This window comes from Letharia columbiana (assembly GCF_014066305.1).
Source record: "Letharia columbiana isolate WasteWater2 chromosome Unknown Sc0000039_s0, whole genome shotgun sequence".
Lineage (NCBI taxonomy): Eukaryota > Fungi > Ascomycota > Lecanoromycetes > Lecanorales > Parmeliaceae > Letharia > Letharia columbiana.
In genome coordinates this window covers 114466-362500 of record NW_023501083.1, presented here as the reverse complement: position 1 = coordinate 362500, position 248035 = coordinate 114466, and the positions used below count along the sequence as shown (strand labels likewise).

General features: G+C 36.0%; 45 protein-coding genes across 45 annotated transcripts; 24 read left to right on the top strand and 21 right to left on the bottom strand.

Moving 5' to 3' along the window:
- Positions 1–28929: 28929 nt before the first annotated feature.
- Positions 28930–29598, top strand: HO173_009349 (uncharacterized protein; the record flags this gene model as incomplete). The annotated part of the gene is made up of 2 exons (XM_037311239.1): positions 28930–28977; positions 29095–29598. 2 exons carry the CDS (start codon positions 28930–28932, stop codon positions 29596–29598), a joined length of 552 nt encoding a protein of 183 aa, XP_037161896.1.
- Positions 29599–40101: 10503 nt separating this feature from the next.
- HO173_009348 (uncharacterized protein) lies at positions 40102–47057 on the bottom strand (the record flags this gene model as incomplete). The annotated part of the gene is made up of 13 exons (XM_037311238.1): positions 40102–41034; positions 41086–41394; positions 41444–41612; positions 41671–42023; positions 42076–42150; positions 42200–42277; positions 42328–42534; positions 42584–43273; positions 43341–43568; positions 43619–45831; positions 45882–46025; positions 46177–46870; positions 46941–47057. 13 exons carry the CDS (start codon positions 47055–47057, stop codon positions 40102–40104), a joined length of 6210 nt encoding a protein of 2069 aa, XP_037161895.1.
- Positions 47058–47082: 25 nt separating this feature from the next.
- Positions 47083–48173, bottom strand: HO173_009347 (uncharacterized protein; the record flags this gene model as incomplete). Its single annotated transcript, XM_037311237.1, has 2 exons — positions 47083–47888; positions 48170–48173. 2 exons carry the CDS (start codon positions 48171–48173, stop codon positions 47083–47085), a joined length of 810 nt encoding a protein of 269 aa, XP_037161894.1.
- A 1134-nt stretch (positions 48174–49307) lies between these two features.
- HO173_009346 (uncharacterized protein) lies at positions 49308–51054 on the bottom strand (the record flags this gene model as incomplete). The annotated part of the gene is made up of 6 exons (XM_037311236.1): positions 49308–49559; positions 49623–49710; positions 49768–50596; positions 50646–50755; positions 50804–50997; positions 51052–51054. 6 exons carry the CDS (start codon positions 51052–51054, stop codon positions 49308–49310), a joined length of 1476 nt encoding a protein of 491 aa, XP_037161893.1.
- Positions 51055–57304: 6250 nt separating this feature from the next.
- On the top strand, positions 57305–59731 carry HO173_009345 (uncharacterized protein; the record flags this gene model as incomplete). Its single annotated transcript, XM_037311235.1, has 8 exons — positions 57305–57334; positions 57386–57781; positions 57849–57933; positions 58543–58547; positions 58596–58856; positions 58907–59127; positions 59182–59255; positions 59319–59731. The coding sequence occupies 8 exons, from the start codon at positions 57305–57307 to the stop codon at positions 59729–59731; spliced, it is 1485 nt and encodes a 494-aa protein (XP_037161892.1).
- A 13910-nt stretch (positions 59732–73641) lies between these two features.
- HO173_009344 (uncharacterized protein) lies at positions 73642–74370 on the bottom strand (the record flags this gene model as incomplete). Its single annotated transcript, XM_037311234.1, has 1 exon — positions 73642–74370. The coding sequence occupies one exon, from the start codon at positions 74368–74370 to the stop codon at positions 73642–73644; it is 729 nt and encodes a 242-aa protein (XP_037161891.1).
- A 341-nt stretch (positions 74371–74711) lies between these two features.
- HO173_009343 (uncharacterized protein) lies at positions 74712–76079 on the bottom strand (the record flags this gene model as incomplete). The annotated part of the gene is made up of 1 exon (XM_037311233.1): positions 74712–76079. One exon carries the CDS (start codon positions 76077–76079, stop codon positions 74712–74714), a length of 1368 nt encoding a protein of 455 aa, XP_037161890.1.
- Positions 76080–76367: 288 nt separating this feature from the next.
- HO173_009342 (uncharacterized protein) lies at positions 76368–79139 on the bottom strand (the record flags this gene model as incomplete). The annotated part of the gene is made up of 4 exons (XM_037311232.1): positions 76368–76808; positions 76864–77215; positions 77267–77646; positions 77700–79139. 4 exons carry the CDS (start codon positions 79137–79139, stop codon positions 76368–76370), a joined length of 2613 nt encoding a protein of 870 aa, XP_037161889.1.
- Positions 79140–79504: 365 nt separating this feature from the next.
- HO173_009341 (uncharacterized protein) lies at positions 79505–80594 on the top strand (the record flags this gene model as incomplete). The annotated part of the gene is made up of 3 exons (XM_037311231.1): positions 79505–79997; positions 80046–80207; positions 80263–80594. The coding sequence occupies 3 exons, from the start codon at positions 79505–79507 to the stop codon at positions 80592–80594; spliced, it is 987 nt and encodes a 328-aa protein (XP_037161888.1).
- Positions 80595–81064: 470 nt separating this feature from the next.
- HO173_009340 (uncharacterized protein) lies at positions 81065–82914 on the top strand (the record flags this gene model as incomplete). Its single annotated transcript, XM_037311230.1, has 4 exons — positions 81065–81263; positions 81325–81489; positions 81738–82280; positions 82472–82914. 4 exons carry the CDS (start codon positions 81065–81067, stop codon positions 82912–82914), a joined length of 1350 nt encoding a protein of 449 aa, XP_037161887.1.
- Positions 82915–84487: 1573 nt separating this feature from the next.
- Positions 84488–86513, top strand: HO173_009338 (uncharacterized protein; the record flags this gene model as incomplete). Its single annotated transcript, XM_037311229.1, has 2 exons — positions 84488–85302; positions 85361–86513. 2 exons carry the CDS (start codon positions 84488–84490, stop codon positions 86511–86513), a joined length of 1968 nt encoding a protein of 655 aa, XP_037161886.1.
- An 81-nt stretch (positions 86514–86594) lies between these two features.
- Positions 86595–88093, top strand: HO173_009337 (uncharacterized protein; the record flags this gene model as incomplete). The annotated part of the gene is made up of 3 exons (XM_037311228.1): positions 86595–86635; positions 86927–87550; positions 87649–88093. The coding sequence occupies 3 exons, from the start codon at positions 86595–86597 to the stop codon at positions 88091–88093; spliced, it is 1110 nt and encodes a 369-aa protein (XP_037161885.1).
- A 463-nt stretch (positions 88094–88556) lies between these two features.
- HO173_009336 (uncharacterized protein) lies at positions 88557–89303 on the bottom strand (the record flags this gene model as incomplete). The annotated part of the gene is made up of 1 exon (XM_037311227.1): positions 88557–89303. One exon carries the CDS (start codon positions 89301–89303, stop codon positions 88557–88559), a length of 747 nt encoding a protein of 248 aa, XP_037161884.1.
- A 325-nt stretch (positions 89304–89628) lies between these two features.
- On the top strand, positions 89629–91188 carry HO173_009335 (uncharacterized protein; the record flags this gene model as incomplete). The annotated part of the gene is made up of 1 exon (XM_037311226.1): positions 89629–91188. One exon carries the CDS (start codon positions 89629–89631, stop codon positions 91186–91188), a length of 1560 nt encoding a protein of 519 aa, XP_037161883.1.
- Positions 91189–91383: 195 nt separating this feature from the next.
- Positions 91384–92418, bottom strand: HO173_009334 (uncharacterized protein; the record flags this gene model as incomplete). The annotated part of the gene is made up of 2 exons (XM_037311225.1): positions 91384–92012; positions 92121–92418. The coding sequence occupies 2 exons, from the start codon at positions 92416–92418 to the stop codon at positions 91384–91386; spliced, it is 927 nt and encodes a 308-aa protein (XP_037161882.1).
- A 487-nt stretch (positions 92419–92905) lies between these two features.
- HO173_009333 (uncharacterized protein) lies at positions 92906–93733 on the top strand (the record flags this gene model as incomplete). The annotated part of the gene is made up of 3 exons (XM_037311224.1): positions 92906–93209; positions 93284–93448; positions 93510–93733. The coding sequence occupies 3 exons, from the start codon at positions 92906–92908 to the stop codon at positions 93731–93733; spliced, it is 693 nt and encodes a 230-aa protein (XP_037161881.1).
- A 3492-nt stretch (positions 93734–97225) lies between these two features.
- Positions 97226–97526, bottom strand: HO173_009332 (uncharacterized protein; the record flags this gene model as incomplete). The annotated part of the gene is made up of 2 exons (XM_037311223.1): positions 97226–97315; positions 97395–97526. The coding sequence occupies 2 exons, from the start codon at positions 97524–97526 to the stop codon at positions 97226–97228; spliced, it is 222 nt and encodes a 73-aa protein (XP_037161880.1).
- A 3296-nt stretch (positions 97527–100822) lies between these two features.
- Positions 100823–102607, bottom strand: HO173_009331 (uncharacterized protein; the record flags this gene model as incomplete). Its single annotated transcript, XM_037311222.1, has 3 exons — positions 100823–100932; positions 101042–102216; positions 102273–102607. 3 exons carry the CDS (start codon positions 102605–102607, stop codon positions 100823–100825), a joined length of 1620 nt encoding a protein of 539 aa, XP_037161879.1.
- Positions 102608–103744: 1137 nt separating this feature from the next.
- Positions 103745–106125, bottom strand: HO173_009330 (uncharacterized protein; the record flags this gene model as incomplete). Its single annotated transcript, XM_037311221.1, has 4 exons — positions 103745–104216; positions 104303–105382; positions 105540–105627; positions 105684–106125. 4 exons carry the CDS (start codon positions 106123–106125, stop codon positions 103745–103747), a joined length of 2082 nt encoding a protein of 693 aa, XP_037161878.1.
- Positions 106126–107757: 1632 nt separating this feature from the next.
- HO173_009329 (uncharacterized protein) lies at positions 107758–109583 on the bottom strand (the record flags this gene model as incomplete). Its single annotated transcript, XM_037311220.1, has 4 exons — positions 107758–107935; positions 108042–108325; positions 108385–109280; positions 109379–109583. The coding sequence occupies 4 exons, from the start codon at positions 109581–109583 to the stop codon at positions 107758–107760; spliced, it is 1563 nt and encodes a 520-aa protein (XP_037161877.1).
- A 1446-nt stretch (positions 109584–111029) lies between these two features.
- Positions 111030–112581, bottom strand: HO173_009328 (uncharacterized protein; the record flags this gene model as incomplete). Its single annotated transcript, XM_037311219.1, has 6 exons — positions 111030–111456; positions 111521–111616; positions 111686–112068; positions 112126–112230; positions 112282–112301; positions 112362–112581. The coding sequence occupies 6 exons, from the start codon at positions 112579–112581 to the stop codon at positions 111030–111032; spliced, it is 1251 nt and encodes a 416-aa protein (XP_037161876.1).
- A 1567-nt stretch (positions 112582–114148) lies between these two features.
- Positions 114149–115257, bottom strand: HO173_009327 (uncharacterized protein; the record flags this gene model as incomplete). The annotated part of the gene is made up of 2 exons (XM_037311218.1): positions 114149–115078; positions 115165–115257. 2 exons carry the CDS (start codon positions 115255–115257, stop codon positions 114149–114151), a joined length of 1023 nt encoding a protein of 340 aa, XP_037161875.1.
- A 1375-nt stretch (positions 115258–116632) lies between these two features.
- Positions 116633–116999, top strand: HO173_009326 (uncharacterized protein; the record flags this gene model as incomplete). Its single annotated transcript, XM_037311217.1, has 2 exons — positions 116633–116677; positions 116730–116999. The coding sequence occupies 2 exons, from the start codon at positions 116633–116635 to the stop codon at positions 116997–116999; spliced, it is 315 nt and encodes a 104-aa protein (XP_037161874.1).
- A 65-nt stretch (positions 117000–117064) lies between these two features.
- Positions 117065–118764, top strand: HO173_009325 (uncharacterized protein; the record flags this gene model as incomplete). The annotated part of the gene is made up of 2 exons (XM_037311216.1): positions 117065–117461; positions 117524–118764. 2 exons carry the CDS (start codon positions 117065–117067, stop codon positions 118762–118764), a joined length of 1638 nt encoding a protein of 545 aa, XP_037161873.1.
- A 325-nt stretch (positions 118765–119089) lies between these two features.
- On the bottom strand, positions 119090–120980 carry HO173_009324 (uncharacterized protein; the record flags this gene model as incomplete). Its single annotated transcript, XM_037311215.1, has 2 exons — positions 119090–120622; positions 120729–120980. The coding sequence occupies 2 exons, from the start codon at positions 120978–120980 to the stop codon at positions 119090–119092; spliced, it is 1785 nt and encodes a 594-aa protein (XP_037161872.1).
- A 305-nt stretch (positions 120981–121285) lies between these two features.
- HO173_009323 (uncharacterized protein) lies at positions 121286–121915 on the top strand (the record flags this gene model as incomplete). Its single annotated transcript, XM_037311214.1, has 2 exons — positions 121286–121540; positions 121610–121915. 2 exons carry the CDS (start codon positions 121286–121288, stop codon positions 121913–121915), a joined length of 561 nt encoding a protein of 186 aa, XP_037161871.1.
- A 47-nt stretch (positions 121916–121962) lies between these two features.
- Positions 121963–123452, bottom strand: HO173_009322 (uncharacterized protein; the record flags this gene model as incomplete). The annotated part of the gene is made up of 6 exons (XM_037311213.1): positions 121963–122050; positions 122110–122164; positions 122219–122504; positions 122561–122790; positions 122848–122979; positions 123029–123452. 6 exons carry the CDS (start codon positions 123450–123452, stop codon positions 121963–121965), a joined length of 1215 nt encoding a protein of 404 aa, XP_037161870.1.
- Positions 123453–136765: 13313 nt separating this feature from the next.
- HO173_009321 (uncharacterized protein) lies at positions 136766–138085 on the bottom strand (the record flags this gene model as incomplete). The annotated part of the gene is made up of 1 exon (XM_037311212.1): positions 136766–138085. The coding sequence occupies one exon, from the start codon at positions 138083–138085 to the stop codon at positions 136766–136768; it is 1320 nt and encodes a 439-aa protein (XP_037161869.1).
- A 1283-nt stretch (positions 138086–139368) lies between these two features.
- On the top strand, positions 139369–141124 carry HO173_009320 (uncharacterized protein; the record flags this gene model as incomplete). Its single annotated transcript, XM_037311211.1, has 2 exons — positions 139369–139421; positions 139795–141124. The coding sequence occupies 2 exons, from the start codon at positions 139369–139371 to the stop codon at positions 141122–141124; spliced, it is 1383 nt and encodes a 460-aa protein (XP_037161868.1).
- Positions 141125–141686: 562 nt separating this feature from the next.
- On the bottom strand, positions 141687–144044 carry HO173_009319 (uncharacterized protein; the record flags this gene model as incomplete). The annotated part of the gene is made up of 1 exon (XM_037311210.1): positions 141687–144044. The coding sequence occupies one exon, from the start codon at positions 144042–144044 to the stop codon at positions 141687–141689; it is 2358 nt and encodes a 785-aa protein (XP_037161867.1).
- Positions 144045–157369: 13325 nt separating this feature from the next.
- HO173_009318 (uncharacterized protein) lies at positions 157370–157711 on the top strand (the record flags this gene model as incomplete). Its single annotated transcript, XM_037311209.1, has 1 exon — positions 157370–157711. One exon carries the CDS (start codon positions 157370–157372, stop codon positions 157709–157711), a length of 342 nt encoding a protein of 113 aa, XP_037161866.1.
- A 1377-nt stretch (positions 157712–159088) lies between these two features.
- Positions 159089–159403, top strand: HO173_009317 (uncharacterized protein; the record flags this gene model as incomplete). Its single annotated transcript, XM_037311208.1, has 1 exon — positions 159089–159403. The coding sequence occupies one exon, from the start codon at positions 159089–159091 to the stop codon at positions 159401–159403; it is 315 nt and encodes a 104-aa protein (XP_037161865.1).
- A 45-nt stretch (positions 159404–159448) lies between these two features.
- Positions 159449–159781, top strand: HO173_009316 (uncharacterized protein; the record flags this gene model as incomplete). The annotated part of the gene is made up of 1 exon (XM_037311207.1): positions 159449–159781. One exon carries the CDS (start codon positions 159449–159451, stop codon positions 159779–159781), a length of 333 nt encoding a protein of 110 aa, XP_037161864.1.
- Positions 159782–160085: 304 nt separating this feature from the next.
- HO173_009315 (uncharacterized protein) lies at positions 160086–160570 on the bottom strand (the record flags this gene model as incomplete). Its single annotated transcript, XM_037311206.1, has 3 exons — positions 160086–160230; positions 160295–160451; positions 160510–160570. 3 exons carry the CDS (start codon positions 160568–160570, stop codon positions 160086–160088), a joined length of 363 nt encoding a protein of 120 aa, XP_037161863.1.
- Positions 160571–161275: 705 nt separating this feature from the next.
- Positions 161276–162073, top strand: HO173_009314 (uncharacterized protein; the record flags this gene model as incomplete). The annotated part of the gene is made up of 2 exons (XM_037311205.1): positions 161276–161595; positions 161644–162073. 2 exons carry the CDS (start codon positions 161276–161278, stop codon positions 162071–162073), a joined length of 750 nt encoding a protein of 249 aa, XP_037161862.1.
- A 2317-nt stretch (positions 162074–164390) lies between these two features.
- On the bottom strand, positions 164391–165046 carry HO173_009313 (uncharacterized protein; the record flags this gene model as incomplete). Its single annotated transcript, XM_037311204.1, is given in 2 exon segments — positions 164391–164870; positions 164882–165046. The coding sequence occupies 2 exon segments, from the start codon at positions 165044–165046 to the stop codon at positions 164391–164393; spliced, it is 645 nt and encodes a 214-aa protein (XP_037161861.1).
- Positions 165047–166565: 1519 nt separating this feature from the next.
- On the top strand, positions 166566–169024 carry HO173_009312 (uncharacterized protein; the record flags this gene model as incomplete). The annotated part of the gene is made up of 2 exons (XM_037311203.1): positions 166566–166576; positions 167473–169024. 2 exons carry the CDS (start codon positions 166566–166568, stop codon positions 169022–169024), a joined length of 1563 nt encoding a protein of 520 aa, XP_037161860.1.
- Positions 169025–169495: 471 nt separating this feature from the next.
- On the top strand, positions 169496–172780 carry HO173_009311 (uncharacterized protein; the record flags this gene model as incomplete). The annotated part of the gene is made up of 4 exons (XM_037311202.1): positions 169496–170328; positions 172096–172498; positions 172549–172635; positions 172691–172780. 4 exons carry the CDS (start codon positions 169496–169498, stop codon positions 172778–172780), a joined length of 1413 nt encoding a protein of 470 aa, XP_037161859.1.
- A 2262-nt stretch (positions 172781–175042) lies between these two features.
- On the top strand, positions 175043–179756 carry HO173_009310 (uncharacterized protein; the record flags this gene model as incomplete). Its single annotated transcript, XM_037311201.1, has 4 exons — positions 175043–175606; positions 175767–176996; positions 177048–177451; positions 177506–179756. The coding sequence occupies 4 exons, from the start codon at positions 175043–175045 to the stop codon at positions 179754–179756; spliced, it is 4449 nt and encodes a 1482-aa protein (XP_037161858.1).
- A 609-nt stretch (positions 179757–180365) lies between these two features.
- On the bottom strand, positions 180366–182348 carry HO173_009309 (uncharacterized protein; the record flags this gene model as incomplete). Its single annotated transcript, XM_037311200.1, has 2 exons — positions 180366–181887; positions 182071–182348. 2 exons carry the CDS (start codon positions 182346–182348, stop codon positions 180366–180368), a joined length of 1800 nt encoding a protein of 599 aa, XP_037161857.1.
- A 9266-nt stretch (positions 182349–191614) lies between these two features.
- Positions 191615–193381, top strand: HO173_009308 (uncharacterized protein; the record flags this gene model as incomplete). The annotated part of the gene is made up of 1 exon (XM_037311199.1): positions 191615–193381. One exon carries the CDS (start codon positions 191615–191617, stop codon positions 193379–193381), a length of 1767 nt encoding a protein of 588 aa, XP_037161856.1.
- A 1036-nt stretch (positions 193382–194417) lies between these two features.
- Positions 194418–196540, top strand: HO173_009307 (uncharacterized protein; the record flags this gene model as incomplete). Its single annotated transcript, XM_037311198.1, has 3 exons — positions 194418–194566; positions 194622–194869; positions 194997–196540. 3 exons carry the CDS (start codon positions 194418–194420, stop codon positions 196538–196540), a joined length of 1941 nt encoding a protein of 646 aa, XP_037161855.1.
- A 725-nt stretch (positions 196541–197265) lies between these two features.
- Positions 197266–197445, top strand: HO173_009306 (uncharacterized protein; the record flags this gene model as incomplete). Its single annotated transcript, XM_037311197.1, has 1 exon — positions 197266–197445. One exon carries the CDS (start codon positions 197266–197268, stop codon positions 197443–197445), a length of 180 nt encoding a protein of 59 aa, XP_037161854.1.
- A 5323-nt stretch (positions 197446–202768) lies between these two features.
- On the top strand, positions 202769–204001 carry HO173_009305 (uncharacterized protein; the record flags this gene model as incomplete). Its single annotated transcript, XM_037311196.1, has 1 exon — positions 202769–204001. One exon carries the CDS (start codon positions 202769–202771, stop codon positions 203999–204001), a length of 1233 nt encoding a protein of 410 aa, XP_037161853.1.
- Positions 204002–205311: 1310 nt separating this feature from the next.
- HO173_009304 (uncharacterized protein) lies at positions 205312–206820 on the top strand (the record flags this gene model as incomplete). Its single annotated transcript, XM_037311195.1, has 1 exon — positions 205312–206820. One exon carries the CDS (start codon positions 205312–205314, stop codon positions 206818–206820), a length of 1509 nt encoding a protein of 502 aa, XP_037161852.1.
- Positions 206821–248035: the final 41215 nt, after the last annotated feature.

Here is a 248035-nt window from a genome sequence, read left to right as displayed (position 1 = left end):
CTTTTATAAATAATTTTATAAATAATTAAATCTTCTTCGCTTATCTAAGCTAATTAATTCTTATATTATCTTTAAAAGTAATAATAAATTTATTAAATTCGAGAGGCTATTTTAAAATAAGTCTTTTATATAACTTAGTTAATAGTCTAGCGATATATAATTCTTATAATTTTATATTTATAAACTCGATAATATTAATAATAAGAGAGTTATTAGTTTATAGACTAATAATAATAATTATATTATTATTAAATAAGTAAAGACCTATAAATTAAATTTATGAAGTTGAATTTTTCTAAGTTAAATCGAACTCTAATCGCTTGCTATGCGTTTTTAATCTATATATAGATATATATATACGTAGAGAGGCGCGCTAAGGCCTAATTAGAAAGGTATATCGAGTGTAGAGAATTAATCCGTAATAATTGCCTATAAAAAATAGAGAAAGGCCATATTCTTATAGTAAGAAGTATCGAAATATCGGAAAGAAATGGAGATAACATATTAATTAGTGGTGTGAATTCCATATTATCTTCTACCGCAGTAAAATCTTTCGAATAATAAAATAGCTATTAGAGTAAGATATCGGACGATTTCAATTCGTTCAAATATATATCGTTTCGAAGTAATAATTTGATATAGAATCGTAGAGAGTATATAAGATAAGATCTTGGAGAGCTAAGCCGTATTCTTAACGATGATAGTCTTATTGCCACTTAGTTTCTCCGTAGTATTCTCCACATTTACCTATTATAGTTCCTTCTCTTACTTCTTAATATAGTGGGGATAATAGACTAAATTATAATAATATTCTCCGCTTACTAAGTGATGATTTAATATAGAATCATAGAAAGTATATAATATGGGATTTTAAAGAGCTAAGCCATATTCTTAATGCTAGAGGCCTTATTACCGCTTAGTTTCTCCGCAGTATTCTTTATAGTATTCTCCGCAGTATTCTCCGCATTTATCTATTATAGTTTCTCCTCTTACTTCTTAATGTAGTAGAGATAATAAACTAAATTGTAGTAGTATTCTTCGCTTATTAAGTGATGATTTGATATGGAATCGTACTTAGTGCTAGAGATCTTATTATCACTTAGTTTCTCCGTAATATTCTCCGTATTCGTCTATTATAGTGATTTCTCTTATATTAGCTAAGTGAATTAGTATAAGATCGTAGAGAGTAGATCTATTGTGTTACTGCTGCTAATAACTGTCTCCGTAATATTCTCCGCATTTATCTACTATAGTAATTCCTTCTCTTACTAAGTATCGAGTTAATGTGAGATCGTGGAGAGTAGGCCTATTATATTACTGCTGCTAATGATTATCTTCGTAATGTTCTCCGTAGTATTCTCCGTATTCGCCTATTATAGATCCTCCTCTTACTTCTTAATATAGTAGGGATGATAGGCCAAGTTGTAGTGATATTCTTCGCTTACTGAGTGATGATTTGATATAGAACGGCTAAGTTGCAGTGGTGTTCTTCGCTTACTGAGTGATGATTTGATGTGGAACCGTAGAGAGTATATAACGTGGGATCTTGGAGAGCTGAGCCGTGTTCTTGACGATGGTGGCCTTATTGCCGCTTGATTTCTCCGTAGTATTCTCCGCATTTGCCTGTTATAGTTTCTTCTCTTGCTTCTCCTCTTATAGAGTATTAGACTGAGTGGCTAGCTGAGTAGCTACCTAATTGAGTGGATGATTAATATAATATAGGATCTTGGAGAGCTGAGCCGTGTTCTTGACGATGGTGGCCTTATTACCGCTTGGTTTCTCCGCAGTGTTCTCCGCATTTGCCTATTATAGTTCCTCCTCTTACTCCTTAATACAGTGAGGATAACAGGCCAAGTTACAGTGATGTTCTCCGCTTACTAAGTAATAATTTGATATAAAATCGTGAAGAGCATATAACGTCCGGACGCGTTTGGTGTGATTATAATATTTAAATATTAGTTTAACCCATCTACCGCTGGCTTAAGAGAAGTATATAAAGAAGGACGTATTTATTTAAGCTTTTTTTAAGGGCCTTTTAACGCGTTTATAAGTAGTAATAAATAGCTATTAGACTTACTTACGGCCTCGATTATTAGCAATAGCGAATTCGCCGAGAAATAATCTAAGGACGTTAGTAAGGGGCTCTAATTAGGCGAGGGGTATCGAAGACGATTATATTTATATTAATGGAATTAATAGAATTAGTAGAATTAATAGAATAATAAAAGAATAATAAATAGGTGAAAGGATTATTATTCGATTTCGGACGCGTCTGATATAACTATCATAACTACTATATTTAAATATTCATTTAATTCACTAATAGTAGATTAAACTTCATAATTTTTACAGCGTTAGAAAGCGTAAAGCGAGCTCTATAATTTAAGGAATTATGAAGTAACTATATATATCGTAAGCTGAGTACTTTAAAGTGTAAAACTTCTATATATAAATTTTTAATAAGAGAAACGCGGGAGAGCTATCGAGCTAACTTAGTCGGTCTAATTAAAAAGCGTAGCGAACTCGAATTAATAATTAACTATATATATAAATTCAAGGTTTTCAAGCTTAGCTCTATCTTATTCTATTATATATACTAATAATAAATAAATATCGAATATAAATAGAATTATTCTTAGCTTCTTTATATAATATTTATAATATATTTAAAACTAATAAATATCGAACTTAGTAATTCTATAAAGAGAGAGAATAATATAAAGTATTATTCTCGATAATAATTCTATTTTAATTAAGATTAAAATAAAGATATTTTATCTAATTTAAATCGAGATTATATATATATCTAAATAATATCGCGTAAATATAAAGATAGCTATAGAATAGTTAGTAATAGAGCGATAATAAGTTATTAACTATCTAATTAAATAATAAAAGTCTAAATAAGAATTCTATACTTCTTCGAGTTATTAAATACTTATATTACTAATTATAACTTCTCGAAGACTTTCTTAATATTCTTATTCTTAACTTAATTTATAAAATAATTATTAAATATCTATACTTCTATAAAGATATCTTTAATCTTTATAATCTTAAATATATTCTTTTTAAATAGTTTATTAAGTTCTTTTAATTAGAATATTTAAAAATTAAATAAAAATAATATAAATTTAGATATATAAATAGTAATATTAGTTAAATTTTAAAAATAAATAAAAATAAATTAATATCGAGGAGGGTTATAATATAGTAAAGCGTTCTAAAATTTTTTTTTAATAATCTTAATTATTATTATTATCGTATTAAGTATTATCTAAATCTAAAGATTTTTATTTAAGAAACTTAGAAGACTTAATTAAAGTATTTAATTTTTTTAAATATAATTTAATAATAATAACTCGAAAATTAATAGAATTATTTAATAATTTAATAATATATATCTTTCGAGAAGTAATTAGTAATTTATACGATTTAGTTTATTTCTTTTAATACGTTTTCTAGACTAATATCGAAGAATTAATTAAAGTATTATATATTCTTATAATTTAAAAATCGTTTCGCTAATATAGAGTATTATTATTTTATCTTTTAGCGTAAAGTTTTATTATTTTAATTATTACTATATTAATAGCTTTTATTCTCTTAATAGTAAATAAAGTTAATATATTATTATTTATAATATAAGAGAAGATTTTAAAAACTGGTAATATAGAAATAAAACTATTATATTCGATTATATCGTTAATAGTCTTAATAGCTATTTCTAAATAAATCTTCTTCTTAATATCTTAGTAATTATTAAATAAATTTATCTTAATAAAGTATAATATCGTTCTATTAAATTAATAGAATTAGTAATTTCAACTAATATATATTTTATTTAAACATTTAGAGTTCTAGTTTTTTATTTAAATTTAATATTATTAAAGTTAGTTCTAGTATTATAAATAATAATATTTAAAGATTTAATATATATATATATCTAATATAGTCTAAGTATATCTTATATATAAGAGATAATTATATTTATTAGCTAGCGAGTAATTTAAAAAGATTTTTTATTATTAATAATTTAAAGAATTAGATTATAGTTAATATAGAGAATATTAATAATAATTATATAATTAAAATAGATATTATCCTCATCTTTAAGTAAGAATTTAAAACGACTTAGAAACTAAGAGTGCTTCTAATAAAGTATATAGAACTCGATAATTTATTTAAATATAGAATAATATTTAAAATCGTTATAATTAGCTTTCTCTAGAGTATAAATAAGTTTATTAATTAAGAAATAATTAAATTAACGATATAGTTAATATAATTAAATATCGATTAAATAATTTACTAATATAAGACAAGTAAAGGCCCATGAATTAAATTCATGAAGTTGGATTTTTCTAAGTCAAATCGAATTTTAGCCCTAGCCCTAAGTCAAATCGAACTCTAATCGCTTGCTATGCGTTTTTCACCTACTTCCACCACTACAAAATTGATTTAATCTATGTAGTATACAGGCACATATGTGCGGAGAGAGGCGCGCTAAGGCCTAATTAGGAAGGTACAGAGAAAGGCCATGTCCTTATGGCAAGAAGTATCGAAATACCGGAAAGAAATGGAGACAACGTGCCAATTAGTGGTGTGAATCCCACAATATCTCCTGCCGCAGTGAAATTTTTCGAATAATGAAATAGCTATAGACATCGGACGGTTTCAATTCGTCCAAATATGCATCGTTCCGGAGTGATGATTTGATGTGGAACCGTGGAGAGCTGAGCCGTGTTCTTGACGATGGTGGCCTTGTTGCCGCTTGGTTTCTCCGCAGTGTTCTCCGCATTTACCTGTTGTAGTTCCTCCTCTTACTCCTTAATGTAGTGGGGATGACAGGCTAAGTTGCAGTGGTGTTCTCCGCTTGCTGAGTGATGATTTGATGTGGAACCGTGGAGAGCATATGACGTGGGATCTTGGAGAGCTGAGCCGTGTTCTTGGTGCTGGGGGCCTTGTTGCCGCTTGATTTCTCCGCAGTGTTCTCTATAGTGTTCTCCGCAGTGTTCTCCGCATTTGCCTGTTGTAGTTCCTCCTCTTACTCCTTAATGTAGTGGGGATGACAGGCTAAGTTGCAGTGGTGTTCTCCGCTTGCTAAGTGATGATTTGATGTGGAATCGTGGAGAGCATATGACGTGGGATCTTGGAGAGCTGAGCCGTGTTCTTGGTGCTGGGGGCCTTGTTGCCGCTTGGTTTCTCCGCAGTGTTCTCCATAGTGTTCTCCATTTGATGTGGAACTGTGGAGAGTATATGACGTGGGATTTTGGAGAGCTGAGCCGTGTTCTTGATGATGGTGGCCTTGTTGCCGCTTGGTTTCTCCGTAGTGTTCTCCGCATTCGCCTGTTGTAGATCCTCCTCTTATTTAACTGAGTGCGAGGGTACCGAGGGTAAATGTGTTCATATTAGTGGAATTGGTAGAATTGGTAGAATAGTGGAAGAAGAATAATTACACAAATAGGTGGAAGGATTATTATCCGATCCCGGACGCGTCTGGTGTAACTATCATTTGAATGTCCATTTAATTCATTAATAGTAGGTTAAACTTCATAATTTTTACAGCGTTAGAAAGCGCAAAGCGAGCTTTATAATTTAAGGAATTATGAAGTAACTATATATATCGCAAGCTGAGTACTTTAAAGTGTAAAACTTCTATATATAAATTTTTGATAAGGAAGGTATAAGAGGGCTATCGGGCTAACTTAGCCGGTCTAACTAAAAAGTGTATAGGATTCGAATTGATGATTGACTACACATACAAATTCAAGATTTTCAAGCTTAGCTCTATCTTATTCTTTTATATATACTAATTCTATATTAAGAATAAATATTTATAAAAAATAATAATTAAAATTATAGATTTATTTCTTAAAATAACTTAATTTTTAAAATTATTTAGATAGATCTCTAATCTATTTATATTTTAACTAGATCTTCTTACTAGATATAAAAGAATCTATTTTATATTTTATATATCGCTATTAAAGCTATAATATTTATATAATAATAATTTAAAGTTATAAATAGTTTTAATTAATAAAGAAGAAGAGTAAAAGATTAATAAGATATTAGATAAAAGAGTTTATAAGAGCGAGATTAAATATCTTATTAATTAGAAAAACTCTCTATCTTATAAAGCTTTATAAAAACTAATAAAGTATTTTAAAAATACTAAAGACGTAATTAAGAACTTTAAATAAATAAAGAAATTATATAAATTAATATCTAAGATAAAGTTAAAAATATAATTATTAAGAGAAATTAAAAAGTAAGATAGATTAAGAAAATAATAATAGTAGAAAATTTAAATAGATAAATAAAATTATAATTAAAAGATTTAGCGAATATAATTAAAAAGTTTATAAATCTATTTTAAAGCGTTAAAGCGTTATATATAATAAGAAAAGTAATTATTAAGATTATATATATAACTACTACTATCTAATATTAATTTATTTATTCTCTTATATTAAAAAGTAATTTCTTATTTAGAAGATTTATTAAATAATAAGAAAATCTAATATAAAAAGTAGTAAAAATAGCGATAAGAGAAGCTATTAAGTCTTTTTAGTTAAGTATATATTTAGAATAAATATAAGTATCTATTAATTATAGTAGAGATAATAATAATTATAATAATTATAAGAATTTAATAGCTTATAGAATTATAAGAGCGATGATTATTTACTACTATTAATATATTAATATAATTCTTATACTATTTAAAAGATATCGTAAAGTATTCTTTAAGATATTTATTATATATAAAATTAATTTAAATAACTTTAATTTTATTTAATTATTATCTTAATTAATATATATATTATATTATTATAATAATATATAACTCGCTATCTATTAAATCTAATACTATTATAAATCTTAACGCTATTTATATTAAGGCGCCGATATTATATATATTATATTAAAATTTCTTTTAGAGTTTAATTTTAATAATATACTCTATATATTTAGAGACTTAGCGAATATAGATTTACTTTATATATCTTAAAGTTTTAATATTCTTTAAATATTAATTCTATTATTAAATATATTATTAAATTTTATAATAATATTATATCTTTTATAGCTTATATCCGCTAATTAATTATTAATAAACTATATTTTTATAATTTTAATCTCTTTATCTTTTAAAGAAAAAGATTTATTATTATTATAATATCGAGTTTATCTTTAAATTATATAATAAATAATAAAAATAATATTAATAATCGCTATAGCGTTAATAACTAATTCGAAAAAATTTATTAATAGTAATTTATTAATAAAAAATCTTATTATAAAATAACGTCTTATAATTATTAAAGTCGAAAATTATTATTTAAAATAAGAATAAGAATTAGTTATATTAAAGATTTATAATTATAAACTTTATAACGCTAGCTTATTATTTATAACTAGTAAAAATCTATTTATATTAATTATTATTATATCTCGAATAGATATATTATTTAAAATTTATATACTTTATTTTAAAAGAATTTATCTTTATAAGAGTATTAATAAAAGAGAGTATTTACGCTAATTTCGCGAAGTTAAAATTAAATTTCTTATAAGTTTTAAATATTTTACTATAAATTAAGTTAGAATTATTTACTATTTATTATATATAATTTTTAGAAAAAGATTTTAATACTTAATAATATAAATATTATTAAATTTATAGTTTAAAGAGTATAATCTTTAAATTTTTTAAGTAATTTTTATTTAATTTAGTTATAAATTTAATAAATCGCTATTTTCTTATTTATAAAAAATAAAAAGAGATTAAATATCGCTTTAATTAGAAGATATTTATTTTTAAAATCTATTTAAAAAAGCTAAAGATCTATTTATTTTTATTTTTTAAAAAATATTAAATTAATTTCTTCTTAACTAAACTTAGATTAGAATTTAAAAATAAAATTTTAAATATTAATAATATATTAAAATAATAAAAAGAAATTCTTATTTAGATTATTATATAGAAAAAAGATTTTAAAATATATACGCTTTAATAACGATTTTTATTTAAAATCTTTAGAGAGGTTTATTAAGAATAGGTTTTTAAAGAAATAAATTTTAAAGTTTAAATTAATTTTCAATAGCGGTATTAAAGTAGCGCGTATTTAAAAGAATAATATAAAATATAAAATTAAATTCTTTAACTCTAATTATAAGAAGAATAATTATTTTTATTATAATAAATAAGATTATTAAATATTTAAATATTTAAATCTCGATAAATTATTTATTATTAATATTAATATAATATTAATAAAAAAAGATTAGATCTTACTCGTAGATTTTAGAAATAAGTTACTTAATAGAGCGAGAATATTAATAGATTAAGCGATATATCGCTAAGTAAAAATATCTATTAATATTCTCGCTCTATTAAGTAACTTACTTCTAGAATCTACGAGTATAATTATTTTAGAAGTAAAATAAAAATAACGATTAATAGAGATAATTTTTTTATTTTTATAAAGAAGTAAATAAAGCTTTAGAGTAAATAGAGATAACTCGTTATTTTACTTAATATTAAAATATAAGTTAATTTTATAAAAATTCGTAGTTTAATAGAATTTAAAATTTTATAATATTATTTTATTATAATTAAAAGTATTAAGTAATTAAAGTATATATTATTATAATATATATTAATTAAACTACTAATTAGTAGATAGCTAGAATTAAAATAAAAAATATAATATACTCTTTTATATTATTAATTAAAAAGATTTTAATATTATATTAAATATATTTAAGTTAAATTAATTATAAATATTATTAAATTTAATAATAAAATAATAATAATTTAAAGTTAACGCTAATAAATTATAGATTAAAGAATTAATTAAATTTATTTAAATTATTAAATAAAAGTTAAATATATTTATAATTATATACGCTATAATAATATAAAGTAAATTAAAAAATAAATATAATTTAAAGCTCTTTTAGAAGTTATTAAAATTTAATAATATTTTTTTTAATAAAAAAGTAGAGATTTTATTTATATTTAAATAGAGAAATTATATTATTAAAATTAAAAGTAATAAAAAGTTATTATATAATTTTTTATATAATTTATTTTAAATAAAATTAGCGAAGCTATAGCGCTATTTAAAGAATTTTTTTTAGAAAGATTAAATTTATTATTTAACTTTTTTAGTCGAAGTATTAATTCTTTTTATTTTTAAAAAGAATAAAAAGTTTTATTTTTATATTAATTATCGAGGTCTAAATATAATAATTATTAAAAATTAATACTCGCTATCTCTAATTATTAAGACTTTAAATTACTTATATAACTTTAAGATCTTTATAAAATTAAATCTTAAGAATATCTATTATTAAATTTAAATTAAAGAAAATAATAAGTAAAAAATAGTATTTCGTAATTATTACGATTATTTTAAATATCTAATTATATTTTTTAAACTCGCTAATATATTATTACGGTTTTAATAATCTTACGATCTTACTTACTTATATTATAGTCTAATTAAGCTTAGCGTATTAAGGCCTTTCGGCCTTTCTATCTTACTATAAAGTTTATATTTATAATAATTCTATATAGATAATATTCTCTTTATACTATAATATAAAGTTATTATATATACTATTAAGTTCTTAATATAATACTATCTATCTTTCTTCTAGAGCGGTAATAATTTATTTACTAATTATACTAAATATATAATTAAGAAGAAAGTATATTATTAAGAAGTTAGTAGTTATAGCTAAAGAAGCTTACTACTTAAAAGATTATTTAAAAGAAAATCTTTTATTTATATAAAGATTAATCTAGCTAGATTAAATAAGAATCTAAAGAAAATAAATATCTTTAATATATTAAAAGAAATAAACTTTAAACTAAACCTCCTCTATACTCTTACTAGCTTAATATTAATAAACTTATTAACTCTAAATCTAGATAATATATAAAGTTAAATCGTTATAAGTAAGTTATAGATATATTATTATCTAGAAGAACTCGAGAACTTCGATAAGAAGGTCTTAAATATTATTATATTATTTATATAACGTAAGAGAAAGCGTTTTATCTCTAGAAGATATATTATTAAATCTAATTTAGATTATATCGAAGTATAATTTATAAATATTATCGAAGAAGAGTTTATTATAATCTTTATATTTATCGTTAATTCGTAGAATTTTATAAAAAGCGCTATCGATACTCTTAATACTTAATATAATAAATTAAAAACTTTAATAGAGAGCTTTTAAACTATTAATCGTAATATTAAAATACTTTAATAATAAAATAAATAACTCGACTAGAATATCGCTTATACTAAGATAAAGATATTAGTAATTATTATTTAGCTAAGTAATAGTAATAATTAATTATTCTACGAGCGAGAAACTAATAATAAACTTCGAGATTTACGTGATAGATATCGCATTAATACTACGAAATTTACTAAAGAAAATAAGAAACTTAAATAAGATTTAAAGTATAAAGAGTAATAGTTAAAGAAGTTAACCCTTAGCTAATTTAAAAAACTTCGATAAGAAAGATATAGAGATTATACCTATATCTTATTAGTCGAGTATTTCTATTAATAGTATTTATCGAAACTTACATTATATTTCTATTACGAATCGCGTAGAGAATATAGAATTAAATAAATAATATTTTAATATCTCGAATTTTTATAATATTAATAATCGAAATAAGTAGAATAATTAATATTAATATCTTAAAGCGAAGTTTAGATAAAGCGCTATAATCTTTCTTACTAAACTTAAGAAAATTGATTATATATAGAACTATTATAAGTTTACTACGTATAATATTATTAAAATAAAAGTAAATAAAGATATCTTAGATTTATATTAAATTGTTTAAGAAATAATTAATAAATTAGATAATATATTCGAAATATATAATAAGATTACTAAATTAAATATTAAGATATTTAATTTTAAATTTAATATAAGAGTAATAGATAAGAAGAAATCGTTTAAGAACTTCTACGTATAATTCTCTATAGCTATCGCTCTCTTAGAATTTATTAATATTTATAAGATATTTAATTTAAAACGATTAATCTTTATATATCTAAGATATCGAATTTTAGAATAGTCTTTTAATACTTTCTAAGAATTAGTTTTTTTTCTATAAGTATTAGATATAGATCTTCGGGCTATTAATAATATATTAGATCTAAAAAGTAAAAAAGAGATTAATAAAATTAATAAGAATTTTATCCTCTCGAATAATTAACGTAATACTTTCTTTACTAAAAGAAATAATAATATTATTATCGAAAATTTCTATATATAAGAATATAAGTATTTTAAATTATTAGTAAATAGAATTTGAAAAGAAGATAGATATTTTAAATATCTAAAGATTAAATATCGTTTTAGCGATAATAGTATCTTATATAAGAATATAGATTTATTAATAAAAGAATAAGTTAATATAATTTTAAAAGCCGTCGGCGTTAAGAAGAATATTCTTATTAAATTATTATAAGAATTAAAAAATTAAATATTTCTAGTTAAGTCGCCGTTAGGGATTTAAAAGCCTTATATATAAGAATTAAAGAGTTAGAAATAGAAAGAATATTTACTTTCATCTTTCTATCCGCGTATACTATCGCTATTAAAGCCTCTTTATAGAATAAATATTAATTAAACTTTTATAGAAAAATTATTATATTAATAGAATAGATTAAGATTAATTATCTCTTAAATATCGAAGTTTTAATATTAAGCTTTATAAATATATCTTTTATTAAAGTAAATAAGCTATTTAAAGTAATATTAATATAATTTTATAGATTACGACTAGTCGATAATAAATCTATCTTTATATTCGATATTATATATATAATCTTAATAAAATTTATCTTAAAAGATTATATAGAAGAACTTTAATACTTAATTATCTTATTAAGATAATTTAATATTATTTTAGAAATATTATAATTAGAATAGTATAACTCTTATATATTCTTTAGATTTAGAATTATTATATTTAATTTAGATTATTATATATTTAACTATTTATTATATAGTAAACTTATTACTATTTAGAGTAATAATAAGTTTTTAAAAAAGAATTTAAATTATATAGTAAAGATTATATTTAAAGAAAAGAATATAGTAGAAATCTTTATCTATATCTTTATTAAGATAATTAAAAAATTAGAGAATTAAGTTATTACTATATAATTTTAAGACTTCGAATAACTTTTTAATTCTATTAATAAGAAAGTAAAGTTTATTATTAATATCGCTATTATTACGATAGAAGATTATAAGAAATTCTTTTATAAACTAAGAAAGAAACCTTTAACTATAAAATAGCTATAAGAATAAGTTTTTAGATTAAGTTTCTTCTATTATCTATTAACGTTAACGAAGAAAGTAAAATCTATAATATTAAAGAAATAGTTTAATTTAAATTAAATAAATAAAAGAATAATCTCTTAATTAGTAAGAGAAGATATCTAATATATAAAATTAGATATAAAGACCTTAAGATCGAGAAAAATCTATTCTAATAACTATTTATGAATATAGTAGAATATTCGAATCTAATAGTAGACTTTTATTATTATTACCTCGAGATTATTAGCCCTTATTTATTATTTAAAAGACCTTTAGAATAGTCTCTTTTATTAGCGCTACTAATCTATAGTAGCTATATCGACTTATAAAAAGATCTTAATACTATAACGAAATACTAAGTTAATATATCTAAGAATATTACTTTATATACGTCTAGATATACTTTTTATAAGATCGATATCTACTATATAGTAGTCGTCGCCGAAGCTTCGAATTAAAGGGGGGGGTAATATTACGATTTTAATAATCTTACGATCTTACTTACTTATATTATAATCTAATTAAACTTAGTATATTAAGATCTTTCGATCTTTCTATCTTACTATAAAGTTTATACTTATAATAATTTTATATAGATAGTATTCTCTTTATACTATAATATAGAGTTATTATATATATTATTAAGTCTCTAATATATATTAATAATCTTTTAAATATATATTAATAAAATCTTTATAAATATAATAAATATAATTTATAATATTAATTTAGCGAAGTATTAGCGATATATTAAATAAGTATTTAAGCGTTTATACTAGTTTTAATTATATATTAATCTTAAAAAATATTAATTCTATATTAAATAAATTAAGTTTTTAAAATTTATTATATTAATTAAAAATATCGCGATAAATTAAAAATATATCGCTATTATTAAAAAGTAATTAAAATTAAAAAATTATCGAAATATATAAGTCTTTTTAAATTTTATTAATTTCTATTAATAATTTATTTATAGCTATTTTAATATAATAATAATATTATTTACTAATTTATTTAAAGAAAGTAAGAATAATAAAAAATTTAGATTATTAGAGTAGATAGATAACGCGGAGCTAGTATTTTAATAACTTTAAAATACTTTTATAATTATATTATTTCTATATTATTATAATTTAAATTTAAAATTATATTTTAAAATTAATACTTTTAACTTCGATATAAAAATTATATTTTTATAATTAAATAAGAATAGTTATTAACGATTAATAATATTTTAATTTAAAAAAATAATTTTTATAAAGTAAAATTATAAGATTTATAATTAAGAGTTACTCGCTATTATAATATTTATAAAATAATAATATTACTATTTAAAAGATAATATATTTTATATTAAAATTCTAACGAATTATAATAATTTTAAAAGCTTATAAGATAGAAGAAATTAAATTTTAGATAAATTCGTTAAGCGCTAAAGTTAGTTATTTATAATTTTAAAAATTTTTATTAAATAAATAAACTTAACTTTATTAACTTACTATCGCGATACTTTAATTATAAAAAAACTTCGTTATTAAATATTAAATTACTATTAATATTATAAAATAAATTTATATTTTAAATTAATAGCGAGTAATTATAAAGAAATAAGAAGTTTATAATAATAATAATATTTATATTTTATATTATTAATATTTAAATAATTATTTTTAAAAGAAAGTTTAAGATTATATAAGAAATTACTTATAATATATTTTAAAAGTTAATAAAAATATTAATTTAAAATCTATAAGCTTATAATAATTAGATAAACTATTTTTAAATTAATATTAATAAATTAGTAATTAATTATTATATATATAATTAAGTATAAATCTTAAATTTTAAGAGATTATTAAAATATAATAATCGCCTTTATATCTCTAAAAATAAGATTTTAAGAGAAGAGCTTATTAATAAATATTATAATAATCTATTATCTAAATACTTTAACGCTATAAAAATATATATATTATTTATTTATAAATATTATTTAAATAGAAGCTTAAAATAAGTTATTAACTATATTAAGATATATAATATTTATTAATAAATTAAAGTATAACGATATCGTCTTTATATCGAATTAAGTTTACTTTCTATTACTATTAAGTTATAAATAAATTTTTTTATAAATTTTATTATTAACTTATTAGCGAGTAAGTATAAAGATATTAGTATATATAAAAGAATAAGATAGAGCTAAACTAGAAAATCTTAAATTTATATATATAGCTAATTATTAATTCGAGGTTATTACGCCTTTTAATTAGACTAACTAAATTAGCCCGCTAGCCCTCTTAAGCTTTCTTATTAAAAATTTATATATAGAAGTTTTATACTCTAAAATAATTAGCTTTTTATAAATATTATTTCTTTATAATTTCGTAAATTATAGAGCTTAATATACGCTTTCTAACGCTATAAAAATAATAAAGTTTAATCTACTATTAGTAAATTAAATAAATATTTAAATATAATAGTTATAATAGTTATATTAGACGCGTTTAAAATCGAATAATAATTCTTTTATCTATTTATATAACTATTATTCTTTTATTACTTTATTAATTCTATTAATTTTATTAATATAAATATAATTATCTTCGATATTTCTTATCTAAAGATTACTTAATATCTAAGATATATATATTTCTTTTATTACCTCTTAGAGCCTCTTATTAACGCCTTTAAATTATTTCTTAATAAATTTATTATTACTAGTAATCGAGGCTATAAGCGAGTTTAATAGCTATCTATTACTACTTATAAACGCGTTAAAAAACTCTTAAAAAGAGCTTAAACGAATATATCTTTTTCTATATACTTCTTTTAAGTTAGCGATAAGTAAGTTAAATTAATATTTAAATATTATAATTATATTAAACGCGTTCGATTTAGATATATATATTTCTTTTACTTATCTCTTAGAGCTCTATATTAACGCTCTTAAATTATCTTTTAATAAATTTATTACTATTAATAATTAAGGTTATAAGCGAGCTTAATAGTTATCTATTACTACTTATAAACGCGTTAAAAAACTCTTAAAAAGAGTTTAAATAAATATATTCTCTTTTATATACTTCTTCTAAATTAGCGATAGATAAATTAAATTAATATTTAAATATTATAGTTATATTAAACGCGTTTAAAATCGAATAATAATTCTTTTATCTATTTATATAATTATTCTTCTTTTATTATTCTATTAATTCTATTAATTTTATTAATATAAATATATTTATTCTTAATACTCTTATACTTAATTAAATAAGAGAAGAATTTATAATAAATAAATATAAAGAATATTATAGAGAATATTATAAAGATAGTTATTAATAGTAATAATATAATAAATTTATTTTTTATAATCTTATATTAATTTACTTAATTAGTATAAGAGAAGTTAATATATTAAATAAATATAAAGAATATTATAAAGAAATTAAGCGATAATAAGATTTCTAATATTAAAAATACGACTTAACTCTCTAAAATCCTACGTTATATACTCTTTACGATTTTATATTAAATTATTACTTAGTAAGCGAAGAATACTACTATAACTTAGTCTATTATCTTTACTATATTAAAAAATAAGAGAAGAAACTATAATAAATAAATGCGAAGAATATTACGAAGAATACTATAGAGAATACTATAAAGAAATTAAGCGATAATAAGACTTCTAGTATTAAGAATACGACTTAACTCTCTAAGATTTCACGTTATATACTCTTTACGATTTTATATTAAATTATTACTTAGTAAGCGAAGAATATTACTATAACTTAGTTTATTATTCTCTACTATATTAAGAAGTAAGAGGAGAAACTATAATAGATAAATACGGAGAATATTACGGAGAATACTATAGAGAATACTATAAAGAAATTAAGCGATAATAAGATTTTTAGTATTAAGAATACGGCTTAGCTCTCTAAGATTCTACGTTATATACTCTCTATAATTCTATATTAAATTATTATTTAATAAGCGGAGAATATTATTATAACTTAGTTAATTATTATTATTTATACTATATTAAAAGAAGTAAGAGAAGAAATTATAATAGATAAATATAAAGAATATTATAGAGAATACTATGAAGAATATTACGAAGAAATTAAGCGGTAATAAGATTATTATTATTAAGAATACGACTTAGCTCTTTAAGATCTTACGTTATATACTCTCTATAATTTTATATTAAATTATTACTTCGAAACGATATATATTTAAACGAATTAAAATTATTCGATATCTTACTCTAATAGCTATTTTATTATTCGAAAGATTTTACTATAATAGAAGATAATATGAAATTTATACTACTAATTAATATATTATCTTTATTTCTTTTAATATTTTAATACTTCTTATTATAAAGAATATAGTCTTTCTCTATTTTTTATAGATAATTATTACGAATTAATTCTTTATACTCGATATATCTTTCTAATTAGACTTTAACGCGCCTCTCTTCGTATATATATATCTATATATTATAATAATAAAAGTAGATTAAAAACGTATAGTAAGCGATTAGAGTTCGATTTAACTTAGAGCTAGAGCTAAAAATTAATTTAACTTAGAAAAATTCAACTCTATAAATTTAATTTATAGGCCTTTACTTATTTATTTATAATACTATTCTAGTTATAGTAAATCGATTTATAAAAATAATAAAATATATTTTTATATCTATTATAATTAATATTACTTAATTAATAAAAATATTTTATTTTAAAATAATATATCGCTATAGTATATTAAATAATATTATTAATAAAAAAAAAAATATTTTTTTATTAAAAGTTTTTATTTTTTTTTTTTTTTTTTTTTAAAAAAAAAGAAATATTAAAATATCGTTTTTTTTTAAAAATCGATAGATAGATTAAGCGTTAAAGATAAATATTAAAATATTCTTTATATATATTTACTAATAATAAGTAAAATATTTAAATAAAATTGTTACGAGCGTATTCTTAATATATCTCTCAGCTCTATGGCTAGCGGGCCTTGGCGGAGATATTTTCTATCATATTATGCCTTCTTTTCACCTATATAGTTCGATACCTTAGTTATCTTATTAAACATATCTATATTAATATTATATCTATATTAGTCCTAATACTATAACTAAGGTCAACTCACTTATTTCATTTATATTAGCGAACGAATTCAAAGAAACACGCTGGCAGGGGCTTTGGCAAGAAATTAAGTTAAGCCATCGTATTTCTAGATAAGCCTATTAGATAGGTAAATTGATTTTAAAGAGCCTAAAAGGGACAGCGAAACGGCCTCGGTAAATAGTGGTCGAGGGATAAAGAAGGCATTGGACCATTCGTACGGCTAGCGAATCGAAAGAAATAGCCAACACCATCCCATATTTCCACATTCAAAACGCACACCAGCAGCACCACTGCAACTTCACACATTACAACGCCTGGGGTTTCAATAGGGCCCCAATCAGACAAGAAACGCCCAAGTTACAGCCAATTCAAGATACTATTCTCCGAAACTTCCCCGTATACAACTTCTCTACAAGATAAGGGACCCCCCTGAGCGGAGCAAGTGCACTCGAAAGGCCACTGTTCAAAGCACTTATAGTCTTCTTGACGCCTTAAACGGTCAGGAAATAAGTGTGTTAAGCCCCCGCAAAGAAACAACCTCGCCTCGGGCTTCACAGTGAAAATTTTTATTCTCAACACCGAATAATTTCGACGCGCCTTCGAGAAACTTCACTGCTCTCTAGTACATCTGGTGTCCCCAACACCTATTCTTTCGGAGTATTCAAACTCCTCTCCACTTTGTTTCAAACCTTCTTTTCCTCTTTTCTATGGCAAAGTCCAACATCGAAAGAATGGACCAAATCAAGGACCTACTTGCTTAAGGACTCCCTTGTAGATAGTGGATGTACCGGGGCTTACACAGTCATAAACGAATCCTTGGTCCCAGCGATATGTGAAGCCTTACATCTAGAACCACTCCCACTGTCACAACCTAAACCGCTAAGAGGTTATAACGGCCAGATCGTAAAACGACTAATTATATACTGTTTACTTCCTACGGTGATAGTGGAAGGCTATTAAGAAGGAATATATCTAATGCTAATTGCATTATTGAAATACGATATGATAATCGAGAAACCTTAGATGAATAAACACGAGGTAGTCCTTAATATATTACGGGATAAGATACTCTTTCTATCCGATCGATGTAATTATAATAGTAATTAAATATTAATAATAGACGATCTTCTCTTTCTATTAACTCCGGAGCTTCGGTCACTTACATTACTCACTCTTCTATCTATTATACTAAAATAATAAAGCCTTCCCCCATCTACTTGCGATAACGAGGCCGATTCGAATATCTTCTTATTAAATGAGGATGAGAATAGTAAGGAGTTTAAGTTTATTAATATCGCCGAGATTGGTGTAGCGGCTTATTATTAGCTGGCCTGTGAAAAAGGTAATAAACTATTTACATTGATAATAAATGAGATCTATAATACGTCGCCTATATTATATACGCCTTCCCTCTATTCGAATATCTCGCGGAACTCGTATATCGGTTAATAAATCGTGTTTCTGCGATTTAGAAAAGAAATATAAGAGATATTATAATTTTAACTGCTTTATTTAGATTAATAGCGTTAATAAGATTAGTTCTAAGAAGGTAAAACGTAAGCTATCTGCGGAATATTATAATTATCTCGATATTTTCGATAGAACTAAGGCGAATATACTTCTTCTATATTATTCTTATAATTATAAACTCGAATTTAACGATAGCTTCGATAAAACGAAATTTTCGAAAAGTAGAATCTATTTAATATTAGAATATAAACTAAAATAGATAAAGAAATACCTAGACGAATATCTGAAGAAGGGATTTATAATATTAAGCTATGCACCTTTCGCCTCACCTATCTTATTCGCGAAAAAGCCGAATGGAGAGTTACGTTTTTGTGTGGATTATCGAAAGCTAAACGCTATTACTAAAAGAAACCGATACTTAATTCTACTAATAGATAAGGTTTTGATAAGAATCTAGAGATGTAAATATCTTACTCGATTAAATATTATAGTCGCGTTTAATAAACTACGTATATATCTCAATAGCGAGGATTTTACTACTTTTATTACTTTTCTTAAAGTATATAAGTATCGAGTTCTCCCCTTCGGTCTAATTAACGGCTTAGCCATATATTAATAATATATAAATAATATTCTATTCGAATATCTAAACGACTTCTGCTAGATCTATCTTAATAATATACTTATTTATAATAAGATAAAAAAGAAATACATTCAACACGTTAGATAAATCCTTTAGAAATTAAGAAATATCGGCCTTTAGGTAAATATCCTTAAGTGCGAATTCCACGTTTAGGAAATTAAGTTTCTAGGCTTATTAATATCTATAGACGGGTTATGAATAAACTCTATTAAAATCTAGGCTATTATTAAGTAAACTACATCTATTAATCTTAAAGAGATATAGGCCTTTATCGGATTTTACAATTTTTACCGGCGATTTATTAGAGACTTCTCTAAAATAGTTAAATTTATAATAAAACTCATAGTAAAAGAGGTTATATTTAATTAGTCCTTAGTATATTAAAAGATCTTTTACTTTCTTAAAGTCGCTGTTACTAAAGCTTTAATCTTATATTATTTTAATAAAATAAAGGAGGCCGTTCTAGAGACTAACTCTTTCGACTACGTTAACGAAGATATTCTTTTCTAGTATAATAATAAGGGAGTACTTTACCCGATAGCCTTCTATAGTAAAAATCTAACCCCGGCCGAATATAATTACTAGATCTACGATAAGAAACTATTAATAATTATTCGCTATCTAGAATACTAACGTTCTAAACTAGAATATATAAACGTTCTTATTAGAATCTTTATCGATTATAAAGAACTAATATATTTTATTAAGGGAAGAGACCTTAATCGACGTTAGGCCTGGTATTTGAATATATTGTTAGAATTTAATATAAAGATTATTTATCGATCTAGATCTTAGAACGTTAAGGTTGATATACTTATACGAATAGCTGAGTGTAAATTAATCAATTTCGAAAACGAATAATTACGCTAATAGTATCAAATAATCCTTATCTCTAATCGATTGAAATTAAATAGCGAATATATCGACGTATATGTAATCGATGATTCTATCTATTATAAAGTAGTAGGGGTTAATAAAAAAGACGAATATTATATGAAAATCTATAAGGCTATCGCTAAAAATAAGAATAAGTTTCGAGAGATTACTCTTAGTAAATACTTCGTATAAGATAAAATACTTTACTATAAGAACCGTTTATAGGTATTTAATAATATATATATCGATGTTATTCGAGAGGTATACGATTAATTATTCTACGGCTATTTCGAAATAGTATATATTTATAAACTACTTAAAAGAGAATATTACTAGCGAGATATAAGAGTTATTATAATTATCTATATTAAGAATTACTATATCTATTAGAGAGCTAAGATATCTCGCGATCGAGAGTATAGCTTACTATAGCCTCTATTAATTCTATAGAAATAATAATAAGATATATTAATCGACTTCGTTATAGGCTTATTTATATTCGATGACTATAACGCTATTTAGATAGCGATCGATTAGTTTATTAAGAAACGTTACTACGTAGCCTATTCTAACATCGATAAAAACACTACCGCTAAGAAGATAGTCAACTTACTACTTAAGAAAGTATTCCGCCTATACGATCTATCGACATTAATAATATTAAATCGAGGCCCCCAATTTATAGCTATTATATGTACTGGCCGGAAAGGTATGGTATGGTATGGGATATTGACCTGCCATACCATACTCTGATATGGTATGGGTTATTGAGATTTGCATGATCCCATACCTGGTATGGTATGGGATCTTGGCGGGATATACCACGGTATGGTATATCTGTGGTATCATACCATGGAATGGTATATGTATGGGATATCCCGTTGGGATTTCTATATTTAGAAGTATAAAGTAGCTATTCTAATCATCATTCTGGTCAACGGCTAATCGTATCTACCCCCATTCGATATACTACCATGGCTGGCACTACCATGCCTGCCACTACCATGCCTGCCACTACCATGACTACCACTACCATGCCTGCCACTACCATGCCTGCCACTACCATGCCTGCCACTATTTACTATTGAAATAGCCTACTGTCATATGGTAGCCATGGTAGTAGTAGTTATGGTAGTGGTAGCTATGGCAGTGACAGCCATGATAGGGGTGGCCATGATAGTGGCAGCCATGATAGTGACAGTCATGGTAGATGATAGTGGTAGCCATGGTTGACCAGAATGATGATCAGAATAGCTACTTATACTTCTAAATATAGAAATCCCAGTCGGGATATCCCATACATATACCATTCCATGGTATGATACCACAGATATATCATACCGTGGGATATCCCGCCAAGATCCCGAACCCATACCAGAAAAATGGTATGGTATCCGACCCTATCCATACCATACCCGGGTACGGTATGGTATCACTTGGTATGGGATATCCCATGGAATATTCCATACCTTTCCGATCAGTAATTATATGAAAGTCTTTTTACGAGAGACTAGATATTATAGTTAAGCTATTAATAGCCTTTTACTCTGAAACCGATAGATAAATCGAACGAGCGAATTAGAATATAGAGCGTTATCTTTAAATATATTATAACTATATATAAGACGACTAGATAAGATAGCTATCTATTATCAAGTTCGCCGATAATAATACTATCTTATCGACTACTAATATTCTATCTTTCCTCGCGAATAAGAAATTTTATTCTCGAATAACTTTTAGTTTAAATACTACCGACTACGAGATTATATGTAAGCGTCTTAATATTACTTAGACGAAGGATATTACGAATTATATGAAATAAGTTCTTAAGTATATTCGAAGTAATATAAACCGCGCTTAGAAGGCTATAGTTATATAAGTTAATAAGTATTAATAAAAGATTACTTTTTAAATAGACGATAAGATCTTTTTAAATAGTAAGAATATTATCTTTAATCGCTCTTCTCGTAAATTAAACTATAAGAGACTTAATTTATTCGAGATTATAGATCTTATAGAAATTTTATATTATCTAGAACTTCCGCTAACTATAAAAATCTATAACGTCTTTTACTCTAATCTCTTAAATCTCGCGGTAAATAATCTCTTATTAGAATAGATAAATTCTTTATCGAAGTATATTACTATTAACAGTCAAATTAAATAGGTTATTAAAGAAATACTTAGCTTTAAATTAATTTATAGCCGTCTTAAGTATAAAGTTAAGTGGGAAGACCTCGATAATAACCCTATCTAGTATAATGCGAACGGCGGTAAATTCGAAAATTACTAGGACCTAATAGACGACTTCCATAAGCGATATCTCGAAGAGCCTCACCTATAAAGGAACTAGGGCGAGGGGCCTTTAATAGCGGCAGCGTCCCCGGGCCGGAATTACCTCGGATACCCCGTTTTTAGTCGAATTAAAACCGTCCGATGTCTTCATGATAGCCTCATTTTTTCCGAAATCGAGAATCGATCCCTTAGACCTATATTAATTAGGAATTATCTTATATATAATCTTCCGCGTAGGCCCCCGTCGCTAATATAATTCTAAAGACCTTTCGAAGCTATATTAGTATACACATAGACCACGTTATCGCTGTTACGAAATATAATCGATATTAGCTAAATAATATACTATAGAGAAGACTATACCGAAGTTACTTGATATTAAATTAGAGTTTTTAGCGTCTACGGCTTAGTTCGGTTCGAGAGCCCTTAACTAATTACGTCGCATTATTCTATTAACATCTTATCCGCTTAAATACGAATTCGGAAATTATTATTATTTACCCCTACGCCTATAAACATGGTTTTCGCTATATTATACCGATTTCCTCTCGGCTAAGCTCTCTATATACGCCTATATCTCGACTAGCGACGTCGCTATAGCGTAAATATAGAAAGCTACTATCGTTCTCAATACCTCTTATAAAGAAAGATACGACGCTGAGGTTCCCGGATACGGTTATTTCTTTACTACTTTTATTATTTTTCAGACGTTAAGCGTGTATATATACTCATTTTTCTATCTTTCCACTTATTAATTATAGAATATAATTTAACGAAGGGGGGGGGTAGTATTACGAGCGTATTCTTGATATACTCCTTAGCCCTATGACTAGCGGGCCTTGGCGGAGATATCCCCTATTATATTATACCTTCTTTTCACCTATATAGTTCGATACCTTAGTTATCTTATTTAATATACCTATATTAATATTACATCTATATCGATTCTAATAAAAATAACTATTAATAGTAGAGTTCGCTTATATAAATAATTAATATTTCTTTATTAAAACGATTTTTTTTTTAATATATAAATATTATTCTAAAATTTATTAGAAGATTAAGAACGACTTTATTAAGAAGAAGATATTTATTATAAATAATAGAATAAAGAAGTTATAAGTATTAAGGAATAAGATAGTAAAGCGCTTTTATAGCGCTATTATAACTTAATTTAAATATTATAATAAAATATATTAATTTTAAAGTTATAAGATAAATAATTTAATAATATTAATAATTAAGAATTTAAAGTAAAAATATCTAAATAAAAAGTTATTTTATAAATTTATAAAATTATTTTAAATTATAGATAAGATAGAAGCGTAAATATATCGTCTACTTTTATTCTTAATATATAGAATTTATAAAAAAATTTATATATTATTATTTAAGTTTTATTATAATCGCGATTATAGTAATATAGCGAATATCTTTATATAGACTTTTAAGCTTATTAATAATAATAAGCTTTAAAAGATTAAAGAAATTATTAATAAGATTAAGTATAAGAAAGATATTTAGTATAAAATTAAATAGATTAATTAAGATAAAGAGTATAATTATTAATTATTAAATAATAAATTTATTAATATTAGCGAGCTAATTTAAATTTATAAATAAATAAATAATAAGTAAAAGTATTAAGTAATAGATAATAATAAGTCTTTTATTATTAAAGAATTTACTTAACTATATAAATTAATAATAAATAAATAAATATAATAAAATAAGATATAAATATTAACTAGATTAGATATATTTCTAGATAATATTTATATTACGCGCGTATTTCTTTATATTTATTATTATTAAGATATAGATTAATTAAATAATTATATTATTTAGCTATTTATTAAACTCTATTATAAAAAGACTATATTATATTAAAATATATATTATTAAAATATATTATATTAAAATATATTATATTAAAATATATTATATTAAAATATATTATATTAAAATATATATTATTAATATAGATATATTTTTATCTAAAATAGTTATTAAAGAACTATCTAATAACTTTATACTAGTACTATTATTAAAAAAAATCGCTACTTAAATATTCTTTATTATCTTATTATTAGATTTTAAATTAAATTTATTAATTTATTACTTTAATAAGAAAGTAGTTAAATTATAATTATCGAGTTAATACTTATTAATATTCGCTATATATCGATAAAGGCTTTTAAACTTCTTTTTTAATAATTTATTTATTTTCTTTAACTTCGCTATACGCTTATTTATTATTATAAATTAATCTTAAAAATTTATAATTATAATAAAAGCGATTAAAGCTATTATTATTATCTATTTTTCTATTTTATATTATTAAGTAATCTTTTTATCGAGCTTAGCTTATTAATAAGATATTTATTAAAATTATTTAACGCGATAATAGCGTTATATTAATTTTCTTATCTATATTTAAAGATATAGAGGAATTTTAATATAGTAATTAATATTATATCTTTCGACTTTATAATTATTATAAGAGAGAGACTTATTTTAAATATATAAATTATTATTTTAATAAAAATAAATTTTATATAATAAATTAGATATTAGAATTTATTAATAACTATATATATAAAGCGATAGTAATAAAAATAATTAGAGGTTAATAATCGCGTCTATAAAACGACTATATACTTACTATTAAAGTTATTATTATTAAAAAAGAGTATTATAAAATTATTAGTTTATATATTAACGTAATTAATAATAGTAAGATACTTATAATAAAGAAAGATAAACTATTAAGATAATAAGATATATTATATTAGTATTAGTATTAATATTAATATTATAGCGTTAAAGTAAGCACTTATAAGAAAAGCGTTAAAAGTTATAAAGAATAAAAATAAATAATTTAAAAGAAATTTTTATATTCTTTATCGTAGCGTTAATACTAGCGAATAATATTTAATAATATAAATATTAATAACGCGATAATATCTCGCTATTACTTATAGAGCCGTATTATCTAACTACTATTATTATTTCTACTATTATTATTAATTAATAATTAAAAGCGTTATCGCGAATACGTTATTCTATTAATTACTTTTTTTAAATTTCTATAATAAAGATAAGTAAAGGCCTATAATGAATTAAATTTATAGAGTTGAATTTTTCTATATTAAATCGAATTTTAGCTCTAGTTCTAAGTTAAATCGAACTCTAATCGCTTACTAATTACTATACGTTTTTAATCTACTTTTACTACGATAAAATTAATTTAATCTATATAATATATAGATATATATATGCGAAGAGAGGTGCGCTAAGACCTAATTAGAAAGATATATTAAATATAAAGAATTAATTCGTAATAATTATCTATAAAAAATAGAGAAAGGTTATATTCTTATAATAAGAAGTATCGAAATATCGAAAAGAAATGAAGATAACGTGCTAATTAGTGGTGTGAATCCCACAATATCTTCTACCGCAGTGAAATTTTTCGAATAATGAAATAGCTGTAGACATCGGACGGTTTCAATTCGTTTAAATATGCATTGAAGAGCATATAACGTGGGATCTTAAAGAGCTGAGCCGTGTTCTTAACGATGGTGGCCTTATTACCGCTTAGTTTCTCCGTAGTATTCTTCATAGTGTTCTCCGCAGTGTTCTCCGTATTTGTCTATTATAGTTTCTTCTCTTACTTCTTAATATAGTAGAGATGATAGGCTAAGTTGCAGTGGTGTTCTCCGCTTACTAAGTAATAATTTGATATAGAACCGTGGAGAGCATATGACGTGGGATCTTGGAGAGCTGAGCCGTGTTCTTGGTGCTGAAGGCCTTGTTATCGCTTGATTTCTCCGCAGTATTCTCCGCATTTGCCTATTGTAGTTCCTCCTCTTACTTCTCAATATAGTGAAGATAATAGGCTAAATTACAGTGGTGTTCTCCGCTTGCTAAGTAATAATTTGATGTGAAACCGTGAAGAGTATATAACGTGGGATCTTGAAGAGCTGAGCTGTGTTCTTAGTGCTGAGGGCCTTGTTGCCGCTTGATTTCTCCGTAGTATTCTCCGCATTTGCCTGTTGTAGTTCCTTCTCTTACTCCTTAATGCAGTGGGGATAATAGACTAAGTTGCAGTGGTGTTCTCCGCTTACTAAGTGATGATTTAATATAAAACCGTGGAGAGTATATAACTGGATCTTAAAGAGCTAAGCCGTATTCTTAGTGCTGGGGGCCTTATTACCGCTTAATTTCTTCGTAGTATTCTCCGTATTTGCCTATTATAGTTTCTTCTCTTACTTCTTCTCTTATAGAGTATTAGACTAAGTAGCTAGCTAAGTAGCTAATTAAGTAAATAATTAATATAACGTGAAATCTTAAAGAGCTAAGCCGTGTTCTTAACGATAGTAGTCTTATTACCGTTTGATTTCTCCGTAATATTCTTCGTAGTATTCTCCGCAGTGTTCTCCGCAGTGTTCTTCACAGTATTCTCCGTAGTGTTCTTCGTAGTATTCTCCGCATTTGCCTATTATAGTTTCTTCTTTTACTTTTTCTCTTATAGAGTATTAGATTAAGTAACTAGCTAAATAATTAATTAAGTAGATAATTAAGTAAATAACTAAGTAATTAGTTAATAATTTAACTAAGTAAATTATTAAGCTAATAAAATAGATAGTATTAATTAAGCGACTAAGAAATATAATTAAAATAGAATAATAAAGAACGAATTAAGGAGGAAGACGCGTTTTAAAAGATAGTATCGTTGAGTTAAAAGGTATTATCGCTAACTTAAGAGAAGTATATAAAGGAGAACGATAGCTGTAAATTCGTTTAAACTCTTTTTAAGAGTCTTTTAACGCGTTTATAAATAGTAGTAGATAGCTATTAAGCTTACGGCCTCGATTATTAGTAGTAACGAATTCGTCGAGAAATAATCTAAGGGCGTTAGTAAGGGCTCTAAGAGGCGAATAAAAGAAGTATATATATCTAAAACGTTTAGTAACGTTTCCGCGAGAAATAGAGTAATAAAGAACGAATTAAGAAGAAAGATACGTCTTAAAAGATAGTATCGCTAGATTAAAAGATATTATCGCTAACTTAAGAGAAGTATATAGAGGAGAATAATAGCTGTAAATCCGTTTAAGCTCTTTTTAAAAGCTTTCTAACGCGTTTATAAGTAGTAATAAATAGCTATTAAGCTTACGACCTCGATTATTAATAGTAGTAGATTTATTAAGAAATAATCTAGAGACGTTAATAGGGGCTCTAAGAGGCGAATAAAATAAATATATATGCCTAAAGTATTTAGTAACGTTTCCGCGAGGGGTATCGAGAATAAATATATTTATATTAATAAATTAGTAGAATAATAAAAGAAGAATAATTATATAAATAGATAAAAGGATTATTATTCGATTTCGAACGCGTCTAGTATAATTACCACATTTGAATATTAATTTAATTTATTAATAATAAATTAAACTTTATTATTTTTATAGCGTTAGAAAGCGTAAAGCGAGCTTTATAATTTGAGAAATTATGAAGTAACTATATCTATCGCAAGCTAAGTATTTTCGAGCGTATTCTTAATATACTACTTAGTTCTTAGCTCTATAACTAGCGAGTCTTAACGAAGATATCTTCTACTATATTATATCTTCTTTCTATATATATAGTTCGATAGTCTTATTATTCTCGTTCTATCTTACTTATACTAATATCGTATCTATATTTATTCTAATACTAAGTATCTTAAAGTATAAGACTTCTATATATAAATTTTTAATAAGAAGACGTGAGAGAATTATTGAACTAACTTTGTCATGAGATGCCTTAGGGATACTCATAGGGCCACTAGCGTAGGCTTGGCACCGCACATATCTGCCTGCAGACCACATAGATTAATCAACATCTTTTACAACACACACATATATGAGTCAAACCATAATGATTCCTTAACAATTGGTAGCAACACCTGGCCCTACTTCATAGGACATCCAGGCGTCTTTCCAGACGTTTACGCAAAGCCCACATCAATACCTAATAGTGTGACGCTCCAAGCCGGACCTCCAACACACTCGCAGTCATCGAGTACCTTTTGACACCGTCCAAATCGATCCTTTCAATAGGCCTATCGATATCACAATGAACTCATACGCTGCAAGACTTGCCTCATTCACGTCATGGCCACACGTATATCCAAGTGCCTCTGACGTAGCCCGTGCTGGCTTTCATCGAGAATTCGACCCTACTTTTCCATCCCCGGATCTAACGATGTGCTCACTGTGCGGTCTTGATCCTTATGACTAGGATAGTGACAATCCATTTGATTTCCACGCTACTCGATCACCGGAGTGTCCATTTGTACGTGCAACACAGCAGAAAAAGAAGGACCGGAATCAGAAGACTCGACGCCAGCAATATACGAGAAGGTCTCTACAAGCCACTCAGCCAGCTCACCAATCCACTCAGCAAGCCACTCAGCCAAAGCACTCAGTTAAGCAAGAGGAGGAACTACAACAGACAAATGCGGAGAAGACTGCGGAGAAGACTGTGGAGAACATTGCGGAGAAACCAAGCGGCAATAAGGCCACCATCGTCAAGAACACGGCTCACCTCTCCACAATCCCACGTCAAATCGCCACTCAGCCAGCGGAGAACGACACTATAATTTGGCCTATTATCCCCACTATATTGATGTGGTACATCACTGCAATGAGCACACAAGAGAAGGACCTACTACGTCGATCGCAGCCAATTGGACCTCTGCAGGCAAGGGTCACCTATCGGACGATGCATATTTGGACGAATTGAAACCGTCCGATGTCTTGCTCCGACAGTCATTTCATCATTCAAAAGTTTTCATTTCCAGCAGGAGATTTCGTGGGACGCACACCACTAATTAGCCAGGTGTCTCCAATTCTTTCCGGTTTTTCGAAAAACACACATGCATGCATACTTCTTGCCATGAGGACATGGCATTTCTCTGTTTTTTGTGGTTAATTGTCATAAGATGCCTCAGGGATACTCATAGGGCCACTAGCGTAGGCTTGGCACCGCACATATCTGCCTGCAGACCATATAGATTAATCAACATCTTTTACAACACACACATATATGAGTTAAATCATAATGATTTCTTAATAAACTTAGTTAATCTAACTAAAGAGCGTAGTAACTCTAAATTAATAATTAACTATATATATAAATTTAAGATTTTCTAGTTTAATTCTATCTTATTCTTTTATATATACTAATTATTACTACGTTACTTCGCTATTAGCGTAATATATTATAAAAATAATATTACTTATAAAGAAACTCTTCTATCTTCTTTTATTTATTAAAATTTCGAGATTTTATTATAAATCTTTAAATTAAATATTTATTCGCTATAGAGATTATTAATAAGTATTATAAAAATACTAATACTAAATATATCGACTTATTATATATTATTATTAATTAATATTATAAAAGTAATATTATTCTTAAAAGTAATATTAATATTATTATATAATATATTAATAACGCGTTTATAACGCGTAATAGTTAGTTCTATTATATTATTAAAATAATATTATAATAAATTAACTCTTTTCTCTTATTTCTCTATTAGAGTTTAAAGATTTTTTAATAAATATTCTATTTATTTAAATATCTAAGAATTAAGATTTAAAAGAGAAGATAATTATTAGATTTAATATTATTATAAACCTTAGCGCTACTTATACTAAGACTTCGATATTATATATATTATATTAGAATCCCTTTTAGAATTTAATTTTAATAATATACTTTATATATTTAGAGACTTAGCGAATATAGATTTACTTTATATATCTCGAAGTTTTAATATTTCTTAGAAATTAATTCTACTATTAAATATACTATTAAATTCTATAACGACTATATATCTTTTATAGTCTATATTCGCTAGCTAATCGCTAGTAAACTACGCTCTTATACTATCGCGATATTACGATAAAAATAAATAAAAATAAGATAGTAGATATAAAGAAGAATTAAGTATTTACTAGTATTAATATTAATATTATTATTAAGAAGATAAAAGTAAGATTAAAAGTAAGACTTTTATACTTATTAGCGCGACTTTTATAATTATAATAATAGAATTACTACGATTATTAAAGTAATAATAATTATAATAGCGTATAATAATAGCGATAATAGTATATCGTAATAGAATAGTAATATATTTATATTTTATTAATTAAGATAATAATACGTAAAGTAATACTATTATAATTTAGTATATAAATATATTAATATATTTAAGAAGACCTTAGAGTAAGTAGTATAAATACGCTATTATAATATACGTTAAGTTAAATTATATTTAAGCTAATAATAAATAATATATACGAGATTAATAAGTTTATAGTATTTAATTATAAGACGTAATAATAATAAAATTTAGAGATTATATCTTCTAAGAGAGAATATCTTCTAAGAGAGAATATAGTTATAAGAATAAAAGTACTTAGAGCGAATTAATAGACTCGCTTATATTACTTATTAGGCTATAAGCTACGTAGCTAGAGCGAGTATTTAATATATTTAATAAAGTCTTAAATATTTATAAGTTCTCTTTCCTCTTCTTTTTTCTTTAGTTATTAGTTTATCTAGTAACTAATCTATTTATTCTATTAACTACGTATCTAGATCTCGTAATTATATAGCTATTACGTAGTTTTATTAAAAGAGATCTTACTATCTTATAAAATAATTAAATATTATTTTTTAATAAATTTAATTAATATAAATTAGAAAGTAAAATATTATTTTAAATATTATTCTAAATTTAATAGCGAATAATATTTTATTTTATTAAAAATATTATTAAATGTTAAAAAGAATTTAATAAGCGCTTTTTAATATTAAGTTATATAATTTATATAATTCTAATATTATTAATCGCTAAAGTAAATAATAAATATATATTTAATATCGCTAATAATACTTATCGAAGTAATTAATATTTTAATTCTAAAATATTCTTTACTATAATAATAATTAATTATTATTTCTTTAGAGAATATCTTAAGATATATTATTTTATGAATTTTATTAAAGATTATAATTTTATTAAAAAAGAGCTTAATATAGAACTTAAAAGATATAAAAAGAAAATTAATTATTTTATCTAAATATTAATATATTAGTAATAACAAGTAAAGGCCCATGAATTAAATTTATGAAGTTGGATTTTTCTAAGTTAAATCGAATTTTAGCCCTAGCCCTAAGTCAAATCGAACTCTGATCGCTTGCTATGCGTTTTTGACCTACTTCCACCACTACAAAATTGATTTAATCTATGTGATATATAGGTATATATGTGCGGAGAGAGGTGCGCTAAGGCTTAATTAGGAAGGTATATCGAGTGTAAAGGATTAATTCGTAATAATTGCCCACAAAAAACAGAGAAAGGCCATGTTCTTATGGCAAGAAGTATCGAAATACCGGAAAGAAATGGAGACAACGTGCCAGTTAGTGGTGTGAATCCCACAATATCTCCTGCCGCAGTGAAATCTTTCGAATAATGAAATAGCTGTAGACATCGGACGGTTTCAATTCGTCCAAATATGCATCGTCCGATGTTCCTCCTGCAGAGGCCGCAGTGATGTACTATATCAATGCAGTGGGGATGACAGGCCAAGTTGCAGTGGTGTTCTCCGCTAGCTGAGTGGCTGACTGAGTGGATGACTGATATGACGTGGGATCTTGGAGAGCTGAGCCGTGTTCTTGACGATGGTGGCCTTGTTGCCGCTTGATTTCTCCGCAGTGTTCTCCGCATTTGCCTGTTGTAGTTCCTCCTCTTGCTCCTTCTCTTGTAGAGTATCAGACTGAGTGGCTAGCTGAGTGGCTGACTGAGTGGATGACTGATATGACGTGGGATCTTGGAGAGCTGAGCCGTGTTCTTGACGATGGTGGCCTTGTTGTCGCTTGGTTTCTCCGCAGTATTCTCCATAGTGTTCTCCGCAGTGTTCTCCGCAGTGTTCTCCGCAGTGTTCTCCGCATTTGCCTGTTGTAGTTCCTCCTCTTACTCCTTAATGTAGTGGGGATGACAGGCCAAGTTGTAGTGGTGTTCTCCGCTTGCTGAGTGATGATTTGATGTGGAACCGTGGAGAGCATATGACGTGGGATCTTGGAGAGCTGAGCTGTGTTTTTGACGATGGTAGCCTTGTTGCCGCTTGGTTTCTCCGCAGTGTTCTCCGCATTTATCTATTGTAGTTCCTTCTCTTGCTCCTCCTCTTATAGAGTATCAGACTGAGTGGCTAGCTGAGTGGCTGACTGAGTGGATAATTGATATGACGTGGGATCTTGGAGAGCTGAGCCGTGTTCTTGACGATGGTGGCCTTCTTGTCGCTTGGTTTCTCCGCAGTATTCTTCATAGTGTTCTCCGCAGTGTTCTCCGCAGTGTTCTCCGCAGTGTTCTCCGCATTTGCCTGTTGTAGTTCCTCCTCTTACTCCTTAATGTAGTGGGGATGATAGGCCAAGTTGTAGTGGTGTTCTCCGCTTGCTGAGTGATGATTTGATGTGGAACCGTGGAGAGCATATGACGTGGGATCTTGGAGAGCTGAGCCGTGTTCTTGGTGCTGGGGGCCTTGTTGCCGCTTGGTTTCTCCGCAGTGTTCTCCGCATTCGCCTGCTGTATTGACTTCTCTTGCACTGGCTGAGTGGATTGGTGTGAGACCGTGGAGAGTAGGCCTGTTGTGTTACTGCTGCTGATGACTGTCTCCGCAATGTTCTCCGTAGTGTTCTCCGCATTCGCCTGTTGTAGATCCTCCTCTTATTCAACTGAGTGCGAGGGTACCGAGGGTAAATGTGTTTATATTGGTGGAATTGGTAGAATTGGTAGAATGGTGGAAGAAGAATGGTTATATAAATAGGTGGAAGGATTATTATTCGATCCCGGACGCGTTTGGTGTGACTACAATATTTGAATGTCAGTTTAATCCACCTATCGCTGGCTTGAGAGGAGTATATAGGGGAGGATGTATCCGTTTGGGCTCTTTTTGAGGGCCTTTTAACGCGTTTATGAGTAGTAGTAGGTAGCTGTTAGGCTCGCTTGCGGCCTCGATTGCTAGTAGTAGCGGATTCGCCGAGGGGTGGCCTAAGGGCGTTAGTAGGGGCTCTAAGAGGCGGGTAAAAGGGGTGTATGTGCCTGAACCGGACGCGTTTGGTGTGACTACAATATTTAAATATTAGTTTAACCCATCTATCGCTGGCTTAGAAGGAGTATATAGGGGAGGACGTATTCGTTCGAGCTCTTTTTGAGGGCCTTTTAACGCGTTTAGTGGAATTAATAGAATTAGTAGAGTAGTAAAAGAATAATAATTACATAAATAGGTGGAAGGATTATTATTTAACCCTGAACGCGTCTAATGTAACTATTATAACTATTATATTTAAATGTTTATTTAATCTATTAATAGTAGGCTAAACTTTATAATTTTTATAGCGTTAGAAAGCGTAAAGCGAGCTCTATAGTTTAAGAAATTATAAAGTAACTATATATATCGTAAGCTGAGTACTTTAAAGTGTAAAACTTCTATATATAAATTTTTAATAAGGGAGATATAAGAGGATTATCGAGCTAACTTAGCCGGTCTAATTAAAGAGCGTAGCGAACTCGAATTTATAATTAGCTATATATATAAATTTAAGATTTTTAAGCTTAATTCTATCTTATTCTATTATATATATTAATAATAAAAATAAAAATAATAGAATAGAATAGAGAGTAAAAGATAATATATTATTAATACGCTTTTTATTAATAAAATTAAAATTAAAAATTAATAAATTTTTAATATAGACGTTATAAGTAAAAAAAATATAGAAGAGATTATATATATTAATACTTTTAATTATTAATAATTAAGTAATAATAAAAAAAAAGATAAGATATTAAAAATTATAAAGAAAATAAAATTAAGAATTTAAGCTTAAATAATAAATAAGAATATAATTAAATAGATTAAGAGAGTAAGATAAAATAATAATATAGAAAATAAATCTTTAAGATAGCGATCTTTAAAAATTAATAATAATTTTTTTTATAAATATATTTATTTAAATTTAATAAGTAATATAAATATAGCTTATTTATATTTAATAGCGATTATAATAGTTATAAAGAATATAAAAAAGAATTAAATTATAATTAATCTTATATAATTTTAAAAATTATTTTATTATAAAAAACGAGTAAAGGCCTATAAATTAAATTCATAACCATTTTGTTTGATTAGGGCTGTCGAGTAAATTTAGTAAGCGATTTTTGATAAGCGATTTTTGAATTTTTTGCCTTTGAAAAATTATAAGACCAAATTTCGAAATTTTTTCATCTTTGAAAAGCGCAAGCTATGGGCTATAATTTGAAAAAAAAAACTAAAATTTAAATAGAAAATAAAAAAGTTATTCTAAAATTAAATAATGTACACCTATTTTTTTATCAGTGCTGCCGGCAAATTTGATAAGCGAACTTTAATAAGCGATATTTGAATTCCTTACGCTTTAATAATTATAAGACTAAATTTAGAAATTCTTTTTTAATTTAAGAGCTTATACTTCGTTCTATAATTAAAAAAAAATCTTAAAAAGTTAATAGAAAATAAAAAAGTTATTCTATATGTTAATAACGTATATCTATTTTTTTAATAATTACGAACGCTAATTTATTTACTCGCGATATCTAATTAAAAAGCGTAGATCTAACGAATTTATAATTAACTATATATATAAATTTAAGATTTTCTAATTTAGCTCTATCTTATTCTTTTATATATACTAATATTCTAAAATAAATTTATATTAATATTAATAAGAAAGATAATTAAAATTAAAGAGTTATAAGAAATATAATTAAAATCTTTTATTTATTATAGATATACGCTAAATAAATATCTTATAATAAATTTTTATATAAAAATATTCTTTAACGCTAAGTTATGATAATAAAGTTAATAATATAATAAAATATATCTTAAAATCTCGCTTTATTTTGAAACGAGATCGAGGTTTTAAGAAAACTCGAAATTCTAATTCGAAACCTTATCTCGACCTTAACTCCTCTCGAAATTCTATTAAGATTTCTTATCTCGTTACGTAGCGTAAAGCCTAATTTTAAAATTAATTAAATATTTATACTTTTATATTCTATAGATAGTTTAAATAATTCTAAGAATTAGTCTATAGATATATTATCGAACGAGATTCTTTATAAATTTAACGTTTATAATACTTTTAATATATTAATTAAATTATTATAAGAAGATTTTAATCGTTTTTAATAGATAAAATAAAAGTAAGTAGAGAATTTAATAGTCTTTATTAATATTATAATTAAGATATATTATAATAGTATATATAAAGCTCTTAATATATTTAAAAAAATAGTTTTTTTACGCTTATATTATAAATATAAGATCTCTAGCTTAAATAATTATAAACTTTATAATTAGCGAATTAGCTTTTTTAAGATTCTTAATAAAATTAAAAAGCTTATTTATTAATTTAAGCTTTCTTCTCTAATAAGAATTTATCTAATTATTTTAATAATATAATTAAAATCTATTAATAACGAGAATTCTTATATATATACTTATATTACTATTACTTCTAAAATCGATAGAAATAATATTATTATAGATATCTACGAAATCGAAATCTTATTAGAAAAGTAAGAGTTTAGAGATAAAACTTAATATTTAATTAAGTAGAAGAATTATAAAAAGAAAAATAATATATAATATAATATAGATAATCTTAAAGATATTATAAAACTAGTCGAAGAATATAAGATAATAATTTAGACTAGACTACGACTTAGAAGATTAAATCAATAATATATTAAAAGTTAAAGAATAGATCTTTCTCTACTACTTAAAAATCGTACTTTTATTTAAAAAAATAACTTTCTTTACTTTCTATATTAAGTATCGAAGGCGTTATTTTTTTTTATTTATTAATATCTATTATAAATATAATAGAAATAATAGAAATAAAGAGTTAAAAGATAACGCTATATTAGCGTCTTAATAGATATTACTTTCTAATAGATTTCTTTATAAAATCTTAATTATCTTATACTTAACTTATAAATTTATAATAATAATAGTAATTAATTTTCTACTATTATAATAAACTAAAATAATCTATTATTATTAAAACTATTATTAAAAGACTAAAATAATCTATTATTATCGAAGACTGAACTAATCTATTATTATCGAAGGCTAGAATAGTCTATTATTATCGAAGGCTGAAATGGCCTATTATTGTTAAGGCTGAAATGGCCTATTATTATCGAAGGCTGAAATAGCTTATTATTATCGAAGGCTGAAATAGTCTATTAGTAAGACTGGAATAGTCTATTATTATCGAATGCTAAAATAATCTATTATTATTATTTAAGACTAAAATAGTCTTTATCGTTAATAAGAGTTTATCTATAAATCTAAAAAGTTCCTTTTCATACGATTTTCGTCGAGTTCGTATCATAAGTATAATTTAGTACGATTTAGTCTATTAAGCAGACTTTATCTATATCTAACTCTTTTTATCAATTCTATTAATTTAGCAACTTTAAAAATTTTTTAATAACTTTAAAAATTTTGCGTAATGCACTTTAATATACTCTAAGTATTATTCTATATATATATAATATTAATATATATCATTATTAACATATGTATCATTATATATATATATTATTATACGCTATATTAAAGTATTATCTACGCAATTAATTTTATTAAATCGTTTAATTCTATAATTAAATTTAAATTAACGTTAATACTCATTATCGTAAAACCTTGCCATTACAACGTCGATTATTAAAACTTTTCTTTTTTTATATATATTACTACTAAACTGGTAGAACTGGCGGAAAAGATTAGAATAGTTGCTGAACCGGCGGAATTTAGGCGGATTCTAATCAGATTTGCTGATCCGGCGGATTTTGTGATTTCCGCGACAAACGCGCGATCAGCAATTTCAAATTTTGCAGGAACTTTTCAGATTTACAGATGTTATATATAGCTTTATTTCTTATATAACTTTCGCGTATTTCAGTTATTATATTTTTAGCCTCCGCGTATCTTAGCTACTATATTTTCTAGTTATCTAATTTTATACTATATTTAAAATCTAATCTCGAAGAGGTTTTAGAGAATTAATCCGTTCGTTCTATATCATCTACAAATCTAAAAAGTTTCTTTCCGCACGATTTCCGTCGGGTTCGTATCATAAGTACGATTTAGTCTATTTAATAGACTTTATCTATATCTAACTCTTTCCGCCAATTTAGTAATTAATCTTATTCTTTCCGCCAGTTCTATTAGTTTAGCAACTTCAAAAATTTTTAATAACTTCAAAAATTTTACGTAATACACTTTAATATACTCTAAGTATTATTCTATATATATATAATATTAATATATATTATTATTAATATATATATTATTATACGCTATATTAGAGTATTATCTACGCGACTAATTTTATTAAATCGTTTAATTCTATAACTAAATTTAAGTTAGCGTTAATACTTATCGCTATAGAATCTTATCGTTATAACGTTAATTATTAGAACTTTTCTTTTTTTATACGTATTATTATTAAATTAATAGAACTAATAGAAAAGATTAAAATAGTTATTAAACCGACGGAATTTAGGCGGATTCTAATTAGATTTACTAAATCGATAGAATTTAAGCGGATTCTAATCAGATTTACTAATCCGGCGGATTTTATGATTTCCGCGATATACGCGCGATCAGCAATTTCAAATTTTGCAGGAACTTTTCAGATTTGCAGATGATATTATATATCTAAAATTCTAATAAATACTATAATAACTTAAGAGCTTAAGTTCTACGAGAGAAAGTTCTTTTTTTCGCTTTAAGAGCTTATATTCTCCGCTCTAGTAAATTCTTCATTTAATTATTTTATTTTAAATTTTAGAGATACGTAGATAATTACTTATTTATTAACGTAGAAGTTATTTTAATAATATTAACGAGTTATTAACTATTTTTTAACTTTTTATTATCTATTAATAGCTTTTCGAATAAGTTTATATTAATATCTATTAAAATAATAGTCGTTTTAAATAAATTAGCTTAACTTATTAATAATATTAACTCTATAAGAGTCTTTAAAATACTTATTAGAGATCTCGCTTTCGCTATAATATCTTAACGTATATTATTATTAATTTTTAAAAGTAATAATTAAAGATAGAAGAGATCTTTAATAAGCGAGAATATTTAATTTAATTATTTAACTACTTAAAAAGATATCTTTAATAAAACTTAGATTTTATAATTTTACTTTTTACTTTAGAAATTTTATAAGTTACTTAACTTCTAAGTTTTAAAACTTTATATAAAAGATTATTATTTCTAAATATAAAATAGAAAATAAGTCGACTAAGTCTTAATAAAGAGATTTAATCTTCGCTTAAATATAGAATAGCGCTATATTTTAAATTAATATAATATTCTTAAGACTAAGTAAGACTTTATAATAAAAAGAAAAGTAATTATTCTCTAATTATTTTACTTAGTCTTAACGGCGCTCTAAATAACTCGAGATATTCTTTAAGAGATCTAAATTAATCTATATTAAAGCTATTTCAACGTTTCGTTTTTCATTTACTATCTTTAAAAACTCGAATAAGAAGAGAAAGAATATAGAGTAATAAGAAAGAAGAAGAGAAAAAAAATAGAGATTAAAGAATAGAAGAGTGAAAGAGTGAAAGAATGTTAGAATGTAAGAGTACCGTAAAAGGATAAGAGATCGAGTGGGTTCACCGAGGAGCTCTCGCTAAAGCGGCCGCCCCGCGTGGGTTTTTCAAGCGAAGGACTGAGTGGGGGGGCAGATTTCTATCAGCATCACACAGTATTCGCATCCTCCCTCTCGATGCGCCGGATTTATCGGATTTTAGGGTATTGCATTAATGGGGGTGTTGCATTAATGGGTGACACCGAGAATAGACGCGAGCCTCCCTCTCCTCCGTGGCCGCCAAGCCGAAACTCAGTATCATAATATGTTGCGATTTCAGACTAAGCTCTATCTTGAAAGACCATGAAGACCATAAGGAAACAGCATGCAGGCGGGCTGCTCCGGTCTAAATACACTGGAAATCAGTCTCTATCTCTGTACTTCGTACCTTCCATTCGATTGTAGCGAGCTAACAAGCTTGGTGGACCCAGACTATTACCGCTCCAACCAAGCGGGGCAATTACCAATCCTCGTAACATAATAGAAGCGGAATTCTATGTCTCAACTCTTGACCTTGCGAGCCAATAGATCCACAGCGACCATGTCTACCACCATATCTATATTCGTTCTACGATCCAGCAGCATAGCAAATGAGACGTCAACACCAAACGTTCGGACCATGTCTCCCCGGAATTCGGCTGCCAGCATGGACTCAACTCCAAAATCTGCCAAGTGCATATGCTGTTGAAGTTGAGCCGGTGGAACCAGTAGCAGGGTAGCAAGTCTCTCTGTCACGATTGCCAGAATCGCGGTGAGCAATGTTTCATTGGGGACGGCATTTTCCTCGCAAGATGTAATACCGGCGGCCACGCTTTGAGGAAGGCCATTATCGGTCTGGCTTTCGGCACCTTCACCATGGTCCGAGTCGCTTGAATTCGCAAATTCGCCAGCAATGATGGCACATCGTGGGTCTTCAAGGACCTGTGTCCCCCGCTTGAAGCCTTTATCTCTGATGGTCTGGAAGCCATACAGCTCAAGGCCGGTGAGCAAATGAGCTTGGCCATAGTGATTCCCAGCGAGGCCTTGATCGAAGTCAGAAACCAGCTCTTCTGGTGGTGGAGTAAGGGCAATATCAATGATCTGGATCAGTTCGTCTTCTGTGAACGGGTGAACACCTTTCCGCAATAGCGCGGCTTCAATGTCGGGGTTCTCGTGGAGAAAGCCGATCTCTGAAATCATACCCAAGCCGAGTGATGTCGCCGGTAATCCATGGCTGCGTCTATGACCCGCAAAAGAATCAAGGAAGGCGTTAGCAGCGCAGTAGTTGCTTTCTGCGGCCGTGCCGATACTCCCAGTGATGGAGCTCAGCATGAGGAAAAATTCGAGACCGCTATCTCGTCCTCGAAGAGCGTTGTGCAGGTTCAAAGCGCCCTGGACCTTCTGATTTATACCCTGATGCCAGGTGGAAATTGGCATGTTTGTAAACAAAGAGACCTATGGCAATGCTCAGCACTCCGCTAGTGGTCGGTCAATCTGGGTCCTCACATGTATACCCATTGCAGCATGCACAACGCCACCTATAACTCGACGTGTAGCTGCAATCGTCTTATCAACATCTCCAAAAATTGTGACGTCCCCACGGACAACTATCACGTTAGCACCAGCTGCCTCAAGATCCTGTACAAGGTTTTTTGCGGATGGCCTATCGGTTCCGGATCGACCTAGGTATACGAAATTTCGCATTCCACGCTCCAACATCCAACGGGACATGCTTCGACCTAGCCCACCAAGACAGCCGACTAATATATATGCCTTTTCGTTGCTGAAGGTAGAATGGGATTTGATAGGAAGAACCTGAGTCGCTGTGAGTGATGAAACTTCATTTCCAACACTCGTTGCTTACCTGTATCTGTGTCTGGAGATCCTCGAAAGAGATGGCGACTTTTCCTAGACGAGTGCCGAGAGCAAAGTATCGGAAGGCTTGCACGACTTCTGAGGCACTGAAGATCTTCAACGGCTTAATTGCCTCAATATCACCTATCCTGAGTAAACGGAGTGTGCGGATCAAAAGGCTGTTGTTGACAGAATTAGCCATCTTTTCATACGGGGATCCCCTGAGGGCCCACTTACTCTGCCCAGATCTGACGCTTAGCCTTAGACTTGGACCAATAAAGACTGGTCAAATCAAAGGCCGTGATGGTGACTCCTCGAGAGAAGATTTGCTTGTCCAAGCTTCCGTACTCGGATGAAGGCATTTTGCCAACTTCCACAAAGCGGCCAAATTCTGCACATAATTGCAAGCTATCTTGAAAGGCATCTCCAGTCAGGGAATTCAAAACCACATCAACACCCCGATTCTCTGTTGCGGCAAGAATACCAGAACGGAAAGATGAATTGCGAGAATTGAAAATATGGTCCTCTGGGATATTGAACTTCTCGACCAGAAACCGTTTCTTTTCATCTGTGCCAACAGTAGCGAAGATCTATACAGTATCGTAAGAATGAGATGAACATGCTGAAGCTTGTCTGACCCACCTCGGCACCTTTGAGTTGTGCAATCTGAACAGCCGCCATTCCAAGTCCACCAGCCGCGGAATGTATCAGAATCGTCTGCTTCCTATTAGCGCAACCCCAATCGCTTGATCAAATCGAGGCCTACTTCTCCTGATTGTAAGGAGACACGATCTTCCAAAGCGTAGAGTGCAGTCGAAAAAACAAGCGGAACGGTTGAGAGTGTCTGCGGTCTCAAGTCAGACAGAGTTTTAAGCTGAACGCGCCACAACATACAGTAAATTCCTCGTGAGGTTGCAGCTTGCAGCATGCAAACTCCGGAACCCATTCGTAAGCCGCAAATTGAGAAGGTGCCATTACAACTATTCTGTCGCCCGGCATGAACTTTGAATTGTTGGAAGCTGTTCTGGTCACTATCCCACTAAACTCCAACGCAAAGGTAGAATTCTTAGTATCTGTTCGGCTGCTGACAGCATAATAGCCCTACACAGGTGTCAGTGCTTGCCCGTGAAGCAATCCAAGGGATCAAGACCTTAGCGTTCAGTCCAATAGCCTTTACTTGCACTTCCAGGTTTCCCTCTGGTAACTCACTAGCAGCCGCCGGTTGTTGCTTGAAATGAAGGGTGTCTATTTGTCCAACATCTCGAATATTGAGCTGGCAGTTGCCGGCTGACTCAAGCGACTTCGAGGCGAGCTCGGCGTTCTTTGTCTGTCGGAATTGTTGATTTACCAGGCGGTCCGGAGTAAGACGGCTAATATGCAAGACCCCATCCTGCTGCCGATACTCGGACTCGGGGCTGGGGCTGTGCATTGCCTGCCTAAGCACGAGTACAACGTTTTGAGCTGAAATAGCCAAGTCAAGAGTCGTATTGTCCAAGTCCAGGACTGGCATTTTCAATGCCGGTCGTTCTAGCATCACTGTCCTAGCTAGACCCAGTACGAGCGCAAATAATGGGCGTTGGGCCTTGAAGAGGGCTCCACCTGTTACCCAGAGAAGTATTGACGCATTTTCGATCATGCGCTTGACCATTTGCATTTGATGGTCGGTCATATCTGCTAGGAGAGGCTCTTCAAGTTCAAGAGTTGTAATAACAATAGAGCCCGGTGCTACAGTACCCAATGGTCCCTCATTTAAAGACAATTGCTGGACGTCAAATCCAAGAGCTTCGGACAATGTCGCAGCAATAAGATGATTCAAGGGATTGTCTCTATTTGCCACGATCTATAGATAGAACGTCGTGGTTAGTCTTCCATACGCTTTCAAGAACACCCAATTTCGATGCGCTTACCATTATATAGTTATGTTTGCTAGATTCGAACAGTGTGTGCGATCTTTGAGACGGTCTTGCTATGCTTATGTTCACGTCCGAATCTTCGAAATCTGTGTGCAGTATGTCGAGAGGCTGCTCAAACAAGGATGGATCAAAAGAAAAGCCTGTCGTGAACACAAATATGGTATTCACGCTTATGTTGCTAGATAAGTGATCTAGGTACATATCGAATGTGTCCGCAGTATCCTACGCACACTACGTCAGCGGAATATATATACTTTCCCAGGGGGACCCACGGATGTCACAATCACGATGTCATAGATCGATTCAAGTTTGCATGGCGTGAAGTCGATAACTCTCTCATCAGCTGCGAGATTGCCTGCAACCTCGTGACTCGATAGCCCTCCGGTTGGATCGAGGGTACACTTCACGTACGATTCGAATCGCTTCTGCGGTGGTCCGATACCTATTATGTTTAAGAGACCCGCTAATCGACTACTAGCAGTACTGCTGAGCTCAAGGATGCGCATTCTCGGATTCTTGTGTACTAACAGGTCTATAGCTGCAGCTATCCTTGGAGCTTCTGGGCTACCTACGTCCACTGGAAGTTGCGAGGCGAAGCTTCTAATGCATTTTGTAAGCTCTGGCACACACGTACTCTCAAATGTGGAGATGTCCGGTTTCCAAAGGATCCTTAATGCTGGATGACGTTCCGCCACAGTCCCCTTGTTTAGCAAGCTGTCCACATAGGCAACGACTCGAACGCCACTCATCTGCATCAGATGCTGACCTGTACGGCTCTCAAAGTCTGCGCTTAGTATCGCAGTCCCGAACCCCACGCTCTCAGAAGACCCCCGGATGGAAAAGTCATTCGATGCATCCAAACGTATTGCGGCTGATATCTTCAAGCAGTCAATTAGAACTGGAATCTTGCTGCGCAGTTCACCGACAGTCCCAGACGCCGAGGCTATAATTCCAGCTTGTAGCATTGCATCGATATTCACTGGGTGCACAATGTAGCTCGAACGTTGACCAAAAGGCTTATCGTTTTTCTGAAACAGAATCGTCTTTGCAACAGCACATGACATCTTTTTTGATCTATCAGTGAAGATCTGCGACAATGATCTGAACGCCGGCCCGAAGCAAAGCCCTTCTCGATTCAACTTATCATACCACGTCCGCGAGGCTTGCTCTTCGAACGAGTCCTCCGAGAATTTGGTTTTCGGCTTCATTGGAGAATCATCAGTAGAGATTCTGATGGAGCCGTTGACGTGAAGGGTTGAAACATTTGCAGCATATGAGGCGATTTCAAAATCCCACCATGAATTCGATGATGTGATGCTGGAGGGGTTATTTGGCTTGATGCTCGTGAAAATTTCGACGCCTTCCTTTTCATGAGGCAAGACTAGAAGGCTTTTCAGATGGACTTGCTTAAACAAAATGGACGAGTAATGAGAGGCTTGACATTCCTGCAGTAAAGCCTCGATCGCCATCGCAAGATAGCCAGCTGCAGGAAATACTGTCGTCCCCCCCAATCTGTGATCTTGAAGCCAGGGTGCTTCATTCATCCTCAAAAGATTTCTCCATGATGCTGTGGTCTTCGATCCGCCAGGGACTCTGGAGCCGAGGAGTTCGTGGGGGCCAAAGGCTCTCTGGCGGTACTCTGAGCTGACACGACTTTCTTTCCACATTATAGGTCCATAATCCCAGGAGTAGTGGGGGAGGTTTGGTAAGACTCGAGGCCTTGAAGGCGACTGGCAGAAGTCGGAGTCTACTTCATTGACGTTCTCGAAGATAGGCTCATGACCATGCAAGTAAAGATCGCCTACCAGCTTCAGCATGGATTGTTCGTCATTCTTATAGCGAGAAAGAGTCGAAAAATAAATTGCAGACGTTTCGGCTTTGTCTTGAACGTCGCGCACAGGTTGGCGAAGAGCAGGGTGTGGGCCGACCTCGATCAAGTGATGCTCATCACTGAGCAAAAGTTCTTCCAAAGTGTCACTGAAGAGTACAGGCGACTCGAGGTTTTTTCGCCAGTATTGAGGACTGATCACCTCACTCTTACCGACCACCTTTTGCAAAACACAAGAGAACATCTTTACAGTTCCGTTGGCGCAAAGATCCGCATCCTTTCCTAAGTTGAGCTCAGACAAGAGAGCCTCGTATCGATGACCGATGACTCTCATAGCGGGCGAATGATAAGCTTTGTCATCAGTCTCCAATCTGCGGGCAAATATTCCTTGATCTTGCAAAACTAAGAACAGCTGTTCGACTGTACTGACGTTACCACTTATGGTAGTACTTTTAGGAGAGTTGATACACGCAATGCAGACATTGTCCTGTATATCGAGACTCGAGATTAGCTGTTCCGCGGATTGATGATCTAAACCTACAGCAAGCATAGTACCTTTGCTGTCAAGCTCTGAAGCAGTGAGCCCTCGATAGTAAGCAATCATTATGGCTTCTTCGGCTGTCAGATATCCAGACGCAAACGCAGCCGCAATCTCACCTTAGGAGTTGTCAGGTTGAATCTTAGAGAAGGGAAAGACAGGTTCCTACCAGACGAATGGCCAATGACTGATTTTGGTCTTATACCAAACTCTTTCATGAGGGTAACAAGCGCTACTTGTATAGCTGTGCAGACAGTCTGGGAATGAGAAGCTCTGTGGAGCTGGCTTGTCGAAGTTTGCTCTAAGATTGCGTCTTGCAACACCATTAGCCAAACATATGATAAAAAAGGGGTCGTATTAACCTTCAATCGACCACGTTGGTGGATGACAGGAACGTGAAATGGCTGTATCGAGGTCTTTGATACATTGACGATAGCAGGCGAAGCGGTCTAGAAGCTGCCTACCCATCTCCGGATATTGGGTTCCTTGACCATTGAAAATGAAAGCCAAAGACCGAGGCGAAGCATCTGTGGACGGACGTAGTATTTGAAGATCGTGATCGGAACTGTTGAACAAGCTGCTTGGATTGACAAGCATGTAGCCGCGGGTCGGGAATCTAGATCGGCGGGATCCTAGGGTGTATGTAAGATCAGTGATGTTTAGGTTAGTCAATCCAGAGCTGGCGACGGCTTTAACGTTCTCCTGCAAAGATTTCAAGGTTCGAGCCGAGAAGGGTAAGAGATATGTGTTGGAATTATCGGCTGTGTGAGGAGTGGATCTATAGGCCTCGGGAACGTGAAGACTCGCAGACTCAATTATGGCATGTGCGTTCGCTCCGCCATACCCAAAGGAATTGACACTGGCTCTCGGTGTTATTTCTTCTGGCCATTCGGTAGAGGTAGTAACGACTTCAATATTTCTCTCCTCGAGCTTGAGTTCCGGGTTGAGATGACGAATGCCGATGGTGGAAGGAATAAGTCGATTTTCAAGTGCGAGGGCGACTTTGATGACACTCAAGATGCCGCTCACGGCCTCACTATGGCCCAGATTGGTCTTGACAGAGCCAATCATTGTAGCGCGACCAGATTTGTGCTGCAGGACGCACGAAAGAGCCTCTACCTCAATAGGATCGCCTCTCGGAGTTCCTGTTCCATGAGCCTGTAAGTGAATCATCAGTATACGGTCACTGAAGCAAGACATAAGTCTTTCGAGAGTGGCATGCCTCTACGTAAAGAGTGTCATCTGTAGGTAGACCCGCCGCAGCATATGCCTTACGAATGACAGCTGCTTGTCCAGATACGCTTGGTAATGTGATGCCTGGTGTGGCACCATTACTACTCCCCATAATGAATTAGCTAGACCATTATCGCCTATCGATGAAGTTGCACCACTTGCCTGTTTACTGCTGTCCCGCGTATTACGCCTCTGATTGGGTCGTTTTCCCGAATGGCATCGCTTAAGCGCTTTAGATATAATGCACCGATACCTTCGCCTCTTCCATACCCATCAGCAGAACTGTCGAAAGTATGTGAGGTCGAGCTTGCTGAAAGAACTCCAGCCTTGACCATCGCTATGTATGATTCGGGTGATTGAACCAAGTTCGCGCCTGCAACAACTGCTGCGTCACATTCTTGAAGTCTTAGCCCTTGACAGGCTGTGTGCAATGCATAGAGTGATGAAGAACAAGCAGTGTCCATTACAAAGCTGGGTCCTTTCAGATTGAAGACATGACTGATCCTGTTTGCAAGAATTGTAGGCCCAAACCCAGTAGCACTATATCGATGGAAAGATTCTGGACCTTTTGCCTGCATGGTAACAAAATCGGTGGTAAAGTTGGCAACATAGCAGCCAACGTTGGTACCAGAGAGATTTTGAATAGTCGCGCCAGCAGTTTCAAAGCATTCGAACACCACTTCGAGCAATTGTCGCTGCTGAGCATCCATGTAGCTTGCCTCAAGGTTATTAATGCCAAATACGGCATTTTCAAAAAGGCGGACATCATCTTCAATGAAATATCCTCCTGTTGAATGGATACTCCCCGGAAAATCGGGATCCTTATTGAAGAATGCATCCGCGTTGAAACGTGATTTGGGAATCTCACATTGACCAGAGCGCCCAGACTTCAGTAGATTCCAGAGCTTGGACGTGTCTGAAGCCCCGCCGGGTAAGCGACATCCTTTGGGAAACCATTAGCAGATTTTCCTGACAAAGGAGTAATCGACAAACCAATCCCTACAAGAGCAATTGGCTCCATGATTCGCTGAGTAGGACGCTATGTATGTTCTGAATGGATCCTAATGCAACGTCTGGACAGTTGGTCAAAGTTCTTCTGACAGGTATCAGCGCTGATATCAGACTATTTGAAGTACCTGAGACGGTAGGGAACAAGACTTGGATTCTTATCTACACGTTGCTTCAGCTATTAATCTGTCAGCTACCCGGAAACCCGCCACTGACTCATAGGTTCAGTTTCATAAAATGCTTAATGCCGCTGCCGAATCTTATTATGGGGCAGTGAATCTCCTAGCCCAAAGATGCATTCCCGTGGCACGGAGAGACTCGTACAACTGGGCTGTGTGCATGAGGCGTGATCCTTTAGCGAAAGAACATAGGTCGAAGCACCTCCAGAAGAGAATGAGAGGGTGGGTGAGTGGAGCTCACCGAGGCTTACTTTTCCGCACGCCACCTAGGTACAGAGTTGAGACGGCAATGATGGTCATTTGTGTCATCTCCGCCGCTTACTAGATTTTCAGCTGGTCATGCACCTCGCGCCCACGATTCCAGTTCCAGCCTCTGGACAGAGGTGACTGTAGAAGGGTGACTGTCCGGAGTCAAGTTCGGCGTAAGCTGCAGCTGCGTATGTTGATCACGTCGAACGCTTACTGAAGCTGCAGCTCGATCGCAAGACATTATTATTTCAGTTGGCCACGTCGAAGGATCCAAATTCAGTCGGATGTGGGAACCCGACTTGCGGCTCGTTGCGATTGGTCGGTAGACGCATCTGTAATGCTTACTTTATTCGTCCCCGAGGTGTAGCGTCCGTACGGGGCTTCATGCAGCTTAAACAACACAGTAAGAGTAGCGATTGGAACGGTCTCTCCTGTGATCTTCGACTGTCCGGATATTGAAAACCGGCCTGAGCAGGTGGGGTCAATCCCTGCATTTCTCTGCTGCTGCCATTCCTGCCCATCTCCGCTTAAGTGTCACACCATGAAGAGAATTCTGGTTAGCTATGATATCAACGTGCATGTTTCCGTCCGCCTGTTCTCACGTTCCCCAATACAAGGGTGTTCTCTGCGTCGCTATCGATCGCCCTGGACACCAGCTCCTGCGTTTGAGAGCTGACCAATAATCCATACTCTAAATATCTCGATCCTATGTGCTTTATTATAGAGATCAAGACCTAGTAGTTTTCGCAAGCGAGAGTGAACCATCAGTTATTGCTGCAGATAGTTTCTATATTCCAACCAGCTAGTCTCTCTAGATAAGCCGCTGACCGTAGGTGGCAAATGACTTTAATTCCGTTACTGTAAATCCAGATGGCTTCAGCAAATATCTCATCAACTTCATGTTTAAGACGTCTCCACAAAGCTCCTCACACCTTGTACGAGCTTCTGCTGCGCAGATTGGAGCCCCACTTGTATAACACCCAAGGAATGGGGAGAAGTAAGATACTAATGAACCCCAAGAGGCTGCCAGCCCAAGCAATACCGAGTCTTGAGTACATTTGAAAAGTGAAAAGGGGGAAGATAGCACCGAATGTATAGCGCAAGAGACCATTAGCAGCTAGTGCAGAGGCGGAATACTGTGCTTTATACGTATCGATTAAATAGGTGGTGGTGCCGAGCTTTGGCACGCATTAATGCTTAGCTAGCGTTGTATAGGTCAGAAAGAGTTGGATTGCACTTACAAATAGACAGACATTGCCCCAGCCAAAGGGTATCCCTGCAAGAATGGGAACGATCCAATGAATAGAGGCTTTCGCGGTCCAGGCGAACCTTCCATAAATATTAGAGGGTCCAAATCAATGACATTCGAAAGAAGTCGTAACGTACCAAAACAGAGATACTGGAATGCCAACAGATCCAACCATGGAAACATAGAGCCTCTTCTCCGGCGGAGGTAGTATTCCAGGCCCAGCTTCCTTCCTGGATTTTTCAAACAAGGTCTTATTGATTACAATTGAAGTGAGGGCTGCGAACAAAAACCCAATGACAATGCTCACGAATGCCAAACCAACTTGACCGAGACTAAATGCGTAGACAGATTGAAAAACATACGGGTAAGCATCGAAGAAGGCAAACATGACGCCGAAAACAAACGACACGTACAAGGATAAAGAGCTCACAATAGGCTCTATAATCAGCATTCTCAATGGGCGAAAAAGCGTTATGACAAACAGAGCCTTTAAGAAAGCTGTAGTTGGTGGTTTTGGTGGTGGTGTATGACCTCGCGCAATCGCTCGACGGCGGAGCAATTCCTTTTTCGATGTTTCACTGACGACGAGAGCCATCAACCACACGGGCCCTGCCACCAGGATCAGAACCCACATGAGCCATTGCCAATCTTTCCTCGTGTCAATAGTATAGCCGCCAATGAGGGGACCAATTGCCGAACCCGCAAATGGCGCTAAAACGAAGAGTATGGTGGCAAGACCTCCAGCTCCGCGTTGGAGGTTCCAGATGTCTGCTATCGTCCCAGCACCGACAGCTACAGCTGGAGCGCCAAAAGTTCCTGCGAGGAAACGGCACACCAATATGGTTGCGAAATTTTTGGCGAGGCCCGTAGCCATTGTGAACAGGATTGAGACAGGCAGACTGATGAGATAAATTGCTCTTCGGCCAAAGGTTTCTGAGATAGGCGCCCCAATCATGGGCCCAAATGCTGGTGATACTGTCAGAGAACCATCCGTGGGCTGACCTCTCAAACTCACCTAGTCCTTCCGCAAATAGACTGAATCCGAGCACTGCTGCAGTCCTGCTAACGTCGAATTTCGAAGATATTTGGGATATCCCGGGAGTGTAAACTGAAGCACCGAGGAGCCTGAGGTACGTAAGATTTCGAAATTTGCAAAGAAGTCAAGGAATTTACACAGTGAACGCATATAGCGCTGGTACCATCGTTGCATAGATTTTTTTGGCCGAGCCCCAGTTTTGGGGGTTTCCAGCATCATCTGGACCGTCCCAGTCGGTGATGGTAGCTTGGGGTTTCGGAGAAGCCTTGTGCCTTCCTTCTTCAAGGGACGGTGGGGCTTGTGACGCTGAAGCTTCATCTTTTGCTGGCTCCTAAAACTGTACTTAGCTCTGAGGACCCTAATGGACGAAAGCTTCTGTGTCTACCATGTTTCTTAAGTTCTAGACTGGACTATGGCTCTTGAATTGTGTTCGGTTCATGAAAGATGACCTGGGTGAAGATCTCAAACGCTTAGCTCGCTATCTTATAGAGTCAAGCATTCGCGCCGGCTGAGGTTTGAAATCATGCCCGGCTCCCAGTAGAATTGTAGTAGAATGCGCCCCGAGACAGGGAAGCTGACATGCCAACCTGAGACGCCAACCGCATGGATTGAATGACCACAGCATGAGATCACAGAAGGATGTGGGGACAAAGACGGCGTCGAAAGCGGTGCGGGAAAGATGCCGGATCGTGCCGACAGGCTGAGAGCTCGCAGATCTTATTGTTGTCTCCTGCATCTGCGGTAGCACTGCCATTGGCCCTATTCGCGCCAGAGAGATGATCCACCCGCACTTATCTAGTACTGTAGGTAGCAGTACTCTCCGATTTGTGCGCGAAGTGTCCAGATTTATCGCGATTGAAATGGCACCCAAACAGCTGAAACCATTGGCTCAAAACTTTGTTAGCGTCATAGTCTTTGCTTCTCAGCCATAACCCGCTTGAATGGCACCGGTCAAGGTTACTCAATTTGTCACCGTCCAGCGCTGATATCAGCACACCATGCAAGCCATTGCTTACTGCATAAGGGCTGTGTCAATTGACGATTGGGAGGTAAGAGTTCAAGGCAGGGAGGTGCGGCAATAAAACGGCACGGGGGCTAATTTAGCGTCCGCCAGCTGATTACCTACCTACCTACTTCCGGTGTGTGCGCCTTTTTACGAATCCTGCACACTTAGAAGGGTCCACCCTCTTCTCGCTCGTACCTCTTCTGGTCGATCTCTATGGAACTGACTCCCGAAGCCCTAAATCCAGCTCCAGGTAGGTTACTTTCAGAGCCTGTCCAGCAACCACACTGCAAGCTTCGCGTAGCCTTATTCTATCTTCATAGTACCCGCTTATAGGGGCGCTAGGAAGGGTGGACCCGTTCTAGCGCACCCTTGCCAGGCAACACCGTTGAAACTGCTGCATATCGAGGTCGGCAGCAAAAGTCCTGCCCCCACCAAGGTGCAGCCCTATACCTTGGCGGGGGCAGGACTTTTGCTGCCGACCTCCGTACTTTCGCCGGAATTTTTTTAATGGCCGTGAACCTAGTGCAACAATCCTCACGATGTCGGAACCATCTAGGGATGCGTAATGACTGACATTTGATCTTTATAATAGTTATCTAACGATTATAGACTAATATTCTTTTAATATAATATATAATACGCTAGTTTAATTAAATTAGATTTTAATCGATATAAGATTTAGTCGAACGTTAAATAATCTTATATTTTCTTTTAAATACTCGATATTTATTTATTGCTTTTATTTCTATATTACTATATATTTAATTAAGATTCTACTATTAAATATAGCTAGACGCGCGATATTTCTATTAGAAATACTTATCTATAGTACTTTTATATAATTTATTAATTAGTAAAAGAAGAAGAAGCGAGTTCGCTATCGATATTATTAGAAGAACTTAATAAAGTATATCTAATATTAGCGAGATTATCTTATAAAGTATATAATATATTTAAATATTATAAAAGAATAGAAATATATTAATAATATAATATATAAAGTAGTTATCGTAAATAATAAAATGTAAAGACCTCTCTTTAATAATAATTCGTCGCTCTTTTATAAGTATAAGTAATTAAATAAGCTAGCTATAATAGCTATCTACTATAAAAAAAGACTATTAAATCTCTTCGAGAATAGGATTATAAAAGAGCTATTTATAAAAGAAATTATAAGGGCGTAATCGCTCTAATAGTCTATAGCGGGGGTATAGTAGACTCTTATAGGGCCAAATAGGGCGTATCGGCCATGAAGCGCGATACCCCCGATCCTTTTGGCCTATGGCCCAGTAGTAGCCGAACCATCCTCACAACTATATCGCGCTGAAATTCCGAGGCTTAACTAACCCCGGGAAGGCTAGCCACTACGGGGTATATCCGCTGATTTCGAGGGTTCAACCCCGTTATATACGGGGCGAAAAACATTTTCCAGAGGGCAAAAGTTCCAGATTTACCGGGTACCGGCTCCCAGAAGCGATATAGTTCCGTACCCTGAGGCTTTCGGTAATCGAACCTCGATATACCAGTACCGAGGCACATACCCCGAAAGGGTCCCTGTGACGTATCTCATATCCCATAGGGACCTCTAAGGCAAGCAGTCTCGGTACACAAGTACCGAGGGACATACCCCGAAAGGGTCCCTGTAACGTATCTCATATCCCATAGAGACCTCTGAGACAAGAAGTCTCGGACAACCGAGCAAGGATGGCGCACTGCGCCCCAAGTCGGCTTTACGAGAACCGCTGATCAGGGTAAAGCCCTCGAATTAATTCTTTTAGAGCCGCGAGGACGCGGCCTTAAGGGGGGGGATAGTTGTAAGGGCGTGATTGCCTTAATAGTCTATAGCGGGGGTATAGTAGACTCTTATAGGGCCAAATAGGGCGTATCGGCCATGAAGCGCGATATCCTCGATCCTTTTAGCCTATGGCCCAGTGATAGCCGAACCATCCTCACAGAAACTAATTAGATATTTATTTTAAGAGATAAAATAGAAGAAAGTTTATAAAATAAGACTTTTCTTAAGACTTAAGAAAAGATAGATAAGCTATTAAAGTAATTATAACTTTTAAACTTCGTTAATAATAAGAGTAATAATTAGCTAGATAATAAAGTTCTTAATATATTTATAATAACTAAGAGTTAATTCTTTTATATTTATACTAAATCGATTAAATATTAAAAGCTTTCTATAGTAAATATAATAAGATAAATAATTTCTATAATAGAAGAAGTTATTAAAGACGATTTTTAGAGGATAAATAGCTTTATAACGAATATATATAATTTAAAATAAATAATATAAGATATTATTTAATAGAATTCTCGATTTAGATATATCTTCTTCGTTTTATATAACTCTTATAGTCTATAACTATTAATAAAGAATATTCTAAATCTATTAGAGCTTAATATAATATTTAAGAATATCTTAAAATATATTAACTTCTTATATAAAATAAAGCGATAGCTTAATCTTCTTTAAAAGTATTAGATACGTTAATATAAAAAGTATAAAGTATTAATAGTTTTAACTATTCTTTAATAAGATTTATAAATTAATCTCTTATAGTCGCTTCTTAATAAAAGAGCTATATTATAAATATATATATAAGATAAAAATATTAAATTTAAGGCGCTTTCTAATAAGCCTTCGAATTAAATAATTAACTATCTAAGAGATATCGTCTTCTAATAATAAATTAATAAACTAAATACTATTCTTAAATCTATTTATAATATATAAAGAATATTAGAAAGCGATAATCTTATACTCGATTAACTCTATAATAGATAATTAATAATTTAACGTTATTTAATATATTAAACTCGCTATAATCGCTATAGATTATTTATTTATAATTTTTTAATAGACGAATTTTAAAATAGACTTAATAAATAGATTCTTTTAATTTATCGAGTCGTCTATTATCTATAATTTAAATATTATAATAAAACGATTAAAATACTTAATTAAATAAAGCTATTATTCTTTTTAAGTAATATACTTCTACTTAATATTACGCTATTATTAAGATTAAGTTCTTCGACTTTCGAAAGTAGAAAGATTAGATACTATCGCTTAATAATATCTAAAATAATAGTAATAACTTATTATTAATCTAGTAAAAGACGAGTAAAGGCCTATAAATTAAATTCATAATCATTTTTTTAATTAGAGCTATCGAGTAAATAGGTAAGCGATCTTTAATAAGCGAACTTTGATAAGCGATATTTGAATTCCTTACGCTTAAATAATTATAAGACTAAATTTAAGAAAAAGAAATCCTAAAAGCTTATATTTCGTTCTATAATTTTAAAAAAAAATCTCAAAATTTTAATAGAAAATAAAAAAGTTATTCTAAAATCAAATAATGTATATCTGTTTTTTAATTAAGGCTGTTCGACTATTCGACTGTCGAGCGAACTTTAATAAGCGATATTTGAATTCCTTACGCTTTAATAACTATAAGACTAAATTTAGAAATTCTTTTTTTATCTAAAAGCCTATATTTTATTTTATAATTTAAAAAAAAATCTTAAAATTTTAATAGAAAATAAAAAAGTTATTCTATATATTAATAATATATATCTATTTTTTTAATAAGAAAGGCGCGGAAGAGCGAGATTTTAATAATTATAAATATTAATTTATTTACTCGCGATAACTTAGTCGATCTAGTTAAAAAGCGTAGAGAACTTAAATTTATAATTAACTATATATATAAATTTAAGATTTTTAAGCTTAGCTCTATCTTATTCTTTTATATATATTAATATTAATAACGTATATCTATTTTTTTAATAGTTACGAACGCTAATTTATTTATTTATAATAAGTTAGTCGATTTAATTAAAGAGCGTAGCGAACTCGAATTTATAATTAACTATATATATAAATTCAAGATTTTTAAGCTTAGCTCTATCTTATTCTATTATATATATTAATTATTAATATAAGTTTATATCTTAATAGAATAGCTCGAAGATTATAATTAATTATAGTAAATTTAATATTCTTAAAGCGAGTCTTTTTAACTATAAACTATATATACTCGAAGCTTTATAATCGACTTATATCGAAGCGAGTAAATAAACTATAATATATTTATATGAGTAAGTCTATAAATTAAGTTTATAATCTATTTTTTTTAGCTATCGAGTAAATATGATAAGCGATCTTTAATAAGCGATATTTAAATTCTTATCTTTAAAGTATTATAAAATTAAATTTTAGAAATTTTTTATTTTCGAAAAGCGTAAGCTACGGGCTATAATTTTAAAAAAAATCTAAAATTTTTAATAGAAAATAGTAAAGTTATTAAATAGTTAAAAGTAAAGTAAGAGATTTTAATAGTTATTAACGTTAATTTATTTACTTATAGTATCTAATTAAAAAGCGTAGCGAATTTAAATTTATAATTAGCTATATATATAAATTTAAGATTTTATAGCTTAGCTCTATCTTATTCTTTTATATATATTAATTATTTATTTAATACTTAAATAATTAAAAGCTCGAGTTTTAAATATAAAGAAGTTATTATAAATAAAGAATATATAGATAAAGTAATAGAGTAATACGATAGTAATAGCGATATAATAATAAGAATAATAAAAAGAAGGAAAACGTCTTATTAGCTAACTATAAGAATATTATAATAATTAATAATAATTAAAAAGAAGAAGAAGAAGAATTAAAAGAATTATAAGATTTATAGAGATTATATATTAAATAAGAGTCGAATTTAGATAGAGAATCTTTATAGAATAATAGTAAAAGATCGAACGATAGCTATTTTAACGAATTAAAACTATTCGATATTTATCTAGAGATTTAATTAATTAATTAGAATATAGTAAATATAGTAATAAATATTTATTAGTGCGGTTATTTGGCCACATATGACTGTCAAATAACAAGGGAGGTCTGACCTGACGTCACGTGTCATATGACAAATCCGCATCCCTAGAACCATCGGAATTGGGCTGCTTTGCAGATGCTGTGCCTCGATCTTCATATGATAGGTTCGAGTCGTGAATCATTCTGCTTGCATATACGACCGTTGGGTCAAAGGTGACAGCAGAAAAGACGCATGTGGCATAGAAATATGTACAGCAACCTTTACCTGGCGTCACACGCTCACATCCTGTCTTCGTCGAGACTCTCTGATGCTGTGCCTCGATCTGCATGCGATAAGTCTGACTCGCAGATCGTCTGCTTGCACACGTGTAACGTCCAGTTAGGTCAGAATTAACAGCACCCCAATCGTACTTCTCGCTCTCCTAGACTCCGAAACATGTTGGACCCTGCATGGGTACCCTGCCGAATTTCCGACAGCACAGACCTCGTGCCTAATTGTCCAATATCTCTGGTGGAGTGAGATCAACATCAAGACTTGGGGATCTACTATCATCAGCTTTGTAATCTCTCGACAGCTGGAATAATACGCTGTATAACAAAGTGTATTGTACCCCATGCCTTATCTACCTCTACTCTCATTCCGACTCAAGCTCCTCAATATTTCTGTCTTCATTCCCAAATTGCCTGGTCTGGGGTTTATTGAGACCATACAAGCAATCACGGCCATAGCCCTCTTCTCTTCTACCTCCTCTTAGCCCAGTTCGATCGAAAATGAAGGTCTACTATCACGACAACCAGCCTGTAGGTCTCTAAGCTTATATTCAACATGTGCAGGCTGACAACATTTGGCAGGGCGAACCCCACCTCCCACACAACTCAGGCACCGAGCTTTCGCCCACAACCCTCTCAGAGCTTGGGGTTCTTTATTATTCCTTCCCACCATCATCCCCTGATTCTGCCTCCCTTGTCGAAGACGTTGCTACTTCCCGCCATTATACAAATCGAGATGAGATTAGTAGTTCTAAGCTCATTGCGAGCGTCGGTCCCGCAGCCTATGAGCAGGTCTTGAAGACGTTCTTCACCGAGCACATGCACGAAGACGAGGAGATTCGCTACATACTCAAGGGCAGCGGGTATTTCGATGTTCGAGATGCGGATGATAAATGGGTCAGAATCAAAGCTGAGACGGGTGATTTCCTTGTGCTACCTGCTGGAATCTACCATCGATTCACTCTTGAGGAAACTAACGTATGTATTCAATCTTCGTATTGAAAAGAAAAATAGACGGTCGTTTTAAGCTAACGTAATATTTCAGGATATTGATATGATGCGCCTTTATCAGAATGCGCCTAAATGGGCAGCCTTAAATCGGAATGAAGAAACAGAGGCCAATCAGTATCGTAAGGACTACTTGCTCGCAAGAAGTAAGGGGCGCGTGACTTGATTTGCAATTTCTGTGCCATTACTTGAGCATTATGCAAGAGATCTGAGTAAGCACTAGTAAACCAAGCTTCGAAATCAGGTAGCAAGAACAACCCATACGATCATCCAGAACAATACTCCCTATATCTGACTGTGCATGACTGTGACGGGTCCGTTCCATTTCGCCATGCATGCGTTCAGGCTTTCGAGCTTGCCCCGCCATGTTTCACATGATTCAGCTGTGCCGCGGGGTTTATCTCCCCGTGTGCTGCAAGATGGCGGCAATGCTACCAGACAGAAAAGTCCGGAGGTGGGGGGAGGAGACGGCGTTTTATTACATTAATCTCAAGTTGGCCTCTCTCCAGAGAAAGGGCCACGCCTTTCAATTTTGGATTTGAGCAATACCACGATGGAGTTTCCTACCCCTCGAGTCCCAGGCCTCAACCCCAATGCCAATCGCGGACCAGGGCTTAATACTGTTGCGATTGCTTTTACATGCATCTCGTTTACTACCATCATCTGCCGTGGCTTCTCACGTCTCTACACGGATGTGGAATTTGGTTTAGACGATTGGCTGATAGTACTAGCTGCAGTAATGGTCCTCAACTCTCCTACCGCTGCTCAAAACTGATATCGGCAGTTCTTCTCATGGACTTTCACAGCGCTAGGGATAGCAGCAGTCCAAATGGATTATCTGGGACAAAATATCAGCAAGACTGACGTACCTCACCTGGAGAATTTCCTCAAACTAGCTTACGCATCGATTGTTATTTTTCCGATCGCTCTTACGCTCAGCAAGCTTTCTCTCTTGGCGCTATACTGGCGCATTTTCCGTATGACGACAGGTAGACGACCGTTGCAAATTGTTGCGATAATAAATATCGCGTGGATGATTTCTGCCGTAAGTGATCAATACCTGTACAATAGCATGGTCCTAACATGTGCCTATAGGTCATAGTGGGCGTTTTCCTCTGTGTACCTGTCTACGGATTCTGGGAGTTTACCAAACCCAGCAAATGTGTCAATTACCCAGTCATGTTCATTGCAAACGAGACTACTACTCTCATATTTGATCTATTCGTTCTGCTGCTGCCGGTTTACTTCATCTCACAAATCCAACAATCTCTTTCGCAACGGCTTTCGATCAGTAGTACCTTTCTGTTGGGTTTCATGTAGGATCTTAACACCGAAACTTGCGTATGACTCAGCACTGACAACGTTTGAAGAGCAACTGTGATCTCGGCTATACGACTATGGCAGCTCGTGGTTGCTCTAAATTTACCTAGGCTCGACCCAACTTGTATGTTCAGCCCCTTGATGCGATGACTTCATCCTTATTCGTTGCTAACCCGTTCATGAATAGATAACGATACCAACTCTCAGCTGTACGGAGATATCGAGCTTAACATGTGGATTCTTGTTGCTTCTGTCCCAGCTCTGCGCCCTCTCGTTGGGAAAGTCATCAGGAATTCGAGATCGAAGGACAGCAAGTCAACGGGTTCGGGACGCACCTGGTACAAGATATCTTCCTTTTCCAGCCTCAAATCACGTGTCCTTAGTAAGTACAGCCGTTCGTACTCTCACGGCGACGGTCGTATGCCCTTAAATGGAATAGATTCTACTGGGGCCCTGTCGACGCCGTTGGAAAACAAATCGCAAGATCCGGGGTCTTGGGCACCGAGGGGTAATGATCTAATTGAAATCAAACCAACCAGGCCTGCAAGAGGAATCCACGTGCAGAGAGAATTCAACATTCATCAGTCGCAAGATGTCTAATGAGGGCCCTCACATAATGTGCGCGATATTACTTGCCTGTGCGTGCTGGGAATTAGAGTTATTAGAGAGATTTAGCAGTTTTTTTAAAAGAAATAATTTAAAACGGGAATAGCCCTACTCTTCTACCGCTAGCTCGATTAAGTAATATCACGGACTTCGACGAAACCTTTATCGAAGAGTTATAAATCTCTTTAAATATATTTATTCTTCTTCTTTTACTATATACGAATAAAGGTCTATAAATTAAATTTATAATTATTTTTTTAATTAGAACTATTAAGAAAATAGATAAGCGATCTTTAATAAGCGAACTTTAATAAGCGAACTTTAATAAGCGAACTTTAATAAGCGATATTTAAATTAGTATATATAAAAGAATAAGATAGAGCTAAGTTAGAAAATCTTAAATTTATATATATAGCTAATTATTAATTTAAAGTTATTACGCTCTTTAGTTAAATCGACTAAGTTAGCTTACTAGCTCTCTTAAGCTTTCTTATTAAAAATTTATATATAGAAGTTTTATACTTTAAAGTACTTAGCTTATAATATATATAATTACTTTATAATTTCTTAAATTATAGAGCTCGCTTTACGCTTTCTAACGCTATAAAAATTATAAAGTTTAATTTACTATTAATAAAGCGAAGTAGTATTTAAATATAGTTATACGAAACGCGTTCGAGATCGAATAATAATTCTTTCATCTATTTATATAACTATTCTTCTTTTATTATTCTATTAATTCTATTAATTTTATTAATATAAATATAATCGTTCTCGATACCCCTCGCGGAAACGTTATTAAACGCTTTAGATATATATACTTCTTTTATCCGCCTCTTAAAGTCTCTATTAATATCTCTAGACTACTTTTCGATAAATTCGTTACTACTGATAATCGAGACTGTAAGCGAGTTTAATAGCTATCTACTACTGACTATAAACGCATTAAAAGACTCTTTAAAAGAGTCTAAACGAATATATTCTTTTTTATAGATTTCTTCTAAGCTAGCGATGATATATTTAGCGATACTATCTTCTAAGACGCGTCTTTCTCCTCTATTTATTCTTTATTACTCTATTTTAAAGCCTCTTAACGCGTATTAGATTCTAAATATTATTAAGAAAAAGCTTTTAAATAAGAGAAAGACGCTATTAAAAATCCTTTCTATTGCGAGATCTATTATTAGATTTCTTTAATAATAACTCTTTCGATAGTCTACGACCTTTTAGCTTATCTTTTAACTCTTATTTAAATTCTACTTAGTCTTTAATAAGGCTCGCTAGCTATATCGCGTATTATTTATATATTATAAAGTCTATATAATATAATTTAAATCTTATAAACTAGATTTATAATAGCTATAATACGACGTTATAAAAAGATAAAATAGTCGAATAGTATTACGATAGCGGAAAAATTAAAGTTAATATATCTAAAATAGATAAGATAGATAATATAGAATAAGATTATAAAGGCGTCGAAACGAGTATAAACGATTTAATTAATCTTAGCGAGTATATTATTAATTAAATCCTTTACTCTTTAACGCTAGAGATCTCGAATCTTATTAATAATAATAAAGAATTTCGTCGCTATAGCGTTTAGTATAATAATATAGTCTCTATAACTCGTAATAGTAGAACTATAGATTAGTAAGTTCATTATAAGACTATAGCGTTAATGGCTATTTAATTAGTCGTTCGCTATAGTAGAATTAAGAATTAATAGATTATATAATATTATAATTCTATTAATATCTTATTAATATTCTATTAATATCTCGATAAGAAATTAAGAATAGATATTTAGTATAAGCTATATAGTTATCTATTTTATATCTATTAATAACTCTTTATTCGATTTCATCTCTTTTAAAGCTATATTATTTTTCTTCTTCTTTTATAATTAAGTTTATATAAATTAGTCTTTATTTAACTATTATAAGTACTATCTAACTATTATAAATATACTCTATACTCTTATATACTTTATAATAGTCTCCGCCGCTATTATTAGATTTAAAAAAGCGGTTAAATATATTAACTTCGTCTTTAAGATTATTAAAAAGATCTTTAACGTAGTTAATAAGGCTAATAAAGCCCTTAAGATTAAAAAGACTTTTAAGGCTATTAAGATTAAAATATCTTCTCTCTATAAGAATATTCTTATATATAATATATTATCGAGTATTATAAGTCTAGATTAAGTGAATAAAACGCCTTTATCTATTATTAAAGTAGATCTTTAAGAATTAATAGTCTAGCTATTTAAGGTCTAAGAGAAGTAAAATAATCGCTATTTTTATAAGAGTAGAGTTTATAAGTTATATTATTATTATTATCGTTATAGTCGTAATTATCGTTATCGTTACTCGAATATATTAAATTCGAATTTATTCGACTTTAAGTCGAATTAGAAGAAAAGAAGAGAAATCCCCTTTCGTTATATAAAAGATAAGAAGCTCTTTCTTAATATTATTAAAAGGTTTTAAAGTATAAATATTAAGTACTTTAAATAAATCTTCTTCGAGATTTTTAAGATTAAAAATTTCGCTAAACTAGTCTATATATATATTATTTTAATTAAAGAGAATAAAAATATTAATAATTATAATTATATAATATACTATTTTTATATATACTCGATAGCCGCTAGTCGCTTTATATACGTTAGCGTAAAAAAAGACTTAAATAAGACTTTATATATATATATTATTTATCTATTACGACTATCTCTTATTTATAAATTTAACTCTATTCTCGCTTATTATCTCGCTTTTATTATTATATATATTTAAAGTAATTAAAATAATTTTAAGATTTAAGAAGCTAATAATTAGAGCTATAAAGATCTTCTTATATTTAAAGAGATTTATATAAGTAATAGTAAGTTAAATACCGCTACGCCTAGCCTTAATAAGTCTATTATTAAAGAAATTAGAATTTATAAGAATTTTAATAAAGGTAGCTATTTTCGCGAGCGCTATATTTATTTATATATTTATATAATCTATTAGTAAAATTATTCGATAGATAAGTACCTTAAGGTCTTAAATCTAGCTATAAATAGTTTTAATTATTTATTATTAGATAACTATATTATTAAGATAAAATAACTTTTAAAATATTCGTAGATACCTTAATCGCTATAGTATATATCTAAGAAATTCTTATACGCGCTATATAATCTATTAAACTCGAATTTACTCTATTAGAGATCGTTAATAATTAATAATTAATTTAAATAATTAAATAAATATTCGAATCTAATATTTATTAAGATTATTTTAACTATTCTTCGAAAGAGCGTTAAGATAAATTTTTAAGACTATATTCTAATTTATTATAATTAAAATTATTTATTAGCACGTTAAATATTTTAAATACTATCGATAGATCTTTAAAAATAATTTTAATAATATCGCTTAATCGAGATTAACTTTTAAAACGAGTCTTATTATATCTATTCGCTATTCGATTTAATATCGAAATATAATAAAGATTAAAGATAAATTTATAATCTTTCATTTCTATATAATTACTTAGTTAATAATAATATTTAGACGAAGTAGAGTATATTAAAATATATTATATACGATAACGTAGTAATAGTATTATTATAGAAAGACTTAAAGGCTTAATTTATTAAAAGAGATTTTAAAGATATCTTTAGATATATACTTATTATTATATCGAATTAATAACTACTAAGTTTTAATTACGATAAATACTATTAAAAGAAACGATATCTATTATTTAAATTACGTATATTATTATTTCTATTTAATCTCTTTATAAAGGCCCTTACTTAAATCTTAATCGCGATTCTTCTATAAGAAATAATACTTTATTATCTAGATAATTTCTTTATAATTCTTTTATTAGATAATAATATAATTATATATATCTAGTAATTCGATTAATTATATAGCGAATTAAATCTTTAAATTAATTATATAAAGAATATTATAGATTTTATAATTGAGTTTCTAGAAATTAAATTTAATAGTATTTATATATAGATAAAACTTCTCTTAAATAAGCTAGCTAAGATAAGAATTACGATTAAAAACCTTTTAAAAAAAATTATCTTATATTAGAAGCTCGAGTTAATAATTAACTTTCTCTCTTTCGCTATTAAAGTTATAATTCTAGAAAGAGTATTCTTAAGATAACTTTTTAATACTCTTCGAAGGTCTATAGTAATTATATAGATTATAGATAATATAAGAGTAGACTTACTATAGTAGAATATCTTTTTAAAGTATTAAAATAGCGTTATCTTAATACGTTACGTTAATAGTTAAGTTATATAATATATATAAATTAATATATCTAAAAAATTTAATATAGAAGGCTATATTCTTAATTATCTTAATTATATTTAATCGATTTAGCTTAAAGACGTTTTTAATATTAAAATAGTTATATATTATTATTCTAAAGATATATAATTTAAAGAAATAAAGGTTATTTATTACGCGATAAAGTTATAGTTATATTAGTTATAAAAATCTCGCTTAATTCTCTACTACGATAATAATATATATATTAATAAATTATATAAATTCTTTATATATAGATTAGCTATAGTTCTATTATACGATATAGCTATATTAGTAATTACTTATAATATTATAATAATATTTATTTAAATATCTATAAAGACTAATTAGCTAGTTAATAATCTATTATATTTTCGATATTAAAAAATCGCTAATATATATTTATAGCTAAAAGATCTTATATCTCCGCTGAAATAAAATAAGATTTATTAGAATATTAATATAATTAGATCGTACTATCTTAAGAGACTATATAACTTCTCTAATAGAGGCTTATTATTAAAACTAGAAAGATATATATAACTTTAATAAGATTCTATACGACTTATTACGTATTAATAGAAATTTAGCCTCTTTTTTTAATAATTATAAATATTTTTACGGGCTAGATTATTAATCTAAGTACTCGCCGTATTAAGTTAAAGTCTATAAAGATATATTTTATTAATCTTAGATTAATCTATATAAATATAAGATTTAATAATTTCTTAATATTTTATTACTCTTAGTTATAACGTATTATTATAGATAGTCGATATCTTTATAATAAAGCTAATATAAAAGAAAGACGTTTAATTATTAAGAATCTATTATTTTAAATTCTTTCTTATTTCGATAAGTTAATCTATATTAAGGCGACTCTATATATCTTCTTTTATCTTATCTTTACGATATTTCTATATATAGATAAGTTTATTTATAATAAGCGAGATCTTTAATAGAAGAACTTCGATAAATAGTTTCTTATACGTCGCTTAATAAAACTATTCGATAATTATCTAAAACTTACACTTTTAATATCTAAAACGAATCTATTTCGCTATAGAATTATACTTATAATTATTATATTAGACGATAATATATACGTAGTTAAAGTCTTATATTATCTCTTTAGATAGAAAGCTTTATTTAATATATCGCTATTTTAGTTAAGAGACTTCTTCTTTATTAGAGAAATTATTATTAATAATCTTCGTAAGATATTAACGTTACTTAATATTAAGAATTATTATTTAGACTATTTTTTTTATAAAGAGATTATAATATTAGTATATAACGTTAATCTTAATAATAACGAGATTTAATTACTAGATCGTTAAAAGTTAGATTTCTATTATCTATATATTATTACTTATTTAGTTTATATATTTAGAGTATTATTATAATATTAATATCTTCTAGCCTATTCGCGCTAGTATTATCGATCTTTATTACTTATTATAATAGATATTATTAGAAGTTCTTCTTAAGATCTTTACTCTTTTTAAATAACGTTTTAGATTATTTAGAAGTTTTCTAGCGCTAGAGAGTCTTTTTTAGATTATTTATATATTTAAAAAGATCTTAACTACTCTAGTATTAAATATATCTAATTATCTATCTATATATCTACTTATATATACGTTATTTTATATATAGTCTTATTATTTACGAGTATTAATCGTAATAGTAAAATTATAGATTAATAAGTTTATTATAAGATTATAGCGTTAATAGCTATTTAATTAATCGTTCGCTATAGTAAGACTAAGAGTTAGTAGATTATATAATATTATAACTCTATTAATATTCTTATTAATATCTCTATTAATATCTCGATAAGGAATTAAGAATAAATATTTAATATAAGCTATATAGTCATCTATTTTATATTTATTAATAACTCTTTATTCGATTTCGTCTCTATTAGAGTTATATTATTTTTCTTCCATCTACTTATATTTATATATAGCCTTATTTCACTCTAGGTTATATCGCTTAGATATGAGAGTTTTCTAGCGCTAAGGGGCCTTTTTTAGACTATTTATATATTTAAAAAGATCTTAGCTACTCTAATATTAAATATACTTAATTATCTATCTATATATCTATTTATATATATGTAATATTATATATATCTTACTATTTATAAGTATTTAATAGATTACTATTAATCATTTAGTCGTCTTCTATATATATAAAATTTAGAGAGTGATTACTACTTATATACCTGCCCTAGCGCCTTTAAAGAATGAAAAATCGGTCTTTAATTAAATCTATATTATGGATAGTATTTAAGATTAATTTATAATATAATATAACTTTCTCTTAATCGCGTTTTCTATATTAACTTTACTAGATATAATTACTATAATTATATTAATTAGATACTTTATTATAAAATAATTATAAATCTTAGAAGTATTAATCTCTATATTAACGCTCTTAAATCGATATCTAAAAGACTAGAGATTAATTCGAATATATAAGATTATAAGCTATTTTATAAAAATTTATAATATTATAATTCGCGTATCTATAATCGTCTTATTTTAAATAAGATTACTATTATCTAGAAGAGTAATATTAATAATCTATTAGATATATTTAAGATTAGAGATATATTAATAGAGGCTAAAAGTAATAAGAGATTTAATATTCTATATTAATATCTAGTCTATATATTTCTATACTATTCTCTTATCTTTTTATTCGATAAATAGTTATAATATAATAATATATTTAATATAGATATTATATTAAATAAAAGTCTTCTTATTTAGCGAAGTAGAAATAACGAAATCGTTTTATAAGTTAGAGAAACTATCGAACGAGATAATTCTAAATAAGTAACGCTTATCTTATATTATAGATCTATTCTATCTATTTCTTCTATTCTATTAATTACTAACTTTCTATAGATATATAATATAAAGTTATCTTAATAAATTTAACCGCCTTTTTTACTACGATAGATTACTATAGTATTTTATCTACGATATCTATATAGTTATCGAAAGTAATAAACTTTATTAATTAAAGATAAATTAGAAGATTATTTAAGCTAATATCTATTAAGTAGTCGTCGATACTTACGCTAATAAAGCTATTATAGATAATTAAACTAATAAATAATATATTATTCTCTCTTTCTTCTATTAAAAAGATTTATAGTTTATAAAATAACTCTATTAGAATATTATTACTCTATTTATTAAATTTAATTAATTAAATCTCTTTACGACTTTTATCTATAACTTAAAATAAATCGAGATTATCGAAAATCTTCTACTCGACGAATACGCTACTAATCGATTTAATCTAATTATTAAAATATTTAAATTAAAGCTAAAGACCCTTATAAATAATATTCTAAAGAAAAAGATATTAGATATACTCTTATTCTTCTTACCCCCTATTATAATATAATAACTCTTCTTTATTCTATTTAATAGAATAGCTCTTTAAACGATATATTAATTAAACGATTAATATAGATTATAGTTTCTAGAGATACTTCTAATATAATTTAATTTATTATACGCTATAATTTCTATTAATTAATTTTACGATATTATCTAATTTTTTTTTTACTTCTATAAGAGCGAAGTACGACTAATTAAAATATCGATTAATTTTAACTCTAACTAACTTTACGAGTAATAAATCGAGTTCCCGCCTATATCTATATTATTAAATTTTAAAAATAAGATCTATCGTATATCTATATTCTTATTATTTTATATTCTAAAGATCGATTCTTTAGCGTCGCTAAGATTAACGTCGTTATTAATACTAAGATTTCTAATTAAAATCTATTTCTTAATCTCTATATAATTATTACTAGATATATACTTTATAAGAACTATAGTTAATATACTATTAGTAGAATAGATACTATCTTATCTTATTAGAACTTAGATAAGAATATATATAATAAGCGATTTTCGAAGAACTTTAGCGACTATATCGTTTTTAAATTAGATTTTAAATATTTTATATATTATCGACGTAGATCTATTAAGATATTAGATAATAAATCTAAGTAGAATTACTAGATAATACTCTATAATTTTTATTTATTAATTAAATATAACGCTTATATTAATATAAAGATCTACGTTAACGTTAAAATCTATAAATATATTTTTAAATACGTTTATAAGAGTAGCGATTAGATTAATCTTTAAATAAAGTGTAAAAGCGATATAAATTAAAACGATATAAGGCTAGATTAGATAAATAAGATTTAAAAGTATTAAGATATATGGTAAGTAAGCTCTATAAAAGTCTATTAAAGAATTTTTAACTTTAAATTATATAATTATAATTCTCCTATTAAACGATTATTTATTTATCTTTTAAATTAATAAAGCGTAATATTTAATAATAATAATAATCTATTCTATATAATTAATATAGAATATAAACGCTAGATTAAACTAATAGTCTTCTTTTAGCTAAATTAATAATATCGATAGAGAAGATAAATAAAAGATCTTTTTTATATCGATCTATTAATATAATATATCTAAAAAAAGAATAAGCGAGATATATTTAAATAAAGTTTACGTTAGAGACGTAGAGATATTATTAAAAGAATATACTATATTAATTTAAACGCTAAGAAGCTCTTCTATTTACGATATCTTCTTTTAAATATATTAAATTCTATATTCTTTAAAGACTTACGTATAATAAATAATAATATTCTTTCTTTCTACTATAGTATTTATATAGTAAAAGACTTATTTTATAATAATATCGAATAAAATTAAATATTAAATAAAGTAGCGGTTTAATAGAGAGAATACGCCTTACGAGATCTCTTTATAATAATTCTACTATAATATAAGCTCGATAACTCTCTAAATCTATAAAATAATTATAAATTAAGATATATAGATAATTTCTTCTTTATCGAGTAAAAATACTTTAAGTGTAATATAAATAGCTTATCGCGCTAATAATAATATTAAAATATTATAACTTTTTTTAATATAATATTTCTTTTTTTATATACTAAAACTTTTCGCGCTAGATATATTTTTTCTTAATAATTTCTTTAATAAATTAAAGTGCTTTAAGCTATAGAATAAGAAGATTATCGCGCTAATAATAATTTTAAAATATCGCGACTTTTTTTAATATAATATTCTTTTTTTAGTTACTAAAACTTTTCGCGCTAGATATATTTTTTCTTTTTTTACCCATAAATAATTTAATTCTTTACTCGTATTTTACGTACATTTCTTAACTAATACTTATTATTCTTTATTTAGATTATTTAATAATCTTATTTATATCCCTTAAACTTAATATTATACTCTCTCTTTATCGAATAATATATAATATAAATAAACCGTCGTCGAAGACTTCTATCTTTATTTAATTTAAATTCGCTTAAAAAAAATATTAGCTTTATAAAGAATATTAATCTTATTATTAACTTTAATCTATTTATAATTTAATAAAACTACGAATAGTATTATATTAATAATTAAAATCGACTTCTACGCGAAGTATATAGCTATTAAATTAATATCTAAAATTAAATATAGACGAGTTTTAATAATAATTAAATTACTATAATTAACGCTATTTAAAACGCGATCTCTTATTTTAATAACTAACTCTTTTTTCTTAATAACTATAAAGATATTAATAAGACTATACTTTAGAATATCGTATTGCGAAGAATATAAAATAACTCTAAGATAATTATTGCTATAGCTTTATCTAATATTACCTTTATTCTCCTTTAAGATAATATTACTACTTATTCTCGCTTTAAGATCTTTTTTAATACTATTACTTAATTTAATTATAATATATTAATAAAGTTTAATTTAGCTTAATTATTAAAGGCAATTAAGCTTATTTTCTAAGACGAGATCTTTATATAAAATCGCTACGATATTAAGACCGTTAATTATATACTTTAAGATATTTAAAAAAACTCTACTTCTTTTAATAGTATAATTATATACTTCTATAATAATTTTCGTTAAATTTTTTCGATTATTAAGAGTGCTAAGTTAGATTATATCGCTCGAGCTATATTAAGAATATTCTATCTTTAAAATTATATTTAAATTCTTAGATTAATAGAAAATATAAGACTTCGAAATTTTAATCTTACTAATTAAGGCTAAACTAATATAGAGAAATTCGCTTAAAAACTATTAGATATAGATAATAATATCTTAATAAGCTTTAAAGAATAAGAAGCTATCGATTAATTTATCGGGTAATTATTAGATAACTTTATTACTTAGCTAATTAATATTATTTATAATAATCTTAACCTATATCGAATAGCTAATTTCTATATATCTAAGGCGATTCTTTACATCTTTAATAAGAATATCGCTTAATTTAATAATTAAGTTCTTAATAAGTTCTCTAAGTTTAAGATCGTTTATAATAATAGAAATTAAGTCGTTAATAAGAAAGATAGCTTTCTTCTACTTACTAAAATAATAAATATCTTTAAATTAATCTCGCTTTTACTCTATTATTTAAAGTTAAAATAAAATTATATAATAATACTATTAAGAAATTTAAAGTAGCGTATAAATCTATATAATAAGATACGTCTATAAGTTAAGTATATTAAATCTAAAATACTCGATTATTATATTCTTAAAGGCGAATATAATAATAAATAATATTATATATTATATATCCCTCTAACTCCGCCTAATTTAAACGATCTATATACTCTCTTTCGATATATTTAATTTCTAATTCGATTAACCTTTAGTATAATAATTAATAAAATCTAAGGCTAATTATTATAGTAGATTAATTTATATCTATATCTCGAGGTTTTTACTTATAATTAATTATATATAATTCTAAATTAAATTATTAATAAGACTAGTCTATTAATTATAACTCTAGACGATTTATTAAGAAGATAATCTATTCAATTAGCGAGGTATATTAAAAATAAGATTATTAAGTAAATACTTCTTTTTTAAATAAGAATATAATTAATTAGCGATCTATAGTAATAGAAGTAAGTTATTTATTATATAGAAAGTAAGTAGAGTTTAATTTAACTTAGAGTTAGGGCTTTCACCTTCTTTATTAATTTCGTAGTAGTGAAAGTAGGTCAAAAACGCACAGCAAGCGATTAGAGTTCGATTTAACTTAGGGCTAGAACTAAAATTCCATTTAACTTAGAAAAATCCAACTCTATTCGACTTAGAAAAATGAAAAATTCAACTCCATAAATTTAATTTATAGGTCTTTACTTGTTTATTATATTTAAATAATTATAAGATTAAATTTATAGATTTCTTTTTTATTTAAAAGCTTATATATAAGTAAGTTATATTTTATTTTATAATTTAAATAAAAGAAATTTTAAAATTTTAATAAAAAATAAAAAAGTTATTTTAAAGTTAAATAATATATATTTAATTAGAGTTATTCGATTATTAAGCGAACTTTAATAAGCGAATTTTAATAAATAATATTTAAAATTTTTATTCTTTAATAATTATAAGATTAAATTTTAAGAATTTTTATATTAATTAAAAGCGTAATTATTACTTTATAATTTAAAAAAAATCTAATAAAAGATAAAAAAGTTATTCTATTTATAAGTAATATATATCTATTTTTTTAATAAGAAGTTTTAAGAGAATTAGTAAGCTAATTTAGTCGATTTAATTAAAAAATATAATAATCTTATATTAATAATAGAATAAAATGAGAAGTTTAAAAACAAATTATAAAAGCGTATAAATTTAAGTTTATTATATTCTTTAATTAAATTAATTAAATTAACTTAAGAATTCTCTTATACTTTCTTATTAAAAAAATTAATATATATTATTTATCTATAAAATAATTTTTTTATTTATTATTAAATTTTTAATTTTTTTTTTAATTATAAAGCGATAATTACGCTTTTTAATAATATAAAAAAATTTAAAATTTAATCTTATAAATATTAAAGAGTAAAGATCTTAAATATTATTTATTAAAATTCGCTTATTAAAATTCGCTTAATAGTTAAATAGCTTTAATTAAAAGATAAATAGATATTATTTAATTTTAAAATAACTTTTTTATTTTCTATTAAAATTTTAAGATATTTTATTTAAATTATAAAATAAAATATAGACTTTTTAGATAAAAAAGAAATTTATAAATTTAATTTTATAATTATTAAAGCGTAAGGAATTCAAATATCGCTTATTAAAGTTCGCTTATTAAAGATCGCTTATCTATTTACTCGATAGCCCTAATTAAAAAAATGATTATGAATTTAATTCATAGGCCTTTACTCGTTATATATACTGATATATAGTATAAAATTGTAGCAGGCTTATCGCCGCCGATTCTCATCCATAGCCAGCGAGCCGGTAACCTCACGGCGTCATGTGAGCACGCTAATCTTGTCGATGAAATCAAGTCTCGAGACGGTAAGAATTCTCGGGCCCTCTCTGGAAAATGTAATCCGAGATCGAAGACCACTGCTCAGTGGTCTTCGTTGGTAGTAAGTTCTAAAATCTGGCAGCACAGACGTAGAGCCATGAAGATCATCTCCTTGACGCTTAGTCCGTAGCTGGCTCGCTAGTTGTGTGAGGCCAAAAAGGTGCTGACAGCTTTTTTGAAGTGGTAGTTGACGATCTCGTTGGATTCGATCAATTCGATTAAGCGAGTGGATTCGTCTAGGGATCTGGAACTGCCTATGATGCCCTAGCCATCTCTATGAGCATCCCTAGATCATTCTGAAATGATATTGTTAGCAAAACATAGGATGCATCTCTGAGAGCCACCTTAAAGTTTCCGGGACAAGCGCAACTTCTTTCAGTGACTTTTGACAAATGCACGGGATCAAGATCCTGAAATAGTCTTATAGTAGCTTTATCGGTACAACACTCCAACCAGCTAGGAACTAGATGCGCTGTCTGCATGTTGAGAGAAGCTTGTGAAGCAAGGTCAAAAGAGTAACTCCAAGTATCAATGAAGTGTGATATCGATCCTGATCAAGGTCCAAAACAACTTATATAGACGATGCTTGCACACGTATATATTCAGAAGGGCACAATTGTAGTAATTAAAAGATATGAACTTGGGGATGCATCTCAGGAGAAAGGAACATAACAAAGTCATGCGAGAAAGAAGGTTTTGGCGACGGCGTGAATGTGTATTCATTTTGTTTTCGTAGGTGAATAGAAGCCGACCCTGGAGAACTCGAGGCCAGGTTTAGAGAAGGTTTCATGTCGGGTGAGAACGTAGCATAACTGGCTGCGCACGTTCGTGACCAGCAGGCGCACTGCTAGGAAAACTAGCATCTTTTGGGAGGAAAATCGATAGGACTTTGAGTTTTTGAGCATGAGAAGCCAAGTTCTCGTCCGTGAAACAGTCTGGTTGGAGGGTTTCCACGACTCGTAATGCTACCAGCTTGATACCCCGAATGGACTGAGACTCGGGAGATGTCCACAGGAAATTGACACTTCATCTGAGGGATTACCTAACATCCGAGCTTCGTTATAGGTGTTGACCTTTTCGAGTACATTGCCAATGCGTGATCGCAGTTAAAGAAACCCCTAGTGCTTAGCTGGATGCTAAACTGTTTCTCCTAGAAGGTGGCCTCCCAGCAATCCAAAGATTAAGCATGACAAACTCCTTACCCTTATCCTCCTTTTCCTCTGTTTCTCCATTTTTGTCCATTTCCTGCTGAATGTTATGCAGGAACATAAACCCACACTTCTGCAACACATTCTGGCTACCTACCGCCTCTGGCCACGTGATCGCGTTCAGATATTCCCTCTCCACATGGCCTCCTGGATACGCTATCCAATACCACTCCATCCATGCTTTCAAAGCTTCAGTCGCGTAGCCCTTCCCCCAATACTCAGGTAGGAACATGTAGCCGATCTCTGGGACGCGGTGGGCACCCATGACGCCGATGATATGATTCTCTCTATGTTCCTTATCCGCACTGTTGGGCTCGTTTCCTTCATCCTGCGTCAACTTCTGCTCTTTTGCTTCCACCTTCTCGCCCTCACTCTGGGAAGAGACCCGCAGCTCAACACAATGACTCACACACTTACCACCCTCCATTAGTCGCTCCAGAAACGCATCAAATTCCGCCTCTGTCTCTGCCTTTCTGTGTGCAAGGCATGCAGCGACGACTTGGGGATTGAAGCGTAAGAAGCGAATCACGTCTCTATCGGTAAAACGTAGAGGACGCAGAACGAGGCGATCCGTGATGATGTTGTTGAGATTGGATAGCTCGGTCATGATGGTATCACTTGGAGCCGGTATCTGGGCGAAGGCCATTTTTGGAGGTTGTTGAAGGGCTGGAGAGTGGGGAAGAACACAGCCATTGCGAGAATCTGTTAATATCGTGGGAAGAAGAATGCTGAAGTGTGAGTCGATGGCGGGGTGCAGGCGGACAAACAACATTGAATCAGCAGCCCAAACGCCAAACCTCTTTTGTTGGCCAACAAGCGAGTTGTCGGCCTCGGTCCCTTAGGAAGATAGTTTTTCGGCAGCTTGCCTGCTACTTGTACCAGAACAGTGGTCTGGATGTCATATCGATAAGGGACTGGATAGGCAGTGCGCCGCGATGGCAACAGAAGGCAGGGGGAATAAATCTATCGAGGTAGCAGGAACCGGGTCTAGATCTCGGTCTTGCCCAAGGAATCCGCCAGAGCGTCCACATCATCATCCTTCTTCTGGCTGACTTTCTGGGCCTCTTCTTGGTCCGCATCCTTCAAGATACCTTCCCTCTTGTGCTCCGCTTCCTCTTGCTCCTCTCTTTCTGCTTCGTCGTCGTCGTCCTCATCTTCATCTTCATCTTCCTCATCGCTCTCCTCCTCCAGATCGCTCAATTCATCCAATCCCCATTCCCCCTCTGCGTCGCCTGCCTTCTCCTTCCGCTCCTCCAACAGCAGTCTCAACCCTTCCACAGGCTCATCGTCCTCCGAAAACTTGTTTCCATTCAGCTCCACCCTCCTCAGCTTCACCAGCTTATCATTCGCCGCGACTAGCAGGGCGTTCACCCCCTTGGAGTCAATCTCATTATACTGCAACCTCAATACCTCCAGCAGCCCATTGTTTCCCTTCCCTAGGGCCTCAGCGAACAAAACGGCACCTCTGCTGCCTAATAGGGAGTCGCCAATCCCCAGCTCTCTGATCTGCTTCCATCCCGCAACAACTTGACTTAATGACCTGGCTCCGGTAATCGTAAAAGTATTGTCTTGCAAATCCAGTACTACAAGCTCTTGGCACCATACCAATCCTTCTGTCAATAACAGGCTGATCCCATCCTGGCGAATGCCGTTTTGCACCATCTTGACCATCTTGACCTTCCGGTGCGCTCGGTATGCTTTAGCCCACGCAGACATCGAGCCACTTTCGAGCCGATTGCGGCCGCATATTACCGTCTCTAAGTCTGGTACCGCCTTTCCAGACTTTCTGGCCTCTTCTTTGCGCTCGGCGAGGGCGGTCAAGGCGTTGGCGATCAGGGTACCCGCGTTGGGACCCAGACCGTTGTTCTGCAATATGAGATGTTGCAGGGGCACATGCTTCGACAGAAAATTTACAAGTGGTTCCACCGTGTTCAGGCCGAAAGCATTATCAGAAAGATCGACGGTATGTAGGTTCGGCAACTCAAGGAGGGCCGTGAGGAGGGACGAGAGCGCTGGGGGGATTTCAGAGAGCAGGCGCGATGTGAATATGTCGTCTAGCTTGGCTTTTTGGAGTGTTATCTTCGTTTTGAGCACTGAGGCGAGAGTCTCGCAGGCTGGAGCGCCGAGTGTGTTGCCACCAAGGTGGATTTCTGTGACTGTATTCGAGGCGATCAAGGGTTTGAGGTGGGGCTCGATGTGCTCGGCAGTGTCGAGCTTAAGGGACTGGCCCGAGAGGGAGAAGATGTTGTTGGAAGATGACATTGTATCAAAGAGTAGCAGTCTATGTTGCGGTGATACGAAAGGCTTCTGGCGTTTTTCGTCTTCTGGTTCTAGTCTTGTGCGAGTTCGACGCATCTCCCTTGAGTATTCAGATAAATAGCCGGAGAAAAGCCGTGATTTTCAGCCCTATCAAAGTTCGCCGCTTGTTCATGGCGGACACGGGGAGTAAATACGGTATATCAAAATCGCAAAGGGTTGAACTAGGGATTTTGTGTTAACATAAGCACAGAGGTAAGAATCTTAAAGGTGATTATTCGACGAACAAATGGGTATCTATCGCTCTTTCTAAGATAACGCTGCGAATGCCATGCTTGTACGCCGCCTAACCCAAATCTACACGCGCTCTCCACAAGGTCTTCACTCCTACAAGGCACTGAGCACACTCTGCACCCCCACACTCCCAGCATCCTCCCTCCTCAGCACGTATGGCCGCATATCTCCCCTTTCCCACGCCCCACCACCACCTACACCTACTCCTGCACCACCTTTCCCCCTCAACCTCTCCTTTAGCGCCTCCGGCCCTATCACGAAAAGGTTCCCAATCTCGGTCAATACTTCAAAACTCGGCTCAAAGCTGGGGTCCAGCTGCCAAGGTTTTAGTAACTCGATATACTTGCTAATGTCTTTCGTGACCACGATACCGCCGGCTGCATTCACGGAGAATTTTTTGAAGTGCTCGAAGAGCAGGGTGCGGAATGTGGTGGCGAGTTCGGTGAGGAAGGCGATGAGGTTGGGTGAAGGGGAGAGGGCTGTTAAGGCGAGGCTGTAGATGCGGGTTAGGAATTGGAAGATGGACAGGCAGGTCTAATGATTGTATTAGCGCTGGGATAAGGGATCACATGCTCGAGATCGGACGCACCGGCGTCTGAAGCTGCTCGAGCCATGCGCCTCCTCCGCCTAAAGCATCATCTCGAGGCCGGAAGTCGGTCTTGTTTTGACGAGCGAGCAATTTTGTAACCCATGTGATGACAACGTCAATGGATCTTTGCATGATACTGTTGACTTTCTCTTCCACTCTGTCTAAGGCAAGATTGGCGGTCTTCTCCATGTCGCGTCGTATCGTTACGTTGGCAGAGGCCAGTGGGATGAGCACAGCCCTGATGCAGGTATTCATTAGATTCATAATACCGATAGCTGGGCGCAGGCCGATCAGGTATGATAGATCCGGCTCGTTCTTGGCTGTCTCCTGGCTGGCGGCGATGTCATTTGCGCTGGCATGTTGTTAGACCAATGAGCGTACTAGGTGTAGACGTAGCACTTACGAGTCCAATGCCGTCTCGAGATATATTTCGCCCATGTTTCCCAGTAAGAGATGGAGGAGAGCGAAAACATCTTTTGGGGTCTCATTGCCTCCACTGAGCTCCAAACCTCGTCCTACGGCTTCGGCAAGCCATTTCAGCATACGCTTAGCATTGTCGATACTCAGAACACCGTCTTGTTCTGTAACTTCAATCTCCGTCTGGGTTTTCGCGCTCTCCGAGTCTTTCAAGCCTGCCACTCTGAGAAGCATGGCCTTTTGTGCTGGAGCCAAATCTGATGAGTCTAAACGCTCCACGTACGCATCCCGAGCAGATGCTAACATTTCACTGCCTGATTTGGCTAAAGACTTCATGAACGTGGTGGGTATCTTGCGCCTTCGAGACTGTACCCTTATCAGCGAGAAGTCTCGGTATCAGAACGATAGGGAGGTCTTACGTGAAAGATAGTAAATCTGAACAATAGCGACGAGTATAACTCCTCCAAATTCCTCTTTTCACGCTCTATGTATGACGAACCAACAAAATATGGTACAAATAAGTCGTCAAATTGTTGATCGAGAATGATTGCAATTTGCGGCGAAGCTGGTTCTGGATGCTCAGTAAGGCCGTGGGCTTTTAGGTCGTCTATCAAGGTACTGATATAGGCCCTAGCCGCTTGCAAAGATCTCAGAAAAGCAAGCGAAGAAATAGTGCTGGCCTTTTCGAGGACCATCTCGAGCCTCTGCTGTACAGATTGCTGGAAAATGCGTTGTAGGAACTTTCCCAGCACTTGGTCGGAGTAAGGAAATGCTCTCCTGATGATGATCGATTCCTCTTGCATGACAACCTTGACTTCGTCGATCAACGACTGAAGAGTGGGCTCAACGCTAGGAGGCTCAGCATCTGGATCTGCCAATCGATCCCAAGTCTCAGCATCTCCAGCGACTTCGTCCGTGATGAGCTGGTTCCGTTGGATGAAGAAATCGTGCTGATTGACGAAAGCTGCAATGACGCTTGCACCATCGTTGAAGTCGTGAAGAACGTTGGCACACTCTCGCATCCCCTCGAAATTTTCCCTTCGGTAGAAGTCGTCGAAAGACTTGAGCAGATCCTTTTCCAGCGTTTCAGAGAACTTCTCAATTAGCTCTCTGGTGTTGTGATGCCGCCTTGTTCGATCGTAGTCCTTTCCGTAGGTACCATTGACGCCATTGACCTCTTTTGCATTGCCGTTGACATGGGTCCAATTCTCAGGCTCAAGTCGTTGACTGATCCTCATCAATTGTCGGGCAATACGTGCGCATCTAACCTTGCCCTCCCCGCTGCCTTGCCGCCTGATGTCTTCCAGCAATATCAGCTCGCCACGCTCGCTGACTTCCATCCAGCATTGGATCAGAAACTTCGCATCCAACGCCCTCTGCCGTTGCCTGTCAAGATCTTCAAGCTTTTCACCAATCTTCACCACCTCATTGCCTCCATTATCATACTGGTCCCCATTGAGAGATGCGTCAAGAAGGTTGAACGAGTTGACAGTCTGTTCAAGCCTTCGGCTTAGAGTTTGGACATTGGTATTATGCTGTGCTTCTGCTCGTCGTACTGCCCCCGACAGTTCATTTTCCTTTGATTCCAAGTCTCCGGAGAGATCGCCCATTCGGTTGAGGGCATGCTCGAAGCTGCGTATGAGGGGCTTTGGGTCGAATGCATTGCTTTGATGCGCTGGACCGGATCTGCGATTGGGAGGAACGGCGCTGTCGGAAAGAGCTTCCACAAAGTCTTTGACAATGAAGTCACGATCTGAGAAGGTATCAAGGGTGAAGATGGGTGCCTGGGGAAATACTGATCTAGCGGAGTAAGTCGAAGGGGGGTGAGAATTTGAGATTTGGCTTGAGGTGGCTGGCATTCTGCTATTCAATAAGAGCTGGTGACGAAGCAATCACTATCATTAGCAGAAAGACCGTGACCTCCACACGAGAAGCATCATAGTTCGAGTTGTGGTGCACTGTTGGAGCTGATCGAAGGGTAGGAGCTTGACAGTGGATTGCCGCGTGCGGAATTTCGCCGCATTTGATAGGCACAGCTACTCTTTGACAGCACCATTAAAATGCTCTGTATACTACGATTGCTCATCCTGAATACTAATCTAGGAATGTTAGTATCAACCACGGTGCCTGACAGCTGACTCCAGTGTGCCTCGTAGCACAACTTCTTCTGGGAAGCGGATATACTGTCTCGCTCGCCTTTTTCTCACCTGTCCCTTGTTTGAAGATGGTCGCTTCTCGAGAGACAAAGATATATCGGCAAGATGCTCGAAGCAAAGGCAGCTTCCTCTCTCCCGAGCAGAGGGAGGATATGCTCAACCCTTACCTTCCAGCGCCTCCTTTGAGCAGGACTCCAGCTCCAGCTCTTCGAAAACGAAGGTCGCAGCCTGTCCAGACTTTCCTAAAACAACAATTGCATCTGCTCGTCTTCATAATAATACATACGCTATTCTCAGTCTACATCCGGATACGGCAGACCTATCATATCCTTCTCGATCGCGTCTTTGCCATTCTTTACTACCATCATAGAGCGCCAGAGCTTATTCGGCAAGACGTGAAAAATCTCAGCAGGATACCGGGGCATCTGAGTGTGATTCTAGAATTGAAAGGAGAGGAGAGGGGCACTGCGGCCTTGGGGGCTTTGATGGATGAGGTGGCAGAGATATCGGCATGGTGTTCTTGCGTGGGGATACCGATGCTCAGCGTATATGAAAGGACCGGTATGATCCATCGTCTTGAAGAGATATGGCGATGCTGATCTGACGAAGGTATCTTGAAGGCCTACATTCCAACAACTCATCGGACTGTCACCAAGAAACTGCACAATTACTTTGGACGTTATATACCATCTCTCCAGGTTCGAGCGCCTCACGTACCCTCTTATCTGAATGGTGGCAGCTCTGAAGAGGGTGGTGTGTCAATTTTATCAGGTACGTCAATCTTATTATGCATTATTCCGCATAAGGGGCTGATGACGGAGCCTAGGCCATCTCTCGATACTCCTCCTTTCCGCCGAAGATGGTCGCTCAACTCTTGTAGACTTGACCAAGACCCTGGCAGAGATGTCGCAGCGGAAGAAGTTGTCCCCAAATGACATATCCTTGGACTTGGTAGATGCGGAGATCACGGAAAGTGTCATGGGGGAGCCGGATCTACTTGTGCTTTTTGGACCAAGCGTGGAACTGCAGGGCTATCCCCCTTGGCAAGTTCGATTAACCGAGGTTTACCACATGCAAGATAACACTGGCGTTGGGTATCAGGTCTTTTTGAGAGCTTTGCATAACTACGCGAAAGCGTCTATGAGGCTTGGAAGGTAAAGCAAGAAGAAATGGGTCAAGTACAGGTTTCAAATGGAACCTGGGAAGTTCACCGAAGTCCACCGCTGGAAGCCCAATGCGAGAGAAAGTCGAGACTGGAATATTTAATTTTCGAACACCTCCATAATGCAAGCCAAGGACTGTGGGGAGGGTCATGAATGGCACCTACACCTGCATGTGCTTTTCGGGGAAAAGGTCTCGAAGTAAGAATCCAAGCTTTCATACTTCTCGTGTGAGTCATTGTAAGAATCAGGACCTGATAGTAGAATTGGCAGTATGCAGTGCGGATCTTAAATAGTCGAGATCGAGCCAATGGCAGTCTTTCAGCCGCTGCGGTGTGAATTCGTCACTTCGACGTGACACTGCAATTTCGAGCAACAGCACTTCTCTCACATGTACACATCCACACATCCCACAACCAAATCGTGTGAACTGAGTAACTCTCTTTTGCCCTTAAACATCGTCACGCCATGGGTGTTTTCAATTCCAAGCAAGTCAGACCGAAGCACACGAAGCGGGACGGTACCCCGACATCTCCTCAAGGAGCAGTGTGCCCTCCTGGAACCTTATGGTACGACGAGACTTGTGCCGACCCCAATCAGGAATCACATGGCTGCTTTGTAGCTGATCCTTGCGAGGGTCTAACAGTCGCGGCCGCGTCCACATCAGGTGAGCCACGCTTCTGTTTCGAACCTCGCCCACCAGACCTTGCGTGTCTGATTGTGCAAAGGAGTGCCAGTCAAGTACACGAAGCGCGCCTCTGAAACCGAAAATTGTGCTCCTGAATCATTCTACAACACTACTTGCGGCTTGCCCGGCTACTTCTTCTATGGCTGCTTTGATCCGGATCCTTGCTCCAGTGCCTCGTCGGAGGCAGCCGCTGCATCCACATCTGGTGAGTAGCGTTCTTCTTTTAAACCCTATCGGCCAGGCCATACGTCTCTTAATCACTCAAGTACACGAAGAGGGCCGCTCAACCAGCATGTCCTCCTGAATACTCATTTTAAAAACTTGTTTGCGATGAGACAGGGTACTTCGAGGGCTAATCTACTAAGGAATCTTGCGACCATGGTAATAATGATGATATCTTATCATTTGTACAGACTCTAGGCGCACGCGAACTGACAATGAATCTTTTCTCAGCTGCTGCTATATCATCAGCCTCTGCTGCTGCTGCTACGTCGACTCAGACCAGCACAAAGACCAGTACGGCTCATACCAAGACAACTTCTTCAACCTCTCCAATCTCCTCAACCTCCTTAACTTCCTCAACTTCCTCAACTCCCTCAACTCCCTCAACTTCTTCCAGAAATCTACGCTCTTCTTCGAGTTTTCCCCCGGCTTCCAGTCAAACAAGTTCAACAGTTTCTTCCAGCAAAGCAAGTTCAACGCCTCCTCCTACATCCGCTCATACAGCAATTCCTATCGCAGCTACCTCATCAGCACCAGTTGCGACTGTGCATTCTTCCTCGTCTTCGCACTCAAACACGGCAGCAGTCGCTGCTGGAACCGTTGGAGCTATCATTGGGGCCATCATTGCATTGATATTGATATTGGTCGTACTCAGATGGCATAAGAGACGCACAGAGGACAAAGTACGGGCGACTGAGCAGGACAATGATCTGCGATTGCAAGGAGTTGATGCGAGTGGCGCAGGGAATGCTTTCCAAGATAAAGATGGTAGTGGTAAGTCATGGGATTCTGCTCAAGTTACCCCCTTCCAACCAAGCTATCCCAACAAGGTGCCTCTAAGCGGTACCTCCCTGACCGTATGATCATCCCTCTTCCCGTGACCAGCGTTCTTTCGGGCACTTCTATGGATGTTCCTAGCGGTTAGTTGCAGTGGACCATGCATATAGGCTAATCGCTCTGCACAGAAACCGCTCCTGCATCCAGAGACGCTGACCATAATTCTTTGTGGTACCCTGGGACGAACAATGCAGGCGTTGACGGACATGCTGCATACAAGCGAAGCGATCCGTGTTCACCCTCGCGGCCCTGGTCACCCATCCAGCCAGGTCCCGAAATGCTGGGTTCAACGCCCGACCCAATCGGGAAGCAACCTGAGCTAGAGGTACCTGCATTCCACATCCCAGCCGAGCTTCCGCCCAACGCCGAGCGCTCTTCGATTAACACTCCCCGGCAAACACCCAGTCCCTCAAGAGTGAACAGTAGTGGCCATGGCGGCCTTCGCCAAACAGCGGATGGATCAGTGATGCATCCAAATCTGGATGGAGGCCATGGTGGTAAGAAGACCGGGGAGAGTCATGTTACGAGCTGGATGAGCTACGATGGCGATGGATCAAGTCTTGTACAGTAGAAGGAGACAAGCAAGGTTGGGAACCCGTTTCAAGATCAACAGCAGAGCATCGCCAATTCGCCACTATCGCAGTCAGCGGCAGCGCCCGCCTGGAGCGCCGAGGGCTAGCAGGCCCGGGGCTGCTACCGACTCGCTTTTGGTCAACCTCATTAGAGGGTACCTTATTGCTTCCTGTACTTGTATCTACTAGTTACTCTCCATTAGCTTGCGAACGTTGAAACTACGTACAGTACACAAGATACCTGAGGCTCTTGCATGCATGATCTTCGATTACATAGTCCCTGGTCTCCGTCGAAGCCAACGCTCCTTCAGGTGTCACCACCTACTACCGGAAAGAGATCGGATCGTCACCCAAGGAGGTAAAAGGTAGGTGGTATTAGACACGTCTGAGAACTGAGGCAATGTGGAGCCTTATGCAGGCTAACCCTATATAGCATAGCTTACCAGGTACCTAGCTTGGTGGGGTGTTGAGGAAGACTTCGTCCCTGGACTCTACATCTTCTTCTATCCCACTACATTACGAAAGGGTTTCTGATCCTTGTTCTTTAATATGCTACCAGCACAAGATGCAAGCGGGAGTTCTCCGGTAGAATATTACAGGAGCGCTAGAGAGATTAAGCAAGAGGCAACCATCCCACCATCCGACTTCACCAGCCTAGTCATGCAAGATCCTCCTCATCCTGGGAGTTCCCACTGCCAGTAACCACTTCCAGCAGGTCGGAAAAACGCCTCTTGATAGACACTGCCATTTGCATGAAAGGGTCACCTTGTTGATAGCCGTCTCCTTGGGGAAAAGCACACGACCTAGGCCGTAACATGCAACAGAAGAACAGAGATGAACAGAGCTTGTTCATCGATAGCAAATAATGGGAGAATACTGTAATGTTCCAAACCGTATCTATGCAATGCGAGTGTGACCGAGAACGGTGACGACATCTATATGCGCACCACACCCACCGTATATAAGCCGACATGTACCTATCATTATTGTCGTCAAGCTATCCGTTACGTGGGATTTAGGTACTTGAAACTTTCACACCAAAGGACAAAGTCGATAAACCAAGGTAGGTGTCTCGGACTATCCTCCTAGTGTCTACAAGCTAATCTATATCTCAGAGCTAATGGGCACCCCTCCTTCTATCTTGAGCGACGCCTAGACAAAGTACTTGTCATGTCTACTACGTAGCATGACCTCCATCCTTCTTTTCCTTGCTCACGAGTACCGACGACCAACACACACACACACGGTAGTTTTTGTTGCACCTTGGCTGCAAGCTGATAAGCTCTCACGTGCATCCACCTCGAATTAAGACAAGACTGCTGTATGCAGGTCAGCTTCCTGCTCTGGAAGTGACCTCAGCGCCTGCCACCTGCTTCTCCATGCGACCTGGACCACCACATCTCCTTCCTCATGGGGAGGAGATGTCTGCTGCACTTGTTGATAAGGTATCTGAGTGAAGAAAAGAACGGTTGGACCTGCAGGTCGTGATGCATTCGAAAAACTGGTTCTTAAAGAGGCCCCTCACCTTCTCAGATCTTTCCCATCAGGTGAAATCAACAGCTTGCTCTCACTATGCGTTTTACTCTCCTCACCCTCGGGGCTTTGGTGGCCAGCGTCATTGCTGCCCCCTCATCCACACATGTCCTGCATGAGAAGCGTAGTACTTTGCCCTTCGGTTGGGAAAGACACAACAAGCTCCCCAGCCATGAGATATTGCCCATGCGGATCGGACTCAAGCAAAGCAACTTGGATAAAGCCGAAGAGTTCCTCATGGAAGTTTCCCATCCCAGCTCACCAAAATACGGGCAACACTGGTCCGCAAAGAAGGTTGCCGAGACCTTTGCACCCAGCCGAGAATCTTTCGATGCGGTAACTGTGTGGTTGAAGAGCTCTGGCATTTCGTCTGAGCGAATTTCCAGGTCTCAGTCCATGGGATGGTTGACTTTCGATGCTACCGTCGCCGAGGCCGAGAATCTGCTGAAGACGGAATTCTTCATGCACAAGCATACCACTGGCAAACCCCATGTCGGTTGCAAGGACTATTCCATCCCCGAATTTGTCCAGCCTCATGTGGACTTTATCACGCCCACTGTCCACTTTGACACGAAAATCCCTCAAGGTAGACACATGGAGAAGCGAGATATGCCCCTCGAGAAACGAGCTCCGCCGACGATTGCTGCTGCAGGAGTGCCGGTAGAATCCAAGGCCGCCGTGCACAAGATCACAGACCCTAGTGGTGGCTATCTTCCTAAGAAGGGAGCTGATATCAACATTCAGAGTATCATCACAGAACTTGAAACCTGTGACGAATTCATCGTGCCTGATTGCTTGCGTGCGCTCTACAGCTTCCCTCCCAACTTTGCTGCAAATTCTAAGAACAGCTTTGGGTATGTGAATTTACTATCTGAACACACTTAAATATTGCTAACCAGACATCTTTCTCAGCATCGTTGAATACACACCGGAAGCCTATCTTCAGGGCGATCTGGATCTCTTCTTTGCCAACTTTTCCAAGAACCAAGTCCAGAAGACTCCTACTTTCGATTCCATCGATGGTGGTGTCCTGCAGACGACGGAGGAAAGCTTCGAATACAACGGCGAGTCGGACCTGGATCTTGAGTATGCCATGACTCTGGTCAATCCCCAGCCCGTCACACTGTATCAAGCGGGAGACTTGATTGAGGGTGCTTCTTTCAACAACTTCCTCGACGCCATCGACGGCTCATACTGTACCTACGAGGGAGGAGATGATCCAACTCAGGACGCTGTCTATCCTGATCCCTTCGGTGGCTACGAAGGCCCCGAGAATTGTGGTGGCTTTGCCGCGACGAAGGTTATCTCGACTTCGTACGCCTACAATGAAGCAGACTTGACCGCGTTCTATGAGATGCGCCAATGCAATGAGTACATGAAGCTTGGTCTTCAAGGAACTACTTTTTTCTACTCCTCTGGAGACTACGGCGTTGCCGGAAACGGTGGTCAATGCATCGCCGCCAACGGCAGCTACAACGATGGCACCTCCGGCAGGTTCAATCCATCCTTCCCAGGAACATGCCCCTACATTACATCAGTCGGAGCCACACAAATCAAGCCCGGCGCCTCGGTCACCCAGCCGGAAGAAGCCTGTGAAACAGTCATCTTCTCCGGCGGCGGCTTCTCCAACGTCTTCCCTCTTCCCTCTTACCAAGCGGCAGCAGTGAAGTCGTTCTTTGCCAATCACCCACCTCCATACACCTCCGCTCAGTACAACAATTCTCAGCAGACTCGAGGTTTTCCCGATATATCCGCCAACGGCGCGAACTACGTGATTGCAGTCGACGGCACCTTTTCCCTTGTCTACGGCACCTCTGCATCTTCGCCTGTGGCTGCGTCCATTTTCACCCTTGTCAATGAGGCTAGGCTTGCAATTGGAAAGAGCTCCGTCGGTTTTATCAATCCTGTCCTTTACGCTCATCCTGGGGATCTGAACGATATCACGAGTGGAGGAAATATGGGGTGTGGGACTCCGGGATTTACAGCGACAACGGGGTGGGATCCAGTGACAGGGCTGGGAACTCCGAATTTCCCTAAGCTGGTAGCTACGTTTCTGCGATTGTGAGAGGACCGTTACGGGAATATGGGCCAAGAGCCTTGGATATTGGTGATCGGAAGCTAGTATATAAGGGAATGGCAATACAACATGATTCCCAAAGCTTTAGCATTCAATTTGAAGCCCAGCGTGTAACATTTAAACACAGAACCCTCTCCGTAGTCACTATGCCTTTCGACAGCCTGACTTCCCACATTTTGAATTTCGTTTTCTTGGCATGTCCCTTGGTAGGGCTGAGACTAGGGTCCAAAGAGACTTAAAACTTTTCCGCAGATCCAATCTTCGACCTCAAATCCACCAGACTCCTTTCAATCCTCTCCAAGCAGACCATCTCCAACCTGCACTTGTCTTTGTACTTTGTAATCACAATGTAGGTCCTAAATCCTTCACCCACCTGGCGAATGCTAATGCTCCAACCCAAGGCTCTGCCTCCGTCGAACAGCGCTGCGCGTGCTCTCTTCCTCTCCCTCTGTATTCATCTCGATACCAGCAAGCAAAGCGCGATCAATTACACATCTCGCATACCCAGTCTCCTTCAGAAAATCCCAGGGTGCAGCCTTTCTGCCCCTCCAGCGAAGACACTACGCCGACGAACCAGCTACACAATCCGAGCCCGAAGCAGATGGAGCAACCGAAGCCCAACATGGCGACAACTCGATAGCTGCCTCTGCAGACGCCGATGCTGATGCCAACACTTTCACACCCGCTGAACAAGCCGAAGAAAGCGCCGCTGCATCAGAGGTCAAGTCCGCAACCGAGAAAGCTACCGAGCAAGCCTCCTCTACCGCCGGTTCAGTGAAATCCGCCGCCCAAACAGCTGGGGGAGCCGTTACTGGTGCTGCGCAAAGTCTTGGTGCTGCTGCCGGATTTGGGTCGCAGGGATCGGAAACTGGCAGTGACGCTCCACCTGCAGAGACGTCTAAAACGGTATATGTGGGGAATATATTCTTTGATGTGAGGAGCGAGGACTTGAAGAAGGACTTTGAGAGGGCGGGACCGGTGGTTGATGTGAAGATTATAATGGATCCGAGAGGTTTGAGTAAAGGGTTCGTCACCGTCTTCCCTGCCTTCTTTCAGATGCCCCTGCACATAAATCCACTTGCACCTAAATGGCAGTTGCTAATATTGTGCCTGGTTGACATAGATTCGGCTACGTCAACTTCGAAACCGTCGAAGCCGCCCAGCGCGCCATCGAACTCTTCAACATGCAAAACTACGAAGGCCGCCGTCTCTCCGTCCAATTTTCGCTCTCCCGCACATCTGTCCCTCCCCCACGCACGCCTTACGCAAACCCCGCGGATCGCCCAATGCACCCTCCCACCAAGACTCTCTTCGTAGGAAACATGTCCTTCGATATGAGTGATCGCGACTTGAATAGTCTATTTAGAGAGATCAAGAATGTGATTGATGTGAGGGTAGCAATTGATAGGAGGACGGGACAGCCTAGAGGCTTTGCGCATGCGGATTTTACGGATGTAGAGAGTGCGGAGAGGGCTATGAAGGAGTTGTCAGGCAAAGTGGTCTGTGGGAGACCCTTGAGAATTGATTTCTCGCTGAGTGCGGGAAGGGCGGCTGTTGGGGGTTCGTAAGTCTGGGATAGAAAATGATGGTGGATGAGGAGGTTGTGCTTTGTGGGGATGCATGTGTGGAAGGGAAGTGGAGAGCTGTGAGATCGAATCGGGTGTGCAATGGTTCGTTTCTTCGTGTACTTGACAAATGATCGATACAAGGATTAATTCTGAGAGCTTTGTTGTACACTATGCATAGCTAAAAGGGAACACTCAATCATCTCACCTCACGGTTCCTTTCAAGGTTTTCGGCCTGCCGCTCTTGACGCTTTTCTTTCTCCAGAGAGGAGGTACTTCAGTATCGTTGGAAGACGCTTGACAGCTTGCAAGCCACGGGCATTCCGCGCCCAACACGAGAAGACCGTTCGTTCCCCTCTCAAACCTGTTCAGGTACCAGTAACGATCGCTCAGGGATCTTCTGAGTATGTAGTAGCATTCGTCCAATCATCGCTCCTCTCTATCACGCGTTCGCCTTTCGGGTATCTCAAGTCGCAGTAACAGCACTAATCTCACTCAAAGGACTACTACTCTCACTCCTCCCTGCCCCCAGCTCATTCACCCCAGTCCCCACCTCTACCACCCCGTCCCCTTTCCTCCTAAACCTCTCCGCCCAATCCCCCAGCTCCTCCACCCCCTCCCATCCCTCAATCTTCACCCCGCCCTCCCTCTCCTTTTCCCTCCCCAAAGCCGTACCAGCCCACCGACTCTCCTCTCCATCTCTCGTCTTCGCATGTTTCTTCTTAAGCTGGGTCAGAAAATCCTCCGGTCTCTCCACCACCACCGTCTCGGCCGCAGCTTTCCCCGCCAATGCTGCATTCGCACTCAGGTCAACCGTGGCTGTAGACGGCTCAGGCGCCAAGCCAGCAATGCGCCGGATTTCCAGCGCGCTGGGCCCCGTGCACCACGATATGAAAGCTTCAATGCCGCGCATGTCCTCTTCGCCGCGGACTTGTTCCTCCATTGTGCTCAATTGCGGATAGAGAGCGCCTGCGTCTTGGAGGGCTAGGCGGACGTCTGTGATTGTGATTGTGTCTGGGGGTTGGTGTGGCTGGGACGGGTGTCGTAGGAGGGCATGGCGGGCTGTGTGTGAGGCGAGGATGGTCAGGTAACGAGAGGCGAGATCGACGAGGGTGTCGAGGACGGAAGGGCGGGTGGAGGTGAAGCCGGCGGCGCGGAGGATGTGGAGGATTGGGGGGCGAAGGAGGGAGGGGTGGAGGGGGTTGGTTGACATTGCTGGTTACGTTGTGGTCGTGTGTTTAGAGGGTGGGCGGTGCTTTTGAGGTGGGAGGTTTGTTGGCTGCCATGGCAGGATTCAGCTCTACTATCGTAGCATATTTGTGGTGTGGAGGTGGTGAAATTGTGATCAAGATGACCTGGATGTTACTTACTCGTACTTGCTTGAATCGCTAGAGCTTTTGTGAGGGTTGGCCCGCATTCTTCAATTACGACTCACTTCCTTCCTCCAGGCTCTACAACACCATGGGGCGTTTTCTTGACAGTGCCTACTACTTCTAACAATTCGCTGATACCGTCAACATCATATCCTCAACTCCATAATGTCGCAGCGTCCATCTCTTAAACTCAAATTCGGCAGCTCCGTTCCCAAACCAGAGGCCTCCCCAACACCTCAATCAGCAGCAACAAGCACTCCCAAGCTAAAGCTCAAGTTCGGCAGTATTTCCCATACTCCAGCTCCGCAAATTACCCCCAACGAGCCTATCTCCAGCTTTGCCTCCACCGGCTCTAAGACCGCCGCCAAAACCCCCCGCAAGTCCAAACCAACCCCCAAGAAGCGCGCTCTCGAGCTCGAGGACGACGACGATGCAGGCGGGGAAAAGCCTCAATTGGCCTCCGGCCCAGCCATCAAGAAAATCAAGCTCAACACCCGCGCCCCTGTCGCTCCTCTTGTAAAGCTCAAGACCAAAGGAAAGGTCCCAAAGAGACCCAAAGGTGTCGGCTACGACAGCGAAGCCGACGACCGCGAACTCGATCCCACAATCTCTGAGGGCTTCATTCTGCGCATGCAGCCAGGCGAAGACTGCGACATCATAAGAAAGGCGGCTGCGGAGGGCAATTTCGGACGGAAAGCCGGCGGGGCAGATGTACGCATGCGGTTCTTAACCAGCGATGCCCGAAGAGCTGCTGTGAGTGTGAATGGACGCCATTATGCGGCCGTGCTGGTGGATTTGCCATGCGTGATTGAGGCGATGAAAAATTGGGAGAAGAGGGGGCCGTGGATGAAGAGTATGGATGTGTGCCAGATGCTTATTGTGATGGGGCAGATTAAGGAGGAGGAAGATGCGTTGCTGTATCCTATTCCGCGCGGTAAAGGGGAGCTGAATGGGAGAGGAGAGCTGGATGAGAAGACGTTGCAGTGGGCTAGTGGGATCACGCCGCCATTGCACAAAGTGCGGACGAAGCGGTTCAGGAAGAGGATCAGCGTGCGGGATGTTATGGAGGTTGAGGCGGAGGTGGAAGCTTTGCTACGGCAAGATGAGGAGGCGGATGGGGAACCATTGCTTGAGCTTGTTGATGAAAATGAATTGCGTGAGAGGAGGGACAGGGAGAACGGAGAAAGTGATGAAGTCTCCGACAACGAAGAAGACGCAGAGGGCGAGGACTACGATGATGAGCAAGAAGGATACATCAAGACGACAGTCGGAGGTCACGACGCAGATCACGACGCCATGGCCGAAGAACTCGAAGCAGCCATGGAACTCGAGGCCGCCATGGCTGCATCCGGCGATGCTGCCCTCCCCTCCGCCCCACCTCCCGACACAGCAACCCAAGACGGAACATCCACCCCCGCCTCTCCTTCCGCCAACCTCCCCACCCTTTCCGCAGCAGACACCCCCGGTGCCGCCACCACCTCGGCGGACGAAGCCTCCGACGAAGACGACGACTCGACCGATGCGTCTGTCGACGAGGATGCGTTGGAACGGCAGCAGGAGAGACAGAGGCAGAGGGAGGAGATTGCGGATCTGGAAGCCGCGATTCGGCAGGAGCAGACGAAGGCGGACTCGATTGGGAATGCCTTGCTCAAGAAGAAGTTGCTGGATAAAATTCGCAGTTTGCAGGGGGACTTGGATTTGAAGGTTGCGGCTTTGGGGGAGTAGGAAAGAGATAGGGCTTTGGTAGGAAAGGGGCTGGCGGTGTTTAGATCGTACTGTGCTGGCTAATTATTGCAGTCTGCGAAGCTTAGAAAATAGCATTAGAGGTCCTTTGCCCGGCTAACATCAAAGGCTATCCATCGATTTTCCCTTCCATGCTCCCATGCTCCCTCCTACATCCGTCCACAACCCTGCCTATCCTCATTGAACCCCCAACTCCCCCCGCAACACCGCAACCACACTCGGCGCCGGACCCGGCGCCGCCCCTATCCCCGCCGTCGCGGCAACATCCCCCGCCAACACCGCCTGGTCCTCCACCGCTCCCAGCACCCCCGAGGAATTGAGCGCCACACCCTCGACGCCGAAACCCCTCGGATTGAACGGGTTGACCCCGAGCCCCGTGATCATATATCTGTTCAGCACGTCCTCGAACGGGGAGCCTGATTCGTAAAGGTAGAGGGAGAGGTAGGGCGTCTGCGTGTGGTCTGCCCACGGCGAGACGGGAAGCTGTGCGTCAGCCACATGCATGCCCCGTCGTTCCTCCACGTGGTAATGTGGGAAATCGATGGGTTTCCGTGAAAAAGGGTGGACGTGGTCGGGGGGGGTATTGACGACGCGGGTGATGGAATGGATGGGGAGGTTGGGAGAGAAGGGGGAGAGGACGGTACCGGAGATGATCCACACGCCGCCAACGCCCCGCTGGCCGCGGACGCAATACTGCAGCACGCCAGCCGCGGCGGCTTGGATGAGACGCCAGTTCGAATTGACGCTGGGAGTGGCGACTTGGCCGGCTGCGTCGGCGTAGAAGAGGAGGGCGATGCGTGCGGATCCTGTTCACACCCGTTCCGTCAACAAATAGCATTCTGGAGCTCCGTACAGTCGAGATCTGGCTCGCTTGAGTGAGGGGGGGGGTTGAGAGGAGAGGATGAGCGACGTACGGAATCGCCACACCCGAGGCAATTGTTCGATGGCCGATCTCCATGTGTTCCGCAGTCCTTGGAACTTTGGGGTGAAGAATGCCGGTTCGGCGAATAAGCGCGCGGCGTCCATTTGGTCGTAGGGGTCTACTTTGACGTAGGGGAGGTTGTTACCGATTGTCATTGCGTCGGCGAGGCGGGGTTTGCCGTAGAGGTTTTCGGCGCAGAGGATGGAGGCGGATTGGATGGGGAGAGGGAGGGCGGAGAGAGCGAGGAGAGCGGTGGGGAGGAGCGAGGGGAGGAGCGAGAAGAGGAGCATAGCTGACACAGGCCGGAAATCGATAGAGCAACGTTCAAGACCATTGCGAATGATGAGATAGGATGCTCATATAAGGAGCCAGCGCCTGTGACGATACCCCACGCGTAGCTTCCGGGAATATATCGCTTGCTGGTGGGGATCCCGAGGGGCAACGCGCAGTCCAGACCGTCGAGAGCTTGTTATCTTTTTGTGGTTACAAGTAGGGCAGAAGAACCGATCTTGATGGTCAGGTACCTCGATATGGCGTGCGATTGTCGGGAGTGTGACATGGGTAGTTTCGAGTTAATCGTCAGAAGCGCCGCCTATCGCCATCCTTTATGCGTTCCCCACAGCGTCCTTGGGGTTTGCGGCATATGAAAACCGCGTGGCAGAATTCGAAAAGTTTGACATGGACATCCGATAGTCGAATAAGTCGCAATGCGCGAGTTTCTTCTCTCGAGGTGTGTTATCAGACATCGTCTCCCCACTTTTTAAATTCATCCTGACAATGCTACACTGCCTAGCATGGGCTTTTTCTCTCCTCTCCGTCTCTCTTACCAGTTCCATATCCGTGAGTTCTCCAGATAACACCGGAGAGTATTACTGTGGCCGACAGACTTATGGCTCGCCGAACATCGTTGATTGCCATCCTCTCCTGGAGTCGTTCGCAAATTACCAAGACAATGTCCACCGCGTTTTCGACGAGGAGCAGATGAGAGCAGATGAAACAGGCTCCTGGCCTGGTGTGATTGGCATCGTGGGAGCAGCTCATCTCAGTTGGGTTGTCCAGGTACCTAGGTATTATACATCGAGTATGTATGACCGGCCGAGAAGTACATCGTAGAGGAGAGATGGGGTCGACGTGCTGACAATGCCTGAAACCTAGACTCGTGCAACTTCGCACTTCTGAGCTATGCTTCAGGATATGGCTCTATCAATGCTCTGGGCGGGACAAGCTGGGCGAAGATTAACGCTGGGGGGAACTTCATGATGACGAAGTGTCTGCTCAATGGGCCGTTGGGGTCTGGAGGGGTGGTCGTGATACCGAGCAGTGAGGAGTCCTGGGGTCATTCCTGGACAGTGTAACAACACTGACAATCATCTGCTTACAGCGGAGCAGCCCAAGCAGTCCGTCCTCAGTCTATTCATGTGGGAATCCGGATCACCATTTGACACGATCATGAATTCCTTTTCTAATCAGCCAGCGGGGATGATCCCAGCACCTGGTGATGTTTGGGCTTCGAATTGGACGTCGTTGAATTCTACGGGTGTGCCGCCAATCATGCTGAGAGTGTTCCATGCAGCTCTCGCGGATAAGGGCGAAGTCCAATCTTGACATTAAACCGAAAATTCGAGAAATAGAGTAGAAAAGTAATGACTTTCTCGGTTTGTCAGAGGTTGGACAGTGGGACAAGGGAAGCCAGCAGATGGGAACGCACGCGGGGGAGCAACAGCATGTTTTAGAATCGCCGTGAATATCACTTTGAAGCCATAAAAAAATGCACGTACTTTACAAAATTGCAGAGCCTGCAGCATACCGCCACACGTGTAAATGCCAGAGGCTAGCCCAGGAAAATAGGGCACAAGATATATATACCAACCTCAGTCCCAGCTCGTCGGTTGGAAACGTCTCCCACGACGCCGGGGCAATACGCAGTGGCGAGTCTTATGCTCCGGTGGGCCCTAGACCAAAGCACCCGGCGCAAATATTTTTCTGTAGCATTCCCTTGCCATCTTCAAGGAGATCCCTAAAAACAAAGGCACATCGCCGTCTGTAAACAGATTCATTAGTGGCGCTGGAGTATAAAATCATTTTCACTTTCCCCTAGCCGAGAACATACTCATGGCGCAAGATCGGGCTATCCTCTTGGAAACGAATGTAGACTTCGATGTCAGATCTGGCTATGGCAAAAAACCCTGATGACATCTGTTTTTAGAGGTTGATGGAATAACGCAGGCTGCGGCAGACAGTCGAGATTGATATCCGTGACGGGGACGGGAAAAGAAACGGGGAGCGGGGCGAGGTTCAAGCTGTCTGATGTGGGTTTAACCGTTGTTAGTTCCATATCATTCGGTACAAGTGCGAGGCGTAAGAGAGCTATGAGCGGAAGGAGAGTTGATAGAAGGAGAACGATGATTGTGAGAAGAAATGTGAGAGTGACTGCTGTTGCTATTGGCCGTTATTGAGGAAGGGTTGACAACAAAGCTCCACGAGGAAGACTGCTCGATTCGGCATGTGATAAGAGCTCAGTGTGCGAGTAAAGCCCATCACTTCTTCCCCGGGATGTCGCTTTTACGGCTCTAATCTCTGGTATGGCTTTAGGTTGTAGAGAATGTATTGTCAACAGGGAATTTGACGATAGTTGAATCCTGGAGAGCCCAGTTGCTAGATGGATGGTTGCCGAGTATGTGTTCAGTCCATTGAATGGGATAAAGCAGATTTTCATGGCATCTTTCGCGGAGCCTATCGCTGTTGCTCCATTCTCCGCCCTCCATCCAGATCATGTTTGTGTCTCTACACATCATTGCGCTAAGGCAGAGAGTGCTCAATAGCGACTGTCGCACCACGATTTTGGTCGCTCCACGATCGAGGTTGGTGCTAATTATTGACCATCATCAGTCGTGGTTCTTGCCAACTGAGCTCGCTTCATTGATGTTTTTGGAGCGGTAGGGCTGGAGGAACGAAAAGGTACCTACGTGCCTACATACCTATTTTGAAACCGGAACAACTGTTATCCCGTTCCGATAAGTCACAATTGATTTACTTGTCCGTTAAACCAATACAACCCGATCGATACAAAAGGTTCGCTGACAACACTCTGCAAGCCATCTCCTGTGATCTTCCTTTGGACAGGACCCGCCAAATCAACATGTCATTCTGGAACAGACTCCAGAAGTCCTTCCTTCGAACCGGGAATTCGCCGAAGGCAGAGAACCTAGCTGCAAGTCTTGTTGAAGCCGTCGTCTCTGTCGGTCTCCTTTGGAGTCTACGTCAATGGTATCCCGAGCCAATGGAAAAAGAGAAGACATTCAAGGAACTCCACCAGCCTAGGACTCTCTCTTAAGCAGAGATGATGATGTACCAGAAGAGCTGCATCGAAGAACTAGCAGTCAGCACGCTGTGCATAGTCCGAGTCAGATGCTCTCTCCGATTCTCGGGCTTAGTCCTTGACCGCTACACTACGAGATCGAGGCATGGGCATACAGGTAACGGCGTTGGAAACCGTCAGATCAATCGATTCTTGCAGCCATCTCTCGCATGAAGCACCAAGCCCAATAGCTGCCATCTATAAACAAAACACTGATAGCGATCTTGTGAAGACGGTCTGGAAGACTGTTGAGTTGGAGATTTTGAAGACTACACTCATGCTTGACTACGCGCCGAACCTACCTCTGGTGAAACGGATGATAGGATCGGAAGATACTTCAAGGCTGTATCACAACCCGCTACCTTGAGGGGTGCCGGGCGGAATGGCTGCACTGTCAGCAGCAATTTGAACCTCTAGTAGCGATTAGCACGCTCTATGACCCCACCAAGGTGAGGGTTTTGCCTGAACCTATCCTCAAGACCTCCAGCATTCTGCAGTCCAGGTGTTACCAACTTGAACTCTATTGTCTGGATCATGTCTTCTTCTACCCGCAAGGCCCACACGAAGTCCAGGAAAGGCTGCCAAACTTGCAAGAATCGCAAGGTTCGCTGCGATGAATACTTTCCTCAGTGGTCCGCGTTCTTCCTCTTCGAGCTCCCGTGTCTATTTTTGATTGGTTCTACTAGCCGCAATTGCACGAAGCGTGGTCTAAGATGCGCCTACATGGATAATCTTGCTGCTGCAGAAAATGCCTCACCGGTATCGACTATTGGAGAGTTCACTTGGCCGATTTGAATTGAAGTCGGCACATATGATTGGCAGCAGACGAAAAGATTTCCCTTCCCTCACATGCAGGTCACTGCTCCGCCAAATCCTGACGACCTCTCAACCGAAGAATGCCGCCTACTGTTCCATCTGTGCACCATGTCGGAAAACCTCGAGCTTTCCAAATCTGCGAGTTTCACTACTTGGGCGCACAAGATGTCAGAGTACGCTGCCCTTTACCTATGTTGACTGCGAATTGGGGCGACCTTACACAATGAATACCAGCTTTGTGTCACTCGCTACAAGACATGACTACGCAATGCAATCATTGGTTGCACTCTCGGCTACTCATCTCGCCAGCATCTGCAAATCGGCTGCCTTGCACCGAATAGCACTCGATCATCGAGGCAATGCGTTCAGCTTGGTGAGGCTGTTGGGACGCTCGTCCAAAAGAATTCCGACGCTGTGCTTGCAGCATCTGCTCAGCTTTCTTGGCAAATGCCGTGTTGGTAGGTCTCCCAAAGATTGGATCGATATTGGAGGCTTGGAAAACTTCGCTGACTCACATGTGGTTGTTGCAGGCAGGCTTGGGCTGGCTTGATGCAAGGAATCAAAACTGTGAGATTGGCCAGTATACTCTTGGACCACAGCTAATCTCGAGGAGCTCCATGCAACTCTTCAAGAATGGAAAGCACAGTCTTGCTTCCCGGAATTTCTTGGTGACAACTTCTATGAGCTCGGAATCATACCGGCCTGAGTATCCCGAGGATATCGCTGTTGCTCATCAACCAGTATAGAGTCCAACACCAGCTCTTCGAGGCGCATAACGCAGATGCATGTTACATATATATACCAGCTTCACTAGCAAACACTGACAAAATGCCTAAATGCTAGTGGAAGAAGTTGGTAGAATAGACATGAATTGCGCGTTCTGTCTTGTCTATGAGAATATGGCCATTTCTCGCGCCAAGCCTTTATTTCTTAGCGTTCTTCTGGTCAATCATTTTACCAAGCGCCTTCAATGCTTCTGGGGCATCTGACTCATCCAGAAATATCTCTATGATCTAACAAACAGCGTCTTAGCACATCAAAACCATAACAGTACAAGAGTGCCTCAACGTGTAAGGTATTGCGGGGACTTACCTGGGCACACGAGGCTTCGTTAAGAGTCTTTTCCCTCAAAAGATCGTCCCATTCCTTGCATGTTCGCACCTGGTACGCCTTGTTCTTGTACCCTGCTTCGAACGCATCGAGCAATTCACCATACTTCCACATCGGAACGTGGTTATAATCCTCGCGCGGGCGGTGGATGATGCGTTCAATCGTGTATCCGCCATTGTTCAAGATGAAAAGTATGGGTTCAGGTCATGCCGTAATAGGTCAGAGAAAGCCTACCAAGGGAGTGATGCATGATCTTGTGAGCCTTCATGGTCTCCACGGACGGATAACCTACGATATGCAACACTGGCACATATTCGCAATAAGCTCCAGCAATGCTACAAAGGGCAGAGCGCTCGCCAGGACCGTATGTTGTCACGAGGGCGCCGATGCCGTTGCTAATGCGAGAATAGCCGTCTGCAGCATATGCAGCATTCAAGTCGTTGGGGCTTCCCTTCCACTCAAGACCAGCTTTAGGGATGAGGTCGAGAAGGGCGAGTTCATAGTCTGAAGCATGGTCAAATCCTTTGACGCGAAGAATCATGTGAGACGAATTACCTCCAGGTACCCCGAAGATGGACTTGAGGCCAAGCTGGCGCTGCCTTTACATGACATAGCTACCGACAAGGGTATCTCCGGAGATCTTGACTCCTCCTTGCTGCAAAAGCAATCCACGGCTTGAACGAAATAGTACTGCTATCTCTTTGGAAGGCTTGACGAGCCGATGGACGACAGGTACTGCAGACGAACCTTGCCTTTATCTTGAGTACTCAGGAATGTCCTTACCTCGACCCCACCGACTCCCCACCTTCATGCACGGCCGAACCCAACACGCACAGTGCCGGCCCATTTAATCTGCAGGATGGAGTCATTCAGGCTCCCCTTCGATATCTACTTCTCTCAAGGCTCATCTCGCGAGACTGGATCAAGTCAATCTTTCGAATACGAAAGACGCTAGGGCAGTTTAGCTCCAACGCTTGGCGCGCACCGACGCGCTGTTCCCTGCGTGGTGCTGACTACCACGGGTCATGACTGGCTGGACGGATGCAAATATTGCGAGGTGTGGCCGAGGATGGCAAGGAAAGGACTCCAATTGCTGCATTGTTGTCCTCTCAAACCTCTGCAGGGACTTACAGGGCTGCCTTTTGCTGGTCGAGACACACAAGCTAGCCTAAAAAAGCACCTGCCCTCTGCGGGCTTGGTCATGCATCTGACAGCACATCCCCGCTTCCCCCATCTTCCAAAGTCTGCCTTCTACCCGTCGCCATCCAGACATCCGACACGACCACACCATACTTACACTAGCCAAGGTACAATCATCTCGCTACCTCGCCCTGCTCGAACAGCGAGGACCCGGAAAAACACGATGGACTGCTACAGGTGCCGCCGGATGCGTGAGGGCAAACCTCAGCACAAGCAAGACGGACCTTCTAAAATATGCTTGCTCTGCAACAACCGATTTTGCGAGAAGCACAAGGGAGGAGATGAGGGCGTGTGCGAGGTGAATCATGTCACGTACTGCAGCAAGACGGAGCATCAGGCACTACACGCGCCGGTTGAGATCTATACTACACTAGCGGAGAGGCGGGAAAGGTTGGGTGGTGTCTAGCTGCAAAGCTTGGGTAGGAGGATACGTGTGTGGACGGTATGGCTAGATGTCGCCCATGGAAGTCCTGCGAGCACCTGCTGACGAGCACTCGAACAGCAGTGAGCTTTTCACGCTGCGGGGTTGCTTCACCAACCCATGGGAATCTGGGTAGGACAAGTCGTCCGAGGAATGGATAGGATGCTGCGTTATGATAAACTTGACCTGGAATCCCATTCGAGTACTCGCTCAAACCACGCTCCCCCCCTGTTCCCCCTCCTCTCTTACCGACTGCTGTTCTCCATGACGCATACTCTACCCCAGCTGCTCTACACATCCCCTCACTCCAATCCTTTGAGAAAAAAACCTCCCTCTCTTCATCCGTCCCACTTATCCAGTACGCACAAAACCCCGCGCATTCACAACTCCCCAACATATCCCTCAGTCACCACCCCAAGCTCTCCCAACCGCCCGTAGCGGCAAACAGACCGAAATCATCAAGCCCCCGCCCCCTTCCTTCCATGATAATTCCCCAACTCGTGTCCTGACATCGCCATGTCCCCACCGTCCACGGGCGGTCCGACACTCGCTGTGGTATTCGTCCGGAAGAGAAGACGGTCGTGCCGCCCTGGCGAAACGTGGCGTCGAAAGAACAAGTCTTGCAAAGGATCATCCGCCGGGAAAGACGGATTTTCGGTCCTGGAGAGCGGTGGGTGGTAAGGAGAAGATGTGTCAAAGCGGGCGATGGGTATGTACATGGCTTCAAACGATGAAGGGTCAGTCTCATTTCTACTCCATTCTCATCCCGATCTATCCACCCTTTCTTCAAACCAACCCCTCCACCAACACCTTTCCCCCTTGCCCTCCCCCGGTAAAGTCCACCACCCACCGCCCCCCACCCCACTCCTACTTCCACCCACCACCTCAACCCAACCTCCACCCATCCACAAACCCCCTCCCCCCCCCCGGCCAGTCCACCCATCTAGCCAACCAACCACACGCCGCACCCAACAAAAACATTAAACCCCAACGATCAGATAAACCCAGAACCAATACCCCGCCTATGGAGTGGAGTGGAGTGTCGACCCGATAACCACACGTGGTGCGAGGGAAAGTCGAAAGTCGAAATCCAAATCCATCTAGAACCAGAGTGCGTTGTCGGGGGCCAGGAAGGAAGGAAGAAAGAAAGAATGAGACGGGGGATGGACTTTTCATGTATGTGTGTGTACACGGGCACGTAGGACGTACACCGATATCGATCCAGTGAATGGAATGGCATGGCATGGAATGGGATGGAGCCTAGATAAGGATAACTATGCATACAGCAAAAGAAAACAACAACAACAACTGCGATCTGTACTGGGCGGGTGAGTGAGTGAGCCGCCGAGCACGTTTGCAATTCCTCTCCCTCGTCATCATACAACCCGATGAATTTGCCCCCCCCCCGCAAACTCTCCGGTGAGCTAGCAGGGCAAGAAGTGCATTGTTAGCATGAGGGTTTGTGGCGAAATCGGAAGGGAGCGTCGTAACATTATCGTGGCGTTCGGGCTTTGAGAACCGTGTCTGGGGTTATATGTGACCTGTCTTGGGATAGAGGGGTGAGTTTTCAGGGAATTGATGTGTATGGTTTGTATTACGAGGTGATGTTGGCAGCTATGTTAGACTAGATAGGAGAATGTGAAATGGAAAGATGGAAATTAATTGGATTGGGATGAAGGTAACATGTGAATGAATGAATGTGGCTTCAAATGGTGTTTTACAAGCTATAGTTCTCCTGGACTTGTGCGCCTTGGTATACAATTTTGGCCAAGTTGGATGGGCAACCTCCTCATGACGGACTCGCGTTCTTTGGCACTTGGATTTGGAAGACGAGCGCTTGGTTGTCGAGATCGTAGCCGCTAGCGTCTTTGTAGGCATATTTGCCGAAGTTGAGGTGGCCTAGGTACATAGTCAGCCATCTCATCGAAGCCAGTCTACTTTCTCTTGATCCAAACGTCCCCTTGATGAGAAAGAAAACCAGGTGGGTGAAAAAGGCAAAAACACGTACCATCCTGAGTAATAAAGTCGTTGTCACTCAAACTAAACAAGAACCACTCCCCATCCTGCCCATCTTTTCCATCAACAGGCACCGTCGCCAGACTCTCCCATTTCTCATTAAGCAGGGTCGCATCTTGCGCTCCTCCATTATGCAGTCCGAAACGACCAAGCTGGGCATTAACGTTGTAATCCAAAAAGGTACAATACTCCGCTGCTTTGATGCCCGCATCGAGCACGCCCGTGCTTGAGGCGATGCTGCCGTTCGTTGCGTCGTTCGCTGCAGATTCGATATCCGTGGCTTCACCGGAAGATGAGATGTCAAAGATATCTGCGTGGCGGTAGACGCTAAGAGATGAAGACTGCCCGTGTCCAGCGCCTGAGTCGCGCGCAAGGACAAGGAATTGATCGTTGCCCAGGGAGTGGATCTCGGACTGTGCAGCCACTTTGGTTGCCTTTGAAGCTTTGGCGGTTGGATCAGTATAGAGTGGCAAAGTAACAACGTACTCAGCTTTGTACTCTGGGTTGCTGGAGTCGGAAATGTCGTATTCGAGCAGTCTCGCCTGGAGACGGTATGGGTTGCTAGGTCCGCCTTCTTGGTCGAGAGCTGATTGCATAAGCGCATACAGCGTCTTCCCATCACTCGATATGGTTAATCCTTCCAGTCCTTGGTTGTTATCTCTTCCCGTCACAGTGTTGGCTGGTATGATGGTCTCATTGATGTTGTAGATCGGTGGTGAGTCAGCACTGAAGCTTATACTGCCATTGCGATGCGGTATGTACGCGGCCGGAGGCATAATGGCTTGTGTCATACGCCCTTGTGCTGAGAAATGGTATATATACGGCCCGTATTCATCCGACACCCAGAACCCGCCATCGGAAGCGAGCGCAAGGCCTTCGCTGTCAATGGGAATATGTCTCCCGCCGGGACCAGGGCCGCCAAACCCATCACCTGTAAAGGTAGCAACGGGCAGGATTGGGAAGCCGGGATATGTGATCGACCCAAGGACGTCGGCGTCAAGGCCGGTTGTCGGGGTGCCATCGGGACCGGTGAAGAGGATGGTGTCCTCGTAGGTGAATTGGAGGTTTGGTCCAGATGGATTTGCAAGGGTAGCGTTAGGCTTGGGCGTCAGGGTGATGGCGAATTTGTGGACGCGGTTCTGGTAATTGAGAGTTCCTTCCGTGTTCCTACGTCTCCTGTCAGTACTCCTTCAAGTTGCGCGAAAAGGCTCCCCACAACGTACCAACCCCTGTCCGGGATGGCCCACAACAACCCCGTATAGCTCCCATTCTTCATCTTCTTCCATGAGCTTCGATCAATAGCGATGGCACTACCATAGCCGCCCAGGGTATCGCCGTACTTGTCTGTGGCATTGGAGGCCACGAAGCCGTAGCCAGCGAGCTCTTGGTATGTGTATTGCTCTTTGTCGCAGGTGGTCTGATTGGTGATGGTTTGATTGGCGGCAATAGGGGTGTGTGATGCATCAACTCGTTGACGGAGGTCTGAATACCTTGGGGTCGCTGACGCTAAGAGAGTAGAGGAGGCCAGGAGGGCGAGGAAGGAGGGTAAGAGATGCATTTTCGTTCTGTCACGCGAGACGAGAGTCTTGTACTTGAAAGCGGTCTTTGCTGTTGAAAAGCAGGCATAACCTGCGTGCAGAGCTCCATCTTATACTCCTTCATGTCTTAAGCAGTGACGTCGAACTCCACATCTCCATCATCAATGGTGCCTTGGTGGTGGGTGTAGATCGATGGAGATTTTTGGTGCCTTACAGGCGAGATGGGATGGGACCTGCAGATAGAGGACAAGCGTGCCCGCGCCATCATCCATTTCGAGCTCATTGAAGCCGGTTTTCGAGTTATTGTGAAAGAAAGAGGGTGGCAACGGTGGCATTGATTCCACCTGCTTCTTCCCCCAAGGTGAGAAAGTCAAAGTCATAGATATCACGTTCATGTTTCATTGGAAGCCTGTGCTGTCCTGCGTTGAAGATCAGTACGTGTATGATACAATATGTATAGATATGACCAAGGTGGCATAGAATCCACCAATCTGTACGTGGCCTACGCCCAGGTGTTCTAGGAGAGAACACCCATTCAATATGAAGAGTGCATGGCTTCTTGGCGGTAGGTTGCAACCTGTCCGGTGCAGGGTTTGTGGAAAGGAGTAGCACAAAATCAGGTCTCCAGGAGTCCCGTCCAGGACACGGCTACGTGTGATCGGTATGAATCTATCTATCTATGCATGCTATGAACAGGTAACCATTCTGGTCAAGAGGTTTCCTAGCTTAAACGGGCGTACCCATGACCATTTCCTGCTGAAATTTTCTTGCCGTCTTGGCAAGAGGCGGTACCATTCAAGAACTGAAGAATCGTAGATAACAAGAGCGCACCCGTGGCCATATCCTAATCAATTGTCCTTGCTGTGCGGACAAGAGCCGGTTCTATCGAATAATCGAAGAATTGTAACGGGGACGCACCAATGGCCTTTTTTGCTGAATGTTTGTGCTGACGAGGAGTGTTCTCAATGAAGAATCGAACAATCGTAGATAAAAAGGCGTACCCGTGGCCATCTCCTGCTGAATCGTCCTTGCCACACTGACAAGAGGCGGTACCATTCAAGAATTGAAGAGTCGTAAACATGGAAACGGTCGTAATACATATTTGATTGCACAGAACGGGGGTATCATCCAGCCGTGTTGACTCGGAGCCCCTTTTCTTAATCCCATTCCCTATTCATCTCCGGATGCCTCGCGCAGTAAACCTCATGCATCGCATTCTCCACTTCATATTTCTCTACCACAGCTCCGAACCCGTAGCATCGACAAGCATCCTTTAGAATCTTCCACAGCTTCTCCCAGTCCTCGTTGCACAGCCAATCGGCGCGGCCACGCTGCTGCTTCATCCAAGTCCACGCCTGCACGGGTGTCATCTCGCCACGGAGCGGGATCTGATCGGCGCTGTTGATGAGGGATTCGATGAAGTGCAGGTCGGATTGATCCATGGCAGGCGCGGTGGGGAGTAAGGGGTCGCTCCCATTATTCACTAAGGAATGCCAGTGCGTCGAGGATACCATGAGACCGTGGCCATTGTGATTGTACTCCTCATGAGATGTAGGGTTGGAATTGGCTGCGGCTTCATTGGAGCGGTTGATCATGAAAGCGACGTGGTCACGGCATCCCGCTTCGAGGCTATTGTACGCGTGGTCAGCAGGGTTCAGGTATTGGGAAGGTAACGAGTTGGGCTGGACAGCAGGGTGGATTTGGGGGATACGTACTCGAGGATGAAAGGAATGGCGAACTCGCGTGTCATCTCTGGCTCCTCTATATCGGGCGTGAGGAGGCGCCATTGGGCAACCTCAGCTGGATGAGACACCTCGTACTTCGAGACATTGGTGAACGTGATTGTCCCGTGGGGAGCGACATCAGGAATTGGTGGCTGCTGGTCGGAGGAATCGTTGAAGTAGGGGCTCTGGATTGTAATGTTCATTGCAGGGTATGTCTGATAGTCGCTAATTCCATTTGGAGGCGGCATCTGCATTGACTGGACTTGGAATTGGTTGACTTGCGAATCCTCAGGACTGCTGTGGTAATTTGGATTCGCATAAGGACTCGAAGCGTTGCCGTAGGACGTCTGAGTCGCCAGAGCTGGTGTAGCATGCGCGTGACCTTGAGTGAATGCATGGTTCTGTTGCGGCATCGATTGAGCTTCAAACTGATTGGCCGGTACATGGGTCTGACTGCCATTGTGGTTCGTGCTTGCGTAAGGACTATCATAATTGGTATTGGCGTAAGGTGTTCCAGCAAAAGCAGACTCATTAGCGTAGTTAACTTGACTGCTGGGGAACTCCTGCGCGTAAGGGTTTTTGCCAGACGACGGTGACGTGTGGCTGCCTCCCGAGAAGCCATTCTGAGGAGCGCCGACGTCTTGCATGATTCCACCATGGACATAAGGATAAGCTGGGGACGCTGGAGACAAGCCACGGCCGTTTGGACTGAAGCCTCCAAGAGCATTCTGTGAGCTGTTGGGGTGGCCGCCGTATGGTGATTCTCGCTGTTGGTTCGAGGGACGGGGCGCCTCGGTGGCGGCACGGCTACCATCGATACGTGCGGACCCTTGCTGGCCGTTAGAGGAGAGCGGAGTCGTGCTAAAATTGGGGACCCCGATGTTGTTGACTCGTAGGAGCTGCGTCAAGACACCACTCTGGTGTGTGAGTTTGCGGTTCTCTTCTGCCAAGGCAGAGTTCTCGTTGTTGGCCAACGAAAGAGCATGTTCCGTCAGCCTCAGAGCGTCTCGAGCCCTATTAGCTTCTTTCTCGACCGTCATGGTGTATGCTGCAACCCTCTCCCGATGATTTCTGTATGCACGATCAGCGTTGAAGAAGTGAGGAGTTGACGTCGGAAGGAATGTGATTTCCTCGATGCTGGCAGACTGAGTGTTTGGAAGATTTGTTGCCAAGACTCCAAAAAAACCTCGATGCAAAAAATACATGACAAATAACAGGGAAAGCATACCTTTGGGCTTGTCGATTCTTCTCTTGCTTCGAGTTCAACGCCGGCTTGGAGTCGGTCTTGGGCCCACGTTTCTTTTGCTGCTTTCCATCTATAGCTTCTTTAGCATGCATCTCAATGGCATGAAAAAGAACTGGCATGGCCTACTCTTGGTCATTCGGGGCGTCCTACCCAGGAAAGAAGCAAAGATATTCGGGCTTTTGCCACGGGCCTCACTGGATACATTAGTCCCAGCACTGCTTTGTGCCACCGAATTGTTGCGTTCTCGCATGGGATCACTGTTGTTTCTGCTACTGGTTTGGGAGATTGCAGGTGATTCCATGTCAATTGGGGTGGGCATCTCAAGTGGCCTCTGCGAAAAGCTTGAGATGCTCATGCCAGGCTGTTGCAGAGGTACTGGCGGGGGCCGTCTTGTTGGCTGGGGTGGCTGGAAGCCAGTTGGTGATGTTGTGTCATTCTGCGTGAATGGGTCAAACGGCTTCTGGGAGAAGCCGGGCATGTTGATATCGTTTCTTGTCACGATTGTGGGTGGGTGTCGCTTGATTGACTGTGAGGATGTTTGATACAGAAGGTAAGAGGAAGAAGTCATATTGCAAGTAATGGTTGTGTATCTTAGCTCGGAAAGATAGTTGCCCTCGACGAATGGTTTGAAGAAGGTAATCGTTTACATTTCGGACAGATGTTTGGGGATCGTATTTCGGCAAGCAATTGTCGTATCACTGGAAACCACATTGGTTCACCTTGTCGCCAGTCCCAGTGGAGTCAGAGGATGGTGAAGATGGATAAGAGCATTTGGATGCTCTGTACAACGTCAATTTCTCCAATTTCCTTTTGCATGATCTACAGTGCATTGGTTGGGGAGACTTGGCGAAACGTCTCCGAGGTGCAGGGTGTGGTGTGTTCATGCAGGCTCCTCTCATCTCCCGGAAACCGGTTTGAAAAGGTGTGCTGTGCTGGTGGATAGATGTCTCAGATAGCAATTGCTTTCCCTTACTTTTCCAACATATCACAAAACATTTTTATATGTATTGAAAAAGGTTGAACGGTGCGGACGGGCAGGCTGAATTTTCTCTCTTTCTTTCTTTCTTAATCCAAGGTTCACCAGGCCGTTGAGATGTCAAAGCGAACCTTTTCTATAAGCGCTAGAGTATCCTTTTTCTCAGTACTTTTCAGCCCGCTTTCCCCAGGTCAGCCGAGTGAGTCCTGCAGGAGTAAGCCCACCTGGCTCTCGGGGCAGCCATCGGAAGTTCGGAACGAGTGGAATTTGGCCGAGGAAGCACCAAGGGGGGGGGGGGGAAAGCGGGGAAGCTAAGATTCCTTATGTAAGTCAAAGCGTATCCCTGATACCCGCGATTTCCGTGATTCCCCTCGGAGTGTGGATTGTGAAGGTTATTTAAATATTGGGTCACCAGTAGTGGTACCGTGTGTTGAAACATGCCCGCAGTAAGCCAAAATATCAACTCTATTCTGACCTCTTCATTTCAAGAATATCTTTCTCATCTCTCCCTTCTTCCACCTATCTCACACCTAGTCTCCTTCTTTCCCTTGTCCGCAGATTGCCTCTGATGTGCAGCACATCCCAAATGTCTTATCAACAAAGACTCTCTTACGAGTCCTGGGGTCCAGACTCAACCGACACTTTCCTGCGAGGACTGAGATCCAGAGCACCAGGGCTAGAAAAAGATGGAAAGCAGTGGGGTTGCAACCAAAGCGAGGGATAAGCAGAGCCAGAGGCCATGACAAAGGCAAGGAAGACTTGGGATTCTTACGAGTAAACAAACCGTTGGTGAAACGAGGGGATACCAAGGAAGATGAACAAACAAAGAGCATAGCGCTTCAGGATCCGAACAACATCTGCGTGGGCTGAAGGTCGAGCTTACGTTGGCCAGGCCGACGGAGAAAGTAAGAGCGGAAAAAAATGAAGATCAACTTGGCTAGGATTGGCCGCTTAGGCGACAATGGAGGGAAGGAACGATCTTGAGCTTTTATGGACTCAGTAGTCCTAGTCCATACATGCTGCAACAACACCTTTCCTCTTTGCCCGAATTATACAAGGAACCGTACAAAGACCGCACGCGGAGGGAGACTAGCCCTCGAATGACCATACTGGAAAGGGTTCTAGGGATCTGGAGGTGGTAGAACAGTATCTACTTATGTCTCATCACAGGGACATCTATAAAAGTCAGCCAGCACAAATCGCGTGCAAACTGCACCTGATCCTTCAGGTCCTATCCCATTTTCTCAACACCTTCACCCTAACACCTTTGCTCTCCTTCTTGGGATGACCAATGAATGCATCGCAGACGATTGTCACATCATCCCTCTCCGTCTCAAACAGTTCCATTTCCAGTCTTCGAAAGACATTCGCAATCGTCATATACACCTCTGCGTTTGCAAGACTACATCCGACAACAGAACGTCAGCCCTTACACTCTAAGAATCCGATTGACAAAGAAGAAGAAGAAGAAGGAAAAGGAAGAAGTGAACGGAGATGAGGATGCGCACTTGAGCCCAACACAATTCCTCGACCCTTTTCCAAATGGATTGAAATACTTCTCCAATTCCGCCTTCGTACCCTCCTTCTCAGCCTTCAGCCAGCGATAGGGATCGAACTTTGTCGCCTCCGGGAAGATTTCAGAGCTCAGATGCGTGAAATGCGTGTTCATTCCCACGGGCGTTCCGGGCTCGATGACCCAATCTTTGTAGCGTAATGTCTCATTCGGCGCCGCGCGGACGGAGCGAGATGTCGCAATAGCATTGACACGCAGACCTTCCGTGATGCAAGCTCTCTGCTTCTCATCAGCATCCACTCCATCCTCATAACACAAAGCCGAAGAGGCGGACTCACCAAAAACGGCAAATTCTCCAACTCCTGCGACGGCATTGGGACCTGCGTATCCGGCATCGCTCCCTTCAACTCCTCCTTCAAAGTCTTTAGAATATCCGGATTCGCTAGAAGATGATATGAGAGCTGCGACAGCGTTGCACTGCTTGTATCAGCTCCAGCCAGAATCAACGCAAATCCTTCCTCATTCAACCTGTCAATCGTTTTCTCCTGTGGCGGTAGATTACTATCATACAACTCCTCGAAAATGTTTTTATGAGCGGTCGTTGAGTCCTCAATGTCTTTCTCGCTTTTCTTCTTCTTGCCCTCCACAATTTTGACAACTTCGACCCTCGTTTCCGCTTCCATTTGCAGGTAGAATGCCATGCCCGTGTCTATCATTTTGGTAATCGGCATTGGCAACTTCTTCAGCACTTCCGGAAGCCAAGGTAAGTTTCGAACGAGAGCGAACGACTCCATCACATTCTCAACCACATCCTTCCACAGCTGACTGAACCCTGGCAGATCCAGTAACCCATAACTCTTCCCAAACGCATAATGAGATATGATGTCCAGCGTCAAACTCATATATGCCAGTCCCAGCTCAATTTCCTTTCCCGCCCTTTTCTCATCACTCCCGCCCGGCGCATACTCCCCTAACGCCGTGCACAGTAAATCGACTTTATTCTGTATCAACGGCTCAATAGCGCTTATACTCTTCTTGCTGAAGAAAGGATTGAGCGCTCCCCGACGCACGCGATGGTGATCATGCTGCACAGTACCAAAAATAGAATCCCTGCCTGACCGACCAGCGAACGCCTCGCTCTTGTCACGTGGCCGGATCGAAGTAGTCATAAGCTCGTCGTACCATTCTGGATCGCGGATGTGGAGCTCTTCCGGACTGATCCTTATAATCGGTCCTGAGGGAATGGTTAGCGAGCCCGTATGATCATCTCTCCTCTGCCTGCATGAGAATGCCGAAAGGAAGTAGCAAAAGCATGTGGAAAAGGTGTCCTACCGTAGTGATCATGCATCTTCTGAATCTGCCAACTGAACCTATTCCTCTTCACCACATCGTAGTAGAATTCATACCACCTCGTCGCGGCCGCGAGTCTGGGGCCTGGGTATTTGGCCAGCGGGGAGAAGTAGAGGCGGTAGATGAGGCCGTAGAGGGTGTAGAGGGTTGTGAGGAGGGCGGCGGAGGCGAGGAGCGTTGTGTACATTTTTGTGTGAGATCCAACGCAGCACAAGAAACGGAGATGGGGCAATGGGACTGGGGTTCGCAGGATAAATATCAGTCCGAATCATATACTACTGGCAACACAGACGCCGACTAACTCTATGCTAACCCAGCGTGAATCTCACAAGTATACCTGTATATACAAAGCGAGAGAAAAGAAAAATAGTCAATCCAACCTCCCTCTCCAAACACAACTCCCACAATCATCAACCTACCTACTCTACAAGCCAAAAAACCACCAACAGCCCGGCTCTCCCCTCCCTCCCTAACCCATCCATCCCCCAACCCCGTCTCCCCAATCCAACCCCCCTACCCCTAATTAGCACACCACCAACCCCACTACCCCACTCACCTATCCTTCACACCCACGCACCTACCCCCCCCAAAACCCAAACTTCGGGCCACCACGACACACCACCACCCACCACGACATCATCACGCATGACATGCACAAAGAGAAAACCCCCCGCGCCGCCCTCCATCCGTATCCCAGTGCCGGCGCGTTGGGTGAAAAAAGTTGGAAATGGGACTAATGTACCCACCCCTACATAATATGACTACCCACCCCTACCTACATATACCTTACCTTACCCACCCTACATTATGTACCCCCCATTACGGACTGGGAATACATACCTTAAGGCGGATTAGAAAAAGCTCGGGGTGTGTGCAGGGCACAGCAGGAGGCTAGATGGTGGGGGAGAGGTGGGGGGGGGGGGGGGGGGGGAGGGAAGTCGCCAGCCAGCCAGCCCGTTCGTTATCTGTTTGTTACCTTGTTATCCGGGGGGAGGGGGAAGGGGGGGTGGTTGCGATTTGCGATTTGCGATTTGGGTGCCACACACACACTCCCCCCCCCATCTCTCTCCCCCCCCCTTCTTTCCCATAGGTGCAAAAAAGAATAAAAAAAAAAGGGCACCGGGTCGAGACTTTGAGGGTGAAAAAACGGGTCGGGATCTTGGGGGTGAGGGAGATTTGGGTCGGGTGTGTGGTCGTCGGTTTCGTACTTTATGGGGTTGGGGACAAAAATTCGCGGTGCTGGGCCGGCCTTCTCGCCGGGTTTACGGTACCGTAGATTGCGCCGTTGGGGTAGCAGTACGAGCGGCGGCATATGCGAGGTTATCGCACCAAACAAACCCCCCCCCCCCCCGGTTTTTTGGGCCTCGGGAGATGGATGGGTTTCCGGGGGTGGAATTTCCGGTGCAGGGTGTTCAGGGTAGGTAGGTGTGCCTGTATATTTTTATCATCAATATTGTCATTATATTGCGTCCGAAGAGCGCGATTTGATGGACTTACTCGATGAAGGTATTAGATGGATGGATATATTTACTCCTGTGACCATGCCGGTATGATACAAACCTGCCCATAATTACCAAACCCCCATGGCAATGCCAAAAAGGAACATCGAAACCAAGCCCATAGAGACATCAAATCATACAAAATCATGCCCTCCCCTCTCCGAATCCAACGAACTATCCACCCTCACAGTATTCGTCTTCCAGATACTATTCTCCGACGCCCCACCTTTGACCCTCGCAACCGGCTCCACCTTGCTGATAGGCCCAGGTTTTGCAAGGTAACTCTGTCCCACATCCAGATTATGGTAGTTGCCCTTGGTCTTGCCCATGAGGCCAATCTCATGGTCTTCTGAGTCCAGCCAGGGGGTTGTATTGTTTGAGGCCCTTGGATCCGAGAAGTGATTGTTACGTTTGCTGTTGTGACCTTTGAGGCCGTAATTGTTGCCGTAAGCGGCTGGGTGGTAGGTAGACTTGTCTTTGGTTTTGCCGGTGATCCATTGGATGAATTTGGGCATGATGGGAAAGCAGGCGCAGAGGATTATGGTTGTGAGTTCGCCCACGCTGTACACATTGTCAGTATCGTCAGGGAGCGGATCGGGTTGGGTAGAGGCACAGAGACACTCACTTCCATAGCCCGACTTTGATGATCGAGTATGTCTCGTCGGAGGTGTAAAGCAAGTCGACAGTGTAGGCCAGGCGCACGACACTGGCGACACAAGCGCTGCTTGCAGTCAGTACATTGACTCCGGATTTCATATATCCCTCGTAAGTGATTCTCCTCATGACTTACAATAGACCAGTAGCGAACACAGCCGCAACACCGATCTTCCTCGTGTTCGCCATCTGCAATTTCGAGATCGCTACCATAGGAAGAATCAATATCAAGAAATCGGAAAGAACGTTCCATGCCCCAATAGCAATATAATTGTTCTCAATACTGATGCAGTGGCCTGGAGTCAATGGATTCCAGATCTTCTCTCGTGGCGTGCATGCGAAGATCTCCAAAAATGTCTCGATGAAGTAAAAGAGCAGGTTAGTCCAGATGAGTACGTGGACGCCGTAGAAGACGAAGTTGCGCTTGTGTGCCACGAAAATTCTTTTGTATTGTAGAAGGATGGCAAGCTTTGCGATGGCGATGATGGGCCCGTATATGATCGAGCCGACATTTGAGGTCTAAATTAGAGATACTGTTAGACTATACACGCCTGTTTCTCGAGATTGGGAGCCTACCCTAGCGACTTTAAGAACATTGATCACATTCACATCCCATTGGTGACGTCCAGCTCCTTGGGATTGCGCATCTAATATGACACTGCCAAAAGCAAGGATACCCATCTGTATTCACATCAATCGAAAGATCGCTTGCTGGGTGGCGCATCATCCTACCCAAGCTACCAAACAACACCCTGAAAACAAGTCAGCTTTCTCCCCTATTTTGAGCTCGGGCAAATTTGCATAATACTAACAGTCTTCCCACTGAAAAGCTCGATCAACGCAATACTTCGTCAGCAGTCGCACCAGCACGAATATCGTTGTGAACGTAAAACAGATTGCCATTGTCGCATTCGCGACGCCCTCCAGAGTACCTGAGGGGTTGATGAAATTGGACACAACCCCCGCCGGAGGCATCAGAGCTGGCGTTTGAGCCAGCTCTGTTGGGGTCAGACCTGCCAGAGGGTTTGCCATAGCTGCTCATTCAGGAGTCACGTACTCCCTGTATATGTGTGGAAATGTTCAGCATATACAGAATGTTGGCCATCGTGGGGGCCAGCGCAGGAATGCATTCGAATTCTCCGCTAACCGTGCCTCAGGGGTTTCTTCACGAGTTGGACCTTGCAACCTCGCCAACGTTTGAGGTGTAGCAGGCGTAGTCTCGCAGCGAACGCATCTGATGCCACAACTGCCAGAACCCGGAACTGTCGGGCCATCTTGTTCTCGTTAATTTCCTGCGGTCTTTTTGAAAGCGAGCATGCACGTGCCACATGAGATATTCGCTTGGCTTTTCAAGCTTTAATAGCCGGAGCACGAGAATGATTACGAATAAGGCACGGTTCGTTAGTGATCTCGGCATGACGCCACGAGCCACTTGCGGACCTGTGCCTACTTACGCACAGGGTCCGCATGGAAAGCAAGGATGACTCTGCTTCATTCCTCGCTCAGCCAGCTGACATGACGAGTCATAGCCTCCAATATTGGATGGACAAGAGACTCCAAATAGATTCCCTCAGTGCGAACCTTTGAAGGACGGAACGATTCGGTCGATGCTCGCAAAAGGAAGCTTATTACGATGAATAGCTTCCTAATCCTCCGGCCGTATTCAAATCCTAGACGGTAGCTCGGGTAGGTACTGTATCAGCAAGTTTGAGCACTAAAAGAGCTACCAGATCACTTGTGCTGTAGCTCGAGGCCCGCTACCAGATACGGCAAGGCCCGCCTCAACCCTAAGGCAACCACGACGCAGCTAGCCATCGCCCCAACGTCCAGTGGCCAATGACACAAGTTCGAAATACAACCGAGGGGCTGCTTGCATAGAACCGTATTTGGCACAAAGATAACTCTCCCCGTTGACAAATGGCTCGGACCAAAGATGCGTGCGGCAAAGAATTTGGCAGAATGATTGTGAGACACTATCACAGGCGGTCTGACAGCCTGCAGTATCACAACGTAGCATTGTGTATAGGTAGCATTGCTATGAAGAGCTACCAATAGTTCTATTATGGCTCTTCTTGCGCGTGTTACATCGTGCCAGAGCAACTCGCAACGTAACTATAAGTAGCGGTCGATGCGCTCTTTGAAAGGGATGCCGTAGACACTGCCTGCGAGTGAAGCACTAATGCTGCCCTAAAGTGCAGACTAGGTTATCATGGATCGTCTCGCGAGAGACCCTTCAAGAACAATAACAAGGTGTATTTCATCGAAGCTTTCCTTTGCTCTTTTGTGTCGAGTAGGCATGGAGAAGCGCAGCGTGCTCTTCGATTAAAGTACCCAATGGAGGTGACACTTCGAAGACTGGAAATTAGATTTGAGAGCTCCTCAACTCCTTCCAAATTGCGCTAGAAGAAGGCTATCAAGTCGAGAGATAGAAACTGAGCCTCGGCCTCATGTGATCCTGCGTTGAAGAGGAAATCGACTTTGGCAAAGATGATACCGCACCATGCACCTGGAATCGAAGCGGGGGAGCTCAGTTGACACCGACAAAGACCGGATCCCGGATTATCGGGGTTTGTGTAATTGAGCTCGGAAGCGCACTCGATCATAGCCAGGAGTCCCCTTTGATCCTTTTGAACAGTGGCATTAAATAAAGCATGACCATCCACAGATTCCAGATCCGAAAGGTCATTTTATCGGCTGAAACTGATCTTTTAGCGAGAGTTCGGAAGATGACGATAGCACCGGTAATCATTGACATCGCATAAGCGCCTGGACCCAACTGCCAAAAGGTGGGACAGACGACAGACCAGACTGCCATCGCGATAGCAATCGACCACCTGGCGTAATGATCTCCAACCACAAGCGGAACTGTTTTCCTTCCGCGCAGTCCATCACCGGCTTGATCGTACATGTCTTGGGTTTGTACGCTGGTGAAGACAACAGCACCAATGATGAGAAACCACGGCCACGCAATCGGCTTGAAGGGACTGCCCAACAACTCGGTTCTGGAAGCGACTTCAGTTGCACCGGATGCGTAAGAAAGAAAGCCGCAGGCATTGATGAAGTTCCGCGTTATGCAACTGTGATCGGCACCTCCCAGATCGTTGTACCACCAACCCAGAAATATCAGTGCCAAACACTGCTTCAGACCTCCCAGTTTCAGACTCGCAACGATTGCTGCAGGATACAGACTCCACATCAGCCATTTGGCGTGCTTCTCAGACAGTCTTCCGGACGGCATAGATCTCCATGGCTTATTCTCCCTATCTTCCTCGATCGCCTCTGGTTGTCGTTGGTTGTCGATGGCGAAGGGTAAAAGGTTGATCCAGCACCAAAATGCAACTCTTGGTATCCGGCTGAGAATGGCGGAAAAGTCTGGAGACTGATTCGTCGTAAGGATGGATCCTGAAAGAGCACTGAGGATCCCAAAGGCTGTCTCTGGCCCGACGATGGTCTTCAAGTCGCTGTACGTGAAAAGCCAGATTGTTTTGCCATGATAGAAGAGGTCTTGCTCTACTGAGATTACGGGCTCCTGTGGTCAAGCGTAAGAGAGGTTGGCCGGCAGAAGAAGATTTGCCACTTGGAAATTGGAAATTACCAAGAGATAGTAACACTTACCATTGGTCTCTCACTCAATTCATGGACTTTCGCGCCGAGCTCCTGGACCTTTTCAAGAACACCAAAGGCGTCAACAGCGGTTTTAATATCCATCTTGAATGAGATGTGTTTGGTGTGAAATCAGAAGATGGCAGAGCAAAGTGTATATAGTATGGACAGGAAGGAGATACGGATGCAATGAATATGATGCGTGGCACCATCCCACTGGTCGATTAGGCCGGGCACGTCTAGCATTCCACGGATATCGGAGTAATGGCCTTATCTGTCCTGGTCGTGATAGCTGCTTTATTTCCCCTTGACTGGATTTCTCTGATGGCTGGACGACACACTCCGCCCAATGATGTGGGTGCAAAATTCGTGCCGCAGAATTCCACTCAGTCATACTGGTGTCCATCCTAGGCCAGGATAGTAAATCAATGTCTCTGTGGCCATTCCCATTCCCAGCGAAACGTCATCAAATCCAGAAAAGCATTTTAACCTTCCCGACGGCAAAACTACTGCATGCGTCGTTAGGGACTAATTGGCGCTTCTCATCTGATGGGTGAAGGTACCACATTTCTGTAATCCCATGCATGTCTGGGCTTTCGTTCCTTACGTTCAGCGAGCCTGGTCCAAAAAGCGCTCTAGATGGCCGTCCAAGCCAGCGGCTGAGGTATGACTGTGACCTCTTACTTTTCCTAGATGAACCGAGGTGTGTGTGGACTAGCTGGGTGGCACAGCAGCATCCATCCACCCATCCATTCATCCATCCATCCAGTATGTAAGAATGTGGGCCTCGGGCCTCAGGATTCGTAGGACTCAAGCTTCAGGCATTAGAGAGCTCCGGCATTGAAGGATTGGAAGACCGCCGCATTGAACTCAATTCTGTAGAGGAACACATGGCGTGAAAAAGTGGCCCAATCATGCAAGTCCATTCTGGCGTAGACCATTGATTCGTGCGAATAAAGGGGTGACCGTCACACAAAATCGATAGCTATGTAGATGCATGAGAGCGGACCTAAGAACAGATAGTCAACCTCAAAACACGACAGCTGAGAAGCAAATTGCTTTTCTCTTTTCTTTCCTTGTCTTTCCTCCACATTGCTTGTGCAAGGTCGCAACTCCTCTGCCTGGTGCCCAAATGAATCAAAGGAAGGAAGCAGATAACGCATGTCTCCGCTTCCCCGATCTCAATCACTCGATCACGGCAGAGACCAACGCTCCACTTGTAGGGAGCAGCCGTAAAAGCTCACCTGCGTCAGTAGCAGCATGCTTACGATCCTGGAGACATCTATTGGAAGGAAGCACGGGACGAAGTCTAGATAGACCAGGAGCTAATGACGCAGCATGAATGCAACACTTTACCTTAGTATTTAAACTATGACACTATTTTAGTATCCCGATATTCACCCGAGGTATGTCCCTTTCTACAACCCAATCGTTCCGCTCGCTCCACCACTCTTGCAGCCGTGACGAGAAAGCGAACCGAATGGGCCTTTGGTCTCGCCGAGTTAACGGCAACAAGGGCATTCAAGTCGCCATACCCAGCTGACCGTCAAGACGATTCAGAGGCTAATCAAGACCAGGAATTGGGAGACCCAAATGTGGAGGGCAGTCATGCAGGCACCCTTATTATTCCCCATGGGCTACCGCAGACACCGCGAGAGCCAATTCGAACTTCATCGGCTTTGCTTCAGCCTAAAGTACGTAGTAGTATCAGCGGACCTCCCGAATACGAAGCCGATGTTATCTATCCGTACAAGACATCGCTCTCGGCCAATGTGTTCAGTGTTATGTTTCTGGACCAGGCGTCCGGCGAGATCCAAGGCTCGTTGCCAGATCGACATGAAGCCTGAAGGCCCTTTATAGTGCTTGCAGTGCGCCCTGAAACCTACAGAATGTATGACCCTCTTCATTGAGAATGCTGCAACAGACAAAGCTCTGCATAGCAGCAGCAGCGGGCATCCTCTCTCACAATCTCATCTTCATCCGCAATGAGCACCACATTCAAGCCCCGCAGCTCTTCCGCTCCTTCTTACTCCTCTCCTTATTCTTATTTATCGGTGAGGCCAGAATATGGGCGCTCAGCGAATCAAGTCAAGCAGCCAGAGCGTCCGCGCTCATAGTCCTCTCATATAGCGCCTCTCTGTTTACTAGCATTGCTATATATCGTATCTTTTTCCATAAATTACGCAAATTTCCAGGTCCCATAGGGGCCCGAGTATCAAAATTCTGGCATGTGGGCAAGCTGTTAAGCCAGCCGAACTTTAGAGTGCTGGATGAGTTGCATCAGCAATTTGGAGATTTTGTTCGCACTGGTGAGTATCGTAGTACCTCCATCAAGGCTGAAAGGTTTCTGAATTAAGAAACATACATCTAGGCCCAAATGAGATCTCAATCCGCTCTCCCTCAGCAATGGCTGAGATCAATGGCCCCGGCAGCAAATGCACCAAAGCCCCCTTCTACGACCTTCTCCTTCCCCGAACCTCTATCATAACCACCCGCAACAAATCATTTCACGACCAGCGCCGCCGAATCTGGGACCATGGCTTCGGCGCCAAAGCCCTAAACCAATACGAACCTCAAGTAAACCATTACACCTCTATCCTCACGTCCGCCATATCCCAGCGTCTGGGTACGCCATTGGATGTAACATCCTGGTTCCACTACTTGTCCTTCGACCTCATGGGCCAGCTCTCCTTCGGCAAATCCTTCAACATGCTCGCAACCGGAAAACGTCATTTCGCCATCGACCTGATGCGCGATGGGATGACGCTTCTCGGTCTCTTCACGCCCATGCCCTGGCTCGCCAGGATCGGCTTCAGCATCCCCGGCGTGGCTTCCGGCTGGAAATCGATGTTCGTATGGTCCGACGCCCAAATGCGCGAACGCATCGACCGTGAAGATGACGGCGAGAACAACGACATCACCTCCTGGCTCATCAACGCTTCTCGCGAGAACGACTCCCTCGAGGCCGACCGCAGTTGGCTCAACGGCGACGCCTTCGGGATCATCATCGCCGGCTCCGACACCACAGCCACCACGCTCGTCATGCTCTTCTACCACCTCGCCCTCGACCCTTCTCAAATCTCCAAAATTCGTTCCGAGCTCGACCAACTGGACGCAAACCCCGACGCCCGAGCCCTCCAATCCCTCCCCCACCTCAACGGCGCCATCAACGAAACCCTGCGCCTGCACCCGCCCGTCCCCTCCGCCGGCCTCCGCGAATCCCCCCCCGAAGGCGTCACCATAGCCTCCACCTTCATCCCCGGCTCCACCGTCCTCTGTCTCCCCGTCTACTCCCTGCACCGCCTCCCCTCCTGCTTCGAGCGCCCTCTGGAATTCATCCCGGAGCGCTGGTACTCCGAGCCGGAACTCGTGCACGACAAGGGAGCCTTTGCTCCGTTTTTCCAAGGGAGGTTTGGCTGCGTGGGCAAGAACCTTGCGTTGATGGAGATCAGGTCCGTTACCGCTGCACTGCTGAGTAGATACGATTTGGGATTCGCGCCGGGGACGGGGAGGGGGGAGGCGGTGGAGAGGGATATGGGGGATCAGTTCACGGCGACGCCGGGGAGGTTGGAGTTGGTGTTTACGGAAAGAAATAGGAAGACTGAGGGCTGAAATCCGTGAGTCTAGAGCGTAGGGCCATGTGGTAAAGACGGACCATTGCGTTCCAAAACGAAGTTATGCATGGGCTTTGGGCCGCGAATTTCCATGTCGATCTTGCTGTAAGCGGAGCAGCTTTGTTTCTCGGGCCCCCAAATACCTGTCTCCAGTAGTTGCAGGAAGGGTTGCATGACTATTGAGTCGGGAGCCTTGCCATTCGATGTGCACCAGGGATCGTAAACCCTAAGTTAGCTCGTCAAGGGCCTGAAAATCCAAATATGTACACGAAAATATGCGAAAAGTCGCCCCTCCGATCATGATCCTTGTTCTTACCACACGTTCAGAGTTTTGACCTCTTCCTTGTCTTCTCCGTCCCACTAGCCTGCCACCCAAACTCCAACTTCTGCCCCTTTCCCGCCTCCACCATCACATTGACCACACACACCCTCCCCTCTCTAAACCCCTCTCTTGTCGCCCTCTCCAATTCCTCCGGCGTCCTGACCAGATATCCGACACCGCCGCAAGCCTCCGCAATCTTCTCATAGCCGACCTCCCAGCCTAGAGATGTACTCCGGAGCCCACCTTCACTCTTGCCCTCCAGCGTCTTTCCCTGCAGCTCTAACCAGGCTTCGGCATCGTCGCTGTCGCCGTGATAAACGCCGCCGTTATTGATGACGAAGATGAGGATGTCCATGCCGTAGCGGGCCATGGTTTCGACTTCCATCGCCGAGAAGCCGAATGCAGAATCTCCTTCTAGACACACCACCTTTTTCCTCCCCTGAGGCCCGCTCTGTCCTTCCGCTGCTGAGCCGTTATAAGCGGCGTGCGCCGCTATCGCATAACCTAGCCCCACGCCCATTGTAGCGTAGGTACCAGCGTCAAGACGTAGTCGTGGGTGAGAGACGGGGAAGATAGAGCGGGAGATGTCCATAGTATTTGCACCTTCCGAGACGTATACGATGCCTGCATCATTCGGTGGGGAGAGCGAGTGGAGGGTCTGTTCGATGATGGTGAAGGCGTGGGCGTAGGTCATTGGTGTTCTCGAGTCTGACGCTTTTGAGGCGGCGGTGGCTTCGTTCTTTGATTTTGCGGCGGAAAGATGCTGTATGAAGGGTGTAGAGGCTGGGTAGGACCAGCTGTCGAGCGCAGAGATGAGCTGGGATACCACGATATCGATGTCGCCAATGATGCCGAGTTCCGGATTCCCGGAGTTCCTCCCTATTTCTTCAGCTGAGATATCCACTTGTATAAATTGAGCAGCGGGGTTCCACTTGGGGGCGTCGCCGAAATGTAGAATCCAATTTAGGCGGGCTCCTAATACAAGTACCACATCTGCTTCTTTCAGTGCGGTACTCCGTGCACTGGCTGTATTGGCGGAATGGGAATCGGCGATGACGCCTTTACCCATTGGTGTAGGGAGGAAAGGAAGGTTCGTCTTGTCGATGAGATCTCTTGTCACGCCTTCTGCTCTTGCATACGCAGCACCCTTGCCAATAACCACCAATGGCGCTTTCGCCGACTTAATCAATTGAGCAATTTTGAATAATCTAGCTTCCTCAACACCACCCTTCGGTGCGTTAGGTATTGGTGCCGCTTCTGCCACATCTTCTGCATCCTCCACAACGCCTTTGATCAAATCTGCAGGTAGATCCACGAAGCCTGTGCCTGGTCGCCCATACCATGATATTCGATATGTGTTTTGTATGACATCTGGTATTGATTCGAGAGATGAAGGGCGCAGGGCCAGCTTAGTGTGAGGTGTGAGGAGGGAGATGGCATCGAGTTCTTGAAATGCTCCGCGGGAGACAAGGTTGGTTTCCGAGGAACCAGCGAGGAGGAGGAGAGGAAAAGCGTTTACATTTGCGTTGCCGATCTATGTACGTCTCATTAGTCCATGGGGGCTCTAGAAGAAGTAATGGTATATGAGTGAAGATGGGTGAAATGTATTTTCTTTGACAGCTACCCATGAGTACACATACACCAGCCATGCCATGTAACACGCCCGGCCCTCCTACCACAAGACATATACCTGGTCTCCCCGTCAAATATCCATAGGCGCTCGCTGCATAGCCTGCGGCCTGTTCGTTCCTAAAGCCGATGAAACGGATCCCCAAATTGATAGCTTCCTCCGCTATCTCGACGACAGGTATGCCGACAATACCGAATATGACTGTGATGCCCAGATCTCGCAGACTTCTGGCAATAATATGCGCACCTGTCGGAGGTGTCATGATATCGAGGTACAGGCGGATTGGAAGAGCAGGCCAGCTTGACGCTAATATGATGATGACGGCAGTTGAGCGCTGGGTAGCAAGAGTGAAAGGGCAGTTTAATGTGGGGCTTCTCTACGTCACTCTCAAAGAACATAGCCCACAATAAACGACCAATTTGCTGCTCCAGCAAACTGCTTTGACAACGTTCTACGAACATATACCCGTCTTATACGCTGCACACTGCGCCTGTACATCCAAAAGTGCCAGATTTTCAGGAGTCTCATCCCAAAAATCTAGCCAACTCAAGCCCAATCCTTTCTCAAATGGACCCTCAAGCACCATCCCAGCCCTCAATCGACACAGCCTACGACAACCCTGACAATCCCGCTGACCAAACGGCTTCTGAAAGGAAAGATGCTACCTCCACAAGCGCATCCCAGCAACGCTCAGACCCCGCCTATGAGCGCCGTGAACCCAATGACACAGTTGGCGATAGAGGGAGTGCGTCGCAGAACGAAGCCATGCCAAGCAGCTTAGGCTACGGAGCACAGGACTCTAGCGGTGATGCCGACGAAAGCGTGAGGGTCACATTTCAGGTCTTGTTTTTGATCTTGAGCGACACATCTCTAATCACATGATGCGCACAGATGGGCGGCCCCGTATCCAATCAAGAAGGCGAGCAAATGCGCGCAGCTGGTGACGGTGACATAGCAGCCGCACAAGAGGGCAAGCACGGATTCGGCGAGCAGACTAGCCTTACATCTGACCTGGATCGCAAGAAGGCGGAGCAGGCGGAGATTAAGGATGAGAGAGATGGAGGAGGCGGTGGAGGAGGGGTAGATGTTCAAGGCGCGCTGGGCGGTGGAAACAAGGGGTTCGTTGGTGGTGGCGGCGAGACGGGCCAGGATAGTGAAAGAGGAGGCGGCATGCAAAGCGGCCATACTGATGTATGAGGCTTTTAATACCAGTGGTTGGGGAAAGTAATATTGGAGGAGTCGGATTATTGATAGCTGTCGTCCAGAATATGGGGCATTCGCGCTTCGATGTCGAGGATCATCTGGCCAAACATACCATTGGCCCAGCCGAACCTGCCACAGTCGTCAGTCTAGGGGTATTCCAAAACCAAGAGGGGCGATGAAGAGCTTACCATGACCGAGTATAGTCTTTAGCGTTGTGTGACTCAACACTCTCGTGTATAAGACCTGTATGTGATTAGCCTCAAGTGCCAGAATCGTACGCAGTTCCTAGCATCTCACCAAGACCGCCCGTAGTACCCAAGATCGTTCTCAGTTCGTCCCTCTGTTCCTCCCCATTTATATCCCCACTAGTCAAGACGCGCACGATGCTAGCCAGAGGCCATGCTTTCGTAGGCCCCGTATGCGGTCCTCCAATTGCGTTGAAGACATTGCCAAACGCCCAGTATGGGTTGGCCTCACTAAGGGCGAACAGCCTTGTGTTCATGTAGACTTCGTCGCGCGGGCTAACGTAGCCCATCATGGATGCTGACAGCAGACTCGGCAGGTTGGCATCGTCCATGGTATTCTGACACGGCATGTAAGCGTAGAGCATCTCTCTATTGGGATTGTGGGGAGACGAACCTGGCTACCATAACCATCGACCTCGAAAGCAAACATAGCACCAAAGAGTGGATGTGACACTATGCCGTATTTCGTGATTCCAGCGCGTATCTCCGAGGCCATGCTCTGCATTCTCGATTCTAGATCTCTACTTCTCTGCGTATCCATTCTTTGCATTATGAGACCAGCCTCTTCGAGGTACCGTGCGAACATCATATTGGAGGGTATTAGGTATTGGAAGATGGTTGCGTCTGTGGTTTCTGTCAGTCATCGGACTTCCTACTGCTGGTGAGACTCGGGCGAGTTACCATCTGAGGGGCGAAAGGTCGAGCGCACCATACCGGTGTAGATGACAGGGTTACCTATGCCATCGTTTGAAGTCGTCTCTGTAGCTCTATCCGTCTTGCCTTTCATGGTGTACCCGCTGGGTGCGATGTGCCCTGCGGAAGTCAGCCATGGGTAGGGACCGCTATGCCATGCTCGTCCTACCATCTGGTGTGTACGTCGCGGTTCGCATAGCTTCTGCAGCTGCCAGGATTACCTCAACTGTGTCCATCCACAGATACTTCTCGAATGGCCCGATATCCCCAGTAGCATTGTAGTAATCAGACGAAATCTGTAAGAACGAAGCTAAGGAGTCAAGCTCCCATTTGCAGTCGAACGTCTTTTTCTGATCATATCCCAGCTTCCCAAACATACGCACAGTATTCATTGTATATGCACCATTAAATTCAACATTGATGCCCGACTCTGGTGGTGGTTGGAAGGCATGGCAGTAAGGGGTGATTTTGATGTAACGAGACTGTACGTTGATCACGCCGCGAAACAGCGCGGCCAAGGAGTTGGGATCCTCAGATGCTTGGAGGACTGGTAGGTAGGATAGGATCTGGTTCGCTGAGTCGCGTAACCACATTGCATTTCTAGCCGGGAGTCAGCGCCGGAGCAGGAATAGAAGGAAGGAAGCGCATACATATCGCCCGTGATAACAAAAGCCAGATCCTCGTCCGTCAGTGCACCTTCCTGCTTGTCTTTCCATGCAAAGCCCTTCCACTTGACAGCAGTGTCGAGTGTATTCGGAAATGCATTCTCGAAAAGGCGAAACAGGTCTGGGTCAGCAATCTTAGGTCTTAAGCGTTCAATTGCATCCTCGACTTCCTGCGAATAGAAGGTACGGCACTCATCTGAGGGCCTCTGGAAGGGCAATTGGTATCGCCCTTCAGATAGCTCTTTTCCATCACTCTGTCTCGCCCAGTTTGCATATTGGGGACATGCCTTCTGCTTGAGGATAGAAACAGGAAGTGAATAAAAAAAAAAAAAAAAAAAAAAAAAAAAAAAATAAAAAAAAATTCAACCCCCCCCCCCCTCCCCCCCCCTCTCTTTTTGTCTTTACTTCTCTAATACCTTTTTTGGTTTTTTTTTTTTTTATTTTTTGGTTTTTTTTTTTTTTTTTTTGCTTTCCCCCTAGCCTTTTTTGGGGTTTTTTTTTTTTTTTCCTTAAAAAAGTATTTAATTATTTATTTTCCTTTTTTTTTTTTTTTGTTTTTTTTTTTTTTTTTTTTTTTTTTTTTTTTTTTTTTGGAGTTGGTTTTTGGGGGGTTTGGTGGGTTTTGGGGTTTTTGTTTTGGCCTTTTTTTTTTTCTTTTTCCCTTTAGAAGTTTTTTAAATAAAATAACCCCTTTGTTTTTTCGCCCCCCTTTTTTTCCCTTTTTGTTTTGTTCCTTTTTTTTAAAAAGAAATTTAAAGGAAGCCTTTTGAGGGCAAATCCGAAACTTACATTTAGATCCACCTTATTTCTATCGATAATTATTAAGATATACGCGCTTTACTACTTTAAGATTAAATATATTCTCTTAACGACGTAATATAAAATAAAACTTATTTTTATAATTCTATATAATATTTATATACTATAAATATTATTTATATATAAGAATAATTTTATTATAGATAAATTTTAATACGATACTCTATATAGTACTAAGTATATTTATATATTATAGAACCTTTTAGCGATTTATATATTAACTTAATTAAATATATATTTAATAGAATTTATTACTTTTAAAGATTCTATATAAGATCTATATAAATCTATCTATTAATTATCTAATAGAATTTATCTAGCTATTATATAATTAAGCTATAAAAAACTATCTTAATTATAATTAATTTCTTATCTAATCTCTTCATTAAATACTATATTATTTAAAGTTTTTACTTTATAGATTTTTAGCGAGATTAGATAAGACTTTACTCTTTTTTAACTTCTTAAATATCTTCTCTTTCTTATATAAGATAGCTTTTATAAATATAACTTCGCTATTCTTCTTCTTTAGAGTTAATTATATAAAATCTAGTATAAGAGAAAATATATTATTATTAGAGTGGCTAAGCGCTGATTAAATAGCTATAAAATAGCTTTTCTTAAAAGTTACTTCGATATAAAGATCTTTTTCGAAACTTAGCTACTTTAAATAAAGATCTTTATTTAGACTCTCTTAATTATCTAGTATATAAAATTCTCGATATTAAAGATAATATTAATTCTTATTTTCTTTAATAAGGATCTTATTATTAATATCGACGTTATTTATCTTCTTATAGACTTTTATAATATATCTAAGAGAATTATAAAGATTACGAGTTATATTATTCGAATTAAATTTAACTCTCTAAAACGTATTTAGCTATTTTTTATTAAACTACTTAGACTTAATAATAATAGTAATATATAGATTATTAAGACGAACGCCGCCTTAAGAAATAAGTTTAAAATCTTTAATATTCGCGAGTATAAAGAGAATATATAAGAAATAGTTATCGAATTTAATATATAAATAAAAGACTAATTTACTTATATTCTCCTTCTTCGAATTATAGAGAATATAGTAGTTTGTAGAGAACTTAGCTGTTACTATTTTAACTAGCTTCGCTATATTTAATACCCCGCGTTTCTTTTTTATAGAAGTTAACTCGAAAGTTATTATATTATTAAGTTCATTATTAATAGATTCGTTATACGCTCTCTTTAATTCTTTATCTTTAAACTTCTAAGTAGATTTATTCTTCTAAAACCTCTTTTTTAATTTTAAAATTACTTTCTTTTATTTAGTTAACTTCTTAATAACGCTAGAAGAGATCTTTAATTTCTTAATATAAGACTTAATAAGAAAAAACGGAGAAGGCGAATCGAATAAGTCCTCGATATCGTTATTACTTATCTCGACCTTATTATTAGTTAAAAAAACGCTCTTTATATATCTCTCGAGTTAAGTTACTTCTAATTTAAGGCCGAGATTAGATTAATAGCTATATTAATAATAATATATATAAAAGAGATATTAGATTTATATTAAAGCTTTATCTTACTATTTATTACTAGCTATTTTATCTTATAATTTATTATTAGTTATTTTATTATATAACTTATTATTAGCTATTTTATTATATAACTTATTATTAATTATCGCGATAGTAATTATATTAAAAAAAGTCTAATTATTATTCGCGATTATATTTATATTAGTTATAGTAATAAAGTAAAAGAAAAGACTATTAAAAGAGTAAATAAATTTATTTTAATTAAATAACGATAATTAAAGTAATATAATCTCTAAAATAATTTAAAAAAGTTAAAAAAAAAGTAGACTACGAGCTAGGTCTAGTTTATATATTAAAGAATAAGTAAAGATAAATTATAATTAGAAGAGAGCTATAAACGATAAAAGCGCGTTACGCGATTTTATATCTTAATATTAAACTATATAGCTTATATATTATTATTTAAAATATAAGCTTTAATATTAGCTTAAGTTAATAACTTATATATAATAAAACTACGCCGCGCGTCTTTATAGTTTAATATCTATTTAGAGTTTAAAATTATAATACTATCGTCTTAACTATATATTCTATCTTCGATATAATTTAAATAGTCTCTCTCTTTCTTAAATTTCAACTTTTAATTTTAAAATTTACGATTTTTTTAAAGGAATTAAAAAGCGCTAGTAAAATATACTAGTTAATTAAATATAATAGTTACTATTTATTAATCTAATTATTATTATTATTATCTTTATTAATATTTACTTTTATTATTTATAAGTTTTCTTTTCTTATATTTTAAAATATTTTAAAATATTTTAAATTAACTTTACCTTTTAAATTCTTTTAATAACTTCTTTTAATTCTTCGAGCTATTAATTTTATTCTAATCTTATATTATAATATCTAACTTTATTCTCACTCTTAATACTAAAGTTTTAGAGAGAGTATTAATTTAAAATATTAGATAAAGAATATATGATTTAATTATATAAGTTAGTAATAATAGAGTATAATTAATATTAATTAAAGATATATTAGAAAAGATTATAAATAGCTTAAAAATTATAAATAAGATATTAATAGAGGTATAAAGAATAATAATAAATAACGAACTTTAAAAAGCTAATTTTAATATAAAGTATAACGCCTATAATATTCTAAATTCGATGTTTTTAAAGAACCTATAAAAGCGGGTAAGCGGAAATCGAAATTATAAGAATAAATATATTATAACTATTCGAAAGGTCTAGAAGTAGACTATTAAGAACTAGACGTTAATAGATTTAAATAAAAATTATCTTAGATATATTAATTATATAATTAAGCGATTTTTATATATTAAAGCGATATATATAATAGTTATATTTATTATAAGAAGATTAAAATATACTTAATTTAGACGTTTTAATACTAGAGAAATTATTTCTAAAGATTAATAGAATCTCTAGAATATTAATAATAAGAAGGCTATTTAGTTTCGCTTATTATTATCGCCTATAGATATTAAACTTAAAAAGTTAAATATAAAATATATAAGCTTAATACGATTTAAGCGAAATCGAGATAGCTATTTAACTTCTCTTCTTAATAAAAGATAATAATATTCTCTTTATAAAAAGATTATAGAGATAAAAAGTAAGAGTAATATTATAAAGTTAATTAATTAATAGAATAAAGATATTAATAATAATAAGAATTTAAATAGCGAAGATATAAATTATATAAATAATAATAAAGATATTACTATAGCGAAATAAACTTAATTTATTTATAAGTATAAAGGCCTTTCTAGCGATTTTCTAAAGCGAATAAAATAAAAGAATCTTATTATAACCGATATAGTAGATAATATAAGAAGAATAAACGCGCTTTATATTCTTATCGCTTTAGAATTAATATTAATTTATATTTATTATAATTATCTAAATTCTTTTAATATACTCTTTAATCTTTAAATTAAGTATTATAATATAAAAGATCTTCGATATTAACTAAGAAAATATATCTTTATTATTAAATAAAATCAAATAATATTTAAAAATAAAGATTAAGTTTAAATAATATTTTATTTATTAACGTAATAAATTATTCGATAGAATCTAATCTATTAAGCTCTTTACGCGTATCTTTAATTAGATTAAAATATACGCTTAATATTATATCTCTATTATATAAAATTTTCTTAATCTAAGAACTCTATATTCTTTTATTATCTTAATATAAATATTTTAATATATTTATAATATAATTATAGCGCGAATATTATTTAAAAATTAATTTTTTTAAATAAAAAAATTATTAATAGCTATATCGAGATAGTTCTTAAATTCTACTATTATATTAAAGAATAGTAGAATAAGATTAAGTCGCGCGAGGTATTTATAAATAATTCGATTTATAATATAAAGAGGCTTTAAATAGAAAAGAGGGATAGTTATTAATTCGGGTACTTCGTATTAATATTATTATTACGTAGTAATATACGAGTTATAAGATTTAAAATTCTTTATAAATTTATTATTATTAAGCTAAACGCGCTAGCGCGATATATAATATTATCTTAATTTATATATATTTAAAAGAATAACGAGATATTAAATAATATAAAGTCTAATATATAATTAATTTTAGCGCTTATATATATTAAGTAGACTACGCTAACTAAAACGCTATTAAAACTTATTAATAAATATAACTCTATTTCTTATAGATTTTTAATAGAAATCTAGCTTCTTTTAATTTATTTAATTAAATAAATATTAATATATCGAATAATATAAAATAATCTAATCGTTTAAGAGTATATAAATATAATTTTAAATAAAGATTAAGTAATAGCGAAGTAGATAGTATAAGCTTATCGTCTTAAGATATTATAAATATTTAAATTAATATAAATTCGAATATAAACGATAGAAAGATTATTCTATAAAATAAAAAGTTATTTTTAAAAATAGATATTTTAATAATACTTAATAGTACTAATTAAGAGTTTATCTCGCTTAAAAGTAATAATATTATACTATTAAACGCTAATAAAATTACGTTACAAAATTTTATCTAATATTAATTTTTTATTTCTCTTCTCTCTATATTATAATACTTTTTATTAATATTAATATTAATATTGCGATCTATAGTATATATTATAATAATTATTAATATTTATTATCGAAATAAAAACTATATCTTTATTTATTAAACTCTCGATAAGTTTTATAACACCCGCTCGCTTTTTATTATTTTTTCTTAAAGTCTTTAATTAATTATTTAAAAGACGCTATCGCGCTCTAATTAGTAATATTAATTCTATATCTTTATATATTACGATACTCTTCTTTATTTAATCTTTCTTTAATAATAAATATTTTTAAAATAATTAATAATTAAAATCTAGAAGCTAGTCGATAAAGAAGAAAAAGTATTATTTTAAATACTCGAATAAAGGAAAAATAAAATATATATTAAAAATATTATACGATATAAGCTAGGATATAAAGCGCTTTTTTAAAGCGCTATATAAATATTAAAGTATATATATATTTCGAATAGCGTAAAAGTATTTTCTAAACTTTATATATATTAAGTTTTTAAAAAATATCGATTTTAATAAAATAGTAAAGTTTAAAAAGCGCGAATTTATAATAGTCTAGAGTTAGAAAATAGCCGTCGAAGTATTAAATCGAAAAATTGAAATATTAGCGCGTTATTAGACGTTTAATAATTTTTACTTTTTCGTAAAAGAAATTAAGTTTAATAATCTATAATTCTTTAAAAATATAATTTTTATAATAATCGAGTTAATATCTTATTAACTTTAACTATTTTAAACTATTTATTAAGAGAATTATTTCTTCTTAAAGATAAATTCTTTTAATATCTTAGTTTATTAGCTAGCTACTCTTATTCTAGTAACTCTTTACTATTAAATACGCCTTTATAAATTATCGAATTTTTAAACTATTTTAAAGCTTTATTTATATTAAGGGGGGGCTTAATAATAAATATTTAATATATTATATTAATTTAATTTAGTTATTTTATATTTTAATATTATAATATCGAATATCTAATTTAAAAAAGAAGATAAAGTAATATATATAGACGATAGAGTAAGCTTCGAGTATTATCTTAATATATAATAACTTTAAATATATAGAAGAGCGATATAGGAAAAGAATTAATAATTATCGTAAATTTTAATTAATTATAATCGCTTTAATATTAAAAGAGAAATAATTTAATTAAAGATTATTAAGATAATATATATAATATTTTAATATAACGCTATTATTAACTAAATAAATTATTTATAATATAATATCTTAATATCTTAATATATAAATTAATTATATTTCTTTTATAATAAAAGATATATTAACGAATTTAATATTAATTAGATATTTATTTAGATTTAATTATATTATATAAAATCGATAATTTTCGCGATATATATATTAATATCTTATAATATAGACTTTTTATAATTAGTAATAATATTAATAATAAAGCGATTAAAATTAATTAAAATAAAATATTTTTTAATTATATTAATTTTTAAAGATAAGAGTATAATAGTTAATAATATATATATATTAAATAATATATTTAAGCGCTAGCTTAAGTTAAAGAAAGATAATTTAATATTTAATATAGTTATTTATCTAATATATAATAATTTTAAAATATAATTAAGAATATAGTTTATTAAGACTTTACGCGGCGAGATATTAAAACTTTAATATCTTTATCTAAATCTATTATAATTACTTTATAAGATTTACTAAAAAATAAATAACGCTATTAATTTATTTACTTTATAATATATAATAAATTATTAATAAAGTTATTTAATTAAAGAATTTCTAGATATTAAAGAATTTAATTATTTATAATTATTAAGTATAAATAGTAGAAATATAAATTAAATTATTAAGATAAAAGTATATTAATTTAAATAGAATAAAAGATATAAAATTTTAATTCGAAGTATAAAGTATTAATTAAGACGACTCTTAACTTTAGATATTAAATTAAATATTAATAAGAATTTATATCTTAGCGCTATCTATAACTCTCGCTATATAATTCTTAATCTATAATTAATAATATTAAAATTATTAAAACTTTTATATTTATATTAAGCTCTATTTAATACTTAACTACCCTATTAAATATATAAATATTAATTTTTTTCGCTACGTCTTATATTATATAGCGATTCTCTTTTAAGCGAAGATTATTAATACTTTAAAGTATATATAAATTATACTTTATACGTTTTATATTATAGACTTATCGATAATAATAAAATAATTATAGCGATACGTATTAATAAATAATTTTATTAATTTATAAGATAAGTTAAATATAAGCTTTAAGCTTAATTATCTTCTCGAGTTTTTAAATAATAATCTTAAGATTTTCTAATATAATCGATTCTATTATTCTAAATATAGCGATATCTTACTTAAAAATTAAACGCTTAATAATTTTTATTTTTTAGAATTAAGAAGAATAGTAAAGTTTATCTTCGATAAATTAATATTAAATATTTATCTAGTAAAGTTTATTATAGAGAATATATAAAGTATAGCTATTAATTTTATATATAAGTCGCTTATATAATATAAGAAAAAAGATAGATTCTCTTTAAATTTAATAGTTAATCTATTTTATTTAGAACTTAATTACTTAAATAAAAATATATCTAAGTATAATAAGCGCTATATTTAAGACTTCTCGATAATAAATAATAATAATTAAAAAGACGATCTCTTCTTAAATCTTATTATTATAAAAATCTTTATATTTAATAACTTAATAATTTTAATTTTAGCTCTTAATTCTTAAAATAAAACTTATATCTATTATAAATAGACGATAAATCTATATTACGCGGGTTTATCGTTTTTTACTTATTTACGATATCGTATAGAAATTTATTTATATTTATAAGATCGAGCTAATAATAACTTTATATATTTATTTATTAATAGTTTTTATAATAATTATTATACCCGCCGCGGCGTTATTAATTATCTTATTAATCTTTTTACTTTTTTCTCTAAACTTTTTCTTAATATTAAATCTTTTTTATTATAAAACTTATCGATTTAACTATTAATAGTTTATTTATCTCTCTTTTTTATAATTTTAATTAATTACTTTAATCTTATTATCTTCTTATTAAGATTATTACTTTTTATACTTATATTATTAGCGATATTATATATCTTTTTTATAATCGCTCTTTTAGCTTTTATTATAATAATATCTTTATATTTATAATTAATTATCTAACTATTTCATTATTTATCGAAATTAATCTATTTTATATTTACGCGTAAATCTAAATATCGCTTTCGCTTTATATTATTTTAAAGTATTTATATATCGAATATTTCTCTTTAATTAGAATTTATTACTCGCTTTTATTTTAAAATCTCTAAGATCTTTAAATAATATAATAAGAGTTTAAGTTATTTATTATTAAACTACTATTATATAATCTTTTAGTTATAAATATATTTCGTCTATATCGCTAAACTCTCTAATACTTTATCGAGTATTATTAGTAATAATAAAAAGCGTATATAAGAATCGATAAACTTTTTACTCGCCTTATACTTTCTTTATATATTAAGTTTAAAAATAAATTAAGATTATATAAGCGAGTTTTTATTCGCTAATTTATTTAATTTAATATAGATATCTATAAGCGTCTATAATTTTAAATTATAAGCTAAATAATATAGAAAAGACTTAATATAATCTAACTATCTATACTTTTTATTATTAAAAAATTTAAGATTAATATTATAAATATAGTCTTTAGCGAATATATTAATAAGATTATATAATCTAGATATTATTTAAGCTCGTCGATTAGCCTTTATATAATTCGCGTATAACTTCTTTAATTTAGAAAAAGTCTTTATTACTATATTATTCTTAGTTATAATTATATTACTTTTAAAATTTACATATTAAGATAAATATAGTAGAATAAATTATATTTATTTACGACTATAGCGTATAGCGTAATTTAAATATTAATATACTTTCTAAATAAATAACAATAGTAGTTACTAAATAACTCTCTAAATATTTAGATTATTAACTTCTATTCTATAGATATTCGTTATAATAATAATATATAGCGATAAATATTACTCTAATAATATATCGAAGCGCGCCGCGATATTATCTTTATTATACTTCGCTATAAACGCGAAATAGAATATAATTAACTTATTATACTCGATTAAATAAGATAATATTTATATCTAAATTCGTATTAGTTTATACGCATTTATAATAATCTTTATAAAATTTATAAAGATAATTATTTTCGAAATATTCTCTAAAGTAGTAATTTTCGATAAAAGAAGATATTAAAGATTAAGTATATTATTTAGAGAATAATAAATAAAACTTAATTATAGATATATTTCTAATTAATCGAGCGATATCTTTATAATAATCGTATCTTTAATAAAATAATATTAATCTTATATAATCTCGAGTATTTTTATATTAATCGTTATCGATATATTTAAAAATAAAATTTAATCTAGTAATTATATATAAAGAATCTTAAGATTAAAGTACGCTAGTTAAAAGATTTACTATTTATTAATTAGATATATCTTATTAATAGCTAATAAATATAAATTCGAAAAAAGCTAAAATATTATAATATATCGATATTAAACTCTACTTTAATAGTAATTTTCGAACTTATAAAGATTATATAAATAAGCTTTCTATTAAAATAAAGTTAACGTTAATCTTATTATATATAAATTAATTAAAGCGTATAACTACGATATTAATAGAATTATTATTATTATTATTTAGAATAAATAGTTAATATTTAGATATATAATTTAACTTAGCGTATTACTTATTTAATTAAGTATTTAAAGATATAATAATTAAAGCTATTTTAAATAATATAAAAAGTAATAGTATAAGTTAAAAGATAATACTCTTTTCGAATCTCGTCTTCGCAATTAAAATTAGATTCTTTATCTTATTTATTAATATACTTAATATTTCTTATTACTTCTTCTTTAATTTTACTTTAAAATAATTTATAATAACGCTCTCGATATTCGATAACCGCCCAACTATAACAAATTCGATTTTTTCTACCACTACACATTATAACACTTTATCACCCTATTATAATACATTAAAAAAGCGCTATATCTACTCTTTAGACTTCACTATAGTCCCTCTACTATGAAATCGTTTTATATAGTTCTCTTTGCGATATAGAAAGACGTTATATATAGTATAGCCACCTCTAATCCTAGAAGAACTTTCTCTATTCCCACTTATTTCTCTACTAAAACCCCTATCCTTAATATCTATACGACACTATACATACGTTCTACTATCTTTTATGTCTTATCAGTTATAATTATCTCGTAGTGGCTTAGAGAGAGTAGTAATTGCGGGCGGAGATGGAATTTTTCGACTAGATATTCCATCCTTTATTAAATCTATTACTACTTATTTTAGGAAACTCTAATGCTTTTAACGCTTCTTTTCTATAGATTTATAGAGTTTGAAAGTATTAGAGAGACTCTCGTTAAGATATTAAGTAAATAGAGATATTTAAGTTTAATTATAAGCTCGCTAAGAAGTATATATAACTACTAATATATTAAATCGATTAATTTCCCCTATATATAAGTTATAATAGAAGAATATTCTCGAAATATCGAAATCCTTTTATTAAACGTTATTTCTATTCTTCTTAAAAGTAGGTAAAATAATACGATTATTAATATTTATTCTATTAAAACGCTTTCTCTTTTTAGTAATAGTGTTATTAATCTCTCTAATATCGTAGATAGTAATAAAGGCTAAAATAAGATTATTATTCTATTAAGCTACTATAAGAATATTATTCTAAATTACTATAATAAGAACTTTATACGAAATATCCTTAGTAAAAATCTATTTTATCTCTATAAGTAATTTCGAAAGATCTATTTAATTTAGCTTTATAGTTCTATATATAGTAATTCTTAAGGTCTTTAGCTTTCTAGTAAGCTTTAATTCGATAAAATAGTTATCTATAAAGAGGATAGAGTTAGAGAGTAGTATATTAGTAGCTAATTTAAATATTATAACTAATGTTTCTCCGAGATCTTTAACTTTTAATCTACTCTCGAGGCTTTTCGTAGACGAATACTATGCGTAATTATAAAGATAGCCCTTATCATTAATTACGAATAGCTTATATCCCTCCTTAATTAACTTGCCTAAAGCTATAATAGAATAATAAGTACGCTTCGTCTTCTTAATTATATATTCGTCGATTATATAGTAGAAACTTAAGTGCGTAATTTCTTTTAATTGCTTCGTATCTTATCGGCGAATAGAAGAAGCTTTCTATATCATATAGGTTTCTTATATTTACCCTTTTTAATAGTGAAATTATTCTCTATATCGGGATTCGAGTAATAAATATATCTGCGGAGAAGAACGTAGCGATTTCGAGCTATTTATCTAGTAACAATCGAAGTTACTAAAGTAATATTATTATTTCTCTAGTAATTATAAATAGTAGAAAAGTAATAGATTCTTATATAGATAGTAATAGCGATAAAGATTTTTAGCTTCGAGATCTTAAGAGATTCTTAAATAGAACTAAGGGTACTCTGCTGAGAGATATATAAATTAATATTATCGTAAAGTATTTCCCATATAGCAGTAGTTTATATGAGAGAAAACACTAAATATAGAGTAACTTTTAGGCCTTTCGAAAGGTGGTTAATGGTCTTACGATATAGAATTTCTATTAATTAATACTCTAATAATTTAGATATATCTTCGAGAAGCTTATCACGTTTCTTAAGCTTTTCCTTTCTTATCTTATCTTAAACTTCTCTTTTCTAACGCTTTAAGGCCTAAGCTACTTTTATCTTATCAGGAGTAGATAGGGTAGTAATTTCAGTTATAGTAGACGTAGTATGGTGGAGTTATTAAGAAGAATAGGAAAGAGACGCGTTGTTGATATGCGGAGAATTCTCGGCTAATTTGTTACCTCGGCCTGGGCGGTTATCATATACTCTCGACTTATATATCTCTTAAAAATATCTATTCTTATTATTAATTAATATACGATTATTTATAAAATAACTTTAAGTATTAAATTAAATATAAAAATAAAAAAAAAAAATATAATATTATAAATTATATTTTTTATTTTAATTAAAAAAAAAAAAAAATAAAAAATAATAATAAATATAAAAAAAAATTAAATTTAAAAATTTATTTTTTTTTTTTTTTTTATATATATTTTTATTATTTTAAATTTTTTTTTAATATATAATATATTAATTTTTTATTTTTTTTTTATTATAATTATATTATAATAATTATAATTAATTATTAAAAAAAAAAAAAAAAAAATAAAAATTTATAAAAATTTTTTTTTTTTTTTATTTATAAAATTTTTTTTAAAAAAAAATAATGAAAAAAGTCCAATTCGGAAGAGTGTCGTATGTGCTTGGAATGCATGGCAAACGGTATTTGGTTCCAATAATAGCATGGAGCTAAAACATACAATAATACTCTAGCACCAACCCTGTCAAGCTAAAGACTTTTCTATGTTGTACTTTTATACTCCACGCTCTAAAAAACAAGTTTTCTTTGCAAGGTGCGTTACGGTTTAACATCACGTCCAGATTGTAATACTCCATCTTAAATGATAAGGTACAGTGTGTTCAATTCTCAATTCTGATTGTCAACCTGCATCTATCGACTGACTTCCTTGATATCAATATCCTCCTGGTTGGACAGTGTCTTCGCTACGAGCCAAGTATCATCCTTATGTGACAGCTTAATCACTAAGTGGTGTCTGTCCCCTTAAGGATCTTAGCGAACGAGGAGGACATCAGCTTGCTTGATACAGCAACAGAGGCAGCCTGATCTCATTCCATCGTGCTCGACTGCCAACATGACTCCGCCGGCCGATGCTTTGTTGCTTCTGAACCAGCCAAGGGTTGGAAACCCGATGCCTGCAGCCCATAACGATCCCTCTCGGATAGATGAGTCCTCGATCAGAACAGTATCAACACTACTGAATCTGGTAGCGTACATCAAAGCATGCTCAAAGCGTCGTATGATCCATGACTGGGCTGCCTTGACTTCATCATTTACTGGCTCCTCACACAGCTGCATTGCAAATGTGATCCCATAAAAGAAGCAGCACTCTAAAAGCAATCGAGTCATTATTGCTGATGCCGAATCATAAAGTTCTTCCTCTGACGGCACAGGTATCAGAATTCCAAACCCTGCTGATCGATGTATATACTGATACAATGTTACAGTGTCTGTCACTTGCAGCCGGTTTCCTATGCGATATATCAGGAGTCGCAGGATTTTTGTCATCAGCTTTTGAAGGGTTCGCGGCTCCCGCTGGAAGAATTTGAGTCGGTACTCCACTCTTGCGGACATATCTGCCGGCTCCTTCATCTCGCCACCTAGAACTGTTGCTGCCCTCCATGACATTCTGGCAAAGCACAATACCATTGCCTTGGCCGACCCTTCGTTCATAGAAGGTATTGCCATATGCGAAAATTTGTATAGATTCTGCGCTTCTTGTTCCATGTGACGTTTTACCGCATTCAAGAAGTAGAGATATCGCCATCCGCCATATCGTTCCAGTAGGTGCAAAAACACCTTGGCAGCTTCATCATCACTGGGCGCTACCTCCATAATTCGCCAATCGAAAGTGAATACGACGTCTTTGAGACACTGGATTTGCTCGGAGGTCCGACTGTTACCCAGTATTGGCCCATCGAATCCGGGCATGTCTCCAAACCATCCGGAGAACTCTGAGAATTGGCAAATCTGCATCCGCTTGAAAAGCCACATTTTATGATTTTGGAATATTTCATCCATGGACTTGTCGGTCTGGATCAGATTTGCAAGATCGGCGCTCCTGGTATGACACATCACGAGCACGATGATCTCGGTGGGCAATACCCGGAAAATGGCGAATCTTCGTTTCCGGCCCTTCATTCTATATCTCTGAATCCTTCGATGAAACATTAGATTTTCGTTCTTCCTCTTATATTCTTCTCTCGCTCGGGACATGGCAGAGTGTCGGGGTACTGGTGGAGCTTCCCGGTTGGTAGGCAGGTCGTGGAGGAGAGCCGTCATGTCGAAACGCGTTGCGCCGGACGTTTCCATTGTCGTGCGAGCAAATCGAGTGGTATGCCAGAGGTCAGTGCACTTGATAAACACTCAATTCAGTTATTCAGGAAATATTTGATACTAAAGATTCTCAAGAGCCTGGAGGTATGATAGTGTGATGAATGGTTACAGGATCTTTACGAACTCCCGAAATAAGTAAATGGCTCACGGGAAATTCCAATATATTCTGCTCATAATTTCCAGCATTTCTGCCTAAGCCTTTATGTTGCAATTCTCGGGCGGGGTAAATATTGCCGAAAATCGAGAATGTCTTGGCTTACCGTTCAGTACTATCAAACTGGGATCTTGTTTATTGTGTAGACACGCTCATCAAACAAGCAGCATTCGAGAAATCGTAAAATCTCCAGACCTCGCCAGGACCCGTCGCCAAAAAGGTGCTCACGATTGTCTCGTTCTCCAGGCCAACTATCGTACCTATTGCCAGTGACCCACTTAAGCCAGACTGGCAACGTGAGAAATAAGTTGTTATCTCTGATGAGCGGCTTAACCTTTCATTAAACGATGAAGTCGACACCATTGAAACGTACATTCCCAGAATTCAGTTACAGGCGTCTTCAACCACGTGTTTCTTCGCCCTCACGAGTCCAACACATACCTGGAACAACACGTCGAATTCGAGGACTTAGCAGTCAGTGCCTAGGACATCTTGATACACACATACCTTCCTGCCCAGCCAGGTATCTAGCGGGCCGGAGGACAGCTTCACTAGTATCTATATGAGTATGGTACTGGTCTCAATACTACCGTTCCCCACCCAGATTCACTTAATATTTATGCTCATGGGGTATATCAGGAGGCGGGAACGGCGTGAAGTTTTATAGTCGAGTGGTATCACTGTTTAGGCTGTAAAGCGGATAGAGAGGGAAAAGGATGGAGGGAACGCGGGGAGAGCGAGAAAGCGGAAGATTGAAGGGTGGATTCATACAAAGTCGAGGATCTTTGTTCCATAGACCGTACAACGTCGCTCCGAATCTTCAAAAGATGACGGTCGTGGACTGGATAGTGGATTGGATAAAACGTCCCTAGGAGATCATGGCTCGCAGTGAGGCCTAGTGAGTTGGTCACGGCGCTCAACGGTCCCTGCTGACAGAATCTCAGACCTGTCAGATTACGAATTCGTGCCGTCAAGGACGCAGTTGCAGAAAGCGATCTGGTGAATAATGTCGAAGACCGTAGAGGCGCTTGATCTTCTAAGTTAGCATTGCTGTGCAGCTGGACAAAGTCTTCCACCATCTGCTGGCTGCTGCGTGGCACGGACGATGAAGCCGAAACAACTTGTGAAGCAGTATTGGATGTTCTCTGCCTGGCTTCAGTAGGTCATATCCTTTATTCACTCCAGTCCGCATCCAAGGTGGCTTCACTCGCGCATCATTCAGTTTCTGTTGCTGTGAATTGCTTTGTTGCCCACGATTTGCGTCTGACCGGATCCGGAGATGAGACTTGTACTTGCATTTCTCACCTTTGCTTCACTTTGTGAATCCCAAAGCCTTTCATTATGTGAATCCTTGACCGGCCGGATACGGGCCATCTCCTAGCTCATTCATCAAAGCTTGCGTTTTGCGCGCTTTTTGTGAATACATAAATTTTCGCGAGCAATTGTTATCCATCTTCAATTACTTTCGCGCAATCCGACCGGCAAGCTTTCACGTCTTAGACATCTTGCTTGGACTCACCGTCCAGCATAGCCATACGCTACAGGGCTGTTCTATCGTCCAACCTTCTCCACTAAAATTGTCGAACATGGCAACAGACACGGAGGACGATGAATCGGACATCGGCGAGATTTTTGGTGGAGAAGAACCAGAATTGCAGTTTACAGATGGAGATGGGCTCAGGAGGCTACCTTCTAATGAGGCACCACTATTGGTTGGAGAATGGGAAGGAGATGGAGGAGGAGGAGGGGGAGAAGAAGAAGAAGAAGAGGAAGAAGAAGATAGCGAAGCCGGATTAAGTGAAGGGGAAAAGAGAAGAAGAAAACGCAACGGTACGGATCCTCTCGACCTCGACTCCAATAGATCAGTGCTCCTCTCCGAATGCGATGAGACACATATGCCGGACCCAGGATCGTGTAACGTCCCGTGCAACAACAGCTACAAGATAGACTGCCATTGCGAATGCGAAACTTGCATGTTCAAACACCTCAACGACAACCCACCCAATCACAGGAAATTCAAAAAGCTGCTCCGTCGCAACTTTCGAAGTGCGGGGAGTAACGCCTTGACGGATCCCCTTCGACGCAATTTTCGAGCGCGAAGGCCTTATGATTATACTCAGGATAGCGCAACGCAGCCTTGCACAGAGATGATTCCTTGGGGCGTCAACATCCGCAAATGGAACAAGCCTTGTCCGAACAAACGTCGGCGCGAACGGGGCCGGTACGACGGTAAAGTTCTACCCTGCGACGAGGTATTCTGTGACGGAGATCTGAATGCGCTGAGTGAAAGGTGTGAGAGAAGGCACGGGAGCGGGCTCCCCGATGCTCTGTGGGACCAAGTCAAATTCCCGACAGACGACGGACCCGTAAGACCCTACGTGTGCGAGAGCCACATCCAAGACACCAAAGACTACTTCCACATGGGTGCACACGCGGACAACCTCTACAAATCCCACCTGGTCCGGTTCTGCAAAGTACACGAAGCGGAGCTCCTGGCGAAACGCCCGGAGTCCACCTGCACCTGCCGCAACGTCGATTTCACCAGGTGGCAATGCCGTTCCTGCTTTCAAGAAAAGGTGGAGAAGCTCCAACGACACTTCAGACGCAGGGTGAACCCTCGCTGGCGCGGGTGTGCGGACACGAGCGTCACCAATGGCAAGTTCTACCAGCGAGATTGGAAAGGGGTTCGGAGGATGTTGCAGCGGGAACACCCTTGCTTGAAAGGGCATTGCGGACGACCTCGCCTCAAAGGCCTCGTTCGGAATGAGGTGCTGGATTGTCGGTGTTGCGGAGGTCATATTGTGCAGCCTTTACGGAGGTCGTCACGGCTAGCAGGGGCGGCGGGGCGTGGCATATGCTGAGGAAGACATGCGGGGAAAGTCAGCAGAGGGCTCAGGCGCGGAGGATTGAGTGGGAGAATACTCTCACCTTGAGCTAGTAATGACTGCTTTGATACCTTTCATAGAGCGATAGATTGAGTGTCAGAGGCGTGCCAATCTTGCGCCTTTGCTGTTTCCATATATCTTCACATTCCCATTCTGCAGTCTCAATTCAGCAGAGTTGACCGGCAAGCCTAAGTTCCAAATCTTGCGCTTCTGCAAATCCGAGAGCCCGGTATTGGTATAACATATTTTTCTTCGTTCGAATGGTTAGGTACACAGATTCCTCCTGATGCATACAAGAAGGAGACATAGCGCTTCACAACTACAATGAACTAAGCATCTCGACAAATGGCTTTCTATGGTCGAGAAGAAGGGAAGACGATGGAGAGGATCATGAGTGCTTTATTCCAACTCACCTTCTGCACCTTTGAAACAAATCAGTGCTAAAACTTGTTCTCCTACAGGCAATCCCACAGGGTCTGGTGTTCACTACTATGAAAGAATCTGGGGTATGACTTGGTGATTTGCCCAACTTTCTGTCCTATGATTTAGGACTCAATGACCGTCTAGCTAAAGACTCAGCCCTGGGCCCAGGCCCAAGATAGGGTGTGGAAGGAGCAGAGGCGGACTTCGGTATTGATGGCCGCAAGCTCACACTGCTACCTTTACGAGTTTCAGTTCTAGGTGTCGCTCGAGATAGCTCTTTGAGACTAGCCTTGTGCTCACCTCGGAGCACCCAATTTCCAGGCGAAACCTGTTCATAAGGGTCAGACCTCATCCACGTCGCCCATCTCATAGCTACCTCCTTTGCGCGATCTATGTCTACCTTGAACCATTCAATATGTTGTTTCTGTGCTCCATTTGCGTTTATCTCGTTGCAGAGGCACTTCAGCTCTCTGACTCTGCAATCCCTGAGTTCCGCGTGGATCAGTGCTTCGACACGACGCACGTAGGGGATCTGTTGTTGCTCCTCTGGGGCTTTCGGAAATATGAGGTACGGGGTGTGTTTGCACGACTTTTGCCACTCTGCAAGCCGGGTTTCGACTTTTCGAGACGTGTAGCCGATTTTGACGAAGCCAAAGCTGCCTTGAATAGAGTACATGTAGATTAGACCAGAAGGTTCAAGGCCCCTTGTGTACCGAGGAAGGCGAGGAAGAGGATACAAGAGCGCATTTTCTATGAATCGGTTTGCGTATGAGGTGCTCGATTGACATAGATCGTAGGGAGCGAGCTTGCGTAGAGGTGACCGTTCGTCCAGCGACATGAACGTCGAGACGATGGGCTGCAACAACAGGTCTTCGCTTGAGGCATCTGTACCCCTGCCCCGCAATGGTATTGTGATTTTCTCGAGGTTGAATATGGGAGACAGACTCGTGGTGTGCTCTTTGTCATTTTTTGGCTTCACTGGAGCTTGTACATCTTGAAGGCCGGTGTCCTTCACTCCTTCTATCGATGTACCGTGGCTAGGGATAGCAGTGAATGAATCCTCTTTGACTCCCAGTTCAATTAAGGACCTTGTCTTAGTGTAGCTGCGTTGAAGTTCACCTACTTGCGAACTGAGATCACGAAGGCTGGATCTTACATCCTTAATGAAGAGTTTAAGGTCAAATAAACGATCCAGCATCGCGTGCGCTTCTTTGCGAGATAACTCCAGGTTGAAAGGATCCAAGATTTCGGCATCGGTCCATTTGTTCATCAAGTTTGATACTTGGGACGCGTCTTTCCAACTATACCCATCCATGAAAGATCGAAGCTTGCGTTTCTTGGTAGGAGTGATCTGATTACCGCTGTCAGGTCTACAACCTACCTGGTGAGAGTTTGTAATCTTGGTATCGTCCTTTGGACTCTTTTCAGCAGTCGGGAGAAGCAAATTAGTGCTGTCAGTGCCGCCTTCAGGGGTCCCCCTTTGTAGGCTGCTCTCTTCCTGGCGGCAGCATGTAGCGATATTCTCTCTATTCACAGTCTTTCTGCCAGCAAGATCGAATGGCTGGGTGTTTAAATTTGACCGTCTGGAGAAACCTTGATTCGTGTGCTCATCATTACCACGAACTGGAGATGTGTGCAGATTAGAGGAACATTTGGGCAGAATGTAGGACGTTGTGCCATCTGAACCGCCATGCTTGAAAGCGCCGGATATCTGTGTTGTAGCCAAATCATACTGAGGTGGCTCACTAGGCGCACGAGAAGGGCGAGATGGTGGAGGTTCGGTATGGGTGCTATTTAGGGCGCCTTCAGCGGAGGGTTCCTTCAATGGGAAGCTGCTGATTGATCCTCGATCTTCGGCGTCGTCTTCCCACAGTAAGAAGTTGCAGCGTGCTTCTACTTTTGGGCATTCGTAATATAGTTTTCCGAGACTCTCCTCTTCGTTTCTGGTCACAAAACGCCAGGAACGCCTAGCCGGCAGACGCGGATCACACTGACAATATACTGTGCTAACTGAGCCATAGATTTCATCTTTCCTATACGAATGGCTGTTGATCGGCTTCTTATACTGGTTTGAAGTGGGTGTGAGAGCCTCAGCGTCGGCAGAATCAGCTATTGTCACTGATGCGATATTTTCACTAGCCTGGGGAGCCTTTGAGACGAGTGGCTTGCGTCTCAGAGATAGAGTCGCACCAAACTGAGCAGGCGGTTGAGGCTCTTGTGTTGGTTGATCCAGAAAGACATCATCGTAGCGTTTCGCATGACTGCTCTTCAGAAAGAGAAAATCGTTGATCAGTATTGTTTCATTCCTGATTCCGGCTTCTTTCTCGGGGTTCGCGCTCTCTCCTAGTAGCCTAGAAATGCTAGCAAAAGGAGGTATTTGACTGGCACTCGAGCTGGGATAGTATTCAAGAAAGGATGCGACGGGGCGTTGCTCCACGTACGGGAGAAATAGCGGCCACGTAGGAGCTGCCATGGTGCAGAGATACTTGAGACCACAAATGCAGGTATGATTTATGAAGGTGAATAGGCCGGAGGGTTGAGAAAGGGGAAATGGTCATACTTATAGTGTGTGTAGGACTGATTAGCCTTGATGACGAATCGAGCCATCCATCGACAAAGCCTGTCTTTCCCTGACCAATGAACAATTTTTGAAGCATCCATTGCAGCCTTGTGGGTCTAAGAATGCGAAAGCTGATTCGATGCAGCTTTTGCACGGCCAGGCTGAAACCGCCCCCAAATCCTGACAGCTCTACACACCAGGAGCACTCTTTCCTCTATACCATCGCTCTTTCCCTCGTTTTTTCGATTATACCAACGATGGATATGGAAGGCTTCTGAAAGAAAGACGTTGGCCATAAATCATTGAATAACCACGACGGGGTCGAAAGTGCAATGAAGATACAGCAGAACCTCAAAGAATGTATGTTGAAATCGATCTCTATAAGGCTGCAAAGAAACGCCACGTCTTAGCGCTGAGCTTCGGCTCACAGACACCTGCATCAGCGGAACATTTGAGGGTAGTGTACAGCCTACCATATCCTCGGCCCTAGGCTAACATCCAATGGGGCGTTGCCCGGTGAATATCTTGCTTCCACATGATTGAACCAGACCTGACGGATCCGATACCCGATAGACAGGCTTTGACAAGGACTAACATGTCGAGCTCTATCAGCGTAAAAGAACAAAGTCCTCCAGGTCGAACGAAGCGGTAAGTTCGGCGTCCCATGGTCTACTCCGGTGGTTGCACATTGTACGAATCGATAAGACTAGGAGATGCATTCAACCTCAGTCCCAGCACTCCCAGCACTCACCGCAGCCCCCATCGAGCGCCCTTTCCTCCTGTTTGTCGAGGGCCCTTCTACTCCGTACCCTGCGAACCTACAGACGCGCTCCCGATACGTCGGCGGTTCTGCGCTATAAGTTGTGGCCTGATTTCTCTTAATCGCATCCCTAAAAAGCTCGGGCAGGGCTCGCTCCGCTCATGTTCAAGCCACAATCCGTCAGTCTGACAAGACTTGCTGGTAATTTTGTCAATTATGTTTTTTTTTTTTTTTTTTTTTTTTTTTTTTTTTTTTTTTTTTTATTTTTTTTTTTTTTTTTTTTTTTTTTTTTTTTTTTTTTTTAAAAATTATTTTAAGTAGAGGAGGGGGGTTTTTTTGTTTTTTTTTTTTTTTTTTCCTCACCCAACCTTCCCCCAACCCCACGTGGAGGTGAGGTGGGTTATGAAATTATTAATCCTTTTTTTTTTTTTTTATTTTTTTTTTTTTTTTTTTTTTTTTTTTTTTTTTTTTTTTTTTTTTTTTTTTTTTTTTTTTTTTTTTTTTTTTTTTTTTTTTTTTTTTTTTTTTTTTTTTTTTTTTTTTTTTTTTTTTTTTTTATTTTTTTTTTTTTTTTTTTTTTTTTTTTTATTTTTTTTTTTTTTTTTTTTTTTTTTTTTTTTTTTTTATTTTTTTTTTTTTTTTTATTTTTTTTTATAATAAAAAAATGGGGTGGGAGGTTATATATTTTTTTTTTTTTTTTTTTTTTTTAATTTTTTTTTTTTCTAAAATAAAACCAAAAAGAAGAAAAAAAAATTTATTTTTTTTTCTCAAAAAAATAAAAAAAAAATTTTTTTTTTTAAAAAGGGGGGGGGGGGGGTGGGGGGGGGAGCTTGTTTTTTCTTTTTTTTTTTTTTTTTTTTTTTTTTTTTTTTTTTTTTTTTTGGTCCCCGCGGGCGAAGGGGGTTTTTTTTTTTTATTTATATTATTTTAAAAATTTTTTTTTTTTGCCTCTTTAATTTTTTCTTTGCTTAAGGGGGGGGAGAAATTTTTATTTCCCCCCGTGCTGTCGCTCAATGCATTAAAACTTTCCAATACAGTAGTCTACAGGAGCTACAGCTACTCTAAGCTCTAGACTAATTTCGATGTCGTGAGCCATGAATATATAATATAGCTGGATTATGGAGTAAATAATAGAATAAACATAGATATTGGGAGACCCTGCCAGACCTAAATTTTAGCGTGGGAACTCATTCCTGGATTGCAAGTATGTGCAGCCAATTATAAATTCAGGGTCACTACGCTCTTTAGTTAGACCGGCAAGTCAGCCCGCTAGCCCTCCCAAGCTCCCTTATCAAAAATTTGATATAGAAGTTTTACACTCTGAAATAACCAGCTTCCTATAAATACTATTCTTTATAATTCGTAAATTATAGAGCTCAGTTTACGCTTTCTAACGCTGTAAAAATAATGAAGTTTAGCTTACTATTGATAGATGAAATAAATATTTAAATATGATAGTTATAATAGCCACACCAGACGCGTCCGAGATCGAATAATAATCCTTCCACCTATTTGTTTGTTTGTGTAATTATTATTCTTCCACCACTCTATCAATTCTATCAATTCCACCAATATAAACAAATCGTTCTCGTACCCCTGCGAAACGTTACTAAACGCTTTAGGCACGTACACCCCTTTGCCCGCCTCTTAGAGCCTCTACTAACGCGAATCCGTTATTGCTAGCAATCGAGGCCGCAAGCGAGCCCAATAGCTACCTACTACTACTTATAAACGCGTTAGAAAGCCCTCAAAAGAGCTGAACGGATTTACAGTCATCGTCCTCCCCTATATACTACTCGATTAGCCGCTTAATTAATACTACCTACCCTATCAGCTCAGTAATCTACTCAGTCAGCCACTCAGCTAACTACTTAGTCTAATACTCTACAAGAGGAGAAGCAAGAGGAGGAACTACAACAGGCAAATGCGGAGAACACTGCGGAAAACCAAGCGGCAACAAGGCCACCATCGTCAAAAACACGGCTCAGCCTCCAAGATCCCACGTTATATGCTCTCCACGGTTCCACATCAAATCATCACTCAGCAAGCGGAGAACACCACTGCAATTTAGCCGTCATCCCCACTGCATTAAGGAGTAAGAGGAGGAACTACAACAGGCAAATGCGGAGAACACGCGGAGAACACTATGGAGAACACTGCGGAGAAACCAAGCGGCAATAAGGCCACCATCGTCAAGAACACGGCTCAGCTCTCCAAGATCCCACGTCACATCAGTTATCCACTCAGTCAGCCACTCAGCTAGCTACTCAGTCTGATACTCTACAAGAGGAGAGCAAGAGGAGGATCTACAACAGGCGAATGCGGAGAACACTACGGAGAAACCAAGCGGCAACAAGGCCCCCAGCACCAAGAACAGGCTCAGCTCTCCAAGATCCCACGTCATATGCCTCTATGGTTCCACATCAAATCATCACTTAGTAAGCGGAGAACACCACTGCAACTTAGCCTGTCATCTCCACTATATTAAGGAGTAAGAGGAGGAACTAAAAGGCAAATCGAGAACACTGCGGAGAACACTAAAAGAACACTGCGGAAACCAAGCGGCAATAAGACCACCATCGTCAAGAACACGGCTCAGCTCTCCAAGATCCCACGTCATATGTTCTCCACGGTTCCACATCAAATCATCACTTAGTAAGCGGAGAACATCACTGCAACTTGGCCTATCATCCCTACTACATTAATATAGTATATCACTACGGCCTCTATAGAAGAAATATCGGACGATATATATTTGAATAAATGAAACCGTCCGATGTCTACAGCTATTTCATTATTCGAAAAATTTCCCTGCGGCAGGAGATATTGTGGGATTCACACCACTAATTGGCACGTTGTCTCCATTTCTTTTTAGTATTTCGATACTTCTTGCCATAAGAATATGGCCTTTCTCTGTTTTTTGTGGGCAATTATTACGGATTAATCCTTTACACTCGATATACCTTCCTAATTAGATCTTAGCGCGCCTCTCTCCGCATATATGTGCCTATATATTATATAGATTAAATCAATTTTATAGTGGTGGAAGTAGGTCAAAAACGCATAGTAAGCGATTAGAGTTCGATTTAACTTAGAAAAATCCAACTTCATGAATTTAATTCATGGGCCTTTACTTGTTATATATACTTATACTTCTTATATTTATTTCTTATTATTCGTATCTATACTAACTATATTTTAAGCTAATTTTTCGTTAATAAATATATCTCTCGCGGTCTCTAAGTCGAGCTCGAATTTCGAGAGTAATAATAATAGAAGCGAGATGAATAATAGTAAAGATAAAGAAGAAGAGGAGAATAAAGAGAAAGAAGAAGGGAGAATAATGATAAGGATAATAAGATAGATAATAAGGTGAGGTTTATTTATAAGGGCGGTTTAGATAGTAATCTTAATAGTAATAATATCGATAACGATAGCTTCGATAAGATCTTTAAGGGGTTTAATTAGCCTATTATTTTATTTATATATATCTTATATTACGATATCTATTACTTCTAATAATATAATCTTTTCTTTATTATCTTCGAATATTAATACTTTTTATTAGTTTTTTAATATTATTTTTATTATAATACTCGAGATTCGACTCTTTATAGCTAAATTCTTTATCTTTAGATATTTTTGAAATTATTAGCCTTTAAGCCCTTTTTCGATATTTATACTTTACGCTTTTAATATCTATAAGTTATACTTTATTAAACTCGTTAATTAGATCTTATATATTTTCTATAACTTCTTTATTAAGCTATTTATTATACTTCTTAAGATAATCTTTCTATCGAATAAGATATTTTATCTTACTCTTCTTATATACTTTTTATATATGAATTTTATTAAATACTCTTCGTTATCTTTATTAGTTTAGAAATAGAATACTTAGAGATATCTAGATCTTTAAGTCTTTATTTATATAATTTTAGTAATAATATATAAAAAATAGAGTAAATTTAATAGGTGATGATAGCTATAGTCGATACGCTTGCGTTTTAATATACTTTAAATATAAAAGAATTAATTAGCTTATTAGAAAGCTTTTACTTAGTTTCTTTTATTTTAAATTCTTTATAGAAAGTATAATAAGATTACCGCGATTAAATCTTTACGATTTATAATTCTTATTATAAGACTTCGACTGCGTTTTCTATACGCTTTATTAGCGTCTTATAAGCTCTTATTAAATTATATCGATTTCTTTAACATCTGCAAATCTAAAAGTTCCTTTCCGCACGATTTCCGCCGGTCCGCACTATAAGCACGATTTAGCACGATTTAGCCTATTCAGCAGACTTTGCCTATATCTAACCCTTTCCGCCGGTTCAACAACTATCCTAACTCTTTCCGCCAGTTCTATCAGTTTAATAACTTTAAAAATTTTCAGCAACTTTAAAAATTTTGCGTAATGCACTCCTAATACACTCTAAGTACTATTCTACATACATATGGCATCAATATATATTATCAACAACATACATATCATTGTGCGCTATATCAGAGTATCACCCACGCGATTAATTTCATTAAATCGTCTAATTCCGTAGCCAAATTTAAGTTAACGTTGATACTGTCGTTATAGAACCTGCCGTCGCAACGTCGATCATTAGAACTTTCTTTTTCGTGCGTATTGCTATTAAACTAGTAGAACTAGCGAAAAGATTAGAACAGTTGCTGAACCGCGGAATTTAGACAGATTCTAATTAGATTTACTAAATCGGCGGACAGCGTATGAAAAGCAGACTATAGTTGCTAATTGGGCGGAATTTAGGCGGATTTAAATCAGATTTGCTAATCCGGCGGATTTTGTAATTTCCGCGACAAACGCGCGATCAGCAATTTCAAATTTTGCAGGAACTTTTCAGATTTGCAGATGAATACGTTCTTTCGCTATAAATATTCTTTTCTCGATAATATTATTCTTAGTAATTAATTTAAATTCTGGCTAATATTTATATATAGCGAAGAATAGACTATAATTAATTATTTTATACTCGCTATAATAGTACGTAAATTCCGCGATTAGTAGAAGCTCTATCCAATCGTCTTATCGCTTTAAATAATATATTCTTAAATAATATTTTAAAGTCTAATTTTATCGCTTTATCTATTCGTCGATTTATAAATAAAAAATAATACTTAGTTTATATTTTACTTATACTTAATAATAAACTTCTAATTAAAACGTATTTATAAAAAATAGATTCTCGATTTATAACGATATCTTCTAATACTTTATATTAAAGAATAATTTCCTTTATAAATAACTCCTCTAATTATATAATATTAATTGTCTTATTAATAGATATATATCTTAATATTTTAATATATCGATTAATTATTATAAAGATCGAGTTATAAATATAGTCTTTATATTTACTAGAAGAAAGATTTATAATAAAGTCTATTATAATTTTCTTCTATAATCTCGTTAATAAAGAAAGCGTATCTAGTTTACTATAGAGGCGATAGCGTTTTATCTTTACTCGCTAATAGATATTATATATATTAATATACTTCTTAATATCTACGCGAATATTATTTTAATAGTATTTTCTATTTATTAGCTTAAATATCTTATTAATATCGAAATACCTAGTTATAAAGTTATTATAATAGCGTTTTAATAGCTCTTCTTAAATTAAGCCTTTCTTAAATATATATAATTTATTATTATATCTTAATAGCCTCTAGCTATTTTAAGTCTAATTATTAACGCTTCGCGTTTATTTACTTAATACTTTCTTAGCTTTATATTATTTAATAAAAGTATTCTCTTATTAAAGTATCTTTATAAGTTTATAAATAGATTTACTATTTATATTATATACTATTTTACTAGTTATTAATACTTTAATAATTAGATATAAAACGAGTTATTTATAATTAATAGTTTTAGTAATAGAGTTAAGTCGCTTATTAATTATATTACGAATATATTAAGTAAATATCTCGCTTAAACTCTCTAAATTTTTAAAGATTAAGATTTTCTAAGTCTTAAAGAATATATTACGTTTAAGTACATCTCTTATATTATCGCAGTTATTAAATTCTTAAATATTATCTTTTTATAAAATACTTTTTCTCGAGAATTAGTATCTAAGAAACTTTTATCTATACTTAAATTATTTAATATAATAAGAAATTTACTATTAAGATTATATTTTTTATATATATAGCTTATATTATTTTTATAAGCTATCTTAATAATAGCTAAAATAGAATTTAAAAGACTTTTAACTCTAGCTAGTTTTTATTATAATATAAAGAGAAGTTTATTAATTAATTTATTTTCGCCTTTATAATTAAGACGTCTTAAAGACGTATTAATAGAGTTTATCTTATTTAATTTATATAAAATTAAAAAATTATATAAAGAGAGTTTTATTACTTAGCGAGCTTATTTATTATTTAATATCGATTATCTTATAAAGTACTTTAAATTATTATAATTAATAAGAATTTTAATAAAATAAAAACTTCTCTTTAGATAATAACGCTAATATTTAAATATTATAATAATCGCGAGAAGTTTTTAATTATATATTTTATAATTATATTTCGCGTTAATTATCTTTCTTAAATAAAAAGCGATTAAGTATTATTATTTATTTATATATAGCTAAATTAATATACTCGCTATAGCGAATAATAAGATATTAATTTTAATTCGAATCAAAAGTTAAGAGTCAAAATACTTAAGAAGAAGCGCGGTTATAAAAGCGCTTTTAAGCTTTTTAAATATATACTCTATAATCTTAAGTTATAGAAATAATCTTAACTTAATACCTTTTTCGCTTTTCTTATAAAATTCTATTAAAAATTCTATAATTTAAAAATAGTAATAAATAAATCTTCGATAGAAATTTATAAACTCTAAAAAGACTTATACATTATAGTAGTCTTTTAATTTTAACTACTCTTAGATTATAATTATTCTATATTTATTTATAGTAATATTAATAATAGATATTATAAAGCCGAGAAATTTTACTTCTATAACGAAAAACTTGTATTTCTTTAGATTTATATAAAGACTATATCGTCTAAATTAATTAAATATTTACTTTATATAATTTAGATACTTCTTCTTTATATTAAAGTAAATAAGAATATTATTTAAATATATTATATAAAATTAGTTAATTAGCTTAATTAAGATTTTATTAATATAAGTTTAAAAGGTTATTAAGGCGTTAGTTAAGTTAAATAATATTATTAGATATTTAAAGTACCCATAATATATATAAAACGCTATTTTCTACTTATCGTCTTTACGAATTTATATATAATAATAAGTATTTTTTAAATTAAATTTAATATATCGCTTAAAATTATTTAGACGATTAAGCGTCTCGCTAATTAAGAGTAAAAAATATTAATTTTTAATAATTATCTTATTTAGACCTCGATAATTAATATATAAATATAAGCCTTTATTCTTCTTTGATATAAAGAGAATTAAAGCTTCTATTAAACTCGTAAAATATCTTATTTAATTCTTCGCTAAGGCTTTATTAAGATAGATTCTTAGCGTTATTAACTTTATATTAAATAAATTATATAGCGAATTAAATAATAACTCCGCCGTAGTTTCGATAATATAATCGCGATTTTTATATAATAATAATCGATTTACTTCTTTTAATAAGAATATATCTTTATATTCTTTTAATTTATTAGAAAGTTTAAAGATAATCTCTACGCTATCTATATAAATATTCTATATTTTAATTATATTAGTTTTATATTCTCTATCTATGATTATTATTTCGACTATAACTAATATATAAATAGTTTTATACTTCTTTAAAATATCCGCGAATTATTATAACGCTAGAATCTCGAGCGATTACTTTTTAACGTCGAAACGCTAGATTCGATCTTTTATATTTATCTTAATTCGCTTATTAATTAAGATCGAAAGATCTAAAACTATCGAGAGAATCTTTTTTATTAATAGCGTAGAAAATATATTTATAGCGCTTAATACGCTTTTAACTATTTTATAAGCGATAGATAATCGAGTAAGTATTATAGTAATATACTAATTTTTTATTTATTTATATAAATTTTAATAAAAGATTATTAATCTTTATTAGATTCTACTTAATCGTAAAACGCTAACTTATTATATTTACCTTTATATTATTATTAAAATAGATTTTAATAAGAGTCTATAACTCGTCTTAATTATTTAAAAGTACTCTTTTTTCGTAGATTAACGATAAAATAAATACTACTTCTATTTTTATTCTCGTTATAAAGTCTTCGATAAGAATTTCTCATTTTTATTAAGTTAATTATATAAAGTTTATAATTACTAATTAAATTAATCGATATATTATTAAGATTTTTTATTTTCTATTTTTTTAATCTAATATAGATATTAACGTAATACTCTTTTTCTTTATAATTATAATATTTTATACTATTTAAATAAAACTTATTATTCTTAAATTTATTCTTAGACTTATAATCTCGAGATTATTTACTCTTTAAATCGAAGTCGTTTTATCTTCGCGATAACTACGATTTCTTATATTAAGAATTTTAATTTTCTCTCTATTAACTCTCTTATAGATTAGAAATACTATTTACTTTATATTCTCTAAAAGATTCTTACTTTTTATTACTATTCTCTAAGCGTATTATAAGCGTTAGAAATCTATATCGCTTAATTAATATAATTTAAATATTAATTAATTAATAGCGAAGATTTATATAAAGCTTTATAAATAAGTAATATACTTATTAATTCTTAGTATAAAGATTTATTTAGACTTTTAGCGATTAAAAATAGTTATTAAATTAACGTATAGTTTAATTTTATCTTTAATTAGTATTCGTATACGCTTAAGTAACGTTAAATCCTCGATTTATTAAGTTCTTAATTTAATTTAATAGAAAATTAATAAACTTCTACTATATATAATTATAATTCGAAAATCTATTCTTTTATTAGTTTATAGTTCTTTCTAATCATTATTAAGAGATTAACAAGCTTAAAGAATCTTATTCTTTTTAATAAGAAAGTTTTTCGAGATTAGGCGAAACGCCTCGCTTTATCTCCATATTAGAGCTCGATATTCTCAAATACTCTTTTTATAATAGATTAGTAATTTCTCTAATTAAATTATTTTTCGAGGTCGCTAAATAATATTATTATATAATATTATTTATAGTTCTCTTTATTTCTAAAGTCGCTAATAATCTTAATATATTATTACCGCTATTACGACTACGATTTATAAATATTTTATTTTATTTAAGCGAACTAATCTCCGCTTCTAGAGATTAAAGGCGATATTTTTATATAAGCGCGTCTCGATAACAGTAGCGTACTCTACTCTATTATTTAGAGTATAAGTAGATTTATTAATCTATTCATTAATATTATGACACATGATACATTGCTTCCTTTGCGGCCAAAACATTCACACCAAGGTCTTCCTATCGATTCAGCAACATACGGTTCAGCAGTGTCACGGTCCCAGCCTACCTTACCTACAATACACACGACCCAATTGGGCCTAGATAAACTTGCTTTGTATCACGCACGAACCTGTATCCATCGAGATAGAACGATGTCTATTCTTGGTTAGAGGAGTCTCGGCTGGAAGATTGTTGCGCTTCTTACAATCTAACATGTCAACAGCTCCGAAACCAGAACCCTCGACTAGTGCATATATACCAGTGTCAAACGATTGGATGCCAACCCAAGATGCAGTGTCTAGTCCTCATCCTCTACTGTTGCATTACTGGGTGATTTGCCGCTGCATAGCTCGGTGGTTCCACGTCCAACCAATCCCGCTCCTCGATCGTGGTGCCTTCACACTCCAAAGCTTCTTCCATCTCCCGGACAAGGATGATATTGCAAGTCGGGTATGGCGCTTCCTCCAAGGGCCCAACACCATTTAGACGCCTTGTTACAGAAAGTGAGATTAGGGCTTTGGAGTACAGCATCGATCACTTACCATCCTTGCCACTCGCTGCTTTTGTTCAATAGGCCCAGCAGAAATGCTTGCCTCTGTGCGTCTAGACTCAGTATCGAAGCTGACGTGCTAGGTCCAGGATCCGAGAGCGGTACTCCTCCTGTATGGGCGCCCATTACGTGCCAGAGAGCATAGCGTTCTAGGAATATGTTAGTTACCGCAGGGGTAGAGATCCTGCTGGCCCGTAGATTACCCGGCTGTCGATCTCGGCAAGCATTGACGCATCTGCATAGCTGTAGGAGTCTGATTTCAATTGCTTATGTAAGGGTTGGGAGTGTGAGCCAAATGGATCTGAATGATGTACTCGCAATAATATGAGCAGATCACTAGCTACGAAGGCCTGATTACCATTTGAGAGACAGTGGCTTGCCTCTTTGACCGGAGCCTGTACAATGTGGATGCACATTGCAAGGGCTCCTAATCCCTTGGCTTACGGCGAAGGATTCAGGCGAGCCTAACTATTTAATTGCATACATGGAAGACACATTTTCACAAAACGATGCTTCCACAGTGAGGAAAGTTCAATGCCTTAGAGACATTAAAGGTCGACCAAAGTGATTCAAAGTGATACAAGCAGGAAACATAATGAAGCAAAGTAGTGTTTGCCAAGTTGATTTACTCTTCATTTCTTACGGTAGTAGAAATCACACAACTTTAGTCTGTGTGCCCTTTATTTTTAGCAGTAGTGGAAATGACAACGAAATACTTGACACGGCAAAGACAGAGAGATCCAGCTATACGTCCAACGAATCCAGACACTAATGACCCTAACCCTACTTCGAAAGGGGCGGGGAACAAAATTTCAGCAAATGGTAAGCAATAAGCCCCGAAAGGAGGGATGAAGAACAGATCATTGTGCCAAGCACCCTAAAGCTTCGGATCGTTGATCTTAAAGGAGGGGGGGGGAAAAAAAAAAAAAAGGGGGTTTTTTTGCCAAGCACCCAGCTCGGCGTTTATTTGTTCGATTCACGTAGCCCTGACAACTGTGATTCGTTCGGCTAAGTTGTCCCATGATATTCTGTAATCTTAGCGGTCATATTCGTATAGATGATTGGCTGGGGCAATTCACCACGCCAATTCTGTGTCAAAGACAGCTTCAGAGACTCCTATATAATAAGTCATTCTTTTCCGTTCCGATGCTTACTTCTCGTAGACTGTTACCATGGTACCCCCGGGGGGAATCTGAATTGTGCTGCAGTAGGTCAGCATCAGGATATTCTCACGGCCTCACTGGAAGATATAAACCTGCTATCGAATGTGTTGTGCCATCATCTGCTCCCCCGGCCGTTGAACCCACCTCCTCTTCATGCTTTCTTTTTCGTGCCTTCCTTCAGGCCGTATTCTATATAATTGCACCACCGTACAAAGGTTTCAATATACTTCTTAAGCTGTCATAACGCTTTCTCAGCACTTGACATCCACATTCTTACATATATATACCCACACCCTCCACGTCCCAACGGCTACAAAGTACACTCACACCTCCTGTTGATTCCCCTGACCAACTGAGGCCAGCGGAACACAGAATGCCATTGGATCCATGATGTTTCTAAGGGTAAGTGGACCAAACGTGCCGGAACAGCCAGCGAGGCAACCCAGGCATTCTGCGCAGTTTGGGTTTGGAGAGCAACCCTCGGGTTCTGCGTCCTAGTTAAGGGAGGCTGAGAGTGTTGAAGCTGAGGTTGTACAGGACGGGGACGAGGGCACATTGTGGGTTGCCTAGATAGGTCTCCCTGATGGGGAGATTTCCAACGAACACTGGTCCAGTGACAAGTTGGAGGCTGGTATGGACAAAAGCGGGGGAGACAGTTCTGATTATGAACACGGATCCGACTCCATTTCCGCAGGTAATCACAGAAAGCCCCCAAGCATACACCCTGCTGCATGAATTCTTAAGTATTATCAGGCTAATACTTACCACGACCTATCAGGCCGTCTTCCCCAGACACCTGATCCCCACCTCATTTCACCGGCCTCTCCATCACCCACCTTAGGCTTCAGCGTCTACCCATCGGGACAGTTATATCTCCTGACTTTCCAACATGGCACCATGCAAGTTGAAAATCCTACCCAGACGCCAACAATGCCAGCTCCAAACCCCCCAACAACAAATAATATAAAAAAAAAAAAAAAAAATTTTTTTTCAAAAAACAGGTTTAAGAAGATAAAAAAAAATTTTTTTTAAAAAAATTTTTTAAAAAAAAACAAAAAAAAAAAAAATTTTTTAGGGAAAAAATTTTTTTAATTAAAAAAAAAAATTTTAAAAAAAATTCCAATTTGGGTTTTTTTTTTATATTTAATTTTTCATCGAGCAAGCTAAATATGTTTAGAAACGGACCATCAGCTGCGCGTGGCTTATGTCAAATGAAGGAGGAATCCTTGATTTCTCCGACTTCTACTCAACGAGTGTGTTATGAAAGTGACTCCTCACGGCTTCACTTCGATCGCTGCCGTTCTCAGCGCTAGCGCCCATGCTCCGGGCAAAACATCTTCCACAGCCTCACTTCCATCACCAACTGTCTACACATCGATCATCAAAATTCAACGACGAAATCAACGGTAGACTCACGAATGGACGTGGGGTTTTTCTTATTGTTTTTTTTCCCGGTAAAAAGGCATCCAAAGGATCCAAGATCAAGACCACTAAAGCTAAACCCAATGGGATAGCAAAAGCCAAACGAACAAAGCCCACGAAGGCGCGAGACAACAGAGCGAGCCAGTACGATATTAATTTGGCTATGTCTTCTTCGTCTGCTGCAGCTCAGGACGATGCCACCGAAGCCATGGACTACACGCCCGCTGATGATGTCTGAGATTGGATATCTTGAGGGAAATCTTATTTGTCATCTGGCATATAGAAAATATTATGGGCTGCTGTCTCCATGTGACGGCACATTTGGATAATTTTGCAAGCAAATCTACTAAAAATGGAAAGAAATCTCCACAGCCTTTTCATTCCCTACACGAACCGAGTCTATGTAAGCCATATGCTTCCGGCAGTATCTATCATGTTCACGAGATGTTCTTCTTAGGAACAATCAAGATCATGCCTCTCCGCCTCCTGCAGATTCCATGTTACTAGTCACCTTCTTTAGCAATAATAACAACAACAAAAAAACCCTTAGGCTGACCTTGTTCCAACCTATTCCTCTTCCATATTGTCAATGTGCACAATCATTCTTACCAACAACATTACGAATCTATTGCCTGTTGTTCCCTCCATCATGGGCACGATCGCTATCACGCGTACGCATCCGTTCATGCTCTTCCTGTATCTCTCATCTCTCCCCAACATCAAATCGATACTCACCAAGCGAGTTGACGCTTGCCTCAACTGTGTGGGGTATACTTGCTTTGTGCCATGCTCAGACGGCAACCTCTGCGACCTATCTATGCATGATGGTGTTTTATGCTGAATGAAAGGTCATCGATCGGCTGCTGCATTGAAACCGATGAGGCCGAGAGAGACTCCGAGACTCGGCTCCCGTAGCATCCCTCGCACCGTTCGTGTGGATTGCCGTAGAAGCGCTGTACACTAAATCCTGGCTTGCTTTCGCGCAGAAACGTACCACTTCGGTTACAAGTCGGCATAGAGGATGCTAAAGACAGTGTTACGCAACACTTGGATCCAGCATTGTCCGGATATGTCGCGGCCCCTTGCCGCTTTTGTGGTCGAGTGTCGAGTATCTCGAGAGCCTATGGCGACGGCATTGACATTAGCGTGGGACTTATGTGGGGTGGACTTTGATCATGCCTCTCCCCCCCCCCTTCCTAGTAAACCGAAAGATGCATACTTGTCTTGCAGGCCTCTCCCTCCCTTCGTAGTAAACGGAAAGATGCATACATGTCTTGCAGGCTCGGAGTCCTTCTCCTCGCAGGGGGATGCTCTGCACAGAAAAGTGTAAAGCTGCAACGAGAGCGACGTGATGTCACCAGGTATGTTAATCCTTCATCGGATCATCTAAGATGTGGTGTCTGTATTATAAAGGGCAAGGCAAGCTCTATATCTACTGCCCTCTGGTCAAGATTCAGAATTGCCATCCAGCCCAACCGCCAAGATGGTAGCCGTCAACCTCACTCAATTCTTGTCCACACTCATTACAGCAAACCACATCCTTGATTACAGTTAAATCGTCGACGGTCTCGGCCACGTCTCCGTCCGCAACCCAAACAACAATGCCACGTTCTTCATGACCGGCGACCCACCTCCAGCCCTTGTACAAAGCCTGGCAGATCTCAACGAATTCTACATCAGTGATGGCTCTGCAGTCACACCGTCCGCCGATCATGCCGCCCAAAGTCCTTACTCTGAACGTTTCATCCACCAGGGCATCCTGAAACGCTACCCCAGTCAGATCAGCGTGGTCCACAGCCATGACCTTAAAGTCATTCCTTTCGGCATAAGTGAGGTTCCTTTCAAGCCTACCTACCACATGGCTGGTTTCGTTGGTGAAAAAGTTCCCGTCTTTGATATCGCCAATTACTACCTTCCAAACGATACGTAGAACATGCTCATCAGCAACACCCGTTTCGGCGACGCGCTCGCTGACATGTTTTCCACCCTGGCGAACAATGTAACCAAGAATAACATGGAGCCTGATTACACTCTCGTCCTTCAGCGTGGCCACGGATTCGCGACTGTGGGTACGAGCATTGAAGAATCTGTCTACCGTGCCGTATACACAGCCTGGAATGCCGAGACGCAGGCTTCGGCCTTGGAGATCCAGAATGCGTATGGAGCGAGCGCAGAGACATTAAAGTACTTGACACCGAGAGAAGCGGCGGATTGTGTTCCGATGAATCAAGGGAGTTATACAAAAGCTTGGCCACTGTGGCAGGCGCAGGTGGAGGCGGATCCGTTGTATAAAAATGATCTTATATAGTAGTATTTCTGTGAGGCTTAGGAGGATATTCTAGGAATCCTGACCGAATTACAAGACAGGCGAGCCCATTCCATCCATCCTTGGCCGTTCTAAACGTCGTGATTGAGCAGCGAAAGTCGAACTTTTCAAATTCGAATGAGATGAGGAGGCAACAAATGGACATCGCTAGCATTTACAGACAGCTGACAGGCCTTGGCGGACCAAGTTGCAGCCCATCCTACATTCTAGGTTTCTCCGCAATTGAAATTCTTGACACCTATCTCCCTACTAATTCTTAGACTTTCGAATACAACGAGAAAAAAATTCACAAACAACTAGGAGACCCTCGAGCCAGCACGTCCCATTCTTCATCCGCCACTGACACCGGCACCGGCTCCTTCTCTCGCGTGATGATGACATTCGTGATGTGATCATCCGGATACCCATTCTGACTGACGGCATGCAGCTTCCTAACAGTTGGTGTTAGTTCTCCTGAATCCCACTCATCGAGAAAAGCCTTTTGCATTGCCATACCATCCCTCCCATCGCCCCCCTGTACCTAACAACTTCGCGAGGAACGCATGTCTTCTCGGGCCCAGGTCCAGGAAATCGTCGGGCGTGTTGGGGATGGGGGCTGTGGAAAGCGGAATACCAGCTTCGGCCGCGCTCGTGATGTGCCATTTTCTATCTTCTGTCGTGAGTCTTTAGCAAGCGTAAGTTGCTGATGCTTCTAGGAAGGCAAGGCATACGGGCATTCGAGCAGTCGCAGTTCGCGCCTTCGTAGTGGAATTGCAGCAGTCGGTATTCCATCCTTGCCATTTCAGATAGTCCGCGTGGCTGAAAGATCTCTATAAGCCTGCGGAGAGTAGTACGGTCGCGCTTGCAAGGTGACGTGTATGGTGAATGAAAAGCTGAATGATCTGCAGAGCTCATTAAGGGTGTGGCAAAGAGTAAACATAAAAAAATATATGAGCTCGAAAGTGCTCAAATTTGGCGGGTTACAGCAAATCTTTCTCCCTCATCGGAAGGAACGAACAACATGGAGGGCGAGGTAAGAGAGTCCATTCCAGCCCTTGGAATAGTCCCAGAAGGCATATCTTCATGATTAAAGAAAAATAAGAGACTCGAATCCCAATGGTCAGGTGCGAAGATTGATCTTGTGACAGTGCTCTGGTTCCTCTCTGGATCTCTACAATTTGCAGCGCCAGGACCATGGACGAGATCATGGACCAGAAAGGACCCGTCTGTAAGGCTAGACTCAAAGGATACTTCCGACTGAGATCAATTTCATGACCTTTATTTAGAATACCACTCCGAATAACGGCCAATTCCCTCGTAAAAAAATCTTCCAGCCGTTGCCATGCCCTGGCGCCAAATATGGGATAAAACCACTTCTTTCTTACCACAGTGCAAGATCTTCCACTACCTGGTCAACTAAAATCACACTGCTTTCAAAGGAATTTAAATATCAAAGCTTGTACAAGGTGACTGACTGGAACTTACAAGCCCATCAAAATGCCTATACCTCACCCCTCGTTCCTCTACCGTGAGTCGACGGAACCGCCAACAGTCCCACTTCCACTGGAAGCCCGAAAGATCCATTTTTGCCATTCTGCCTTGCTCGGCGTCAACCCCTACTCAAGCAGCCATCTCTACCAGCGGGTCGGCCCATGGACCATTCTCAACCCCAGCGGAGTCGGCACATACATCCCTACAGGTTACGCGTTCCGACACGACATGGTCCACGGGGGTCGTTGTGCGCGAACCGTTGCCGAGAATGAGGTCAAATGTTATGTCCGGACTCTGGTGTGCAAGGGAGGGAAGTTGGAGGGATGGTAAGTCGTTACGGATGACATTCAGTGGACAGAACTGATGAGATACAGGTGGCCAAGGACAGAGAATTATCGAGGCGACGGCCACTGTTTCGACTGTATCTTCCTGCGGCCCAACAACTTCGGGTGCACGATCGACGCGGAGCCAGCAGCAGACACGCCCGAGCCAGGAACCCCGAGCCCCGAAGAACCGCAACCGGACATACAAATCGTAGGGATGTGGGATCCGTCACCGGAGCCAGCAACGGCGGGGTCGGAAGCGGACCCGCGAGGCAGCGAAGCTCCGGAGACTGCGCCGGCGCGCGAGGAGTCGGTGGAGTATGACGAGTCCCAAGCGGGAGATACGAGCAGCGATGACGAGTCTGACGGTGTGTCTCCGACGGCGCATGTAGAACGTGAGGCGAGGAGGCAGAGCGAAGCTCGCATGGAGACGCGGAGGTTGATGTTGGCGGAGCAGATGCGCAGGGTTCATGAGGCGTGAAATGAATGTGAAAATGAGGGTGATGGGAGAGTCATTGGAGGAGGGGAGAACGGTTCCAGAACTGTTGTGACGTTTTGCTAGAGACTGACGGATTAAAACGCCCACAGTGCAATCACATACCCTGAACGTCTCAAAACTGAGTCGAGCCAAAATGTTAACTTCTGAAAGCCGTAGATCTCCAAAGATGGGACCACGAAGGGACATGCACGACGGTAAACTCAACAATTACGGACCCACTGCAACGGCATCGAAGGCCTCGAATGTACGATTTCGGGATGAGATTGTGCTGTCAAGCAATACAGAATGAGAATCACCGTATCGAGCAAAGGAGAAAACTAGCGCATCAATAACATCAGGTAAACCTGTAACGTTCACCCATCCCGACATGCTTTCAGGGCTTATGGGGCAAATGCAAATCTCGCACACCGCGCTGGTTGCATATCACACACAACATTTACTCCAGATCCGCATAGCGCCGTCTCGGCAATCGTGCCTTCCGCCCCTTGAAGCGGGCAATGTTCGCTGTCTCGACGGTTTGTTGATGCTTCTATTCAACACTATCAAAAGCTCATCAGCTTGAAGTGTGGAAACCGGTTGGCAGATATCATCTCATCGACCCGGACCTGGCTTCGTGCTCACGATCGCTCTGCGTTCGGAGATCTACGATGATCATGGAGCCGTGCCATGTGGCCACTGGATTATGAAGTGTGTGGATCCCATCACGGATCGACTCATGCAAGCATAAGCTTCTTGTTAGTTTTCCGGGGGGTTGGGGAGGATCGCTGTTTTCTTAAAGACGAAAATAGTCCCCTCGTTTTCGAAATCCTCTGTCGGGGACTGTATTTGGGGAAAGGCGGTGGTGTACAGAGGTAGAGCGAGGGTGATGGCGGCGAGGAAGAACACGGTCCAGCTTTGAGGGAAGTGAGGAGTGTAAGTTGAAGGAGGAAGTATGGAGGACGGGTTTGGGTTCAGTCCAAAGTGCCTGGCCACTGCGCTGGAAATCAAGGATGCTGCTGCAGGCTGACGGACGAAATGTTGGGCATACAGTCTGATCCAATACTCATCCCCAACAGAGCCTCGGCATCTGCTTTGATATTGAAAATAGCAATGGCGCAGTCACAGGAGAAGAAAAAAAGGCCTTGGCTGCGATCACCGAAACGAAACCTGTATCGGCCAATTCGGTGTCTCTCCGTGTCGAATACGACTCAAGTAATACGCGACTCTCCAGCAGAGACTTGATCCCGCCGGTATGATTGGCGACTTACCGGTTCCTTCTGAAGTCCCACGTTTATCGCTGCAAGTGCAAATCTGCAGTACTGTTGCCTCCATGGTGAAATTTCTTCACACTGAGGAATGCGGAGATAGAGTAGTTCCAAGCCAGCAAGGAAAAGAGCGAGCGATTCCAAAGCTGGCGGGGCCTTCGTAAGATACCACGAGTGCAATGCTCGCCTCACCGGATGGAAGAGGACCAGTGGCCATGATGTTGCTAAAGACTAGGAGTATATCAAAGGCAAACTTTTAAACGAAGATTACTATGCCCTGGATACGGAAAACAATGCTAAGAGATTGGTGAATTTCTTCCCGGCGAAGGACAAGGCCGAAGGGAGAGCCACACTACGCTACCAGATGCACAAGACAGTGTAATCGAATAAGCGAAGAGAAAGCAATCACTCGGCCTTCAAGTGGGTAGCAGCCGGAGTCTGGAGTCCAAGTTGCGTTGTGAAGGTGGCTAGAAGCCCATCGGAGAGGTCAAGGCGTCATGGAACAAAACTCCGCGATGTACAGCTTGACGAAGAGCGGGTAGAGATAGAGGACAGCCTACTCATTCCCATAGAACCTTTCTCGAATGGCTTCGAAGCCGGAAAATACCTAGCTCGATGTCGGGGTGACCGTGGTGCAAGCCGCCTACGAGGTAAACGTAAGCTGTGCAGAGATCCGAGAACCTGGGAGACGACGTACGGATCGGGGTGCTCTGCGGAGGAGTTTCCCAGGTTCCACGTCCCTCGAAAAGTGTCGCTGAAACGCTTTGAGGACTGGCTTGGCAAGACAAGCTTTGAAGCACTAGCATATTGCCGCATGGCATCTTGGATTCTTCACTCTTGGGAGTTCCCGGTTCACCTTTTCACGTCTCAAGGGTAACGAACGCAGACAGGGGTTAGCAAGTAACGGAATGAGAGGCAAGAAATCCAATCTGCAAGACACTGATAGATTTCCAGTAACATGCGATTCCACCAACGCATCCATTGGACTCCGCCGGATCCTGCCGTTAGCGACATCTCCGCCACCAACGACCAGTCGTATATCCACTCCTGAGAACTTATCCTCTCTCAACATGACTCAAGGCAGTCCCCGCAAGGCATTTGACATTATGACCATAATTGGAAAAAGATGGCGTAGAGCGCTCCACTCTCTTGAAGGAGGTTTCTATCTTCACCATGATGGCAGGGCCAACGACTGCTAACGGCTGTGTAATCTGCGCCGTGCTATCAAAGGGGCCTAGGTTCAATAGCGCCTGCACGATGGACATGGAAATGTCTGCTCGCGGGATCTCAGTGGTCGTGAAGGTCACTTCGGCCCACAGGTCGTCGCTGTTCGAATTGGTGTCATCCTCCGGTTTTGTTAGGCTACTTAAGATGAGGTCTGTACCGTTGATAGCAGATGCAGGCCCAGATGTCAGCGGTGGGGCGAGCTCTGTATGTTTCGCCTCGGCCTCCGCACCAATCCTGTACGGCGCAAAGAATTTCAGATGCCAATCTGGATGCCCAGATAAGTCATATCGAAGCACGCCGTCCGAGACCTGTCGCGGACAATCTCATCTCTGTTCGAAGCTGCAAGAATCCACATCGCCCAGCGCACAGGAGTGATATCTCCCGCATTCATTATAAAAGAGATCTTTACTCCCGGGTTGCTGTATGTTGCCCAGGCCTCCCCTTCATATCTCGTTCCGAAGCCTTGCAGAGCTAAGTCACGCATGGTGAAAAGGCAAAGTATCATACATGCTGTGGTTGAGAGGCTCGGGAAAGAGTATTGGGCCATGTAGTGAAAGTTGGTGTCGGGAAAGGTCTGGAATTAAGCTGGATGAGTTCTTACTAGCCCGCATGAGAAGATTCGTGTTCGCCGGATGAGACGGGAGAGACGCGTGAACATACGCTGAAGAGTACATGACTATACCACAGTATAGCGCGCAGATTCTTTCGCGCGATGATGAAAACCGGTCAAGAACTTAGCGAGGAATCCACGGAAGGATTGACAGTCAAAGCACAGAAAATTTCAAAAAGAACGGGTTGATTTAGATGATTTCTGCCACAGCAATGCTGATCCTGCTTGTCCATGCGGTATTCTGCGAGGCTTGAGTTAACTCGTACAGCCTTGGCGAAAGGTGACACACGGGAAAACGCATACATACTACACAATACTGTAGCATCGCGAGTAGCCGTCGTGTCGATGTAAGCCAAGTGTATCTCTTCAGCGGCCGACTTGGCAGCCATCACAAAACAACAAAGAAGGGGGTAGAGACCCTGGAGGTGGCTGCTATGGCTATTCGACGGCCGATGGGCTCATTTCCACATCCTCAATAGTGTCATATTCATGATGTAGAGACGCGGAAATATCTTGGCACGCTTGGCACAAGATTTCTTCGTTTGCTTCACGGATGAAGCTTGTAGTCGTGTGATGCGTCTATGTGAGGTAGCAGAAGCGACCGTCATGCAGGGTTTCGGTGGGCTGGCGACTCCTTATCAATGCCCTTTTCAAGCAAAAACTAATGATTGCCGAGTCTCTGACTTTGCTGCCACGGTTGCGATTCGAACGTATGGTGATTAGAAGCAAACAGCAAGAGAGACTGAGATGCCTTCATCTCGGGTCTGCCGAGAAAAGGAGCGTTATCTACCCGGTAGCGATACATGCATGCTAGCACATTCGAAAGCCAAAGTGTTGACTGCCCTGCAGCTTGTCTCCTCTCACCACCACCGCTACACTTCAGCCACCATGCATTCCACCGTCGACGCCTCGTCGAGAAGGCCAAGACTTAAAAGGAGATGCTCGGACGGCTGCATTGTAGTCAGTTCAGCCCTACTCGAACGCCAATTCCTTGGTCCAATCGTACCCATCGGTCACCTCCTTCGGGCATTTACATCTGACTTTTCTACACGTGCGAATCCAACGCCTCAAACGCTTTTTTGCCTTTCTTCCAACGAAACCCTGCCGCACACCCAGGTCAGGAACTTGGGGTCAGATCATCAGATAGCAGCGGCTCGTTACCAGTCTAACAATCTCGGTCTTTTTTTTTAAAGGGTTCATGCAAAGTTGACATTGACGATCTTGTTGATCTTCCGTATAGACACGGTTGCAGTTGCTCTTTTTCGTTAAGAGTGGATACGGGTAATGCCAAGCGACGCAGGATTGAAGGAATGATACTTTAATATTCAATATTCGATAATAATGATAATAATGAAGGAGCTTGGCCGGATCATGTACAAGATGAGCTAAAGTAATGATCTCATGGTACGTTACGTATCAGATCTGACAATTCCAAAGGATCAGAGGCGCTGTTTTCGAGGTCTAGACCAGCCAACGCGGCCGGTCTTGGCGTTGGCTTGGGGTGGTACGTCTTGCCAACTCATGATCCCTGTGCAAATCCCCCAAATCTCAACGAATGAACACTCATTTCAAAACATAGCATCCTTATATCATTTATATGTGATCAAAAGCTAAGATGAGATCTGGCGATCGCCTGAAGTTTAAATGTCAGACAATTGTATTGATCCCGTGGAAACGATATGAAAGATGAGGTCAGCACGGCGTCTCCAACCAATCCAGAAGCTGCTCCTATCATGCCACACTATGCCACGCGCATACAGTTGCCGTCTGGGTGCAACAGACCAACAGTGCAAATTCGCTATTCCACGCGCATACAGTTGCATTATTTCAGCCTCTCAGCAACGTCCGCTGCGCCCAAACGGCCCTAAGAGGCCCAAATTGATGCTGAGGGCCAGAGCCTAGACATAGCCGGTGAATTGATGCATTTGTGGGCACACGCTGAAATTGTGAAGAGCCGTGGGACGGTAGTCATCGAAAAGGCCGGCGACTCCCTTTCTTTCGCTTCATCATCAAATACATGTAGTCTGTCCACTCAGAAAATAATCATACCTTCTACTTTATTATATCCCGTCAACCCAAACCCCTCGCTCTTCCACGTTTCGGAGTGAAACAAAATCATTCTGCCTCTCCAACCATTGTCATTTGCTTCTCCTCCCGTCCTTCTCGCATAAAGTACCACCTACCTCGAGCCGTATTTCCGCTCATCCTCCCCAGCCAATCGAGCATTTCGCATTCTGCCTACGGCTGAGAAAAGCAATGACTGGCTGACCGTGACCTCTTTCGCTCAATCCTTCCCGTAGCATCTATCCACAGTGGCGCAAACGTACAACGCGTGTGCCCTCCCACGTGGAGGCGCTCATGATGGCGTCTCCAACCCCCGGGTACATGAATCCTCAAACACTGCCTAATAGGCTGCCCAAACTCTCATACCGAACCAAATCATGCGACACCGAGTCGGTCAGCTCTGCGTCCACTGGATTTACAAGGTCCACAGTATCCACCACTCCCACCTCGCCGCTGCACTCCAATTTCTGCCCTTCACCACGGTCGCCGTCTTCGGAGATGTCTCTTCCTTGCAGCCCGGGGCGGTCCTCCTTGGCTCCATCGTCAACCTCTTCAAAGACCTCCCCGAACCTCGCAAAGAAACGATCAAACTTCTTCTCAAATCTATTCAGCGTCAAAGAACCTTCGGCACAGGCTTTGCAAGACTACCAGCGGCAGTTGATGAAGCAGGGCGGTGGCCGAGTCACCGCAGTCGGAATGCCAGGCGTGTCATCAGCGAAGCTGCCGGTCACGGTCCCCAAAGTCAACTCGAAATGGGACGGTGTTCCGCAGACATTGAAAGAGAAGGAGAAGCAACAGGACGCGGCGAGTCAATCAATGTCAGGGTTGAGCCGGCCGCTTGGCACTTCAAGGTCAGGAGGATCGGAGCGTAGGGCTATATCTACGGCAGATTCGTCGAGAAAACGTCTCAGTCGTGGTACCCTCGGTGGAGCGTCAATACAGAGTGGTAGCAGCAACAATTTGGCTGAACTTTACGGCTGGGAGACCAGTAGCTATCATAGCGGAAGCTCTGCCATAGATTTTGCCACGGAGCATAGGCGTACGACATCTCGGACTACATCATCCTGGAGTGCTCCTCCTCTACAGCAGAACTCGTCATATTTCCCACAAGATCTTCCTCGACCGCCCGCTGTTTCGTTCCCACCCACCGAGCTGTCTCCTCCAAATCGCTTTGGCTCACCGAATCCACCCGCTCTCTCCTACTCGCCAGTGCTCACGCCTTATGATTCATCGCCTGCCACACCCGATGCACCGTCACCATTCATAGGCCTCACCTCGCCGATATTAGAACAGAGTTCTCAAGAGAACACCAAGACTACTTTGTTAGAAGCGCCGGGGTCTGCTGAAGAAGTCATTGTGAAGTCAGCTGGAGTCAACATCCTTGGTCCTCCCGCCGCGGCGAAACGAAAACCCAGACCCACTCCTCTCCAACCCAGCAATCAGCGCCCACAGACGTCAGGAGAAGGGTCCCACACTAGCTCTATGCTTCGCAGGGAACCACCGGTCCAGAAAGATGCGTCATCTCAACGTCCACCGATTACATCTTACTTTCCGAATACCATAAGTACGCCAAGTTCGGATTCACCTGCAACAGCGCCTGCCAGACACAACTCTACGCGCGAGAGGTTGGGGCTGGGCATGAGCTTGAAGAATCAAACTGTAGCGCCATGGCAGTCTCCTCAACAGGCGACGGATGTCAATGCCAGCGGCGAGAGGATCATCACGCCAACGCCGGAGGGTGGCCGGTCTTTGAGAAGGAAGGGTCGGATGGCTTTGTTCAAAAAGTAATTCGTCTCTTGTTATGCCTTATGTGAAGCGTTGGAGTTCTCGGTTAATTATAGGGATCTCTGATGGTGTGCTGCTTGCTTTTCCCTGCTAGTCATTTCCATCTTGGGCGGTGTTTCTGAGCTGGCTACATTGCAACTATCTTGGGACAGATATTGAGCGTGGTGTTGTGGGTCTATGTGTGCGTTTGCTACAAGCAGTTTGCTGTTTGCTATATACCCCTGTGAGATTTACAAGTTTATGGAGTGAGGTCACTTATAGACAGGACTTGGCTCCTGCTCTTACTCAATGAAAGTCAGTATTACTACCTCCATCGTGCCTTCTTTGCAGCGTGACCCATAACTCCCTTCAGCTCAATCAATCTCACGGCTCGTACCTCCGCACTAAATCCATCTCTCGCCAAACCTTCCCTTTCCGTTCCGCCGGCTCCTTCACTCTCAACCTCACCTCGCGCAGCAAATCCAGCGATTCATCATGCCCCCTCTCTCCATCCCTCCCCGCACACCCGATCCCCTACACAATGCCCGGCAACCCGACCCCCGTCCGCCTTCCCCAACAGCACCGCCCTACTCCCCCATAACCCCCACCATGCCCAACTCCCTCCCCGCTCCCTCCACCGAGGCGGCCGGCAGCAGCAGCAGCAGCTACACCAAACCCCGCACCCAACACCCTCCCGCGCCTCCCCCGCCCGTCCCGCAGTCCTCACCCACCCAACCCGCGCCACCTCCTCCTCCCACGCCCCAAATGCCAGAGCTGCCCCCGCCCGTCCCCGTCCGCGAGACCAGCAACCCGGACGCGATCGCCCTCCGCGCGGCCATGTCCGTTCTGCAACTGCAGCGGCAGCAGGCGCTGCGGGACATGCAGACGCTGGAACGGCAAAAGGAAGCCGCCGTCGCCGACCCGGAAGCTTTCGCCCGGGCCGTGGCCGGTGGGAAGGTCAGGGCGCGGGGGATGCGGGGGATCCTCGGCCCTGTGGGGGAGGTGCGGCGGGAGGGCTTCGACGGAGGGGACCCTACGCGTAGGGGGGAGGCGGATGGGGGGGATGGTGGTGGGGAGGTGCGTGGGTTGGGGGATGGAGACGACGGTGCGACGGTGGGGATGGGTGGGGGGGTGGCGTTTGGGGAGATCCCGTCCGGGCAGAATGTGGTGCGTATGCCGCCGGTCAATTGGGCGAAGTACCACATCGTGGGCGCATCGCTGGACAAGTTGCATGAGGAGCAGCGGTCCCGACCCGTGGCCGGCGAGCCGCTCCGGGACGGGGACGTGAAGCCCAGGCCGAGGGCGCCGGAGCACGTCGTGGCTTCGCCGTATGATCCGTGGAGGGACCGGTTGGACGGGAGGGAGAAGGGCAGGACGAGGAGCGGGAGGGGGAAAGGATGAGGGGGTGAGGGATCGCGAGTGGGATGCGGTGAACGGTCGATGGGCTTTCCGGCGGTCCCTTTTTTCCGGAAGTCTGCGGGGCCTTGAATGGGATTGGGGCGAGAGGTGAGGGCTGTGTGATGGTGGTGGTGGTGGTGCATTTTGCTGGCGGACTTGCATGCTTTACGACGGGACTCGAGCATGGAAATGAGGGCTCTACGTCGAAATTCTCGATCGGGTTCTTGACCAGTTTTTGTTCTTCTGTGATGTCTATCATATGTCTGAAGCCCCAGCGGATCTCTTGCCGGATGGCTCAACGGGTTTCTCGTTTGCGCTGCATCCCGCCATTCTTTAACGAACGGTTTTTCTGACTCTTCCCTGTTCTTCCACGCTGTCGGGTATGCTCGTCGCCCAGAACCCTGCCTGCCCAACCACGTGCTCCGTCACACGTCCAACGGAAACCAAATCCAATGATCCCATCACCCTGCACCAAACCAAAGAGAAAAACCTCCTCAATTCGAACCTCCCTGCACCAAACCAAAAACAACTCAATTCCAACCTCCCTGCACCAAACCAAAAAAAACCTCAATTCGAAACCCCCCCGAGCCACCGAGCCCCAGATGGCCGGCTCGAAACCGCAGCATGTGGGCTCTCCGGCCGTCTCCGGCTCGCCCTCGTCATTCCGTGGGTCCGAAGCCACTCAGCCCCTTTTTTTGGAAACGGCGTTCTTCCGTTTCCATCGGATGCAGAATGTGGACTTTCGCCCGCGGTCCTTTTTTTCTTTTTTTTCTTTTTTCAAACGGGTATCTAACTTACAACATAGGCCGCCGCCCGGTTTTCGAGCCACGGGGGACGGACCGGGCTTTTACGGGGGGGGGGGAGAGGCATTTAGGTTGTGTCCGTGGCCTACGTGCGTTGCGTCGTGGGCGAAGGAGAAGGGAGGGGTACTAGTACACGCCCGGCCGATCGGGCAGGCTGCCGGCGGTTTGCGGGTTTTTTTTTGGGATCGAAGGGCTGTGCATTTGGGCGAGGGGCGGGGAGTTTGGGGTTGGTACGAGTACGTGCTAGGTCGGTCGGGTGGGCTGCTGGCGGTTCGAAGTCGGACGGGGAGGTTTTTTCGGGACTGGGACTTGGCTTTGGCTTTGGTGGAGCGTTTCGCTGCCTTTTGGGAGGCGTTTCGCTGCCATTGGGACTTCTTGCGGGTGGAAGGTGCGCAGCCGTGGTCGCGTTGGGCCGGTGGTGCTTTGGGGGGGAATGCTGTCGCTTTTTTCTGTTACCTTTTTCTTCTTCTTTTTCTTCTTCTTCAGATCGGATAGACGCAGCTTTCGGAACAAAGCCTTTAACTTTCCGGAAATCTACCTTTATTTGATACCTCGATGGTTGTATCATCAAGCCAAGCAAGCAGTGTTGTTGAGGAAGGGACACAACCGTGCACATCTTCTCTTAGACACAGCTTCATCCCCAACATATCCACCAACACATCCACATATTCAAAAACACACATCACATTTGCTGGCCAAATCCCGCCATCTCTCCGTTTTTCACTGACTGGCGGCTGGGAAATGGTGATTTTTCCGACCCCGCTGCTTAATGTTACACAACATAATCTCGTCATCCGGCGACGTAACCTCGCAAAAAATCTCGGAGACCCTTCTGCAAGAGCCGGTATTTTAAATTGGGGAATTCTGTACCATCTTCTTTCCCACAATAAACAGAATTGAGCCCAGCATGGCCACCTTCCCACACCCGTCAATTTTCCTTCGACAGGAATCCTATACGAGTGCAGCTGAGCCCAGCATGGGAACCGAACCCCGCTACTTCGGCGGGGTCAAAGCCGTCAACACCACACCGCCCTCCCTCACCATCATTCCGGAAGACCGCACCAGCCGTCCAGATTACGACCTCGCCTTCGGCCTTTCGAATATCCAGCTCGCGGAGTTCCTGAATCTGTTCGCTTCAGGGGAAATGCGGGTGTCTTATGTGTTACGGCCTGGTCCCACTGGAGCGTTGCTGGTTCAGGATGTGCAGAGTGCGGAGACTGTGATCGTGAAGGAGGAGGGTAGTCCATCTTGGTCTGCGGATGGGCTAGGAGAGGGCAAGGTTGAGAAGGGGAAAGATGTGAGCATGGTGACGCATCGAGGAGAGTGAGACGAGGCTGACCAAGTCAGGTAACATCACAGGTTGGCTTCCTGGCTTCCCAGCATGACAGGATTACGCTTGAGGAGGAAGCTCGGCGCAACGCGAAGGGCGAATTCGTATGTGGATTCGATCTCGAGAGTGGTGTGTGCTGATGACTGACTTCTCTGTTAGCGAAACCGCATGGGCGGCCTTCCTTCCCATTTTCGGGCCATGAAATGGGATGAGTGGAATGCTGAAGGAGGGAGAGCCAGAAGAGGCTAGGTAGAAGGCTGGGATTCGTCTTGGGGTAGGCTCGGGCCCTGCGTAAGGGAGCAAGTCTGGGGAGTGGAAGAGTTGCGGTTGAGGTCGTCTAAAGAAAAGGTTTCTGAACGATAGGAAGTCGAGAGTGTCTACCGCTTGAACAGAGGTACAATTACTCCATGGGGACATCTCGGTGCAAGCCCGTATGTACCGTGTTCAGGTGTCACTACCCATATGCTTTAGTTGAATGACTGCCGGCGGTTGCAGTCAACCGTTACCTTACTTCTCTTCCGATCATACCTTTGATTAAATACATCGGCCCTCGTGAGCTTGATGTTGCCGCTTCGTAGGCCGGACACCGTAATCCTCGGCTCTTCTCGTTGTCCATCTGCGGTTGAGCATGCTCAGGCGGACCATCAAGCATTCTTTTTACCCCAAGATTATCCGTCGTTAGTACTCACTATCCCCCAAGTAGACCCTTCCCTATACTTCACTGGAGCTGTAGGTAAACGTAGAATGTAGCGAGTCCTCTGATTCAGATCAGAGTCTCACGCATAAGAGCCATTATACCCAGCAAAGTCGACACAGCATACATGCATCAGTGTCAGTAGTCCAAGGCTCAAAATCTGCGAAATCTGCGAAGGTAAGCGGAGTGGTGCCATCGTTCTCCGGCAGCCCAGCCTCACCGAATATTCTTAGGGTATGAGCGCATGGAGAAGACGAGCATGTGGTTGTGAGGGAAAGAAAGTTGGAGAGTATGGACCAGCAAATAATGTTAGCATTTCCACTGGCACACCTGCCATTCTCTTTAAAGTGGGAGAGCGGTGTATAGAACTGGGAAATATGTCGATGGATTGGAAATCTTGAATTGGATATTCAGAAAGCACAGGCTACTATTAGGATGGGAGAAGCAATGTAGACAGACGGTACACAAACTTCATTGAGTAGCTTGAAGCACCATCCAACTGAAAATTGCACCGAAATAGCCAGATCTGTTGGCCAAATGTGCTTTTACAACCCGGCCTTTGCACAGGAGGATTCTGCCGTCTTCTTTGGAACAATTACCTGTATGCAAGACATATGCGTTAGCTTTTCTCGATGTTTGCTGAGACGGGAATGTCTTGGAATGTTCAGAGGAAGTTTTCTGTAGCCACCAGACGCAGGGGGCCACATAGATAGAGCTGCTCTCCACAAGACCACTGACTGCATTGTAACATCATACTCTTCTCATTCCACTCACCCTCAGAAACATCATGGATCCAATGGCATTCTGTGTTCCGCTGGCCTCAGTTGGTCCAGGGCGTCTAGAACCAATATCGTTAGACTTGTCGATCTCCCGCCAGTAACCAAAAATGACTGCAAGCCTTGAGTTTCTCTTTCTATTGTACTTGTACATACCTCTCTGGCTTCTCCTCCTTCCCTTTCCCGTCCTCCTTATCAACCGCCCAAGTGCCTGCTTGATTTTTGCCATCTTTGTGCTCTTATTGGAATCGTCCCTTTGCTTTGGCTGCTTTCGTTTCTTGTTGCCTTTCTCCGGCTTTGCGCTGCCAGTCCTTTCTCTCTGTCAGTTTCTCTTCAATTGCTGTGCTGCTATTGTTTCTTACGTCGGCTTTTCGTGTATTTCTTGCCTTGTGAGCGTTGCCTGAAGCCCAGAGACGTTGCCAGATCGTTCTAGACGGCTTTTATCAGTACCTCTTAGGCGTCGACGATTTGCGGTCAAAGGCCGTTCGTCTTCGTGTGCTGCTTGCGGTTTGGATTGCCTACTTTTGAGCCAGTTAATGAAAGGCATTATTGCAATGCCAATACTGAGGCTGCATGCCAGTTAGCCTCAAGACTCGGACGACACGGCAAGAGGACAAGGGATAGAGCAATAGGACAGGAGACATACATCTAAAGGTGATGTGGTGACGATGGTTGATGAGGGTGGAAGATCTTACAACAAGTGTCATATTGAAAGTAGCTGGTTGCTATCGCCCGAGGTTAGACCGATTTGTGTGACCGGGGTGGTTGCTATGTATGCCCGAAAATCTCATTTATCTTTCCTCCTCCCTCAACCTTCCAACCTACCACCCTTCCCCATTTCCCCGACTTCTCTTCCATCAAGCTTGTGTGCTTTCAACGTGGCCATCAAGGCCTTCAAAGATTCTGCTTCAAGCTTTCTACACAGTGTTGCCCCTCTGCAATTCGCAGAAGTGGTGCCGCACTGACTCACCCTGCGACCTCCGCACTCGCCTGACACAACCCCAACACAACGCACAAATATAGCACTACGACCTTGCAATCATGTCTTTCGTCACTCGTAACAACCCTAGCCAAGGAGACAATCATCGCTCTCGTTTCTCGCTTTACGAAGATGACAACGCTGACCAGCATGAAGAGTACCAGAGCACACGCTCAGAGCTTCCGGCTGAAATCCCGGATAGCCAGCCTGACCCATACCTCCCAGCTGAAATCCCTGATAGCCAGCCTGACCCATACCTCCCAGCTGAGATCCCTGATAGTCAACCCGACACAGACTATCGCGAGGATTTACCCTTTGGTGACCTAGACTATTTAGAGGTCTCGTCCCAGTTACCTACTCGGGGTCACGGTGACCTCCACCTTGGTGACGCTAGCGCCGTCGACGGGGGCGACTACGACCTTGGTGAAGAAGAGGCCGTTATTCCCCGTGACTGCAATCTTGACAACCAGAAGGTTATCGACTCTCGTGTCAACCGCTTTGACTATCCTCATCAAGAAGAGTTCGATGACAGTGCCCTCGACGAGATCGTTCGTAGCTCGTCTTCTGAGAGCACTGAGATAATACCTGGAGGCACTCGGCTCACTGTACGTCTCAAGCATCGTGTTGTAAGTCTATGCCACCGTCCTCCCATTACAACTTCCCCGCTTTCCATTTGCCTCGGTTCTTCCCGGCCACAATAAATACTTTGTCGTGTATCGAGCATTTCACACCATCTATGTGTCAGAACCATTGAGTAGTGCGGGATCTAACTTGTCTCGACCTTAGCCTTTACACAAAGAAGGGGTCAATTGCAACGGCCGACTACCTATAGCCGCTCCTCAATACAAAGGTTTCGACGCCATGGAAGAACAATGCACCCAACCAGCTACTCAGCCAGTCGCTCGTCAAGAAGGCTTCAATAGCATGCTCAGCGAGCAAGATGAATCAGACATCATCTGCATCCTCCTCCCTACATCACCGGCAGCTCATGAGGCTGTCGAGCTTACTGCTAATGCAGCACCTCAACATATTCTACAGAATCATGGCATGTCTCACATATACAAAGCTCCTGACGAAGACATGACTACTGGAGGCGATACAAGATCAGGTGACGAATCTGACGATTCCGAGAACTTAAGTGCCCAGCCTCCTGATCCGAACCAGTCAAAATGGGATGGACCCGCAAAGGATATTGCTCTTCGATTTTCCTCAAAGGTTCACAATCTTGGCCTAGGTTTTACCTTTGGCCGCAACCCTGCGAGGTGCGACTTGTTGCTCACCAATCATGACACCTACATGATTAGTAATCGCCACTTTCGAATCTTCATGAAGAATAACGGAAGTCTCATGATCGAGGACACTTCCACTAATGGCACAATCATTGACGATATCGTCTTACACGGCCCTAAGGGCGACTCCTCGGATACCAATCGCGAATCACAACATACCCTTTGTAACGGTGATACCATTGAGCTTCCTCTCCAGGGAAAACAGCGCGGACAGTCTATCAGATTCAGTGTCAAGATGCCCATGAGGAGCGAAGTCGGCATTGAAAAGTACACCCAGAATTGTTATGCATACATCAAGTGTGTTGAGCAAGCAGAACGACAACATGGATTTCTTGCTCAAGCTGCACGAAACGGTAATGCTCCGGTCGTACCCCCCAGTAAGATTCAAAGCTTCTACAACTTTTTGCTGGCACAGAATCTGACCCAGAAGCAGGTCCCTATGCACGCCTTGCCGCAGGGCGTGAGGCCGGACACTTCGCCCCACACATCTCTGTTGGCAGCTGCGACTGGAGCCAACTCCCACGGCATGCATTGGAGTGGTGGTGCCAAGTATAACGTTGTTGGCTTTGTTGGCTCGGGAGCCTTTGCAAACGTATACAAGGTGTCCTCGAAGAGAGATGGTGTAGTGTTTGCTGTGAAACAGTTGGACAAGAGTCGTCTTGTCAAAGATGGGAGCCTTTCAAGCAAGATCTACAATGAGCTCAATGTCATCAAGGGCTTACGTCATGTAAGTGCTCCTACTCTCCAAGAAGACGCGGCAAGACTGACACCTCACCAGCCCAACATCGTGAAGTATGTCGACCATCATGAGACAGCTCAGTGGCTCTTCATTGTAATGGAGTACGTTCGTTATGGAGACCTCGGCGCGTGGACCCGTAATGGAGCTCCAATGCCGGAGTATATGTCGATGCATGTCGCTCGACAGATTTTGCAGGCTCTGGACTACCTGCATCAACGTGGTATCACCCACCGGGATCTTAAGCCCGACAACGTCCTGATGGAAAGTGATTGCCCCTATGTCTTCAAGCTATCCGACTTTGGACTCTCGAAAATCGTCACCAACAAAGAGACTTTCCTCAAGACTTTCTGTGGCACGATGATGTACTGTGCCCCTGAGGTCTATCCGGGATATAACAGAGTCAAAGCCTCATTGCCATCCAAGCGTTCGCGTACAAATCCAAAGTAAGTAGAGGCCATGTCGCCTGTAGGGCATGTCGTACTGATACAGTGTATCAGGTACGATCACACGTTCCCCTACCAGCACTCTGTTGACTTATGGGGTCTTGGTGCCGTGCTTTACCACTTGCTATCTGGACAAGCACCTTTTATTGCTAGACACGATCCTCAGGGTGAGGATATGCTGTGGAATGTGATGCACAAGCCGGTGAACTGGGAGCGCTTGAGGATGGTAGGCGTATCACACCTGGGCATCGACTTTCTATCTGGGATGCTCGTCACAGATCCCTCTGAGCGTGCTTCCGACGAGGAATTGTTAGACCATCCATGGGTTCGCGTCGCTGAAGGCCCAGCAGATGCGTCTGACTGTGTTCTTAGTGACCCAGCCGAGCGCTTCCTGAACGCTCATGCATCTCAGCTGAGCATTGGCGATGAGGAAGATGATAGAGCAGAAGAACCAGTCGGGGATGCGACCGAAGATCCTCGTGCGTCTAAACGTGCTCGAGCTTGGGTTCCGGACGTCACACGGAACGTATGGGGAGAGACTCCATCGATGGTGGCTCGAAACCATCAGCAAGCAAACTGGGCCGATGCCCCACCGCTGGACATGACGTGTCCGCCACCCCAAATTTCTGCAAACAATATGGGAGTTCAACCGCAGCCAAATCGGCTTTTCGGCGAGATTGGAACGTCTGCACTTGCTAGCTCCGGCGCCCTTGGTACAGAGGGTAATCGCGCGTTGCGAGTACATGGACATGGACATGGGCCTGGAAGCTACGACCAATCTTCCGAAGGTCTTTACAATGATTCTCGTGCTGGCAGCCCAGAAGACGCTAGCGCGGCAAATGTGTCTAACACCCATGCCGATCATCAACAAAATACAAATCGAGGGACCACAAAAGACGACGTTCAGCATTCACAACGCTTACCTGGTCCTACACACAGCGGAGCTGCACCCAGTCTGCTTGGTACTGAGGTACTCGTTGGTCAGCTCAACATGACGTCTACTGGATCTGGCGCATCTGCTCGAGCGGAGAATGGCAAGCCCGCCACCCCAAAATTGTCCAAAGACCGCGACTCTCCGTCTTCTCAGCCTAACTCCAAGCGTTCCAGCCAAGATATGCTACCTCCCGAATTCGAAGGAGCTTCTAAGCGACCCAAGACTACTGGTATTGAACACCCACCTGGCGAGCTACCTAACACGTTTGAGGGATATTCTGCGGCGCGTCGCGCGTCGATCGAAGATCTTAGACAGAAGAGCATGTCTCCAATGTCCATACCCGGCCTACGAGGTAGTAACTACGGCGGATATCAAGATGGCCAACAGTCACGTGGAGCATTCAAGAGCAATGACGACTTGCCAACGACAGCATTCAACAGCCGCGAGTCGTCTCAACACTTTGGAGCAGAGGATGATGACATCATGATGGGATATGACGGGGACAGTGAAGATGAAGTCTTACGTCTCGAAGAAGCACTCGCTGCTGCTAAAGCCAAGAAAGCAGCAAAAGCAGCATCTCGCACCACCTCTCGCCCCATCTCGCGAGCCTCTTCACGCCCCACATCTTCGCACGCGGACCCAACTTCTACCATCCCCCAACCCATGACCGGCACCGCGATTTTTGACGCGACGGCCCATCTTGCCCCGACAGCAACCGCATCCTTTGTCAAGCCTCCTCTCCGCTTCGGCAACCTCCAGCCCACACGCGGCTCCATCCATACACCCGCCATCTACATCACAGAGCGATTAACCACCTACGGCCGCAAACCCGACTCCACGTTCGTTCACCCCAACCCCAGAGACGACCGTATCCCCAAGCAAGCCCTCGACATCCAGATGTGGTACCCAGGGATCGAGGCCGACATCGACGCCGACAAGAAGAACTGGGTGAATCATCCAAAGCTGGAGGCGATCTTACGCACGCACGCGTCTCTGTATGTGCTGGTTAACGGAGTAAAGTTGAAGAAAGGGAGAGGGGAGTACTTATGGGGCAGACTGAGGACTGGGGATGAAATCACGGTCGTGGAACCAAGGATTGGTGCGACATCGGCAAGAGACAAGGAGTTTCTACGCTTCCGCTGCGAATTCTTCGTCGGCATCAGCAAGAATATCAGAAAGCCGGGAGAGAAAGTTTTCGTCGTCGAAGTCGAGAAGGACAAGTTCAAGGTGGCTGAGGATCGCAAGAGTCGTGAGAGCACCGCTGCGCTTGGAGCGAGCAAGAACGGCGAAGGATCGAGCAAGGACAAGGGAAAGGGCAGAGAGATTGACGAGGCTACTTCCAACACCAACAATGCTACCGGCAAGAGTTAGGACTTACGGGTTGAGTCGCGGTGTGGTTTGGGTCATTGCCCACTACTAGTACGACTCTTTCGCCAGCCCGTTGGCCCTGCTTGCGGGGTTCAACGGGTATGGTTTTCTTGTGTGTAAGGGTTGAGATTGCATGCATGTTTGTGAGCGAGCGGAAATGAGGTTCAGCAAAAATTAGCGAGTCGTGATTTTGCGATAGCATAGCATGCAAAGTGTTTTAGATCAATCGAGCAGCTTGCAATAGCATGATTCTGATGACGTAACTTGATTGTAAGGCTTATGGTAAGCTCGATACCGAAGATCTAGCCGTCCTGCTGTGTCGCATTCGTCAGGGGTGGAGACCAGCAGGTATAGCTCTCATATTCTGATACCAAGCAACCATTGTGCTGTGATAAATACTGAGCAGTAGCATGGTATTGCATCCCCACTTAGACAGCAAAAGCCAGTATGGTACCATATGCGATGGCAAGCCCTTCAAACCCCTCATTTCGAGAAGTGCGATACAGCACCCTCACCCTCCCATCACTCATCCTGACAGCTCCGCCTCCGCCTTCTTCTTCTTCCATTGATTCACACTCTTCACAGACCGAGGATCCCTCGTGCCATCCGGCTTCAGTAGATAGCCGTCTCTGTCCCTCTTTCCAGGCTTCTTCCCCCCTTACTCTCCAGGTTCTGATATCGTGCAGATCTTCCATCAACCTCACCATTAGCTCTGTGGAGAAGACCATGCTCATCACGTCGACCGCTACTAGATCTCGAGTCTCGAGAGTCGACGTCCCAGACTGAAGTGCTTGGAGTGCTCGCATCGAAAGCGGTGGTCTTGCGGCGCTTGCTGTTGCGATGGGTGGTGCGGCCGCGAGCTGTCTTGTTGCCGTCGCTGGGCTCGGAAATGGGAGGAGCCACTGGCACACTTTGTCGGCGTTTGGTCTTGGGTGGAGGCTGCTGGGCGCTTTGATCTGCTCGATTCTGAGCAGTCTTGCCTGCTGGCTGCCAAGAATTCCTAGTTGATGACCCAGTCGATGACTGAGGGCGGACGTCGTCGACAAGCTCATCATCGTATTTATGGTCGTCTTGGTTATTTTGATGAGAGCCAGTGGAAGTCTCTTGCAATTGAGATATATTTCGTGAAAGAATGGTTGAATCCGTATTACCCGTGATAGACGTCGATGCTGTGCGAGGAGTAGCCACATCACTGGCGGTTGAGCTCCCGTGCCTGATGGTACTCTGGTCTGGCCCCTTACGTGGTATTTGGGGAGGTGGCATGTTGACTGAGGTGTGGCTTCCTCTGCTGGCGGTGCCATTGATGAGCGTTCTTGGCCTCGTGGCAACTATTTTCTGGGGTGGCAGCGCTTCGGCTTTGGATCCCAATGAGAGCCGTTGAAAAGGTGGATCGCCTCCATCCACCGCATTATGTCTCTCAGAGGCGGTTTTCTGGGGTGCCAACAAGCCGTCAAAATATGCGGACATTGGTGATTGAGTAGCTGATAAAAGCAATCCATTTGACGTTGCGTCATTGCGTGGAATTGCTTTTTCGTCGATTGTAGGCGATGGTCGGTTCGATACCTGTGCAGAACCTAGTCCTGTAGATGATCGCCGCCCCGTTGGCCTTGAATCCTCCATGCGCTTGATACGCTGCTGCATCATTTTCATCTCGAGCTTAAGTGCGTCAAGCTCACTCAGTCTGCTGCTGACCTTTGTAATACTATCCGTGAGCAGATCAACGTCCCCAGCGAAATCTTGAGATGCCTGGTCTCTCCTATCCTCCAAATGCTGGACAGATTCCCTGACAGAGATCATGTCTTGCTGCAAAATGTTCACACTTGCCATGACACGGTCAATATCTCTTCTCTGCTCCCCGAGAATTGGCATAAGATCAGCGGTTTGTCCAATGTTCAGCTCGAAGATTTGACCAGAAGAAGGTGCTTCGGTATCTTCAATCTCGCTGCCCCTTCGGTGGGGTACTGATCGCTGCTTGGACGATGTTGGCCCTGACAAATTCGGCATAGAAGCCAAAGGGTCTTTTGGGCTGGTGTCCAGAACATTGTTCTGGCGTTTCTTGGGTTTTGCTTCCACAAGATTGCCTGATGTGATAGACTTCATGGTCATCTTGGTAAGCTTGAGGTAGCTGCGGTTGCTACAGGGCGGAGAGTTAGTCCCTCATGATCTAGACCTGTCACAAGAGCGGAGTTTTTCTCCAAACCAAGCAGCCGCTTCTAGAACCATGGAGAGGCGTAATGGACTTCAACAGCATTGTTGGTATCTTACAATGGATCACTGTCTTTACTAGGAACAATACACTAACGAAACTTCTGCTTACACATTCGTCCTCTTCTCGACCGGTGCCTCCACGCACCTCACTCCCAACGTCGTCTTGCAGCGGTGGCATCGCAAAGGTTTCACCAAGCAACCCTCCAACTCCGAGTCCTTGGATCCCTCTCGGATCTGCTCCACCATTTCTAGGCCTGGATCCGTGAAAGCCCCTGGGCTTTCATACGTTGAATAAGAAGTCGAAACTTCGATCCAATCATTTAACGAGATACAAATGAGAATATTGCACTCGTTGCACTGGCAGCTTATCGTTTCTGCTATATCCATGGCGCGTCCTTTGAAATTGGAAGCGCGACTTCACATGAAAGGCGGAGACAGAAGACTATTCAATCCATCAGGAAACTTGTGAGTCTGCGAAAAATGGACTTGGGCAATCTTGAAGCTGCTCGTCCATTGGTAAATGGGGGGTAGGAATACTGTTGGCGGCACCAGGCGGCAAATTCCTGATGAGGAAATTTCGAAGCTTTCGGAGACAGCACGAATGCAGGGTAGCTACGGTGAAAAGACTGCATCAAAAAAGAGTGAACGTCTGAAGCATTGAAACTTGTTGTATACTTATTTCCACGTCGGTTCTAGGCATGAATCCAAGTGACACTGTCTTTCGTAATAGATTTAACGCTTTCGGTTCACAATAATGTTCAAAGATGAAATCAATTGAGAAGCAATCTTTAAGCTACATGTATGCACTTTCTGTAAGAGAAGAGCATTCGAAAGCGGCAAAACATGCTCATTGATGCTACTCCTATCGACTTATTAGGACGTCTCCCCCTTCGACTGACACTTGCTCTGGCATATTGCCTGCCGTTCACCCTGCATGAGAGAACATGCCTTTCGCATTTACGTTGCCCACCACTTCGGCCCTCCCCTTCTCATCTTTCGTTCACAGTACGACTCACCCTTCTTTGCCGCTGGCTGCCTCGACCCATCGAAGTGTGTTCCGGAGTGTACTGAAGAAACACAAACGTCTTCCTCCCTCGTCCAGAACGTCCTACTTGAGCACCATCCTAGCTACCTTCGGGGGCCAATCATATCGCAAGCTTATTACGGCATACCCCCCCTCTAGAGTCTAAGTAGGAAACCCTGGAATCGCTATATTAACCGTTATTTTATATAAGATACCTGTAATAATTAATCGAAATACGAAATTCGCGACTTTTAACGATTCTTTCACGATTATTATATAATTCTTTAAAGTTAATCGCGGGGCGAATAAATCTATCGAGGTCGCTAATTAAGTATTTAAGCCTTTTATTAAAATCGAATAGCTTATTATTATCGTATAAGCTAATCTAAGACCGCGATCTCCGCTAACGCTTATAGTATTCACCTTTAGCTAATTAATCTTTATTAGAAAAATTCTAAATAATAGTATATTATCTTTAGTATTATTAAAAGATTATATAACGAATTAAGTTAAGGAATTATTTAGGTAGATTTATTATATTACCCTTAATTAGAAAGTCGAATACTCGAGATACGCCCTCTATAGAAATATATATTAACTCAAATACGCTTCGCTTAGAAGTTAAAGAAATTATAGTATATATATCTTAAATAATATTAACGCGATTAGCGCGCTTAGAACGAGCTTATATAAATATAGAATATATTAGAAATATTTAAATATCTAACTTTCTTTATAACGACGACGACGAGATATCTTCGAACTTTAGATATTAACCTCTCTATATCTTATAGTAATATTCTTCCTCTATATAATAGCGAAGTCTAAAAACTTTTAATAATTCGGATCGAAAGAAATTTAAAAATTTATATATTTAATTCCCCGCGCACGGAAGTAAAGCGGAGATTACTTTAGCGATTTTATAGAATTTTAAAAAACGAGTAGCGGGTCGAACTCTTCCTCGCTCTTATTAAGATAAGATTCTAGATATCGCGAAAGTGCGGAGGAAGCAGAGTGGTTACCGTGATTTTAATAGTATCTTATATACTATTAGCAATATTAATATCTTCTTCTATACTACTTTTAAATCTAATATTTAATATCCTACTTTTAATATAACGATAGTAATTAGCTATAAAATCGTCGATATCTTAAAGTATCTAGATAATATAAATATTTAATAATATTATACTCTAATCGAGTTATAAAGTCGAGCAATAGTATATAAACCTAAGCGAGGTCAAAAATAGGCTTAAATTGAAATAGATATAAATAATTTATTATTTATTTAACGATAAAGACGTTATTTTAATAGCAAGAATAGACTTTAAAAAGAGTCTTATCTTTTACTCTCTATCTCTATTAAAATCGAATAACGTAGCGATAATTATCTACTTATTTAATATATTATAGCTAAATTAATAAAGAAAAATTAATATACTATTTAATATTAGAGCTTTTATCTTAAACGGCGAGAGTAATAATAAGAATAATCTATATAATATCGCTAAAGAATTCTATATATATATGCTTATTAGCTCTAAAATCTTTATAGATAATAATATATTTAAAATTATTATAATAGAGAATATCGATTTTATCTTACGACTTAGCTTTATTACTATTAATAAAATATATATAATTTATTAATAAGATAATAGCTTTTATTTTAAATATAGTAAGCTTTATAATATAAAAGTATTAACTTTAAATATATCTTAATTCGAGACCTCGACGACGTTAGATAGTTAGTTATTAGATATCTATTAACGTTTAGTCGATTTCGAAGACGATGAACTTATCGAGATTATAAAGACTTCTATTAATTATAAAAATATTATACTTAGTATTAAGGCCCTATAAAAACCGAAGAATTCTTTCGAGAATCTTCGTTTCTTAATATAAAGATCGATTTATATATCTAATAAGATTATTATTTACGCTAATACTATTCGCCTTAACTATAAGATTATTAATTAATTAATTTAATAATATATAAACGTAGATTAAATAGTAAGAGAGGTAAAAAGACTCTTTCGAACTTATAATAGCGAAATAAATAAAGAGAAACTAAAAATTATAGCTATCGAATTTGAGACATCAACTTTTAGAGTTCGATTCCTTATCGCTACCGACGCTTTCGAAATAGATATCGATAACCCGAATATACGTCTCGTCGTATAGTAGCTATTATCTAGAAGTATCTATCCTCTATTAAGCATATAATAGCGAGCTAATTATATAGCCTATGCATTAAATATATATAATAATTTCATCTAATTTATCGATAAAGATCTAATTAGCCCACTATCTATAGACTTAGCTACCTCTTTAACAAAAGAATAAAGAACGAATACTAAACGGCTCTTAAAGATGTTAAGAGAATAATATATTATCATTAATCGATCTCAATCCGAGTGCATTTAAGAGATCTTTCTAGAATATTTCGGCGAGACTAAATTAATAACAACGATTTATTCTATCGAGTACTATAATTACTATAAGAATATTATCTTTATAAAGACTCTAGCCGTATAGTCTAAAGAAAGAGTTATATATTATATATTATTCGCGAGATTAAACGATATATAAAAGAGGTTACTTATATAAAATTAGGCGAAATATATAAAATTATATTATAAGACTAATATCGGCGATATCGTCGAGGCGAATATCTTTCTAGATATAAAGATTATAAAGAAATAAACTAATAAAACCGACTTTATTCTTACTATAGAAGATTTTATAAATTTATATACTAAGTGAGATTCTTATTAAAAAGACTAGTATAAATATAAGCTATATAGAATTATTAGATATTAGTTTAAAGAGATTACTATCGCTAATAATAAATATAATATTAATATAGTGAATAGAAGAGAGTAAACTAAGGCCGCTAAGATATACGCTATTAGAATTATAGATAGAGAGAATAAATATAAATAGAGGATAGCGAATTTAGCGAGAGAGAAAGTAAGGGTTATAAAAGAAAATAAGAGAATATATATAAGGGAAATAAAAGAATAAGAGAATAAGTTAAATAAGATTAATCTAGCTATAAAGAAGTTAGATATTCTTTAAAAGAGGAAAGATTCTTTAGCTAGAACCGCATTAATCGTAAAGAAATAGAAGTAAAAAGAGAGTAGACCTCTATTAGTTAATATTCTAATAAATAAATAAAGAATTAATAAGAGAAAAGATAAAGATATTATATATTAAGAGCTTTAAAAATTAGACGAATAGCTTAAATATAGCTAGAATAATAATATTTTAATATTAGAATTAATATAGAGAGATATCGATATAAAGATAGAAAATAAGAATTTAATTATAGCGAAATCCTAATATCGTTTCTTCGTAAAGATCTATTATACTTATTTATTAATCGTTTAAGCTATCGTAAAGATTATTAATACTTTAAATACTATTCTTTTAAGCGTATTAAAGTTTATTACCCCCTTAATTAAATAATTATAAAGTTATTTAATAATTTATATTTTTAAATACGGGCGGAGAAGAAATCTTCTAGTAAGATTCTTCGATAGCGATAGCGATAGCGATATTACCTTTTCTAGATACGCTATAACCCTTATTATTAATATAATATTATAGTATTATAAAGCTTTAGTTTTAAAGATTATCGAAGAAGAATTAAATAAATAATAATTAGATAGGTAATTTGCTATCTAATAATTACTTAAGACCATATTTCTAGACGAAGAAGAAACCGTCAAATAATGCGACCTAATTAGTCTGGGTACTCTTAAGCCGTAAATATTAAATTCTAAATCGACGTCGTAAGAGCTTCTAATAAGTTTTAAATACCTTTCTCTATAGATCGCTATATATAAGAAATCGTTAGAGAGTTTAAAGGGCGATAGTAAGATTTAATAATAACGTAATATAGCTTTAAAAGTAGTTCTTAGATATATTAATAAGAAATATATACTTAGTAGGTTTTCTAAAGCACTACTATTAATTAGTAAAGAGCCTAAGCGATTAAATATTAATAGCTAAAAAATAAGGTTATAGCGTATCTTATAAACTTCGAAGTAGACTTTAGATAAAGCCTATTTATTTAAAAACGACGTCTATTTATTATATATATCTAAATAAAAGTCTTTCGCATTATTACTATCACCTATATTATTTAACTCTTAATTTAGCTCCCTTCTTTCTTCTAATAAAACTCTTATCCGCAAGTGAGTTACCGGGTAATTACTTATTATATATATCGACGACCTTAGATATACTCGCTACGCTATTAAAGAATAGATCTAATATTACTTTTATATTAGATCGATTATTATTCTACTATATAGAGTCTACTTATAACTCTCTAATATATCGAAATAAGTCGATAGCGAGATCCTTTATCGAGTGATAATTATTCTAATAAATCTTAAAATATAATTAAAACGACTCCTTAATATCCCTAAAAAATTAAATATTAAGAGAGATATACTTAAATAGATAATTAAAATCGAATAAAGAATTACACCGCTTATAAAATATAATTTTTATTTCGCTATTAAGATACTTATCAAATAAATTAATCTCTCTTTATATATCTCGTTGTTTAGTTATATTAATAAGAGAGTTAGAAAGAATAATTCGAGCTAGCCTTTCGTCGATAGCGGAGTTATCGCTATTATAATTAATATAATACTTTTATTAAAATATTAATTTCGCGTAATAATAGAACCTCGATTTATAGAAAAAGAAATATATTCGATTTAAAGCACGAGAAATTAAGCTAATATTACTTTATTTAATATCGTATTTTAGAATAAAATATAGCTCTATACTTTATAAAAACTTTATATAATTCTAACGAGTAATATTCTTTTCGTTAGCTAGTTTTTTAATAAATAGATTTTTTCGAATAGAGATTACGATCTTATTTATCTCTTCGATTATATAGATAATAAGTTAATACTCTATTATAGTATAACTCTACTCGCTATTAAAAGGCGAGATATATACCCAGAATATTATAATTATTCAAGCCTAAAACGAGTAAGTAAAGAACTTATCTAATACTCAGAAATTATTCTTTTCTATTAGCTCGATATTCTTTCAACTTTAAAAATTCTAAATATATCGTAGATATAATAAATTATTAAATTTATAATTCGTTTACTTAGTTTTCTAAGAATAACTAATACTATTAACTATTTTTAAGTTAGTCTTATTTATCTTTTCGAGATTAAGTAATAGAGTACTCTCTTAATAGACTTTATAAATAATTATTAAATAGATTATTTTAATGTAAAACAAAGACGATATAGATATTAACTAGATTATTCGACTAAAATTAGAAGCCTCTTACTTAGTATAACGTCGTTTAATACTTTATAATCGAGCGAATATAAGCTAATCGCTATATACGAGACGTAGATTAACACTTTAATAGAGATCTTCTCGTAGAATTTTAATTTACTTTATATAAATATTTTTAATAATCTTAAGATTTTCTTTTATAATACTCTTATTAATATTAATAGAATTAAGAAAATAACTCTCAATCTTATAAAGGGATAGTTTATTTATCTTTAGTATATAAGTAATCGATTTATCTTTATATAATATACGTTATTATATAAGAAAGATATTATAAATAGCGAGATAAATAAGATAATTAATATATTAAAATAATTCGATTAGTCTATATCGCTTATAATATAATATACTCTTATCGAGAGATTATCTTATCTATTAGCGAGTATTATCTTTATATAATCTAGATATATTTAATACGTAATATAAATTTCAAAATTTCAAATAATCTATTATAGAGGCCTTTAATTTATTAGAAGATATATTATCTCCTTTAATAATATAATTAATAACTATTAACTTTAACTTTCTATTACTATTTATCCTCTATTTCTTAACTCTCTATATTTACTTTAAATTATTATACTATATATAGTAGTTATTAAAATAATCTATAAACTAGATTTAATTAATATCTTTAGCGCTAAATTCCCGAATACACTATAGAATCCTTTAGTAGAGTATAATTAACCCGAGCTTATTATAAAGCTTTAGAATTAATTATTTAACTTTACGTAAATATATAAGAATACTTAATTAAATAGAGATTAAGCTAGTCTTAATCTTTTACTATTAAAAGTATATAATACTAAATAGTATAGTAATAGATCCGAATTAAGATCGTTTAAAGTTCTTCTTTTTCTTTATATATTAAGACTAAATAATAATTAATAAGAGATTAATAAAATATGATACTTTATCCTTAATCGAATCATATAATTAATTCAGATCTACATCATAAAGCCTATTTGAGTTATTTATTACCCACCGCTTAAAAAGATCCGAATTATTAACCGCGAGAACCTCACTACGTAGTAAGTCCGAAATCCACCCCATTCTTTCTAATATAACCTTTCGACGACTCGGCTAGACACGCTTAATAGGCTTACTAGCCGAATTATTCTTTAGTAGAATATCGAGTAAAGAATTATCTTTAATATAAAGTTTTATAAGAAGATTATATTATAGAGAACGGCCAGCTATAGAAGTCCTTTATTCGCGTTCTTATATATTTCTTAATAAGTCGTAGATACTTAGCTCTTTCTTTAATAGTATATTTATAATATTCTTAATCTTTCTAGCTCTTATTTTCTTTAACTTCCTCTTCTTAATCGTAATAATCGCCTCTAGCGAGATATTACTCCCCCACTTATCGTCTAAATACTATGTCGGCGTAAGGGGGGTAGAAAGTTTTAGCGTATATTCGTAAATAGATAAGATAGACTTTATAGCGGTAGTAGATAGATTAGATATTAATTAATAATATAGAAAATAATTGAAGATGAGATCTACTTAGTGAAGCCTAAAGATTCTTATTAAAACCTCGTTAAGATCTCGTTAAGACCTCACTAAAACCTCTTCTTAATAAAATCTCTTTTATATTTAAACTAATCATTCTTTATTAATTTACCTCCTCACCTTATTAATCTTCTAACCAATTATAACCTCCTTCCTCTTCTTATTTAATATCATTTAAATTAAAGTCATTATATATAATAGATCTATTATACTCTATCTTATTATATTACTTTTCTAAATAAATCTTACGCGTAAAGATCTATTAATAAACTATTTAATAATATATTTCTAGTATAGTTTAGCTATCTAATATATTATATATAGAGAGTGCAATTATAAAGCTTTATTATTACCCCAATTTTTTTTTATATAACCTTACATAAGAAGGTTCTATCAAAAATTCTTAAAGTGAAAAAGAATATTACTTAACTTTCAATCTCCTTTAATAAGAAATACATTAACTACTAATAGACCTAGAGCCTAATATCCCCCACTATTTTCTTAGAATTATAGCGTTAAAATAATTAAACGATATTTAATTAAGTCGTTTATAACGACGATATAGACCTTCCTATATTTAAAGACGTCTTTTTCTATATTTCATATACCCATAAGAGACTTCGACGCCGTACGAGATATTCTTATTCATCGATATCGTCGCCACTAATATCTAACTTTATACCAAAAGAATAAATTATCTCCGCTTCGCTCTCCGCAAGTTCGATTACTTATTTATTTACATGCACCGCCGCGGCGATACTCTATTTACTTGCTTACTTACTTACTTACTTACTTACTTACTTACTTACTTACTTACTTACTTACTTACTTACTTACTTACTTAGCGACTCTTATAAGCCTAGCCATCCAAAAAATAGGGGGAGACTATAAAAAATGGGGGAAGACTACGACGTTTAATCGAAGTAATAAACTAACTAATAAGACCACGCATTTTCCCCAATACACCGCGCTATCGATCCGGCGAGTATTATAGCGATTACCCCGGTTTTAATATACTATAAGAGAATTCCTATATAGTACTACGCGTCTATTAAGACGTATAGCGTTTTTAAATACTAATACCGCTGCTATAGCTAAATTAGCTAAGTTTTTTAATAAAATAGAATTAAAAGCCTACTTCTTAACTACTATACTACAGCTTCTAATTTAACGAGAGCCTATTTAACTATTTATTCAACTTTTTTCAAGAATTTCAAAAAAGGCTATATCACGTAGTTACGTATTTTTATTAAGGATCATATATACGCAGGGTGTGAATATTACATATCGGGCAATACACCAAAAAAATAAGTCTTGGCAGGGTTTCCTGCTCAGACCCACTGCGTGGGGCCTTTCTGAGACTACCTCGGCTTTCACTCAAGCTTGGAAAAACAGATTTAATAATACCTTTTATCAGTTTTGCGTTGCCAGTTTCTTGATTGCTCTTTCCTTTGCATCGTAACAAGCCAAACCTGCCACCTTCTACACATGATGTCTTTCCTCGGCGGCGCCGAATGCTCGACCGCAGGGAACCCACTGAGCCAATTCACAAAACACGTACAGGATGACAAGTCGTTACACCGGGACAGGCTTATGGGGCGAGGGCCCGCAGGTCTGCAAGAAAGCTTCAGGAGTCAAGTGAATGGGCCAAGCGAAGATAAGGTGAGTTGCCTGGTTGCGGCAAACCTAAGTTCTTGCACCGTGGGCCCTCCCAGGAGCTAGATCATGGCTAATGCGTAGCTACAGATGATGCAAGATTTCTTACAGCATAATGGTCAGCTCCACCAAGATGTACCCCAACCCTTCGCAATGGAGCAGATGCGAAGAGACTTGGATGGCTATCGAACAACCACCCCCCCGAATACACTCACCTGGCTGGGCATCGGAATTCGATCGCGGAGAGCAAGCGCGCTTGGAGGCTGCGTTCCAAGCGCCAAAATCTGGAGGCTTTGTCCCTGCTGGCTTTACACCAGCTGAGTTTCAGCGATTCCAGCAGATTGAGAGGAATGGATCAGCTAGGGTTGGGAGTCCAACCTCGTACACAGATCTAGGGATGAATGGCTACAATAGATCGATGGGAATGGGCTACGGAATGAATATTGGAATGATGGGCTCACAGTATAGGCCAATGGGCTTGCAGAGGAGACCGTCAGAACAGCAGACCACTGGCAAAGGAAAAGGACGAATGGTGGAGCTTGATGAGAAAGATTGGGAACAGCAGTTCGCAGAAATGGACGCAGAAACTCAACGCGATTTAGACGCTGAAGCAAACGCAGCGATAGAGCAGGAGCTCAATAACATGGACAGGTCAGTCCTTTCCGAGACCAATGAGTTTGGCGACTTCGAGAGCGTGTGGCGAGGAATACAAGCTGAGACTGCCAACGCTAGATCCATGATGGATAATGGCGAATACGGTATGCACATGGGCGAGGAATTACCGTTACGAGACTACGATACTTGGGACAACTTTGACAGCAACTTTCATGACGGTTACCGGGATCCTCAGATGGGCAATTATACTTTTGAAGAAGACAATCCTTTCAGCGCAACTAAAGACCCGTTCGAAGAAGGCATCAAAGTAATGAATGAGGGTGGTAATCTTTCCCTGGCCGCTCTCGCTTTCGAAGCCGCTGTACAGAGAGATCCGCAACACGTACAAGCCTGGTGCCAACTCGGCAGCGCACAAGCCCAGAACGAAAAAGAGTCGCCAGCCATTCGCGCTCTCGAACAAGCTATCAAGCTCGATCCCAAAAACCTCTCAGCCTTAATGGGTCTCGCTATATCATATACAAACGAGGGTTACGACTCCACCGCCTACCGCACTTTAGAACGCTGGGTTTCAACAAAGTATCCTCAGATCGTTTCTCCCGATGACCTTACCCCGCCAGGTGATTTCGGTTTCACAGACCGCCACGTTCTCCATGAAAAGGTGACGACCCAATTCATCCGCGCAGCCCAACTCTCCCCAGATGGCGAACATATGGACCCAGACGTGCAAGTGGGTTTAGGCGTGCTCTTTTACGGTGCAGAAGAGTACGGCAAAGCTGTTGATTGCTTTGAATCGGCGCTTACAAGCACTGAGTCTGGAACAACTAATGAACCTCACCAAGCGCACCTTCTCTGGAATCGGTTGGGCGCCACACTCGCAAACAGCGGCCGCAGCGAAGAGGCAATCGCAGCATACGAAAAAGCTCTAACCCTAAACCCCAATTTCGTCCGCGCTCGTTATAACCTCGGCGTTTCCTGCATCAACATCGGTGTGCTCCCCCAAGCGGCACAGCACCTCCTTGGCGCACTAAGTATGCACCGCGTCGTCGAGCGCGAGGGCATGCAACGTGTCAAGGAGGTCATAGGCGAGGATCCAGAAAGTAGTACGATCGACGAAAGCGATGTGGAGAGGATGGTGGGTATGAATCAAAGTACGAATTTGTTGGAGACACTGAAGAGGGTTTTTACGAGCATGGGAAGAAGAGATCTGATGGAGAAGGTGGAGTTGGGAATGGATATTGAGCAGTTCAGGGGGGAGTTTGATTTCTGAGGTTGGTGCCCATGCGGCAGAGAGAAGGATTTAAGCGCAGCTGATGAAGATAATCGAAGCCATAGGCTTCTCCCACGCTTGAATTGTAGATAGAGGATGGCATTGGGAACAACTACAGGGAGCCATGCAAGGAAAGATCGACTTGTATCTATATCAAGGCTCTCGACGAATCTATGAATGTATTTACCAGGCAATACCTTTCCAATCAACCACGACTATAACTTGGTGGCTGCGCTGATGATGTCCCCTCACATACCCACTACCCGCAATCAGGCCATCACCACACCCTATATCGATTGCTGCCAATGCTCCTCAAACCGCTCCAGTTAGAAGGAGGGTGTACCCGCGGCCATAGTCCGACGATCAGTGGTTGAAGTCGTACTGGAGGACGTTGACCGCCAACTCCAAGTTTTGCTTGATGCTGAAGACGCTGAGAAGTGCTCTTACTCGTTGAGATTATGGGAAAGGAAGTGCATCTTCAAACTTATACGCCTGACGCTTTGCATAACGCGGAGAAAAATCAGACTTGGTGGGTTTCTCTGCGAGGCTGAGTATTGAACGATACAATATATTGACAAGGTTTTTTCGCTCGTCACGGCCTGTTTCCCCATGTTATAAAGGATCGTCAAGGCTTCAAACGACGGCAATGCTGATAAGAGTCAAGCAACGCAAAGTTAGATGTTTCTGGGGTCCGTACCGGGTGCAGATAGTGGTCTGGGGTGCCGTTGCAACGGACGTGCTGTTGCCAATAAGGGAGTTTCAATGATAGAGCTGATACCCAGCACAGCAGCGGCAGACAGCACATTGATATTTGCGCAGATTGATAGACACTAAAATCAATCTTGCCACTGAGCTTTCATCTTCGGCGGGTTGTGCATCATGACATACATATATTCTCCGATGTCCGAATTCACTCTCGTTACCCAGCGCTCAAAAATCCTCCCACTATTCGAATTAACCCCGCTCCACAACTCCTCATATGACATATCATGCTCAATTGATTGCTGAGCAGCACAGGACTTAAACTGAACCCACCATGAAGCGCAGATCAGATCAAGTTGACGATTTGGAGGTCGCTGAAAAAGGCAAACGGCGAGCACCGAGCCACCAAGATCGCTTTCGAGAAGGGCTGTTTGGCGGATCTGTCTTGGACGAATATAGAAGGAGCTATGCCACCTCTAAGCCGTGAGCATTGAAAGTACGCATCGATGACATCCAATTAAATGCTGACAGCTCACAGATACCGTCACGGCGTCATCCAAAGCCTCATCTCTCCCGCACTCCTTCGCAGCGTGCGCTCCGAAATCCAGAACCTTTCCTTCACTCCCAAAGAAACGGACATCTACAAGATCCACCAATCTGGGGACTTGGCAAATCTTGATGGCCTGGATGACTCCTCTCTCAAGCTTCTGCCTTCACTACTCACACTCCGCGATGCCATGTACTCCTCAGATTTCCGGGAGTACCTATCCACCGTTACAGACTCTGGTCCGCTCTCTGGAAAAAAAGACGGACATGGCGATCAATGTCTATACACCTGGCTGTCACTTACTATGTCACGACGACGTCATTGGAAGTCGAAGAGTTAGCTATATCCTCTACCTGACGGATCCAGATACACCTTGGAAGGAAGAGTGGGGCGGCGCATTGCGCTTGTATCCCACACAAACCTACACTGAGGACGATGGAGAGGTCACCAAGGTCCCAAGTCCGGATTATAGTGTCTCGATACCGCCGGCATTCAACCAATTGAGCTTCTTTGCCGTGCAGCCAGGCGAAAGCTTTCACGATGTACAGGAGGTCTACGCTGAGGATGAGGAGATAGATAAAGAGAAGGCCGGTGGGAGGGCCAGAATGGCAATAAGTGGATGGTACCACATACCACAAGAAGGTGAAGATGGTTACGTCGAGGGTTTAGAAGAACGGCTGGCGGACAAGAGCAGCCTCATGCAATTACAAGGCAAAGGAGACAAGTATGAGCTTCCAAAATCGAATTTCGAGCTCTACAAGAAGTCTGCAGAGAGCAGTGGCGACATTGGTCTACCGACCCCATCGTCACAGGAGGACCCTGCTCTTTCGGAAGAGGACCTCAATTTCCTCCTAAAGTATATCGCTCCCACGTACCTTACGCCAGATACCCTCGAATCAGTCTCCGGGATTTTCGCTGAGGAGTTTTCCCTTTGTCTTGATACCTTCCTATCCCACAAGTTCTCTGACTCAGTCCGGGACTACATTGAATCTCAGGAATCGCAGACACTACCAAGCGAGTCCACCGAAATTGAGAAAACGACATCATGGGCTGTTGCCAGGCCGCCACACAAGCATCATTTTCTTTTCCAAAAAGCTAGCTCAAGCGAGCGCCGAGAATCTCCGCTTCTTGACTTGCTAGAAGATCTTTTGCCTTCTGAAGCTTTCCAGAAGTGGCTTTCTCTTGCGACAGGCCAGACTGTTATGTCACATAATTTACTTGTTCGGCGTTTTCGGCGAGGACGGGATTACACGCTTGCTACTGGGTATGAGGAACACGCCCCGCGTATCGAGCTTTGTCTGTCCATTACGCCTACTTCCGGATGGGGAGATGACGAGAATGCTGAGTCAGAGAAAGATAATAATAAGGAAGTCGCAGTCAAGGAAAAAGATGAAGCTGAGGAAATCACTACCACAGCGGACGAGCCTAGTGTAGGCGGCTACCTCGCCTACATGGCCGGCGAAGATGAGGACGACCCTGACCATGACGAAGGGGGCAGCGACCATGGTGTCGAAGTTCCGTTCGACATGAGCACTGGAGCTCGGTCCACAAGAGCCGCTAACCCTAAGAAGTCAAAGCAAGATCCAGCCATCTACCAAGCCAGCGGCGACGATGACGAGGATGGCGTCCTTTTCAGTATGCCCGCGGGCTGGAATCGTCTGGGTATAGTCTTGAGGGACAAAGGAACCATGCGCTTCGTCAAGTATGTGAGCCGGATGGCGAAGGGTGATAGATGGGATTTGGTTGGAGAATTCGACGTTCTCGACGATGAGAGCGACGAGGAAGATGATGAAGGCAAAGTAAATGAGACAGGGGTTAGGAGTGAAGCTGATGATGGAACTCATGAAGATGAGGATGATGATGACAGTGATGACAATCATGAAGATTCTTCTACTGAGCATAGTGATTAGTACTACTCTGGACAGTGGGAAAGAGATCCGTCATGAGTGCGAAGAACATGTCTTATCTTGATAGCCAAGGGACCACGATGAAGTCAGTGCGGAGTTCATGGTGATGGCAAGGGCTGTTCTCAACTCGGCCACACTTGGGCTATTCGAGAGATATTTGGCCCATGAATCGGAGCAAAGTTGGCTTCCACGAGATTTTTAGGATGAGGTTTAAGAGCCTGAAAACCAAAGGAGTTGGTGCAGCACCCTTCTCGGTCGTCTTGCTTTGGAATCAGCATATCTTCTCTTGAGTGGTCTCTAAGCTGGGTACAACAACCCAGCCAAACTACTTGAAACTGGTGGGGAATCGACGGCCAAAGGCAGGCGAAGCCGGCAGCCGTTTGTCAACCCGGGACATTTTTTGCTGTCACACTTGACTTCCACTCACCTCTTGTTCATAAATACTCGTCCTCGCACAACGTTGCTTCAGCATCTGTCCAATTCCGAGGAGCCGCACCCCGGAGACTTCGCTCGTTCCTGGAAACCTGCCCCAAAACCGTAGGGCTTGAGCTGAAAACCCCAACACACACAAGGACTCCAAGATCTGCAATCCAGACGTCGCGACAGCTTCAGAACCTGCGAATCGAGGGAACCCCCCACGAGCCATCACCAGTTCCACAGTCGCCATAACTCAAGCCATTGAGCCAGCCTTCGAACCCGGGGAGCCTGATAGCAGAGGCTGGTGAAAAATGCCGGATGATATTCTCAAGCTCATCGTTGAGGAGGCAGACCAAGCAACACAGGTCGTCTGGTCTCATACCGGCAGCGTATCTCACGATGTCTCGAGCGCCTTGAAATTTACATCGACGGAGAGGATCTTCGGACTCACCGGTAATGGACACGGACTCAGCCTCCACCTTCCATTGTAAGACGGGAGATTGGCGGGATCGTTGATTTCCTCGTTCGGGGTCCGGCCCACCGAGACTCTCATCAAACGTCTAAGACTTGTCACGAAGAGATGATAATGTTGAAACGAATAATTACTAATGATCGTACATACTTTTGTGTGTGAGGTAAGGAACCTGCTTTAGTGGCAAGCTTTGACATCACGTTTGCACACGCTAAATTCCTGCTGAACTTGTACCGCAAAGACGGCTCTTCCTTCAAGGTTGTGTTGGATTTTTCGTAGCTAGTTGACATTAATCACATGTGGTTGATGACTGTGCGAGTATTAATAATGCCTTTTCTCCGCACATACTGGCGCAGGGCGATCTTCTAAGCATGTGCAAATAAGACACTCTGTTATAACGGGCTAATCTATCTCGTACACGAGCTGGTACAAGAGAGCTCAGGATCCCGTGATCTATCTGCCACCTGTAACATTATCTATCACTTGCGCTTATGCCGATCCAAATCCCGAGGTCCCAGCGGAACATGTCGGGTCTCCCTATGAGTTCCAGGTTTCTGTACCCTCTAGGACATAGAGCATGGGCCACTGAAGACCAATGCCGGTCACTCTTATGATGGTGGGGGACACACGACAGCGGGGTCTGTGTCGTGTCACAATACGCCACCAGCGCGTCCGGACATGGATCGGCGAGCCAGTTGGGCGAAGTCCGGTTCGGGATCAACCCCCAAACGCCTCGAATCCGCTGGTTCAGAGATGACAGAGGACAGAGATGGTCGTGTTGACTAGCCCGGACGTTCGCACACCGTTTCCACAATAAGCGTCCTGGTTCCCGGTTTGGAGTGAGGATGGGGACAGTGGTGTACTGGTGTAGGGCTAGCTGTAGTCGTTGGCTTTGTATTCTTCCCAGGATCGGTGCCGTTGGGGGCATTGTTAACCTGTTTTTCGACTGCGGTGGTGTTGGGGCAGGTTGGGGAGGTGGGATTGGATTACCTGTACACTAAATCGTTGGTGGAGAGCGTGGCCCACGTCTTGCCATTCAAGGTGGCAATTCCGGTCCACGCGTTCGATTTAGACTTGGAATTCCATTACGTGCCATTTCCGTATCTGTTGATCATCGTTGGTTGTTTGATCCAATATACTGCCCAGTCTCCCATCCAGAACACTTTATCATCATGGCATATGCGGGCTCGCACGACATCCTGAAAAGTAGACTCGCGTTAGAGAGGGCAGGGTGTGGTGCTTGAGGTTGAGGACGCTCACGGCAGCTCCGGTCCGAAAAGTATTGTAGCAGGGACTGGTTTGGTCGGGAGTAAGGCAAGGAAGGGTCCGAGATGCCAAGATCTGATCTGTTGGCATCACAGCTCACATCCTCGCATCTGAACAAGAGATCAGCGTCGTAATGGAGACGGGAGAGAAGCTATTGCAACCGACATGAGAACAGTGTTCTTGCCTCCGAGACCCCATGCTGGATTGAGCACTATTCCAGAACGAAGCGCCGTTGCTTGAACGTCCAATGTAGCATCGGCCACGGTAGGGAGGGAGGATCCAAGGAGATCCCTACTTGCCCGTCCCGAACAGCTTATCGAACGCGTCGATGCCCTGAGTTCCATCTGAAGATGCATGGTAGCCACCACCAAGGATATCGTTGACATACGAGATGTTGGCACCAGCGTATAGTACAAGAAGGTTCAATAGAAGAGCAGAGCCCGGTCGCGAAGCCCAACCACAACAGGAGGCGAAATGAAAGCACGTTCGGTGAGAACATGACGTTTGGGGCCTTTGCACTCACTTGCAGAAACGATGATGCAGGAATGCCTGAATACGAACGGCAGCCAAGATTGCGTGCTCGATGAAGCTCATCGCCTACGCCTGTTCTGGCGTGAGCCCAGGAACCCGGAAGCACAAAAGATGGCACGTTCGTGCAGGACGCCAAACTTCTTTTGCAGCTGCGTTGAGTTGTACGGAGATGTGTGCATCGGTAGCCGGAGAGCCGGAGTTACAAGCTCGTGAGAGAAAGCGCGGGGTGAAGAGCGTGTTCGGAAGACTTTGAATTGGCACACGAGATAAATCATCCATAGAGTAGTATCGCAGAGTACTTAGAGAACTATCACAGCGTAAGTAATTGTAAGAGAGTATTGCGAGGTAGAAGACTCCAGGGCCAAAGTCGATCAGTAAAACCGCATGTACTCCGTATAACTCATAAGCTTACAGAATATCTCAGCGTATAAGATCTCACCATTTTTAAGCTTGTTGTTCTTTCAGGCGGTCTCGACAGTGCGCGGACTGGTCACTTTATCCCTGCTCACATAGCTCACTCATTAAAGCACAGTTCTCATGACCAGTCCTGCACCATCAGGGAAAGGGATAAGTTGTGATCTTCGAAGCGAGACATTTATGTATGTGGACCCAAGGAGCAATACCAACAGCTTTCATAGCCACCCATACATTTTCAGTCCAACCCCTGCCTGCGCTGCTGGCGCAGAGAACAGCGTCAACTATCAAAACACTCAGGTTCCTGAGATATCTATCGCTCCGTCGACCGATTCTGATCTACCCCTCTGCCTCCCAGGAAACATCACGAATGACCAGAATTGGACCACACGTGCGCTTGGACGATTCATAGCCGCATTCGTAGCCCCCGGTCCGGTGCTAAGCTGACTGCCTCTGATGAGGGTTCGCATGCCGGACATCGTAGCGGAGGGAATGGAAGGCAGGTCCTCTAGTTTATGAACTCCAGATGATGCCTTGTGTCGTCAGAGCTTTGCAACAGCCGAGGAATACCATGGTCTAGCTTTCCCTTCCCTGGCTTCTGATCCTTGCAAGGCAAACACTGAGCGAAAGGCAGTGAGTGAAACCATTATCACGGTCACGGACGCTTCAACTTGCAGCCAAAAGAAACGCCACGAGTACGCATGATAGAAGAGATTGAACCCTATGATCCTGATACAAGCAAGTATGATCATGAAGATGCTGAGGCTGAGGAAGACACTAATGCCTAGCTTCTGACCAGACTGCATTCTCACACGCCACAGGACGCGCACAGGGATACTAACGACTGCTAACAATCGGCAAGGGTCTCCTTATATTTCTGGGACCATATGTATTCGAAGTCAGAATATCAGTCGCCAGATCCAGTGCCGTAGCAGTGATGGCGATAGCAGACGTCCTTGTGATTCCCGAGCCCATAAGTGCACTCCACTAAATGACATACAACTTTAGCTCCAAGCAGCTAAATTACACTTCGGCTTGCTCCACTTACTGGCTATGTAGTCTGTGCGGGGACACTCCATAAAAGAAAAGCACACACAGAACGTCCAAGCCACGATGTTCATCACACCAACGACTTTTCAGTGTAGCATAAGGCTCTGATTCCGATCTACAGTTTGGCGGAAGAAGGACAAGAAAGAGAATTTGACGGAAAAAATAATGGCGGTCCAGATGAGGGCCTCATGAGTAAAACGTAGGACTTGATACAAGTGGACTTCAGCGTCGGTCATGATTCCAGATAGTTGTAGTTGGGATAGTTTCACAAGGCTGAGCACCCCACTTGCTATTCCATGAATAAAGTACAATAGGACGATTTCTTTGTAGAGAACTGGTATTGCTGCAGTCAAAGCTGCGCACGCGATCAACAAGAAAGCGTCGTCCAGAAACCGTCGTCGTTATAGGGAATCCGGAGAGTTGTTCTCATTGCGGCTGCTAAGATCGCGGTGCCGTATAGAACTCCGATCCCAATCATGTCGAACCACATTGGCACTGGACTTGGCGGCATCGCGATCAATCTGCAGCCACTGCGTCGCCTGCAGAATGTTGAAACGCTAACCCCCTAACCCTTCGACCGGCGATCCCATCAAACATGTCAACCGCTCAGCTCCTTTCCCCAGTCTCATCGCAACCATCACTTCCACGAGTTCCATGGTTCGTAAATGTTTCACACCCTCCTACTGTTCTGTCATTGTCATGACAACACATATACTCCCAAGATGTTAAGAAATAAGAGATGAGTTGTTGTGATTATCCTGGATAGACATGAGACCTCGGTTCGATTATTGCATACTATCCACATAATCGTAGCTGGGGTGTGGTGGGTAAGAGCTTGCCAAGCCACGCCTCGGGGAGGGGAGTTGAACGATAAATGAAACCCTACACGCATCATGCATGCAAGGTAACGGCTGTAATTCCAAAGGCGCAACTGACTAGGCGTTCTGGACAAGGCTGAGAGAAAGTGCACAACAAGGCTGAACTCATTCGTTCATTTCATGCAATACCAAGTTTTCGGGTGCTTGAGAAAACCAATGAGACTCGGTCGAGTCTTTGGTTGCCAGAGACATCAAATCATTCCACCTGTTGTTCTGTGGTTCAACCGTGGTCCGAAGTCTCGTCTCCAAGAGCATATTCTGTCACAGACTTGCCAAGGCACTAGCATTAGCGCGTGCTTGGCATCGCCTATCGCTCTACCTTACCTTGCAGTTGCGGGGATCGTTTTCAAGACTTGAACGCTCGCGAGATATAGTATGGCGGAGTTGTAACATTGCCAAAGCGAGATTCTTGGACAGCAAAGTGCATGTCAACTTAGATGATACGGACATCCGAGAGTTGGGAGACACTTGAGCTCAATGGCCGACAGATCGAGAAAGGACACTGCGAGCGGAGGTATCGCAGGCAGTGGCGATGAGGAGCAATACAACTTTGGGGGAGAAACAATAGCTCGTTATTCGAATGAACATCAAGCTCACGCAAAAGCTCCGATAGGACGAGTCGACCGATGTCATAAGTACTCTCAAGAATTCTTGACTATGCTAAATTCCATCATGGTCTCCGAGCCTCACTCTATCTTCCCTTCTCTCCGCCCTTCAACGACGATCTAGCTACTTCATCGAACCCCGTAAGGCGACGTCTAGGAATCTCACAAAAATGGCAAGGAACACGTAAAGCGCCTGCAAACATAGGCCAATTCAAGTATCTACTACATACTAATAGCCCGGTGTGAAACCTAACTCCACCATAGCACAATGCTTCATAGACTCGTATTTAGGAATGTTCTGGCCCCGTCGTTCGTATTCCGTGCCATTAGGTTGCATAATCATGTAATTATGCTTTCTTTTACGTTGCACCATAGCTGTGCGGCTGTGCCGTGTCAACTGCGGCTCGGAAGCCGTCACCAACATCCACAATGTATAGATGAAACAAATCTAAATCCGTTTCTTTTTCATGAGTACTCAGTCACTGGTATAAGCATGTCGCTCCTTGTAATTCTCGCAAATTGAGTGACTTGTTTTATTCCATTCGTTCTTTTTAAGAAGGATATAATAATAACAGAGTTCAGGATAAATATCTAAAATATGTTACATTCGTTTTTCTTCCTCCCTATCATTTCCTTCCTCGTCACCGTCTCTCCGGTCCAAGCGCATTTGAGAGGTTCCACCCGATTCACAGAGTTCTTCCCACTTCTCCGCCCCGAACTCACAAACATCTCCGCAAACACCTGCGCATCGTCCCTGAGCTTCTATCTCGAGACCCAAGATCGCCTAGCATGCGACGCCCACATCAATTGCATCCTGAGCAACATGGTCCAGCTCGATCAAATCGACATGACCAACGCCGGCATCTTGCTAGGCCTCTTGCCAATCTTCGTCGCGACCTTCGGTCCCACGATTGCCGAAATCGCGCTGCTGTCCTCTCGTCGTCCCTTGCTGAGCTTCCTCTTGAGTGTGGGCGTTCCGGCAATCTTCATCATCCGGCCAATGGCCTATGCGGATCCGCTGGAGCTGTTGACGCCTATCAGGGGGGAATTTACGATCCCGCGCTTCACTAGCAAGCGGCTTGCCCTCCTGCTTAGCGGGGCGGAGTATCTGATCGTTTCTCTTGCGATTGTGAATATTCTCTGGGTCTCATACGAGCTCCAACTTCGGACCGTGTTGGCTTGGAAATGCCTTCCTTTTATGCCTGTCGTATGGGCGCTTCTGCCCTGTATCATTCATCTACTTGCCGCATGGACGTTCAATCACTCGGGGGTCATGCGGCGCGTCAAGTTGGAGCATCAGACAGATAGCTTGGGACGGCGCGACTCGTTAGCGACTCGATTCCTTACGTGGACGCGAACGGAGTTCATCCTTTGCGCTAACCAGGAAGACGAGACGCTGCAAGATACGTCACCGGAAGTCTTGACCGTGACGTTGAACTGGCTCGCTACAGTGATGGGCTCTATACACGTCATCTTCGGCATCGTGGTATTTGCAGGGCTATTGTTCATCAGCCTCCTAGACGCCTCTATCGTAGCTGTTCGATACATGGTCTCCATCCTCGTTTGCAGACTCGTTCTGAAATTCGAAATCTCCGGCGCGAGGGGCACGACGAAGTTGGAAAAGAGAGAAGATGTGTTTCCGGGGTTGGAATTGCAGCGGAGGAAACCATGGGCGGGGACTACGACGTCGTTCGATAGCCAGAAGATGCCGATCGCGCGCATGTATGCCGCCAGAAGGGTTGACAGCGATGAGGCTAGTCAGAAGATGCCGATTGCGAGGGTCTATGCGGCGAGGAGGGTTGATAGTGACGAGACTTATTGGTCTCCGTAGTGGATAAACAAGTTTCAAATGACGGTCCACTCATCATGGTACAATCGACTTATCATTGCAGATGTCGCAGTATCGCTTTGCGATAATGTCTATCTGACGGTGAGCCAGCCATCAAGTACATCTTGATCGGGATCGAAGCCCTCGGAGACCTGTTCCATCGACTGGAAGACATCACGGGAAGCTCTATGCAGCGACAGCGTCGCGGGATTTTCCGTGGGAACATTCTGAACCCTACTCTTCATTGGATCAGGCCTGCCCTAGAATATGTCTCCGAAAGTCAAACGAAGGGGTAGCTTTGCTCTGCTCTGCGATTTCAGTATATGAGAAAGCGCGGATGCTTCGTGCGTCGATAAAACAACAAGCAAATATCGCATTAGGCGCTGTGTCCATGTTTGAAGGCGGGCCAAGACAGCGAGCCCGGGATGAAAGCTTTGCCGCTTCTGTAGCGAGGACTGACCTACAAGAGAGTGTTGAGCGGTTGAGCGGGGACCTCCCAACATTTCGGAGCATGGCCTTTTGTATAGGAAGCGTTGTCATCAACGGGAACCGCTCATCTGGTGGCCAATTCATAGACGGCAGGCGCAGCCCTTTCACGGCGTCTCATGCCAAAATTGAGAGCCGCACGAAGCTTGGGGCTGGGGATTCGTCTCCCTCCAGTCGCTGTCGGGTCATAGACTTTGACGTGCGGGCTGTTCACTGCTTCTGAGATAACCTCGTTCCTATCTGTATGGCCTATACTGACGGATGTGTTACACGGCCGGCCACATCGACTTCTAAGCGTGCTGCGCCGATGAGGGCGTCTGAAACGACGTTCATGCAGAGTAGGCGGTCACTGTCGCTCTCTTTGAAGGATCTGTTGAGATCAGCTGCTACACGCACCAATGAAACACTCAATTGCGATAGAAAAGTTTAGAGATGTTGTGAGGAGAAGGATCATTGGAAACTGTGCAACGAAAAGTGTGCAGCCAGATCAATACTGGCAGTGAGGGTTTCAGCTGTGGTACCCAACGCGTACTACCTGCCAAAACTCCTTAATACCCAGATTCGTCCGGTGCAGACTGCCATCGAGGGATGTCATCCGAGTACCAGGTTTTCCGTACTATAGACTCTTGGTACTCCCAGGAGCGGTGTATCTTTCGGAGAATGTAGGGACACCAACCCGGATCTTGCATGAAGGTTGACTCACAGTGAGACATTTGGCCTCAGGGATCATTCCCCCTCCTTCTTTCGATTTTGGCCACTTTTTCTTCCCATCTACCAACACCACCACCACCACTAGAGCCACTTTTGTTAATATCACAAAATCCTGAATGGCGCTCATTACAAGCAGTGTCCAGTGCCTCCCGATGGCATCAGGCTACGCCCATAGCCTGCCCCTTAAGCTTGGGCTGACTCTGTGGTCCGGCTGCCAGCGCGTAACATCCTTCCGAAGTACCTGGACTGCTCTTTCCGGACTTTCAAACCCACCGCATTCATGGAATCAACAGAACGGCTCTGCTCAAAGTCTAGGGCGTCCACGTCATTTCCATTGCAACGCACAGCTATTGATGGCCGCCAAGACTACTCCCCCGTTGCCCCAGATCCTGCTTCGCGGAATTCGAAGATTGCACTCTGAAGTATCGGGTAAAGATCCCGAAAACTTCACACAACGCCCCCGGGTGATTGCTGGCGACAAATTTAGCGCGCTTGTGTGGTCTTCCTCCCCAATGCCGAACAATATCCAGATCATCCTCGACGGAAAAACGGCCACTATTTCGGGCAGTTCTAATGAGCGCGCGACCAAAGCAGACGCTACCAGCCCAAATACGCCGTCACAGAATTCCGCAGAATTCGCTTCTTCTGACCAATCAAGCTCGAATAAGGATAATCCCTCCTCCGACCATTTTCACGGTTTCTTCGACTTTTTGCTGCGAGCGGGGGTGATAAGTATTCTCGCTATATGTATCTACGGGAAAGGCCGGAAACGTGGCGCTCAGGATTTGACGGCTCAACTTCCGGACGGCAAGATCTTTACTGATAGAGAGGGTTTGCGGAAAGAGGAAGAGGAGCTGAAACAGATCACAGAGACATTCATGGTATTCCACCCTTGCGGAAAGTGTGATGGTGAGTTCAACGTGCACCACGACATTCTACGAAACAAGAGAAAGGAGCTGGCGGAGAAGGTTGAGGGGTTGGACAGGAAAGAGTTGGAGCACGTCAGACAGCGCGCAATGGTGCTCGAGGGAAAGTTGAAGAGGCAAAAAGCGTCGATCGAGATGGACAGAGCTCGAGAAAGTCCACGTGAGGCCGTCAAAGCGGGGATCTTACCAGACGAGACATATACTGAGACAGTTGATGGCCTTTACTCCGAAACTCCAAGCTGCAGCGGGGAAAAAGCCGATCCGCCCATGGAACAGGCAGAAATGTTCCCATCAGCCAATCTCGTAGCACAGGTCCCCAGCCAGGGACCTGAGATGAATGAGACGCCTAGGACTGTGCGGCATCGGGAAAATTCCATGGCCCACACTAAGCCAGATACAAGAACTACCGGACCGCCAAGGATGAAGACAGGGTCAAGTCCAGCATCTCACGTGGTTCTCAGGAGTCTATCTGCCGACTACGATGCCGCATGTGAGGAGATGGGCCAGATCAAGCGGGCGAAAGAAGCCCTAGAGACTCGTGAGAGGGAGTTGGAGGCCCAGGACAATGACCGGAAGGAGCGTGTTCAGGAGCTCAATGCACCGAAGTCTGATCAGATGTCGTCTATTGCTTCGGGCATGCTCCTTGGATCTGCGCTGGCCTTTGGAGTCACGATGATGATGTCCGTAGTTGAAACTTGAATGGGATGAAGGGCTGATGCACGTCTTGTCGTTGTGTATTATAGATAGCTCGTGTTCGGCGCGTTGGATCCATCGCCTCTCAGATTCATGTTTGACAATTCTGAATGTCGTCAACCTGCTTTTGTACCGTAAGCCATTCAATTTCACTTATACAAGCAGCTTCAGGCTTCAGTATAGGCTTTCATGTTGGAATCTGCTGCAGCACCATAGTGTGTTGTAGCTACCCCTCATGGTGGCCATCAGGTGGCAAATTAGCGTAGGCTTCACATGGTATATAAGTAGCCTACATACCACTCCATAGCTAATCAATCCTTCATCCTCCATCAAACTCAACATTTCATCATGACGGGAAGATCGACACTGCATGGGAGTGACCCAGCATGCCTTTTTTTCCTAGGGCACAGACAAGTTTGAACCGAAACCGGAGGCGTACTCGAGCAAATCACCTAGGTACTATTGGTATAACGATGGGAAGCGCCCGAGTCCTGGTACCACGGTCAGCTCTCCAGGAAATAATTCAAAACATGCATCGAAGGCTGATTTCAGAGAATACCGGGAGTTTGATGTTTGAAAGCACGACTTGCACGTCATCGAACCATCCTTCTATGCATTCATACTTCCGATGCAGCCAAAGTACGCGCGGGTGTGCGTCCAAAGAAAGCGACGCCGGCACGGGAATCGTACTAGTCCGTATGAATATTGGGCTAGTTATCTGACGTGGAAGAATTTTTTCCGTAGTCAAATAGCACGTTACATAGGTTGCAATAAGAGATTCATCGACAAATTTTGTTGACAACAGACGATTCTATTATCCCCTGTTAAAGTCTCAAATGGACCAATAGAAGCTTCTTGGACGGGGTATGCCCCAAGCACTATTAACCCCGGAGAGGGATACCACACTTGTGATTCAGCCTTCTGGTTCAGCTTTCTGTTATAAAGCATCGAGAGGGTTCGGAAATACATATGGAAGAGCAGAACGTTACAGTGCAAATGCCTTTTTGCATGGAGTCAACAGAGTCCCTTTGCCCTCCGGCCAGGTCCTGCAGAGAACCTCTAGAAGGCTCTTGGATTGAGGATGGCTTCAATCACTCTTGATGTCCATAAATAGATATACGTTAATTATTAAAAAGTAGATATACGTTATTAATATATAGAATAACTTTTTTATTTTCTATTAAAATTTTAAGAGTCTTTTTTTAAATTATAGAACGAAATATGAACTTTTAGATAAAAAATAAATTTTTCAATTTAGTCTTATAATTATTAAAGCGTAAGGAACTCAAATATCGCTCATTAAAGTTCGCTTACTAAAGTTTAAAGATCGCCTATCTATTTACTCGATAGCTTTAATTTAAAAAAAAATATAAATTTAATTTATAGACCTTTACTCGTATTAATATAATTAATTAATATAAAGTAACTTAATTTCATTTATTTATTTATTAATTTATATATTTAAAATTAACTTATTAAAGTTATTTTATTAAAATTCGAATTACGTAACTTTTAAGATTACGTAATACGTCTTAACGCGTTTATATTAAGTTACTCTTTTCTTTATAATAACTCTATAGTTAATATAACTAAGTATTTTATCTTATATTTCTATAGATTTATAAGTTTAAACTTTACTTAATAATTATTATATTATAATTAGTATTTATCTTTATCTTTATATTAGAAACTTAATAATATATATAATAACTCTATATTATAGTATAAAGAGAATACTATTTATATAAAATTATTATAAGTATAAGCTTTATAATAAGATAGAAAGATTAAAAGATTTTAATATATTAAGTCTAATTGAGTTATAATATAAATAAGATTATTAGAATTATAATATTATCTCTCTCTTTAATTTAAAGCTTCGGCAATAACTACTATATAGTAGATATCGATCTTATAAAAAGTATATCTAGGCGTATATAAAGTAATATTCTTAGATATATTAACTTAGTATTTCGTAATAAATTTAAGATCTTTTTATAAATTAATATAGCTACTATAAATTAATAGCGTTAATAGAAAAGACTATTTTAAAGATCTTTTAAATAATAAATAAGAATTAACGGCCTCGAGGTAATAATAATAAAAGTCTACTATCTTAATAATCTTACTCTATTAATTATCTTCAAAGTATTCTTTAAAAAATCATATTTTAAAGTTAATAGATATTTCTATTAAGATAATATAGTAGCTAATTAATAATTCTTAAAAAATTAAATATAAGAAAAATAATACGGCGATCTTAACTTTTATTACTTATTTATATAAGACTTCTAATACTCTAAGATCGTTCTTTACTATAAAAGTAAATTCTTATAGATATAATAGAGTATTAGATATAATATTCATCTTATCGATCTTATAATAAACGAAAAGATTAAATATTAAAAGATATTAGAAGATATGTATTAAGCGTAGATTTAGTTTATTAATACTTAAAGTAATAAGATTAATCTAATATAAAATTAATACCGCAGCTAAGTAATCTATAAAAACTACTATTAATATTTTTCTAATAAATTTAATTATATAATATACTTTCTTAATTATCTATACTATATTAATAACTTTTAATTTTATAAATTAATAATTCTATTTAGTCTAATTTAGTATCTTATTAAAAAATATAATTAACTATATATCTATTGATAAAAGGAATTCTTAATTTCTTAGATTTTTAGCTATATTTTAGATTATAATAGCGAAATTCTATTTTTTAAAAATATTTAAATCGATATAAAGTCGGTGATTAAAATCGAAGTAAATTAGAAAAGTTAAGTTAAAAAAGATTTTTTAAAAATTCTAGAAAGTCTTAATTTCGATTTTTATAGATTTATAGTAGAAAGAGCTAGAATACTATTTTCGGATATAATCTTTAACTTTCTTAGAAATGACTTTTATAAGCTCTATTTTACGCTATTATTATTATATTATAAGTATAAGTATAGATTTTAATAGTAAAAGTTATAATAATTCTTCTAAGAAAAGCTATAATTAAAGTATCGAGTGCTAAGCTATACTAAGCGCTAAACTATATTAAGTTATATTAAATTATAATATTAACAGATATAATTATAGCTATAATATCTTTCCCTCTTAGAGAAAAGCTCGTCTCAAGCGCTAAAGGAAATGAAAAGTGTTAATGAGTTTAAGATAGATATTCGATAATAGTGCTAGGAATTTCGTCGGTTTAGATATAATTCTCTCGGTTTATTTATTCGCCGAGTGCTAAGAAGATTTTAAAATCTTAACCCTTATATTAAGTTATTAGTAATTTTAGATTAGAGAACTCCGCGGTAAGAGTCTTAATAGCGTTATTACTTTTTTATAGAATGATATTAATATTCTATTCGATCTACTCTCTATCTATTATAATAATTACTATCTTTAATATTAAGAATTTATTTATTAAAATTATTATTACGTTATTCTAATATAAATTAAAGATTATTAAAGTCTAAATTTTATAATTAATAAAGGCGATAATAATAAATAAGCTAGCGACTTATTTAAATAATTTAATCTCTATTCTTCTCGACTTTATTAATATCTTATTTTTAAGATATCTAATATTCGAAGAGTTTATAATTAATAATATCGGAAATAAGATATCAATCGACGGAGTTTTCGATAAAGCCTATCTGAGAGAGCTTAGTATCGGAGTCATAGCCGATATTTATAAAGGCTGCGATTTCTCGAGTCTCTATCGTTTATTTAATAAAAGGATTTCTAGAATATTTTAGTTTTTTAAGATTTTATAATTATTTAAATAGACGTCTTTTAGATAAAAGTATTATATCGTTTTTTCTTTAATATTTTTTATTAATTTATTAAAGTAAGTTTTATTTTTTATACTCTTTTACGCGATAGTAGAGATCTTATATATAAGTTCTATATATTCTTTAAAATCTTTATATAGTTAATATATATTTTATATAATAAAGCGTTTAACGCTATTTTTATTTATTTATATAATTAATATTTTATAAGATATAAAATTCTAGATTAATTATTCTTTCGAATTAAAGTTAAACTTTTAAAATTTAAATCTATTTTCGATATATAATTTTATTATATAAAATTTCTAAAAATTAGATAGAATTATAAAGATTTTATAATAGCGAAGAAATTTCTTTTTAGTAATATTATTAATAATATTAATAATAATATAAATAGAAAATCTATTAATAATAAATTACTTTAGCTTCTCGACGTAATTAGTTTAAAGCTATAATATAGTATTCTTAAACTTTTCTTTATTATTTAAATTATTAAAAATCTAGCGATTTATTAATCTATCGAGATCTCGATAAATAATTAAAATATTTTTATTCTTTACGTCGATTATTAAAATTTTAAACTCTTTTAAAATAATAAAGATTATATTAAATAAGTAATCTAGGTTTTTTAACGCTTAAAACGCTAATATAATTAAATTTAAGATTAATAAGAAATATTATAAGAAATTACTCTAATTATAACTTTAATCGATATTTAATAATTTTTTTAAATTATATTAGATATATTAGAATACTTTATCTATATTTTTAAAAATAATTTATTAAAAATTTTAAAGATTAATATAATTAAAAGAGATTCTTAAAGTAATATTAATAACTTCTCTAGAGTAATTTATAGTTTAATTTATTTTTAAAATTACGGCTAATAATACTTTATAATAAATTTCTAAATAATTATTAAGATTAAAAAATAAGAAGTTTTTATCTTTATTTTATAGATTAATACTTCTTTAATAATTCTTTAAATAGTAAATATAAAAAGCTTTTAAGATTTCTAATTACTTTAATATCTTCGCGTAAATCTCTATTTAAATTAATTAAAAAATATTAAATAAAGAATAGTTATTATAATTAAAAGTATAAATAAATAAGAAGATAAAAGAATAGTAATTAACGTCTTTCTTTATCTAATAGAGATTTTCGCCGAGATTTAAAAATATAATAACGTTATTAATAATTAATTAAGGGGCTTTATTTATAATACGATAAAGTACTTCTTAAATTAATAATTATAGAATATTTTAGATTAAAAAGTAAAGATATCGATTATTTAATATTATAAAAATTCTATTATAAAGTTTAAAAAGATTTTTAAATTTAGATCTAGCGAGGTAGTTAAGAAGTATTATATTATTATATTATATAATCGATATTAAATTTTCTTTAAAATCGTTTATATAAGAAATAATAATTATTATATTTCTTTAAATCTCGAAGAGTCTAAAAATATTAGGAAGATATTTTTAGATTTCTTTCTAGATAAGTCTTAGATAATAGTAGTTAATAATAGAAAAACGCTAAATATAATTATTATCTATTTTAATTCGTAATTAATCTATTAAATAAGAGTTAACATCTGCAAATCTGAAAAGTTTCTTTCCGCACGATTTCCGCCGGGTCCGCACTATAAGCACGATTTAGCACGATTTAGCCTATTAAGTAGACTTTATTTATATTTAATTCTTTTTACTAGTTTAGTAATTAAATATAATAAACTTTGTATTTAGTAAGCTAAGATAGTATTTATTCGAGTTAGTTAGATTTTAAAGCGACTGTAAGCTATTAATTTGATAATATATATTTAAAAATTCGAGGGACTATACGTAAGGTAGGTTTTTTAAATTATTCGAGATGGATAATATTGCTAGTAATAATAATATTTATTAAAAATTTAGTCCCGCTAATTAAATATATATTAGAGAGATTTTTGAAATTATTCGAGTTAAATAGTATTGTTAATTATAATAATATCTATAAAAATTCTAGGTTAGCTAGTCTCGCTAATAATATTAGTATTTATAACGTATTTAAATTAAACGATATCGCCGGTTGTAATGATGTCTCTAGAGTATTTAATTCGAATTGAACTTAATACCTCTGAATATCTAGTGGAAGTTATTAATTTAAGATTTATCGCGGTATCTTATTGTAATATTAATAATATTTATAATCTCTAAGATATAGATTTTTAAATAGTTAAAATTTTAAGCGCTATAGCGGTGCTTAATCCTTTATTAATTCTTATTTAATTCGCCTAGTAAATAAAGAGACTAACTCTTTCTATTCTATTTACTACGCTATATATTCTTTATATTTTTTCTTCTTATCTAATATAACTTTATTAATTTATAAATACTTATTCTCTTCGTAAATCGTTTTTTCTCTTATTTGCTATAGTAAAGCTATAAACGATATATTAAAGTTTAGCCTTTTTTATCTATTCTCTCTATTTATTAAGACGCGGAGTATTTATACTTCGAGCTTAGAGAGATTTAAGTTCTAATTATTATTTATTAAATCGATTTCTTTTTATTTAGTTATTTTATATATTAATTATTTTTTAATAGTCTACGAGATTCTCTTATTATCTTTAATTAAGTTTAAATTTAATCTCTTAAGTAATTTAGTATTAGCGAACCTTAGTGTAACTTCTCTTAAGACGCTTATAAAGCCTAGTTCCTCGATGATATTATTTAGCGAATTCTTATATGAATTATTTAATTTAGAGAGTCTCTATATCTTTTTATTAATCTAAAGTATATCTCTAGAATATGTTATCGTAATATATGATATACGATAAGTCTTTTCTATTATTCTATATCTCTTTAAAATTTCTTAATATACTTATATATTTCTAAGAAGTATTATAATTATATAAGTAGTAGAATAATAGTAAAGAGCTTATCTTCGACTTTCTTATTATCTTATCTTTTAATATAAAAATATTTAGAATTATAATTTTTTAGATTATAATGAAAAGTAGTTATTATAAGAATTATAGTATTATCGAATAAGGATAATTAAAGATACTTACTTCTTTATCTAAATCCGAGAGATACTCTCTTATTATAAAAGAAAATTTTATATAATAATATAACTATTAATTAAAATAAGAAGCGTTTTTTATTTTAGAGACTATTAGCTAAAGAAGCTAGTTAATCTAAGTTTTATAAAATATACTATATTTTATTTATTTTATAAATCTTAACGCGTAAATTAAAAATCGATTAATAAGTCGCTAATTATCGTTTTTAAATCTTTAAGCGACGATGTTATATAGACCTTAAGATGAGATTAAACGATATCTTAAATTTTCTTTATTAGAGTTAAATGAAAATTGTTTATATAGTCGAAAAGCTATATTCTTATTAGAAAGAGTTTAAAATATTAATAATAATAATTAGTTAAGAATATTAATATCTTTCTTATCTCGAAATTTATAGATTAATTATCGATACTTTATATAAATCGAGTATTCTTATAGAGTTATTATCTCTAATTTCTTTATATTTTAATTATTACTTAATTAAGCGCGTTAATATAATACTTCAATTAAGAACTTAGCTTTTAAAGATTTAAAGATTTAAAATTTTTATTAATTATAATTATTATAAATAAGATAACTCTTATCGTCTCGAATATATTAAGATACTCTTTTTTAATATTATAATCGCGCTCTTTTAGTTATATTAAATTATTCTAAAGCGCGATTTAATAATTATCTTCGTTTAAGTTATCTTATAAAGTATAATTTATATATCTTTCTTTATTCTAATCTATTAATAATATATAATTCGATATTATTAAAAACGCTAATAAAGCTTTAAATTTTCTTATTTTATTTAATAGATATATTAATAAAGAGCTTAAACGAGCTATATACTAGTAATGCGGCTTTAATATAATAACGCCTAATAACTCTATTTAGCGTAATACTTTTTAATATTAAATTATCTATAGCGATTTAATTATTATTCTACTATATTTAGAATATATACTTATTTTTATATTAAAGCTTTATATAAAGTACTCTAGCTTTATTATTATAAAGGCGATTTCTCTTAATAAGTTATTTTCTATCTTAATTTAGTATATATTTATTAATCTAAATATTTAATTATATAGTATATTCTTATTTCGTCTTATTAATTCTAATTCTTTATCGCTAATAAGAATTACTTTAAATTCTATAGTTTATATTAGCTAGTTTATATTAATATTATTTAATTTTAAAACTAATTAATTAGTAATTAATATTACTACTCTTTATTCTAGATTTAATAATCTTAATACTTAATCGAGGTTTAAATAAGAGTTTTTTTATCGCTTTCTATTAAGATATTAGTTTAATAGAAGATATAGATTAAATAAGAATATATCGAGTTTACGATCTTCGCCTTTATTTTCGATTTTAAAAGAGAGATCTTTTTTAATATTTATAATAGTATATAAAATTAAGAGAGTATCGTTAATATTAAGAAAAGCTTTATTATATATAATAATTATAATTATTAATAACTTCTTTATTTTTTCTAGATTAATAGAGTTATTTAAGAATTTATTATCGTCGTAGTTAGATACTATATATATACTCTTCTTAAGCTTATATATTCTACGACGTTTAGGCGACTTAAGATCTATTTATTTATATTCTTTAACGCGTCTTTTCCTCTTATTAATTTTCTTTATTTTACTCGCTTTCTATTAATATATAATTAGTAATATCTTCGTAAATAAGTAGATTATAATTTATATTTTCTATTTTCTTAATTTTCTTCTCCCTTCTAATATTTTTAACTCTCTTTATTATTATTCTCTTTTTTATATTCTATTTTAAAGTCTTTATAATCTCTATAATTTAAATATAATAAATTTACTTAATAGAATATAAAGTATTATAAATCTTTTATTATTATTAAAAGTTAGAATAAAATTAATGCTAAATATTAAAGATGATAATAAATAAAATATAAAAGTAAATACGTTTAAATAGATAAAAAAATAAAAGGGTAAAGAGAAGTTATTAACTTGAAAAGAGGGGTTATTAATTAACGCGTTTTTAATTTATTTAAATTAAAGCGCGTTAAATCTTTATCTAAATTCGATTACTTATTTAATTTAAATACTCTATTTAAACTAAATAATATTTTTGCTAATAATCTCTATTCGAATTAAATAAATTTTCTATTAATAATTAATATTAAGTTAATTATTATTTATTATTAAATATTACTACTCTAATTATACTTCTCTATTTACTTTCCTATTCTCGAGTATTTTTTTATAAATAATATCTATTTTAGTATATATAATTATAAATCTTCTAATATAAATACTTATTAATAATAATTACTTCGATATATTAATAATATATTTTATTTTCTAAATAGTATTATATATAAAATTATAATTTATATAATTATCGATAATAATATTATTATAGACTTTATAACTATTAAAGATAATATATAATTCTTTTTAGCGATTTAAAGCTATTTTATATATAATAGTATATTTCTATTATAATTAATATCGTTTTTTTATAATTTTTATTAATAGAATATAGAGATTAAATATTAGCTTTAACGTCTTTTATATTATCTCTCTCTATTTAATAAAGATCGCGTATTTTTCTTAATCGAAGCTTATTAGAATATAGTCTATAAAGAAAACTTATATTAGCGAATTTTCTAGAAGTTATTTAAGTTTAATATTATTAAATAATATAAAGCGTTAACTATATTAAAGATAAAAATCTTATATTATATAAAGCGTAGGGAGATATTTAGAGAAAGTAGAGATTATAGATTATTTTAGTAAGATAGACTTTTTATATTATAGAATTTCTCGAAATTAATTAAGTTTTAGAGAATATAATAATTATAATATAAATATTTAACTATTTCTTATATATATATATATTACAACTTTAAATCCTTTCGCTAGTAGTGAGAATAATCGATTTAGGCTATTATATCGCTTTACGTATTTCTCTTAATATCTTCGCTATCTTTTTCTTTTCTTAAGATAAATAATCTCTTCGCGTATTAGTAATAGTAGATATATATGAAAAATAAATATTTATTTATCTAATATTCTTTAACTATAAAGAATATAGAATTCTAATCTCGCTTATATATTAATAATGCGATTATCTTAAACTTTCGAAAATAATTAATCTTAATATCTTTATTATCGATATAATATATAATTCGATCTATTATAGTATTATATACTTTATCTTCTTTTAATATATTTATAAATATATCGAAATCGATATTATTTATTATAATACGAATTAATATCTAGATCTTAATAATATTAAGAGACGATATTAGCGTATTAATTATAGTTCTTTTTAAATATATATAGAAACTAGCTTAATTAAAGGTATATAATTATAATATAAGATTAACGTTATTAATAGAGATAGATTATTTATTTAACCGCCTACGTTTATAAATCTATATATATATATAATTAATTTTTATAACTATACTTAATTTATAATTATTTAATTATTTTCTTAGAATATTAGACGTAAAGACTCTTAAAAAGATATTCTTTAGTTACTTAAAGGTCTCGTTAAGTTTTATTTAATTATAAAGAACGTTAAGCGCACTCTTAATTAGATATCTCTTTTCTATCTCTTATTTTAAAAAGAAATAAATCTTTTTATAGTTAGACTCTTCTATTATTAAGCTACGCGAGATAATTAATATTATTTAAATTCTTAAATTAATATTAATATAGAATAATTTAGATAGAGTAGATAAAGATAATACGACGCTAATTTATAAAGACTTATATTCTATATCTAAAATTAATTAAATTATAGAATTCTAAAAGAAGTAGAATAATTCTAGAGAAGAATATATTAGAAAGAATATTATAGAATTAATAAAGATCTTAATTTAGAAATAGGTTTTATAGGCCGATCTCTATCTAATAAACTCTATTATATTATTTATTCTATCTATTTAAAAGATTAATTAATAATTAAATTAAATAGTCGAAGTTAGATAATATAATATAAAGTTAAACTATACTATATATTATTTAGATATTTAAAATATCTATTTAAGAATAATATATATCTCTCTTAACTCCCCTATCTATCGTATATCTAAATTATCTTATCTTTTACTTCTTTATCTATATTATTATTCTTATATTTATTATAAATATTAACTTTCGAGTTAAGTATCTTCTATTCGACTTTCTTATTTAAAATCTTCTTATTTAGATCTTACGAGTTATTTAATATTAAATTATAATTATATATTAAAATAGTATAGAAGCTTTAGAATAATTAAGTATACTTATAAATAGCGTATTTAAAAAGATAATATAGTATTATTATATATTTAAGAATAAATTATCTCTCTTCGTATATTTCTATTTAAAATCTTATTATCGAGATTTTTTAAATTATTTAATATTAAGTAGTAGTTATATATCTTTTTATTTTTCTATAATAGTTATACTACTCTTCTATTTATTTAAATATTCTATTACTTCTTCTAATTAGTATCTAGGTTAATAAAGCGAAAAACTCTTATTAGCGTTATATTTATATTTATAAAATACTTAATTAAGATAAGAAAGCGGGATTTATTATTATTCTTAAAAGATTATATTATTAGATTATCGCGATTTTTAAATTAAATAGCTAAAGAGTATTAAAGAGTTTCGTTATTTAAATACTCTTACTTAAGTTATTACGAGTTTATTAATATTATTTAAATTTAATAAGATAGAGAAGAAGACTATATTAGAGCGATAATTAGATTAATTATAGAGGAACTTATAAATATTACTAGCTTTTTAGAATATTTATAGATATCTTTATCGAGAGTATTAATTAGCTATTTTAATGCGATAAGTTTAGAAATATCTTTTATTAAGTCGTATAGATAGTAATTATATATATTATCTTATAAATATTATAGTTAATTCTTCTTTATATTATCTAGCTTAGAAGACTAATCGCTATTATTTAAGCTTATAATAATTCTTATTATTATAATATTTAATATCAATTAGCTTTAATTAATATATCTTAGAGAATTTAAGAATATTAAGAATAATAATTATAGCGCGTAATTTGTAGGTTTTATTAAAGTATAATTTATATATAAGTTTAAGTAAGTTATACTCTTAGCTCTAGGTCTTATTATATTATATGAGATACTCGATTTTAATCTAATCTTAAATAATCTAATTAATATCTTAAAGAATTTTCCTTTAATCGTCGCTTAATAAATAGATAATCTTTCTTATTTTATAAGATAAAAACTTTATAAGTAAAGCGTCGTTATTAATGATTTTTAATTTTATTATTTATTTAATTATTAGCTTATCTAGAATTATCTATATTTCATTAATATTTCTCTTTAATTTCTCGTTCGATAGAGCGCGTAGATGGAACTTTATATTCTCTATACACTTTTTAATATTATAATATTTCTTCTTTATTATCTTAGATAAAATAATATCTATCTCTTATTATAATTGCTTAATTAATAAAATTATTATTACTATATTAATAAAGAATATAGTCTATAATATAATTAAATATCTATAAATAAATAATAGATAATATTTAAACTTCTTCGCTATTCTGTTATAGTATATTTACTTTTTCTTACTTAAATTTTATATATAAGCGAGGTTTTCGATAATAATTCTAGATTACTTTATTTTATAAATAATAATTAATATAGACGTTAAGAAGGTATTTAATTTTATATTATAGTATTTATCGATATAAATTTATTCGATAGCGAAGTTATATATAAATAAGCTCTTTATTTTAGCTTAAATATAATTCTTATAGAATTCGAATATTATTAAGATTAAGAATCTCTTTTATCTAGATTAAGCTTTATCGTTAATTATATATTTAAATAATTTAATATTTATAGAGATTAAAGGCTTCGAGCTAATACTACGATATCGAATTAATCTATATATATAAAAGACGCGAAGTTATATTATATTATAGTCTTCGAGATCTATTAATTTAATAATTTTAATAAATTAGTTTATAAAAATTCTAACTAGAATAATTATTAAGAAGAATTTTAATTTAAGTATTATTCGAGCTATATAATTAACTTCGTTTTTATATAAATATATAATATTAAGTATATTCGTAGAAAGATATTTCGATTATTAATTCTTTCGAATAAATCTCGATATAAGATATTTATTTATAAAGGGAGATTTCTTAAAGATTTCGATAGTGGTAATATTCTAGTATTTTTTAAGGATATTAAATTATAGAGTAAGTTATTATTTAAATATTTAACTTATTAATAGTATTAGAGTTTAAAGAAATATTTATATTAACGAGTTAAATAAAAAGATTAAGTATATTTATCTTATCGAAGTTAAGCTTATCTATATTAATTACTCTACTATAGAGATCTATCTAAAGATATCTTTATATTAAATTATATAGCTAATAAATTTTTAGAATAATAGATATCGAGGTTTTTTATAAACTTAAGATATATTCTAAGCCTTTAAAGATATAAGTATTTTTAATACTTCTATTACTATAATTAAATTATAGAATTTATTTTATAATTTTCTAAATCTAATTTAATTATTATAATCTTTTTTTTTATTAAATTTAATTTTTTTATTAGATTAATTAATATAGAGAGTAGATAATTAATAATACTCGAATATATACTCTAATATTAGATCTTTATTATCGATCTTTATATTATTCTATATCTTTCTTTAATTTATAATCTTATTAATTTTAATATTATAAGAGTTAGCTAATCGAAGAGTATAATCTTATTTAATTAAGAGCTTTATTAATATAGTATCTCTTATTATTAAATATCTTTTCTTTTATAATAAAAGTATATTATTACTTTTATAAGTTTTAAGTATAATAACGTTATCTATTAAATTATTAACGGATTTCTTTTATAAAGAATAGCGATAAACTTATAATTAAGAGTTATTCTTATTTAAGCTAATATTAATAAATTAGAAATCTATCTTATTCTTTTTATAAATATTAAGTAAATTAAGTAATAAAATTAAAGGCGAAGTAATAATAGAATAGAAAGAAAGTAAAGTTTTAATAAATTTAAGTTAAGGCGGGGTATTAGTAAATTTAAGAGAGATTAGAAACTTTAAAACTTTCTAAAAATCGTTTTATACGAAATATAGTAAAAGAAAGATATAAAAAAGAAGAATATTAAGGGTTAAGGTTAAAGCTAGAGTACTTTAATAAATAGCTTAATCTTCTTTATAGATAGAGATTTATTTAATAATTTACTTTAGTAGTAAATAAAGTTTAAAAGAAGAATATAATATATTATTAATAATTTATTTAGATTAAAAGCTAGTCTTAGAAATTAAGATAAAAGATTTATATTAGATAAAACTCAATATTAAAATTAAAAATAGCTTCGATAGAGATTTTATTAAATATTATCTATAATATAAAGTTTATAAAATAAATATTAAATAATAAATTATAAAGGGAAAATAATAGAATATAATATTATAGACGCTAATAATTAGCGCGATAATTAATTATTTAATTTTAATTTAATAGTTTATTAATTATTCGAATTATTTATCTAACTTAGATATTTAATTATAATTTATACTATTTAAAAGCTAGATTAAAGATTATATTAATAATTAAGATTTATAATTAAAAGAATTATAGATATTTAATAAAAATTAAATATTAAATCTATTATTACTATTAATTAACTCGAATATATCGCTTATTTAACTCGAATACTAGATATAATAGTAGTATTAAAATCGAACGAGCGATATCTAAGCTATTTATATATTCGCGTTATTTATATTTCTAATATTATTATTCTTATCTCTAATATTATTATATATTTAAAATTAAATTATCTCTCTTCATATATTTCGATTTAATATCTTATTATCGAGGCTTTTTAAATTATTTAATATTAAATAGTAGTTATAAATCTTTTTATTTTTCTATAATAATTATATTATCTTATTATCTACTTAAATATTCTATTATTTCTTTTAATCGATATCTAGATTTATAAAGCGAAAGAATCTTATTAAGATTATATTTATATTTATAAAATATTTAGTAAAAACTAGAAAGCGAGATTTATTATTATTCTCGAAAGGCTATATTATTATATTATTATAATTCTTAAAAAAAATCGTCGAGAAGTATTAGAGAATTTCGTAATTTAAATACTCTTATTTAAGCTATTACGAGTTTATTAATATTATTTAAGATTAATTAGATAAAGAAGAAAAATATATTAGATTAATAATAAGACTAACGATAGAAGAACTTATAAAAATAATTAATTTTTTAATATATTTATATATATTCTTCTCGAGAGTATTAATTAATTACTTTAAGGCGATAAGCTTAGAAATATCTTATATTAGCTTATCTAGATAGTAATTATAAATATTATATTCTAGATATTAAAATTAGTTATTTTTCTTATTATCTAATTTTATAAAATTTAATTACTATTATTCTATTTTATAATAATTCTTATTATTTCGATATTTAGAATTAATTAGCTTTAATTAATATTATTTAAAGAAATCGAGAATATTCGAAATTATTATTACTATTTAAAGCTTATAAGCTTTATTAAAGTATAAGTTATAAATAAAGTTAAAGATATTATAATCTTAGATTATAATCTTTTTATATTATATAATATATTTCGCTTTAATTTAATCTTAAATAATTCGATTAGTATTTTATAATATTTTTCTCTAATTCTCGCTTAATATATAAATAATCTTTCTTATCTTATATAATAAAAGTTTAATAAATAAAATATCGCTATTAATAATTCTTATCTTCGCTATTTATTTAATTATTAGCTTATTTAGAATTATTTATATTTTATCGATATTTCTTTTTAACTCCTTATTCGATAAACTACGCGAGCGAGTTTCTATATTCTCTATTCGCTTCTTAATTTTATAATATACTTTCTCTATTATCGTTAATATAATAAGATCTATCTCTTATTATAACTACTTTATCAAGAGAATTATCGCTATTATATCTATAAAGAATTTAATTTATAATATAACTAAGTATCTATATATAAATAATAGATAGTATTTATACTTCTTCGCTAGTCTATTATAATATACTTATTCTTTCTTATATAGTTTTTATATATTTATGAGATTATTAATTATAATTCTAAATTACTCTATCTTATAGACGTTAATTAATATAGAGGTTAAAATAATATTTAATTTTATATTATAGAACTTATTAACGTAAATCTAATTAATAGCGAAGTTATATTTAAATTTCCCTTTATCTTTAATTATAGCTTTTATATAATTCTTATATAACTTAAAAATTATTAAAATTAAGAATCTCTCTTATTTAGATTAAGCTTTATTATTAATTATATATTTAAATAATTTAATATTTATAGAGATTAAAAGCTTAGCGTTAACTCTATTATATCGAGCTAATCTATATATATAAAATACGCGAAGTTATATAATATCGCGATTATTAAGATTTATAAGTTTAGTAATTTTTATAAATTAGATTATTAAAGTCTTTACTAGAATAATAATAAGAAAGAATTCTATTTTAAATATTATTTAAGCTATATAGTTTACTTCGTTTTTATATAAATAAGTAATATTAAGTATCTTAATCGAAGAGTATTAAAACTATTAATCTTTTTAAACAAACTCTAATACGATATATTTATTCGCAAAGAGAGATTTCTTAAAGATTTCGACGATAGTAATATTCTAGTATTCTTCGAGGATATTAAATCGTAGAGTAAGTTATTATTTAAATATTTAATTTATTAATAATATTAAAGTCTAAAGAAATATTTATATTAGCGAGTTAAATAAAAGAATTAAATATATTTATTTTATTAAAGTTAAGCTTATTCGTATTAATAGCTTCTTTATAGATATTTACTTAAAAGCGTCGCTATATTAAATTATAGAGTTAATAAATCTTTAAAATAATAGAAATTAATATCTCTCGCGGATTTAAGATATAATCTAAGTCTCTAAATATTTGAATATTATTAATATTTATATTATTATAATTAAGCTATAAGACTTACTCTATAATTTACTAAGTTATATTAAATTATTAAAATCTCCCTTTCTTATCGAGCTTTATTTTTCTATTATATTAATTAATATAAAGAATAAATAATTAATAGTACTCGAATATATATTCTAATATTAGATCTTTATCGTCGATCTTTATATTATTCTATATCTTTCTTTAACTTATAATCTTATTAATCTTAATATTATAAGAATTAATTAATTAAAGAATATAATCTTATTTAATTAAGAGCTTTATTAATATAGTATCTTTTATTATTAAACGCTTTCCCTCTTATAGCGAAAGCGTATTATTACTCTTATAAGTTTTAAGTATAGCGATATTATTTATTAGATTATTAACGAACTTCTTTTATAGAGAATAATAATAGATTTATAATTAAGAATTATTCTTATTCGAGCTAATATTAATAAATTAGAAATCTATCTTATTCTTTTTATAAATATTAAGTAAATTAAGTAATAAAATTAAAGATCGAGTAATAGTAGAATAAAGAGAAAGTAAAATTTCGATAGAATTAAGTTAAGGTAGAGTATTATAAAGATTAAAAGAGATTAAAAATTTTAAGACTTACTTTAACTTAATAGAAGGAAAAGTTAAATACTTAAGTATCTTAAAAGATTATTAAGATTAAGAATATAAGTATATTAATAAATCTCGCGAAGTTTTAAAGATATTAACTTCGATATCTAATATTTTAATCGAAGCTAGAATTAATATTAATACTTATTATTAATATAAAAAAGCGAGATTAATAAATCTTTAATTACGCGTTATAAGAATATTCGTTATTCGAATATATATACTTACTTCTAATACTTATATATCTCTTATAAATTATTATTATTATTTATAATTAAGCTTATATTATTTACTCTATAAATTAGACGAGATAATATTATAAGATTTTTATTAATATTATTCTAGAATTATTTTAATTAAAAATAAGTAATAAGAGCTTTAAGACTAAGTTACTCTTAGAATTAAGAGATTATTATTAGATTATCTATTAACTTCTAAATAAAGATAAGCTTATACTTATTTAAATTATTAATAATAATAAGTTAAAGAGAGTTAATATTAAAAGGATTTTTGGTTAATAATTTATTAAATTAATAGAGATTTATTAATCTCTTAATCGTTAAGAGCTTCTAGATCTTCGTATATTTATCTTTCTACGTTTTTATTAATTCCCTCTTAAATAATTACTTCTCTTATTTTATAGATATCTTATTAATTAATAAAATTAATTTATATAAGAATTTAAGAAGAAAGCTAAGATTTTACGCGGTTATATAATTAGAAATAAATAGCGATTAAATAATCTTACTTATAATAATATTAATCTTTCTCTTCTACTATCTTATAAACTTTTCTTAAAAGGTCTTTATATCTTAGTTAGCGCGAGAACTCCTCTTTTATTATTTTAAATATAAGCTCTAAAAATCGAAATTCTTTATAAATATTATCTCGGTTTACGATAACGTCTAATTTAGCGACGTCGATTTTAATAAGCGCTACTATTATAAGTATATCGTTTAAAGAAAATATAAATATCGATATAATAGTATATATAATGCGGTGATAAGAAAATGCGCGTTAGATTAAGTAAGATATAAGATAAAAGAAATTTAAATAAGGCTATAGAATTCGAGTCGAATATTCGATATTATTTCTCGAAATATATATTATATCTTCGATTAACTTTAACTAATTATAAGTAAACTTCGATTAATATTAATTTTATTAATAATTATCTCGATAATCTTAATTAAATATTAGTATATTATATTTTTAATTAACTTTAATTAATTACTAGTAGAAACTTCGATAGAAGTTTTAATTAGCGTTAAAATTAGTAATGCGTATATTAATAATAGAAATACGAATTTCGCTACTATATCTAATAGAAATATAAATTTATTTAATAATAATATAAATTTTCTAAGATCTATTCTCTATTAATAATTTCGAAATTAATAATCTTCGATAGAATTTAAGCGATAATAATTACTTCGATAATTAATATTTTAGAAATTAATACTTATTTTAACTCTTCGATATAAGAGATAATAGTAAGATATAGTAGTTAATAAATATTATATCTATATAATTTTTATCTACTCTTCGATTAATTAGTAGATAATCGAGTTCCTTTTTTAGTAGATATATTAATCTTCTTTCTTCTTTATATCTATAAAAATCGATTAATTAGATTATCTTCTCTTTAAATATATATAACTCTTAATAATTCGTTTAACTTTAATTATTTATATTTAAAAGGCTTTTATTTTAATATAAAGATATATTAGCTAGCTAAATATAATAAAATAATTATATATTATAAATAACGATAAATAGACTTAATATATTTCTTTTATAATATTTAAAATTATTTTTAGAGATATTACTATCTAAATTAAACGATTTAAATTAAAGTAAAATTAGTTTCTTTTATATAAAATATATACTTCTAAATTATATACTCTATAGACGACTTTACTATTTTAAAGTAAATATATAAATATAGTTTTATATATATAAAAGCGCTTTAATTATATATATATTAAATACGAAGAAATATTTAAAAGTAATAAAAGTATTTCTCTTCTAAATAGCTCGTTATAGACTCTTTCTTTTTATAAATATCTATTAATATAAGATATTTTTTATATATAAATTTATAAATATCTTTTATATAACTATAAAGAATATAAAGTTGAAATTAAACTTTATAATAAGTAAGGCTAGAGTAGTAATATATATTCGCTAAAGTATTAATATATTATTAATTATTAAAGAATATATATTTTATAATTAATTAATAATAGATAAGCGAATATATATTAAATATATCGCTTTTATAAAAAATAATATAAAAATAATAGTAAACTTATTAGATATCTACGAGGTTATAGAAAGCGAAAACCAATTTTTTCACACGCGTTTTTCGATATTACGAATCGCGATATAGTTAATAATATTAATAATCTAATAGCTCTAATTATTGTAAGAGAAGAAGATATATATTTATTTAAAAATAATATAATTACGAATTTAATATTATAATAGTAATTAAATAAGTAGAAGATAGAGAAAGAGAAAATAAATGCGATATAAATAATAAACCTAGATAATAAGATAATAATATTCTCTACCTCTATAATAAGTTTAAGTTATAATATTATAATTTTATCTTTAATAGTTAACTCTATAGAATTATATTCGAGAGAGCGAGATATTAGAAAGTCGATAAAACTATAATTTAAATCGAAGCCTCTTAATTAAATAGAATTAATATTTAATTATTAAACTAAGTTAAATATCGAGTTAATATTCGATATAAATAATTTTTAAAATTTATTTAAATCCCGGGAAGATTATATATTAACGCTATAATTTTTTAAGTTAAGATTCTTTAACGATAATATTAATAAGTTCTTTCGCGACGTCTATTTATAGCGATTCTAAGACGGTTATAGTTTTAATAATATAAAATTATTAAGATATAAGATATAGAATATATATAGCGATAATATCGACGGTAGCTGAATTAGCTAGTCTTTTAAAATTTATAACTTTAAATTTAAATTAAGATCGAAGATATATTACGTTATTTACTTCGATATTATAAGTATTATTAAAGCGTTTCTAGTATATAAACCTTTTAATATAAGTTTATATTATCGATTTATATATTAAAGAAATACTAATAAAGCGAGAGTCTATAGCGAGATATATATCGCGAATTAATAGTAAAAAATATAGAATAAGCTATCTAATAACTTTATCGTTATTCTTATTATTTTAATATTAAATAAAACTTATCTCTTTTAAATATATAGAGACTAATATACTTAATTAATTTATATTATAATTAGAAATCTTTAATAAGATACGCGACGCGTATATAGTAGATCGAGTATAGCGATTTTAAGAATAATATCGATTATTATAGAAAAAGAAGCTAAGATCTAGATCTATTACTATATCTTAAATTTAATAATCGAAGATAACTTCTTATACTCTCGCGATATACTATTTATTAATAAAGTATATTTAATAATTAAAGAATACTTTAAATATAGTATTAATATATAATACGCGAATAATCTAACTTGAAAATATTATTTAATATTAATTATTATAATATTAGATTATAAGAAATAGATAATAATTACTTTAATCTTAAGTGATAGATATTATTCTATATATATAGTCTTATTTATAGAGAGAGAGCGATTATATTTTTTAATTCTATATTTTAAATAAATATTTAAGTATATAGTTAAGTAGCTAAGATTATAAAAGAGATATATTAAAAAGATATCGAAATATTTATAAGATATAGTACTTTATAATCGTCGTTCTTTTATTAATAACTATTTCGCTATCGATATATATCGATTATAATACTTTAATATTTTATACTTCTTAATAATTAAAGAATTTATAAATTATCTACTTAAATAATAAGTTAAATATATTAAAGCTATAAAGATAGAGAATAAAACGAATAAACTTTTTAATACTCGCTTTCGAGTAATTTCTAGCTATATTAATTTAAAATATATTAAATCTTTAAATAAGAAGATATAGTAAATAAAAGAGAATAATCGAATCTTATAGAGAACGATAATAATTACCTTTATATCGATCTTAATTAAATTAAATTCGAATACGCTATATATAGATTACGCTATTCTTAATCTTATTATACTAGTAAGATATTATTCTTATAATAATAATATTATTCGATATCTACTTATAACCCTAGCTCGAATTAATTTATTAAAAGAGGTTTTTTAAATATATAAATCTCTAGATAAAATAATAAGTAAAGGTTATTTTAACTTCTTAAAGTTTTATAGTATTAGTTACTTATTCGAAATAATATAATTATTTAGCTTATTTAATAAATTAATTATTTAAATAAGAGAAAAAGATATATATTAAATTCTTTAAAAAGTATTATAAATTAACGAATAAGTATAATAACTATATTAAATAGATTATACGTTATAATATTATATATTAGAAGATAATTATAATATATAATCTCGTTAAGTATTAAGATATAGAAGTATTATTATTTATAATTAAGAGATTATAGAAGAAAGAGAAGAAGATCGAAATAAGAACTTCTTTAAATCTTTATATCTAAGATTAATAGGCGGATAATAAAGAGTATAATATTATAAGATAGATTTATTATTATAATAATCGTTATTAGCGACTAGCAGAGACTGTTATTAAATAATTAAAGTTAAATACTTTTTTTAAAACTCTAGTCGCCTTTATTTAAATAGATTAAATAAAATTAAGGGAATATTATCTATTTAAGAGAGATAATAATATTAATATATATAAGGCGGACTATAGATAGATATGTCGATATTCAGTCCGCATCTATTCTAATATTTAATATTAAAAGACTCTCGAGAAGGATTCTCTAAATATAGCTCGTCTATTTAAAGACGTCGTCGTTTATAAACTTATTAATTAACTCTTTCAAAAAAGATAACGTAAAGATTATATTTAGGTTTATGAATATAATTAATAAATCTTTAATATTAATAAAATTCTTTCGAAGAAATTAATAGAAAAAGTATTAGTTATAATAAAAGTAATAAATCTAGCTTATAGAGATTTTAGATAAAGATTAACTTATCTATAAAGTATTTTTATAAAGATATTTAAATATCGATATAATAGATAAGTTTAAAAATATTATAATATAATAAAAGTAGAAAAGGCGTAGCTATTAATAGCGCGGAATCTAAAAATACTTAAAAAAAAATTCTCTAGTCTTATAAGTATCGAGAGAAGTATATATATTATATCCGCGTTAATAAAAAATAAGAAATTTTATTATATTAATAGCTTTATCGACTTTAATTAATATAATAATATTTATAATCTAAATTTTTTAAATAAGAGTTATAGAGTAATAAAGGAGATTAATATATACTATATTATAAGATAATAGAGATATTAAGAATCTAGATCTTAGAATATTAAAAATAAAATTAAATATATAACGGGTAAAATCGATCTTAGTTACTCTTCTTAACTCGAATATCTTTTTTAATTTAAATATTCTTCTTAACTCGAATATTCTTCTTAACTTAAATAACTTTTAAATTATCTTTAGAGTTCGCTAAGCGAAGAGGGGTTTTATAATTATAGAATATATATATAAATACTATAATTAGAAAGAGAAGAGAGAGTGAGCTCTTCTCTAATTAAAAAGATATTAATACGCTTTGAAAAGTATCTAGCTAAGTATTTCGGCGCCGAAAACTACTATTAAATTAATTCGCGATTTCTTATAATTTAAAGAATATTATCGTCTATAATAAAGGCTATTATTTAAAATTTCCTTAAGTTATTAATAGTCTATACGATAATACTAGAATCGAGATATATTATTCTAAAAATATAATAAACTAGAAGAAAGTCTTAACGTAAGCTGTTATAGAGGGTATAAGATAGTAAGAGTTATTAATAGTTTATACGATAATATTAGAATCGAGATATATTATTTTAAAAATATAATAAACTAGAAGAAAGCCCTAATGTAAGATATTATACATCTGCAAATCTGAAAAGTTCCTTTTCATACGATTTCCGCCGGGTCCGCACCATAAGTACGATTTAGTACGATTTAGCCTATTCAGTAGACTTTGTTTATGTTTAACCCTTTCCGTTAATTCAGTAACTATCTTAACTCTTTCCGCTAGTTCTATTAGTTTAACAACTTCAAAAATTTTTAGCAACTTTAAAAATTTTGCGTAATGCACTCTAATATACTCTAAGTACTATTCTATATATATATGATATCAACATATATTATTAATAACATATATATTATTGTGCGCTATATTAGAGCATTACCCACGCGACTAATTTTATTGAATCGTCTAATTCCGTAGTCAAATTTGAGTTGGCGTTGATACTCGTTGTCGTAGAATCTTACCGTCGTAACGTCGATTATTAGAACTTTTCTTTTTTTGTACGTATTGCTGTTAAACTGGTAGAACTGGCGGAAAAGGTTAGAACAGTTACTGAACCGGCGGAATTTAGGCGGATTCTAATCAGATTTGTTAAATCGGCGGATAGCGTGTGAAAAGCAGACCATAGTTGCTGATTGGGCGGAATTTAGGCGGATTTAAATCAGATTTGCTGATCCGGCGGATTTTGTAATTTCCGCGACAAACGCGCGATTAGCAATTTCAAATTTTGTAGGAACTTTTCAGATTTGCAGATGTAGGGGGAGATCTATATATATTATTACTCGCTATATTCTTATATATATAATTATCTAAAAGTCGAAACTCTTAACTTAAAAAAGTCGATTTCGATTTTATAAAAAAAATACCCGATACTTTAACGAGTACTAATATATATAAATTTCGAAGGGATTTAGATATTAAGAGAAGAGATTAGTAGAGCTAAAGTCGGGTAATAGAGATATAAATATATATTACTAGTCTTTATATATATTATATTAACTTTAACGCGATTATAATAATAAAAAAGTGTGCTAGCGACGGTTTTCCTTCTTAGATAATTAGCGCTTACGAGATATATTATAAATAATAATATCCTTATCTTTAATAAAGAAGATAGATTACTTAATATAATAATATAAATTTATATATATAAATTTAATATCTAGCGATAGTATTATTAAGTCGAATTAAATCGAGTTTATAGTATAACTAAGTTAAGTCGAATCTAGCTTATAGAGTCGAGTTAATATCGCGAACTATAGAAATAATAAAATATTAATATAAGGCGATTATTATTTCTAGAAAAATTATTCGAATAGTATATAGTGATTGCTAAATTAGTGGATATTATTCGAATAGTATATAGTAATTACTAAATTGACGGATATTATTTAAATAGTATATAGTAATTACTAAATCGGTGGATAGTATTTTAATAGTAAATAGTAATTACTAAATCGGCGGACAGCGTATAAAAAGTAGATTATAGTTGCTAATTAGGCGGAATTTAGGCGGATTTTAATTAGATTTACTAATTCGGCGGATTTTGTAATTTTCGCGACTAACGCGCGATTAGCAATTTTAAATTTTGTAGGAACTTTTCAGATTTGCAGATAAATCTTCTCTTTAAAGATATTCTTATATCTATACTTAAGCTTTTAATAAATTATATTAATAAAAAAATATAAAAGCGCTATTATTTTCGCGATAATATCTATTTATATAGTATTTATATATTAATAGATATAAAATACTATTAGAATAAGATATTATTAAATTAAAATAAAATATAAATATATTTATATAAATAAAGATAGAAATATATTAATAAAAAGATTTAAATTTATCTTAGTTTATTTTTATTTAATAAGTATAGAGAAAAAAGCGAGGATCTATAATCTTATTTTTATATTTTTAACTTCTCGAATTTCTTAACTATTTCTAATATATTCTCTTAAAATATATTAATAGATTTTTAAATAGTTTCGAAGTACCCTTTTTAGTATACACGATATTTTTTTTCTCTTATTTCTTTTAGCGTATAATTTTCTCTATTATATACTTCTTTTTTCTCTTAATAATTATAAATATAAAAAAAGATATTTCTCTATTAAAAGAATTTAGCTTAGTTTACTTTAGATAAATAATTAAAATAATTAAATAGACTTTAAATATATTAGATAAAAATTCTAACTTATAAATTAAAGCGTTAATCTTTTTAAAGATCTTATATAAATTAATTTTCTTAATAAATAATAAGGGATATTTGAAAATATAATAGCTTACTTTTTTAATTTTAATTAATTTAAGATATATATTATTAATTAGATTAGAGGTTTTATATTTAATATTATATTTAATAGCTATTTTAATTTATACGAGTTTAATAATATTAAAAATATTATTATAAATTATTTTTTAAATTTTAATAAAGTCTATAGATATCGAGTCTCTATCTAAAATTATACTTATTAAAAAATCTTTAGATTTAATTTTATGAAGTATTTCGAAAGAGATAATAAAAGTTAAGATATTCTTTACGATATTTAGAGAATACTTAACTTTCAATAGTAAGATATTCTAATTCTTCTTATATTTACTAATAAATAGATATTATAAAGCCATCTTTATCGTTTAATTTATATATTCTATTTATTTATTCGTGGAAGAATAATAAATTATTATTATTTTAAATATTATTTTATATTTTAAGAATAATATTTTTTAGAATATATTAATAAATTTAGAATTTTAATCGAAGATTAATTTATAGAAGATTTTTTAAAATTTATAGATTTAATTAAAATATCTTATCGCCTAAACTTCTATTATATTTTTCTTATTCTTCGATATTAATTAAATAAATTTAGAGAATTTATTAATAACTATTAAAATATAATTATATTTATTAAAAGTTAGAGATAATTTAATTATAAAGTCTATAGATAGTTTCTTTAATAGCTATTAGAAACTTTTTATTAGTTAAAATTATTTATATAATAATTATTAAGAGAGTTTTAATAATTAATATATTAAGTAATTATTAATATATTCTTAAATTATCTTTTATATCTTTAAAAAGTAGATTTAGTTATAAAGTTAATTATATATTTAATATATATTCTTATAAATATAATAGTTATAATTATACTCTAAGACTTTATAAATTAATTTTTCGAGAATATATAAATAATTTAATTTCTTATTTAGTATATAGAGTAATCTTAAGTTAATATCGAGATAATAGAACTAATAGATAATTTATACATTAAGTTCTAAATCTTTAATCTCCTTTATCTATTTCTTAATTTATTTATATATATAATCGAAGTACGAATTATTAGATAAAGTTATAGAAATTTTATTAAGGAATTTCTTTTTAATTTATATTACTATTATAGAAAAAACGCTAGTTATATCTAGATCTATTATTAATATTTCTTTTATAGATAAATCTTTAATAGAAAGCCGAGATAGCCTATCGACGTTATTATAAGTTTTTTTAACTTTATATATAATTTTTATTTTAAATTAAAAAGTTAATAAGTATAAAGCTTATTTATTTTTAAATAAATTAATAATTATTAATTTTATTTTAAAGAGTAGATTTTAAAATAATATAATTAGTAATTACTATAAAATCTCTATTATCGAAAAATTAAGAAAGCTTAATTAATACTTAAATTAGAGTATTAATCTTTAGCTTTATAGCCTAATATCGAGTTTTAATATTATTAAAATTACGTAATAAAAATAAAACTAATCGTTTAATTCTATCGATATCGACTTAATATAATATTACTCTATAATCTTTCTTTTTATTATTATCGATATATAGTATAAATAAATAATTAAAATTTAAAAAGGCGAGTATTAATACGTTATATAGTTTATTCTTTAATATTTTCTAGATCTTATAATATTCTAAATTAACTTATAAATCTACTATTTTAATAATAAATTTATTTAATTTAAAAGCTTTAGCTATTTTTATTAAATCTAAATTAATATTAATAAAGAGTTATTTCTTCTTTATATAATTTTATTAAGATTTAAGAAAATAAGTTTAAATAGATTAGATTTAATTTTAAAGAAGATCTTAATATATTAAATTAGATTAAAAAAGTTAATAATACTTTATATAAAAACTTAATTAATATTTATAATAATTATATTAATAAAAATAATAAATTTATAAAAAGTATTTCGATAAGTCTAATATTTATAAATTTATTAAGATATATTATTAATATTTTATAATATATAGAGAGATAATTAATAAGTTTATAATTAGAGAAAATTAATAATAATAAATTTAATTTTAAAAAAGAGATTTAAAATAATTTAGAAAGTAAATTTATTTATAAATAATTAATAAGTTTAATTAGATAGAGATAAATTTAAGATATTTAAAAGAATTAAAATAAAGTAGAATAAAAGAGTAAAATAAGATTTAAGAAAAGAATAAATATAAAGTTTATTAAGCTTATATAACGCGTTAAGATAAATATATAAATAAAGATAATTATAGAATTTTATTCTTATAATATTTAAAGATTTAAAATTTAAAATATTCTTTTATATTATAATTTTAAAAAGAAGAATAAAGATGTTTATAATTTTAATTATTATTCTAATTATTAATATTAACAAAAAAATAAATAGCTATATTAAATTACTCTTTATATTCTCTCTCTCTTAATAAAGAAGAATAAATATATTTTATATATCTTAATTAAGTTATTCTATAAATATAGAAATTCTAATTAAAATATTTTATATATATATTATATTATAATATAATTCTATAGATATATTATACTATAAAATATATCGCTAAGACTTTATATTTATATTAGAAAAATAATATAGTATTTAACTTTACTTATATTATATTTAAATATAATATAATATTACTTAATATAAAATATTTTATAAAATATATTATATCTTTTTAATTAATAAAGTCTAAAAAATAAGATTATTTATTCGCTAAATAGATAGCGTTACTAATTAAGAGCCTTTTCTATTTAAAAAAAAAAAAAAAGAGAGAGAAGAGAATTTTTTATTTAATTTAAATAATTTACTAATAAACGATTTATTAAAGAAATTAAATAAGAGACTTATTAATAAATTATATATTAAAATAAAAGTTCTAAAGAACTTAAATTATTATTTATAAATTTAAAATTATTAATAATTTCTTAAGAAATAAAGTATCTTTAAAATAATATTAAGGGAATTATTAATATTTATATAATTTCATAGAAAGCTAGTTAAATAATAAATTATTTTAAATAAATAAATTACTATACTAATTAGAGATAACGTTAATTAAAATTAGAAGAGTTATATTATCTATCTTATTACTTTTAAATTTATATAAGATAAGCTTTATCGAATCTATAAAATAAGTAGTAAAGAACATTTTTTAATTATATTATAGAAGTTTTTTAGATATATTAAGTTAATAAATTAAATAATTAATTAAATAATAGTAGATTTATAAAATTTATAAAATTTATAAAATAAAGTTATAGATTTAAATTTAGTCTATATATTATATAATTTTATTATAGCGATAATAATTATAAACGCTTATTAAAGAAGTAAGTTTAATATAATTAAATATAATTTAGAAATTAATAATAATCTTACTATCGAAATAATTATAAAATATTTATAAATTATAAAGTAAGATAAATAAACTAAGAATAAAGACTTATTTATATATAATAAATAAAAAACCTAGTTAGATTAAAGATCTTCTAGAAATATAAATAAAATAGAATACTATAACTATAGAAAAATTAGATATTATAAAAGAGAGTATTTAGATAAAAAGAATAAAAAGGATAAAAACTATAGGGCGAAGAATTTAGATAAATAAAATTATAAATTAAAGGATTAATTAAAGGATTTAAAGATATTTAAAAATAGTAAATAAAAATATTTAAATTATATTATAGTAGTAGCGAATAAATTAAATAATAATAATAATATTAATAATATAAGTAATATATATAATTAAAAGAAAGACTTATAAATAATTAAGAAAAAGCTAGAGTCTATAAATAATATATTATTAATAAAGAATTTCTTTATAATAGTAGACTTTTTAGAAGATAGTAGCTAGCTAATAAACTTCGAAGCGACTCGCTATATAATATTAAATAAAAAACTATTTATTAATTTATAATCTTATTTAAAAAAAAGTAAAATTTAATAATTAAAATAAGTTAATAGTAATAGATAAGAGAATTATTCGAATTTATATAGATAACTATATATAGACTATAATAGATACTCTATATATTTTAGAAATAAATAATAATCTATTATCTATTATAGTATTAAATCGAAAGAGTTTTAAAATATAATTCGAAAATCTATATATTAGAATTATTAATATATTTATAGATAAGATAATAGTAAGGGGTTATATAAGAAATAACTTATATTAATTAATTAAATCGATATCTAATAGAGTATTCGCTTTTAGAAAGTCGAGATCTCTTAATAAAAGTATATTTATAGCTACGAAATAAGGATAAGTCGATTATTTTCGATTAATATATTAACGATTAAGTTATATTAAAGCGTATTATTTAAAAAATCTATATCTCTATATAAGAGATATAGAGAAAATAAAATTATCGAAAGAATTTTAATATAATATATATAACTTTATAAAAAGAATTTAATAGATTAATAAGAATTTTAAATTAAAGGAAATAGTATTAGAAGCTCGAATATATATTAATTTTTAAGAATTATATTTTATAGTTAATATTATAGAGGGTAATAAGTAATTTATATTTTTTATTAATAAGACTATTAACTAATTAAATCTCGAGCTTATTATATTAAAAAAATAGATTTATATTTTTATTCTTAGAAATATAATTATAATTAATAAAATAGTTAAAGTAAAAGAAGTAGTATTAGTTAGAATCGATAATATAGAAGAGTATAAATTAATTAAGAATATATTTAAAAAATAAGATATTACTATAGAATTTATAATTATCTATATTCTATATTAGAATAATATTATAAAATAATATAATAAAACGCTAATTAGATTTATAAGATTTATATTTAATTAATTAAACTTATCTATAAACTTCTAATTAAAGATTATAATTTATATAAATTATTTAAAAAATAGATTATTATATAATAGTAGAGAGAGTAAGTTATTCTATAAATTATAGTTTAATAAGAAATTAAATCTAAATTATAAAAAAGTCTTCGATTATCTATACTTAGTTTATTTATTAAAAGAGAAATAAGAAAGTAAGCTATATATTATAGCCTATTAGAGTATATATATTAATTACTATTTATTTACTTAATATCGAGTTTATAATCCTCGAAATAATTAATTTAAATAATTTATAAATATCTATTTTTATAAAGATCGTAAGAAAGTTTAATTAATAACTCTAACTTCGTTTTTAATAATCTATAACTCTATATAAGTAAATATCGCTCTTACTTATTAAAATAATAATAATTTTAATAATATCTTTATTTAGAATAGTATTAAGATTATATCTAGCGATAATAATAATAAAAAGATTTATAAAAGATTTATATCGAATATTATATTATTACTATAAATTAAAAAAATTAAAAATTATTATAATTATAATTATATTTATTAATATTATAATTTATTATAATTTAGCGCGATTTAGCGCTTAATATAGCTTAATACTTAATATTTTAATTATAACTTTTCTTAGAAAAATACTATAACTTTTATTATTAAAATTTTATATTTATATTTATAATATAATATCTAATAATAATATTAATATTCGATTTAAAGATAATATATCTAGTTATTATCTTAAATCGAGATTATTTTAATAATAAATTAATTAATAAATATTTTAAGAATTTTCGAAGTATATTAATCGCTTTTACTTATATTTATTTTATTATTTTAAACTTTATTATTTTTAAGATTATTTTTTATTAACTTCTAGATATAATTATATCGTATTAAAAAGTTTAAAAAGATATATATTAATTTATTAAAGCTTTAATTAAGCTAACTTCGAATATATAGATAATTAATAAAATTCTAAAATTATTATTCTAGCTATATAAATTTCTAAATATAAAATTATTTTAAAAAAACTTAAATCTTATTAATCTCGTTAATATTTATATTATTAAATATCTTATTAGAAATAATTTTAGATCTTCTCGATTATATATAAATTATTAATATTTTAATTAATCTATCTTCTAGATAGAAAGCTTAATAAATTTTTAACTCGCTTTATATTTCTTTAAATAAAATATTAATTAAATTTAAAATCTTCTAAAATTACTCTTATTTATAAGAGTAATCTTAGAAATTTTATCGATATTAATCTTATTTCTAATAAAAATAAGAGAATCTATCGAAATTGAAAGAAATAATTTTTTTAATTCTAGAAATTACTTTAATATAAATCTTAATAACTTTATATTTATCGAATCTTTTAAAATTATAGAAAAATATTTAATAATATATTTAAATATTATAGATTACGTTATTAATTAAATTAAAGAGTTAATCGAAATTTAAAAAAATTTAAGAAATTTATAATATTTTAAAAATATTTATTAATAAGATTATATAGTTATTTTAATAATTATTAATAGATTAATTAAAAAGAAATTAGGCTATAAGCTATCTTTTTTATATAAATCTCTAATTAATATTAATATAAATATTATTTAAACTATTTATTAACTTCTATTAAAGATTAAAAAGAAATTTTATTAATTTAAAGTTAATTAATAACTTTTAAATTAAGAATTAATTTAATATATATTAAGTAATTAAAAAGATTTTTAAACTTAACTTAATATAATAAGAGAAAAATAGAAAAATTAGATATTCTCGATTTATTCTCTAAACTTATAAATAAATTTATTAATTATTATTTATTATTAACGCTAGATAATTATTTTTAATTTTAAAACTTTTTATAGCGATATCTAAGGTTATCTTTATAAGTATTAGCTTTTTTTAATAAAATATATACTTTAACACTTTACGCTTAAAAGATAAAAATCATTAAAAATTATTAAGATTAAAAAATAATTTTTTTAGATTTATATAATTAAAAATTTAAAAAAATTTAATTAAATCTTAATATTAATTAATTTCTTAGATTACTATCTTTTTATCTCGCTAGAATATAAAATTAGAAGATTTAAAAATTTATTTAAATCTATTTTTAGAAATTTATCGAAATTTTAAATATTAATTAAAAAGATATAATATAATATAAAATATTAATTTATTATATTATACTCTAATATAATATAGATTATTAAAATTTATATAATTTTATATCTAGTATAATATAGAATCTTAGTAAGATATATTATAATATAATATATTTATAATATTATACTATAAAATAATATATATATAAGATATTTTAATTAAGATTTCTATATTTAAAAGTAATTATTTTAATTATTATTCTAATTAATAACTACGCTAAATTAATAAGATATAAAATTAAATATAATTATATTTTATTATTTTATATATATAAAAGAAAATAAGCTATATTAATTAATAATAAGAAAAGTTTATCTTTCTCTAATATTAGTTATATAAAATCCGTCGATACTTTATAATTAAAACTATTAACGATAATTTTATATATTTATTATATATTTTCGATATCGCTATTTAATATAAAATTATAAATCGTTAATTTAGAAAAATTAATATATTTCTTTATATTCTTTTAAAAGTATCGTAGTTTAATATAATAAGCTATATTTCTTTAAGCTATCTTCTTACGATATATAAAAAAAATATTAAATATAAGAAGTATATAAAAGTATATTTAATAATTCTAGAACGAATTAATAATATTTATAATAATAATTAAAATTAAGAATTAAATATACTCGAATAAGAGATAGCTTTGTTAAAAGTAAGAACCAGACATGTTAGAAATAGAATGATTGTGACTGAAAGACTGATTGTTAATTCATGGGATGTACGGATATTTATGTATATAAAAAGGTGGCTGATGGTGGCTGGTAATTACTAGCCCTAGTAATACGCGATATGTTATGCGATAACCGAAGGGGCTGATATTGTAATACTCCCCGACAACTCTAGAAGCTAGATTCTCTAAACCCTAGTACATCGTATCTTATATATATTAGTTTCCAAATCCACGCTTTAAATTCGAGATTAATTATTTACCCGGCCTCGTTAAATCTATAAAAAACCTCGATAAAGAAAATAGAAAGAGTGCCGGGGCTTTGAATACCCGTTTCGAGACCTCGGAATAATATAAGAATTTTGAAGTTTTACCCGTATTGCTTCAGGACCTCGAAATGATCTAAGGATTTTTAATATTTTATCTATATTGTTTCGAGACCTCGAAATAATCTGAGAGTTTTATTAATTTGCTCGTATTATTTCGGGACCTCGAAATAATATAAGAGTTTTTAATTAATTCGGGTCCTCGTATGATATAAAGGTTTTTATCCGTATTATTTCGAGACCTCGAATAAAATAAGGATTTTAGTTCGACATTTTTTATATAGGGATTAAATAACGACAGCCCTCTCATCGGTAAATACGAGTTAAAAAAATGGGCTGTCGCCATAAGATGTATTTATTTATAAATGATCATCGAAGACTTAGTTTAATATCTATATTAGGAAGTACAAGAATGTTCGATACTACTCTACCCGCTTCCGGGCTTATAACCTATTGAAAGTAGGATACTAGACATGTTAGAAAAAGAATGATTGTGACTAAAAGACTGATTATTGATTTATGGGATATACGGATATTTATATATATAAAATAGGTAGTTAATGGTGGCTGATAATTACTAGCCTTGATAATACGCGACATGTTATGCGATAGCCGAAGGGGCTGGTATTATAACAAGCTTTATATTATTTATATAATAGCGATAATAATAATTAAGATTAAAATATTAATTTAAATAGCGTAGCTTTTATAGTAAGCTTTTTATTATTATATACTAAATTAATTATATATAAATAAAGATCTATAATTCTATCTTCTAGATATAATTATATTTAATATTTTAAGATTTTTATAATAATTTAATATTTATTAATTAGCGCGTTAATATTATTATATTTAAACTATAATAGCGCTTATTATTAAATTCTATATTATACTCTTAAATAGCTTAAAAAATAAAATCTATTTAATTATTAGCGCGTATAATAAAATTATTCTTAATATTTATATCTTATTTAATTTCGATATTATTTATTTTCTTCTAATTCGAGCTCTTATCTTTATTTATATATATAATAATTTACGCGATAAATAAAACTTTAAACTTCTTCGTAATTACGCTCGCGTGTTTTTTTATATAATATTATTAAAATATAAATTTATTAGAATAATAATTAAAATTAAAAATTATTTATCGCTTATTTATTATATCTTATTTAATTTATTTAAAAGCTTATTTTTATTATAATAATAATATATTAATATATTTAATTTTATACTTTTTAATAATTATAGCGTAATTAATAGCTAAAATATTAATTTTCTTTACTTTTTTAATTAGTTTCTCTTTAAATATAAATATATTTATTTACTATCGCGATTTCTTAATATTTTTATTTTAATTAAGCTTATTCTCCGCTTTTTATTTTAATTAAAAATCTAATTATCGCTTAATTAATTTATATTAAGACTTTTTAACATCGCTATTATTATTAATATTTAATATTTATTATAATAAATTATTAAACTTAATCTCTTTTATTTTAATTATTATAAAAAAATAAATTAATAAATATATATAAAAAAATTAAAGAGTTTATATAAATATCTACGAATATTAAACTATTCTTAATTTTAATTAAAACTTATTTTATTAAAAAGTGCGTTAATTCTAGTAAGTATCGATATTAGAAATAAAGAGAATATATATTATATACTATTTCAAATATATTATTATAGAATTTAATTTAAAGAATAATTATTTTTATAAAAATAATAAAATTTAAAGATAAAAAAGTAAGAATAAAATATACGAAAACTTTAATAAGTTATAATAGTTTAATATTAGCTAAATTAGATAAAAATAATTACTTATTAATTTACTCTTTTAGATTTTTTATTTTTTAATCTATATAAATTATAATAATAATTATAATTATTATAAAAATAGTTAAGATTATATTAGATAATAGTATTTAATAAATATAATTCGCTTAAATTTAAATCTTTAAAATTAAAAAGAAAATATTTTATTAATATTTAATTTAAGCTAGATAATTTAAAGTAATTTAAAAATTTAATATACGCGATAGATATCTAAGCTTTTCTTCCCCTCTTCTTTCTCTTTAAGACTTTCTTTTTTATATTAATTCTTTTTATTATTAAATTATCTTCTTTATATATTAAACTTCTATTTAAATAATTTAATATTATTATAATAATATTAAAAGTAAAATATAGTTATTAAATCGTATATTTATTTTTTATTTTTTAATAACTTTAAATTAATACGTAAATAGACTATATAAAAAGCTTAATTTATATATATTTAATTTATTATTAATAGCTTTTTAAAAAAGTTAATATTATTTTAAAGTATTAAATATAGCGTTAAAGTAAAGTCTTTATTAGATATTATTATCGCTTTAATCGCTATCGCTATTACTTTAATAAATATTATTTTTATTTTAATAAATTGTTGGAATTCGGATCACGTGACTCTTGGCGTCTTGGCGATCACGTGATATAGTCACGTGATACGCCTTAGTGTGTTCGTATCTAGTCGCTCTTTCCTTTTATAGAACTCTCTAATTAATATAACTAAGTATTCTACCTTATATTTTAATAGATTATAAGCCTAGGCTTTACTCGATAACTATTTTAGTTATTTTATAACCTATCTACTATCTATCGTAATTACGACTACTTTTAGTATATTTATTATATTAATATTTATTAAATAATAGTAGTTATAACCGCGGAGAACCTCTTTTATTAACCTTCATAATATAGATATTTCCTACTTTAAGATAATTATTTAGGCTAGACGATATACGCCGAATACGCTTTTAATTAAAAGAGTAGAAGTAGCGAGTAAGAGGGGCTATATCGAAATTATTAATATATTAATATATTATATTAATAATTTAGCGTATAAACTTTCTTATCGCCTTTTATATAAGATAATTTAAGGCGAGCCGAGGTATACCGCACTTAATCGTGTAATATCGAAGTTATTATACGTCGTAATAGAGTATTATACGCTTATACTTTTTCGTTATATAGCCGCTATAACCACTGAAATATTACTAGTTTCCCTATATTAAGTAGAATACGCTAAAGATAAGAGATAATATATTCTTATTCTTATACTTCGCTATATTAAAAGCTAATAATAAGCGATTAGACTCTAATATCCCATTATATAATTTTTATAATAAGGGCTAAAACCTAGTCTAAGATAACGGCGTAACGCTAAAAGAAAAAATAACTTATATCTCGCGTATTAAGTATATTAATACGTAAAGAGAAATTATTTTTTATCGTAGTAATCGAAAAGTAATTATCCTCTATATTTATATAAATAAAGCGATCTCGCGAAGAAGTTTTAGTTAATTTTAATAAGCGAGCGAAGCGAAATTATGAGTAATCTCGTATTTAGTTTTAATTAATTTCTTCGATAGAAGAGCTAATTAGTAGAAGATATTATATTGTAAATACGATAGAGAGCGATTAAGATAATCGCGATAATGATATAAGAGATAAAATTTAATTAAACTCCCCCTTAAGTATAAAAAAAGACGATCTTTCTTTAAATTATTATATACTTATATTATATTTCCCCTTAGTATCTATAAGTTAAAGCCTATCTCTTTAAAATATTATTAATTACGTTATAGATCGTAACGTAAGATTCCTTTTTAAATAACGCTTTAAGTTATATTAAGCTAATCTTAGAGCTTAGCGAGATTTCCTCTATACGCTTTAAATAATTATAAGTATTTTAGATATGAATAGTATCGATAGCGAGTATACTTTAATTTCTTATATCGATTCTATTATTATATCGAGTTAATTTACTCTTAAATTATTACTAGAGTTAATTTTAAATAAAGAGCTTTTCGAGTTTAGAGCGAAGTTAGTTTTATCGACGCCGTTTATCTTATTTATTTTATTAAGCCCTATTATATTATAGGTCTTATTCTTAAATTTAAGCTTTTATTAAAGCTTTTTTTTATTAAGTTCTAAAAATTAAATTAATTCTTTATAAATAGTATTATATTTAAATATATCGATATTAAGCTTTTAACTAATTTAAGCTAATTTTATTAAATTTCTATACTTAAGAGCGCTTTTAATTATTATAAATAAAAGCGAGATATATAGAATTTCTTCGTATTACTAGATCTCTAGCACTATATTAAAATCGATATTATTTAATTAATTTCTCGTTTAGCGATTATCGTAAGGGCCGTAATCGATTAGCGATCTATAAGAGATATTCTTAAAGTTATTATCGACGTAGATATCGTAATATAAATTAAAGCGTATTATAAACTCTATATTATAATAAAGACTCGCTATAAGAATAATTCGCGTGATTTTATTAAAAGCTATATTAACGCTATAATCGCTTAAAAGAATTTAAAAGAATATAAGCCCCGTAGATTAGATATTTTTAATTTTATTATTTAGAGACTAAAGTCTCTTACTCTTATTATTTACGAAAATAAGTTATAGATCTATATTAATTAATTTATAAGTCTATTATAAGAGATTAATAGCTTATTCGAGAAATATCTCTTTATTATTAATGAGAATTAAAAGATTTATTACTTTTATAAGAGTCTAGATAATTAGTATACTTAGTATTACGAGATCTATAATTAGAATTACGACTTTTATAATAAAAACGAGTCTTTTAAATTTACGCTAGCTTATATTAGAATATAATAACTTAATATTATCTCTAATCTTACTATCTTCGCTAAGTTCTTTAATACTTATATAATAACTATCTATATCGAAATAAGTATTTATACTTTTATTTCTACGACGCTTATATTAATTAAGTATCGTATTTAAAACGATATTAATTCTAGTAACTCTCGCATCTAAATATAGACTTATAAGTATTATATTATTTATAATAAGGATTTTTATTTTATTAAGAAGTACCTCGAATAGCTAAAGTGTAAGCGCGTACGCGAAGAATCTTAAGTCTCTAAAAATAGAGGCTATGGTGACTATAGTGGTTAAGGTGGAAAAGGTGAATAAGAAGACGATAATATTAATATCGAATTTAAGCTCGAAGAAGCTTAAGAAGAAGAAGAATTAATCTTTTAGCGTTAGAGTAGCTATTATAATTATCTAGTCTTTAATAATAGGGCTACTTTATTACTTATATCGCTATCACGCTTATTGCTAACTTTTAAGCGTTAAGTAATAAAGCCTATAAACTTTTTAAGATTAAATCTTTAGATAGAGTCTTCTATTATTATACTTTTTATTATAGTAATAATATTCTCTCTCTAACTTCGTAATTACGCGTATATTTAATATATTACTTATAATTTCTTAATTTTTAAGATCTTCTCTAGATTTTAAGAATCTTATTTTATTAATAAACTCGTCGGCGATAGTTATATAATTTTCGACTTTAATAATATTAATCTTAAATATAAGATAAAAAGTATTAAGCGTATTTAAACTCTTAATAATATCTAATATATACCTAAATACGACTTTAATCTTATTTTCGAGGGATAATTAAAGAAGTAATAATACTCGCTTTCTTTTATTTTCGACGATCTTTTTATAGGAAAATAGTAGTTTTTCTTTAAACGTATTTAAAGTCGCCTTTATACGCTTAATACTTAAAAAGATACCTCTCTAGCCTTAGCCGTTATTAATAAAGAAATTCTCGCTTATAATAAATTCTCTATCGAGTCTATAAAGCCCTCTAATTAGTAAGAGTCTTAAATTTATAAGAAGACTCTACGTATATAATATACTTATATAAGTTATTTAGATACTTAGAACGTTAAGAAGATAGCTAAAATATATATCGGAATAAATCTTTTTAAATCTTCTTTTAACGATATTTACGAGTTATACTTCGTAGCTAGTTTTAAAATAGAGCTCTATAAACGCTATATTATCTTCGAAAAATAAGAGAATAACTTAATTTATATTGATCTCTAGAGATCGTTTAACGCTTTCTATAACAACTATATATTTATAATTATCTTTCTAAATAATTTCACTCTATACTTCGATATCTATCTTCTATTAAATAAGTCTAATGAGTTTATTCTTATTATATTTAAGCTCTTTCTCGATAATATAAAATATAACGATTATCGTTATACTCGCCTTCGCTCTAATTATAATATAAAATATTAGAACTATAAAATAAAAGCTTTTCGTCTATTTAGGGAAATCGTCTAAGAAGATATTATATCGAGGAATCTCTAAATAAATAATAAGTTTAAATAATTAAACGCTATTATTTAGCGTAAAGCTAGCGCTATATTTAAGAAGAGCGACTTATTATAGAAGTATTAGATCGAGTTTATTCGTATTAGAAATTATTTACGTAATCGCTAACTCGTAATCGAGCGAGATATTACTTCTTTTAAAACTTATATCGATTTTCTTTCTAATATTTCTTATCTACGTATTATTAGATAAATAGACTTTTATTAGACTATATTTAAAGCTACTAATTAAAAGAAGTATTAAGACTATACAATTAAGGAATAATTTATAAACTATTAAGGTTATTTCTATCGTATACTCTTAAGTAGCGGCGAGATCGCTATCGTCTCGAATATTAAGTAATTTAATAACGTCCCTTCTAAGCTTATATCCTTTATTTTAAAGAAGAATATACGCGATAATATTAAAATGATAGCTTATTATAACGGTCGCCGGCTTATCGAAACTATTAATTATCTCGAGGATTATCTTCCCTTTTTATCTATAGTTTTAAGAGAGAATCGCTAAAAGAGATAAGTAACTTCCGTTAAAGATAAAGTTAATAACTTATTTAATTTTATTTAAGTTTTTAAAAGGGCTTAGCTAATAGCCTTAGCTAACTTAAGATTTTTAGAAAAGTAAACACTCTCTATAGCCCCTACGACGGCGCTTTCTAGATTTATTACTCGCTTTATAAATAGTTATAATTCGATTTTAGCGATAAGTCGCTTATTCGATACCTTAAGAGTATATAGAAAACTCTCTTTAGATCCCCTAGCGCTATTAATAAAAGCCTTTTCTTTCGAATTCTATAAATCTCGAACTTATAAGAAAGTTATATTAAACTCTTATTATAAGATATATTAAGAAATTATTATAAGAGAAAAAGTCGACTCGCTTATTATTAATAAGATTTAAACTCTAATAAATCTTTTATTAAATACGTATATCTTAAGAGATTAATAGATTTATAAGCTTAAGCGTAGTCTCGTAAAGGAGATTATATAATATAAAGCTCGCTAGATTATTCGCGGCTTTAAATAATAAGAAGAGATCGACTTTAATAAAATCTTCGCCTCTATTATTAAGTCTATAAACTATAAAGTAATCTTTATATTAATAGCTATCTTAAATTGAGAGCTTAAATAAATAAACGTTAAAATCGTCTTTCTATATAGCGATATTAAGAAGATAATTTATATTATTTAGCTTATTAGCTTTAAGACTAAAGACT